The 203440-nt window shown below is 36.0% G+C and overlaps 17 protein-coding genes, 4 long non-coding RNA genes and 2 pseudogenes across 35 annotated transcripts; 11 read left to right on the top strand and 12 right to left on the bottom strand.

Annotated features, from left to right (window-relative positions):
• The first annotated feature begins 26404 nt into the window (after positions 1-26404).
• Positions 26405-30634, top strand: LOC110729088 (E3 ubiquitin-protein ligase At1g12760-like). Its single transcript, XM_021908787.1, has 5 exons — positions 26405-26571; positions 27690-28490; positions 28928-29053; positions 29136-29421; positions 29803-30634. The coding sequence occupies exons 2-5, from the start codon at positions 27820-27822 to the stop codon at positions 29995-29997; spliced, it is 1278 nt and encodes a 425-aa protein (XP_021764479.1). The 5' UTR covers positions 26405-26571; positions 27690-27819; the 3' UTR covers positions 29998-30634.
• Positions 30635-33432: 2798 nt separating this feature from the next.
• Positions 33433-34965, bottom strand: LOC110729086 (fatty alcohol:caffeoyl-CoA acyltransferase-like). The gene has a single exon (XM_021908786.1). The coding sequence runs from the start codon at positions 34954-34956 to the stop codon at positions 33586-33588; it is 1371 nt and encodes a 456-aa protein (XP_021764478.1). The 5' UTR covers positions 34957-34965; the 3' UTR covers positions 33433-33585.
• Positions 34966-35323: 358 nt separating this feature from the next.
• LOC110729084 lies at positions 35324-39940 on the bottom strand. Its single transcript, XM_021908784.1, has 4 exons — positions 37507-39940; positions 36523-36738; positions 36349-36440; positions 35324-36242 (listed from the first exon to the last, which is right to left on the bottom strand). The coding sequence occupies exons 1-4, from the start codon at positions 38581-38583 to the stop codon at positions 35528-35530; spliced, it is 2100 nt and encodes a 699-aa protein (XP_021764476.1). The 5' UTR covers positions 38584-39940; the 3' UTR covers positions 35324-35527.
• Positions 39941-40035: 95 nt separating this feature from the next.
• LOC110729085 (syntaxin-32-like) lies at positions 40036-45698 on the bottom strand. Its single transcript, XM_021908785.1, has 5 exons — positions 45167-45698; positions 42406-42656; positions 42146-42312; positions 41099-41296; positions 40036-40484 (listed from the first exon to the last, which is right to left on the bottom strand). The coding sequence occupies exons 1-5, from the start codon at positions 45405-45407 to the stop codon at positions 40325-40327; spliced, it is 1017 nt and encodes a 338-aa protein (XP_021764477.1). The 5' UTR covers positions 45408-45698; the 3' UTR covers positions 40036-40324.
• Positions 45699-47015: 1317 nt separating this feature from the next.
• Positions 47016-49176, bottom strand: LOC110729082 (glucan endo-1,3-beta-glucosidase 8-like). Its single transcript, XM_021908782.1, has 2 exons — positions 48604-49176; positions 47016-48315 (listed from the first exon to the last, which is right to left on the bottom strand). The coding sequence occupies exons 1-2, from the start codon at positions 48933-48935 to the stop codon at positions 47199-47201; spliced, it is 1449 nt and encodes a 482-aa protein (XP_021764474.1). The 5' UTR covers positions 48936-49176; the 3' UTR covers positions 47016-47198.
• Positions 49177-51264: 2088 nt separating this feature from the next.
• Positions 51265-57734, bottom strand: LOC110729083 (tRNA (guanine(37)-N1)-methyltransferase 2-like). Its single transcript, XM_021908783.1, has 12 exons — positions 57575-57734; positions 57039-57144; positions 56754-56851; positions 55860-55964; positions 54997-55059; positions 53682-53755; positions 52997-53480; positions 52814-52882; positions 52574-52705; positions 51903-52009; positions 51642-51716; positions 51265-51536 (listed from the first exon to the last, which is right to left on the bottom strand). The coding sequence occupies exons 2-12, from the start codon at positions 57131-57133 to the stop codon at positions 51468-51470; spliced, it is 1371 nt and encodes a 456-aa protein (XP_021764475.1). The 5' UTR covers positions 57134-57144; positions 57575-57734; the 3' UTR covers positions 51265-51467.
• A 1355-nt stretch (positions 57735-59089) lies between these two features.
• Positions 59090-71624, bottom strand: LOC110729081. 3 transcript variants are annotated; one of them, XM_021908780.1, is made up of 16 exons: positions 71399-71622; positions 71204-71281; positions 70310-70359; positions 70122-70175; positions 69508-69560; positions 68632-68704; positions 67691-67752; positions 66152-66220; positions 64860-64965; positions 64307-64374; positions 63374-63474; positions 62712-62807; positions 62534-62601; positions 62189-62234; positions 61521-61639; positions 59090-59788 (listed from the first exon to the last, which is right to left on the bottom strand). In XM_021908780.1, the coding sequence occupies exons 1-15, from the start codon at positions 71459-71461 to the stop codon at positions 61559-61561; spliced, it is 1068 nt and encodes a 355-aa protein (XP_021764472.1). In that variant the 5' UTR covers positions 71462-71622; the 3' UTR covers positions 59090-59788; positions 61521-61558. The 3 variants fall into 3 exon arrangements, with proteins under 3 accessions (XP_021764472.1, XP_021764470.1, XP_021764473.1); XM_021908778.1 differs by lacking the exon at positions 59090-59788 and having other exon boundaries at positions 60910-61639; XM_021908781.1 differs by lacking the exons at positions 59090-59788; positions 71204-71281 and having other exon boundaries at positions 60910-61639; positions 71399-71624.
• A 2250-nt stretch (positions 71625-73874) lies between these two features.
• On the top strand, positions 73875-79300 carry LOC110729080 (annotated as a pseudogene).
• A 1353-nt stretch (positions 79301-80653) lies between these two features.
• On the top strand, positions 80654-84313 carry LOC110729079. Its single transcript, XR_002512812.1, has 2 exons — positions 80654-83542; positions 83745-84313. It is a non-coding gene; the product is annotated as an uncharacterized LOC110729079 (long non-coding RNA).
• Positions 84314-85235: 922 nt separating this feature from the next.
• LOC110729078 lies at positions 85236-89189 on the bottom strand. The gene is made up of 3 exons (XM_021908777.1): positions 88849-89189; positions 86024-86445; positions 85236-85873 (listed from the first exon to the last, which is right to left on the bottom strand). The coding sequence occupies exons 2-3, from the start codon at positions 86120-86122 to the stop codon at positions 85274-85276; spliced, it is 699 nt and encodes a 232-aa protein (XP_021764469.1). The 5' UTR covers positions 86123-86445; positions 88849-89189; the 3' UTR covers positions 85236-85273.
• A 385-nt stretch (positions 89190-89574) lies between these two features.
• Positions 89575-97228, top strand: LOC110729077. The gene is made up of 2 exons (XR_002512811.1): positions 89575-94236; positions 94591-97228. It is a non-coding gene; the product is annotated as an uncharacterized LOC110729077 (long non-coding RNA).
• Positions 97229-98321: 1093 nt separating this feature from the next.
• LOC110729076 lies at positions 98322-104101 on the top strand. Of its 3 annotated transcripts, none has more exons than XR_002512810.1 (5): positions 98322-99008; positions 99530-99641; positions 101380-102860; positions 102957-103072; positions 103720-104101. It is a non-coding gene; the product is annotated as an uncharacterized LOC110729076 (long non-coding RNA). The 3 variants fall into 3 exon arrangements; XR_002512809.1 differs by having other exon boundaries at positions 99530-100847; positions 102957-103015; XR_002512808.1 differs by having other exon boundaries at positions 99530-100847.
• A 4269-nt stretch (positions 104102-108370) lies between these two features.
• Positions 108371-116787, top strand: LOC110729075. Of its 6 annotated transcripts, none has more exons than XR_002512803.1 (5): positions 108371-113029; positions 113242-113434; positions 115228-115425; positions 115596-115685; positions 115848-116787. It is a non-coding gene; the product is annotated as an uncharacterized LOC110729075 (long non-coding RNA). The 6 variants fall into 6 exon arrangements; XR_002512807.1 differs by having other exon boundaries at positions 108374-109125; positions 111324-113434; XR_002512805.1 differs by having other exon boundaries at positions 108375-113029; positions 113329-113434.
• A 1801-nt stretch (positions 116788-118588) lies between these two features.
• Positions 118589-124579, bottom strand: LOC110729074 (3-hydroxyisobutyryl-CoA hydrolase-like protein 3, mitochondrial). Of its 3 annotated transcripts, XM_021908775.1 has the most exons (11): positions 124260-124579; positions 121936-122037; positions 121713-121757; positions 121446-121498; positions 120732-120866; positions 120543-120639; positions 120117-120246; positions 119582-119760; positions 119306-119433; positions 119117-119218; positions 118589-118980 (listed from the first exon to the last, which is right to left on the bottom strand). In XM_021908775.1, exons 1-11 carry the CDS (start codon positions 124492-124494, stop codon positions 118879-118881), a joined length of 1308 nt encoding a protein of 435 aa, XP_021764467.1. In that variant the 5' UTR covers positions 124495-124579; the 3' UTR covers positions 118589-118878. The 3 variants fall into 3 exon arrangements, with proteins under 3 accessions (XP_021764467.1, XP_021764466.1, XP_021764465.1); XM_021908774.1 differs by lacking the exon at positions 121713-121757 and having other exon boundaries at positions 124260-124578; XM_021908773.1 differs by lacking the exon at positions 121446-121498 and having other exon boundaries at positions 121693-121757; positions 124260-124577.
• A 5213-nt stretch (positions 124580-129792) lies between these two features.
• LOC110729073 (aldehyde dehydrogenase family 2 member C4-like) lies at positions 129793-135581 on the top strand. Its single transcript, XM_021908772.1, has 9 exons — positions 129793-129990; positions 131916-132058; positions 133325-133708; positions 133844-133933; positions 134022-134195; positions 134295-134432; positions 134548-134685; positions 134798-134859; positions 135011-135581. Exons 1-9 carry the CDS (start codon positions 129885-129887, stop codon positions 135282-135284), a joined length of 1509 nt encoding a protein of 502 aa, XP_021764464.1. The 5' UTR covers positions 129793-129884; the 3' UTR covers positions 135285-135581.
• A 555-nt stretch (positions 135582-136136) lies between these two features.
• LOC110729060 (aldehyde dehydrogenase family 2 member C4-like) lies at positions 136137-139658 on the top strand. Its single transcript, XM_021908757.1, has 9 exons — positions 136137-136409; positions 137099-137241; positions 137330-137713; positions 137983-138072; positions 138166-138339; positions 138429-138566; positions 138684-138821; positions 138998-139059; positions 139152-139658. The coding sequence occupies exons 1-9, from the start codon at positions 136304-136306 to the stop codon at positions 139423-139425; spliced, it is 1509 nt and encodes a 502-aa protein (XP_021764449.1). The 5' UTR covers positions 136137-136303; the 3' UTR covers positions 139426-139658.
• A 4484-nt stretch (positions 139659-144142) lies between these two features.
• Positions 144143-148505, top strand: LOC110729072 (aldehyde dehydrogenase family 2 member C4-like). Its single transcript, XM_021908771.1, has 9 exons — positions 144143-144328; positions 144475-144617; positions 145102-145485; positions 146389-146478; positions 146797-146970; positions 147120-147257; positions 147547-147684; positions 147803-147864; positions 148045-148505. Exons 1-9 carry the CDS (start codon positions 144223-144225, stop codon positions 148316-148318), a joined length of 1509 nt encoding a protein of 502 aa, XP_021764463.1. The 5' UTR covers positions 144143-144222; the 3' UTR covers positions 148319-148505.
• A 5891-nt stretch (positions 148506-154396) lies between these two features.
• LOC110729071 (multiprotein-bridging factor 1c-like) lies at positions 154397-155156 on the bottom strand. Its single transcript, XM_021908770.1, has one exon. It carries the CDS (start codon positions 154948-154950, stop codon positions 154513-154515), a length of 438 nt encoding a protein of 145 aa, XP_021764462.1. The 5' UTR covers positions 154951-155156; the 3' UTR covers positions 154397-154512.
• Positions 155157-156529: 1373 nt separating this feature from the next.
• Positions 156530-158800, bottom strand: LOC110729070 (annotated as a pseudogene).
• An 18198-nt stretch (positions 158801-176998) lies between these two features.
• Positions 176999-179817, top strand: LOC110729069 (protein ROOT PRIMORDIUM DEFECTIVE 1). 2 transcript variants are annotated; one of them, XM_021908767.1, is made up of 3 exons: positions 176999-177487; positions 177925-179335; positions 179509-179817. In XM_021908767.1, exon 2 carries the CDS (start codon positions 177926-177928, stop codon positions 179063-179065), a length of 1140 nt encoding a protein of 379 aa, XP_021764459.1. In that variant the 5' UTR covers positions 176999-177487; position 177925; the 3' UTR covers positions 179066-179335; positions 179509-179817. The 2 variants fall into 2 exon arrangements, with proteins under 2 accessions (XP_021764459.1, XP_021764460.1); XM_021908768.1 differs by having other exon boundaries at positions 177778-179335.
• Positions 179818-179962: 145 nt separating this feature from the next.
• Positions 179963-186244, bottom strand: LOC110729068 (fe-S cluster assembly factor HCF101, chloroplastic-like). 2 transcript variants are annotated; one of them, XM_021908766.1, is made up of 16 exons: positions 186080-186244; positions 185881-185991; positions 183757-183899; positions 183630-183680; positions 183236-183391; positions 182881-183024; positions 182664-182806; positions 182404-182473; positions 182202-182297; positions 181976-182065; positions 181794-181847; positions 181354-181477; positions 181090-181214; positions 180745-180867; positions 180430-180516; positions 179963-180344 (listed from the first exon to the last, which is right to left on the bottom strand). In XM_021908766.1, exons 1-15 carry the CDS (start codon positions 186150-186152, stop codon positions 180448-180450), a joined length of 1572 nt encoding a protein of 523 aa, XP_021764458.1. In that variant the 5' UTR covers positions 186153-186244; the 3' UTR covers positions 179963-180344; positions 180430-180447. The 2 variants fall into 2 exon arrangements, with proteins under 2 accessions (XP_021764458.1, XP_021764457.1); XM_021908765.1 differs by having other exon boundaries at positions 179963-180516.
• A 1299-nt stretch (positions 186245-187543) lies between these two features.
• LOC110729059 (putative EG45-like domain containing protein 1) lies at positions 187544-188555 on the top strand. The gene is made up of 3 exons (XM_021908756.1): positions 187544-187680; positions 187928-188198; positions 188310-188555. Exons 1-3 carry the CDS (start codon positions 187578-187580, stop codon positions 188314-188316), a joined length of 381 nt encoding a protein of 126 aa, XP_021764448.1. The 5' UTR covers positions 187544-187577; the 3' UTR covers positions 188317-188555.
• A 592-nt stretch (positions 188556-189147) lies between these two features.
• Positions 189148-199188, bottom strand: LOC110729067 (VIN3-like protein 1). 2 transcript variants are annotated; one of them, XM_021908764.1, is made up of 6 exons: positions 199017-199188; positions 197564-197709; positions 191494-192122; positions 191020-191330; positions 189714-190908; positions 189148-189604 (listed from the first exon to the last, which is right to left on the bottom strand). In XM_021908764.1, exons 3-5 carry the CDS (start codon positions 191949-191951, stop codon positions 189728-189730), a joined length of 1950 nt encoding a protein of 649 aa, XP_021764456.1. In that variant the 5' UTR covers positions 191952-192122; positions 197564-197709; positions 199017-199188; the 3' UTR covers positions 189148-189604; positions 189714-189727. The 2 variants fall into 2 exon arrangements, with proteins under 2 accessions (XP_021764456.1, XP_021764455.1); XM_021908763.1 differs by having other exon boundaries at positions 189724-190908; positions 199017-199182.
• Between the last annotated feature and the right edge of the window lie 4252 nt (positions 199189-203440).

Below are 203440 nucleotides of genomic sequence, written 5' to 3'. Positions count from 1 at the left end.
ACGGGAATTGTAAACTGAGATGGAGTTAGGAGAAAAAAAAAGTCAAACCTAGTACGATATGGATACAAAGTATAAGCAAATAATATCCTAAATCTGCAAAATGAATCGTTTGTTGACTCTCCGTGTGTGTATGATTATGTTACAATTTATTTTGGAGAGTTGTTTGGTTTAAGGTAAAATAATATTATGAGGAAATATTTTTACCTTCTTTTTTAAAAAATTTGTTTGGTTTGTAAAGGGATCAAAAATAGTCTTCTTAAGATGGAAATGAGAACTTATTAAGATTCCAAAATGTTTTTGTTTTTTAAAGATGGAAATTATTCCTCGGAACACTTTACTTCCTTTTTCAATCCTTGCATGCAATCTTTACTTGGAATTGGTTTGTAATTATGCTTTTTCTTGAAAAATCCCTTTCATTGAACATCTTCAATGCTAAACCTAGTGGAACCTTGGAAGTGTTGTTTTATCAATTTATGTTATTGTGTTATTTGTGTAGCTGAAAATAATTTGTAACGTTTTGAATTCGAGATTATAGAATGGTCCATCAAGCATTATAAAGACTAGTTTAATTTTATTTTATTTTTGACTAAAAAGACTAGTTTAATCTAACTTAACTTATAAAACAGATAGAATTCTACTAATCTAATATTATATAAATAAAGTAGGCATATTTCGAGAGCATTCGGCTCACCACATCAGAAAAGGTATTATTTTGTCCAATGAAAAATTAGATTAATAATTTATTTTAGAATTAAAAAATTTACTCGCCACCTAAGCAAAAGTGACAAATAAGATTTAAGAATTTTGACACATATATAGTTAAAAACAATAAATAGTGAATAATTAAAATTTATATTATTAAAATAAAAAAAAGAAAATGATTATCTTCTTTAAAAAAAAAAAAAAAAAAAAAACTAAGTAATAATTATCTTTTTTTACATATATGGATCCAAATTTTTGATCGCAAATATCTTTAATCCCTCAAATATTATAAAAGTTTGATTTTAATAATGTACTAATCGAGACGAATAAATCTAAATCTATATAATTCCCCATAATTTTAAATAGCTAAAAGATTATAAATTAGACTATCATTTCAAACATAAGGAGTATATTAAAAAAAATCTCATAGGAAAAAGATTTATTTTAATCAATAAAAAATGGAAAATTCCCTGTTTCTCATGGTGAGAAATGAAATTCATTTCTCATGGGGGAATTTTCGGGAATAAATCAACAACTTTTTCATTATTGTGGGCTCCACAGTTGAATAAAATTGAATAGAATTTTTGGTTTATTTACGAAAATGACATTTGTTTCTCACCATGACAAACTGGGTCATCCTCATAAAAAAAACAAGATTTGTCATTTTTTTAATTAAAAATTTAAATTGTCACATAAGCAAAATTAATTAATAAGGTTTAATATTTTAAATTCAAAGCGCCACGTAAAATAAATAAAACAATAACAAATAACTTTAGTGTTAAAATTATAAAATTATCTTATGATATTAGGAATGTTATCCATATATCTAATGAATGATTTTCATAAATATACAAAATTTTAAATTAAATAAAATAATTTACTAGAACCGTGCATTGCAGGGGCTTACATCTAGTTATTAGTAACTTGGATCAAAATAAGAATTTAAGAAACATTAACCTTGACAAACCATATAATGATTCTACTAAATTAGTTTTATAGACATACCCCCTTTATGTCTAATACATTTTTACATTTGCTTTCTATGGTTAAAATTTGTAACTTATTCATTAACATAATTGAAAATAATAATGGTCAAACACAATTATGAAGGTCAAAAGAATTGAAAATTGTTAAAAAAAAAAAAAATATTACTAAAACAAAATTATTAGTACTTCAAAGTTAATGAAAAGATAATATTAATTTATGGTTCAAACAAGAAGGTCCTCTTGTATATAAAATGAACGAGGTTTATGAAGACGTGGAAGTTTCTAATGGAGTGAATAAGCCAAATTTAGTTAAACAAATACTTTTAGGTATGTCCCTGTATTTTTGACCAGTTTTATTTTTATTTGATTTTGACACCTGTTTTTTGATACAAAACCTTCAACGCGTTTTCTATAACTATTTGTTTTGGCATAATATTAAGGGGTCGTTTGGTTGGGGTTAATCATCAAAGAAAATGGGAATCAACTGCCCCCATTCCCCATTCCCTTTGTTGTTGTTTGTTAGCACATTTTTCCCATTCCCTTTACCCCCTTCATTCCCCCAAATCCCTCTAACTTCATTCCCCACCCCCCTAGGTATTTCCATTCCATTTCATTCCGATTCCCTCGTGCGAACCAAACGGACCCTAAACTTAACTGAGCTATTAAGCTCTTTATTTTCCTGGTAAAAGAGTTAGGCTCTGTTTTGGCATAATGTAAAACTGTATAGTATTCGCATTTTTTTGATAGATACTTTATTAATCAATTAGCATTTGTATATTGTCAATTTTTCCTCACTAGCTATTTAAAAAGTAACCTTGACAACTCTAATGACTACATTTACCATTGCTAATTTGCAATTGCAAATAATTAATGTCACAATTTAGAGCATACACAAATGGATAGCTACAACCCTAAAAGACTTGTGTGTCACATTTGATCAAAGTGCGTGTCATATCTAGTCATGTAGGTAAACAAACATTAATGTAGGGATTGCCATAGAGAGCCCTTTTAGTTGTTGGTAATATTAATGAAGGAAAACATATAAGCAAATATTTTTAGGAGTATTAATGTTCACACACTATTCTTAAGAGTAAAAAAAATAAAATAAAATAAAATTATTGACGAGGCCAAATAAGTACTTAAATAAATATTTTCGATATAATTGTATATCATATAAAATGCGATTATATCATGCAAAATGTGATTATATCATTTTAAAAGTGATAACATCTAGAAACTGATTATGTAAATGTATCATTCAAAAGGTGAATTTATCATTAAAAAGGTATCAAACAGTAATTATATTATATCATCCAAAAGATAATTATATCATTTGACTAGTTGTTTAAAATACGACTATATCATTTAATATATGACTCATAATAGATAATTATATCATCTAAAAAATGATTATATTATTCAAAATATGATTATATTATTTAAGAGTGCTAAATATTAAATCTACTACTTATAATAATTTATTGTAGACCACCAAGACTGGGTTTATACAAAATCTGTAGTAGCAATTTAACATGAGCTAGAATAAACTTTAAGTTTTCCTACAAATTATGCACAAAATCATTATCATTACGGCACAAATGTTTAATTTAATGACTACCAAACTCCTCAGATATTCCAACGCAACTATTTTTGTATCCGTACAAAATAAAGCCTCAGGAACACAAGTTTTCACCCGAAAATCCATGATGAAGCTAACTTTTGTAGGCAAAATTAATTGTATTCTATGGTCAAAATGTAATCTGATTTGACATAGGTGCGTAAGAAATAAGAAAAATAGAATAAGTTGAACGAACCAACACAATTATATGATATATAAAATTATAATTTATGTTTGGGTTCAATTTAGTCCAATTGGGCCTAGGCATTAAATGATCCAATTAAAAGCCCAAGGTCAAGGTTCATCTCTCCAATTGTGCTAAAGTCAAAGATCAGTCCTCAAGGCAAGCCAATTGGGCTAAGGCCCAACTTCTCCATATATGCAAAGGTATAAAAGCCATCAATATTACATTTGTACATTCATTCAAGAAAAGCCTCAAGCAATTAATTCTCTTGCATAGTGTTCTCTTTCTACACACTGTACTGACTTTAGCATCGGAGGGGCCTTCCTCGGCAACACCCCCGAGGCTAGTTTACGTGTGTTTACTGTGCAGGAAACCTTCGGCCCAACATCACTTGGACCGAATCCAGTCTTCTCCACTTCATCGGACCTTCGACAAGGTCCCATTTTTTTCACCCGAAACAATTTGGCGCCGTTTGTGGGGAGGAATTTCAAAAATCTTTAAGCCAAATTTCTAACCAAGATCATCTTGCAATTATCTTAGTAGCAATGGCTAAGAACCGCAAGAGCAAAGGCCTCCGTCAAGGAGCAGGCGAAAAGCCTAAAACCCCTACACCATCACCCTCGCCGGACCGGAACTCTCCCAAGGGTGCCAGCTCGGGGGGAGGATCATACAGGGAGGATTCCTTTTCTCCCGTAATTCATAACTCTCATCATAGGCCGAGTCACTCTCGGTCTAGCAGGGGTGAGTCCGATCATAGGACACATTCAGTGCCCCAAAGCCAACCATCGACTGTGCGCTCTCATTCCCATACTTGGCCGAGGACCCCTTTGACGGGGCCCAGCTCGGAGGAGGTGGCAAGAGCGCTGGCAGTGCTCATGGAGGCAATGAGGGCACAAAATATGCCACCACCTCGTGATCGAACTCCTCCGCATACCCGGCATCAACGGAGGAAGCTAGACCATGATGGTGGGAAGCTTCCTTCCTCCCGGGAACTGGAAGAGTGGGAAGAGGATACCTGGAAAACTGAAAAAGAGAGGAAAAAGAACCCTCAATTTTTCAAAGGATCCTCATCCTCCCGACCAGAAACGCATAAGAGCAGCAGCTCAGCTTCTCGGCCAGAATCTACTCACCGAGAACAACCTGAGACTGTTCGCCGAAGCGTCCTCGACCGACTCGGCGGCAAGGAACCGAGCGTGCACTGTCGCCTCTCGTTCCCTGCGGCCGAGGCCCAGACTTCCCAGCCAGGGACGAAAACCACTCCTACCTCTCTAAGAGGGCGGAGCGCGGTCCCTTCGGCCAGGAACAAGGGCAAGGTCGTTATGCTACCCGCCAGTTCGCCATTCGAGCAATGGATACTGGAAGAGCACGTGCCCACGGTTAAAATACCGTCGCACATCACATATGACGGGACCTCGGATCCGAAGGACCACGTGGCCTCGTATGAGACTCATATGCATCTTTGCCCCATATCCGAAGCGACTTGGTGCAAATATTTCCCAACCACTCTCAAGGGGGTCGCGCAAGCGTGGATCTCCAAGGGAGTAAAGTAAGGCTCCATAACAGGGTGGGATGATCTGTCCTCCAAATTTAGGAGCAAGTTTTCCACGGCAAACCGCCGAGAGAAGACTACTGCAGAACTCATGAGTCTGCAACAGGGGGAAACCGAAAGCCTCCGAGACTATCTGACCCGTTTCAGTAACGAGTCATCCAGCGTCTCTCAGCTGGACCAGGGGCTAGCCTTTTTTGCAATGCAGAATTGCCTTCAGCCCGGGAAGTTCCTAGACTTCATGGTCATGCATACCCCGCAGACCTTGGAGGAAGCTCTAAATGCCTCGGATAAGTTCATCCGAGCCGAAGAATGGAACAAAGCGAAAACCCAACCTCAATTCGGGGGAGGGAAACAAAAACAAATACCCTTGTCTGAAGGCCAAGGCCATAAGGCAAAGGGAAAGTCAAAGGCCTCGGAGAAATCTTCGGCCAGCGACCCAAAGAAGGAAAAATCTGCCTCATACATAGGCAGATACGAGTCCTACACTCCGCTCTCTCTTCCACGCGCCAAAATTTACAGCGTGACGAAGGAGGAGCAGAGTTACCGAAAGCCGAGACCACTCCCAGAGTGGTATCAGCGAAAAAATAAAAATCAGTGGTGCGAGTTCCACGAATCTCCGGGACACAACACTGAGGAGTGTATCCAACTGAAGGACCAGATAGAGGACATGGTCCGGAAGGGATACTTGAAAAAATACATCGCGGATCACCGCGAGAAAAAAGAGTCCGAGAAGTCAGCAAAGGACTCTCGGCAAGACCTCGACTTCCCCCGGAAGAACAATAAAAAGCCAGAGGGGAAATTCTCTCCGATCGATGTTATCTCGGGAGGAATATGCTCTCGGAGGGAGCACAAGCGACACCTTAGGGATTTGACTCACCAGGTGAACAACGCTGACATTCAGTCTCCCCAATCGACGGTGCCGAACATGACGTTCACAGCCGCCGACTGCCGGGGGGTAACGTTTCCTCACGAGGATCCGTTGGTGATCATCGCCACGGTGGCCAACCACGACGTCAGTAAGGTCCTTGTTGACGGTGGAAGCGGAACAAACATTCTGTTCCGAAAGGCCTACAATCAAATCAAGCTGAAGCCCAAGCACCTTACGCCGGTACCCTACCCGGTATCCGGGTTCAACGGGGCTTCAACTTATCCAGATGGGAAGGTGACACTTCCTATCACCATCGGCTGCGATGAGGCAGCCAGGAACGTCATGATTGAATTTTTGGTCATTGACGCTCCTTCAGTGTACAACGTGATTTTGGGGAGACCCATAATTCATGAGATCCAAGGGGTCGTCTCAACTTATCATCAGCTGATGATTTACGTCTCAGACGCTGGCTTCCCCGAAAGGATACAGGGCAACCAAAAGGACGCCCGAAGGTGCAACTACCTCAAGCCATCCAGTAGTCGCCCAGATGACGACAAGGATGAGGAGGAGAAAGAAAAAGAAAGAGAGACAAGCACAAAAAAGCCAAAAGGCCTAAGTGCTTCGGCCCAAGGATCTGTACCCAGAGGTAAAGGGCCCGAAAGGGAAAAGGCTAGCTCCTCAGCTGAACAGCAAGACTCAGAGAGCCAGCCGAAGAACAAAAAGACTGGGACACCTGCTGACATAGGCAGCAGGCCAGATTCTGAAGAGTCCAGTCCATCAGCAATGGACATGGACCAACAGACTGAAACAGTTGAGTTGGCCGAAGGAGACGTTGAGAAATGTGTAACAATCGGGATGGACCTTGATCCGAACACCCGTTGTGAACTTATTCAGCTCCTTCGGGACAACAGAGATGTGTTTGCTTTCTCGGCAGCTGATATGCCCGGGATAAGTCCAGACCTCATCTCCCATAAGCTTAATGTTGACCCAACGTGTCGACCAATTAAGCAAAAGAAGCGGAATTACTCCGCTAATAAGAACCGAGACATCGCAGCCGAGGTCAAAAAATTGCTGGAGGCAGGCTTCATCGAGCCTTGCCAATATCCAGAATGGCTGGCAAATGTGGTGATGGTTCAGAAGGCCAATGGTACCTGGAGGATGTGCGTTGACTTCACGGACCTAAATAAGGCTTGTCCGAAGGATTTCTATCCCTTGCCGAGGATCGATCAGCTAGTCGATTCGACAAGTGGCCATGCCTTGCTTAGTTTCATGGACGCATTCTCGGGGTATCATCAGATCTTCATGCACCCCGACGATCGAGCAAAGAAGGCATTCGTCACAAACGTTGGGGTGTACAATTACAAAATGATGCCCTTCGGATTGAAAAATGCGGGGGCAACCTATCAAAGGCTGGTGGATCAAGTTTATGTCGACGATTCGATCGTCAAAAGCAAAAAATCTGAGGACCATGTTAAGGACCTGGCTGAAACTTTCGCCACCTTAAGAAAGCATCAAATGAAGCTGAATCTGAAGAAGTGTGTCTTCGGCGTGAAGTCAGGGAAATTCCTTGGGTTCATAGTCAGCAAGAGGGGGATTGATGCCAATCCCTCCAAAGTGAAAGCAGCGCTCGACCTTCCTGAGCTGAAAACAAAGCGAGATGTTCAGCGGCTCACCGGAAGAATGGCAGCCCTCTCGAGGTTCATTTCCAGAGCTTCGGATAAGGGGTTACCTTTCTTCAAAGCCCTGAAACTCCCGAAAACAAAAGAGCTCGTTTGGGAGGAAGAGCAAAAAGACGCCTTTAAACAGCTTCGGGAGCATCTGGCTCAACTCCCAACGCTGGCTAGCCCAGCAGAAGGAGAAACTTTGTACCTGTATGTGGCCGTTAGCCCAGCCACCATCAGTGCAGTACTGCTGAAGGAAGAAAGCAAAAGTCAGCAACCGATCTACTTTGTCAGTCATACACTGACGGATGCCGAGACTCGCTACCCTCTACTCGAGAAAGTCGTTTTCGCGGTAGTAGTAGCTGCTCGGAAGCTGAGGCCCTATTTTGATTGCCATCAGATAGTGGTCTTAACTGATCAGCCGTTGGAAAAAGTTCTCGACAAGGTTGAAAAATCTGGTAGGCTAGCCAAGTGGGCTTTTGAGCTCACCGAATTCAGCATCAGCTACCGTCCGAGGGCTGCCATTAAGGCTCAAGCTCTAGCGGATTTCTTGGCCGAATGCTCATACCAAGAAGCGCTAGACAATGAAAAGAAAGTCTGGACCGTGTTTACGGATGGATCTTCCATCGAAAACGGTTCGAGGGCAGGAGTAGTGATAACTTCTCCCGAAGGCAAATCCTTCGAGTATGCACTAAAATTTTCTTTTAAGTCCTCGAACAACGAAGCCGAATATGAGGTAGCAATCGCCGGCCTAGAATTGTGCATCTCCCTGGAAGCCGATCATGTCTGCCTGAAAACAGACTCTCAGCTAGTTGCATATCATATTAGCGGCAGCTACGAGGCCAAAGAGCCCTCCATGATAGCTTATCTTGCCAAAACCAAATCAGTCATTGCAAAGCTGAAAACTTTTGAGGTTCAGCTGATCCCGAGGGGTCAGAATACTCAAGCCGATGCACTCTCCAAACTTGCCAGTTCAACTCTTACCGAGCTGAACAGATTTGTATATGTAGAAGTGCGTCAAGAGAGAAGTGTCGACGAAGCACCTGAAGTGTGCTGCGCTGACCCAGAGCCTAGTTGGATGGACCCCATCCTAGCTTTCAAACTTCGGGGAGAAACTCCCGAAGATAAAGCTTTGGCCTCCAAGATGAAGAGAACCAGCTCAAGGTTCATTGTCTTCAGGGGGGAACTTCTGAAAAAGTCCTTCTCAGCCCCATTGCTGAAATGCGTGGGACCAACAGATGCAGATTATATCTTACGGGAGATTCACCTCGGCATCTGTGGGAACCATATTGGGGGAAGGACCTTAGCCCACAAGGCATTGAGGGCTGGATATTACTGGCCCACCATGATCGCAGATGCTAAGGAGCTGGTCCGGAAATGCGAAAAATGTCAAAAATACGCTCCAGTTATCCACCAGCCAGCAAGGGATCTTCAGCCGATCCTTAATCCACTCTCGTTTGCCCAATGGGGACTGGATATACTAGGACCATTTCCAGAGGCTGTGTACCAGAAGAAATGGCTGATAGTTGGTGTTGACTACTTCAGTAAATGGATCGAGGCCGAAGCAGCCTCGAACATTACAGAGCAAACTGTCAGAAAATTTATCTGGCAGAATATCATCACTCGTTTTGGCATCCCGAGAGTATTTGTCTTCGATCATGGGAGGCAATTTGATAACTTACCACTGAAGCGGTATACAGATCAGTTCGGCATCAAACTGGCATATTCAGCGGTATACCACCCGCAAAGTAACGGACAAGCCGAAGCTGCAAATAAACAGATCCTAAATGCCCTCAAAAAGAGGGTGGAAGATCAAAAGTCCAAGTGGCTGGAGGAGCTCCCTGGAACCCTTTGGTCCCTTCGGAAAACTGAAAAAGAGGCAACGGGCTATTCACCTTTTGAACTAGTGTATGGTGCCGAAGTCGTTCTTCCAGTGGAAATTGGCTCTGAGAGCCTACGAGTGCACCACTTCTCGGCTGAGAATAAGCGACTGATGAGGGAATCTCTCGATTTCCTCGACGAAGTAAGAGACTCAGCCCGAGACAGAATGGCTGCTTATAAGCAGAGAATCAGCAAATTTTATAACCGAAGGGTCCATGCAAGACCTCTTAAAATTGGAGACCTTGTCCTTCGAAATGTTGCTGTAGTTCAGAAAGGCCAAATCCATGGGAAACTCTCAGCTGCATGGGAAGGGCCTTATGAAATCTGTGATGAGCTTCAGCCAGGGACATACCGACTTCGGCAGTTGGATGGAACTGAGTTGAAAAATCACTGGAACGCTGGTGTACTGAAAAAATATCATGTGTAAACCCTTCGGGGCAGAACAATTTTTGTAAGTACATTTTGAACTAATGAAAGGCCTTGGAGCCGCCATTTATATAAATATTTGCAACTTTTTATCCTTTTAAAGTTTTCTTGGTTCTATCTACTCTTTAAGGGTTTTTATTCAGCCTCGTCTGAAACCTTCGCCTTCGGGTAACTGGGTTTCAGATTGCTGACAAAACTCGTCTTTTTAAAGAACACTGGTCTTTCAGCTGAAGTCAAACTTTAGTAAGACTTGTTCTCCAAAGACATGAGTCCATGGACCATTCTGGGATATTGCCTTAACTGAGCCTTGTATCCCAGAAAGCCATTATCCGAAACATTGCCTTCAGTTGGCCCTGTGTTTCGGATATCCATTTTTCAATGATAGACAGAAAATCAAGGATAACAGCAACTGTTGGAAATTGTTTATTCAGCCTCGTCTGAAAGCTTCGCCTTCGGGTAACTGGGTTTCAGATTGCTGACAAACTCGTCTTTTTAAAGAACTCTAGTCTTTCAGTTGAATTCAAGCTTCAGTAAGATTTGTTCTCCAAAGGCATGAGTCCATGGACAATTCTGGGATATTGCCTTAACTGAGCCTTGTATCCCAGAAAGCCATTATCCGAAGCATTGCCTTCAGTAGGCCCTGTGTTTCGAATACCCATTTTTAAGAAATAAAGAAATTGTTTATTCCGCTGAAGCCATACTTAAATTTCTGGGGGGGGGGGCAAGAAGCACTACCAGTGCAAGTTTATGTTCAGCTGAAGCCATACTTAAATACGTACAGAAGCAAAAAAATAAACTGTTTTGTACGACAAGGCAAGCTGAAGCAAAAAACAAACAAGGCAAAAATTCAGAAAGCGGCAAGTCTAAAGTTGAGCGCATGATGAACCGCAAGATTCTGAAGACGACTGCCCGAGTTCCTATGCTTCAGCCCGAGGATCAGACTGGTCAGCATTGTTGGGCCCCATGGTGGTCTCAGCCCCGACAGCAGAAGAAGCAGGCTTTGCACTCTGCCGAGCCTCCCTTTCCCTCTGTTCAGCCTCCAACTCCATTCTCTCAGCTTCTTCTTCGGCTTCCTCAGCCTTAAGGATTTCAGCTTCGACTGGAGTTGCATACTTCATATGAGGGTCTTCGGGATCCTGGACCCATTCAGCACATTTGGACCAGTCCAACTTCGGCTCAGCATGAAGGCAGACTCTCCGGCACACTTTGAACCCGTTTCTGAAACCCATTTCATATTCTTCCTGGGTATAGACACGGACTTTGAGTAGAGCCTCAGCATCAGCCAACTTCTTCTTTGTCTCCTCCAAGTCTTCCTTGGATTTCTTCAGCTCATCGGCAAGCTTGGAGGAGGAACCTTTCAGCTCATTCAGCTCCTGCTGAACTTGGGAAGCCTCTGTCTGAGCCTGGGCCACTTCTTCCTTTTTGGCCATCAGCTGATCCTCAGCTTCTTGGAGCTTAGCTCTCTGAGCTTCAGCAGCAGCAGCAGCCTCTGAGAGTTGGACATCCCTGGCTTGGAGCATCTCTTCAGCAGCCATTCTGCTGGCTTCAAGAGCTTCTAGCTGTTGCTGCACTTCAGCTTGTGCAGCAGCTCCTTCCTGGATTCGGCTCTCAATGGTAGCCTTGAATTTGGAGATGTCCACTCCCATGTGCTCTTGGAGGAATTTTTCCTCTTCCATCAGTGGGGGAAAAACTTCCTTCTCCATAGCATCGCAGAAGGTTTTGAGGGCTTCAGCAGCTTTTTTCTCATATTCTTCACCCTTCTGCTGCTTCTCTTCAGCTGCTGCTTGCTTCAGCTTAGCAAGCTTTAACTCCTCTTCAGCTACCTTTTTGTCGTGCTCGGCAACGTCCACCTTATCTTGTAGGGTATCTATCAGCTCTACAGTGAGAGTCTGATTGTGCACGAACTGAAAACAGGAGCACAAGTTAAAATAAAAAATAATAATGATAATTAAAGAGCTGAATTTTAAAGGAGATAAAGGCAAGGAAAATCACCTGCATCATCAGCAGTTGGTTAGACCTGGCTGGGTCAGGAACTGATCTGCTGGATTCGCCCATCCCAGCAGTGGCCTTCAATGACCAGATTCTTGCCCTATCTACTTCGGACATGCCAGCAAAATCGCCGAAGTAGGCTGCAGCACCTTCTCGGTTCTGACCCCATATGAGGTCCCAGATGTGATCTGGGATTGGAATTCGGGGGGCCGAGAAACCCATTTCTCCATATTGCAGAGTCTGGAAGGAAGGAAAGGATGACGATGGAGCTTCTTTAACTTTGGATGGCTCAGCATCCTCCTTCTTCTCAGAAGAATCAATTATTATGACTTCTTCTTCTTCAGGGGTGAGGACGAAGGCCTCAACCTCTCTTGCAATGTCTGCCGTGAAACCCTCAGCACTGGGCATCACGGCATCCTCATTCTTGTGCTCAGCAGCACTCTCTTGAACTTCTTCTTGGACCCCTCCCTTAGGTTCGAGAGTTTTCTGATCCACCTCCATCTCGGGAGGTGGCGGAGGGGTCTTTGGAGGTGATTGAGGTGGTGGTCGGGGAACCCTCGGCGATCCATTGCCTTCCTCGGGTTCCCTTATTTCGATGCCGATGGTCATCGGCCTCCGCTGAAAGTCATGGGGGCCGATGATGGCCATTCTTCGGCGCCTTTTCTGAAGCGGCTGCTCGTCCATGTCTGAGTCTGAGGACTCTTCTTGTATCTGGTCTTCGGGACGAACAGGGGCTTTCCCTTCTCTGTGTCTATTACTCTCTTCAGACTGTAAAAGACAGGGGGGAGGAAGAATGTGAGTAAAAAAAAAACAAAAACAACAAAACAACAAACAGAAACAGACAAAATTAAGTCTGAAAGCTCACCGAGGTCTTCAGCAAAGCCTCGTCTTCTTCAGCTGCCCTAGCTGCAGCTTCTTCTTCAGCAGCTCTGGAGGACCCTTCTCCTCCTTCGCAAGCTTCGAGAACCCGTGCAACCTCTTCGGCTGTACGGGCAGCTTCAGCTTCTTCGTCCAGCAGCTGAAACCAGGGGTCTCTCTTCTTCCACCAAGGCTTTTGCCTCTGATACAGAGCAACAACCTCAATTTGGAAGTGGGAAGAGTCTAGGTGAACTTCTCTATGCCTCGGTTCAGTGATAGAGGGGGCCCGATCAGTTACAACTCGTTCTCGGTTGACGCCAAGACGAGCGTAGTTAATGCCGACGTTGGTCTCGTCCCGCTCTAAAAAAGAAAAGGGGAAAGGTCAGTTAAGTTAGGTTGGCACAACATAAAAAAGCGAAGTGAAAGAGAAGAAAAAGAGATAATTAAAAGGCCTCGGCCCCAGCCGAAGAAGCTTACCATCCTTAAACTTTCGGCTGAGGCCAACACCTGCTAGCATGTTCTCTTGGAAAACATAATGCGTATCGGGGAGCCAAGTCTCCGGGATATGCTGCATTCGGCCGCTGCCCCCCCGGTTCGGCAGCTTGCCGAAGATATTCTGTTGATTAAGGTTCGGATCTGGGCCGTTATATGCGGGGGGACCTAAACTTCCCATGTCGGGATCAGGCTCAGCAAGGTACCGGGGAGCGCTGAAGACGCAAGGGTGGCCCGGGTCCGTGGGTGCCCTAACCCAAATCCATTGACCTCTCCAGTCCTTGTCTGAAGAGTCGTTCGGCCACATGGTTAGGTACTGGGGCCGAGACTCAATCCGGTACCACCCAGAACCATGGCTTCCGTGCCCACTTTGAATATTTGGCACTAGCCGATGAAGCTTTTTGAAGCAGTGCAGGTTCGGCACATACCTGAAGAACTTGCAGACCCATAAGTATGTCATCACCCTTCGGATGCTAATAGGAGTTAGCTGACATAGGGAAATATTGTAATGGATCAGCAAGTCTCGGACGAATACGTCCAAAGGGAACCTCAGCCATACTGAAGTTGTCTTGTGTACACCCCCACATACCCCGGGGGTGGACGATGGATTCTATCGGATGCCACGGGCATTCGGCACCAATACCCATCAGCTTCAAGGATGCCGTAATGCAACTCAATTTGTTCGGAAAACCGATACTGTTCGGCATTCTCCACCCACCATGAGTAGGGGCGGTTCTTTATCATGGCCGAAGCTACTTCGGCATCCTCCCACTCTGAAAACCCAGGAAAGATATCCCAAAGGACAGCGGGAACTTCATCGTCCCGCCCATAAGCGCTCGGCCCCTCCGTTCTCTGAGGAGGAGCCGAGGAAATTGGAGTCGCCCTAATCCCTTCAGCAGGGTCAGACTCTGCTCTTTGTCCATTCCAGGTCCCAATCCTGTTCCTGGGATCGGGAATTGGCCTTGCTCTTCTTGGAGCACGGGCTCTACCCCTAACTCCTCTCGCCATTGATAATTTCGAAGAAAAAAGTCGAAAAAAGGGGAAGGAGTTCAAATTCGAAGAAAAATAAACTAAAATCAAAGGAATTTACCTTAATCTGAAGCGAAAGTTGCCGATTTATGAATTGGTAGTGGCGAGTCTCAGTTTCTAAGCTTAATGCTCGGGGAATTTGCGAAGTTTTGATGCGGATTCTTGGGTTCTCTCGAGAATTCTGGGTTTGTGTTGGTGAATAAGTGAGGATAGATGACGCGCCTCTAATTATATCTCCAGAAATGGGAATACGGGGAGTCCGCGTTTCAATTTCTCTTAAATACCCCACTAAGTAACCGTTAAACACACGACCTTGCGATTAAACTGCCCATTATCCGTCCAACTTCCACAATTATCCGCCTTAACTGTTGTTATCTCATTAATTACGGTTTAAATTCAAATTTTTGGATTAATTAAATCATTCACTTCCCTCCTTTTCTGATTAAATAAACCCGACCCGTCATCCTTCCAAATCGGGTCTGGGGGGCAAGTTGTTTAGGTCCAATTTAGTCCAATTGGGCCTAGGCATTAAATGATCCAATTAAAAGCCCAAGGTCAAGGTTCATCTCTCCAATTGTGCTAAAGTCAAAGATCAGTCCTCAAGGCAAGCCAATTGGGCTAAGGCCCAACTTCTCCATATATGCAAAGGTATAAAAGCCATCAATATTACATTTGTACATTCATTCAAGAAAAGCCTCAAGCAATTAATTCTCTTGCATAGTGTTCTCTTTCTACACACTGTACTGACTTTAGCATCGGAGGGGCCTTCCTCGGCAACACCCCCGAGGCTAGTTTACGTGTGTTTACTGTGCAGGAAACCTTCGGCCCAACATCACTTGGACCGAATCCAAGCTTCTCCACTTCATCGGACCTTCGACAAGGTCCCATTGTTTTCACCCGAAACAAGTTATATATCTTCTACTAATTATAAGTCACCTAACAATGAACTCTACCCCTTGATTTTCGCCCCCACAAATTTAAGTTTGTGTTTAACAAATAAAAATAATTCTAAATGAAGACGCAATACCCTTATAGCTAGCATTGAATTATATACAACTAATATGAGTGTATAGTCAAATGATCAATTAATTATTTAGGATCATTTTGGGATTTATATACATAAACTAAATAACCCCAAAATGTCAACTTAAATTAAAATAAAATTCAAGCCTATAATAAATTAACACATATTTTGGACTTTATATTTAGTTGTTCGCCATGACACGCACGATGCATGCAAAAACTAAATTGATTTACTCGTATATTGTATTTATGTGTTAATCAAAACATAAAGATTTTATATTGTATATATGTATACATATTTTTTTTGATGGTCTGATTAAGGATTATGCTCATACTAAAAGGGGAAAAAATTTAAGGTTATCTATATTATTCGACCTCTAGCCTCATGCTTGGTGGTCGAAGACGGATGATCTACGTACCCTCATATATATTCGTACCTCAACCAAAACATGGCATGAATAAATTTAATATATGGTCACTAAATTTTGTGGCCTTAAATTTGATATTGAGTATGTGGTATATTTAATCTTATCCCGTCTTACTCGTACAGTAGTACGTAGCATCAGGCTTCAATTACATGCAACGTAAGTTGTTGTTAGTGGCATTGTAGATTTGTGTGTGGCCCTAAATTACATTTAAAAATGTTAGTTGTCATTTATAATTTGGACATAATAAAACCTTTTTATTTTTAATTAACACTACTTGTCACTTCACAAATCATAAATCATGAGACTTCTACCATCACAACACTGCATGCATGCTCACACTATGTGTCACTTTAAGATTTTAAAGTCAAACTCTTGTGGTAGTGTAGTTAAAGGCACAATTAATATAACTATAGAACAAAGGATAAGAAAGTGAGGGATAGCGTAGGTGGTTAGATTATATCTCGGTGTCAGATGATCTTGAGATCAATTCTCATCACATTTTCATACAAATTTTTGAAAGTTAATTATACAACAGAATTTATAATTACTACATAATTCGGAGGTTGTTATACACATAATAAATCAATATATGTTTGTTATTACTTCTTAATAAGGCATATGTATTCAAAAATTGAAAAATAATAATATTAAATCAAGACCAATATTTTAAGGCTAATTTTAACAAGTAACCAACAATGTACATTGATGATCAAAGTTATGACAGATAATGAGATATTAGAAGGGCACACAATAACTGATAAACCTTACTTGTTTTATAATATATATATGATCAATGATTTTAGCCTAGGCTAGCTTGCAATGTTTATATCAATGAGTAGTTGCAAAATTTGGACATTAATTGCTAATTATCCTTCAACAAACTTCAGCTTAAAGAGTTAAGGGATGATTGATAGTGATGCTTTGATTTGACTATGGAATTATTGAGAAAATTCATTGATATAGATATAAACACTCATTATTTTATTTCAATGATATTAAGAAAATGCCTAATCAATCGGATAATGTTAATCAATCGGATAGTGTCTCATTCATCACATGGGAAGGTTGAGTGATAATTTATACATATATTATGTATCTACACAAATTAAATAACATATGGAAAATTGTTTTGAAAATTATATATCCGTCATAAATTGTATTTATAAGAGACAAAGACAAGTATAGAGGAGGTTAGTAGGTTACGTTGTTATTCATGCACAAATGGATGAAATAGTATTTTCATGATTACATTAGATCATTGCAATTTGGGTCCATTATTCTTCATAAAAGAGATCAATATTATTGCATATAGATGAACAGAAATAAATTGAGGGAAAAGATGAGTGTCATAAGAAACTTATTTTTATTTTATTTTATTTTAACTAAAACTAAATAAAAATTCCTTAATATTTATGGCATGCATGTACAATAAAATACCTCTCTAAAAAAATTATAAGATTATTTAAACTAATTAATTTCTAATTAAAACATCTAAAAGAATAAACACTGAAATGATAAATATGAATTAATTCTATTAACATGTACTATTGTATGGAGAATGAGCGAATTTTATTGAATTATAACTAAGAACTAAAACAATTGTAGAGAAATGTTATGCAATATTAGTTAGATTGTGGAAAAACATTATTAGTTACTTATGCGCTAAGAAACCCTAGTGACTATAACAATTAACTACCCTCTAGTAAGAAAAAGAAGAACAGCAGTAAGATCAATAATGATTCTTCAAAATTCGCATGTTTATTCATAACCATCCATTATTATATATCTTGACATGGGCCTCAAGTCCTCAACTTAATTAATGTCTTAAGAAATAGTATGTTAATGATATAAAGACATTATTTGATATACATCAGATCATATCATGTATTCGTGTATACATATATGGAGAGAATTTGTTGTTAGTTTTACATTAATTGTAGTGGTTGAATGGTATCAAGTACTACATTTAAAAAAATAATAATAAAAAAAAATTAAAAATAAATTATGATCGTGAAAGCTTCTAAGAAATGCTTCAATTTTTTGCATGATTATTATTAAAAAAGCTGTTATCCAAGCTATCCCGTCATATTTAATGGAAGTTTATAAGCTCCCAAGCTTTGTAATTGATGATATCCGCTCTATGACTGCTCGATTTGGTGGGGTCAATCTGACCAAAAGAGAGAAGTGCACGGGATCAATTGGGATGCTTTGTGTGCCCCTAAGTGCCTTAGAGGGATGGGATTTCGTGACATGGGGGTGTTCAATCTTGCTCTCCTAGGAAAATAAGCTTGACGTCTCTTGAATAATCAAAACTCTCTCTTTGGAGGGTAATAGCCACGAAATACTATTTGAATTCTAAATTTCTGGCTGGACTCCTAAGGGCCTGTTCACATTTACTGAACTGAACTGAACTGAACTGATTGGAGCTGAATTGAACTGAACTGAACTGATTAGAGCTGAATTGAACTGAACTGAAATAAATATTTTATGAGAAAGGGAAATTAAGAGCTGAACTAAACTGAACTGAACTGATTGGAGCTGAACTGAACTGAACTGAAATGAAATTAAGTAAATGTGAACAGGCCCTAACTCAGAAGTCGTTTATTTTAACGATAATAAAATTAATTTATTTAACAATATATAAATGTTACCCTATTGGTGATTATCTTCTTTAAAAATATATATGAGAATTCTGTATATATATACTAGTAGTAGTTTTTTATAAGCTCAAACCTCTAAATTGTATAATTATAATTTGGGTTAAAGGAAAAAAAAGGTTTCAAGCTCACAGGAGAACAATTATGAAATATGGCTTTCATATTCGATATCACACCCATTATGTTGACCTTATTAATATTGTTGTTAGTTTTACATATATATACATTAATTATAATGGTTGAATGTTAAATCAACTTTAGTTTTCGAGAGCAATGTTACATCAAATACCTACGTGAAAGCTTAACTTTTTCCCCCCTCTATAAAGTGTGAAAGCAAAGGCTAACGACTATTTCTAAAGAATATTCATGCAAACCTAACAATGCGATCTTGTCTATTATTATACCTTATGGCTTATACATAAATTCAAGTGTACCTAAATATGTGTGCATTGCTTGGTATTTTCTTAAATATAACTTAATTATTCTATTATACCTAACAATTGCAAGTAGAAATAAATATGATAAAGAATATTTAAAAACACAAAGAGAATAAAAGCTAGAAATTAAAACATTGCATATAGGGTTCATTTACAATCGGTTATATGGTATAATTAACCGCATAAAACACGTTGTATTCTCTTTACATAAATACGAGATAAATATATTTATGTATAAGTTCCCATAATGTTTCCATAAGAGTGATAAGACCATAGAAGAATAATGTAGAGTCGTCAAAGAATAATACTCCTCCATAGTGCGAGGTGTTGTTATTAATTACAGTTCAATCTAGGTCTAAGCCCTATCATATTTACACATTTTTTTTTTTACTTATTTTAAGAACAATAAGTTTAAATAAGTTTTGATATAAGGGTTAAGTTTTACCAAGTTTAATTTTTACAACTAAAATTAGTTTTAATTAAATCTAATAAGTTTTGATAAGTTTATAGGTTTAAATAAATTTATATTAAGTTTTGATAAGTTTAAAATTCAAAAATAAAGATAAGTTTAAATAAATTCCATTATAATAAGTTCGATAAGTTCAACTCATGCACACGTTCACCCCTGATAGTAAGATAAGTTTAAATAAATTCTGTTATGATAAGTTCAACTCATGTACACGTTCACCCCTGATAGTAAGATAAGTTTATATAAATTTTATTATAATAAGTTCTGATAGCTTGATAGGTAGTAAGATAAATTTGAATAAATTCCATTCTTAATTCTTAACTATATAAATAAATAATATGCCTCAAAAATACAAAATTATATACGGAGTATTTCGTATATAGTAGGTTCATTGTTGGGGATGCAAGCTCTTACGTCTTCTTAACGTATTTGACAAAAAAGCAAGCATAATTCATTTAACAAGAGCTTTACTACTTTTTAGGGTCAATAATTTAAAATTTAAAAAGATACGATTAATGGATAATGTTGGTAGGTTAAGGTTTGTTGGCCTACAACCACCAGGTGCTACTTAAGTCTCTACTCGTTTCATACGACATACGAAGAATTATTTTGTATTTTAGTTCATAAAATAAGACCGTTACAAATATATCTTTGCTGAGAAGAAATTTTTTGGTCTATTTAAATAATCTTTGTAATTTATAGTTTTATATGGAGTACTTTGATTTATGTATTAGGTATATATAAATTTACATTATAATAAAAGTACAATAAATAATACTTCGTATCTTTAGCTATGTCACTAGTAATCTAGTATACTTTGTCAGTTTTAAGGTTATAAATAAAGTAGAGAACGAAAAGAAAACCATATTAATTAAATGAACGAGATAATGAGGCAATCTTTGTGGACAAGTCCACAAACAAAACCCATTCTTTGGTGGACGAAATAAAAATACTATTCCGTAATTCTAACCCCACAATATAATCTGAGTATATAGCATATGTGAACGGAGGGAATCTAAATTAAAGAAAACAGTTACTTATCTAACCGAAACTAATCTTAAACAAATTTATTAATAAGTAGGTACCCTATAATCTCGCTTAAGAAATGAGATAGCAAATCGAATTCGCACAAGCTAATCAAATACTACTATACTCTAACCTTAACTATAGGCAACTATGACAGAATTATACAACTCGGATTCTTGCACAAATTTACAAATAGAGGTTGACCAAGAAAACTCCAGGTTTTAGAAACTTCCAATAAACGGCAAAATTGACCAAATTTTTACTAGTATTGATTTTCATAAAACATGGGGCATATTATATAATTATAATATAAGGTGTGACCAATAAAAAGTGTGATGTATTTGCATGTGTAATGTGTATGATTTGGGCCACTGGTAGCTGGCTAGTGCACCTAACAATTAAACATGCATGGGGTAGAACAACTATATAAATTTTAGATAACAAGTAACAAGTAATTAATGGAAGAATATAGCAAAGGTCTAAAAAATGATTGGAACTTTATTTTGGAAGTTTACGTTATGTCTTTCTTGTTTGCTAACTCTCTTTTGCCTTGTTGAAACTTGCATTGAGACTTTGATTTATTTAATTTGATCTCTTAAGACTAGATTTTTTTACGAGATTTTTTATGGTTATGGATGACCTTGTATACGTTAACTTAGTTGATAAAGTCTCTTAAATTTTATACCTTTTAATTACCATATTGTTTGTAGGAGTGTAACTTGAAAGTTTATCAAGGTTTTGTAAATGCCAACTAACTTGGTTGATGTAGTAGTAAGGGATGATACTCGAAATCTTTAATCAAATTAAATTGTGAATATGGATTGTGCATTTTCAAAATTCAAAGTTTTTATCATTAAAAATTGAACTCTATATACATTATAGATAGAAAAATTTATACTTCCAAAGTTTAAGTATATGATTATTGTTATTTCTAATTGGATCCCATATCCTACTCACTTTTTATTCTACGTTTTCACTTTTATTATACTTTCTATTAAAAGTAAATATTGCTATTTACCTGAAACGAAGGAGTGGGACGACTTAATTTAGAGAAGGGAAAATAAAAAACTATGCAATTGGAATGTTGCCATGTCCTCCTTATTACAAATTGATATATTATAACTATAGAATGGTTTTAATTAAATTAAGCTAAACCGAAATAATAATTACAAATAGGAAAAGCTCTAAAAACACCATGGCATTCCTTGCTCATATAGCTTTAGTTGTACCATGATGAATAAAGTAGCAATCTTAATTCGGTGGTTTAATAATTTTAGAAGCATATGGCATGTGATCTTAAAGTTCTCTTATCTACTACTAATACTACTTAGTATAAATAAATAATTATATTATAAAATGATTTGTATGTATGATTAATTAGGTATGCCAAGAACTATGGACAACTTTCCTGTCTCTTCCTTTTATACCATGCCATTCCCATCCTATTCTCTTCTTTGTTTTGGCCCACATTTAATTTTGAGTGTTTAATTGGTTGTAACTTGTAATTATAAAGAATAGTCCATATTCCCCTAGCAAATAAAGTAATAAATAATTCATATTACTAGTAACTAAAAAAATAAAATTTTGTTCTATTTGACTTATTAAATTCAATATTTATACTTTTTTAACTTATAAACTAGTTTTCATTATTGATTGACATAAATTAAGTTACAATGCAAAAATTGTGTTACAGTGTGGTTACCATCGATGAATTGATCGACATGGTTTTTTTAATAATGCTTGATATGAGCTATGTACTCGATATGATTTTATGGAATCACTAATTACATCAGTTTATCTTATTTAAGCAATAGTATTTGTCCGTGCTAATGTGTCGATTATTTCATTTTAAGCAATAGTGATTGTCTGTGCTAATGTACAATATATACAAAGTATGAAATTATAGAAAGTGATTTGTTTTTTTGAAGTAAATTGACTAATGATCAATTTTTTTTTATTTTTTAAATTTTTTTACAAAAGCCCACACTCATAGATTCATACTCCCTTAGCCCACAATGTGTAACAAAGGAATATTTTATATCTTACAAATAATTGTGAGCGAAGGAAGTATATGAATTGATGATTATCTATCTTTTATTTTATTTTCTTGACAGAATCTGATAATTATACCATCTAATAATTCGAAGTTAAATGGCTTAAACCCAATTTTAATAGCCCAACGTTTTTTTTTTAAAGGAAATAATCCCAACGATTAAGCCCACATAAAAAGTGAGTGTTAAAAATAAAATAAAAAAGTGTTTTAGGATAAACATTAAGCCATAACTTGAACTTTTTTTTTTTTTTTTTTTTTGTGTCAAAAAAAGAATGTTCAAGTTATGGCTTAATGTTGGATATCAGGCCCGTCATTAGAAAATTTGAATGGACTATAAAGTCCAATTGCAAGAAATAGTATATTATTATTTTGGAATATACAACAAACCAAATCAATTTTGGATATGAGGCCCATAACAATTTTGATGGACTATGAAATCTAATAACACAAAACAAGCAAATGTTGATGGGCCATGGTATTACCATTAATGGACCTGATTGCACAAAATCTGATACATAATAGATAGAGCTGTCAATTCAGGTAAACGGGTCGGGTTTGGATCGGGTAAGAGTGGGTCGGGTCAACTCGGGTCGGGTCAATTCAGATTAATTTCATAACCTATGCGGGTCAAGTTTGGGTTGGGTCGGGTCATGCTTGAGTTGGGTCACGTCGGGTCATACTTCTAATCAAGTTTGGGTCGGGTTAATAACAGATCGGGTTACATTCAAGTCAGGTGAACAATAGGTCGGGTTTAATTCAGGTTTTTATGGGTTAAAACGAGTTAGGGTAATTCTCAGGTTCGAGTCGGGTTCGGTTCAAGTAAATAATTTGCGGGTGAGAATCAGGTCGGACCATTCTCGGGTTTGAGTCGGGTTCGGTTCAAGTCAATAATTTGCGGATTATAATCAGATCGGGTCATTCTTGAGTTCAATTCGGGTACGGTTCAAGTCAATAATTTGCGGGTTCAAGTCAATAAATTGTTCGTTTAAAGGCAAATTGGATGGTTCCACCCACTCAATTGGACTCCATGAGGGTATTAGGAACCATGGTAAACATTTCGGTAATTTTTATTGTCGGGCGAAAAAAGTCAAAAAATTCCAAAATTGAAGGCTAATATCAACGCTTTTTGAGAAATTTTGGAGGTTTCGAGGCCCGGTGTCGAAAAGCCTTTAGATTATAGGGGACATATCTCGGGGTCATATAATGCATTTTGGAACCAAATATGATCGTTATATGTTGTCATAAATGTTCGTGGTAAGTTTGAGTTAATGAAATTAGTGAAAATTTTAAATCGGTAAATTGACAGTTTAAAGGAAAATTGGATCGTTCCACCCACTCAATTGGACTCCCGGAGGGTATTAGGGACCATGGTAAATATTTCGACAATTTTTATTTACGGGCGAAAAAAATAAAAAAATTTAAAAATAGAAGGCTAATATCCACGATTTTTGAGAAATTTTGGAGGTTTCAGGGTCCTTTAGATATTTTTGGATACATCTCAGGGTCATATAATGCCGTTTGAAACCATATATGATCATTATATGTTGTCATAAATGTTCTTGGTAGGCTTGATTTAATGAAATCGGTGAAAGTTGTAAACCCGGTAAATTGGTCGTTTTAAAGCAAATTGGATAGTTCCACCCACTCAATTGGACTCATGGGGGGTATTAGTGATCGTGGTAAACATTTCGGCAATTATTTTTTCCGGCCGAAAAAAGTCAAAAAATTCCAAAATTGAAATCTACGCTTTTTGAGAAATTTGGGATGTTTCGAGGCCCGGTGTCGAAAAGTTTTGAGCTTTTATGCATGGGATACATCTCGGGGTCATACAATGTCGTTTGGAACATATATGATCATTATATGTTGTCATAAATGTTCATAGTAGGCTTGAGTTAATTAAATCGGTGCAAGTTGTAAACCGATAAATTGGTTGTTTAAAGGCAAATAGAACGGTTCCACCCACCCAATTGGACTCCCGGAGGTTATTAGGGAATATGGTAAACATTTCGACAATTTTTATTTCCGAGCGAAAAAAAGTAAAAAAAATTCCAAAATTGAAGGCTAATATCCACACTTTTTGAGAAATTTTTAAGGTTTCGAGGCCCGATGTCAAAAATGTTTTAGATTATAGGGGATACATCTCGGGATCATATAATGCCGTTTGGAACCATATATGATCGTTATATGTTGTCATAAATGTTTGTGGTAGGCTTGAGTTAATGAAATCGTCGCAAGTTGTAAACCAGTAAATTGGCCGTTTAAAGGCAAATTGGATGGTTCCACCCACCCAATTGGACTCCCGGAGGCTACGTATTAGAGACCATGGTAAATGTTTCGGCAATTTTTATTTTCGGGCGAAAAAAAGTAAAAAAATTCAAAAATTGAACGCTAATATCCACCTTTTTGAGAAATTTTGGAGGTTTCGGGTAGAGCTGTCAATTCGAGTAAATGGGTCGGGTTTGGGTCGGTATTCGGTAAGAGTGAGTCGGGTCAACTCGGGTCGGGTCAATTTGGATTAATTCCATAACCTATGCGGGCCGGGTCATGCTTTAGTCGGGCCACATCGGGTCATACTTCTTCTCGGGTTTGGGTCGGGTTTAGGTCGGGTGAATAACAGGCCGGGTTACATTCGGATCGGGTGAATAATAGGTCGGGTTTAATTCGGGTTAAAACGGGTTAGGGTAATTCTCGGGTTCGGTTCAAGTCAATAATTTGTGGATTATAATCCGGTCGGGTCATTCTTGGGTTTGAGTCGGGTTCGGTTCAAGTCAATAATTTGCGGGTTATAATCAGGTTGCATTGGGTCATTTTCAAGTCGGATCATTATCAGATTCAAGTCGGGTTATGTTTAAATTAATAATTTGCAGGTTACAATCAGGTCAGGTCATTTCCAAGTTCTTAGGAAGATCCCCGTTTACTTTAAAAATTAAATGAACGATGTAGTTAACTTATCGTGAAAAAAAATCAATTGAACCATAATTTGATATAGCTTCAAACTCGTAAAAAGAAATCTCATCACGAGGTTCCATCTTTAATGAAGTGATAATAAGTGAATTAGTGGCTAGAATCACAAACTACAAGTTTGACTGCTCTATAATAGTTTTCAAGAAATAGAATGAAATCATCTCATGCTAAACAACTTTAAAATACGTGCAAAAGTCCATTGTAGAACATAAGGATTCCAATAGGTGAGGGATATAGTGAGAGTGAGAGGGCTTAATCATTTAGTTTTGTAGTATGATTAAAACTTCAACATTGATACTTGCCTAATAAACACAAGTGCAATTTGAAACCAAATATTTCGACCATGACCTTCCCATTAATTTGGACTTGAATTATCCACTTTTAAATGTTTGTGATCAAGGTAAAATAAAAAATAACACAATCTTGACCTGATTATCCTAGAGGTGATAAGTAAAAATGTTTATAGCATATATTTTAATGTTATTTATAAATTATAACTGAAAGTCGTGTATAATCGACACATCTATTACTACTCGTAATTACTAGTTGCTTTCAACAAATCTTATCAAGAACGGGAGAATGACACAAAGTTAATACTCCTAATGAAAGCTACAAGTGATTCATTTGGAATTTAGATAATGGAGGCCACAGACTTGTACAATAATAGTAGGATTATTACAAAGATAACTAAGAGAAACACCCATAATACAATGAAAAGAAAGAGAAAAGATCAATTAATGGAAGTTTAGCCTTCAAGGCAAAGATTTCTCTAACATTACAAAAAGAAAAAAGACTTTTTGTCAATTACCAGTATTATATTTTGAAATATCCGACACACAATATATACTTCGTATTAAATTAACTTTCTTTGAATATATATATGTAAATCAATTTATTAATAGATTAATATAGGGTTACAATTATTGGGCCGACAAAAAGGTGTTATTAAATTATTACAAGTAAAATTTAATATATTCAATAATACAGTAGGATTAGAAAAGAAATAGGATTAATATTTAATTAATCTCTCCCTCAAAAAAATTAAAAAAAGAAAAACAAATAAAGAGTCTTTTAGAGAAATTAAAAAAAAAAACCAAATAAAAATACACTGGTTGATATTTGACGCTTTCTCTCTCCTCCATCTCTCTTTCTCTCTCCTCAAATCTCTCTCTTTCTGTGTCCGAAAGTTGGTGGAAGGAAGAACAGACAAAACGAAGAAATTTTGCGCACCAAACATCCGATTTTTTCAACCAAATTTTTATGAAATAATTGTAAGTTTTTTTCTTATTCAATATATCTAAATTTATGGCAAATTTTTAATCCAATACAATGATATTTTGCATATTTTGTTAATTTTCAGCTGAAATTGGTGTTATTTTAATCAAATATTGTCAATTTCTTGGTTAATTTGATAATGTTGATGCAAATTTGAAGGTATGAGCTGTTTGAGCTCTGTTTTATTGAGATTAATTAGGGTTTTTGGTGTATTGAATGTGAGCTGCGGAAATCTGTTCTAAATTATTTTTGTTGTTATTGAAATTGCTAAATTAGTTTTCTTTGGCTTAGCTATAATATTAAAATTGAGCTGAAAATTTGATTTGAGCTAAAATTTTGAATTGAGCTGGTATTTTATGGATTATTAATTTCCTTTTATATTTGTTAATTATTGTAATTATTGCTTAGTAATTTTGGTTTAGGTTAATTTTGGTTGGAATTTATGGTATATGATTAGTTTTTGTGAAGAAGAAATGTTGGTTGCTTCATCATTCCAATAACATATCACATGAAGTATGGCTTATTCTTTACCTCATTGTGTGGAGGAAGTAACCATTTTTCTTACATTTGGGTGACCTTGTTTTATAGTCATGGATTGAATATGTGCTTTTTGTTGCCCCTTGAAAATGCATGATGAGAATTATGGAGTTAGTTTTCTTGCTCGGGTGGATTCTTGGGTGTTTACTTTCTGTTATACAAGTATATGTTCAAATTTATGTTGAAAATTTTCGGTATAGTTTGCTCTCGTTGTCATCTTTTTCTCCTGGTATAAGCATATAATGATGTATGTCTCGTGCTGAAAATTCAAAATACAAAGTAAAATTTACCCTCTGCCAAGCATTTTGCAAGATTGTGGTGTGTTTACTGTTTAGTGTTGCTTGGTATCTGTTATACTTGATTATTGAATGCCGAATTTTGAACAGATAAATGTGTTAAAATCTGTGGACAGTGGATTGTTTCTGCTTCTCTATATTTTTAATATTTTTTATACTGTAATTTTTTTCTATCTTTATGTGATATGATGTAGTTTTTTCTCCTCTTGATTTCCTTTGTATATCCTCACAATATAAAGGTCTTCAACTGAAAGTTTTATGGCTTGGATGTGGTTTTGCAGCTTCAGATCGAACGACATATTTCTACAGAGTTATACTGAATTTTAGTTGGCAAAATGAGATTTTGAAGTGTTGTTCATTCTGGTGAATCGCTGTTTTATACTTAATATCTTTTAGTTAATATTGAAGACTATGGCTGTATCATCTCAGGAGCCAATGCAAGAGAGTCAGGCTGACCATTTTCCATTGCTTATGGAGGGGCATACAAACCATCGGAATGATGTGCACGTAATTGATATAGAAAGAGGTGGTGAAGCCTCCTCTTTAAATATATCTAATATAGAGTTTTCTCATGCTGGCAATTCTAATAATGTTCATAGGGAAACAAGTGGCATGCAAGCACCTCCATCAACATCACCTCCACCTACTCACACGATTACTAGGAGCTCCTCTTTTGTTAGGAGAAATGAGGGAATTGGCCGGCGGAATTGGAGTCCTTTCAATTCCGGCTTTTGGATATCCACTGAGCTAGTATTCACATTGAGTCAGATTATAGCATCCATGACTGTCTTGTATTTGTCACGACATGAACATCCTCAAGCCCCATTGTTTGCTTGGGTTGTTGGGTACACAGGTGGATGTTTTGCAAGCCTCCCTGTACTCTATTGGCGTTTCCTTCACCGTAACCAGGGGGCTGAACGTGGTGCACTTCAGGCAAGCCAGACATCTCCTCGCACAAACTCGTCATCAGGCCCAAATTCTTATGTAACTATTTCCTTAAGTCAGCCATCAGAACAAGAAGATCATCAGAATGCACCTAGAACTACTTATGAAAGTCAAACAATGGGAATTGCAACTACAAGGTACCAACTTATTCATGAAGAACCTTTTATTTGAAGTTGTTAAATTGCCCATCAAGATGATAGAGCAAGCATTTGCTTGTATCTATTAAGGGCTTATATCAGGAATGTGCAATGTATGAAAGAAATACATGATGTGGAGAGGCTTTCCACATTAATTATTGTATATTCTTACCTGGCCTTTTCATTATGTTCTTGCTCACTTCTCTTTGCACTTTCAAAATATCAGTAAATCTTAGAACTTGTATTTATGGGTAGGCCTCATCATCTAACTGTGACTTGTTGTAGCCTAGTAGTTTTATTATTTTCCTCTGCGTTAGTTCTACCAGAAAAACATCATCTGCGTTTTTTTTCATCATCTGTTCATTTTATTACTTGTATTTATTATGTGGATGTTGAACTGTGCTGAAGTATTTTTGTATCGCTTATTCTTTTTTCAGGATTGGTTTGATAATGGACCACTTCAAAATGGCATTGGATTGCTTCTTTGCTATTTGGTTTGTTGTGGGTAATGTTTGGATATTTGGAGGACATGCATCTGCAGCCGAGGCTCCTAATTTGTATAGGTATGTTCATTGGTCCTTGGCATGAAGTTTCAAGCTCCTTTTTGCTCATACAGCATCTAACCATCTTCTGGGATTCTTTCAGGTTATGCATTGTTTATCTTACATTGAGCTGCATCGGATATGCCATGCCTTTTATTTTGTGTGCAATGATATGCTGCTGCTTACCTTGCATAATATCAGTCCTTGGGATCCGTGAGGATCTAAATCAAGTTCGAGGAGCTAGTGAAGAATGCATAAATGCTTTACCAACCTACAGATTCAAGACAAAGAAAGATGAAGGCGGTACTACAGAGGAAACTGACTATAACGAAGGGGGAATTGTTGCTGTAGGAACAGAGAAGGAGCGCACAATCTCTGGGGAAGATGCGGTAGGTCACAGGACCTTTATCTTTTGATTTATGTTTTGTTCAAGAGCATATGATTTTAATGGAATGCTGAAGTTGATTGCAGCTATATCTTGCCCTGTTGATTGTTCCCCCCCTTCAATTGTCGTTCAGGTTTTTCAATATAGTGCTCTGTAGATTTGCAATTTTGATGCAGAGTTTCCAAAATTAGTTATGCCCATGTTCTCTAATATCTACCTGACCCGAACTTATTGTGGACTGACTGAATTGTATGAAATTAAACTAAGTGTGTGGGGGAGGGGGAATCCCTTTTTGCTCTTTCCCCTTGAATCTACATCCCCCTGTACGTAATGCCCTTCATTGTTCTATAACATAAATCTGATCTTTATGTTTCCATCATCACAGGTATGTTGTATTTGCTTGGCGAGTTATTTGGATAATGATGAGCTGAGGGAGCTACCTTGTACTCATTTTTTCCACGCAGAGTGCGTAGATAAATGGCTAAAAATCACTGCTACGTGTCCACTCTGCAAATATGAGATCGTTGAAAAAGATGAGACACCACCAACACCAACAAACACCGCCTCTCTACAATCATGATACATTCAAAGTCTTATCATCTGTAGATTCCCCAGAATTGGATCAGGTTAGTGAAACCAAAGTTTTTTGTCCTTTGGTTTTAAGTTTCATGGTGGAACTTTGTCAGTAACTCTTCTCTCCTGAAAATACAAGTTAAAGTTGCCTTCCAAACCACCGATCCTCTTGATTTTATTTTCTACCTTTTTTTTCTTTTAAATTGTGCTTTAGATTGCACAGGAATGTACAGTTGTAATCATCCAAGATTCTGTAAGATGCTTGTACAGATGATAAATCATTACCTAAATAGGCCATAAAATTGAAGGTGACGACGATTTGTCGACCGACCGCCATCCTAACCTGTAACCTGTAAGGATGAAAAAAACATTGCTTAATACGAAATATACTATAGTTTCACTACGGAGTATGTTGTAGCAAAGGGCGAAACCAAGTTTTAGTTAGTAGTTACCCAATAGCATTATAGCAACTTCTATTTATTGGACTGGCAATTCTGGTGCCTTTTTTTTTTTCACCGAACTACTGTACTATTTTGTTGTGAAACGAAGTGAGGAGCTTGTAACAAAATTTTGTTTTAGTTCGGTGTTATAGTGTTATTACTGTTTAACCTTTCTTATTTTTGACGGAATGTTAAATATGTCTACTTTTTGCTGTTTAATCTTTCTACTTTAAGCTACGTATATACTATCATTTGTCATTTAATATGCCTCTACAATAGGTGTTGCTAATTTGCCACTAGACCTACCCTATTAACATAAGCGGTATCATTTTGCTAGGGGAGTGAAGAAGCCGTGCAATGATGATAAATAAGGTATAAATGTATAATGATGCAACTAAAATTCAATCTCAATATTAACTCAAAAAATTTAGGAAATAAACTTGTTGAGTTTTGCACAAAAGTTTTATGTTAAATTTCCATAATGCTTGTTTCACCAAATTGTCAAGTTTGAATTTGAAAATCTAAAGACTAAAGCACAATGTATAAAAATGCTTAAAGAAAGCATCAATTCCTCCTCTTTTCCTCAATTATGGGGCGTGGACTAATCACACTAATGGGATTCAACATTTAACACCACAACTACTAAAGTTGGGAGGTGGGACTGCTAATGAATTTCCACTGTATAGTAAAATTTGTAACAATGCTACTGTGTCCTTTTTATTTATTTATTTATTTATATTTTTAAACACACCTGAGAAAAGACAAATTTATTAGCATGACTTTTATTTGAAAATAAAGACTGTATTATCATGGTATTGATTTATATTGTTGGGTCAATTCCATGTATGGTTTAATTGTTGAATAAAAGTGGAACTTGTATGTTTAACTTTAAATTAGATTATATGGAGTAATCTTCTGTTTGGAACTACTTGTCATGTTAAACGTGTAATTTGAACTACAATTCTATAGGTAGTACATCAAACATTTTTGATTTTATAACAGTACCAAGAAATGTGGTTTTCAAGGACTTATTGCACACTTATTCTGTTCCGTGAGATAATCACACTGAAATTCTGAATAATAACAAAGTGCACATTTGCTGCAGTTAAGATTTTGTTTTTTTGGGTTTCTTAGGACCAGAAAATAAGAGAATCTGTGCAGAATAACAATCATCTGTTTCAAATTTTCAATATTTTTCAATTTGGATTAACTGATATAATCCTGTAACAAGTTCAACAGTTGTTTGACACCAAACTACCGCGATTAACTAGAAAGTGTAGGAGTAGCTTATAACTCAAAATTTTGCAGAGAAACTGTTAACTGTGTACTCTGCATAATCTAACATCCTCTAGGAGCCTAAAATAAACAATAAGCCTGAAAAACTATGCAGCTGGTGCGTAATCATATCCATCATCATCGTCATCATCTCCTTCTAATCGTGTTTTTGGAGCATAATATTCACAGCCTTTGGAATGTTCGTCTTCTATACAAGCTTCAAATGCATATATGTTTGCGTTTTTCAAATCAACAATTCTTGAATTGATTGACATTTTAAGTAAAATATGGGAAACAAGGGAGAAAATGTTGGTACTGATGGTAATGGACTTGTTTTGTGTTTAAAACTAGAGTTGGATGTAAGTTGGTGTTTGAGAGGTGACTATATGAGAGATGCTTATATAGATAATGGATTTGTAAAGGGAACAAATGAGAGCATGTTGGGAATAACTATGCAGCATTCATGGAGGATGGACGCGGGCAGGCGCCACACGCCGAATGCCACATGACACAAACATGCATATCATAGTTCCAACTCTAACACACTTAGGGAGATATTCTGGTGAATCAGTACACCATGCCAATAATAGTATTATCCTCTGAAAATCCTTTAGATTTGTGAGGCAACGTTCAATTCACGTGTTTCAAAACAGTGTATTTGTCTAACAAACCAGACGAGAAAGTAAAAAAATGATTAACTTTTCACCTTTTGTTAGTTGCCTAACTGTCATGCAAAGTTAGAATCTTGGAAAAAGGGAAGTATGAAGGGATTTTCTGTTGTTAACTTCAATCCAATTGGCTCTATAAAACATACAAATTTTATTTTCTGCTTACTCTATCTAAATCAATTACTCTACTACATGAGGCTTAATTCTCAATTTTTGTTAAACTCAAGAGTTAAGTCTTAACACACTTGCACTATCAGTTATTCCCTTTACTTTCTATTAGAAAGTTGGAAATCTGAACTGTCTCTATATATGCTGAGGCACAAGACTACATGTGGATATTGCAAGTGATGCTCACTTGGAATGTGCATTTGCCAAATTCTCGGCCTATGTGGAATTGCGCAGTCTAGTCACATAAGTGCTCAGGGGACAGCTCAGCAACACGTCGATTTGGATTCAGGCATGCCATAAGTGACCTTTGGCATGGATCAAAAGTTATTCCTGATGCAACAGAGATAGCATTGGGGCATTATATAGAAAAGTAGAAAAGATAATAAGGAATTATTCCCCTGTGGTGAAGCTGCTTTTGAAGAAGCATCTTGGTCTTAGATTGTTTGGGAAATTGGAGTATTGCCATATCTTTGTTACAATATAATGCTATCTAAAACTTCTGTGATTCATACAATGATGTATTCATATAAACTTGTACATAATATTACCTTATTGCATTATATAGACGAGGATAAATCTAACTTGCACTGCATGAAAAAGGACTAATTCTGAACTACTTATTCTTCTGAAACCATTAAACAGAACATATTTTTACACTAAGTACATGTTCTGTTACAGAACAGAATCTGCATTCCTTCATAAATTCCCAATACTACTCAAAACCGCCTCCTGCAATGGATGGTAATGAAAATCTATTGAAAACACAAATATGAAATTTACTTAATTAAAACCCTGAGTTAGTATTAAGTCTATTTTTTCTCCGAGTATGACAGCTTCCCTAAAAAAAAAAAAAAAAAAAAAACTGAATAAAATGAATTATAGGAAAAACAGTTATACTGAAATAACAACTTTTGCATTTACTTTTTGTAGGAGGGAGCTTATACATTTTCTTAAGACAATGCAAGGTCAAGCAAACAAACTAAGTATTCTCTTTATATGGCTAATACAGTAGAGTTTATATAGTGGTACTTCATCGATCTCAATCTAGGCTTTGTCAATGAGGCAGAAAAGCTCTTCGAACCTCTTACAGGCTGTCTCTGGCAAGCAAAGGCAAACTAGCATGCCATCAGCATTAATCCCACCTTCAGGAAGAAACACACAAACTTGAGGAGTTGGTGTCAAGTCAATAGGTCCAGCATAAGCAGGTCTTCCCCATCCAAAATCAGCTGATTCATAGAGTAGAAACCTTGTCCATTGTGTTATTGTCAACTTGCCCCCAAACTCAAGTGTCTTAGGCCTTCTAACCTCGACATAGTCCACTGTGGACCTTACATAGTCCTCATTAACACTAAGCCTTGCTCTGTTTACCAAATCAGCTGTCCAAGGGAGTGGGTGATCGATAAGCTCTTCAACTTTGCTTGTGGCACAAGCAATGCACACTGCATTTCCATAGAATCCATCCTTCAATGGCGGGTTCTTGAGCATGTGGCGGGTGTTGACTGTGAAAGTGAGGCGTAGCTCATAGTCTAATGGCTTCACATCCAGAGCTTTCACCCAAGACCTCCACACATGAGCAGCCATAGCATCAAATGCAGTGTAATTAGTATCTTTATTGGTTTCTTGGGCCAAAGACTTGACTTGTTCTTGGAATTCTTTGGTGACTTTATAACATTTTTGTACCGGCTTCACTTCCCACAATGACCTTGTCAGGCTTGATTCATCCACAACACTCATGAACTCAATGTGTGGATAGTTTATGAGTGGTGGATCTCGAGGAAGGAAATATTCCCTGTCCCAGCATGGTTTAGGAGAAGCGACTAAAGTTCCTACTCTAGCCGTGGTAGCCCAAGCATTAAAGAATTGCATAGCACCTATGCCATCACAAAGGCAGTGGCACATTCTCAAACCAAGGCTAAAGCCTCCATCGCGAAAATAAGTCACTTGTGCTATTAACAGAGGCATGTCAACAACTTTATATGGCTCCTCATTAGGAAATCTATATATCAATGGTGACCATGAAGGATTTGGGGTTGACAAGTCCCCTAGGTCAGCTAAGGCTATCGACGAGTGAGCTTCAACTATAAGAGAACCTTGATTAGGCCCGAAAAATATCTCTAATTTCCCATTGCTGGTCTCCCTAATCCTCCCTGAGAAGGGATAGTAGGGGACTAAAACAAGAGCCAGAGCATCGCGTAGTTTTTCTACCACATTCTTGCTCATGGATGGAGTCGAGTGGTAAAAATACACAGTAGGGGTAAAAACCCGGCAACCAATTATGTCATCCAAGTTGGAGAGATAGAGAGTGTCTCCATGGTTGACAGGGATTGGGCCTGCAGGAAGCACTGCCTCCTTGTGCTTGACAGTTACAGGGATGGAAAGGTGAGGAAAATGTATATCTTCCATTAAGGAAGCCATGAAAATTCAATGAATTAATAATATTATTATGAGCTTGTTTTTATAGAAATATACAATTGGAAAAATTTCGGTTGTACATGCAAAGCTTCTTAGAGAAATAATCTCTGTTTACAAAGAGCGGCGGGTTGCAGATCACCACCTTGTCATGAGTTAAAATAAAGATGCTGGAAAATGCATGAACAGAAGTGGTTAGACTCTGGAAATAACTATTCCTCATAAAAGTTCTATTTTCTTGAAATATTGCAATAGACTTCGCGCTTAAAATAACAAGATCTTGACTGAATATTTGTTAACTGTATAAATTTTTTGAAAAAAAAAGGCATGCAAATTAAATGTATGAAGCATGGAAATATTATGAAGATTGATCTGAAAAATTGGAGGCAGAAATACCCATTTCTATACGCAAAATATTTGAATAATTTATTTGCAAAGGAAGCAAATTACAGATTAATTGTGAGAACTCTAACAAGCTTAAGACATCAAACAATGACACAAGCATAATAGTTCTACGAAAGACAACGAATTGCTGATAAGAACACCTTGTTATTTAATTGACTAAGGGCTGGACCTTTTAAGATGAAGAAATAGGAGTCGAGTTGTTGTCAAAAGTTGTTCCAACATGCTGAATAACGAAACCATAGATCTTCCTCTTGAGTCGTTCAATCTTGTCAGTTAACACTTCATCCCTTTTCTTGACAACAAGATCTAACCAGTCATTTATCCTCTTCAACTGTGACAAAATTGCAGCAATTGATCCACATTCAACTGGCAGTTTCCGGCCACCACTGTTGCCACACTCGCTGAAAACACGAAATCCAGCATCTAATGATTCTTCCACAAACTTCAAAAACCACATCTCCATCTCAGACTTTAAAGTAATAGCTAGCTCTACTGTGTCTCTTATTCCGAGGCCTCTTGTCCATGTCTTCTTAGGTGATTCTGACACTGTTGAAGAGGTTTTTGAGTGGTTTTTAGTTGTGCTTCCTATAGATTGGCGTTTTGAAGAGCTCTTTGGTAGGGAAGGTGGGGGTACAGACTCAGTGTTTTGGCCAGTGAGAAGGGAAACAACCGCAAGATCAGTGGAGAGAGCAGCTTCAACCCAAGCAGAAGCAGACTTTGATTGCTCAGTAGGAATGACAACATCCTGCGCCTCAGAACTATGACTAAATGAAACTGACTCGACATTGGCAGCTGCTCGTGAGGCATTTTCATACATGGATAAGAATCTGTCTATTGTAGGTAAAGGGTTTCCAGCTTTTGATGAAGAGCAAAGATCTGAAAACATGCTGAAAATACAAAATGAAGAATCATGTCACAATTTATTATTGATACAAGTTCCATCTAAAATGGAAAAAAAAAACGGACACATCAGTGTGTTAAAGATTAACTTACCTCAAACTCCTTACAATAGACTCAGTAGCCAATGCTTCTTGCAAAGCTTCAGCTGCCGCAGTTGCAGCAATAGCCCTCCTTTGGATAGCTTCCTACAATTATTGCAAACATATGCACAAATTGAGAACCTCTGCAGTTCATAAAGAAAAAAAGAGAATTTAAAAAGCTTCCTACCTTCCCAAGCTTTGCAAGGCTGCCTGATACAGCATCTAGTGGCACGCTACCATCAGTCCATTTCTTATCGTGAATGGTGATTCCAGCAGCTAAAGCAAATGGCTTGTCAGGTGTGACAAATTCATCAGGGGTGCTAGATTTGGACTTGCTATCAGAAGTAGCATCATCCTTTGATTCATGACTATGTACATCACTTAAACGGCGAGACAAAGCAGCCTGAAACATTTAGCACCGTCAGGAAAGATTCAGTTCAATTATATAGTATGAGGGTTATGAAGGCATGAACAATAAGCTTGGAAGCAAAAGCATTTAAAATACCATACTGTCAAGTGTCAACAAACAATGAAATGAGATCATGATAAGTATTATTTTAGGATTGAAAGGGATATATCTCAACAAAAGAAACCAAAAACTCAACATCATCTACATGCTTGTGTATCATTGCAAAAAATTCTTACTGATTCCAGTTTAGCGTTGCAAACACTACTTACTGATGCAGTTTATTGAACATATACAGAGAAATAAGTTCATTGCCAAAGTAAATTTACTTCTAGGCTCACACATCATAGAATTACTTATCACACATCAACTTAACTAATACAAGTCAGTACAGAATGAAGACGCAATCATGGCCAAGGCCGATAGCTGTAAGACTCTCCTAATCTTTAGAAGCATTTGCTATTTTTAAAAGAGGGTTGTTTTGAATTCTAGTAGGCCACTATTAATCTACAATTACAAAAAGACACTATTTTATTTTCATTTGCCATCCATTAATATAAACATGAAAGATCATATTCTGAACATTAAAACCCCCAAGAATTACAATTAGCAATAGTCATGAAATAATAAAGCTAATTAGCTACTATATAAACTTAAATTTCGTACAAACTCTTAACAATAAATTAGAAACAATATGATAATTTAAAACAAATCAAAATCAAAGCATAAAGTCATAAACTAAAATTGATCAAATTAAAACAGTACCTGAGTTCGAATAAGAGCTTGCAAATCAGGCTTATTACTCTTCACATTACTACTCTTTTCTTTAACCTCACCTTCATTACCCCAACTCTTCCTTCCTCCACCACTACCACTTTTTCCCAAACTACCCTCAGAAACCTTCAAACTCCCAATTCCACTTATAATCCCACCATTAATACTCTTCTTCCTATTCCCTGAACTTCCTCCACCACCAGACAATCTCCTAGCCGGCGACAACGACATCCTCCTTGAAGCCGGTGATGCGGCCCTTCTCCCTGCTGTTGGTGATGGTTGCCGATACCGAGACGGCACAACGATAGCCGCCTCTCTTCCCGCTTTCCTCCCTTCCTCCGCTGCCTTCGCCTCGGCCAAACTCGGTACCACACATTTTGATGGAACCGGTGATGCTGACCTCTTGACTTTAGTCGTCGCCGGAGAAGGGTCCCTCTCTTTGACTTTCTCTCTCCTCCCCGCCGATACCGACCTCTTCGCCGGCGCCGGAGAAGTGAATCTTTGTGGGGTCACCCCTAAATTCTCCTTGTTACTATTGTTATTATAATCTTCCTTATCCTTCCTCCCCTTCTTCTGAAGAAGCGATAAAATTGGGTCAATTGAGTCATTAGAATCCGAAACAGGCTGAATGACGAAATCCCTCTTCTCCTTGGAAGCCCGAATGGTTAACGGCTCCGGCGACCCAATAAAGGGGTGTCTCCCGGAAACGGGTCGGATTCCGGTAGCAAAAGGAATCGGAGAAGAAGGGTCGAACACGAATCGATCGAGGTAAACGAATTGACCCAATTGAATTCGATTAGAGAGGATGAGATCGGTGTCACGATCAGAGAGGGAAATGTAGGTTGAGTTCTTGGAGTCGGAGAGCTGAAGAAGGAAGCCATGGTTAGGCCAGAGGTCGAGGTTAGAAGTGGGAGTAGTAGTTGCAGTGTTGGATAGAGAATTAGAGGGTAAAGTTGGGAGGATTCCGATGACTTGGAGAAGAGCAGAGCGGTGTTCGCCGGTGGGTTTGGCGTTGGTGTTCATGGATTGAAGGAGTTTAAGGAGGATTCCTGGGGTAAGAGTCGCCATTGATGAAGGTGAAAAGCTCGAGTGAAGAAGAAGAAGAGGAGGTGAAGTTTCAGGGAGAAAAAAAATGGACGTTATATTTGAGATCTGAAGAGGAAGGAGGTAAGTTTTTGAATGTGAGGAGAGAGAGAAAAAACGGGAGTCCCGCTTATTTGAAAGGGGGGTGATTTTGAATTTTGGAAAGTAACGTTCGGGACCGTTACGCTGTTGTTGTGCTCTTCTTGTTTTGGAAGGAGTATTATTACTACCTTGTCCCTAGTTATTGATTTTATCATTTTATGAAGTTCAATTATAAGTATAAACTTTGACCGTATTTTATTACTAATAAGAAGTACGGAGTATAGAAGAACAAATATACGAATAGTTTAGTGTGATGGATCTATTTTGATTTTTTTTTTTTAAAACATTAGTTAATTAGAGATGTAAAGATTTGAAAACTGTAAAAGCCAAATGTTACTGTTAATTTGATACGGAGTGAGTAATTTACTTTTAAGGAAATATGGGTGATTAGGAATCTTAGGTTTATAGGTTTTATATACATATATAAATTATTTCTTTTAAAAAAAAAAAAGTTATATATACAATATAATTGTACTCCGTACAAAGTAGGCAGTTTCCAAACTCTTGATAAACATTTCGGTTTGGGTTTTTTTTTTTTTTTTTTTTTTTTGACACATCGGTTTGAGTTAACTTCGTGACCTATCCATAAGCTACTCCATACATTTCAAACAAATTTTATCATATGGCGAATTTAATTCTTGTGGTGTCTTGATGTGCATTATGTAACATCTGTCACACTCATAGTCTCATACTCTCATACCTCTTGGATCAGTGGCCTAGAGGTCACCTCACATCCTTGAGGTGTGAGGTTCAATTCTCATCAAGCACAGATCCCATCTCCCTATCCTTCTGGGCATTGCCGGATAGACTTCCTATGATAAGAGCCTTTAATTGAGGCCAATTGATCTAACCATGTTAAATTAAAAATACAAATAACATTACCACCTTAACATGACAGGAAATCAATTACCCCAATGACTAGTTATTGGCAATGTTTTAGGCCCCAAACCATATACATTATACAATACAAAATAAATAATCTTATGCTTTTTAATTTGAATTGAACATGCTATTCATATTTGATAAAAGTCATGTTCATTTCAAATAAAGTGCAATTAATATAGGGCACTAAGCGTGGGACTCCCAAAAAAAACCAAATAATGGTTCAACAAACTAAACACCTACAAATATCAGATAAGATTTGTATAATTTACCAGTAAGATTTTTCAAATTTCTGCACAATTTGTCACAGTTATTTCTCGAAACAATTTATGCACAGAATTCACAGTCAAAACACTTTGTTCGAGCATCCACTACTGTATCTGTGGCAGCAAACCAAGACTGCCATGACTAGATGTAATCAGAAACATAATATGAAGATGTCGAAAATTGAAATAGCAGAAACAGTAAGATAAGAGAGCCTTTCATCTAGTAATTAGCAATGTTTACAACATTCGTAGATATTACATATTGTTCTGCCGAAAAATTACCTGTTTCAATATTTCAACTTAGCCACACACTATTCTCTTCCCTCCAAGAAATAGAAAACAAACAAAAAAAAAAGGAAGAAATAAAGCAATCTAAAATAAGGGGCAAGCCCAATCTACAATGACAACTTTCTTTATTGTTCATTTGAAATTTTTTCAACGTATATACTCAGCCAAAAAGGTTCTATGAATGACATTTATGCAACAAAAAATAGGAAAAACATCAGAAATACTATCAATACAAAGAATATCTTGATCATCAGCCATCTGTTTGAGGATATACTGTTATAGTACCTGACCAACTGGTTCTGAGCCCCTTCAACATTTGCAAGAGTATCCTCCATGTTCTCGTCAATCCTGCAATAATGCAGAATCCAGGTCAGATCACAAATTCAGATTTACATTGGAGAAGCATGCCAACTTTCCCAAGAAAATGCATCTTACAGATATAATCATATAAGTATGTAGTAAAGTTGTTTCATATATCAGTAAGATCTTTTTTTGCTCATACAGCAGGCAAATGGTATATCATTATATCAAGTGTGTACTTTTAGGGCTAGGAGACAGTGAAAAAGATTAAATATTTGAAGGGTTTTTCTTTTTCAGAAGTTGGTATAACTATGGCCTTCGCCAACAGATACTGTACCGTGTAAAGGTGAATACTTGTGGTTGATCTTGAACAGAAGAAAAACAAAATAAAAATTTGTTAATCATAGAGAGGAGTCGAGGATCGGCAAATAAAAAGCAAGGTTGTGCTATAACCATATCTCATCAACTTAAAAAGGCAGTCAACTTGACAGTTACAGCATCATTTAATCAAGGTTCAGCAAAAGATCCAATAAATGAATACAAGCAAAAACTAAGTGCTTTAGATATTTAAAATAACTTGAGAGTCAACTACAGAGACAAGCCAATCATTAGCACATATTTGTTTCAGTCAAAACAGAAATCTTAAGCTACAGGATGCAAACCTGATTGCAATCTCTCCTTGCTGTGACACCATTGTTGCCAATTGTGTAAAAATATTACTCAATTCGTGAATTGTAGACTCCACATTTTGAAGTGCTTCAGCTCTGCTCTGCATATAAGTGTCCTGTAATGGAACCATCTGTTGCTGTTGTTGATTCTGTTGTTGCAACAATGGCTGAGAGTCCCCCTCAGCTGACTTTCTGCAAAATAAAGAACAATGAAGTCAGCACCTTAACTAATTAAGTTATACGAATGCTTGAAAGAAACAGAAGTGGGTTACTCATTTCTATTAATTTACATAGAGAAAGAATTTACAAAGATAAGTAAATTATACTTCTGTGTATCACTTGCTCCTGCAGCACATCAACTTGAGTTGAATGATAATCATCAATAAAATTTTCTACTTTTCTTATCTAACAGTAAGAAAAGAGCTAAGTAATAGTAGATCAGAATAGAGCCCTCAGTCTATACTCTTCAGCGCACAGCAGATGCAATCCATTAACAGGATTCATAATATGCACAAAAGGTAAAGCAAAATTCTTTGAAGATGAAAGTCTGATGTCAACTCCTAATTCTTATCCTTGGTTATTCTATAAAGTTGCCAATATGAAAATAGCCTAACATCACGTGAACATATCAAAAGGACAAAAAAGAGAGCCTCAGTACCAATTCAGTTAGACAAAAAGGCTATGCAATTCTAGTTTCTCAGATGCAGTTTACTGCATGAAGGGGAAGTACTCAAGTCCCAATCATTAGCACATTTTGACAACCATATAAATATAAAGTTCTGAAAAACATTTGTTATTCAAGAAAATAATGTTGACCTCTTTGCCTCTTTGGCCCATGCATCTTCTATTATAGCTTTAAAGACTGACTATGATGCTACAAAATATTGAATCAAATAGGCATTAACAAAGAAAGATTCGAGTTTAATGGAAATTCAATGGATAATGTTTGCAAACTACACAGAGAAGAATAGAAACACTGCTATATAATTATGATAGAAAGACACCAGCTTCACATGAGAGCTACAGCTTCAGAATACTTACTTTGGAAACAAAGCGGATGAAGTTGAAGCCGCATTAGCCCATGGAGGAGCAGAGGGTCCATTGGGTGATTTGGCAGCCAATGGCCGCTGACGGACGAAAGGATTTGCAGGCTCTTTTGATGCAGTTGACGAATACAGTTGCCTTCTATTCTCATGAACCTTTAAATTCTGCACATCCCAAAAAAAAGGCGGGGTAAGTTGAAATCATGACATTCATTACATAGAGTAAAGCACCACATAATTCATTGCCAAACACCATACCTCAGTTCGCATGGTAAGAACCTCCTTAAACTCCTTGGTGGCTGTCATAAGACGGTTCTTAAGGTTATCTACCACTGTGGTAGAATGACTAGTGGTGTCACTAGAAATATTTCCACTCTCATTTTGGGTGTTGCACAGAAGCTGCAGATCTACTACAGCTGAATTAAGCGCAGTAATGTCTTGCTTGATAACTGCAGTCAGCTCTTGAATTTCAAGAGTTGGGTCATCAAAGACAGACGTCCTCTTGGCCACTGGGAAACAGATTAATGACTAATGAGCATAAATCAGAGTAAGATAAATAACATACACTTCAAAAAAGCGCCACTCATCACTTTTTACTTTAGTAAGTTCTGCTCAAATTAATGCATAAACAAGTATCCCAGGGATCAACAATATAACAGACACTTTGACAGAAATTGAGACTCTCCAAGACAAGGAACGTCAAAGCCTCTCCAACAGAAATTATTATGACTATCAAAAAACCCATAACAGAACAGCCCAGAAGAAGAACCTCATAGAACATGCTAACATACAAAAGGTAGGAATATAATGTTGAACACTATCTTAACCCTAACAAATTGCAGATCTCCGTCACTGATTAGTTTAGGGTTAATGCAAGGAAATCAATGCTGATTTATATCACATCACTTGGATTATATATTTCCAATAAAAAATTTATAAAGTAGAAAAATAAAAAAATTATAGTTTCAGAACAGGGCTTTGTCATCCTCATTGCTGTATCATTAAAATCACCAGCACAGCTTAATGAAGCACAATCTTAATGCTAAAAGAACACAGGACTGAACTAAAAACGAAAACTTCCCATGAATTCAATCCAAAATCCATCATATCCAGCATCAAAATATTTCTTTATCAAGAGTCAACAAAAAATCACAGAAAAACCACATCAAACTTCCTCCATAGTTCAGTTTTAGGTAAAATTTCAACATCAATTATGATGTTGAAATCACACATTTCCAATCAAGGAATTCAGAGTGCAACTACATACATATCAAATTCAACATTAAGGTCATTAGCCAATCCAAAACTCATCAAAACAAACAACCTCGCTCAGTAAAACATCTTTCCAATATAATGCATCAAGAACACCTACCAAATTCGGCACCTCTATGTCATAAACCCATTTCTCTACCGAACCAATAAATAAACTTAAATAACCCACAAACTTCCTAAGCTCAATTCAAGTGGAATCACAACACAAATCTGATCCCTGACAATAGACGAGCCAGCCAAAACCTCCATAATCTGACTACAAATCGACCAAATCACAACGCCTTGTATATAAATAAATAAATAATTTATACTCAATAGACTCATATACTAACACAACCTAATCATAACCTACTTGGCAAAATCTCAACACCTTGATTAAGAACATCAGAGACTTCAGAGTGTTAGTGTCAAATTTCTCCTCTCATATACTGCGTCTACATACTCCAACACCAACCACTCTTAATCCCATCGTAATAAAACAAAAAAATAATCAAGCTGCATTAACAAATTCTGATCAAAGTTCAAACATCATCAACACCACATCCTATGCTCAGAACCTAATACAGCATTTAAACCACTAAAAGTAGGAATGCTTCACCTAGATGCCCTGAGATGTCTCCTCAATTACTAGAATATAGTGTGTTGAATACATAAGAATTTTAAAAAATTTCATATTTCAAATTGGAACAACAAAGTATTTCAAAAGTACATATTGCTGTCAACACTACCTTAACACACAAATAACATACATATCCCCACCATTGCTTGGTTTAGGTGCCAAATTGGATCACATGACTCAGATTACATATTTCCAATAAAAAAATAAAAAAATAAAAAAAGTCTACAAAAAGAAAAGCAACTAATAATTTCGGAAAAGAGCTCAGTCCCCCTCATTGATGTATCTCTCATTGATGTATCATTTACATCATCAGTGCAGCTTCACGAAGCATGATCTATCAAGCTAACATAATTCAGAACTAAACTAAAAAGTACAACTCCCATGAAGTCAATCCAAAATCCATCATATTCAATACTGCAACATTTCCTCATCAACGATCGACAAAGAATCAGAGAAAAATCCCATCAAACTTCCTCCATAGCTCAGTTTTAGGTGATAGTTCAACACTTCAACATCAATAATGATCAAACACATCAAGGTCATCAAACAGTCCAAAACTCATAAATTCAATCCACTACTATATCATAAACCCATTTCTCTACTGAAATGACATGACAATAAACAAAAATAACCCCTTACACTTCCTTATCCCGGTTCGAGTATAATCACAACACAAATATGATCACTAACATTACACAAGCCAGCTAAAACTTCCACAATGCGACTATCAATCAACTGCATCACACGACCTCATATACACAATAACACTAAATGATCTATACTCAAAAACAGTCTCACAGATTAACCTCAACCTACTCATAATCAACTAGCCACAACTCTTCGCCAACCCTTGATTAAGAAAAATCAGTGTGTTAGTGTCACATTCTCCTCTCAATCTCTCATCTAAAGCATCTACCAAATTCATCATAAGCCACTCTAAATCCCATCAAACAAATACCCAATTCACTCAATAGTACATCATTCCAATCAAAACTAAAACCCAATTGCATCAGCAAAATCTGATCAAAGTCCAATAAACAAAACACCAAATTTGATCAACCACATTATACATTCCCCAATTCCAATCAAAACATGAACAATACCAACTACACTTAGCGAAGAACTTACACTTAGCGAGCTTGGCAAGCTTCTGGGAAGTTTGATGGATACCAAACCCGATCTTGGAAGCCCGTTTATTGAACTCCGATTGAATAACAGCGGATCTAGGCCCATTAACCTGAGAAACACCAACAGAGCTACTGCTACTCGGATTATTCGGCCCATTTGATGGAATCGACTTCTTTAACCTCTCTGCAATGCTCTGAAACTCGTGAGTTCTATCTCGATAAGACGATTGCGCAGACCTCATTTCACAAATTAAATGTTTATAAACCCTAGAATTTTTTCCAGAATTCACCGACAATCATGAAATTGGGAGGAATTTAGATCTAAAATCCCTAATTTCTGAGGTTTTATGTGATCTTTTTGTTCAATTGAATACCCAGATCTCGGGATCTTGAAGATAGAAGAGGAATTTTCTTTGAATTTTGTTGTCCGAAAAAAAATAAAAATAAAGGGAGGGAATTAATTTTTCCTCTCTCTTGAAATTACAGCAAATTTAGAGATTTTTTATTTTATTTTTCTTTCTCTTTCTAAATTCCCAGAAATGTTGTTATGGTGGGGACAAAGAAGAGTGATTAAGGAGGGCTATGATTTGAGATGCCACGCTGGCAGATTTACTTTTAGCCGTCGATTTTTTTTTTTTTTTTTTTTTTGGAGGGGGATGGAAATGCCTTAATGAATGATCATGATCATCTTTTATGTTGTTATTTATCTTCAAGAAAATGAAAAATGAGTATGTACTTAAAAAATTTCTTTGATTGATACACTTGAGAGTGTGAAACATTGTAATTGAAAACTGTTACTAATAAGTACCAAATTTGTATGGCATTCACGTTATTATAGAACATTATTCTCAGTACTCCCAGGTGCATGAAATAATTTACGACTTATTGATAGTGATTTTTTCTAATCTAATTTGTTGTTTTGCACGTAAAACACTGTATTTAGTTGTACTGTGATATTACAAGAATAAAAGAGAGAACGTACCTTAGATAATACACTCCTAATTCTATCTTCTTATTTATGCTTGCTAAATTAACTAGCTTTATATGGTCTAATTCAAAGACAACACTTACACTCCTAATTGTGCATCATACATAAGTGCTCCAATTTACGACTTATTAAGTCAATTTCTATTCAAATTTGTTCATTTGACAAACACTGTATTTACAGAGTGACATTACAAGAAGAAAAGAGAGAAAGCAAAACTGATTATGTAGTAAAACGATTTTCAATTTATTCTTCTTATTCATGCTTATATTGTATAATTCAAAGACAACACCTCCAAAATGTGCATCAAAGGCTTTATGTCTTTATGCCTACACAGCACACACAACCTCCACATCACAGTCCGTCCCCTTGCAAGATTACAAAGGCAGTCATCGCCACAATTTCATATTTTCAACAGTATCTTTGAGTGTAGCACTCTAGCCCCGGGTTCCTTCAAATACTTCATACATGGCAATAAAGACGACTCCAATGAACATTTCTTAGTATGGCTTCATTTAATTCGTATATTATTATTAATGTTAATTTTGGCAAAATGCATAATGATTAACTTTCATTTCTCTTTGTTCCCAAGTCCAATTGGAATTGAAGACTAGGACAATGTGATCAATATATTTCAAGTCGACGAAGGAATAAGGTATATAACAAGCAACCATAGCATTAACAAGCAACCATAGCTGGATCTTCAATTTTTGACACTGCCATAACAAGTAGTCAAGCAATACAATGTCATCTTCACTACACTAGTAAAAATTTACTTCAAGATATGCACATTATCTAAAAGACTTACAGTTCTCAGACAGAATATAAAAATAATTTTTTTTTTTTTTAAAAAAAAAAAAAAAAAACTTATAGAAGCTAGAACAATAGTTTGGCATCAAGCTAAGTATTCAAATATAATGTTCCCATGAAGGGAGAATGTAATTTTTACATACAGTTCACTCAATTTCAATGTCAATATACAAGAGACAACATAATTCCTCTACAATGACTATTGTCCGCGAATCCCTACAAAATTTCTCTAGTACATTCACAGAACAAGCAAAAACACAATACATACACTTATGCTTGTCCATAGAACATCAAAAACTCCCTTGCGCAAAATCCCAGAGGAGCTGTAGTCAATCATGATCGGAAACTGACAGCTTCTGTCTGATGGATCTCGATCAGTGATCATAGCCAGGCCATCAAAATCACAGTCCCAGATATTCTGACCCTTAATCTGATAATACATGTTGAAAGCATAGGAAGCATTCCCTTGGACTGACAGATGGTTGCATGAACATCCATAGCCTAAGGATGTACAGTCTGACAAACTACAAGCATAGTTTATGTTCTCAGGCAAGTCCCCAAAGTTTGTAGCATCAGAGTTCAAAACACACCATCTTTTCTCCATATATACCACTCCTTCCACTGGGATTAGTGTCCTATCTTCTTGCATACCGGCTAAATCGAGTTCATACTTTGGCATTCCATCAAACTCGAAAAGACCCCAATGCCTCTCAAAGTTTCCTGGTGCAATGCTCTTGGCATTCTCATCGATCAAACTGAACAGGTAGACATCGATTTTGCCCTTTCGAAGTGGAGTCCCTTCCCCACACATAATATGTTGAAGAAGGCCTTGATTGAACCTCTTAGCATTCTCAGCATTGGCATGTATATCACCATCAGTTGGCCAACCTACCTCTCCTACTATAACTTCCATATCAGGATACCCAGCTTTGTTCAATGCTGACAATAAAGTATCAAAATTCGCGTCAAACACATTGGTGTATTTCAAACCCTGATCTCTTATAGGCACATTTGACCCTTCAAAGAAAGCATAATCTATAGGAAAGTTCTTGTTTCCATACAGACTAAGAAAAGGGTAAATGTTGACAGTAAAAGGAGCACTGTTTTCATGTAAGAACTGCAGGATTTGAAGGGTAAGGTCTCGAACTTCAGGCCTGAAATCTCCAGCAGAGGGCACAGGATCCGACTCAGGAGAGTAGTATACATCAGCATTGAAAGGAATCGTCGCCTTGATTTGATCACCGTGTCCTGCCCGATTAAGGGCCTCTTGGATGTTCCTGAGTGCTGGTAACATGTACTTCAGGTATGTGCCATTATAGGTCTGTAGTGTTGGCTCATTGCCTACTGCAACATAGCTGAACAACAAAAAGGTTAATCAAAGAACATTGTGAGATCAAAATCAAAGCAATAAAAGTAACTTTCAACACTTTAAATCTTTATCAATTAATCCTTCACAAATATCACAGAACAGTCAACATCATGAGTAAAAAAAACCCATCAAACTCCTAATTCATCAAGAAAAATTCATGAAAATTCCATAATGAAAAAACCCATGAAAAATTCAGTACTTTACAAGATTAAGAACTTAAAAGAAGCAAAATATCAAACAGTTGGTGTGTATTAGAAAAGGTAAGAGACTAAACTTGATATTTACACCACCAGAATAGAAGTAAGAGGTAACATTAGCATCAACCCAAGAAACAGCAGCATCTGGATCACTACTCATCTCCTCCAACATATTATTAGGAATTGCTAACATTACTTCAATTTCAGTACCAATTAAAGCATTCAAAATATTATCATCAGCTTCAAACAACTTCAATCTATCAAACCCATTATTTTTCAGCATCTGAACCACCATATCAGCAGGTAACTGATGAGTTGCCATGGTACCCCAGTTCACCCCAACACTTAAACCCTGAGAAAATACAGCCGCCATTACTAAAAACAGAGTAGAACAGTACAAAAATGCCATTTTTTAGGGTTCTTTCTAAAATTGTGATGAATCTTGAAATGGGTATCTTTGAATTGAATACCCTTTTCAAAGTTGTGAAATGGGTAGGTGAGATTTTGGGAGAAAAGGGATGTTTTTGATGATGGGTATGGTAGAAGAGGAGAGAGAAAGAGAGAGATTCGTTCCTTAGTTCTGTTATTCAGTTACAGGGCCATGCAAATGGAAGTTATAGTGCTGTGATTGCTGTCATTCCCATCTTTATCACATTCTTTTGATTTTGCTGAGGCAATTTGACATTAAATAGTAATAGTATGTACTCTCATTTTAGATGTTTTCATACTATACTATAGTTTTCATATAAGTAGTGATCATTCATTAGAGTCATTACTTTACCAACACTATGAAGTGAAAATGACATCTTAGAGAAATTGGTTTAGAACTAAAAGACTCACTTTCTTTAGTCAAATTGAATGGATAAGCACTACAAAGTAGAGTTAAAGATTTGGGAGATTAAAATTTTGTGTCGTTCATGCACGGTACTTAATGGCAAATTTGAGTATTGACTAATGTAAGAAACTTAGTCGAAAAGTTATTGGTAATTAGAAATTCCCCAATGGTTTAGTAAGTCGAGTTATATGGAGTAGTCATTTTTAATTACCCTAAGGATCATATTGATCAAATCACAACTTTTTTAAAAAAATTAATCAATTTTTTACCCCACTCATTTGAAAAATGACTACCATATTATTTATTTTAATGATATATAATATGATCCGCTCATTTTTTTCACGTCATAAAATGGCCACAATTAGTCTTATAATATCTACAATGTAAATATAAATTTTGGAAATTTTAATCCAACATAAAATAAATATTTTTTGATAAACTATAAAATAAGAATAAAAATTACATAAATGAAACTAAAAATTTAATAAATCAAAAAAATGTTGATAATTATATTTAATACCATTAATAAAATAATATAATTAATTAATTGAAAAAATGTGTCAATTATGAACTATATAATCATTAAAATATTATAGTAGTCATATTTCAAATGACTAATGTAAAATTTTCAAAATATAAAAGAAATTGTCCTATTTTAAAAGATAAACATAAAGCAATGGACATTTCATGAGTGAGTATCATGACTCTACACAAAGTTGTTACATCACTTCACTTTTGATCTCAATCTAAAGCAAATGACATTCATATGTATATACCATGCTTCCTATATTTTATATATTATTCTAAATGGATGAACAATCCAATAATGTGCTAAGGATGCATTAACCTATATGGAAAACCAGGCCATGTTAGAAAAATAATTTCACATGGAATTCTCATTCCATCTATACTTCATATCATATACTACGCATGTTTTTATGATCTTGTTTGATCCATCAAACATACACCAACTTCAAATATTGTAATTAACTCCTCTCTTTCAAGTAGTATAATAAAACTTTAAAGTTTAAAATTCATTATAAGAAGTAACATAACTTCCCTAATAGCAAACTTTTTGGTAAGGTGAGAGTTGGGATAAGATCAAGAACATAACTAACACTAAAAATTATCATGAATAGTGCTTAAGATTTGTTTTTAAAATGAAAGTTTTGAAGCAAATCCTTCAATGGCCCCCAAGAATATAGGGTATATCCAGACAAGATTAGCCACCCTAAAAAGCTCAAGCTCAACATGCATCAGCAAGTAAGCATATTTTTGACTCAACTTTTGCTTAAAAGTTCCACGAAAATATTGTCTGAAATTCCAACTTTCCAGCCTCAGTCTACGTGTTGCTCATGCCCATGCAAAATCCCCTCTCTTTTTTTAAAAAAAATAAATTTTGTTTACATTTTTAGTTAATAAAATTTAAAGAAAATAAACATATACAGTTATTTATGTATGCTTTTTGTTGTAAAAGTTTCACTTTTTTTTTTTTTTCCTTTTTCTTTTTCTTCACCATCTTTTTTATCTTCAGTAAAGAGAAATTGGTATTGGCCCATGGTGCTATTCCAGTTTGGAAGGAAATATTTTAAGAACTTCTTGTCTCCCATTCTACTGCACATGCATTTTTGCAAACAATAACATTATCCTGAAGAAAATATTGCAATTGGCTCTTACTTTAATTTTTAACTCTCAATCTAAAATGATGCAAGTTCAAGATATTATAGCAAAAGAATCATATTACAATTATAATCATATAAAAAAGGTTAATATAATGTTCTAGCATATACAGACTACGATTTACTCCATAGTATTTCTAATACTACATACAGTACATAATAATATTTCATAGTAGTATTGCTAGCTTTCTTTCAATTTTCAATAACTTGTGCGAATATAGTCGTATGATATCGTTAAGCATGACTAAAATTTAACAATAATATTTGCTATCTATGTGTCAAAAACAACTCCTAAATGAGTGTTGGTAAAGATCTTCAAAAGGCAAAAAAACCTGGATTAACCAAGATAAAAACTCTCTTACACCTAATTCTGTTAACACAAAAATTCCAAGGATACATAGATAAATAAGACCATGTTGAACCGAGTTCAGGATACAATAGCTTCTTCATCAAGGCATGCTTCCTCGGGGAGTCTGAAGCTTAAGCAAAACATAGCCTGTAGAAGAAACAAGTCGGAAAATCCATAAATAAAGGGTGCCTGGAAAAGTTGACATATAACAATAGTAAAATGATGGTAAAAGTGTAAAACAAATTATTTCACCTTGTTTGGTGCAACATCTCTAACCCTGTGGAACACAGGATCATGTATCTTAGCATTTAACCTAGACTCAGCCACCTGCAAAGTAATTTAAATGTGCTTAGTTTGTTCATTTACTTATTGATCAACACGAAAAATGTAAAATCTGGAAGCATGACAAAAATGGGCAAGTAAAATGCTGAGAACTACATAAATATAATTTAGGAAAATGATAATAACTTAGATAATTTAAATTACAAGAAGTGTATACAGAGCATGACTTACTGAAATTATAAATTCTTCAGTTTCACTTGACCGGATGAAGCAGTAACAGTGAATCCAAGGTAGAAGTCCCTTCCAATATTTCCGGCATATTAGACCTTTAAACGCGTCTGAAAAGAAAGAGATTGCGTGACGGCAAAATCAACAACTTTTTCTAATTCTTTATTATTGACCAAATTACATGTACTCATAACTCTTTTTTACTTCATTCTTTTGATCTTTTGATGAGGACTAGGGTACGCATACTATCTAATTTTGTGGATTAGATAGCCTTTTTTGGGATTTTTCGCAAAACAGAAGCTCAGTCATTGAGTTCAAAGATAAAAGCACCAAAACAGCAACTAGTAGAAATGCTCTTTTCTTAACATAACATGGTTCTCCACTCAAACATGCAAACTGACAACACAAGAGCATGAATTAAAGCTTGGTTCCAGCAGAAAACTCAATGTATAAGCAAAAGAAATCAAAGGTATAAAAATTAAGAACAGAGGAACTGGCCAATTTCCATTGGATGTTTCCAAAGGCAGTCATCATTTTCCAATGTAATGTCTCATCGGAAGGCAATGGACAAGCATATTGTAACAAGATTCTCCGTAACATAGCAAGAATTTAAATTTGTATCAACTTTGAGAAGTGAGAAATTAATGCATTATTTCAGGTAAGAATAGTATTACCTAGGAACTCCAAAGCAGAAGCGGGTAAATTCATGACCACGTGGTCAACATGCTCCCATGGCTTCACAGAGGGTACAGGACCGCTCATCCTCTTATTAGTACCACGTTTTGTGCTGAGAGAACCAGGAGTTTCTGCAGTTTAACAGGAAGGAAGAAGATCAGCTATACATATTTTCACATAGTATAGTTGAATGTGCGCGGCAATAAGGTCATAATACCATATCATTAAATCTATAATACCTTTTTGACAACATTCTGCAGACCTTTTGGCAGGACTGACTAGTGGATCAATCTTCTCACTACTGCCTCCTGCATAATCCGGAAAAATGTAAATTTTTCTATAACTATTTAGCCTTATGTGCAAGTGGCAGAAGAAAATCTCAGCCGCATTCGTAAAGATGAACAATACTTCTCAAATATTACCCTCTATATTCCTACTTTCTGCTTCACTTTTAGACTCTCTGCTGCAATCATCAGAAGCATTTGGAAGAACAGTCATTAATTGAGACATGAATTTTCTCGCATCCATATAGTATGTGAAGATGCAATCATTGACCTTGTTGATTTCTGCATTTATTTTCAAGAACCGGATACTATCTGGATTTAAATCATTTGCATAAATCAAGCACCCCTTTTGTGCTGCTGGGATAGCAAATGGGCCAATACCGGCAAACATATCACAAATGGTCTCTCCAGCTTGGAACAGAGAGACTAGTCTCATATGTTCATGTTCTAATCTTGAGTTCCAATAGACCAAGCTGTAATCAAGCTTGAATTTCGCCTTATATTGCTTCACCTCTGTAACCATATCATTGTCACCAGCAAGGATTTCAAACTTTGGAACTCGAAACTCATTTGTAATTGTGCCAACTTTATTGACCACAGTTTTGATTCTAGGGTAATTTTTCTGTAGATAACAAAATAATAAAATTGTGTGATGACTGATGAGAAACCAATTGACAGCCTAGCTAGAAATAATAAACCAAAATATTGGAGAAGCTCTGGTTTTTCTTTTCCAGAAAATGATCTCATTAAGAATAGGCAATTACAGCGAGGACACCATAATATGAAAATACCCCAAAAGAATGTCAAGTATAAATACACATACATCATAGATGACCTCTGCGATAACATCCTTGTATGGAAGTAGTTCATCAGTGATATTTAGATGTGCAATATGACCTGCATAATGATAACAAAAAGAATGTCAATGCACAAATCATTAGCTCATGGAAAGAGCCAAGAAGTTTTCAGCAACACTAATTCCAAATGATCCAATACAATCTCATTCAAGAGCTGTTAGTTATTCCCAAAATAATCGTCCTCCAACATTTTTCAATGCTGAATTAGTGATACTTTTCATCAATGCTGAAATGGTGATGCTTTTCATATGAAAACGTTAATGTAAGGTAGTGCCATCAGAAAGCATGTATTTGATGGTCACTTTGTGAGAGTTATTACTTTAGAAATTTAACTTTCAAACACTCCCTCTAATCTGGAATTAATGTTACTTTCAGCGTCACTTTACACTTTTGGCGCTGCAGTTGAATACTATTCCTATTGAACCCTAATGTAAAACCAACACCATCACTAAATACAGGTATTTATCAATGGTATCTGGGTCTAAGAGTTCTTATGCAAAAGAACTAGAATGAAAATGAACCAATTGAGTACATAGCTACAAATAATTGAACATAGCTAGATATACAGGCATTTAATGATGGTATATGGGTGTTAGAGTTCTTATATCTATGCAAAAGACTAACACTATGTTTGGATTAAAGGAAATGGAGAGAAAGGAAGGGAAGAGAAATGGAGGGATGGAGTATTCTTCATTTGGATAACAAATGAGAAATGAAGGGAATTGAAGGGGAGAGAAATGAAAGGATTAATTTGTGAGAAATTGATCTCTCCAACAATGGAGAGATTTGGAAGGAAAACTCATCATTTTCCCCTTCCCTTCTTTTCTCTTCCCTCCCCTTCATCACCCTCCCCTTCTTTTCCCTCCCACTTAGTTATCCAAACAAAGCCTCAAAGTCTAAACTTCATATTTTACCCTATTGTAAACTCAAACATAATCGATTAAAATCATTGCAGGTAGTTAATGTCTTAATGATGATATTTCGGCATCTGGATCAAGTTTTAAAAGTTGTTAATTTGTACTTTTTGAGAAAGAAGACTAAATCGCAATTACATTGGATATGAGGAAGGTGGTCATTTACTCATGACAAGGACAGTTATCGACAATCATAATTATAACTTAAAGCTAAGAACCTGGCATGATGTTTGATGACGGTTGGCATTTGCCTACAAATTCAGTTTTCTTTTACTTTTGATTAAGCACATCAGTAGTAAGATAGTCCAATGAGCCAAAGAAGCAAACGGAATGTCCTAAAGATAACTGGAACAGAATAAATACTTAACTATAGTCTCAAATGATGATGGCACCTCAAGTCCTGCAGGTAGAATCTGCTTCAATATATGATCTGCAAGTGAATAACAGATCAATCAGCAAAGTGATTACTGTAACAATACAAAAGCAAATGCCATCAGCTTGCATCTAACTTTCACAAAAACTAACACAAAAGAAGCATTTAGCTATTTACCATAGCACTGTGCACACTAAAACAATACTTCCACAGCACTGTTGAGTTCTATCCAAGTAAGTCATAATCAGGAGAAAAAAAAAAGGCATGTCAGACTTCTCAATAATTTATAAAGCCGATTCTGAACTTCAGCAAGAGTTTGATCCCATGCATTGCACCAATCACGACTTGTGTTTATAGATTGTATTAAAAATCTAAAGGTTCTGATGCAAGTATAAAGCCAATGGTTAAACAACTCAGATTATAGTCCTTTGTTTCGACTTGACTCTATTCTTTATTGTCACTGGATGACAGCTATTTGACCCTTATGTTTACCAAGTTATTTGACTTGGTTATCCTACAATATCCATTTCGATCAATTTTCTCTCATGTAATAGGTAATTTATAACATTTTCAAGTAAAACCCTTCTATATATCAAATGAGCAATCAGGGAAATTAGGATAGCATATTAAGACAAATCCTACAATCAAGACATACTTCAACTTACTTAAAAAAACTTCTCCTAAGCACAATGAGATTTGCACAAAGCTGCAGCAATATAGAAGGCACAGGAAACAACTATGCACCCAGACAAACTATTGATGCTTGATGAGTATCAAATTCCTCAGTGAAAGAGCAAAATGAAAAGTATTAGATAGAGAACAGTGCTTGTTTCATACTCAGAGAGCATGCAACTTACCTGCACCCCAGTAGGAATAGCCAAGGGTCAATGAATAAGGAACTACTTCTATCTCACAAAGCTTCCGGAGTTCATCAAGTTTCTGCTCGGGGATATCAGACAAATCTGTCCAGCAAACAATATTCATCCATGAGAGCAGTCTATGAAGGCGAAAGGTGCAAATGTCACCAAGTGTACAGAAACATCAAAACAATCACTATGTTAATCTGATTAGGAAGAATGGAGAATAATCCTAAAGATAAGAAAGCATTATCCCAAATCTGCTAATTTTAGCCAAACGATCATTCAACAAAAATCAAAGAAGTCTCTCAAGGACAACAGGAAATGTCTACGGTCATCTGCTTCTAGTTTGTTTGTGAAGTAGGTCAATAATTTGCCTTTCAGACTAATAGTGTTATGAAAAAGCGTTCTCATGAACGAAAATATAAGGCTAAAGGTGCCTCTCCTCAACTCTAACAGGTAAGACTTAGATTTTTTTCATTTAACTATTTCTCCCCACTGGACAGCTTGTAAAAGGCCAAAATAAACTTGAAACCAAGGAAGTATATATGTTCAAGATGGCTTCTTTACTAGATGGAATGAGCATTAGTTTGATTGACTTCAAGGTAAAGCAATACTTATAACTGAAAATAAACACGTCTGGACAAATAAGGAAGTTAAATCATCCCTTTACAACCATCAAACATTAGGCACTGCCAAGTGCTGGAGAAGCAACTTGTAGTTTTGAGAAAGAATAAACATAGTATGAATCAACAAAAATAATAACACAGAATAACTAGAAAACAATTGTGGCTAAATTCTATCTGAAAGCCAGTTATTGACTTCCAAAAATAGGGAAAAATTCGTAGCACTTTGGCTACACAAAAAAATGTACTTGCATTTAAAACACATCACCTTTACTCTGTATTTTCTCGGACAATATCATGTAACGATTTTTTTGGGTTGTTGGATCTTCAGCTACCGGCTTCACACGAGGCCTATCCAGCAAGTATCTACATACATAAAAAACATTCAGCCACAGAAAAAGCGAGCACTGAAATAAAGTACTATGTTAAGCTAAATGAACGGATGCTCTATCTCTTATAAAATATGCAAGACAAAGTACGTAAGAAATAGTTACAGAAGGAAGAATAGACTTCTGATAAATTGACAAAACATAAAAACATCATTGGCACATACCCATCAAGTAGCCGAGTGGCGGTTTTGCAGATTTCACGAGGGACTCTGAGCGCCCAAAGATCAAACTTCACATCAAAACTACTTTTATCCAGCATCTCTACTTTCTCTGCTTCAACCACAAATCCAGCAATAAATTCCACAATTACATCTTTTCAATAAAGCATCAATTTAAAAAGCTTCCAATCAGATTGGATAAACAAATGAATTCCAGAAAACCCATGAATATTCATTCAAAATTTTCCAACCCCATTGAGGACTTTCATCGAACAGTTAGTGTGCATGGAAATATACATACTCATTTGAACAATACGCCCTTAAATCTAGCAATTGAAATACCAACTTGTACATTATAATTAAAAATACAGAGTATAATATACGAAACTGAACCAAATTAGCTCAAAAAAAAATTGGAAAGCATAAATCGGAATAATTGGTACAAAGTTAACATTTTTTTTACCAAAAAAAATATGAAAATCTAAAATTATTCACAACATATGCTATGGAAAAGAGAAGAGAGAGAAAACTTATGCACAAACCCAGAAGTTGCAAGAGTTGAGATGAAGAAAATCTGGAGATTTTGCTGGTTTTCCGATTGAATTTAGGGGTTAACGCATTCGTTTAGTGGCAGTTGGAGCTGCTTTTCTTTCTCAGAAGTTACCCGCTAAAATTCTTGAACATAATTTGCAATTTAACCCCTTATAAAATTAACCGTGTCAATATGTGACGTGTTTCTAAATTAAATAATTTTCGGCAAAATTTTATAGCAATTTTAAAGGTGAGTTTTCTGCAATTTATTTTAAGTATAATGTACATGTGTTAATGAACGGGATATATATTTTTTGCGACGAAAAATAATCTTAAATTTGGAGTTTGGAAAATTGTGTTTAAAAGTTCTCAAATTGTTAAATACTCGTAGATAGCTTCGAACAAAACTAAGTTTTTTTCGGTAAATTAGATGTTAAAAGCATCCATGATGTTAATAAGTCTTTACCTTAGAGGCTTAGATCAATACTGAAAGACTTGTGTGCAAATTTAGTACATAACTTACCGTAACTTCACCTTACACTCGTATAGCTAATTTGTCGAGTGTTAGGTGAAGTTAATCCCGTCAAAATTTGCAGTTTACCCCATTGTCTTAGAATTTAACCATATCATGTGTCCCAATTTAAATAAGTTTCGGTAAAATTATAGGGAGTTTTTTAAGAATGGATTTTTTATAAATTATTTAAATTAGAATGTATATGTGCTAATGTACGGGATATATATCGTCTTTTGCGATGTAAAACATTCTTAGATATTGAGTTTGGAAAATTGTGCTTAAAAATTAACAAAATGACTCATATAGTACAATCAAATTTATTTTTTTTGTTAATTCGCTTATATGGGAGTGTTGAACAAGTGAAGAAAAAAAGTGTGTGTTGATTAAAACACAGTATATTTGTAAAATAATATTTTTCCCAAGTTTAGATTGAAATCGAGCTAGATACTTCTAAAAACTTTGATAATGGCACTTATGTTCACACAGTTTCATTCTACTCATTTTAGATTAATACTCCGTAATGAAATACTTGCGTGCAACATTAGTACGTAGCTACCTATTGAGATAGGAATGAATATTGTGATATGAATAATACTACCTTACAGAAATTTACCGTAACTTCACCTAATACTTTGTGTAACCTATTTGTCGATGTTGTTTCCAAGTCCTATTTGTCGATGTTGATTCCAAGTTTTTGTGGATATGTATAACAAATGGGGATTATGGGAGGAAGAAAAGTTACAAACTTGTAAATGAGGTAGAGAGTTTGCAAGAAGTTAAATGGAAAATTATTGGTCCTAAATTTATAGGACTTAGATTGAAAAAACACACTGTGAGTCTATGAGAAAGATCACTGATGTATATACAAGTAATACAACTGCATTTTACAATCAAGTTTACTCCTGATTTCAAAAGCTTGGCACCAAAATATTACATGATTTGTTTCAAATACAATGTTCGAATTTAATTGACTCAAAAATCAATATACTGGTGTAAAGAGTCTAAAATCGAAGAGTTTAATCATGTAATTTTTTATTGAAGGGTGGTTCAACTGACGAACCCAACATTACCTGTTACTTCGTACTTCTAGTCCAATGTTTCATTTCATGACATTGTGTTCATCAATAAAAAGTGAGTACATCATTCATCATGAAAACTAGTCTAATTCATCTAATTAAATTTCTGCCCTTAAACTTGCATTTACCAACAAGGGCAGCAAGCACTGTAAAATTAAGACACAGTTTATGGCTTATATTTACACCACCACCAACCCGGAGTCTTAATTAATCCCAATGATAGGGTTGGCTACATAAACTAAGATTTCATCGTCGTGGAAAACTAATTTTTCCCATTATGTTGTCTTTCTGATGTGCTGAAGAGTTCTAAATTTCTGAATCATCTGATTAATCTCCAACTTAAAGATAGCCTTGGAAAAGTCTTGTACATCCCTGAACTCCTGAAAAGGTATCATGATCTTCTAATGTAAAACTCTTAATACAAATTTAACAGTCTGAAACTCTGAATCAATAATCTGAAACTCTGTGATCATGCCAACAAAGAAGCATAGTAACACAACGCCGTAAAATATACACCCTTGTCTTCTGCTGCTTGACAATCGATAAACACCGCCTTCTGAAGCTGGTTTTCCGGTGGCGTTGGCCTCGGGATAATGATCTTTGTGTGGGAAGGAGGTAGGAAAATGTCATGGTGACTGCAGAGAAAGAAAGAAAGAACAGAGGAAGGTGTGTTAAAATTTTGGTTGAGAAATAATAATAGAGTTGAATGAATCAAGCATAAAATCAGAATCATATATTTATACAAAATCTTTTGTTGACACTTGACAAGTTGATATTGTGGTCCTTAAATAAATAAATTATTAAATTACAATTACATCAACGTGATATAATGCTTGCTATTGTTACATGAATTACATCAGTTACATTATGTACTAACAAAAGGGTGTGTAAATGAAGAGTCGTGTAAGACAGCAATCATAAAAGTTCTCAACTGATTTTGACACTTTTTTATTAACTGTATGCTCGTATGATCGTATCACACCTCTTTCCACGTCTCATCCACGTAATCCAATTTGTTTTTGAGAGCACTCCATACATGTTTTTATTCGTCTTTTTGGAATAAGTGGTTTGCAAATCATTTTCGAGGTGGATCAAGTGTGATCCTAATCATCTCTCTATCGAGGTTTAAGTTAAATTTACTTTAATTCTACCTCGTTCAGTTCGTGACGGGTTGATGTTTCCTTTTAAAGAAACTCTCAAATACAAGTTTAAACATCTGAGATTTTCTAGTTAATTACATCTCCGTAACTAGTGAGAAAAATTTGCTAACCAACTAAAATCGGAATGTAAAAAGTTGAGTTACACAGGTAAAAGAGTTTTTTTTATATATTTTTTTTTTTTAATTTCCTACCAAACAATTACATACGTATTTTATTTGTATTTTAAAATTAAGGGAATTCTTTTTTTGTATTCTTCCACATCAACCACTCTAGGCATTAATTATGTCGGCTATCTAAAATTTGGCCTCAGTATAAAATATTGGCTCTGTAGAATAATTTATATAAAGGGGTTAAGGGTTATGATAAAATGGTCAAAAAGTAGGCAGAATATATGGAACGAGCCAAAATTGATGATGATTTTAACCCATTAAGCCGCCTGGTGCCTACTAGTCAACTTGAAGAAACTATATTCTAAAAATAAATCCACTGTATTTTTTGTTGGTATAAAGAGCCAGTTATTTGGTCCTACCTTACCTTATCCAACAATATAGCTAGTGCAATGTACATATGCTCAAAATCAAAGTATGTTCCAGGAAGAACACAATAATAGACTATTCACTGGTATATATGGAAGCAAATATCTAGAACATAATAAGAAACAAAGCACATACAGCTTGACTACTATAGTGCAGTAACAACCTAGCTAATGGCCAGCCAATTGTTATGATAGTGATACATTTATACAATTGATGTTCCCAACATCAACGCTGCCAATGGAACGTCTATGTCACACAGTCATTTATAGAGCTGGTCATGGGGCAGGGCGGATCACCTTAGGACCAAAGAGTTGGCACAGGCCCAGGTTGGAACAGGCCAGGCGCGATCAATCTAAGGGGATTATGACTGATTTGATCTTAAAAGGAATGTTTGGACCATAAAAGTGTCAGCCCAAACCCGACTTGAATGAGCCCAAGCTGGACTTGATCAGCAACGCTTTATAGGTAAGTTTATCAGTATCAATACCTAGTTAAGACTTCATATGAATTTGAAACTTTATATTCTCTAGATGATATTATAACAATAATGTCACGTTCAGCAGTTTGACATTTACATTATTAGTTAAACTATACTTGAAGGTTACACTATAAGAGTCATAAATCATGAGACCCTAAAGAGTGGAAGTTGAATAATGCCTAAAAGTATTTACCCCAGTGATCATCTGCTCGGATATGAGTAAGCAACTCATCACGTTTTAAGGTGGTAATACTTGTCCAAAAGCTTCTCCGTATACTCTCCGAATGTGAGGGTACTATTTGAAGGTATCAACTGGCAAAAAAAAAGCAGAGATTAAATTTCAGTTCAGAAATACATAGCATAATTATTACGGAGTACAATACAATGAGCAGAATAATAGTTCCACTTTCATATTGTTTATTACTATGCATAGTATCTGTAACACATAGTAGCATATTGATTGTTACTTTGTCATACTACAGAACCTTGAATTTTCTTTTGTACAATTAATGTAATCCATAATTGAGAGACATAATTTGAGATGGATTTTCGGACAAAGTAGATATGGAAGTAAATGCAATGCTATAGCCATTTACCCCATATATAGAAATACAATATCATTCAGGCATTCCCTCAATATATAACCTAGTACATAGGACCAAAAATCATAAACAAATGGACCCTGATATCCTTTCATGGAATTTTAAGATAAAAAACAGCTTAATGCAAGCACAATATGAAGCAACTCTTCCAATTTTACAAAGTAATGGCCCACAATACCAGAAAGCTAACCACGCTTAACTATACAGACATGACAAACTACCACAACAAAAAGAAGGATAAAACTTGAAAAAAGATTACCTCTTTGTGAATATGCATTTTCTCTGGAAACTTAAGATTTTCGCCCCTACAAAACCGGAATCATTAAACACAGATCAACAATGATTTCATTAATCAACAGGACGGAGCATTTCTTAGCTAATTAATGTCAAGTCTTCATGAAGCAAGCTTTTTCAGGGTCCAGTCAAAAGAAAAAGAACTTGTTTCACAGTTCTTGGCTTTAACGAGCTTGTTTCAAGGTTATTGACATAATAGGCTGTGACTACGAATTTGTTTTCTTCACTGTGACTGTGGGGTATATATTATTGAAGCTTGAACACATACAGATGATATTAACATAATCTCCCACTTAAAAGGATAGCATACCAGTCAGGTTGCATAAATAACGCAAAAGTTGACCGTTCAAGACCAGATACCCCCTTGCCACTTGGTGCCTGAAAATGAAAGTGATTTGCAAAGTTTATATGATCCCGCATAAAACAAAAAATAAATCTAAGCAACATAACAAAAAAGTGATTAGGAAACAAAGAATAGCATCACTTACCCGAACACAATGTGGCGTAGCATGAAGGTAGCCTCCTGATAGAATTTCAGTAGTTTCACCTATCTGATATGCAATTTCATCTTCTCCAAACACAACCTACAAATAGAGTGGTCAATGTCTCAATCTAAAGTAACTCTGACATCATGACACATCACTTAATGGTTCGAGAATCAATCATGACTTACATAGCTCATATCATTAATGCTAAGTGCAACTTTGAGAGACAGATGGTTAAATGTTGCTCATCTCATTACCTTTCTTTATATAAATTAGGTTTACTCTGAAATCTACATTACACTACAGAAAAATTAAACATTTCTCATAGACCTATTCATAACCAACATATTGGTGGTTACTGTTGTCTTTCTTGGTGGAAGTACTCTAAATTGAATCTGCACACAAAGCATCAAAAAAAAACTACAAGACAAATAAAATGACCAATTAAGTATTCTAAAATTTTTTTCATGGTTAATAAAGTGCCCCTTGTTTCATTATTTCAATACTGAAGTTATGTGCAATTGACAGTGACCGCAAAATAAAAATAAATTTATCCAATAAAAATAACAGGTTAGCTATTACAAGAGCATTATTATTATTATTATTTTGGTGAAGTAATGTCTGCATGAAATAGAAAGAGGAGAACCAAGAACAAAAAGGCTAACCTTGACTGTTTCATCATTCCTGGTCTTTACATAAAGACCAGCAGCTCTATCAGGACAAGCTACCTGAACTCCATCTTTCAAAAACATGCCACACGTAAGACCTACAAAATCAAACTTATGCATCTGAAAAAAAGAAATAAATAAGCAGAAATAATGAAAAGAAACAAGAGTCACAGTAGCCAACATTTTACAGGTGGTGCCACTACAATGCAGATAAATATGAGAAAAATTATAGATAACCCAGCAAAGTCAAAACCTATAAATGTCATGCAGTTGAAGGAGCAAGTTCCAAAAGCTTCTAAATGGGTGGATATCCTACATTTCTACAATAGGTAAAGGAGAAACAAAAACATAACCCAGCAGTACCAGCACTTATGTGGGAATTTATCATTTAAGATTTATCAAGTAAAAGTGTCTTGAGCAAATGAACCTCAAATCACCCTATGAGTCTATGACTTCTTATGCTTAGTAAGCCTCCATCACAAGCAATAGAGAAGTTTCAAGCCGCATCTTGATAAACCCTCTTCAAATTTCCACATGTTCACCGCAGTAGAAAAAAAATGTTAAGAAAATGGAGGACAAACCAATGTAATCAACAACAACGCTCATTATCTCAACTAAACAAGTTAAGTCTCTTACAAAAAGCATACTCCCCCATACCTATCTATTTAGATAATATAATGAGCTGGCAGGGCCAAACTTATATAAAAAATCTTAACATCTAAGGATGTAGCAGATAACATGGTATGGCACAAAAAGGAGACGTAAGAGACAGAGAGGTATATAAAGATAAGCCAATCCAGAAACAGTTTTGGGCATTCTAGAGCATAGTGTAAGTGTAAAAGTTCACTTGACAGAAAAAATTAGAAAAATGATCAATGTTTGATAATAGAGGTAATAACAGTCTATCAGATCTGTCAAGGAATTCCTAACCTGTAAGGGAACCATGGTCAGTATGCCATCCACACCAGGAAGACATCGAGTCGTCTTTCAAACGATCACTGTTGGGTGTATGCCCATTAGCAACAAGTAAATGGTCCCAAGATAAATAATCTCAAAACTAAACAAAATACAGAAATACTTCATGAAGAATTGCTACATTACTAATTTTCACATTCCAAAACTTGCCAAAAGACGTGCTAGTTGGTAAATTATCCTCACTTCTACACACACGATTGAAAATGACGGCAAGAGCGCGAGACAAAATGAAGTATGACACAAATACACAATCCAACTCTCTTACAAAATTTTGGAATATAGAAATCTGAGAGACACAGAACAACAAATGCACTCATTTTCTAATTAAAATGTGCCAAATGCTAAATTTGATAACAAGTTCGACTCCTTAGTTTTGAATATTCTAAGCAAACAAGTAGTAAGCACCTAACTCGCGGATAGTTCACATAAACTCTGAAAGCCTACTAATAATAACCGGAAGGCTAATGCAGACAAGGTTTCTCTATATCAGGACATCACGTTAATTCACCTCTCTTGTGTCGGAAAATAATAAAGAAGCCGGCCCTTATGACAGCGTGAACGATGAATTATTTGTTCAAGGCCTTCATCTTTTCCAACTTTCATGCCTTCAGATACTGCAAAATTTGCATAATAAAATGCAAACCATTAATGTCCGTACAACAAAACAAAAGATAATTCACAGATACATGATTTCCTAACACACAAAATCATTTAGCCTAAACTTGGGTTTATATATGAATATCAGACCTAATCTGTGGCTGAATGTAATGCATCAGACTTATGAAAAAGGTACATCAGGAATTGTTATTATATTTCAGTTAGAGGTAGCTTGAACAACAAGAAGAAGAAAACAAGTAACAGGAGGGAATTAGTTGGTCTATACTAGAGAGGATTACAGAGAGAGAGAGAGAAAGCATGGGAAAATATAATGGAGTGTTTCATTTTAATTTAGTTGTAATTGGGAGAGAATCTGATAAGGAAAGCCTCTCAAAAGCTAGAATATCATATACATCGTATTTCTTATTTCATCAATCAGATTCACTCTCTTCTTCCCTCAGTATTCTGTCAACAATTCTAGTTCGGCAGTTTGCAACTTGGTGTCAGAAGCACCGGCTATTCTGGGAAATTCAATTACATGAACAACTAAGTTAATAGCAAACTCCAAGTAGGAAACTGAAAGCCATATAAACTATCAAATAAACAAATACTCTCTTCATGTATTTTTACATGTTTCACTTTGATTTTGTGCAGTATTTATATATTCTACATTTCTACTTTATTTTTATTAATAATCTATTTAAAAAAATAAAAAATAAAAAAACACATGATATTAGATTATTCTCAATGTATATTTTCAATATATCAATTTTTATTAGACTTACAAATTGATTATAATAAAATATTAATTGTCAAAGTTGTGAATTGGCCAATGTGTAAAGTCAACGTAGGGGAAAAAACACTAGGGAGTTCTCAATGAAAAGAAATACTGCAGATGCTTTAAGCTAGATCGATATAACAGGTCAATTCGAGTCAAAGTCATCGAGTTAATGAATTGTACCATCTGAAAGAAACAGCAATATACAAAATAATGAGTAACAAATAGGAAGAAGGCAGAGAGAACAAATTCAACAAAATACGACGCTAGAATTGGAGATATTAAGAGGAGCAATTTAAATCCATACAGCTATGCATCAGAAAAATAGATCTGCAACTCTGCAAGACTAAAACCCATAAGAGATGAAGTATAAAGTAACAGACTCGGAGATTCTATAAGAATCGAAATGTTTATGTAGAATCTACCATATCGATCGCAGTGATATGCCACCATCATGCCAACATCAAGCATTATCCTTCCAATTGCTTTAAACGCTGCACATCATATTACAAGAAAATGAGAAAACCACAGCAATTTACATTCTAATTCAGAATTTTCTACATCTGCAAGATAAGGGAATACTAGAATACCATAATAAGTATTAAGATATAAAATCGACAGAAGTGAAGCTCAGACTTTTAAAATAGATCAAAATTAAAATTAGATGATCAAAGTAAGAGGCAATTAATAAATCATGGTCAACCATAAGATAAAAAATCAGAAGTAATCAATGACTGCAAAATTTAGATAATGATTCGTATGAATCAAAATTTAGAATAACTGAAAATTTTACTGAAACTATCATCTAACATTGGAAAACCAGTGTAGATATACCAAAAACAATACATTCCAACATGTAATCCTTACATAATATAAGCATCTAACAAAGCTTTTATCAAGATCAGCTATGTAAAAGCTTGAAAGCACATACAAAAGATAAGGGGGGAGATACAAATAAGCAGTGCAGCAGATACAGAGTACAAAAAATTGGAGGGAATCAGAGAAGAAAACAAAACGTTGAGGTGGTATCAAAGAAGATAATATTAAGTATAACAATGATCTTAGTGACTTTTGATTGCCTCTATAGAATATAAAGGTATGAACTAAGCCAAATTCGATTACATGTGGAAGAAGAAAGTAGGGAATTTAGAGTACTATAAATGTGTTAGAATCCAACTCCTTTTGATGTATTAGTTTTCCTTTATGTGCTTTCCTAGAGTTTAGTTTATGCTTTCTTAGCTTGAGGTCCCATTATTGTGTTACTGTCATATCAGTGTTCACTAGGGATTCTCCTTGTATGTCATTTAAAGCTCTTTAGAGGGTGAATGATTAATGAAATCTTAAGCCTTCTACCAAGTGTTGCTTTGCTCTTATGCTTGTTTGTTGTTAGACCTTTATAGATATTGTGTCTTACTTGCATAATAGCTCCCCTCCAAACCAACTTGATGCACTAAGAACTCGTGGTTCGGACCCGCTTGTGCCCGCCTTGAATTATCGGCCGTCACAAGCCCCGACCACCCGCACTCCGTCCCCCAAATAGACGTGAGTGCTCTTTGATTTAATTGTCTGCTTGTGTTGCTTTGGGCTCGCAAGCCCCTCTTCCGCTCAAGGCTAGCGTTCTTGCCGCCAAAAGGCTAGAGCGCGCCGCACGTTTCGGGGTCCAAACTCCCGGACCGTGACAAAATGCCACTTCCAGATTGCTGCCATGGTTAATTATCATACTCTAAATGTCGAAAACATGATCATATAGACATTCAATCTGGTAGAAATGGAGGGGGGGGGGGGGACAAAAACATAAACACATTAATAAAAACCTCCTGGTGATGAAGCATATATATATTTCAACTAACATCAACTAAAAATGAAAAACACCATAATGGCATCTAATCAACAGCCACACACTGTATAGATTAGTAGCAAGATATATATGCTTGTATGTATGTGTCTACACTGAACAAACTTACCAACTTCTAGTTCTGGCAAAGCACTTTGGGGCCATATATTCCGCCCACAATATGCTGGGTACCTAAAAGGCAGGGAATGAGCGAAATGTGAGTAGCTGCTTAAGATTGTATCCAAGTATAGGACATCTTAACTATAGAGAATAAGTTATTAAATATAGTATATCCTGATTTAGGTTAAAAACTGAGGAACATCCGGCTTAAAACGAATGAAGCAATAATGCATTAATTCCTTGTCAGATATAAATGTTATTATTGAGGTGATTCTTAATACAAACTGGAAGTAGAAAGTGATTGATCATCCTAGGTTTATTTCCATATTTCACTGATGCTCTACAAAAACCGAAGAATCAAGAGGTCAATACTCTTACACCAACGTGCAATATACAGTCTAAACCTTAACAAATCAACATTTATGACACAATGAGCTGATTCGTCCTAAGACTGTCAGTTCGATATACAAAGCAAAGTGGCCTGTAAAAATGACTGACATAAAAAGCATCGAACCACAATTTCTAGGCCAGACTTCTGACACTCCAGGCAGCAACATAGTGATTGCATAAAGGAGGGGTGACTTTTTGAAGGACCACTCTGGGGTTGTGTGAATTTTTAAAGGGTTTTTGGTGAGTTTACTTTCTTACCTGGATAAACCCATCAAAAAAAAAACCATGTACATAAATAAGCATGTGGCCTTGCAAATTCATCCCTTCAACTACAACCACCGACCATATTGATCCTTCCACAAACAAGGTCTATTGTGGTCCAATTTACTGTCCTTAAGAGTTAAGACCTTAGCCATTTTTTTTGTAATAAGAAGCTTTAGCAGAATGATTCTGGATGATTATATTTACTGAAATATCATAATTATGCCTATATTTCAACAAAGGCAGCAGTTGACATGGGGAAAAAAAACACACAAAAACAATATTTCTGACCTATTTTACCTTTGAATAAGGGCTTGGTCCAGCGTAGGTACATCTAATAAGGGATTTGCATAAAATGATCCTTTCAACATATCTGCAGCATAAAGAAGACAGGCAAAACAATCAGAAGATAACTGAAGAATAGCATGGATAAGAAAACATTTGCAGAATTCAAGAGAGATTCTCCTCGTAATACATATTACATACGCATAAGAAATAATTTGATGTTATTCACAGGCGACATCAAATAAAATTTCATGTAGAGTGACGGGAAGATTTATATATTTACTAGAAAAAAGTTTGATGAACCAACTACAAGTGTGAATCACAGCTTGTCAAAGCGTAACCATGACTACACAAGACAGAGGCTATTGGAGGCCCTGCAGGCTGCAGCACCTGCTAGCAGTGAACAGTCTGCCTTTAAAAACCTGACATAGAGGGCAGCAAAATGGAATAGGGAACACAAAATGATCTAGCTATCCTTTCCCAATAAATAGTTCAGAGACTTCAGACAAGGTGAAAAAAAAAGATGTCCGGCCCTTCCCTGTTGCTAAATTTTGGGTTCAATCCTTCTACTTTCTTATTTCTTTAACTCCTTATGGATCAATTCGGGATTTCAGACCTTCTCTTAAGCCTAAGGGTGAAATTGATGTACTATTAAACAGCTGATATGAAAGCTCAACACATGGGAAAGGGGATTTGGCAATAATGCAGCGTTCCAAAAGGAAGTATACGTTCAACTGCAACCCTCAATTTAGGGAAAGTATCAAGTCTTGGTCCCACAAAACATTTGTGTTTTCATTATTAAGTCTATGAGAAGAACTTCCAAAATCTCTTCCATACAAAGTAGAGAACAGAATCTATAGATATATTTAAATTTGGGATGGAAAAACTTGCCAGGATTCCCAGATTCAAGCTTCTCTTTCCCATGACTCCAACCAAAGTTGTACCTGAATTTTTTAGTTGAAGAGCCATTAAGTTAAAAGACTATAAAGCACATGGAACAATAAGTGCAAGGTTATAGACTTTATAGTGGAATTGCTTATTTGAAAAAAAAAGTCCTCGTGAGATGCCTATGCTAAAGAGCCAATCAAGAGATATGGATTTCAGCTCCAAAAGCTGTTAACTGCAGGTGTGTTAAACATGGGCAGTAATGCAGTATATAGCATATACATCTAGAATCCTTTTTATGATGGTGGCTTTTTGCTTAATATTGCCAGTAAGATTTAATGATCTATAAAAACTAACACCTACACATAATCAATGGCAACACAATACTTAAATTACATTAACAATATCTGAACGCATCTACAGATGCTCTCAAACAAGGAACAATAACGGGGGTTGCCCTCACATAATTATTTCCAGCAGCAAAACAGCATCACGCAGAAAGATAAACTTTGAACACTAAGGACCAATAAATAGAGTAAATTGCCAATAGGATCAGAGTACACAAAAGAAAGGAACATGGCTTAATGAGCAAAAAGCTATATGTCTTGTTAAATGGTTACCTACTATCAGGATCCTCGAGTTTTTCCTTCTCTTCCTCCGGAAGTTTTGCTAGTCTGAAAACAATATACATACGCAAAACATGATTATCCAAATTGTGATGCTACTCTACTCCTAATTTACTTGACAGCTGCCCATACATCATTTGTCCTTTTACAAAAGACATTGAAAAACAATATCGAATTCTTACTTGGGTGATAGACGCAGAAGAGTCTGGCGCAATGAAGAAAAACCTGGAACCTACATAGAGATGTATAATACATGTGAACAAGATCAGTAACTCAATAAGTATGTAGGGCAACTGTGTATTATAAAACCACCAATTAAAACTTTGCAGACAATTACAAATTACAACATTGATTCCGCTATGACAAAACCTAGATAAGGTATGAAACATGACTGAAGCTAGAGCCTTTTATTGACCTAAACTAATTCAATGAACTCCCAGATCTAACCACGAGAAGAGAAAATCGATCTTTATCATTCTCTGAGCATGAAAACATTAAAAAGGTGTTGAACAAGTGTGAGAAACATGGAAATATAGAACATTCGTGTACATGGATCCCCGTCCTTTTCTTCCCAACATCAACAATACTACTACAACCTTTACTCTCCAATTATACACGACAGCCTCACGTGAGTCACGTCCAATGTCAAGCTTTAGGAAGCACTAGTGTCATATGGGAGTGGTGATGTTATAGACATCTACACTATTTGATGCAAGGTCATTAATATAGGAAATGGTAATGCATTGTTATCTTAGGAACACCATAAATCATGATACAAAGTATATCATCCTAAGAAGGTCAACGAAAGTCAACAAGCCTTATAACTTCAAACTTCTTAAGACTCAACTCCATGATTGATTTCGAGTTTTCGACAATTAAATCATAGTCGTATGTATCCTGTATTAATTATTTATACATTTAATTTCCAACTTCATCACCTAAGGTCTTGTAACTTTGTAAGTTTGATCAAACATAGTACTTCGAAATTAAAATGCAAATTGAATAGAGAATCATAAAAATTCAAGCAATTAAATACTAATAATTAAACAAACAAGTGAAATCATGAAAATAATTACGTTGGAAATTGAGATAATCCCGAGTCCATTAGGTCCAAAACCTTTTTCAATCAAAGCAGACAAATCTTCGTTCTTATCCTTCATATTCAATCACAAATAATATTCCAACAAAAAATGAGCAATAATCCAAAAATAATAATAAATATATAATTAAATTATGAGCAGAAAAAAACACAATTGAAGAAGAAACAATACTTGGATGTCGGAGAAGGGAATGGTGACCGGACGAACAGTCGGAGGATGAGAAAGCGACATCATAGAAGCACGAAATCGGAGAGAGAAAACCCTAGAATTTGGGGAAAAAATGCGAATTGTGTTGAATTTTGGCGTGGAAAAATGAAGGTGTATAAATTGCAGAGAGTTTCAAAAACATCGGCAAAGTTTGGCAACTTCGGTTGCTTTTTATAGTAGGCTAGTAGAGTTTGTGTGATAGTTCAAAAATAAGAGGGAAATGAAAATAAATTACGTGGTAAAATAACATTTGGAGTGTTAAGATTCCAAGTAGGTGTAATATTGTAATGTGTATAATTAATTAATTGAGTGTTTTCAAAAAAAAAAAAATTAATTGAGCGGATTTTCTAAGTGGGTGGATCGCATCTATGATCTAAGTTAATGTAAAATTGGATAATTTAAGACTTATATTGTGATTAATAATACCAATTGGGTGTTGGTGTAGTGGTGATTGGAACTACACTTGATAGGGACAACAATTGGGAGGGGATTGGAACCTAACCACTCAAAACTGATCCCCGAATCTGAATTAACCCAAAGGATAAACCGGGTAGAACACCAAAAAAAAAATATAAATAAAAAATAGCTTATAAACTACTACGGAGTATTTGAATAAGAGAATATTCACGCTTCTCTCATCACATGATGTTGTTAGTCATATGAATCCAATGAAAACTAAAAACTATGTAAATGTTCTTTGCAAGGATCGAACACAGCTCAGCAAAAAAGTTCTACACTAATTGAACCCCAAAGAAACCAACTTTGCCAAGTTCTATGCATAAAATTGCTAACTGCAACATTTACTAAAATAGATGATGTGTACCGTTAGTCACGGCGTTAAGTGTCGAATTCAACAACAATGAAAGTCATTTTTCAATATCTAAGTTCTCTGTTACAACGCAGCTGTCTTCACATCAACACCACAAACCTTCCTCGTCGGCGGCATATGCACTCAAACAACACCATGGTCGGGAGCCTAACAATATAATCATGCAATTCTTCTTCTTCCTCCTTTTCTTAATCAAGCTCCATTAATGGAGCTCGAACTTTCATCCTCACCCATCCCCCACCAACACCACCATTTTCGGCGGCGAAGCAGCCGAATTAAACGAAAACCCTAATATAAAGGGGAGAGAAAAAAAGGGCAAGATCAACCCCTAAGGTTAAGGGTGTCATCTTCCTCCATTGAAGTAGCCTTTGAGCTTTTGAAACTCCATTGAAGATGCTCTTCAAATGGGCAGGAGTAAATAAGACTATGGGCAGTTGTAATTCTGTAAAAGAGTGAAGGAAGGTAGCGCGCTTCGTCAATGTGTCATTAACGTCTGTGAAGTTGAAGTTAGACAAATATCTCAAAAAGACGCTTTTGCCCTTAATTTTCTAAGCGAAAGTACAAAATTAACCCCATGAGACTTACTTTGTTTCTCAAGAAGAGAAACTGGAATTACCCCTACTTAACTTCAAGGCTTTAAGTGTATGTGATTCTATGTATGATGCATGCATTGTATCCTACCACACCATAATCTCTTAGTGGCTCAAATTCATAAAATTATACTCTCTTCGTCCCCAAATATAGTTTTATTTGTGAAAAAACACGGTAATTAAGAAAATGGGGGAGGAGGAGGTACAAACAAGTACCTTAAAAGTAGAAAAAAGCCAATGATTTACAAAAGTTAGAGGGAGAAATTGCAAAAAAGTGACGCTTTGTAGTAAGAGTTCTTTGGTGAATCCCACTATTATGTTAGAACTTCTAACTTGAAATATTATAATCAACAAATTAAGCTTTATTGGCATAGTAATGTACTCTTAAAACGACAAATTATTATTAATGGCATAAAATATGATCCACTCAAAACCCTTTCAATATAGAGGAAATAAATTACTCATTCCTTTGACAATTTTAAATTTCAACCTCTCAACTTCATTCTATCAATAAAGTTGATCATGTAGGTGATTTTGTCATGAAAATCATTATTATCCCAAAGGTGATCATTGGCTAGTTTGTTAAAAAAAAAAGTGTCATAATTTGAGTAAAAGTAGCTAAGATGTAAACATTCATCTAAACTTACTAAAATCAAATTAGGAGTTGTTTGACCTAATCTTATGAAATCGTTTCTCAATCTAAGTACTCCCTCCGTTTCATAATGTTAATCCCATATGGAATCAATCACATAAAATAAGAAAATAAATATATTTGGAATCTAACATTAAAGTACAACAGATTTCATAATTAGTTTACCTTATTTAATTATTTTTTTTATTAGGAAAACACAAGTCATAATTGCATAATTTAAGGTAAAAATTTCCTTACTTAGACTAATGTCATCAATCCACAATCAATTAATTAAAAAAAAATCAAGTCATAAATGAAATATATTCAATATGGGTAGAACTTTTTGAAACGCTCAAAATAGTATATGGGACTAACATTATGAAACGGAGGGAGTAATATAAATTGGGCCAAATAAGGAAATTTTAAGAAGTCCAAAATAGATTATAGTGAGGGTAAAATGAAAAACACCAATTTGTTACTTCTTAAGTGTTGTTTTTCGAGGAGCTTTTCCTCCTAATTTTTTTTTTTTTTTTTACAAAAACACTCCTAACATTTTACAATAAGACTTCTGCCTGATGCGAGTCATGCGCCTTAGATTGCTCCTAACGCGAATTTACGCCTAAAAAATTCATCAACTCTAACCATCGGGTCCTAACCGGACCTTTTTCAAGCCAAACCTTGTATTGGGATCAGGTCTACTCAAAGTCTCTAACTATTACTCGATCATAAGTCATACGTAGTCACTCATAAGCTTATTCGAGACAACGCCATACGATTTTTGGGCTTCAATGGCTTGCAAAAACCTCCCACTCACCAACTATCTCACACACTCATTTCCACTCTTCTCAAAATTCCCATCATCTTCTTCAGCAAAACTTAATCAATTTCTGGGTTATTCAACTTCTAACTCCACTGGTTTAAATTCAACCGTTGTATCATCGAACAACTTCACTTGGGATGATGTTATTCAAATTGGTCAGTCCAAACCCGACCCATCTGACCTAACTGGTTTCTCTGATAAAGTTAGCTCTTGTAATCGAAATGTGGTAAGTAATTTTATCTTTTCCTTTTTTTTTGGTGGATGATGAAGATGAACTGACGATTTAGGATTTATTTTGCAGGAAAAATTGTGGGAATTTGTTCCATTTGTTGTTGAAGAGCAAGTTGTTGGTTATGTACATAATGGGTAATCTCTTTATTCTTCCTTTGTGGATGATTGCTATTGTAATTGTAATTAAATTGTTTGAATTTGAAAATTCATGTAAATTTGATTAGATATTGATGAAAATTATGCCTGGAAATTATCAGATGCTAATTGTAAATTTTGCAATTTCTCGTATATCTTAATGACATTTCAGTTGTATAAGATGTACTGATTCTTCTTGAGCTTGAAATTTGACATGAATTTAAAATTTTGATTTAGTTGTTGCATTGGTAGTTTGAATTACACTATTAACGTGACTATTAATTCCGGGTGTGGGGAGGTAGTATTCATTTTATTGCCAAGACAGTTGGGGTTAAGGGGTTTAGCATTAGTTTTTGCATTTCTAGTTTGGATTACACTACTAACGTGACTATTAATTCCGAGTTTGGGGGAGTTGTAGTACTCTTTTTTTTTGCCAAGACTGTTGCATGTTGGGGCTAAGGGATAATTCAGCGACATGAGTTTGGAGCTGTATGTTTTTACATATCTTAGTTTTAGCTCTTTAATTGTTCTAGAACACAAGATCTTAGTTGTGGTTGTACTGCCATCCGGATTAGCATTCTGATGAAATTTGATCATGAAATCACAATGGCAAACTTGGACTGAGATGATAAAAGCTGTTCATTTCAATAAAGGTTGCTGTCAAAATATATTATTTCCATTTTAAGATGTAGAATGGATGCTGAAATGCTGTAAAAATCAATTTGGAAAACTTCAAAGCTGTTTACATCCCCCTGATCCCCTTATCTTGAGAAAATAAACTGTCAACTAAATGCGTACTTTGACAATTCATAGATTTGCTGACCACTTGAGAAGGTTCCAAGATGTGTTCTTGTTCCCACAAGATGTTTTGCACAATGGTCATTTCGACTGGTATATAACACTACATCCAGAACTAAAATCACCTGAAGATAGGACTTCTGCAGTTGCTAATGTAATCAACTGCCTGGGAGAAGAACTGATTCCAGGTATTAGGAATGAGGTATTTCTGATGGCCAAGCATTTTATATTCTATACGATTCAGTATTGCATCTCTCTTTTTCATGGATTTCTAGTGGAATGTTTACTACGTTACTGCCTAACTTGGAGTGATAAATTCAAAGTGCCATCTGCTGATCTGCCCCTTTTAGATGTTCTCGAAGTATTTATCAAGTTACATTTCGGAAACTATTGACGTATGTATGTGTAAATATAAGTTTTATCCTGCAAATTAAAAAGAAAAGTTTATTGAAATTCTCTATTGCAGCTCCAAATCAAGTTTATTTGCATGTCAATCTTTTCTATAATGTTTTTATAAGGGAAACTTTTGGCTCTTTTCTTATGCATAAGTCTTAAACAGCACTTGTTTAGAAGCTTACGGAAATATAATTATACTAATCTGTTGACAGAACAATGAATATTTTCCTAACCATGAATGACTGTGCATGACATTGACTTGAACCAGCTCTTCCCTGTTACATCATGCTTTGGGACACGAGCGTTTTTCTCACTAGAACGTGCTGCAGCTCCTTATTTTGGAATAAAGGTAAAATAATCTCTGCTTTTGATAACCATATTCCTTGTCTATGTCATTTAGTCACTTTGTTGCATCTTTTAAAAAAGGTCCTCAGTGTCATATTACTTGGATAACAGCATTTTTTTTGGCTTGCTGTTCCTAATTATATTTGTCATTGTCCTGCTAGTAACATGTCTACAAGTCAGAATATTATTTCCCAATGTTAAGTCTTTTGTGTAAGTGGGCTTTGATTTCTAGTTTACAGTCATCTAGAGAACTGGAAATGCTGTATGAGGAGCTGAGTGTATGTACATGAAGTTTGTAGATGCTCCAGACTCCTATCTTCTTTGGGTCTCTATATCATGCAGTTATTATCCCCATTCTAGGAGAAACAAGAATCACCAAATTCAATGTGTCACCTGCCCACCTCACTGTTCTGTATCTCTGTGATTCATAAAATTTCAATTGTCTATCTGCATTAGTTGAGTGGAACTAGCATCGTGTGACTAGTCACAAAACTTATTTAAAAGCAAAAGCTTGCTAGGTGATGCTTGTTTTGCTAATTGAATTTGGTTCTAGCATACACAGTGATTCTAGTTGTATAACTGTATTGCTCCAGACAGTAATTATATTTGTTTTGCATAATTGAACTACCATTCCTTAATTCCTCCGAACAGAAGAAGACTAATGTGGTCTTGCATTTTCCTTTTATTATAGGCATATGGAGTTCACATGAATGGCTATGTTGAAAAAGAAGGTCAGAAGTTTCTTTGGCTGGGAAAGAGAAGTCAAGCAAAGTCCACCTTTCCAGGGATGCTTGATCATCTTGTTGCTGGAGGATTGGTTAGTTGCAACTTTCAGCTTGATGTTTTATGGGGCTTAAGAAAAACTTGCAAGGAGTTTAGAATTAGTGAACAATTGTTGACATTCTTTATATAGTAATCGAACTCATATTTGTTATGCTAACATCTCACGTCTGCTCTTTGGGTCCTGGAATATCTTTCAAAAATACATGTTAAAAGACAGAATTAAAAATTACCATCTTATCTCATCTTTAAATTAGTTTTTTTATCGCCTTTTGACATTCTTGAGCCTTTACAAATTTGGAGCTTCCTTCATAGTTAAAGCTTCAGTTAAGTACTTTCATACCTGGCCATAGAATCATAGATACACTGTCTGGTGGATTTCTCTATGTTATCTTTTGCTTGACTATTCTGCGACTTTTTTGTCCTCAAATTTGATCAATCTCTTTGCAATGGTTCTTTTAAGCATTTGTTAATCTAGTTAGTAATACTTGGATTGCGTAAAGCTTTAGTTTCACTGTTACCATTTTACCTCTTGAGCCTATAGCCTGCAATAATCTCTTTTTGTCTTGATAGTGTACATCTTACTATGTTTCTCATGCCATATTATTTTTGTTTAAATCTTTATCTCAAGCATCTTTGAAAATATTGCAGCCTCATGGAATTCCTTGTGGTGAGAATATGATGAAGGAATGTGAGGATTAAGCAGGAATACCCATATCCATCTCCAAGAAGTAACCATCTGTCCAATCCCTCTTTTTGGTCTAGAGTTGATATCATTTTTTTTATTTAAAACACATATTACAATGCTTAACTAAGGAACTGCTACTGCTCAAGTTTTGTAAATTTGTCGTATTCTAGGATTCTTATATCATCTGTGCACCTATGACCCTTTAACATCTATGAGTAATAACTTGCTTATCAATGTATTCATGGCATCATGTTCTGTGTGTACCAGAGTTGAACCAGTTGGGGCTGTCTCTTACTTGGATATCAATGGAGATAGACTTAAGAGAGATGTTCTTTTCTGTTACGATCTCAAGCTTCCTGAAGATTTTGTTCCCGACAACAATGGTAGGCAGGCTAAGCTGTAATGTCATTATACCCCATATTGAAAATGATGGCTTTGCCCTTTTTCATATTTCATTTGTCCTGTCAATTTTTTTTTTTATATATATTTTTTTTTGTAATATGGCAGATGGTGAGGTGGAGAGCTTCAGGTTGATCCCTGTTCCACACGTAGCAAATGTGATTAAGAAAACCCAATTTTTTAAGTCAAATTGTACTCTTGTCATCATTGACTTCCTTTTCCGACATGGGTATGTATTCTATCTATCTATTGTTAGTTTTAGCTTATCATATCGAATTTGAGGTGTTGGAAATGGGATTATATAACCTCTCCAATCTGTTTAATTGGTTGGTTGGTTGTTGATAGCTAATCTTATCACTGAATTCCAATTTTCCCTGTTATGGCGTTTGCAGATATATATGTCCTGAATATGCCGGATACTTGAAGCTCCTTCAGAGTTTAAGGAGTGGAGACTGCTCCTGAATTGGCTTTAGCATGGATTGTTGTTAATGGGGATGTCTTAAAATAATGTGTACAGTTGAACCTTGAATTTTAATTATACATTTATACCTTGTATATGGATGAACATAAATTTCTGCAATAGTTGTCTGTATTTTTTGACAAGGCATAAACTTGTACTCCGTGATTTTGCTGTTGGTTACTCTTAGGGGGCGTTTGGTTCGCAAAGTGGTATAGGTTTGGAATCAGGAATAGGGTTAAGGTGGTATCGGGTTGGAACTTAATACTTAATACCATGTGTTTGGTTTAATTTTGGAATGAAATATCATCTCCTTAATTTCATATATTTGATACCTAAGGGAATGGAATGAGCCAAACCCACCTCCCCCCTGAGGTTTCTAAACCCCATACCTCATGGGTTTGAGGTACTGGTTTAAAAATCATATTTTTGACAACCAAACATATGGTATGGGTTTTGGTCATTCTAAACCCATACATAATACCTATAATCTGCGAACCAAACGCCCCCTTACTATGTAGAATTTAGCTGCACTGAAAAAACTCTTAGAGGGATCGACTGTAGAGGTTAAAATTGTGGCTCTTTTTGCCTCCTTATGAAGGAAGGGGGTGCAATAGATGTATGAGTTGTTAGCAAAATGTTGGAGACTTGGAGGTTTAATAAAGTAGGTTTTCAAGTCTTGTTCTTTTCGTTGCTCTACATGAATAACATGATCATCTTGTATGGATAATTTTATTTTTTATTTTTGAAGAATCAATTTCATAGAGCTTTCACTTGCGTAAAATACGTAGTATCGCTATATCGGAGTAAATACAACCAACATATTGAAAAATCATTATACCTCGCTAATAAAGAGATCAATCGGATTAACAATCACCTAAAAGAAAAGACTACAACACGAACACATAAGTGATTTTTTTTACTATAAGCATAGACTAAAATTGCTCATGAGTTACTCCGTACTACTTTGTACTTCATCCGTCCCTAAATTACAATCCTAGTTTCTATTTTGGATATTCCAAAATTATATTCATCCTTTTCATTTTTAGTAAGCTATTTTTTTCCAAATATTTGAAATCAACTCTCTTTTTCTGTTATATAGTTTATGCTTTCTCACGCTTATTTTCTCTCTCCATTGTTTTTCTGAAGTTTGTACTTCACATTACTAACCTAATGAATATGATTGGTTCTTAATTTTCAATTAGAAGCATGTTATTGGTCTTTTTTTTTTTTGCAAAGGATTGATGTCATGGCATCATTAATCTATTTTTGTTTTACTCAAAGGCATCATTTAATGTTTTGTATTTCTATTTAAATATTTCATTATTGTTATTTGCCTTATTCTTTCCTCTTTAATTCCCGTGTAATTTTACAAACAGGAATGTAATTTAGGGACGAAGGAAGTAGCTTTTTTTTTTTAAAAAAACTTATCACGGTCTATGCTTTAATTTAATACTTCCTCTGTTTACTGTATTTTTAGTTGATACAATTTTTTAGTTGCGTTTTCCTATGCACAAGTTCAACCGTTAATATTTTTAACTACCGAAAAGCAAATATTACGATAAAAAGTTGATATTTTGAAAATATATACTGTAAATCACAAAACACGGTGAAAGGGAAGTGTGTGAATAATGCTAAAGGCCTTGTTTGGCAAATGGCAGTTGGCTGTTGGCTGGTTCACTTGGCTTGTTTGACCAACTGGAATGTTTGGCTGTTTATAATGACTTTTGAAATTGGCTGTGGGCTGTTTATAAAAGTGTTTGGTAAATTAATTGGTGGTTGTTGACTGTTTATTAGATAATTTGTGGGCCAACAAGCCAAAAGCCAACAAAAAAGCTACTCAAAACAACTTTTTTATTTTGGCTTAAAAGCCAACTTTTTCGCTGACTATAAAGGCAATTACCAAACACATTTTTTGGCTGTTTGACCACCTTAGAAAGCCAAAAGCCAAAAGCTAACCAAAAAAACCATTAAAAAACCAATTACCAAACATGGCCAAAGTCAAAGTCAAAGTCAGAACGCGTTACCTACAAATATGGAGGTAGTACAATCTCACCAAACCCGCCCAAAGAAACCGGGTTAAACCCGAAACACTAGGGTTTTGTATATAAAGAAACAAACAAGCACCACACGCTCAACAACGAAGAATGAGGCAGGGAGAGGCCATCGGAGTTTCCGAGGCCGTTTGCCACTCTCCCTTGATAACCCACCACCCTTTACGGCGGTCGGTAATCTTTAGCCGATGATTTCTCCGACCACCATTAAAACGGCCCTCAAAGAAAGATCAGCTGCTTCAATAATGGCACTATCTTACCCCCCTTTCTATCAAACTTGGTCACTAATTGGCCTAATTATTACTACTACTCCGTATTATTTATTTATTTATTTATTTATCATCTTCATTATTATTATTATTATTACTACCTCCGTTTTTTCCGTTGAGGCTATGATGAATTCGATCGTTCAATCTAATCCAAGTTTTTCTGGGTTTTGGTTGTGTTTTTCGAGGTGGGTATTTTTCCATTTGGCTTGGCAGCAACTTGATCGGCATTTTTGGTTGCGACGGTGGTGTTGGTAGTGGTTGTTGTAACTGGAAACTAAGGGCCTGTTCTCATTTACTGACTGAGCTGAACTGAAAACTGAACTATAATTAAGCTGAACTGAATTGGTCCTAAGGCCTTGTTTAGTTCATCTTATATTTGTTAATGTCGATCTTGTTTGGTTGCCGCCATGGTTGATTACCTTCACCTTGATAATGCTCCCCCAAAAAAGCTTTGGTGAAATTCGGATCTGAGCCTCCCCCAAACACTCCTCAAAAAATGGACGAAAAGAAATCAAGTTTTTTGAAATTATGATATGGTTTTTATGTTTTGCATGTGATTTTTTGCATGTTTGTGATTTTGTGAGTGTAATTTGCTGTTTGGGTTGTGATTGTTTCTTGCTTAAGCTTACAATAAATGGTGAAAGTAATGTTTTTTTTAAGTGATTTATTGTTGGGTTGCAGGTTTGGGTGAAGATATTAGGAGGGGCAAAGTTGATGAAGAGGTTAATGGGATTTTGATTGTGTTATTGGATAGTAAGCTTGTGTATTTTAGGCTTGTATATAGTTTTACAATGAGCTTGTTATAGCTGCATAGCCTGCATTTCTGGGTTTATTGTAAGGTTGTTGTCTGCTTTGAAAGTTTTAATGTTGAATGGTTAAATTAATATAATTTTATATGTAGTGCTTATTGATATTATTTTGGAACGCTTGTGAAAAGCTGTCAAATAATGTGTGTTTCAGTAACTTAGAACACATTCCTGTGGATATAGATGATTAGTAGCAGCAGCAGTGTTGGTAGTTAGAGATTGCAATTTTGAACCAATTTCTTCATGCAATTTTGTACCTTGCCTCCCTTGCTTTTTACTGTGGAATTTGGGAGGGGGGGGGGGGGGGGGGAGGTTCTGTTGGTTTTCTGCATTGAGGTGTTTCTTTTCGTTGTTTCCCCTATTCACATTTCTTGCTCTCTCTGTTGGAGATGGATGAAAATCAGTTTAATTGCTATCGACTGTTCATTTTTGCTGGCTACTTGTTAAAAAACTTCATGCTGTGATTAGAAGTTAGAGCTTTGCAATCCAGAGGATGTTAGTAATGCCTCTCTTATTCAATTGTAGCTTTGTCATATGCTATCAACTTTGTGGAGGCTGTCGTCGTTTCTTCCCTTTTTTCAATTGGCATTGTCATGGAAAGATCATGGCTCATTGCTTGGATAGAGAAGAAATAAGCAAACACTTTCCTGGACATCTTTTCTCAAAGGAGATCAGGTTTCTTTGCCCTGTTGAATGATTTCTCCCAAACTCACCCATGGGATATTAGTTCTAATACTCAAGTACAGTTCACGACTACAATAAGTTCAGGGTAGTGAATTTCAGGTGAAAGGGAAAAGTGATTTCATGTGAATGCCGACTACAATGAAGTCTATTGGTGACACATTGTGCACTATTCGCATTCACCACTTTGACCAGCGTTGGTGCTTTATACATTAGATTAAACATAGTCTGTGAGTACTTGTGAGTGCTGGTCAAATTGGGATATGTAAAACAACGGAGTATAAACCTGGCCTTTTGTTGTTTCTGAAATTTTAAGGCTGTGATGATAAAAAAATTCTACTTCAATTAGTAGACTGGCGCTGGAGATACATAATTAGGGTTGTGCCATTGGCTTGGCAGCAGTAAAGCTGATAAGCTCTACTTGATTTGCCGCCATGGTATTGACTACCAGACTTTTGTCTCCTTATGCTTGATCAAAGGCGAATCTGAGCCTTTTTGTTGTGACTGAATTTTAGTGGGAAGATAGTACACCTTTATGTTTTCTCAAACCTTTTAAGTTTTTCACTCACATATTCTCCCTATCCTTTTTATCCCCTTACCACTTGTAAAACTCTCATAAATTTTATTTGTCTTTCTGTTTTTCACTTTATACACTCTATCCAACTTTTATTCAATCGATTATTTTGCTATGCTCTTTTTCCTTTTCGGATGGTTCCTTGTGACGATTCATGTTAGGCTGTTAACCGTACCCAAATCATTTGGGACTAAGACTTTTATGTTGTTGTTGGGAAGATAGCATACCCTAATCTATTAACTTACGCAAGTAAGCCAGTCAACTTGCTTTACAGTTCTCCAGTTCAATTCCATTCAGTTTAGATACATGTTTTCTACTCCAATAAGTAAACTGCTACTGGAGAAATGAATATCAAGGGTTTTGCCATTGGCCTGGCAGCAGTAAGCTGGCGAGCTTTACTTCTTTTGCCGCCATGGTACTTGAGTTCTATCTTTATCATCTTCTAGCTGTTAGTTTTATTATGTGCTGTTAGTACTGTCTGTCATTATCTTGCATCTTTTAGCTGTTAATTTGATTATGTGCTCTTGTTTGGGACTTGGAATGGCTGTGCATCTTGAAAGCCGTTTGCCTCTTCGCTTTGATGATCACTGTGGCTGGCTAGGCTGATCACCATATACAAAAGCCGGTAATTTCTAACCTTTGACTACGGCTTGATAAACAGTATGTCTTTTTTTTCTCTATTATGTTCTGCACCCTTTGTTGCTTGTCTTTCTGTTTAAATGTCATGATAATAGCAATAAGATTTAGTCTTACAACTATGTTCCACTCTAATATCAAAGTTTACACCTCTTCTTAATTTTTTTCTTTTCGTAACTGTTATTTTCCAGGAAATCAAAGTTTCAAAATATTAGAGATGGCTATTTCGTCTTTTTAGACAATCATGAAACATCTGGTCAAGATAGAATCTGTATTACTTCTGTATGTTTTACCTTAATCTCTTGGAGATTTTGGTTGCATTAGTTTCTAGTCAGACTTCGGAGTTCAGAGTAACCAAACCACTGGCCAAGGATGCTTGCAGTTAACCAGCAGCAGCTAATCTGATGATTGTGGTGCTGCTAGTGGTCTTCTTGACGCCTCCCAATCGCTGATGAAGTTCTCCTTCGCGAGCTGAACTCTCACCTATTCACTTGGATGTGCTCCGGGTCTTTGCATGCAAATTAACCTGCACCATTTCTACGTATTTTGAGACGATGACGAAATACACAGGATTACAGGAAGCATGTTGGTTCCTGGAGAATTTTACATTTGGTTTTGGTTTTGGTTTTGGTTCACTGAAACATTGTATATCTGTAAAGTGAGATAAATCAGTAAACTAGTAAAGTATTGATGATTAATTACTTCATTGTACAAGTGCACGTTCAAAATCAATGAGAAATGCCTCCAAAATTTGGAATTGCGGTTTTTGTGAAGTTTATTTGAATTGTAAGTGTTTTGAGTGAGAAAGATATCCATGTAACACGAAAATCACTCTTAGAGTCTGTCTCATTTCTTTGAACAATTAGTTCAAACATTTGGTTGAAAAGTAAAACTACAATGGTACAAGCCATAGTTTGGAAGTAGATTAAACTTCGGTAGTTAAAGTAATGAGCCTCTAATGAAATTGCTTTGTAAACCTTGAATGGCATAATTTTAGGCTTTTTAGCTGCTACATAAAATGCATTTTTGGGAATTCACTATTTATTTTCAGTGTAAATTCATCCCTCAAGTTTTGCAACTAACGTCTCTAGATCACTAAATAAAATGGAAATGAGATACGAAGCAATCTTTAAAAGACTACTCTAAAATTTATGGACGATTTACCAAAATATGGTTAAATTGAAACTTATTTACCATTTTGCGTCGGTACTAAACTTATTTACCAAAATGTTGTCCACGTAGGATCGGGAAACTTTGTTAATTTTTTTAAATATTTTTTCAGCTTAAAACCGCTACTTAAGGTAGCGGTTTTAGTATATAAACCGCTACTTAAAGTAGCGGTTTTTGTACATAAACCGCTACTTGAGGTAGCGGTTTTGGTATATAAACCGCTACTTCAAGTAGCGGTTTTAGTACATAAACCGCTACTTGAGGTAGCGGTTTTAAGCTGAAAATTATAATCGAAAAGTTGATAAACCTGTAGGCATCATCCCCTCATTTGTGCAACCTGTAATAATATCATGTCATGTACATCCACACAACTTATATAATTAACCTATTTAAAACAATTCCAACCAATAACAAATGTCCACAAACAAACCAAAATATTTATAATAACATTGAATTAATTAAAGCAAGTATTACAAATATACCAAAATGAGTTCTGATGAAGCAATAATTTACATCTCCTACTCTAATGGCGTTTTTTACGATGTAATGGTCATGGTGTTTCAAAATTTGACTCATCCACTTCCAAAATGGGTGACGTAGTAAAAGTGGTTCGTCGAGCATAAACTAGTGGTGGAGATACAACTATAGAAGAGGCTACTTGATAAGTAGAAATACCAGAATAATTATGTGGCAACATGGATGTGAACGAGGGTGAACTAGTGGCTGCAAGCAAAGGGGGTCGAGGAGTAAAAGAGGGCAGAGGTGTAGATGTAGTCAAAGTACTAGATGAGAGCATAGGTGTAGTAGTCAAAGCAGGAGAAGAAACTGAAGGTGAAAAACTTGTGCTCAGTTGACAAGAAGGTCCACGTCCTCGACCACGAAGATCCCTTTGTTTTCGTTTGCGGGGTGCTTGAGAGTGCAACACACTTTGCAAGGAGGAGCTAGATGGTGTGGAGGCCGAGGGTGACCGAAGAACTTCACTATCTTGGAGGAGGTGAGGTTGATCGACCCTTGTTAACGTGTCAGCACAATATGCATTTATAGTGCGAAACGATTCTAAAGTCAACGGTAATGCTTTCTCCATAGGCAAATCACCAACAGCCTCAATAATTCGCATGCACCTTTGGGCTATATCACCTAATGCATGTGACTGTAAAAAAGAAAGAAAGAAAAAAAAAAACAGCAACAACAAAAATTAGAAAAGTTTACAACATTTAACATGTTAAAAGAAAAATTAGAAACTTAAAGTTTACAACATTTAACATGCTAAAAGAAAAATTAGAAACTTGGTCAATCTTACCAACACCAACTCAGTCGAGGCAGGTTGGTAATGAGTAGAAGGGCGGATTTGTGTAGGGGGAGTGATGATGGTCCTAGTGATGCGCCGATACCAATTCATGTACTGTAACAATGTGCGACCACTAAATGGATGACCAGAAACTACTCTATCCTCACGCTTCTGCCATTCTTCTATATACTTTTCACAATGTCATAGTTTTTGTTGCGCTTACGTTTATCCACCTTATGCAACTTATCACTTGTGTCAAGAGTTGTAGGGATCGTTTGCTCCAAACCAAACTGTCGCATAACTCGTCCTGGCATATGGTACTCCACAATATCAAAGCAAATCAATGGCGCAAAAGTGCGCATCACATTATGATCGGATCGACATATCTCAGGCAAGGATGCAAGAACCTCCTCGGTATATGGTTGCCATGTCATCTACATTATGATGACTAAGTTATTACCATAAAAAAGAAAAAAAAAACCACATTCACCGCATGCAACAGGAATGCATCCATTAAGTGTTTTCCCACGTTAGATGCAAGATGTCGAATGAAAAACCTATGATGTGCAAAAGGCTCCTCCCATCCACTCCCCTCCTTATTCATTGCATCTAGTATCCCTGCATGTCGATCAGAAATGACACATAAACCTCTTCTTTGAGTGACTGATTGCCTAAGACATGCCATGAACCATGACCAAGTTTCGATAGACTCATTTTCTACAATCGCAAAGGCAAGAGGGAAAAGCTAAAAGTTTGCATCAGTTGCCATTGCTATGAGCAAGGTGCCCTTGTAGCTCCCATATAAGTGAGTCCCATCAATAGTGATTAGAGGTCTACATTGCCGAAATCAATCAATGGATGGCTTAAAAGCCCAAAAAACTCTTTTGAACACATGAATAGACGGATTAGATGTCTCTATTGTGCTCCAATGAACAACAGTTCCCTCATTGGCTTCTTGTAAAGCTTGCATGTACCTAGGCAACTCTTCATACGATTTCTCCCAATCACCAAATATAATGGCAATTGCCTTTTGTTTTGCTAGCCACGCCTTCCTTAAGTTATAGAGAATTCGGTTCGATCCTTAATAACTTGTACAATAACACGTATTTTAAGAGAAGGATCAACTCGTACAGGATCTAAGATGATATTGCACACAAATTCAGAAGTGAGATTTTGATGATCACCGGAGATAATGTCACCTACACAATTATTTGCATGCGGACCATTATACTTCACAACTCGAAAAATAGGTAACATTGGATCCTTAATTGCACGCAGCTTCCAAGGACAATTGTGTGTCTTTTTCCTTTTACACTCCACAACATACTTTGATGGCTCGGACTCAACAACTCGAAATGATTGATTTTTAGTGATGAAGTATGATTTTACTATATCTTTCAGTTGATGTAAGGAGTCAAATTCTGACCAACACTGAATTCACCATTATAAGTGTTGTTTCCTAGCCATGTTATCCATGAGTCACGAAGTGTTTGATCCATTTCTTGTACGACATTAAAAGATTGTGAAGGAGCATTTGTTTTTATGACAATGTCATTTTCCTCACATGCACCTTCTTCATCACCTTCATCACTATCCAAATTATCTACTATGGTTCCAAAGCCATCAACTTGTTCAAGATTAATGTAATCGAGTGCATCTATAGAGGGATTTCTGGAGGACGTTCCTGTGTAGGAGTTGGTGTGGGAGAAGTTAGCTCCGAAATATGTTGTTGAACATAAAGATCATCAGTCAGCAATCTTGTGAAAGAGATGCTACCTCTGAATTTGTTCCAGTCATTTGGAGAGGCATATTAGAATTGGAGCTAGGATATAACCCCAAGCTAGTCTCCATTACTACCTGCTTGACAACTTGGTCAATGTATAACTCCATAGTGGAACCCGACAACTTTGATATACCAACCCACATGGCTCTTAAAGAAATGTCGTCATCAAGGGGAAGAAGTGTATATGAACCAGAAGTAGGATATTTCATCTGCACCTTTAATTCTACATTCTTTGGATCACATTTCACAAGTTCATATAGCTTGTTCAAAAACATTGAGAAATTCATGGAAGATTTGAGAAAAACAAATTTCTTCTCACCACCTTTATACGTGACATTTCCATTACTTTGTGTAACTTCTCCGCCCCAATAACATACAATAGGTTCTTCCATTTCTAAACAAAACCTTACCATTAAAAAAAAATCAAAATAATCACATTCATTTTATTCTACATTACACTATAAATAATTATTTAAGCACAACGTGTCAAGTTTGAACACTATAATAACATCACAATAAAGAGCTCCAAATTGTACTACAATCCCAAGTGAAACCACTATTAAAATAGATTGTCAATTTATAGCACTATTGTAACAAAATGCCAAATTAGAGCACCATGTAATTGATTATATTTTGGAATTAACTTCACAATTTATAAATTGAGTTTGACAACTAAAGCACCATTCATCCAATATACGGTACAATATGGCAATTGTAGTATTTTATATAAATTAGTAAGTACATATCCAACACTTTTAATAATAAGAAAAGGATGCCATGTTGATTAATTATATCTTCCAAGCATGGTAATCTTGCTGAGAATAGCTAAATTGGCATGTAGTTAAAGCAAAATCCAAGAAAAACAAAAGCAACCAAAGCAAAACCTAACAATCAGGAATACGAAATATAGCACCGTATTTCCATACCAAAATGAGTTTATTGTATTGATTTTGACATTAAGTGGTGGTGGCGAAGTGAATTTCAAACCAAACAACAACAAAATTTAATTTAACAACTAATGAATTAATGAGAAAAAAAAAATAGGGCTAAATACCTTATGAATTTGGGGGTAAATATCAGAAAACCAATTTATTCATCAATTGGTGGTGGCGACGTGAATTGGGTCGTCCTCTGGTGTGTAGAAGGATGGAGATGACGACGGCGACGTGATGTGGGTGGTGGTCTCGTGGGGATGGAGAGGTGGTCCAGTGATGATGTCGAGGTGCGTGATGTGGGTAGTGGTCTTCTGTTCTTTTTTTGTTTTAATTTTAATGTAGTTGTGTAAAATATTTAGAAAAGCCGCTACTTTGAATAGCGGTTTTGTTATTAAAACCGCTACTTTGAATAGCGGTGTAGCTATTAAAACCGCTACCTCAAGTAGCGGTTTGTTATTTTTAAAATTAAATAGACCCAAACGTATTCCCAATCCTACGTGGACAACATTTTGGTAAATAAGTTTAGTACCGACGCAAAATGGTAAATAAGTTTCAACTTAACAATATTTTCGTAAATCGTCCAAAATTTATTATATATGAAGTATACACCCGGGTGTATCGTACACCTTGTTGGGTGTACGGTATACCCGGGTGTGTGGGGGTAGTTGAGAAAATAAAAAATTGTAAAAAGCAAAAGTAGTGGAAAAATATGAGGAGATAGAGTATTATATTGGGTCCACTGAGTGTAAGAAATGAATTAAATATTATAAAAGCTATCCATTAAAGGAAATGGAACAAGTATTTAAAAACAGCTGCAAAAAGAAAGTGGAGCAAGTATTTAAAAACGGAGGGAGCAGCATAATGCATATTTTCTTTGATTAACCTCAAAGGTCTATGGTCCTATTCTGGGCTTGACGGTAAAAGTGAGCAACCCATAATTTTTGAGGGCAAAATTGACATTTCCACTTCAAACCAGCACTACTATAAAACCCAAAAAACTAGGGTTTTTACCCAACAAAATCTCATTAGTTTAAGAATGAGGCAGGAAGAGGCAGTGGGAGTTTCCCGAGGACCGTTTTGCCCCTCTTCCTTGATCACCACCGTATACGGCGGTCATCTTTAGCCGGTGATTTCTCCGACCCTCATTAAAACGGCCCTCTGAGAAATCGAAGAGCTTAATTTCCACAATTTCGTTCTCTTTCTCTAACCATTTCTTTTTCTTTTTCTTTTTTTTTGGCTGCTCTGAATCTCTGAACTTGGCTCTGTTTTTCATCATTCACCATATCCAACCCCAACAACAGTACTACGTACATATATATATATATACATACATACATAATCAAATTAATTAATTATTGAGGCAGTGATGAGTCAATTCAAAGTAATCGATTGTTTGGTTTCTGGAATGTTCTTCGATTTGGGATAAATTTTGATCAATTGGCTTGGCAGCAATCGAAATTCTGTTGGTGTTGTTGTTGTTGTTTCTGTTGCTGTTGCTAAAACCCTAATTTTGTTGGGGTCGTTTGGTTTGTGGGATTTGTGGGTTTATTGATTTGATTGAGTTGCCGCCATGGTTGAGATTTTCCCACTTCGAGAATGTGCCGCCAAGCTGTTCGATGAAATGCAGATCTGAGCCTCCTCTTTACCCACCCACCCAAATAAACCCCAGATACAGGGGATTGAGCTACGGTAATAAGTAAGTGTGGTATGATTTTTTCATTTTATTTGGTTTATTATCTGTAATGAGATTGTTGATGTAAATGCATGAAAGTATTGTTTGCATGTAATTCTTTCTTAAATTTAGTTGAAGTATGAATTTTCTCTTTGCTCAGTTATTAAGAAATTTTGTAAGTAATGTTGATGTTTTAAGGTTTTATTTTTAGAAAATTTGTGTGATGTGATGATGTAAATTCATGATTGCATGCAAGTATAAGTGTTTTTTTCTGCATTTGTAGTATTATAATTTATCTACTTGTGCAATTATTCAGCTGCGTAAACAATGTTGATGTTTCAAGTTGTTTTTTTTTTTTTTTTTTTGGTAAAAAAAAAAAAATTGTTGTTTTATTGTGTGTAATAAGATTATTAAGGTAAATGCATGAAAAGTATAGTTTGCATGTGATTTTTTCTGCATATATATTCATGTGTAATCTGTCTTTCGTTCAATTATTGTGAAGTGGGTAAACAAAGTTGATGTTTTTAAGTTGTTGGTTTGTTCTATTGTTGATTTATTATGTGTAGTTAGATAATTGATGAAAATTAATGAAAGTATTGTTTGCATGCAACTTTTTCTATATCTATATCCAAGTTGATTTTTCTTTTTGTTCAATTATTATGATATTTTGTAATCTTAATGTTTTAAGTTGGGCAATTTTAGTGTGAAAAGTTGAGATTCAAGGGTTATATAAACCATAGCCTGCAACGCATTGACAACCAAATTTGATTCAATTATCAAAGTTGAATTCTTTGAGTATTTATGCTCAATAGTTCAATAATCCACCCTGAAAGAACCCTACATTGACTATACTGACAATTAAATTCATGATTAACCTTAGATTGTGAAATTGATATTCCATAATTGAAAAAAAGAATCTTACCTCAGAAGCTGCTTCAATTGAGGATAGAAAGCTCAAAAGCTGCTTCAATGGAGAACTAAGAGTGCGCTTCAATGGATAATTCAGTCCATGATGTTATAAATGTCAGGACAAAACCATGAAAATGGACCTTTTCCTTGGCAGTAATCCCTCCTGCCCTTGTTTCAGGGATAGTCCTGTGGTTTACCTAAAAATGAGGCAGGGAGAGGCTATGGGAGTTTCCAAAGGACTGTTTTGCCCCTCTCCCTAGACGATGACCGTCAATGGAGGTCGTCTTTAGCCAGTGATTTCTCCAACTACCATCAAAACAGTCTTCATATTGTAGGGGTTACTTGGTTAGTGTTAAAGGTGTTACTTTGTTAGTGTTAAAAGGGGTTACTTTGCTCTACAAGTGGCCATAGTTATATGGTGTCACCATCTGCACTCAAAACACTGTTTGATTAATTTGCTGCCATGGCTGTAAGTAGTTTAAGAATGAGGCAGGAAGAGGCATTGGGAGTTTCCTGAGGACCGTTTTGCCACTCTTCCTTGATAACCACCATCTACAGTGGTCATCTTTAGCCGGTGATTTCTCAGACCAATATTAAAACGGCTTTATGAGAAATTGAAGAGCTTAATTTCCACAATTTTGCTCTCTTTCTCTCACCTTTTTTCTTCTTTGGCTGCTTTGGATCTTTAAACTTTGGTTCTATTCTTCGCCGTTTACCATATTAACCCAAAAAAGTATTATGGGCTTGTTTTGATTTTCTGAAAACAAGTGAATTGAATAGAGCTGAAATGAATTGTTTATGAGAGAAGGAAATTGGGAACTGATTTGAATTGATTGGAGCTAAACTGAATTGAACTGAATTGAGCTGAACAGAACTAGGCCTTACGTACATATAAAAATACATAAATAATCGAATTATTAATTATCGAGGCTGTGATGAATCTATCCAAAGTAATTGATTGTTTGGTTTTTGGAATGTTCTTCGATTTGGGGTAAATTTTGATCATTTGGCTTGGCAGCAATCAAAATTGTGTTGTTATTGTTGGAACCCTAATATTGTTGGGGTCGTTTGGTTTGTGGGGTTTGTTGATTTGATTGAGTTGCCGCCATGGTTGAGATTTTCCCACTTCAAGAATGTGCCACCAAGCTGTTCGATGAAATGCAGATCTGAGCCTCCTCTTCACCCACACACCAAACAATCCCCAGATATAGAGGATTGATACTACTGTCATAAGTAAGTATGGTATGATTTTTTTTACAAAAATTTATTTATTTATTATGTGTTATGAATTGCTGATGTAAAAGCATGAAAGTATTGTTTGCATGTAGTTCTTTCTTACATCTATGTTGAAGTATGATTTATTTCTTTGCTCAATAATTATGCAAATGTGTTTGAGTAATGTTGATGTTTCAAGTTGTTTCTTTGTAATTGTATTCGATGAAATAATTAATGTAAATGCATGATTGAATGAAGATTTATTTACTTATTTTGATAGAGATTGCATGAAGGTATTATTTGCATGTAATTTTTACTACACTTTAATTGAAGGAGTATACTTTATCTACTTGTGCAATTATTATGAAATTCTGTAAACAGTGCTGATTTTCAAGTGTTAGGCTATTTTTATATATTTATTTATTGTTTTTTTTAATATTTTTTTTATTGTTGTTTTATTGTATGTATGAGATCATTAAGGTAAATGCTTGAAACGTATAATTTGCATGTGATTTAAGCTGTTGGTTTGTTTCTTTGTTGAATAATTGTTTGTAGTGAGAATGTGAGATAGTTGGTGTAGAACAAGTTGCATGTGATTTGAATGAAGGTATTATTTACATGCAACTTGTTCTACATCTTATTCAACTTAATTTACATTTTTGTTCAATTATTATGAAATTGTGTGATCAATGTTAATAGTTTAAGTTGAGCCATTTTTATTGTGAAAAGTTAACATTCAAGGGTTATATAAACCTAAGTTTGCATCGCATTGGCAACCAAATTGACTCAGTTACCATCAAAGTTAAAATTTTCTAGTATATATGCTGAATAGTTAAATAAACAACCTTGGAAGAACCCTAAATTGACTAATCCTGAAAATTAAATTTACTATCAACCCTAGATTGTGAAATTGATATTTGATTATTTTAAAAAAACCTTACGTTAGAAGCTGCTTCAATGAAGGAGAGAAAGCTAAGAAGCCGCTTCAATGGAGAACTAAGAGTACACTTCAATGGATAATTCAGTCCATGATGTTTTAATTGTCATGACAAAACCATGAAAATGGACCTTTCTCCCTGGGCCCAAGGCAGCGACGCTCATGCCCTTGCTCAGAGATAGTCCTGTGGTTTATCAAAAATGAGGCAGGGAGAGGCCATGGGAGTTTCTCGAGGACCATTTTGCCCTTCTCCCTAGATGACTACCATCATTGGAGGTCATCTTTAGCCAGTGATTTCTCCAACTACCATAAAATGGTCCTCACATCGTAGCTTACTGGACCCTTAACTGTGTGTGTCTCTGTGGGTTGACTTTGTAACTCTCTTATCGGCATGCATCTCTATCTTCTTACCCTAAAAACAATCATCAACCAGTAGAGGCTGTGATGAGAGTAAACGGTATTAAGTAGTCAAATCAAATTTGGGTTTGGAAAAATTTTGAGGGTTTTGGGTGGTTATTCTATTTGGCTTGGCAGAAAAATCAAATGGTGGTAAATGGGTATTATTTTATTTTTATTTTTATTTTTATTTTGTGGGTTTTTGTTCGGTTGGAAATTATTTGAGCCCAATTTGATTAATTTGCTGCCATGGTTGATTTTCCCACCTCTTAATGTTCCACCCAATTTTTTGATGAAATGTGGAACTGAGCCACTTGGAAGAAAAGAAAGAAAGAAAGAAAACAAGATTTGGAACTTGGAAGCTCCATTGTTGGAATGGTATTATTTCTATTTTTAAGTATTTTTGAATATTCGGAGTATATATGTGAAGATTATGTTGATAGAAGGAAATGAGTTATATGTTTGCATTTGATCTTGTAGTCCTAAAATTATTGTTTAGGTCTTGTTTTAGGGTGTGAAAGTTTTTATCTTGTTGAATATTTACTCAATTTTTGGTGGTGGGGTTGTTGGGTATTTCTGCATTGGCTGATTATTTGTGATAAATGTTGGTTTTCTATAATTTTATTTGGCATTCCAATTTTATTTCTAGTTGGTGTAGTTATTGAATTAAGCTGTTTTGATTAGCTGAGTAATAATAATGAATTTTTAATATTTGTTGCTTTTCTATTTCAGGATCTTTGTTCAACAATATCATTAGGTTAAGAGTGAGGCAGGGAGAGGCATTGGGAGTTTTCTGATGACCGTTTTGCCCCTCTTCCATGACAACTTCCCCCTGTGATGTTCATCTTTAGCCGGTGATTTCTCCGACCACTGTGAAAACGATCCTCTGCGAAATTTAAGAGACTAACTTCAAAGTTTTGCTCTCTTTCTCTCTTTTATCTGGCACCTCTGAATCTCTGATCATTTGGCTCTGTTGTTCACCTTATTCACCCCCAACGTACTCCATAGTCCAGACATATATACTTCGTATATCAATATATGTATGTACATGCATAAACAAATAAATAAATAAATAAATAAATGAGGCTGTGATGTGTCCTGAAGTAATCGATTGTTTGGCTTTGGAATGTTTAAGGTGCGGGGTAAGTTTTAACCATTTGGCTTGGCAGCAATTAAATTGCACTGCTGGAACCCTATGGTCCTATTCTTTTGGACTTGTTTTTAGTTCAGATCAGTTGAGAGTGAGCTCAGGTGGTTAGAGCTTTTCTCCCGATTCAAGGGGATCTTTGGACCAATTCTCCATCACCCGCCCTTGTGGCTCTCGAAACAAAGAAAAAAAAAAATACAACTTTCAGTTCAGTTCAGTACAGTACTTCAGTTCAGCTTAAAAGATACAGGGCCTAATTGTTATTGGTGTTTGGTTTCTGTGGAATTGATTGAATTGCCGCCATGGTTGAAAATTTCCCACCTCGAATGTCCTGCCAAATTGTTCGATGAAATTAAGATCTGAGCCTCCAGTTTACCCACTCACCGCCAAAGAAATCCCAAAACCAGAGGATGGATGCTACGGTAACTATAATGGTTTTTTTTGGTTATATGTAATGAGATTATTTAGGTAAATGCATGAAATTATTATTTGCATGCAATTTTTTAACGTTTACATGAGGAATGGTTTTGTATTCTTGAATTTGAGGTTTTTGGGTGTTCTATATGTTCTATATATATATATATATAACTTTTTTTAAGACTGGTTAATGTTTGGTTCATTTGTAACCTTTTATTTTGGTGCTTTTGTTCAACACAACAAATTAACTTTTTAGCTCTATTGAATAGATACAGGGTTCTGTTACATGTAGTTGTTTCACAACGTATACAATGTATTGCAGGGTTATAAGATACCATTATAGTTTATTAGTATTCGTTAATAAGCAAATATAGAGTTTATCAGTATTTTTATTATCCATCAATCTTGCTGAACTGTATGCTCATAAAGGCGGAAACTGGTGTAGGATTTAGAGGAGAAGCAGTGGTATTAATGTTGAAACATTGGTTGAACAAGTGAGGAAGGGATCTAGTGACTAGTGTAATTGAATGCTGAACAAGGTATCTTTCTGCGACGTGTTGGATGAGGGAAAGGGTCTATTGTTATTGATTGCCATTTCAGTTCACTCTGTAGATATTCTTCCTTGATTCCTCATCAGTGTGGATATAGTCAATATCAATGCTTGTTACATAGATGACTATCCAATATGATATGTGCAGTAATTGCTTGCTGAGGTATTTCATTCATTGCTTCAGATTGATATTTGGAAAGGTTTTATAGGGAGGGTTGTCTGCTCACTTGAGAGTCCAGTATTTCATTAATAACACCCCCCCCCCCCAGTCTTGGTTTATTTATTTAATCCAGAGTGTCTAAGTCTAGTTTGTTGTTATTTGAAGGAATTGCTTCGTTTGCTTAAGTTATTGTGATATCTAATGCGGTATTCATTCATTGCTTATGATCGAATTTTGGAAACCTTGTTGGTGTTTTATAGGGAGGGTTGTCTGCTCAGTCTGTCCTTGGTGTATTCATTTAATCCTGAGTGTTTAAAGTCTAGTTGGCTGATATTTGAAGTGATTGCTTCTGTTTGCTTAATCTAATGTGAGATCTCTTGATATTAACATCATGTTTTTGCATATCATTGAATGTTTAATAACTTGCTGTTCTGTATAGTACCTGTTTATGTTTTTCAGGCTATGAACATTAGATTGAGATGAACACTTGAATGGTCCTTGAAGCAAAGGAAGTTGCAATTTGGTTGTTTTGGATAGCTTTAGAAGCTTGATGCTGGTCAAGACATCAAGTGGTCATGAAAGAATTCTGCCATTTCCTGTTATGGTTTTCAACTGGGCGTGGAAACTTCAGACGAGCTCAAGTGAACAATCCCTCAGTTGCATGCTCAGAAAGTTACAGTTGGTTGTTGCACTATCATAACATGAAAGAATCACCTTGCAATGGGAAACTTTCCCGGGGATCACATCGGACTAGAGCGAGGCCTTTCACCAGCCATAGCTTAATTATACCGATATTTGTGGGATAGTCAAATTTACAGAGAGGTGACCTTAAAATAGTTGTCCTTAATTTGTCGTGGCCTCGTGGGCACCCTTGGGCATGACCTCTACTGCCTTAGCAACCTCAGAGTTGTGCAGTACGGAGGGCATTTTTTTTTTTTTTATTGAAATAATGTTCAAGATGGTGATATTATTTATGTTCATTTTTGTACAGCATGAATGGATAACTTTGATCATCAAGGGTATTGTATATTGTTTCATTTTAAATTTGTTATACTACTGTATTACACATTCTTATAATGTAGCTACCGCTTTTTTAGGATTGTTGGTTGATTACAATATTATCATTATACAAAATTCTGCTTAGCTTTAAAAGCCAGGGCAGCTTTGGAGAAGAATGAGAAAATAATTGCTCACAACGAAAGACCTTATAATGGAAATCGAACTTTGCAACCTAGTTATGAGGTCAAAATCTTAGTGTAATTTATACAAGTTGTTACATTATTAGGGGTTGTTTGGTTACAAAAAGAAAATGGGGGAAGTGGAAAATCACGAGAATTTGAAAATACATGAGTTGTTTGGTTGACAATAAAAAGTGTAAATGAGGGAATTGCAAATTCATGGGAATTGTGACTTCCCACAAAAAATGGGAAGTTAATTACCTAACCCTCTAGGTAAATCAAACTTCCCATAATTTGTAACTTCCTTCATGCCAACCAAACAACTTTATACAATTCTCATGATTTTAATGTAGGAATTTAATTTCCATGAAATACAAATTCCTATGGGAAGTAATTTCCCATAGCAACCAAACGACACCTTAGTTTAAATTGCTCACATTGAAGACGAAAAAATGATAAGCCATTTGAGAAGACCAAACAAGGAAATAGACATTAATGCCCTTATCATACTTTTCTCACACAACTAGGGGTGTTCGCGGTGCGGTTTGGATCATAAACCGCACCAAATCGCAAAAGTGCGGTTTGGTGCGGTGCGGTTTGCGGTTTAACCGTATTTTATTAAAATTGCAATTATTCTTTTTAAAACAAAACTTTTATTTTAAATTATAATTATTATTTAAATATTAAAATCTTTTTATTAACCATTAATTAACTAATTATTAGTAAAAAAATTAGCTCATACGAAATATATTTTAGTTCTTTTATATAATTTTAATAAAAATTTTATATAATTTTAATGAAAATATAGTATAAAAATCGCAAACCGCATTGCGGTTTGGTCTCAATAATTTTGGAAACCGTACTAAACCGCAAACCCCGATTTAGTCATTTTTAAAAACCGCACCGCACCAAACCGCAAAATTTTGTGATTTGGTGCAGTCTAAACCGCACTCTGTACAACCCTACACACAACCAAACTCAAGGGACAAAAATGTCCATTTACAACAACTACAGGTTTACAGACACTAATAGAAAGCAGCACAGAGCACAAGCATCATGTTTACCACTTTACCTCTTTCATGTTTACCAACCAAGAATGAGGCAGGGAGAGGCCATGGGAGTTTCCCGAGGACCGTTTTGCCCCTCTCCTTGACGGCGGTCGTCTTTTGCCGGTGATTTCTCCGACCACTTTTAAAACGGTCCTCAAGCCGTCGAATGCGGAAACCCAAACTGTCTTTATCTTTTTCTGTAAGTTGTGACAGTAACTCTGCAGTATGTGCATGCATGTTAATCTTCTCATCTCACCCTTTGCTAATAATCAATCATTAGAGGCTGTGATGAAAGAAAATCGTTCAAAGTAGTCAAATTTAATCTGGGTTTTGAGAATTTTTTTGAGGGTTTTGGCTAATTTTTCCATTTGGCTTGGCAGGGAAAAAAAAAAAAAAAAAAGAAGAAGAAGAAGAGATAATACAAGTTTATCTTCATGATATTGCAGATCAGAATGTTGGTTTTGTTTTGTTTTGTTTTGTTTTTGTTTTGGGTTTTGGTTTGGTTTGGTTTGGTTGGAAATCATTTGGGCGCAATTTGCCGCCATGGTTGATTACCCCACCTCAAAATTCTCGACCTGATTGTTTGATGAAATGTGGATCTGAGCCTCCTTTAAAAAGAGGAAGAATTGGAAGCTGCATTGTTGAAAAGGTACTACTTTACTATTCTGATTTTTTTATTGTTGTTGCTTGAATTTTGGGAATATGATGAGAAGATTATATATGATGAAAAGACATGCAATATTGGTTTGCATGAATGTATGTGATTTTAAAATTTTGATTTGAGAAAGACTTGATTTTGGGTGTGAAAGTTGTACTTTTGTTGCTACATGATATTAGTGTCATTTGCTGTTAGTCCATCTCAACCAAAAGCTTAAGCTAATGGTTGAGGCACAGGAATATGTTTTATACTTTATCATTTGCACAGTTTTAGGAAATAGAATTTTGAAGTAAAGTTTTTGGATTTTGGATTCTTGAATTGGTGAATTTTGGTGGTGAGATGGTAGGGTAATTCTGCAGTGTTGATTTTAGATCGTAAAGGCTGGTACTTTTATATAGATGATATTGGGCATTATATCAGAAGTTATGTTTATGGACTAGGTTAAATTGTACAATGACTAGTTGAGTAATATAATAGCTGCAGTTTTGATATTTGTTGCATTTGTTTTTCAGGATCTTTGTTCAACAATATAATTAGTGTAAGATTGAGGCTGGGAGAGGCCGTGGGAGTTTCTTAAGGACCGTTTGCCACTCTCTCTTGATGACCACCAGTCATCGTTAGCCGGTGATTTCTCTGATCACCCCTAAATGGCCTTATGATGAACATACAAGCCCATGAATATGAATTTCACAATCTAGTGTTAATTTAATTGTCAGTTTAGTCAATTTGGGATTTAGGCTTGATTGATTGATTGATATAATCAATTTGGGGTTCTTCTAAGGTGGATTATTGAACTATTGGTTATTATTACTGAAGTTATGAAAGATTATAATGATCGATTTATTGCAAGAATCTTGCTATGTGCCATTGATGTTGACATAATTAAACAAGAAGAATTTGATGTGATTCTTGGAGCCGTATTTGATAATTGAGTCAAATTTGGTTGCTAATGTGTTGCAAGTTGTTGTTTGTAACCCTTTATTGTAGGATGGAACTATGAAAATGGACCTTTACTTCCCTGCCCAGTGCAGCTGCCCCTCCTGCTTTAGCTCAGGGACGGGCCTGCATTTATCAGTTTTTACGGTTTACCAAGAATGAGGCAGGAGATGCTATGGGAGTTTCCCAAGGGCCGTTTTGCCCCTCTCCTTTGACGACCACCATCAGCGGCGGTCATCTTTTGCCGGTGATTTCTCCAACCACTGTAAAAACGGCTCTTAAACTGTCAAGTGCTAGAAACTTAACTGTAGAGTGCCAGAAACTTAACCGTCTTATCTGTCTGTTTGAGCTGACTGTGGAACTCTGCAGTCTGCACACATCGTTGTCTTTTTACCCTACAAACTTTATCAATCATTAGAGGCTGTGATGAGTAAACCATTCAAAGTAGTCAATCAATTTGGGTTTGGAGAATTTTTTTGAGTTGTTTGGTTAATTTCCCTTTGGCTTGGAAGCAATCAATGATGGGTCTTTTTATTTTTGATGTTTAGAGAGCCACAAGGGCGGGTGATGAGAATCGATCCTAGGATCTCTTAGGAAAGCTCTAACCACTTGTGCTATCCCCTCACTCTCATCAAATGATGGGTCTTTTGTTGTTGCAGTTGTGTCTTTGGGCTCTATTTGTTTCATCTGAAATATTCTGGACCCATCTATTTTTGTTTGCCGCCATGGTTGATTTTTCCACCTCAAAATTCATCACCAAATTGTTTGATGAAATGTGGATCTGAGCCTCCTGAAAAAAAAAAAAAAAAGGAAAAAAAAGAGCTGAAAACACAATAACCTAATCCTGCTCCACATCCAGGGGAGACAAATTTGGAAGCTAGAATTGTTGACAAGGTAATGTACTTTGTATATAATACTCAGTTCTGCATTACTTTTTTGGTCTTGTATTTTGGGAGGATTAGACGTGAAGATTATTGATGCATCCTTAAAAAGGGCCTTGATGAGCCTGCTTTTAAGAAGTGGTTGGATCCCAGGTCTCCTTTCTGCTTGTACTTTGTCTGCATTGTAAAGTTTCATATTGAAGTATCCTTCATTCTTACCTTGTATGATGTACATTTTAGGTCTTTGCCCTCACCAACTGAGCTATATCAGTATTAGTAGTAGGCAGTGCTTAACCGATTATTTGTGGATAAGTTAGTTATTTAGAAGGCAGTGGTTATTCCATTTCTACAATAATATACTCCATCACGTGTTCGATTATGTCATGCTTTTTCTGAAGTCAAAGGTCAAACTTCACAAACTTCGATCATTAATTCCTACCAATATTAGGGGGACCATAATTATATGGTATCTTGTTTGATTAGTTTCATTGTGTATTTGTATTTATCAACTTTACACTACGTAACTAAAGATTTAATTGTCACAGGTGTCTTGTTGACTGTGAAAAAGCAAACAGGAAATCCATCTGAGGGAGCTATGGAGTAGTTGCCTAGTTGGTATTGAAGGGGAGCAAGCATTTGCTATTGGCTTGGCAGTCCAACGCCCACGAGCTTTGCTTGGGTTGGCTTGCCGCCATGGTTAATCAAAGGTGTATGATCTGAGCTTACTAAAAATGTGTTTGTGTATTCATACAATTTTTGAACGATCCATTTATTATAATTAAAAGCTACCCCTTTCCCACTCGTATTTATCAAAGCAAAACTTTGTTACTAAGGGCCTGTTCTGATTTACTGCAAACAATTGAACTGAATAGAGCTGAAATGAATTGTTTATGAGAGAAGGAAATTAGGAATACCAAGAATGAGGCAAGGAGAGGCCATGGGAGTTTCCTGAGGGCCGTTTTGCCCCTCTCTCTAGACGACCACTGTAGGTGGCGGTCATCTTTAGCCGGTGATTTCTCTGACCACAGCAAAAACGGCCCTCAAACTGGCGCACGCCAGAACCTTAACTGCCTTATCTGTCTCTGTGAGATGCGACTCTGTAACTGTTGTCTGCCAGCATCTTTTATCTTCTTACTCCACAATTATCATCAACCTTAAGAGGCTGTGATGAGTGTAAACCGTTCAAAGTAGTCGATCAATTTTGGTTTGGAGAATATTTTGAATTGTTTGGTAAATTTCCATTTGGCTTGGCAGCAATCAAATGATGGGTGTTTTGTATGTTGTGGTTGTTTCTTAGGCTTTGTTTGGTTCATTTGGAATTTTTCTGGACCCAATTTGCTTGATTTGCCGCCATGGTTAATTTACCCACCTTGAAATCCTCAACCAAATTGTGTGATGAAATGTGGTTCTGAGCCTTCTAAAAAAAAACAGCTCTAGATCCAGAGGGGGAAAAATGGAAGCTAGCATTGCTGACAAGGTAATGCATATTACTCAGTTTTGCATTATTTTTGTGGTTTAAGTTTTGGGAGGATTAAATGGGAAAATTATTCATGCATCCATTAAATAGAGCCTTGATGAGGTTGCTTCTGAGCAGAAGTTAAATCCCAGGACTCCTTTATGCTTGTATCTCACCTGCAGTATAAAGTTTCATATTGTATGATGTAAGTTTTAGGCCTTTGCTCTCACCAGTCATTCAGTCAACAACTGAGCTATATCAGTATTAGTATTGAGTATTCGAAGTAATGGATCTACCTTGGGTTCATTTGTGAATGACCGGGTTATTTTAAAAGCTTCAAAGATTCCATTTTTTGTACTTCAATATACTCCCTATTTATGAGCCTCTCAATTATAGGATGTTACTTTATTTAGACTTTGAGTCCCTTCCTGATATCTAATGAAGGTTGAATTTCTCTCTCTGTATTCTTATGTAACAATGTGTGCACGTGTGAATATTGTGATGGATGTTATTGTTCAATTTGCTGATTGCAAAATGAGAGATGTTCAACTCTAGCAGGAAGGTGTTAAGGTAAGAACCAGACGGTACCCTGCTTCAGTTAATTATGTTGTTTTTTGTTGACATTTAGAAACTATAATGATTGAATTGTTATGATTTCTGTAATAGATGAAGAAGTTGATTGGCTTTGGTGTTGTTGCATATCCCAACTAATCGGGTACATTATGGTAGGGAAGTTTGCATTTTGGTGATTCTACAAATGCTTAAGATGCTCATAGTAACTTGTATGTAATTTCTTTAGTAATTCTTGCATTATTATTGTATTAATATAATATTAACATTGTCAAATAAGCATTTTGGAAACCTCCCATGTTCTGCTGTTTGTGTTCTTGCATCCATGGTAGTCTAGGCTTCCCAAATGCTTGATGAACTGATCATTTTGTATGAGAAGGCCTAAGCCTGATAGTGTATTTATGTCATCGTTAATGATTTGGACTTTGATGATTAATAGCTAAATGAGTCTTTCACTTTGACCCCCCCCCCTCTCTCTCTCTCTCTCTCTCTCTCTCTATTTGTATGTGATATTCCCTGTAAATTTTTGCTCATCATGAAAATCCCCCATAAATCTTCCTGTTATCAGTCCAATATCTTTGTACTCCTTAGTGGAGTTTTAAGCCTTGGAATGAACTTGTTATATGTTATGGCTTCGAAAATATGCTTAAATCTGGTCATTGAAGATCATTGAAACCCCTTGTGTTTTTTTTAGCTAATTATGGATTATATAAACTACCGTGTACATAGACAACATACCACCACTCTGGTAGTCTGAAATTCTGCTATGACCTCTTAACTTGTCTTTCAGGGCAGCCACATTTGTGATCAAGTGGTGGCTTTGAGATAAGATGCTGATCATAACTTTGCGTCTTTGCAGGCTCGCATACTATAAGACTTGGCGCAATCAAGTGATAGGCGACATCATCAAATGTTTTGCTTGTTCAAAGGCAAATTTAGATTTGTACTCTTACTGGTATTATTAGTATGTACTATGTAGGCAGTTAAAAGAGGCTCACATTCTGTGAGACTCAGTGCAATCAAGTGACAAGCGACAGCATCAAGTATCTTGCTGGTTCAAAGGCAACTTCAGTTTTTGTACCATTACTGATACAATTATGTAGGCACTGAAAAGTTACAACTCCATAGTGATTATTGAATGTTCTAGCATCATGTACAGACCAAAGCTTTCTTGTATAATGTATGGAGTATGAGATTGAAGAAATTATGCTGATTAATGATAATAAAGATTGATTAAATGTTGTTCAACCTTGTGCTTAATTGATTAAATATTTTCTCCGTTTTTACTAAAATTGCAACTCTTGTGACTCTTTCTTTGTAGCCAATGTAATTGCTAATTGAAGCATATCAAACCTGACACCAAGAAACAATACAATATACGAAGTAAATAAACTTTTTATGCATATTATGTGTGTAACTTGATAAAATGCGGGCGGGTGAAAATATACCACCTCCGTTACATATTATTTGCAACGATTTGACATAAAGTAAAGAGGAAAAATGTCTAATCATTGTAAATAATATGTATCGGAGGTAGTATATGAAACAATAGGTTAAGCTAAAAAAGATTTTTAAACATTTGCATGCTTTTAATTGGATTACACTTTACACCAATCAATCATTATATTTCACAAAACACTAAAAAGAAAAAAAAAACATTATATTTTACAAGGGCTTAATATTTGTACCATTTGTTTTAATTACTTTTGGAAATCTACAAAACTGGTCAAGGAAATTTGAAAGACATTAATGCCCTCATTTTGTTCATGTTCATTGACCCCAAGAATAAGGGCAAAAAGGACAATATACAAAAGGTGAAAGACAATTCCTTGGGTTCTATAAATAAGCAAATTGGGGGAAAATTAGGGTTCATACGATTGAATGAGGCAGGAAGAGGCTTGGGAGTTTCCCGAGGACCGTTTTGCCCCTCTCCCTTGATTACCACCGTATACGGCGGTCATCTTTAGCCGGTGATTTCTCCGACCACCATTATTAAAACGGCCCTCAGAACAATCCAAAAACCCAAAAAGAAAATAAAAATAAAATAAAAATTCAGTAGTAGTACTAGTAGCAGTAATTGTACCAATAATGAGGCTGTGATGATAAATTAATCGTTTAATAGTAATCAATTTTCAGTTTGGTTTTTGTGGGCATTTCTTGTTTTGGGTAATTTGACATTTGGCTTGGCAGCAATTTGATGGGAGTTTTGCATGTTGCTGGGTTGAGATTTTCTCTCTCCTCAATTGCGCATCTTTTCAGGTTTGGTTTGCCGCCATTGTTGATTTTTCCCTTGCTTGATTTGCCACACCAAATTGTTTGTTTGATGCTATGCCGATCTGAGCCTCCTTTTTCAAAATGGTTTCTTTTTTCTTTTATGTTCAGTACTCTGTATTTAGCATGATCAAAAGAATCAAATGATTTGAAGATGTTAAGATGGACAAATTTGAGGTTAAGGTTGTTGGGTATTTTGAATAGTTGAAAGTTAGATGGTAAAGTTTGGTTCTTTATGCTTGAATTTGATGAACAGAACTAGAGTGGACAATTGCAGTGATTAAATGGCAACCTGTAATTGAGATTCTGTAAATCAAATTGTGAAAAATTCGACCGAGATTCATATTATGTGTGCATTTTGTAATTGGTATGCTTGATTAAGCATATCAGTTACAAAATGCTCACATAATTTTGCAGATCATAAGTTGGCATCTACTAAATTGGGCCTAAATTAGCTTTGACAGTGGTTGAACTTGAATAAGTTGCTGCCTTGTAAGTGTTCATATGACAGTCTGAAAGTATATATGCTTATTTATCCTAGATTAAGAGAACTTCAGGCCTTTGTATAACATTGCTGGGATTTTCACTTTGCACAAGTACCTGTCGAACAAATTGCTGGCTTTAGGTAGTTTAGTATTTAGGCTGATTGCTTGATGAAAAATATTCACTTAGTGATTAGAAGTTGAGGTTTGTTGAAGAGGCGGCAACTGCAGCCCTCGTCATTATTTTGCATGTTGATTTTGTCATCAGTGATGATGGAGCTAATGATAATTAATACCCCACATTTGTCTTTTGAGATGATGCTCATTGATTTAGGATTTGTTAGTGATTGCATTAGTATTTGTTGATCAAGAATTGTGTTTGTATGTACAGTATAGTGTCATGTTTTGACAAATTGTTCAAGTTTCAAGGATTTAGGAAGGGTCGGGTTCTTTCAAATTTTCGTTTTTCACACGAATTTCACAATATATACTCCTGAATCTGTGCACAATGATTCTGTTTAGATTGTTGGTCACTCAATTTGGGCCTTGCTCTGATAATGCCATTTAAATTTTTCAACGGTCATCAGGGTCACTGATGTATCAGATTACCTATTCTCTTGTGGGATTTGGTTGCCTTTGTCCATTAAATAATTTCTCCCTTTTTTGTGAGCTCTTGTGAACAACATAGGTAGCAATTTTAATGTGCTGCTTTTTTAACCAGGCGTTAAACAGTTTGTTGCCTCGGTTTAAGAGGTTTCCATTTTCTTGGGACTAGTCTAGGTAACTGGGTCTGGCGATTGCCCATACATTCTCCTCTCTTTGAACTGGCCTTAACTTTACTCAGCCACCACAATCTCTCCCTGTAAATCCACTAACTTGTAGTGGCCTTTGTTGATTTCGTCTGATACAAGAATAATGAAGGTAGGAGAGTTTTCCATTGGATTGGCAGCTGCAAGTAAATGAGGTTTGTTTGCTCAGCCGTGGCACTGACCTTTTGTTCCTTATGTCTATAAAGTGAATCTTCAGGGCGTTTATGTTTTGTAGGATTATATGTATATGCATGCTGCATGCAGTGTATATACATAAAAATCTAAATCTAGATTATGTCTCTGGTAATATTTGGTACAAAGAAAATAAATCTAAGTCACTTATGGAACTATGAAAGTGTAGCATCAACTTCCCATCTTAGCCTTCGTGTGATTAAAAAAAAATTATAATAGTGTGAGGAGATGTTGGGACTTTAATAATCTTAACAGCGTGGAAAAGCCGTGGGAGTGTGGGCTGTTGTGATATGATTGTTGTCCCTTCATCAAGATGATCTTCATTAATTTTGGTCTTTATTTCCTGTTATTTGTCTGACAGTTGAAACTTTTGTGCTCTCATGGAGATTTGTTTGGTTCAGCATGTAGCCGTGTAGGGATAAATCACGAGTCTGTTGATAAACCAGCTATTATGTAGCAGTAGTTGCCCAAGCATAATCCAACACATCGTTGTGCTTGGCTGCTGCTGGCTGTCATCTGTTGATGTTATTTGCCTCTTTGGATTGTTTGTTTTATTTACCTGTTGCTTGTGTTGCTGTAGGTGAAATACTGATCTGAAACGGTAAAAGAAAAGGCTATCTCAGCCTACCTTGGTTTTCTGAGGTTTTGCTGGCAGATCATATCAACCCTTCAATATTGATGGGCGGTGCTTTTATGATCTATTGGGACTCGGGAGCATATAGCTCAAGTACCAGTCAACTAATACCGCGGGAACAGAGTTGGTAATCAACAAGCTTGGATTCAAGAGCTGCAGAGTATTGACATTAGTTTTATTAGTAATGCAAGTCGGGGGTTAGATTGGAGGGTTTTTTGATGTAGTTTGCTGCATTTTGTTCTCTAAGATCCTTGAGAATTTTCCTCAAGGATTATGTTGTATACAATGATGCGGAGTGCAGTACTACATTGATTTTATTCTGATTGCCTTTTGATGTAAGATAACATATCACAGCTTAATATTCTGTCAACCAAAGGTCCAAATTGCTCAATACGAGCTCCTCTAAATATATTCTAGGATGCTTACTGCTTGTGCATTAAAATGTCAATATTTGGATCATGAAATTTGCTAGCTGCTAAGAGGAGTTATTAGTGTAACTTATCGCAAACTACCATGCAGTTGCAAGAAGCCTCAGCTCAGAACTCAGAGCAGCATATACTATAGTAATCTAGTACCTTGTAGCCTAGCAAATTTTATGCACCGTTTTATCCCATCATTAGGACAATTCTTATATGGACATAATTAAATAACATGATTAGCGTAAATTACTACTTGTTGACGTTGCTACTTGCTAGTCTTGGTGTTCATAAGAAGCCTCGGAGTTGTGTTTAGTAGTCTAGTCCTCTAGTATAAGCCCTTGCACAATTTATACACCATTTCACTCAATCAATAGTAGAGTTTAATTCTAAGGACATCATCGAACACCATGATTAGTGTTAATATTACTTCCCAATATTACTAACTTTTGACCCCAGAAAAAGTTTCTACATAATCTTTCCACCTCATTAAAAATGCTAGCAGGGATCACGAAACATTGTACGGAGTATGACATAAGTTGGGATAGCTTGAGCAATAGACTTGATAAGAACTTCCCGACCAACTTGAGAAAGAAAACTACCTTTCCATCCCTTTACCTTTTTCCAAATATTGTCTTGAATAAATTGGAAAACCACATTATTAAGCTTCCTAGGTGAAGTTAAGCTAGTGAAGTAAAATACATTAATGCCCTCATTATACCTTCACTCCAAAGCATAAACCATGAGGGTAAAATTGACAATTACTTCAAATCCTCTCTTTAAAAGAGCAGAAAGGGAGCAAATTTAGGGTTCTAAGACTTCTAACGATTGACTGAGGCAGGAAGAGGCTTGGGAGTTTCCCGAGGACCGTTTTGCCCCTCTTCCTTGATCACCACCGTATACGGCGGTCATCTTTAGCCGATGATTTCTCCGACCACCGTTAAAACGGCCCTCAAAGCGGGAAATATATCTGGTATTTCTTCATTATTACTCCGTTTTTAAATACTACTCCATACTACGTACTACAAGTATATACCTCTTCTTCTTCTTCTTCTTCCCCTTTTCACCCTCAAAAAAAAAAAAAATGAAGGACCCTTTGAGGCAGTGATGAAATTGAGTCGTTTAGAGTAATCAAATTTCAATTTGGGTTTCTGGGTTTTTCTGGGAAATTGATTTTCTTTTCCAATTGGTTTGGCAGCAACTTTAGGGTTTTGTTTGCCGCCATTTGTGTAATTGATTATCTCTTTCTTGAAAATTCTCCCCCAAATTGTTTGATGACATGCAGATCTGAGCCTCCTCCATTGAAGCGGCTTCTGAGCTTTCTCTCCCTCCATTGAAGCAGTTTCTGAGTTAATATTGTATTTGTTATCATCGAATGTCAATTTCCCATTGAAGCGCACTCAACGTTCTCCATTGAATCTACTTCTGATATTTCTATCTTCCATTGAAGCAGCTTCTGAGGTTAAGTTGTTTTCTTTTTGTAATCATCGAATATCAATTTCACAATGTAGTATTTATCGTTGATTTAATACTAAGATTTATGGGAGTTTCCCGAGGACTGTTTTGCCCCTTTCCTTAAACGACCACCGTTAACGGCGGCCGTTTTTTGCCGGTGATTTCTCCGACAACCGTTAAAACTGTCCTCAGCTCTAACCAACTGTCTATCTGTCTGTAAACTGTGACTGTAACTCTGCTGTCTGCATGCAGCTTGATCATATTAACCACCAAAAATTATCAATCTTTAGAGGCTATGATGAGTTTAACTGTTCAAAGTAGTCAAATTTAATCTGGGTTTGGAGAATTTTTTTGAGGTTTTGGGTAAATTTTTCCATTTGGCTTGGCAGAAAGATCAAAGTTAGGGCCCCTTCAAAAAAAAAAAAAAAATCAAAGTTAGGGCCTGTTCTATCCAGCTTAAATTCAGTTCAGTTCAGCTCTAATTCAATCAGTTCAGTTGTTTTCAGTTAATCGGAACAGGCCCTTAGTATTCAACATGATGCTTAGCTTGCATTTTTCTCATTTATTTTATTTTATTTTATTTTGTGGGGTTGGTTCAATTGGAAATGATATGGGTTCGATTTGATTGATTTGCCGCCATGGTTGAATTCCCACCTCGAAATTTTCCACCTGATTGTTTGATGAAATGAGGGTCTGAGCCTCCTTCATTGAAGTGTACTCTGAATTCGCTATTGAAGCCTCTTTTTGAGCTATCTCTCACTCTGTACTTAATTGAGGCGTACTGTGAATTATCTATTGAAATCAGTTGTGAGTCTTGTGACTTTAGGCTGTTCTATTCAGCTTAATATCAGTTCAGTTGTTTTAAGTAAATCGGAATAGACCCTTTGTGAGTTTTCTCTCCTCTATTGAAGGAGCTTAGAGCAAGGGTGATATCAGCAATTTGAATCTTAAGACATATGCTCAAGACTTTTCCCATTTTTCATGAAAAATCTCAAGCAAGTCTCAAGTCTCAAGTTGAGTCTTGAAATTTCAAGACTCAACTTAAGATTTGAGATTGGGACCCACTTCACCCACCTCACTTTTATTTTTATTATCCCTTTTTTTAATTTTATACTTTTCTACTTATAATATGTCAAATATTTAATCTTAGGGCTAAAGTGATAAATTTGTGTAAGTCTTAGTGAGTCTTAATAAGAATTTGACGACATCATTTTCAATGGGGACCACCAAAAATGATGTCACATCCAAGTCTTAAGACTTGGGGCTAAACTTGCTCTTATTAGGTAAGATGTTTTTCTTGATCAGCGAATATCAGTTTCATCATAATCTAGGGTTTATAGTTGATTAATTCCAAGAATGAGGCAGGGAGAGATCATGGGAGTTTCCGAGGACCGTTTTGCCCCTCTCCTTAGAGGACCGTTGCTTACAACGGTTGTCTTTCGCCGGTGATTTATCTGGACACTATTAAAACGGTCCTCAAACCATCGATGCCAGAACCTTAGCTGCTTTTATCTTTCTCTGTGAGCTGGGACTATGTAAGTCTGCTGACTGCATGCTCCTTGATCTTCCAACCTCAAAAGTCACCAACCATTAGAGGCTGTGATGAGTGTAAACCATTCAAAGTAGTCAAAATTTAATTTTGGTTTGGAGGATTTTTGAGGTTTTGGGTAATTTTTTTCATTGGCTTGGCAGAAAGATCAATATTCCGAAGTTGCAAATAATATGATGCGGAGGGTTTGTTTTATGGTTTGGTTTTGTTTGGTTGGAAATTATTTGTCCCAATATGATTGATTTGCCGCCATGGTTGATTTTCCCACCTCAAAATTCCCCACCGGATTGTTTGATGAAATGTGGATCTGAGCCTCTTGTTTGCAAAAAATAAAAAGGAAGCTGCATTGTTGAAATTTGGTAATACTTTTACAATTTTACATTTTTTTTAATTGTTTGTTGTTTTGTGAGTATATGATGTGAAGATTATATTGATAAAAAGACATGAACTGTTTGATGCATGGAATTTTGATTTGAGAAAGTTTTGAAAATAGAAATTGAATCGTAAGTAATCAAATTCAATTTGGGTTTTCTGGGAAATTGATTTTCTTTTCCAATTGGTTTGGCAGCAACTTTAGGGTTTTGTTTGCCACCATTTGTGTAATTGATTTTCTCTTTCTTGAAAATTCTCCCCCAAATTGTTTGATGACATGCAGATCTGAGCCTCCTCCATTGAAGCGGCTTCTGAGCTTTCTCTCACTCCATTGAAGCAGTTTCTGAGGTAGTATTGTTTTTGTTATCATCGAATGTCAATTTCCCATTGAAGCGCACTCAACGTTCTCCATTGAATCTACTTCTGATATTTCTATAATCCATTGAAGCAGCTTCTGAGGTTAAGTTTTCTTTTTGTAATTATCGAATATCAATTTCACAATTTAGGGTTTATTGTTGATTTAATACTAAGATTGAGGCAAGGAGAGGTTATGGGAGTTTCCCGAGGACAGTTTTGCCCCTCTCCTTAAACGGCCACCATTAACGGCGGCCGTTTTTTGCCGGTGATTTCTCCGTTAAAACTGTCCTCAGCTCTAACCAACTGTCTATCTGTCTGTAAACTGTGACTGTAACTCTGCTGTCTGCATGCAGCTTAATCATATTAACCACCAAAAATTATCAATCTTTAGAGGCTATGATGAGTTTAACTGTTCAAAGTAGTCAAATTTAATCTGGGTTTGGAGAATTTTTTTGAGGTTTTGGGTAAATTTTTCCATTTGGCTTGGCAGAAAGATCAAAGTTAGGCCCTGTTCTATTCAAGCTTAATTTCAGTTTAGTTCAGCTCTAATCCAATCAGTTCAGTTGTTTTCAGTCAATTGGAACAGGCCCTTAGTATTCAACATGATGCTTAGCTTGTATTTTTCTCATTTATTTTATTTTATTTTATCTTGTGGGGTTGGTTCAGTTGGAAATGATATGGGTTTGATTTGATTAATTTGCCGCCATGGTTGAATTCCCACCTCGAAATATTCCACCTGATTGTTTGATGAAATGAGGGTCTGAGCCTCCTTCAATTAAGTGTACTCTGAATTCGCTATTGAAGCGTCTTTTTGAGCTATCTCTCACTCTCTTCTTAATTGAGGCGTACTCTGAATTCTTTATTGAAATCAGTTGTGAGTCTTGTGACTTTAGGCTGTTATGTTCAGCTTAATATCAGTTCAGTTCAGTATTTCAGTTCAGTTGTTTTAAGTAAATCGGAATAGACCCTTTGTGAGTTTTCTCTCCTCTATTGAAGGAGCTTATGAGGTAAGATGTTTTTCTTGATCAGCGAATATCAGTTTCATCATAATCTAGGGTTTATCGTTGATTAATTCCAAGAATGAGGCAGGGAGAGGTCATGGGAGTTTCCGAGGACCGTTTTGCCCCTCTCCTTAGAGGACCGTTGCTTACAACGGTTGTCTTTCGCCGGTGATTTATGTGGACACTATTTAAACGGTCCTCAAACCATCGGATGCCTGAACCTTAGCTGCTTTTATCTGTCTCTGTGAGCTGGGACTGTGTAACTCTGCTGACTGCATGCTACTTGATCTTCCAACCTCAAAAATCACCAACCATTAGAGGCTGTGATGAGCGTAAACCATTCAAAGTAGTCAAATTTAATTTGGGTTTGGAGGATTTTTGAGGTTTTGGGTAATTTTTTCCATTGGCTTGGCAGAAAGATCAATATTCCGAAGTTGCAAATAATATGATGCGGAGGGTTTGTTTTATGGTTTGGTTTTGTTTGGTTGGGAATTATTTGTCCCAATATGATTGATTCGCCGCCATGGTTGATTTTCCCACCTCAAAATTCCCCACCGGATTGTTTGATGAAATGTGGATCTGAGCCTCTTGTTTGCGAAAAATAAAATGGAAGCTGCATTGTTGAAAATTGGTAATACTTTTACAATTTTACATTTTTTTTAATTGTTTGTTGTTTTGTGAGTATATGATGTGAAGATTATATTGATAAAAAAATATGAACTGTTTGATGCATGGAATTTTGATTTGAGAAAGTTTTGATAATAGAAATTGAATCGTTTGAAGTAATCAAATTCAATTTGGGTTTTCTGGGAAATTGATTTTCTTTTCCAATTGGTTTGGCAGCAACTTTAGGGTTTTGTTTGCCGCCATTTGTGTAATTGATTTTCTCTTTCTTGAAAATTCTCCTCCAAATTGTTCGATGAAATGCAGATCTCAGCCTCCTCCATTGTAGCTCACTCTGAGTTCTCCATTGAAGCGTGTTCTCCATTGAAGCGGCTTCTGAGCTTTCTCTCATTCCATTGAAGCAGTATTTGAGGTAATAATGTTTTTGTTATCATCGAATGTCAATTTCCCATTGAAGTGCACTCCATTGAATCGACTTCTTATATTTCTATAATCAATTGAAGCAGCTTCTGAGGTTAAGGGCCTATTCTTATACGTTTATTTTCAGCTTAGTTCAGCTACTAATTTCCTTCTCTTATAAAATATTCATTTCAGTTCAGCTCTGTTAAGTTCAGCTGAGTTCAGTCTATGAGAACAGGCCCCAAGTTGTTTTCTTTTTGTAATCATCAAATATCAATTTCACAATCTAGGGTTTATCGTCGATTTAATACTAAGATTAAGGCAGGGAGAGGTTATGGGAGATTCCCGAGGACTGTTTTGCCCCTCTCCTAAAACGATTGCCGTTAATGGTGGCCTTTTTTTTGCCGGTGATTTCTCCGACAACTGTTAAAACTGTCCTCAGCTCTAACCAATTGTCTATCTGTCTGTGAACTGTGACTGTAACTCTGCAGTCTGCATGCAGAATTACAGTCAAATTATCCATCTTTTGAGGCTATGATGAGATTAACTGTTCAAAGTAGTCAAATTTAATCTGGGTTTGGAGAATTTTTTTGAGGTTTTGGGTAAATTTTTCCATTTGGCTTGGCAGAAAGATCAAAGTTAGGGCCTGTTCTATTCATCTTAATTACATTTCAGCTCAGCTTTCTAATCACTTCAATTCTTTTCAGCAAATCGGAACAGGCCCTTAGTCTTCAACATGATGCTTAGCTTATTTGTGGTGTTGGAAATGATTTGGGTCCGATTTGATTGATTTGCCGCCATGGTTGATTTCCCACCTTGAAATTTTCCACCTGAGTGTTTGATGAAATGAGGATATGAGCCTCCTTCATTGTAGTGTACTTTGAATTCTCTATTGAAGCGCCTTTTTGAGCTATCTCTCACTCTCTCCTTCATTGAAGCGTACTCTGGATTCTCCATTGAAATGGGTTGTGACTTTGTGAGTTTTCTCTCCTATTGAAGGAGCTTCTGAGGTAAGATGTTTTTTTCTTAGTTAGTGAAAATCAGCTTCATAATCTAGGGTTTATCGTTAATTAATACCAAGAATGAGGCAGGGAGAGGTCATGGGAGTTTCCCGAGGACCGTTTTGCCCCTCTCCTTAGACGACCATTGTTTTACGATTGTTGTCTTTCGCCGGTGATATATCTGGATACTATTAAAACGGTCCTCATACCATCGGATGCTAGAACCTTAGCTGCTTTATCGGTCTCTGTGAGCTGTGAGCTGTGACTGTGTAACTCTGCTGACTGCATGCTCCTTGATCTTCCAACCCCAAAAATCACCAACCATTAGAGGCTGTGATGAGTGTAAACCATTCAAAGTAGTCAATTTTAATTTGTGTTTGGTGAATTTTTTGAGGTTTTGGGTAATTATTTCCATTGGCTTGGCATAATGATTAAATATTCCAAAGTTGCAAATAATTTGATACGGAGGTAGTATTATTTTTGTTTTGTGGTTTGGTTTGGTTGGAATTTGGAAATTATTTGTCCCAATGATTGATTTGCCGCCATGGTTGATTTTCCCACCTCAAAATTCTCCACCGGATTGTTTGATGAAATGTGGATCTGAGCCTCTTGTTTGATTAAATGAATAAATAAAAAATAGAAGCTGCATTGTTGAATTTTGGTATTACTTTTACAATTTTACATTATGCTTTTAATTGTTTGTTGTTTTGAGTGCATATTATTTGAAGATTATATTGATAAAAAGACGTGAAATGTTTGATGTATGTGATTTTGGAATTTTTAATTGAGTAAGTTTTGAAAATAGAATTGAGTACTATGTGTTGGGAAGGAGAGAATGGTTGATTATTGAAAGGGGAAGCTTCTGCTATTGGCTTGGCTGCACAAAGCCCATCAGCTCTGCTTGGTTTGCTGCCTTTGTATTGAGCTTACACCCAATCAAAGGTGTATCTAAGCCTGTCTATCAAACACGCAACCTTCTGATTTTCACTCCAAAGCTCTACAAGTGAGTTTTTTTTTTTTAACTTTTCATATCCTAACATGTCCTTGGTTTTCATGGCAACATCTTGTAAACAATTATTCTTTTTTAGGGGATATGTTTCCATTTTTTACACCAAGGCTTTGTTTTTGTTAGTTTTGGTGAAGACAATTGATGTAATGCTTCCTGAAATGTAGGTGTGGATTTTATGGGATAAGAGGGCGAAGCTGAGTTTTGTATCAACTGGACTTGAGAGTTTCCAGTTGACAAAGATAGACACGAAGCTTGTGAGTATAGTGTCATTTGAAAAACTAATTGTGATGGCTATTTTTAGACTAAAGGAATGTCTTTTTACCTCTAAAATTTTAATTTGTCTAGTCTTATTTTTCTGAACTGAATTTATCAGAACTTGCACGAGCTTAATTAGATGTGGAACTGATTTTCTTTAGGTGAAAAGAACAAGATTGCGGTAATCAGGATACAAGAAAAGGCCTGGAGGGCTGGAGGGTGTTGCATGTGCTTGGCAGGGCAGCATATGGAAACTCTTAACTTGAGTTTTGCTTGCTTTGCTGCCATTGATTAATTAGTGTCTTTCATTGCCTGATGAAGGGCAAATCTGAGCCTCGTTTCTCCCTTTTTTGAAATAAAAAATAATTGTTTCAGGGGGTGGCAGAGGTAGAGGTATTACCACTAGTTTCCGTGTGACGTAATATTTAAGGCAAAGTGGGGTTGCTATTACTACTGTGCTACGATATCAACTTTACCCTAGAGAGCCTCTCCCCTCATGGCAAGGCAAAGTGGGGGGTAGGAGGTTTTGCAGCTGTGTACTACACCATGATAGCAGAGCGGTATATTTCTATTCACCTTCGATCAAAACTTGGCACCATACTAGTGTTGCATGCTGTATTGATTTGCCAGCAAAATACTGCTACAGTGCTACTATGGAGCTGCCATCATCTTCAAATTGTGGCATGGGGATCAGCCGATCAGGTGAAAATAATGAAGTCTTACTTTCTTCATGATTCAGTTTTATTGGTTCTAATCTTTTGGAGGAAAAAACTTGGAACGTACCCCTCATCTGGATCTCACATTCGGGGCCTTACTGTTTGCAGCTGAAACAAATTGGCATTTTAACTTTAAGCGTTCAAGGGGTGATCAAGACACCAAAAAGAACAACTCCAACACGAACGTAGCTTATAGTGTTAGCACCACCGGCTCGTATCAAAATAATCGACTACTCAAGTGGCAGCAATTTAATTTTTTGTTTATTATACCCTAAGCCTTTTGAAATTGTTTTGTACTCTGTATATAACTATTTCTCTATTATTAAAATTGCTCAACTGTGTAGTAATATTGTTGGTTAATAAGACAATTACTCTTGTTTTGCTATTGTGTTAAGCAAAGTTACTTGATTGTGTCAACTTTAGAGGTAATGAAACCATGCACTAACAAGCACTTTAAGGTATTGACTGTTGAGTGAAGATGAACATTTGTGGAAAAATGCTCGTTAACATTACACATTGACATTATTAAATCGATCCTAGGTAGGTAATTGTGCACTGCTAATATACCTGAGGGTGTTGATTAATCCAAGTTATCACTATCTCAATAAAACTAAGCAAGAAAATAAAAACTTATTGACTTAACCTAACTAGAGATTTGGCCTCATAACTTTATGATCATGAAATCAAACCTCATCTAGGGATCCTCTAATTTTGGATCTTTTTACCTTAATAAATTTGAGCAACAAAACTAGACTAGTGTTAGAAATTCAATAATACATCCAGTCATCCACCATTTTTTTTTTTTTTTTTTTCTTTTACTTTCCCGCTGCCATTCACTTAAGTTATTGATTCCATTTTTAAGAAAAAAAATTAGCTGAGTAGAGTCTCAATTGTACATAACTAATGATATTTTTATTGAAGTTATAAATGGACAAACGCATCTAAAGAAAATGTGTCAACTAATATTATTCAGGGGAAGTATATGTTTGAGTCAAATAGTATTATTATTCGTGTTCATGTTTTTATATAAAATCATACATTAACAAATACACCTAAGGAAATTCCGTTAATAACTAGTATAAAATCGAAGAAAGTATATGTTTGAATCAAGTAAAGTCATTCTCATTGCTTACTTTTAAAAGATCCTAAACAAAGAGGGCAAAAGTGACAATAAACAAACAAATGAAAAAAAAGCAATACATCATCATGAATTGATGAAATGAAACCAAAGCACACTATAAGAAAGAAGAGAAGCCGCAAAAAGTAGGGTTCCTATCATTAGTTTAAGAATGAGGCAGGGAGAGGCCGTGGGAGTTTCCCGAGGACCGTTTGCCACTCTCCCTCGATAACCCACCACCGTTCACGGCGGTCGGTAATCTTAAGCCGCTGATTTCTATAAACCCAATCAAACGGTCCTCAATCATCATCATCATCATCATCATCATCATAATATACATATATATATAGTACTTCGTAATAACAATAATAATACTACCTCCGTTCCTTGAGGCTATGATGCTATCAAATCGCTCAAATTAGTCATTTTCAGTTTGGTTTTTGGAGGTTTTTATCGTCAAGGTTTTGGTGAGGTTCATTTCCATTTGGCTTGGCAGCTACCTGTTATGGGTTTCATTTGCCGCCATGGGAGTTGACCTTTTATCTAACCTTGATGGATTAATTACTTCCACCAGATTGTTTTTGATGAAATGGCAGATCTGAGCCTCCTTCCCCAACAAATTTTTATTGTTTTTTTTTTTTTTTTTTTTTTTTTGGTAATTTTAGTAAAATTCTTTCAATAAAAAACTTTTAGTTTTTTTTTTTTTTATTTTGTTATGAGATTAGGACATGAAAATTTTGGCTTTTCAAATCCCAAAATATGTGCAAGAACACTTTCTTGATTTCTTTTTTCTTTCTCTTTTGTGGAAAAATTAAAACAAAACTGTGTTGAATTTCTTAAATTGGTAAAATAAGATGTAAGATTTTAGGGTTTTGCTGATTTGTTGAGTATGGCATTAAAAAACTAAATGGAAATTGGTAAGAGTAGTGTTTAAGCTTGAATGCAAGCTTAATTAGAGGCGAATTACACTTCTGATGACAAATGACTAAACTACAATTTGAATTCCCTGAATATTGAGAATAGCTTGATTTTTTGTTCAAGGTTTTTCACTCCATCTAATAACTTAATATTGGCAACTACTTAAATGTTACTGTGATAAATCGAAAATAGTGCATACAAAAACTTCATATACTCTCATCGTTCACAACAATGCAAATCCCTGAAAATGATAGTGCAAATTGGACTCAGAATTCATATTACAGAAGGATATATAATTCCTGTTTTTGACAAATGCTGTTCGTTTATTCATTAACCTGGATCGATTATCAGAGTTACAAATGTGCCTCATATGGATTTTAAAAAGATGAGTTATTCTAAATCACACAGCTTAGACACCTAATGACTTAATGGAGCTTCCAATTAGACCTTCAATTCTTCAGCGCTCGGCTCCAATGGCTCAAAAAGGGTCTCCACTTCTTGTGCATTGACTTCCTCAACACTAGGTGGCTTCCACTTTGGATTCTGCAAGTAATAAGTATATCATCTATGTTAGAGACAGAACAATCTATCCTCATTGACTGGTGTCTGGTGGTGCAGCACTTGCAAACTTGCAGATTGTGTAATAAACAACATAATTCGAATGAATAAAAGTACAGACCTGATCCTTGTCAACCAAGACGGCACGGACACCTTCAGCAAAGTCTTCTCTCAGAGAAGATCTAAGAGCAATTCTATACTCCAGTTTCATCACTCCACTCAACTACATATCAAGGAACAAAGGGGAGAGCAAAAATTAGATTTGCACCAAGTATGCATATTAAATTTGAATGAGAAACTTCTTACTCACTTTTGATAAATTAGCATCGTTACTTCTGAGGCCTGATGCAACTTTAGCAAAGTATTTTTGCGTTAAGCTGAGAGAGAATGGAGCTCCTTTGCCAAGCCCTTCCAAGGCCTCCTTGGCCCATCCAGCCACTACTCATCAAAACACAATAATTCAAGAGAGGGAACATTTGACCCAAAAGGATTACAGGAAGGTGAACAAACATATGTACAAGATGAACGTTGACCTCCTCCATTAATCACAAAAGAAAAAATGCTGTAGAAAAAATAAGTAGCTTACCTACGCCATCAGAGCTTTGTTGATGCTTTTTTAATTCTTCAATTATCTCACTGATTGACTTGTTTGCATCAAAGGTAGAAGTAATATGGGGCAAGAGTGCCTTCAGCTGTGGCTCAGACTCTGGCTGGGAGCTGTATTTTGACACTAGTGTCGCTATGTCCTGGTCAGGATCCTCTGAACTGTACAATTTTTTGAGAAAACAAAATACATAAATGAGTTTAAAACATGACTAGCATGTGTACTTCAGAATAACCTTACGTAATTTTCAGATTTAAGCTCAACAATGATGCCAAAAGATATTGAAGGATCAGAAGACACCAGTGAGGACTGAGGAGTTACATAACTAAAAACAGAGGCTTTAACAGATTCAGTTAGTCAAGTGGTCAGAACTCATAATCATGCATGCATAGTACACATGCAGCAACTCATGAAAGTAGATTGTGAGAATAATTCCAACTCTTAAGACTTGCCAGATAAACAAACATATAAAGCTTCAAAAATAAGTGAACAAATTTAAAAGGCAGTCTCTACATACAATGTAGACGCCAACAATGATTCCTTCAAGGAACCAAGGTTTCCTGAAGGCACATAGTGCGTTCCCAGGCCAACATATAAAGCATCAGCTGGATTAGATATTCTTTTACCAGTCATCCCAAGATAAGCACCTGCAGAAATAAATTAAGATTGAAGTCATAAATAAAGCAACAGTGGAATGGATAAGAAGCAGATGTAATAGGAACAGATATAGACATCAGAGAATTTATGTGCTTCTTGATTGAATTAACAGCACTTGTTACATTGGGACTCTAACAAAAGTTGAGAGCCAAAAGCTCAAAAAATGTGCAGAAGTTTCATTGGGCCATTTTAAGAAACACTAGATGCAGCCTTTTCTCATCATTTTCATCATTCTAATTACTTGACCCAAGGTGCTAGTGAAATAATGAGTAGCAAACAAACTTACCAACTGATCCTTCTCCAGGACTTTTTGCAGCTATGTATGAGAACCCCACATCAGGAAACAAACCAATGCCATTTTCTGGCATAGCAAGAAGAGTTTTCTGTAACAGCAGTGCAGAAAAATGTTAAATTTATATAACTGCATTAATTTCAAGAGATTCAGTATTAAAAAGCCAATAAGATATAACAGTACCTCTGTCACAATGCGGTAACGGCCATGTCCAGATAACCCAATACCAAAACCCATAGTTATGCCATCCATTAAACTGATGTAAGGCTTTTTGTACTCAGATATCTTGCATATCAAAGTATACTCTGCAGTGAATATCTGCCAAGACATACAGCAAAATAAGCAAAAGACAGCTAAGCAGCTTACTACAAAAAAAGCACGAGGAAAGCCAGAATCAACAGCATTACAGCGTAGTCTATGTTTGGAATTCAAGTGCATGATGTATATGTCATATATTAGCACACACAGACACTTGAAATATGATAGAACTGGAGATTGGAGGAAATGACATAGCAGGTCAATTTTACGAGAATAATGACATCCCCTCGGAAAAGTAGTACCACCACCAGGTCAATAAGGGAAGTCCAGATAATGTAGCTCCAAACACTGTAATTTCACTTGCAACACATCTGATTACACACACACACACGCACGCACGCACACACAGAGAGAGAAATATATCTAGTGCATGCTGTTCTTAATGTTTATTATTCAATAAATTCATTTACATCAGGATGCTGAATATCTGGCAATTATCTTTGGTTACATTCTTACATACATACAGTGAGAGAGAATCAATTTCAATGTTACTATTTAAAAGTTTTTGGGCCTACTATGTAGCTTCGACAATATCATAGATCATAAAACAAGTTAATACAAATAGGAAACACACAAGACCTCAATCACATCTGCTAATTTGTTTTTTGTAATGATCTGCTTCACATCACCACCTGCAGATTAACTGGTATTTCAGGTTATAAATCCAGAGGAAACATCAGTTTTAATTCAGTATAAGCAATTTCTTAAACATAAAACCAGAGAAAACATATAAGAGTATCGAAACCATCAGCAGCATTTAATCATCATTGTCCCCAAAAGAGGACCCTGATGTTGCAAGAAAATTAATTTCAGAGAAATAAGAAACCTTCTGAACAAGAGGTGTGCTTTTATCCTTCTGAATTTCGGCAACAACACCTTTAATATCCATTCCTGCATTTCGAACGAATAGGTCACCTTATAACCTTACCAATTGCTCTGAAACTTGGGGATGTAACCATAGAGCAACTATCATAGTTAGAAATTGAGCTCATAAAAGCAGATGCTAGACATAAAAGAAAGGGAGGGGGGTGAATAATTGAAGAAGTTGTACTGAGTTCACATCAATTACCAGCACAAAATGCTCGAGGTGCACTACCCTCAATTAGAACACATTTCACTCTTGGATCTTCTTCCCATTGATCAAGGAAGCTTTTGTACTTAATGTCCATATCTGCAGCAAAAGGTATCCTTCATTATAATACAAAGCACATTAATACCATATAAAGCCAATTAAGTACATCTTAAATTCTTAATACTTGTGTAGCTCATAAATTGGCCAATAAAATAATCAAAAATAGATCATTTTGGCAAAAATATTATAGGGCATATATATGTAGCTCAAATAACACTTGAGTAACCAAGGTTATTAGATTTGCACTTATGCTCCTTTTTTTTTACACAATTTCATGAGCATCATGGAATTCAGATTGTGATGAGTAAGGAAACAACAATAATATTCGATTGGCATAAAGAATAGTAATGATTGATTGTAATCTTCAAGTTCAAAGCTCAGGCAAACTATAATAAGGATTCTACTTCAGTGTATTGCAATGTTTTGGCCTTCATTTTGTGCCAAATTCCCAGTTATGTCCAAATGTTGATTGTAACATTATAAAAAAAAAATAAAAAAATACAGCAAGTTAGTTACATAACCCTTAGAAGATCAGAGACTTCCGCAATAAGGACGGTGAACACAATGCCAAAGCTTACAGTTACGAATCCTGATATCATAATAAGTGCATGTCCAAATGGTGATGCTGCTAATGCACACAGGCATGTCCTAGGCAAGGGGCATGAGTACAGGACATGTGCACAAGGACAAGGCATTAAACATCCTATTCTTTATAAAAACACCTATTTTTCGCAATTAAGGTAGCGTCTTGGCTTGCCTTAGCCCAATGCAAGGCCTAGGGAGACAAGAAATCTCAAGGCCAAGCCAAGGATGAAGGATCTCAAGACATCTTAAGGTATGATGACAAGACACCAAGTAGGCATCTCAAGACATCATAAGGCATCTATGAGATAATTCCAGACACCTAGTGCGCCTCTCAGGGCCCTTTGGGAACCCTATGAAGGACCTTGATTCATAGTTTTGTCGGGTCTTAACAATGTTTGGTGAAAGCCTGAAGGCTATAATTCATGAAATCGGGCCAATTTTATAGGTTTTCGGAAGATTTTAGGGGAAGTACCTCGGGATCATATAATGTTGTTTGGACACATATATGACTACTAGTAGGTCATATAGAGTCTTGTGGCCTTGAATTAATGAAGGAAGACGTAGGTTGTAAATGACTAAATTGGCAGTTCAAAGGATAAGTGGATGGTTCATTGGTTCCAAAGTGTTCCACCATTAATGGCCTCCTAGAGTGTCACCCCGACCTATTTTCTTTCCGGGCTTGGAAAATTCGAAAATTATCCAAAACTAAAGGCTATAATTCATGCTTTGGGTCAATTTTAGGAAAAATTTTCAAAGTTGAAATAAATGCATGGGGTGTCTCTCGGAGTCATATAAGTCAGTTTGGAACCATAAGTGGCCTATCAACATCTCTTTAAAGTCCCGAGAATGAGTTTGCTCTATTTTTGGAATTAAATTGCATTAGCAATCAAGAGCTGTAAGAGATCGTTCTTTGTTTGAGTAAACATCTTGGCATTTCAGGGTCCTATTGAGGTGTTCTTGGGCTATAAATTACACCCGAACTCATTACTTATCTAATAATTTTAGGTTAACAAACAAGAGGACCTAGAATAGTAGATAAACGGCATAAACCAGACAATTCACAATATCAACACCGTAAATATTTCACCATCAAGCATGGATTCATTACATTTTCACATCGAAAATTGACGAAATCTTAAGAGTACAGTTTAAAGAAATAATTATCATCCAACAACCGTCCATCCATCAAAATCAAACCAATTCATTTCATTTCAATGCATTCTCACACTTCCATCCTACACTAACAACCATCCCGAAAAATTACCTTAACCTCTCACAATTCAGTCATCATCACTTTAAAATACATCAATTAACATTTCTAACTTAAAATTCAATCTCTCCAGCTCATAAACACCTAAAAATTTAATTCCAGTTCTAAATTAGATAACCAAATAGTAAATTCGAGCAGATTCAATCATTAAACGATAATTAATTCGAATAAATCAAATGTGAATTAATAATTGATTCAATCTTTCCAGATGATATACACTAAAATTTCAATTCCAACTATAATTTAGATAATTAAGATTAAATTCGAGCAAATTCAATTAAAAAAATCAACTGAAAAGCATTAAACTGATAATTGCAATTAATCAGCTACTTAAATTCGAATATAACAAAAGTGAATTACAGAGTAATTATTACAAAATCAAAGAGTTGAAAGGGGGGAAAATGACCTAAATTCATGGCGTTTAGAGCTTTAGGACGATCAAGAGTGATGACGGCGACGCCATTGGGATGAACGTTGCCCTTGACGAATTCATCAGCAGCAGAAGCGGAAGCCATGATCGAGAAGCTTCGAGGAGAGAGAGATGAGTGAAGAGTTGCAAATGGAAGATAATTTGCGGATAAAAGGGAAGAAGAAGGTGATCGATTAAGGAAGAATCGAGAAAGATCTAAAATCTTCAGCATTTGACGAATTTCAATTTGTAATGTAAAACAAAGAAAAAATGAGTGGAGTGAGTGTGGCTTTGTGTGTGGGTGTCGATTGTTTGTGTTTTGTGAGTGTGACTTGATGTCCTAACTCCGATAGCCCGATTTTCACTATTTACAGCAGTGTAAATTTTGTTTTCCCAAGGCAACTGAAAAAATCGAATTCGCCCCAACCTTGAATTCGGATTTTCGAAGGACGCGACCCCTAACCCACGGGTAGGAAAGTTCGAAAAGCTAAGGAAGCAAGGCAAGCATCAGCTTATATCCTAAAAAACTTGGACTCTACTTTTTTGCACACTTAATGTCAATTTACTTTTTCAATATACTTTATTATTCTTATTTGTATTTATTAATTCCCGTGAAAAAATATCCATAAGAAACTATCAATAGGGGAAGGAGAGAGTAAAAATTATAACAAAATTATATTATGAAACTAGACATTATGACGAATCTAATGATATATTATACTACCTCCGATTTTTTTTAGTTGCAACATTTATTTATTTTATAGAGGTAAAAAAAACCAAGTCAACCATGATATGTGAATAGTGCAAAAATCAAAGTAATACATTTATAAAACGGAGGGAGTATTTGTTTAAAATTACCCATAAGTTATGAAACGTTTGGGTAACACTACCCACTAACGTTTTCCATCCTATTAACACCTTTTTTCGCCCGAAAATAAAAATTTCCGAATTTTTTACAATGGTCCTTAATACCCTCCAGTAGTCCAATTGGGTGGGTGAAACCATCCTATTTGCCTTTAAGCGACCAATTAACCGGTTTTCAACTTGCACCGATTTCATCAACTCAAGCCTACCACGACCATTTATGACAACAAATAATGATCATATATGGTTCCGAATGACATTTATATGACCATGAGATGTATTCCCTAGAATCTCAAGACTTTTCGATACTGGGCCCCGAAACCTCCAAATTTTCTCAAAAAGTGTGGATATTAGCCTTTAATTTTGGATTTTTAGACTTTTTTCGCCATGAAATAATAATTGCTGAAATGTTTACCATGGTCTCTAATATCCTTCGGGAGTCCAATTGGGTGGGTGGAACCATCCAATTTGCTATTAAACGGCCTATTTACCGGTTTATAACTTGCAACGATTTCATTAAATTAAGCCTACCACGAACATTTATGACAAAATATAATGGTCATATAAGACTCCAAAAGTCATTATATGACTCCGAGATGTATTCCCTAAAATCTCAGGACTTTTCGACACCGTGCCCGAAACCTCCAAAATTTCTCAAAAAGCGTGAATAATAAGCCTTCAATTTTGGAATTTTTTGACTTTTTTTTCGCCCGGAAATAAAAATGGCTGAAATTTTTACCATGGTCCCTAATAACCTCTGGGAGTCCGATTGGGTGGGTTGAACTATCCAATTTGACTTTAAACGGCCAATTTACCGGTTTACAACTTGCACCGATTTCATTAAATCAAGCTTACCACGAACATTTATGACAACATATAATAATCATAAATGGCTCCAAATGGCATTATATGACCCCGAGTTGTATCCCCTAAAATTTTAAAACTTTTTGACACTGGGTCCCGAATCCTCTAAAATTTCTCAAAAAGCGTGGATATTAGCCTTCAATTTTGTAATTTTTTACTTTTTTTCGTCCGAAAATAAAAATTGCCGAAATGTTTACCATGGTCACTAATAAACTCCGGGAGTCCAACTAGGTTGGTGGAACCATCCAAATTGCCTTTAAACAGCCAATTTATCGGTTTACAACTTGAACGGATTTCATTAAGTCAAGCATAATACGAACATTTATGTCAACATATAATGATCATTTATGGTTTCAAACGCCATTATATGACCCCGAGATGTATCCCATAAAATATCAAGACTTTTCTACATTGGGCCCTGAAACCTCCAAATTTTTTTAAAAAACGTGGATATTAGCCTTTAATTTTGGAATTTTTTGACTTTTTTTCGCCCGAAAATAAAAATTGCCGAAATGTTTACCATGATCCCTAAGACATTTTGGGAGTCCAATTGGGTATGTGGAACCATCCAATTTGTTGTTAAACGACCAATTTACCGATTTACAATTTGCACCGATTTCATTAATTCAGGCCTACCACGAACATTAATGACAACAAATAATGATCATATATGGTTCCAAATAGCATTCTATGATCCCAAGATGTATCCCATAAAATTTCACAACTTTTCGACACCGGGCCCCGAAACCTCCAAAATTACTCAAAAAGCGTGGATATTAGCCTTCAATTTTGGAATTTTTTGACTTTTTTTGCCCGGAAATAAAAATTGTCGAAATGTTTACCATGGTCCTTAATACCCTACTGTGTGGAACCATCCAATTTGATGTTAAACGGCTAATTTACCGGTTTACAACTTGCACCAATTTACCAGTTTACAACGACCAATTTAATTAACTTGCACCGACCCCGACTTAAACTGAAATTGACCCTTACCCGTCAAAACCAAAATTTAACCCAACTTGTTACTAACCTGGCCTGAATTCAGCCCGACCCATTCCTAACCCGACCCAAATTTAACCCAACATGTTACAAACAATACCCGAAATCAACCTGACTTGTTATTGACCTGACCCAAATTCAACCCGACTTGTTATTGACCCGATCCGAATTTTACCAGACCTATTACTTACCCGACCCAAAAATTCAACCCGATTTGTTACTAACCTGACTCAAAATTAACACGACTTGTTATTGACTAAACATAAATTCAACCCAAATTGTTCCTGACCCGATTTCAAATCATCTTAAATGCAATTTAGACCACCTTATTGTTGTTGATCAAAGTATTTTGTCTAAAGTGACCAAGTCGTTCCAGGCCAACAAAAGAAAGGAGCATCACCCTCAAGTTTAAGAGTTAAATATAGTATATATATTTGTTGTGTGGCCAAAGGAGATATTTATCTTCCTAAACTATAGACAATAGCTCCCTAGTATATTGCCATATATATTATAGTCAAATGAAATAATTAGCTTGATAAGAATGATAATTATCTATTTATAGTTCGTTGAACCCGAATATGAACTGATTTGGAATGAAATGACCCGACCTGATTGTAACCTGCAAATTATTGACTTGAACATAACCTGACTTGAATCCGAGAATGATCCGACTTGGAAATGACCCAACCTGATTATAACCCGCAAATTATTTACTTGAACTGAACCCAACTTGAACCCAAGAATGACCCGGCTTGAAAATGATTCGACCCGATTATAATCCGCAAATTATTGACTTGAACCGAACCTGACTCAAACCCGAGAATAACCCGACCTGATTCTACCCCGCAAATTATTGACTTGAACCGAACCCAACTCGAACCCGAGAATTACCTTAACCTTTTTTAATCCGAGAAAACCCGAATTAAACCTGACCTATTTTTCACCCTACCCGAATGTAACCTGACCTAAACCCGATAAGAAGTATGACCCGACGTGACCCGACTAAAGCATGACCCAACCCAAACCCAAACCCCATAGGTTATGGAATTAATCCGAATTGACCCGACCCGAGTTGACCCGACCCACTCTTACCGGACCCAAACCCGACCCGTTCACTCGAATTGACAGCTCTAACTAGGGGTGAGCATGGGACAGGTACACGTACTAACGGTTCGGGTACCCGATAACCAAAATCCCTAAAAGTGATATCCATAACTCGAACCGATAAGTTCGGGTACCCGTATTTTCGGATCGGTTATGTGGTACCCAATAAGATATCCAATAATGATAATAAAACTTCGTTATGTAGTTAATATAATATAATTTACTAGTAATTAACAACAATATCATATGATTTTGACCAAATTATTAATAATATTACTAATAATTGATATTATAAAGTAATTATGATGTAAATTAAGATTTTAGATTTTAAAAAAAATAGATTTAAGTAGGGAAAAATAGCAAAAAAATGTTTATTGAATCGGATCGGGTAACCGTTAATTTTAAAATGATACCCAATAACCATACTCGATAACAAATTATCAGAACGGGAACCCGAACCGTTATGGTTATCGGATCGGATATCCTAATTTTTGAAATGATTTCGGATCAGTTTTTCGGGTGGTTTTGCTCAGCTCTAGATTGGACAAGAGAATAAAAAAAAAGTTTATGAATAGGTTTATTTACTAGTTTTGTGCCCCGTGCGATGCTCGGGTTGTTTTTTAAATTTTGAGATAAATTTTAAATCTACATTCAAATTTCCAAAAATATATCTCTGATACAAAATTACTTAGGAATTGATATACTTTTGTAACGATTTAAACTGTATATATAGTAGGCAATTTAGGGATGTAAGTGACTTTTTTTTTCCATATCTCTCTCGATGATTTTTAAGCCCAAAGCAATAGTTGAAAATGGGCCCACAATTTTTCCAAGTGTAGGCCCGGCCCATGATCAAGTGTAGGATAATCATTTAACCAAATCGAGTTACATGCATTGAAAGTTGTATTAGTATTTTTCCTAAAGAGATGGCTTAAAAATAAACGGTTGCATTATTAAGGCATCACACTTATTCAAACAAGTGTAGCTTCCGTCGAATTTTCTCGCTCACTATATTCATGTTCCCAGTGACATGCCTCATTTTCAGCTCCATCAATGGTCATCACTGCACATTATGGATAATTGCACATTTGCACAAACGTACATTTTACAAGTCCACAATTCCACATTATGGATGAGCTACAAGGACGTTAATAAAGTATATAAATCGATCTTGGACTTCAACTATCATGTTAAGCTTTTGATTTAGTTGATTATTCAACATAACATTAAGAGCCAACGTGACAATCATGTGAAGTAGACAGACTCACAATTTCTACCACAGGCCGCCCAAACCCATCAGTCCAACACTTCATTGGTAGTGTGACATATTTTATAAAAGTGAAACAAATATTAAGACTTTGACAAGTTGTGAGGCAGGTACAATATAAACAAAAAAAAAAAAAAAAATTGTAACAATTGTGAAGTTGTGACTCTTGTGAGGCAGGTCCATCTAAGATCTAACAGACTAACAAATCTTATTAAATGTATTGTTTTGTGTTTGAAAAATAAAGACAAAATGAGTTAAGGAAATCTTGTTTGTTAGTAATCAATTCACTATGATATTGTTTTTAATAATTAAAAAAACATCAATAATATAGCATTTTTATAGTAAAATTAGTAAGCATCAGATACGGTGTACAAAGGGCACACGTATATAATGATGTAACATTATTAACCAAAATCAAAATTAGTGAAGCTTATAAGAGTTCACATTAACTAGTAGTATTCCAAAACAGAGGAAAAAACAGAGTATTTAGAGAGAGAAACAAAAACATAGAGAGAGAAAGAAAGATGAGTACTAAAACTAATGGAAGCTTAAAATCATCCTCCTTTAAAATCCCTGATATTAAGTTTACTAAGCTCTTCATCAATGGAGAATTCATCGACGCCATTTCAGGTTCATCTTTTTACTTAGTTCGTCTCTAGAAGTTCTTTTCCATATCTCATTAAAAAAAACGGAGGAAGTATTATTCGTTGTTAATTTTGTACGGAATATGCATTTTTTTGTATGTTGGAATTTGGTAAACATATATGTCACAACCTCACATCTCCAACTTGTATCAATATTTATTCGAGGAATATTTTTTTCTTTAAATTATAGATGATTAACAATTCGGGGATTAGTTCTTAATCTTATTTAATTTTTGAAAGAATGGTTCTTAATCTCTTTAATTATTCATTGAGATGCCAAATTCGTTTCGCCCTTCAATGAGTTGAGAATTCACACAAATACACAATAATACAAGTTAGATTATATTATTATATCATTGTATAGCCTTGGAATGACCTTTTAATAATTCTACTTTTGTTTACTTTTAGGATTTTTTTTATATTAAATATATCATCTTACTTGAAATCTATTATAAAATATAAATAAATAAAGAAGATTATTCTTTAAGAAGGGTTAATTATTGTGGTAGATGCCGTATGACAATAATAATTTGAAATGTCTTTAGATTTCAAGCTAAATAAATCAATCAATTTCAAAATTATTAGATCTCTATTTTTGGAGAAAAATTTATTGGATCCTTAAATGATACGGAGTAGGAAGAAAATTAAAACCAACCAATTAAAGACGGAGTAAATTCAAAGGTGGACCATTGAGAAAAATGAGCATAATACTTGTCATAGTAGACAAATAGAGTGGACAAATCTAATTTTATTTATTTCCTATAATACGTAAAATATATCATACTTAAGGTTATCTCTTTTTGTATATGGTTTATTAATTATTAAAAAAAATGTAAATAGATGCATGTGGTATTTATAGACCCACACCCACACAATTAACGATGACGTTAAATATAATTAGATTTTAACCTACTACTAAAAATGACATTGATTTTTGCATAAATTAATAGAGTTACCAATTATCGTTAAAACTAGCTAGTAGTAGTAGTAGCTAGAAGTGGTTTAGCTGATCTGCCCCAATTATGAATTTATATTAGGTCTTGAAAGGGAAAGGCTTTGGAGCGTGCAATTATTCCAATTACTAATTAATTTAAGGCGTCCACTTTGTATACAGAGGTTTGAGGTTTTGTTGAGCCCATGAACAACCCACATGTGAACATTATCTTGTCCCACACTAAAACACTAAACACTATAGAGGGAGTGTAGTGGTAATGAAATCCCACATTGAAAGAATTTAAGAGTTACCACCACAATATAAGGCTATGGGGCTACTCCCCTCATTGCCATATGGTTTTGAGGTAGAACCTCCTTGGTCTTGTAAAGTGATGGACTTGCACTCTCCCGTGACGGGTGCGGCCCAGACTCGTATTTAACAGGTTTGAATCTAGATGTTTATCTTCTAAGTCTAAGTGTCTAACTCAACAAACTCGTGAATATTAAACCAAAAAATAATACGAAGTAAGGTTTGGGTCAGGGTCTTTGGTGACTTTTTAGATTAGGTTTCATTAACACAGTTCTGGGCTCTTATTTGATATGGTGTACCGTGCAAGTGATGATAACAAGATTGAATTGATTAAAAATTGACTTGACTTTGGGATAAAAAGCTCCCTTAACACCTTGGTCCCAATGTATATCTCTTCTATTCAACCATCGTTTTCTTCAAATAACAAAGACTTTAGCTTTTATAAAGAATCCAACAAAAATATGGTAAAACCTTGAAGATAAAATTCAAAAGTCAGAATTGTACAATTCAAATCAAGTCTACTATTGCTAGTTGGTAGCATTGACAAATTAAATTTTACCAATGTGATAAGGTGGAAGTGACAATTTGGTTGTTTATTTTAAAATCGCGTTCATGTGACATGTTTGATAAATAATCGAAGATGTATGTACAAATGTGAAAAAATGCAGGAAAAACGTTTGAAACGATAGATCCAAGAAATGGAGAAGTGGTAGCGAAGATAGCCGAAGGAGACAAGGAAGACATAGATTTAGCTGTCAAGGCTGCCCGTGATGCATTCGACCATGGTCCCTGGCCTCGTATGTCTGGTCATGTAAGTCCTACCATACATATATAACACTGATCATATAGTAATAACATCTGATCATATAGTAATAATATACATACAAAAATACTGTCCTCCTAAATTATTTATTTTGTCACACCTCCTAATTTATCATATTCCAATAATTTCTTTTGTCGCACCTCCTAAATTATCATATATACTCCTATAATTGTTAACCTTTCTCCTACAGGATTCTATCTTGGAACTATAGAGTATTTCCTTTGATGAGGTTTTAAAATAACCACGATTTTGGTTTTAGTGACAAGACGTTTGTTAATGTACAACATTTATTGTTAATATTTTTAATTGTTATTACTAACAAAAAAAAAAAGTTAAAATTAGGCCCTATTTGATTCACCTTAATTTTGCTGAATTGAAATTATTTTTACTGAACTGAACTTATTTTTACTGAACTGAACTTATTTTTACTGAACTTAAATTATTTTTACTGAATTGAAATTATTTTTACTGATTTTCTATTATAATTCTTCTTTAAGAAAACTGAATTTTACTGAACTGAACTTATTTTTACTGAACTGAAATTATTTTTACTAAACTGAAAGTAATTTAATGAACTGAACTTATTTTTACTGAACTGAAATTATTTTTACTTAATATTATTTTTTTAAGGTGAAAAGAACAGAGCCTTAGTGTATAAATAATGTAAAATTCAAACTGTTGCGCATATTCCAAAAGATAGTGAGTATAAATGCACGGCTGTAAATTGTAATTGGATACCATAATCTCTCATGCCCCACCGGCCACCCCCTTCCCCCAATAAGTATTTTTACATGGAAATGGCTAAATGATAGTCTAATAATAGGTCCCTAGGGTTCAATTAAGTTAAGTAAGATTTATTTTTTCAACAACTTTCGTCAAATTGACAATAATACAGTATAAGATACGTGACATTGAAGTAAAGGATTAAGCCCCTCATAAAGTAAAGGTTAAAGACATGAAATGTGATTAAAGAAGAGAATAAGACGACCTATTAGGCTTTTTGGCCCCTCAAATCATTAATCATTTAAACTTACTTAATGATGCAACAATTTACATGTCAATACTTTTAGAGCATGTTTGGTATAATTTTTTTTTTTAGACTTTTTATTAGCATGTATGCTCACATAGTCACATAGTCACATATACAACATTACAACGTATCATATATGGACGAAATCCATGTAATAATTAATGTACAATTAATTTCATACTCTGGCTTTAAGACATTCACTAATACTTGGTGCTTAAATGAAGGCAAGGGGAAGATTGATGATAAAATATGCAGAGTTAGTAGAGCAACATGCCGAAGAATTGGCAGCATTGGATGCAATTGATGCAGGGAAGCTATTTGGCATGGGAAAATTGATAGACATCCCTAGTGGTGCAAGTAATCTAAGGTACTATGCAGGAGCAGCCGATAAAATCCATGGTGAGACGTTGAAGATGTCACGCGAGTTGCAGGGGTACACTCTACGCGAGCCTGTAGGAGTTGTAGGCCACATTATACCATGGAATTTTCCTACAAGTATGTATTTCATGAAGGTGGCTCCTTCCTTGGCTGCTGGCTGCACCATGGTGGTCAAACCGGCTGAGCAAACCCCCCTCTCGGCTTTGTTCTATGCTCACCTCTCCAAGTTGGTACGTTTTTATAAGACATATTATGTTGTATTAAGAGATTTTTTATAAGTATGTTTTGCCTTTTGCATATCATCTTTGACATACGTTCTTGTGTGCACTAATAAACTGATTACTTATAAATATTTCTTGAAATAGGCTGGTATTCCTGATGGAGTCATTAATGTGGTCACCGGATTTGGACCGACTGCTGGTGCAGCCATAGCATCCCATATGGACATTGACAAAGTAAGTTAAGTTTTGATGAAGTTACCATTGTCTAAAATCTTATTTCATGGTAAAAAAAAAAATAATGTTATTTTGAATGTTTATACAGGTTAGTTTTACAGGGTCTACTGAAGTGGGAAGACTAGTAATGCAAGCAGCAGCAATGAGCAACTTAAAGCAAGTTTCCCTTGAATTAGGAGGAAAATCCCCTGTTATGATTTTCGATGATGCTGATGTTGATGTTGCTGCTGATCTTGCCCTCCGCGGCATATGCTATAACAAGGTACATGTGTTTTGTACTCGTATCCTTTTTTTGTTCATGATCAACTCTTAGATAACCTATCCTTAACTTGATCCTATTTTTGTTACTCTGATCTTGCAGGGAGAAATTTGTGTAGCTGGCTCTCGAGTTTTCGTTCAAGAAGGGATTCATGATGCAGTAGTCCAGAAATTAGCAGAAAAGACTAAGAATTGGATTGTGGGAGATCCCTTTGATGACAATGTTCATCAAGGACCACAGGTGCAATTTACATAAAATTTTGTTCATATGCATCAGTTCTTTGATCAATTAGTTCAATGTCAAATTTTGTGTTAGTGTACTATTCGTTTGATGCTTATAATGTATCGTCGTATAGGTTGACAAGAAGCAATTTGAGAAAATACTTTCGTACATAGAGCATGGCAAGCGAGAAGGTGCTAACTTGTTATGTGGTGGTAATCGACATGGAGACAAGGGTTACTTCATTCAGCCTACCATATTTACAAATGTTCAGGTAACTTATTAACCTTACTCGAGCTTATTAACCTTATAAACAACTTAATGCATATATTGCTGCCTAAATATAGTTCTACGAACTCTCATAATTTGTGTTTGAATGTCTTTAGGACGATATGGTGATAGCTAAAGAGGAAATATTCGGGCCTGTCATGTCATTGTTGAAATTCAAGTAAGTATTATGTTACTTATTGAAGTCCTTACACAATTAGACCCTTCTTAAGTGTTGATATTAGGCATTTGATAATAATAGCTAAATGAACAAGGTCATAAGCTATCGCGACTGAACATATATCCTTGTGGCCTATACTACCAAACTGCAGGACTATTGAGGAGGCAATAGAGAGAGCAAATAGCACACAATACGGGCTAGCAGCAGGGATAGTGACTAAAAACATCGACATAGCAAATACAGTGTCAAGATCGATCAGAGCCGGAGTAATATGGATCAACTGTTATTTTGCATTTGATCTTGATTGTCCTTATGGTGGGTACAAAATGAGTGGATTTGGCAGAGATTTAGGGATGGAAGCTTTGTACAAGTATACCAATGTCAAGGCTGTTGTAACCCCTCTTTACAACTCTCCTTGGCTATAAATTTATACGACGAAAAATGAACACCTTTTATGTACAACGGGGGGATAAATTCAGGGATTGACTAATAAAACTTTAGCTTCTTTGTAATACTTGGCTTATTAGGGTAAAAAAAAAAGTTATAGGCTTTTTAAAGTTTGTTCTTGAGAGAGTTATGATACACAAATAATGGTGAATTAATTTCTTGTGTAATGCAATATCAACAAGTTTGTGCATTTGTGCTTGTAGTTATATATGTATAATGTATGAATACTACATAATTGATAATTGTATCGTAGTTCATCCATATAAGTTTATGTACTTGTTTCTCTTTCTCCGTAACTAACAAATGTATCGATTATGAATTGAAACCATTTGAAATGACATACTACGGTGGCATGACGCACTTATTATAAGTTGATTTGTCAAACAATACGTGATCTAACCAAGTTTGATTCAAGTCATTAATTGAAGCATAATTCAGGTTGGATTAGATTAATATAAAGATAAACACCCAAAAAATAAAGAAGGTCAAACGTTCATAAACCATCAGTCACCACTCACCACTCAAAGTTTTTCTACAGAGTACTTTCGTTTCTTATTAGTTACAACAAAAGGATAGTAGTATAATAATAAATTCATTTGTTGCAATTTCCGACAGTAACTTCATTTTTGAAAAAGACAACCTCGGAAATCATGTTTGTCTAATTTTGTACTCCGTACAAGAATATGACGACTAGATGTTTATTATGGGTAATGTTATGATATGTACTACAACTACTACCAGCCTTACTTATAAATGGGACAAGGCCTTTAAGCCACTAGTATAATCTATCCTTTAATATGTGTTACGACTTACGGGTAAAAAACAGAAACACACACTTGCATTACATGCAAAAAAGCTTATCTTTTCGCTCTATTTTGTTTCACACTTTCACATACTATGTAATATTTATTTCATTGATCATATTATATGTACAACTAAAAAAAACGGCTAAGATCAAAATATAGTGGTGAAGAATTAGACGTTAGAAAGTGAGAAAATGGAAGATTATGTATCAAATGGAAGCTCAAATTCGTGCGTTAAAATCCCAGAAATTAAGTTTACCAAGCTCTTCATCAATGGAGAATTTGTGGATTCCTTTTCAGGTCAATTAATTCCTAGTTTTCTACATACCATATTTTGGTTTTCAGTTATCTATGATTGATTATCAATCTTTAGTTAGTTTTTCAATCAATGAATTTGTTGAAAATCATATTAGTCTCACTTGTGAATGTCACACATTAGAGAAAGACGAGAGATTAATCCACTTTATATATGATAGAGGAATTACTCCTACTATCGCTAATTGGTTTTGGTATGAATTGAAATCTCCTTGGGCCCTGTTTGTGAATTGTACCTTCCTCCTCTGCATAATATTTTCCGATATCTCATATCTCTAACACATGGTTCATGCATCCTCAAACTTGACTTGTGTAGTGGGCTTACTTTTGAGAGTAACTGGTTTAGTAGGGTCGTTCTTCTTATAGTGACCTGATCTTGGACACAAAAATATGAGGAGCTAATTAATTAGTTGTGAATCAGTAAAAACCAGTAGATAATTATTGAATCTTCAATATCTATAGCACTACTTTATATGAAACGTTGCAAATAATATATTTATATCAAATCGTTGCAAATAATATGAAACGGAGGTAGTAATATTATAACCATTACCTAATGAATTAGAGTCTTGAAAATTATTCTTGATTTTCTTTTTTCAGATAATTATAAACATTAGAATGCAATATATGGCTGTAATCTGTAAGCCTATAACACTGATTAATAAAGTATACAGGAAAAACTTTAGAGACAATTGATCCAAGAAATGGTGAAATGATAGCAAAAGTGGCTGAAGGAGATAAAGAAGATGTTGATTTGGCTGTCAAGGCAGCTCGAAAAGCCTTCGATCACGGGCTTTGGCCTCGTATGTCCGGATATGTTAGTATGCTTACAGAACATACAGTAGTTAATTGCTTCTAATCTTATATATATGTAACAATGTAACATACATGATCATTTGATTTAGGAAAGGGGAAGGGTGATGATGAAATTCGCGGACTTAATCGAGGAGCATGTGGAAGAACTTGCTATATTAGATACAATTGATGCAGGAAAGCTCTTTGGAGCAGGGAAGGCCCAGGACATCCCTGGAGCAGCTCGCTGCCTACGATACTATGCAGGAGCCGCGGATAAAATCCATGGTGAGACATTAAAGATGTCGCGTTCAATGCAGGGCTACACCCTAAGGGAGCCTATAGGTGTTGTTGGCCATATCATTCCATGGAATTTTCCGACTACTATGTTTTTTCTCAAAGTGGCTCCTTCGTTAGCTGCTGGTTGTACTATGGTGGTTAAGCCTTCTGAGAAAACTCCACTTTCCGCTCTTTACTATGCTCATCTTTCGAAGTTGGTAAGCCATGAGCATATACTTCAGTTCGTATTATGTATCATGTATGAGACTACAGACTACTTTTTAATTGGAGTACAAACAGTCACAAATAAAAAGGTAGTAATGTAAACGGAATTTGATTTAGGACATACTGAGGTCTTGAGACATTACCAACTAAGCTCGGTGATGTTTACAAAACGAAACAACTTTAACTGAATTAATACTTGATGATGAGCTAGTATTCTGTTAATTTTCTCTGTTTTGTGTTTATATGGTATGTTGATGAGTAGGCTGGTGTACCGGAGGGAGTGCTAAATGTTGTAAATGGATATGGACATACTGCCGGAGCTGCAATATCATCACATATGGACGTCGATAAAGTATGTAGTATGTACAATTTGATTATTAGATACTTATGATGCATATATGTCAAATTGTGAGAAAATGGCTGATTTTGATTTTACTATGTTCAGTTAAGTTTTACAGGATCTCCAGAAGTAGGGCGCCTTGTAATGCAAGCTGCTGCAACAAGCAACTTAAAACCTGTTACCCTGGAACTTGGAGGGAAATCGCCTCTCATCATTTTCGATGATGCTGATATTGATGCTGCAACTGACCTTGCTCTTCAGGGCTGCCTCTACAATAAGGCATAATATTCTAAGAAATGTTGATTTCTGAAAGTGGTTGTCCTGCTTTTCTTAGCAATGATTTTAAGTATGTTTTCATCTTTGTTTAGGGTGAAATTTGCGTGGCAGGATCCCGTGTTCTTGTTCAAGAGGGAATATATGAGGAAATGAAAAGAAAACTAGCAGAAAAGGCTAAATCTTGGGTTGTTGGTGATCCATTTCACCCTAATGTTCAACAAGGACCTCAGGTGACTTGTTTTGCATCGATCATTGCTACACTATTACTAGCTCCGTGTTGCCATATACTCGATTTCCTATGGAAATTTTGATTACATACCAATAAGGTACTTTATACCACTTTGTAGGTTGACAAGAAGCAATTTGAGAGAGTACTTTCATATATCAAGAGAGGTAAAGAAGAAGGCGCTGATTTATTAGTTGGAGGCGAGCCATGTGGTGAAAAGGGATACTATATTGCCCCAACAATATTCTCAGATGTCAAGGTAACTTTGCTAAGCTAGCTTTGTCGCGAACCAAACATACACGTACACTAAAGTATTACTTATAGGGTCCATTCCAATATGTTGTGATGAGCAAATTTTTGTTGACAAGGCCTTACCTTATTTATTAGTACATAAATTTATGAGTTTAGTCTCTAATTGAATCACAATTTTTGCAGGACGGTATGCAGATAGCAAAGGATGAAATTTTCGGGCCTGTAATGTCTTTGATGAAGTTCAAGTGAGTTTAGTAAATGAATTTCCAAAGGTTTTATACATCTTAATTAAAAAGGTGACACCCAAATATCATTGTTTTCTTGTGAATAATTTCAGGACTGTAGATGATGCAATACAAAGAGCAAATGCTACAAGGTATGGGTTAGCAGCTGGGATCATGACAAAGAATATAGACATTGCTAACACCGTGTCACGGTCCATTCGTGCTGGTACCATTTGGATCAATTGCTTCTTTGGTTTCGATTGTGATGCTCCGACAGGCGGGTATAAAATGAGTGGGTTTGGGAGAGAATCAGGACTCGATGGCTTATGTATGTACACTCAAGTCAAATCGGTTGTCACCCCTCTTCACAACTCCCCTTGGTTATAAAACAACATGAACAATAATTAAGGTTTATGAGTTTATCAATGACAATTGAAGAGCTTGTGTTTTTATTTATTTTTTTTATTGGTTATTTCATCATTGTATACGTTAAAAGATTTGTGAAATATAATCAATGGTGTAACTAGGGGCATGGGTGACACGTGCGTCACCAAAATATAAATTTCCGGTTCAAGTCAATTGCGTGCTTTACTAAATTGTATATTCACATGGAAAAGACTCAAAAGAGTCCTAAATGACAAAAGCGAAGAGATAACTTGGAATTGGGTTTTTTATAAATTGGGCCAGGTTAAACGTCTACATCATCAGATTGAACCCATTTTAATATTATGTACTACCTCCGTCCCCGAAAGAACGACTCATTTAGGTTGATTACGCGGGTATTAAGAAAGTTAAATAAAAAGAAGTAAAAGTATATTGAAAAGATAAATTTACATGGAGTTTCTAAAAAAAATTTAGGTCTAATAAACTCGTACCTATAGACAGGCTAATTAAATTGTCTCATCACTGACCATGGTTGTTGGTCGTTTCGCACATAAAAAATATACTTTGTATATAGTTTTAAGACTTTTTAGCAGGGGCTGCATGGCGTTGAGGAGAATCAAACATTATTATGTATATTTGGATCTACTAGCACAAATTATTACAAGAATATAGTTTGGTAATTTGTCCTTTTCATTCATTAAAATTAGCTACCATCCAGAATGAAGTGCTGGGAATATGTATTGTAGTGATGTTTGTTACACATGGCCTCATAAGTGTATATATCTATCGTCATAACAGTAATCTGTATAATGTATATAAATTGTCACTATATACATTATATGTTACTATAATCATTATATTTTTGTTGTTCGTTGTCACTAGAAAAGATTAATAACTTTTTTACAGAAAACAAGTAATGAATTGAGGGAGAAAATAAGCTTAAATTGAGGTTGTAAATGGCTAACCTATTCTGCTTACTTTAAATATAAGTTTAGCTAAGATAAATTTAGGAAATAGAGATAAATTAAAAAATTGTAAAGATTATTAATCAAATTGAATTTACAATTTGTTTCAAAAAAAAAATTGAATTTACAATTTAAATAATTTCCGATAAGGTCTAATAAATTATGATAATATAAGTTCAAATAACCGTTCAAAAAAAAAATATAAGTTCAAATAAATAGAATTAATAAGGTGAATAAAACACATGATCTATAGTTGATTTTTGGACGTATAAATGTAAAAGTCAACTAATTGACTGTTTGTATCTTAGCTTACACAAATACACAATAAGTAATTATGTAGTACTACCTATTAAATTTATTAATTTGATTATATTCTAATATATATATATGATCATACTGAAAAAAAAAAAAGTTTTTTATTCTCTTCAAGGAGATCATATCATAGGCATCAACTTCATTAATTTTGACTAAGTAACTAATATATCCCTTTCCAATCAAATAAGCCTTATGTATTCATACAATCATACGATTATGTTTTCATATTTCTTAGCATAATGTACCAATATTATAAACATTAAATTTGATAATTTAAAGACAAGATCACACGTTATTTAATTTGTTGTATACAAATCTAATATATATATATAAAGGGGAGTTTTTTCCCGCGTTTGTAGAGAGCCACGTAGGATTTTGTTAATTTAAAAAAATTATAGAGCGCCACATAAATGTGCGATGTAGGGTTGGGATTTAATGTGTGCCACATAGGTTAAAAAAATATTAAAATTATAAAAGTCAAGGTGAAAAATAACAATATATATCATCTATCTTTATGTACTAAAAAAAAAAAAAAAACTTAAAAAATTATGTGCTATACGTTTCACTGGCCCAAGCAATCGATCATATATCTCACCAAGAAAATAAAGAAAGAAATAAAAGTATTGATAATTATCATCTATCTTTATGTACTAAAAAAAAAAAAAAAAAAACTTAAAAAATTAATCCTTTTCACCTACATGCATTATCTTTTAACAAACATTACTGACTTTGTTCCTTTAATTATGATAAGCAAATTTAACGTAAGTTAGTTTGCTCATAGTTGATATATTATTAGTCAATATGTTTCAAATATTATTATTTCTAAGGAAAAAAAAATTAATTAGGAAAAAGATAATAATGATTACAATTTTAATAATGATAAAATTTAAGTTAGGAAAAAGATATGAATTGTTTTAATTAGCTTATGATTTGTTATTAACTTATTATTAAAAATAGGCATTAATTTAATCCACGCGTCACCAAAGAATCACGCAATACTTCATACAAAGCAATTTACGACTTTATATTGTGGTTTAAGAAAATGTACGTCTAATTCCTTAAACTCAAATTTTTTTTATGAATTAACAATGAATATGATGAGGTATTCACAAATAATATTATTTTTAACTACTCCGTATTTTTTTTCATTGCATTGTTTTCTTAGGTCTACTTCGTTGATTCGAGAACTTAATTCTTTCAAAAATGATTGGAAAAATTAAAGTACGCGTATCAAGGCTTTTTGATATATTGAACTTTCGGAAACATAATAGTTTGATTAGTTTGGACATGGTTTTAATTGACGAAGAGGTATGCCTTTTATTTTATTTTTTTTAATAATAATATATAATTCTTTTTTTGAAAATTTATTGTGTAACTTACCATATTATTTTAACTTACAATATTTTTTGCATATGTAGGGTGATTATGTCCATGCTTCAATCAAAGGAAAATTTGTCCAACAATTTCGTTCTAAACTGGATGAAGGCAAAGTTTACACAATTCGATATTTTTCTGTTGTACCCAACAAGAATGAATATTGTGTTGTGAGCGATAACAAGATAATGATACAATTTTTTCAAAATACAACTGTCAAGGGCGTTGCAGATAATAATAAAATTTCGTTGCATAGATTTGATTTTGTTCAATTGCAACATTTAGATAAGTTCCGTAGTAATGCTACACTCCCCGGTAAATATTTTACAGATTTTCTATTTTTATTTTTAAAAAATTTCTATAGTGTTATCTTTTGCTTAACTATTTTTTATAATTATTTTTTTTTGTTTCGTACATCACTTTGTCCTACAAGATGTGGTTGGCATGGTTGTTAACGAAATTGGAGATTCAATTGAAATAGAAGATAAATGGTAATTATTATTTTAATATATTTGTATATATTATTATTATTTTATCAATTACAATTTACTAAGATTTATATTTGATTAAATATTAATCTTATTTTTATTTTTGGAGATGAAGATGGAAAAAAAATTAATCTTATCACCGTCATTGATCGGAGGCACAAAAAATATGTACCAGAATTACAAAGAAACAATATACTCTACACACTACATATTTAGGGCTACAAAAGGGAATAGGATAATCCTGTCACAGGAGACCCAAGATACCTAAATCAAAACTACAAAAAAAGAATAGAGTACTCTATATAGAGGTGTACAAGAGATCATTCTATTTGAACATCACAAATTGTTTTTTTTTTTAAATTTTTTTTTGATAATATAATAATAATAATAATAATAATAATAATAATAATAATTTTTTAATATTGAAATATTTTTATTATTCTTTTTGATTTTTGACATCATTATTATTATATGCTGATAATTTCTGGTAGCTCTGTGGACTATATATTCCTTGTTTTTGGTAATTGGTCATCGGTCCATTAATGAAAGTAATAGAGTTGTGACTTGTGTAGTTGCGTTGGCATGCATGAAACTAATATGTTCCTACGGTTCAAATCAATTGTAACACACATGTAAATTAAAGCATTCTTTTCTCTTAACAAATTACATCTTTTGCAATCCAAATCCAAAATGAACACACACCGAAACACTTACCAACTATCCTAATGTCTTCAAATCCTTTTATTATTATTATTATTATTATTATTATTATTATTATTATTATTATTATTATTATTATTATTATTATTATTAGTATTAGTATTAGTATTAGTATTTAATAAGACACAAATCTTAAATAATTTTAAAAATAAACCCGTGCGTCGCACGGGCTTCACACCTAGTATGTACTGTTTATGAGTTATGAGTATTTTCTAAACGGAATATTATTCTATATTATTTTAACCGATTAGTATATATTATAAATGTATGTTTTACGCTTTGAACTATTTCCCCTTTGCCCAAAAAATATTATGATACAAAAAATAATTTATTAATTTTTAAGAATTGCGGAGTATAATCTAATAATTTTTTTATTAAAATTATAATTGAATTTGTACATTTGAAATTTTGGTATTTTATTGAAAATAAAACTAATTTTATTCTAAAATTTTATCCAAATAGAATTCTAAATTAACTATTTTTATCTTATGAGGTCTATTTAAATCTATTCAACGTGGCGCGACACTTGTACCCTGGCTAAAAGTTTAGGTTTAAATATTAGTTACTAGTATATGATATGATATGATTGCTTAAATTTAGTCATGGGTCCCCCTAACTTTCTAGGGACTAGGACGCTCAACAAATCCTAATTAATAATAATATAATTTCGTAACAGAAGCCGAAGCATTGCAACCAAAATATCGAAATTAGGAATAATTTGTGGTGACCTTATCATGCAAATTGTGACATTATTTTTTATGATAGTTTTTAAATTTAAGGAAGGGCGGTGTTGACTGATTTTACGCCAGCTTAGCTTCCTGCTTGAATTATTAGTAGTTTGGATATATACATTATATAAATAAACTAAAGTGGTAGAATTAATAGATCATAAACAAGCAAAGTTATTAGCCTGCACGTAAAAACACAAAGAAATAATTATGGGTGATATATCAAAAGAAAGTTCCAATTCATGCTACTTCAAAATTCCAGAGATCAAATTTACAAAACTTTTCATTAATGGAGAATTTATCGATGCAATTTCTGGTTAGTATGTCTATAATTTTTCTGTTCAATTCGATTTGTTATTTACCTTTTACGACTCTCTGTAGTTTGTACACCTAAAATAAAAAAGGGTATAGGTCGGTCCAAGAATGTTAGTCATGGACTAATAATTAAATGATGTTATGTAGGAAAAAGTTTCGAGACGATTGATCCGAGGAATGGTGAAGTGATAGCGAGTGTTGCAGAGGGAGATAAGGAAGATATTGATTTGGCTGTTAAGGTTGCTCGTGAAGCCTTCGACCATGGACCATGGCCTCGTATGTCTGGATATGTAAGTGCTAAAATTTATGATTGACTTTTGATAATACAACATAATAAAGTGCTTGTTTAAATAGGTTGACTTTTAAGTTATAACCTTTATACTCTGCTTATTTAATTTTGTACCTCATAGTTTTAATTACGGTGGCCTAAATTATTATTCAAAAGTTAGACCTATAGGCTATAGCACTACGAAATTATGTTATGTGGTTTGATTTTGTCATGACATATTTCCCGGAGTATATAAACGTGTCTTGTTATGTCATGTTCGTGTTTACTCTAGAGTTTCATGTTCATCAAATTATTTAAAGATTTAGCATAATATGATGATTTGAATTGAACAATACTCGTGTTTAGGTTTTTGTTTCATGTCTTGTCACGCCAATTAAAAAATAATCTTTCGATAACTTTGTGTTCATATTATGTTGATTTTAATTGTATTATCATGTCATGTTAGCTAGAGACTATCAGCTCGATCTAAGTTTTAATCTTTTCAGGAAAGGGGAAGGGTGATGATGAAATTTGCGGACCTAATCGAGGAACACGTGGAAGAACTAGCAGCGTTGGATTCAATAGATGCAGGGAAACTCTTTACAATGGGGAAGGTATTGGACATCCCAGGTGCATCTCACTGCCTACGGTACTACGCAGGAGCAGCAGATAAAATCCATGGAGAGACGTTGAAATTGGCACGTGCAATGCAGGGGTACACCCTAAGAGAGCCAATTGGGGTGGTGGGCCACATCATACCATGGAATTACCCAACCACTATGTTTTTCTTAAAGGTGGCTCCAGCCTTAGCGGCCGGGTGCACCATGGTGGTTAAGCCGGCGGAGCAAACCCCACTTTCGGCTCTTTATTATGCTCATCTTTCCAAGTTGGTAAGCCAATCCCATATAACACTACGTTCTAGTTTGATTATTATTGCTACTACTTTGTTCGCCTTTAGAGATCTGTGTTGTGGTATGGTTAAACCGTTTATACTATATCTCCTAGTTATAGGACTCTATATATTAAGACCGTATGTAGAAATAGTACTTTAACTTATAAAAAAACGATCGTTTAAGGAATTCAAGGTATTTCTAGTTTTAATAATTTTGCTTAATTTGTAAAAGTGGTTTTGACGCGGAAAAAGTAGGAAATGTGGAGGTTTATTTGTGCAAACTGAAAATAAAATATGGTGGTTGAATTGTTTTTAGCAAATTTCTAATAAGTTGTAAGTTGATCACATGAATAATGAATACATTTCAACTAATTTTTGTTTTTTTTTTTGACAAGATTCAACTAAAATTAAATTAAAAGAATATGCTTCAAATAAAAAATGCTACTAGGCTAATAGTATGGTAAACAATTTGTTGTCGTAGTCGTATACTTGTAGGATTGTAGGAGTAAGGTAGGGAATTTTATAAGGAAGTTCCTATTTTATTGTTGACTAAAGTTTCTATCTTACACGTAAGAATCTAAAACAATATGATCAAATTAATAACTTTAAATAATAGCAATTCCAAATTAAAATATCCTAAAGTTACACCATTGTTACGTAATGTTGTTTACTTAAACATATTGTATTCTCGGATATTGACACAATGTAATTTGTTATTCATAATTTGTACAAAATATTCTGCCCTTTAGAATTTTTATTTTAAATGTTAAAATTTGTCTCTATCAGTTAGATTTATAACAGGATATATAATTTTTTTTTTTTTTTTTTTTTTTTTTTTTTTTTTTTTTTTTTTGTATTGGTCCTTTTTAATGGGTGGTAATTATAAATGGTAATTAAACAGGCTGGTGTTCCTGATGGAGTGCTAAATGTTGTGAATGGCTATGGAGAAACTGCTGGTGCTGCGGTTGCCTCTCATATGGACATTGACAAAGTATGTAAATATTTCTTTTTCGTACTCTTTACTCATTCATGTACTAATAATTCCTTAGGTAATGTTCGAGTTTTTAATTAATTCTACCTTTTTTTGATGATTAATAACTTTAAATGTCACACAATATAATTTTATTGATAAAATGGTCTAAATGGATAAAAATGTGTTGTATTTCCACACAGTAATGATTTGTGATTGGTTTTATTGTTTTAATATTACGTTCCATGAGCAATATATGTACGTGGTATTGAATTGTAACTAGTCGTATAATGTTTGAAACGATTGATACAAAGTGTAAATATTTTCGTAATAATGCAGATAAGCTTCACAGGATCAGCAGAGGTAGGACGCCTTATAATGCAAGCAGCCGCGACAAGCAATTTAAAACCAGTCTCGTTAGAACTCGGAGGAAAATCCCCTCTAATCATTTTTGATGATGCTGATGTTGATGTTGCAGCTGCGCTTGCTCTTCAAGGCTGCATGTTTAATAAGGTACCACATTCACCTAATTAATTTAAATAAACATTGTAATTAATTAATCGATGAACAACTTATCGTCTCAAATAAGTAGGAGTTACAAAAATGTTACATTGTTGTTAGTTATTAAAAGTCCTAATTGTAAATTGTAATAATTATTTCAGGGAGAAATTTGTGTGGCTAGTACTCGAATTCTTGTACAAGAAGGAATTTACGACGAGGTTGCAAAGAAATTAACAGAAAAGGCTAAATCTTGGGTTGTTGGTGATCCCTTTGATCCTAAAGTCCAACAAGGACCTCAGGTAATTTTAGTACTATATATTGCATTGCTTTGTAATTTGTATTATTGTACTATAATATGATCTTTGAACAAATTATGAACTTTTGAACTAGTGAAACAACTAATTCATTGCGATAATAGAGAAAATCGAGTAACATATCATATTGTGATTTGTGAGTGATTAGTTGCATGATCAAACATTTTCTTGTTTCATTTGTAGTTTTGATGATTATGTTCAAGAAATCATAATTTATTGTATTCATTAATAAATTAATGTTATTATAGTGATTAAGATTTTTTTTATGATGTAGGTTGATAAGAAGCAATTTGAGAGAGTACTTTCTTACATTAAAAAAGGCAAAGAAGAAGGAGCTGAGTTACTAGTTGGTGGTGATCGTCATGGTGAAAAGGGGTATTATATTTGCCCAACCATATTCTCTGATGTCAAGGTAACATTTTGAGGTTTTTGCATTCTTAATTAATTTAGTAATAATTATTAAATTAATAGAATAATTTAGCATAATTATATTAGAGTTTAGTTTCTAATTCTACCTTCAATTTCTTCAGGATGATATGCAAATAGCAAAGGATGAAATTTTTGGCCCTGTCATGTCTTTGATGAAGTTCAAGTAAGTTTTATCTATCCCCGTTTAGACACATAATATATTTAAATTGTAGGTGTTCATTTAAAAATACGTGTAACGTGTATATTTGATTGGCTTTTTAAAAAAATAAAATACGAGTAATATTAAATTTGGAACGACTATTAATTCATCTAATTTTTACGTCTTCTTTGTGGCCAATGGCAGAACCGTAGAAGAGGGGATACAAAGAGCAAATGCAACAAGGTATGGATTAGCAGCTGGAATAGTAACCAAGAACATAGACATTGCTAACACAGTCTCAAGGTCGATTCGGGCCGGAACCATTTGGATCAATTGCTACTTTGGTTTTGATTATGATGCACCTTTTGGTGGGTACAAAATGAGTGGGTTTGGGAGGGAACATGGACTTGATGGCCTCTATATGTACACCCAAGTTAAGTCTGTTGTCACTCCTATTTACAACTCCCCTTGGCTCTAAGCCTCTAAATTATCAATGTGAACCAATTTCGAACTCGAAGAAGTTACATGTTTTATTTTGTTTATTTGCATAAATATATTTTTGTTTAACGTTATTGAGTGTTATGTAATTTAGTAATTTGTGGAAATTATGTTCTGTAATTTTTTTTAACTCTTTTTTTTAATGATAATTTTTAATTAGGTGTTTATTCTTTGCTAAATATGACAATTTTTACCCATTTGTTTTAGTAACTGTTTGGGTCCAATTATACCAATTGGGCCTAGCCATTAAATGATTCCATATGCCAAGGTCAAGGCTCAAGCCTCCATTTAGCCAAGTCAATATAAAGTCAGCGGCCCAAATAGTCATGGTCAGCCCATGATGATGTCCGGCCCGCCTCCTCTCTTTGCACCATTTATCATTCATTCACATAAAAGCCTCAATCATTAATTCTATTGCATAGCTTTCTCTCTCTAAACACTGTTTGACTTCGGCATTGGAGGGGTCTTCCTCGAATCCACCCCGGGGCCAGTTTTACGTGTGTTTGCTGTGCAGGAAATCTTCGGCCCAACATCATTTGGACCGGACCAGTTTTCATCCACTTCATTGGATCTTCGACGAGATCCCATTTTTTTCACCCGAAACAATTTGGCGCCGTCTGTGGGGAAGACTTTCAAAAAATCTTTAAGCCAATCAAAATCATCTTGCAAAAATCTTAGTAACAATGGCTAAGAATCGCAAGAAAAAGCGAGTAAGTCAAGGAGCAGGCGAAAGGCCTAAGACTCCTACACCATCGCCTTCTCCGGACCGGAACTCCTCTAAGGGTGCCAGTTCAGGAGAAGCATACCGGGAGAACTCTCTTTCTCCCATAATTCACCAATCTCATCATAGACCGAGTCTTCCTCGTTCTAACAAAAGTCAGTCCGATCGTAGGACTCAATCAGTGCCTCAAAGCAGACCTTTGAGTATCCACTCTCACTCTCACACTCAGCCGAGGACCCCTTTAACGGGGCCTAGCTCGGAAGAGGTGGCGAGAGCGCTGGCGGTGCTCATGGAGGCAATGAAGGCTCAGAATATGCCTCCTCTTCGTGACCGAACTCCTCCGCATACCTGACATCAGTGGAGGAAGCTCGACCAGGATTGGGAGAAACCTCCCTCCTTCATGGAGCTGGAAGAGTGGGAAGAGGACACTTGGAGAACTGAAAAAGAGAGGAAAAAGAACCCCCACTTTTTCAAAGGATCCTCTACCTCTCGGCTAGAAACTCACAAAAGCAGCAGCTCTGCCTCTCGGCTAGAGACTGTTCGCCGAAGCGCCCTCGACCTGCTCGGCGGCAGGGAGCCGAGTGTGCATAGCCGCCTCTCATTCCCTGTAGCCGAGGCCCGAACTTCCCAGCTAGGGACGAAACCAATCTTACCTCTCTAAGAGGGCAGAGCGCGGTCCCTTCGGCTAGGAACAAGGGCAAGGTCGTGATGCTTCCTACCAGTTCTCCATTTGAGCAATGGATTCTGGAAGAGCATGTGCCGACGGTTAAAATCCCGTCGCACATTACATACGATGGAACTTCGGATCCGAAGGACCATATTGCCTCTTACGACCTGGTGCAAATATTTTCCCACTACTCTCAAGGGGGTCGCGCAAGCGTGGATCTCCAAGGGAGTGAAGGAAGGCTCTATAACGGGGTGGGACGACCTGTCTACCAAGTTCAAGAGCAAATTCTCCACGGCAAACCGCCGAGAGAAAACCACTGCAGAGCTCATGGGCCTGCAGCAAGGGGAGACCGAGAGTCTCCGGGACTACCTGACTCGTTTCCCAACTGGACCAAGGGCTGGCCGTCTTTGCAATGCAGAACGGCCTTCAGCCAGAAAAGTTCATTGACTCCATGGTAATGCATCCTCCGCAGACCCTGGAGGAGGCTCTGAACGCTTTGGATAAATTTATCCGAGCCGAAGAATGGAACAAAACAAAATCCCAACCCCAGTCTGGGGGTGGGAAGCAAAAACAATCGTCCGAAGGCCAAGGCCAGAAGGCGAAGGGTAAGGCAAAAGCCTCCGAACAATCTTCGGCTAACGAGCCGAAGAAGGAAAAGTCTGCTCCCTTCACGGGGAGATACGAATCCTATACTCCGTTGGCCCTCCCGCGCGCTAAAATTTACAGCGTGACGAAGGAAGAGCAGAGCTACAAGAAGCCGAGACCGCTCCCAGAGTGGTATCAGCGCAAAAATAAAAAATCAGTGGTGTGAGTTCCACGAATCACCGGGACACAACACTGAAGAATGTATCCAGCTGAAGGACCAAATCGAGGATATGGTCCGGAAGGGATACTTGAAAAAATACATCGCGGATCACCGCGAGAAAAAAAGAGGCCGAGAAGTCTGAGAGGGACTCTCGGCAAGAGCTTTATTTCCCCCGAAAGAACAGCAAAAATGCGGAGGGAAAATTTCCTCCAATCAACGTTATCTCGGGAGGAATATGTTCTCGGAGGGAGCACAAGCGTCACCTTAGGGATCTGACCCACCAGGTGAATAATGCTAGTATTCAGCCGCCCCAATCACCGGTGCCGAACATGACGTTCACATCCGCCGACTGTCGGGGGGTGACGTACCCTCATGAGGATCCGTTGGTGATTATCGCCACGGTGGCCAACCACGACGTCAGCAAGGTTCTTGTTGATGGTGGCAGCGGAGCAAACATTTTGTTCCGAAAGGTCTAAAACCAAATCAAGCTGAAGCCCAAGCACCTCACGCCGGTACCCTACCCGGTATCCGGATTTAATGGGGCTTCAACTTATCCAGACGGGAAGGTAACACTTCCTGTCACCATCGGCTGTGATAAGGCAGCCAGGAACGTCATGACCGAATTCTTGGTCATCGACGCTTCTTCTGTGTACAACGTGATCATGGGGAGACCCATCATTCACGAGATCCAAGGGGTAGTCTCGACATACCACCAGCTGATGATCTATGTCTCGGATGCTGGCTACCCCGAAAGGATCGAGGGCAGCCAAAAGGAGGCCCGAAGGTGCAACTACCTCAAGCCATCCACCAGTCGTACAAAAGATGACAACGAGGATGAGGAGGAGAAAGATAGGCAGCCGAGCGCAAAGAAGCCGAAGGGCCTAAGTGCTTCGACTCAAGGAGACCTGGCCAAAGAAAAAGGGCTAGGAAAAGAAAAGGCTAGCTCATCATCTGAGCCGAAAGACTCAGAGAGCCAGCCGAAAAAGAAAAAATCTAGAACTCCTGCTGACATAGACAGCAGGACAGAAAGCGAAGAGTCCAGCTGCACAATAATGGAGCTGGACCAGCAGACCAAAACAGTCGAGTTAACCGAAGGAGACACCAAAAAATGCGTTACAATCGGGCTGGATCTTGATCCGAAAGTCCGCGTTGAGCTCATCCAAATACTTTGGGACAACCGAGATGTGTTTGCTTTCTCGGCAACTGACATGCTCGGGATAAGTCCAGACCTCATCTCTCATAAGCTTAACGTCGACCCAACATGTCGGCCAGTTAAGCAAAACAAGCGGAATTACTCTGCAAATAAGAACCGAGACATCGCAGCCGAGGTCAAAAAGTTGCTGGATGCAGGCTTCATCGAACCATGTCAGTATCCGAAATGGCTGGCTAATGTGGTGATGGTTCAGAAGGCGAATGACACCTGGAGAATGTGCGTTGACTTCACGGACCTAAATAAGGCATGTCCGAAGGATTTCTATCCCTTGTCGAGGATCGATCAGCTAGTCGATTCAACAAGTGGCCATGCTTTGCTTAGTTTCATGGACGCATTTTCTGGGTATCATCAGATCTTCATGCACCCCGACGACCGAGAAAAGACGGCATTCCTCACGAACGCCGGGGTGTACAATTACAAAATGATGCCCTTCGGATTGAAAAATGCGGGGGCAACTAACATATCAAAGGCTGGTGGACCAAGTTTTTGCCGATCAAAAAGGCCGAAACATGGAAGTCTATGTCGACGATTCCATCGTCAAAAGCAAAAAAGATGAAGACCATGTTAAGGACCTGGCGGAAACTTTCGCCACTCTAAGAAAGCACCAGATGAAGCTGAATCCGAAGAAGTGTGTCTTCGGAGTGATATTCCTTGGGTTCATGGTCAGCAAAAGAGGGATTGATGCCAATCCCGCTAAGGTGCGGGCAGCGCTCGATCTTCTCGAGCCGAAAACAAAGAGGGGTGTTCAGCGGCTCACCGGAAGAATGGCAGCCCTCTCGAGGTTCATCTCCAGGGCCTCGGACAAGGGGTTACCTTTCTTCAAAGCCCTGAAACTCCCGAAAACAAAAGAGCTCGTTTGGGAGGACGAGCAAAGGGAAGCCTTTAAGCAGCTTCGGGAGCATTTACTCAACTTCTGACACTGGCTAGCCCAGTAGAGGGAGAGTCCTTGTACTTATACGTGGCTGTCAGCCCAGCCACCATCAGTGCAGTGCTGCTGAGGGAAGAAAACAAAGTTCAGCAGCCGATCTACTTCGTCAGCCACACTCTGACGGATGTAGAGACCTGCTACCCCTTACTCGAAAAAGTTACTTATGCAGTGGTGGTAGTTGCTCGGAAGTTAAGACCCTATTTCGATTGCCATCAGATAGTGGTCTTAACTGATCAGCCGCTGGAAAAAGTTCTCGGCAATGTTGAAAAATCTGGTAGGCTGGCCAAATGGGCTTTTGAGCTCACGGAATTCAGCATCAGCTACCAGCCGAGGGCGGCCATAAAGGCTCAAGCTCTAGCGGACTTCCTGGCCGAATGCTCATACCAGGAGACGCTAGACGATGAAAAGAAAACCTGGACCGTTTTCACGGATGGATCCTCCACCGTAAATGGTTCAGGGGCAGGGGTGGTCATAACCTCTCCTGAAGGCAAGTCCTTCGAGTATGCACTAAAATTTTCATTCAAAGCTTCGAACAACGAAGCCGAATATGAGGCGGCAATTGCTGGCCAAGAATTGTGCATCTCGCTGGAAGCCGAACATGTTTGTCTGAAGACAGACTCTCAGCTAGTTGCATATCAGATTGGTGGCCTAGTCATTAAATGATTCAATATGCCAAGGTCAAGGCCCAAGCCTCCATTTAGCCAAGTCAATATAAATTCAGCGGCCCAAATAGTCATGGTCAGCCCATGATGATGTCCGACCCGCCTCCTCTCTTTGCCAAGCTAAGGTATAAAAGCCTTCAATTGCACCATTTATCATTCATTCACATAAAAGCCTCAAGCATTAATTCTCTTGCATAACTTTCTCTAAACACTGTTTGACTTCGGCATCAGATGGGTCTTCCTCAAATCCACCCCCGGGGCCAGTTTTACGTGTGTTTGCTGTGCAGGAAACCTTCGGCCCAGCATCATTTGGACCGGACTAGTCTTCATCCACTTCATTGGACCTTCGACGAGGTCCCATTGTTTTCACCCGAAACAGTAACTAAAAGCTAAACGCGAGTAATAGACCACATTGGTCATGGGTCATTCCACTAGTCTTACTTCTTTATCATTTTAAGTTCGAATTGCAATAATAAGCATTTTTAATACAATACCATTATAGATATTCATAATTAAGCGAACAAACTATAAACATTTTTATTTGTTTAAGTTCATATTTTTACCCAACTCAATTTAGAAGCAATAAGCCCAAAATTAGACTACGAGGACATTAATAAACATAATCAAATTAGTAATCTAAACTCTAAATGTCCTATTGTTTTGTTCAAATCGAGTTAAATCAGGTCATTATCGATTTAAAAATAAGTCAACCCCAAATTGTTCACATATATAGATGAGTCGAACTGTCTTAGGGTGATTTGGTTACCTATACAATTGGGTCGTGTTATGGTTACTTAAATGATCAAATCAAATTCAGATTTGATCATTTATTTTCATTTGTTCTAATTTGGTCCATTTTCAAGTCATAATCCATGTTTAATACCCCATATTAAATTCGATTTGATCGGATTTCATCATCTATTTTCAGTTGTTCTAATTTGGTCATTTTTCACGTCATAAATCATAATCTATGTTTTAACTCCCCAAATTATTACGTCAATTCAAATCGGATAAGAAAATAAAATGAATTAATCAATTCAAAATTATAACAGAAACAACAAATTACGAAATTATTTACTTTTCATTGATCAAAGATTACACCATACACAAACCCTAAACTCTTTTAATCACATAAACCACAAATCATCATCACCTAAAAAACACCAACAACAATCACATCATTTCCCAGATTTTCCCCTAAGTTTAACACCAAGAACTCTCTCCATTTTCGCAAGAACCATATGATTAGGAACAGCTTTACCATTCTCATACTCCTGAACAACCTGAGGTCTTTCATTGATCTGCTTCGCTAACTCAGCTTGACTCATCTTCTTCTCAATCCTCGCCTTCTGAATCGCCAATCTCACCTCTGTCCCCACCTTAGCAAGCGCAGCTGGTTCGGTCTCCTCGTCGAGCTTCCGCGCATTGACAGCCGTTGCAGTGGCCTTCTTGTTAGTTCCTGCGACGGCTTTCTTGACGGTTTCGACGGGTTTACCGGAGCGTAGAGCTTGGTTGACTGCCTTCGGGTCGCGAAGGTCTTGGGTTTTGGGTCGGGTTTTGTGGATGACGACGGGTTCCCAGTCTTGAGAGATCGGGCCGGATGATCGGGTTGGCATTGTTGTGGAGGATTCTAGAGAGGAGAGAGAATTTGATTTTGAGTATTATTTTTTTGATGATATTTTTGAAATGATTTTGAAGGTGGTAAGAGAAAAAGATGATGGGTACTTATAAAGAGAAGGGTGTCTGGAATGTTCTTGGAGAAATGGGGGGAGATTTTTTCATGGATATAGAGGATGGTAGAAGGTTCTAGGTAGTGGAAAGTCTAGAAGGTGGGATTTTTGTGGGCTGGGTTTTTACTATTTTGGGGAGGTCTCTTGGGGATCAAGCAAAAGGGTAGATGGTAGAATGGAATTTTGGAGGTCAATAAGTTTTCAACGGTTTTTTTTTTTTAAAAAAATAATAAATTATTTTCTCAATAGTTATACTGAACTGATTAAAGATAAACTGAAATTAAGCTGAAGAGAACAACCTTCAAGTTGAAGATATTTATGTTTTAAAATGTTAGTAATTATGAAAATGCAAATACGGCAAACAAATATGGACGGAGGTGGTATATGAGTCATCCTAAAACTCAATGCAATCTTTGATGCTTGATTTTTTTCCCCTATATATTTAATGATTAACTTGTATCTTATGTATGTAGTAATTATTCTACTTTTAAAGAAAGAAGGCAGTGTGAGGTTCTTATTTCTTATAGGTGTGGGTACGTTGCAATGTACAGACATTTTGCGGAAAGAACATACTATTAAAATGTAATGAGCATTTACCTAGAGTGAAAAGAACATACTATTACAATATAATGAACATATACCTAGAGTGAAAAGAATTACTATTAAAATGTAACAAACATATACCCAAATTGAAAATAGCATATTATTTGCACTAAGAAAGAGTGAAAAGAACATGTGTCCATGTTATTTGAATATAGTGTAATGTACTTTTATTTGTGATATAATGTCCATTGCTTATTGTGAAATATTCTTTGAATTTTGTCTTAAATTATGGTAGATATATACATATAATTTTCATTAAAATTCGATGTTTTTCATTAATATTAAAGATGTTCTTTAGATAAAAAAAAATTAAAAATAAAATAAAATTGGATGCTCATTACAAAACAACGGTATGTTCTTTACAAAATACTCCGTAGTTACATATTTTTCCGCGTTTTTTGTTTGTACCAAACGAGGTATAGGCTGTTGTAATTTTCAGAAAGATGGGTGTTTTGCTTTTTTAAAGCTGACATTATCATCTCACCCTTTTGCTATAAAGAAAATTTATATGCTTAAGCTGAGCCCATTGGGCCACATACAAATGCATATAGCTGGGCCTATCGGGCGATATATAATAGAAACTTTGGGTTTTGATATCCTCAATAGGCTAAACTAATAAGAAAATACAAAAACCAACCATAGCCATAGGCTAACATTTCAAATACTATAATATAGGCTTACATAGTTACATTTACATTTAATATAGGCTAAAATAATGTTATACTATAATGTTTCTCAAAAAAAAAAAAAATGTTGTACTCTATACTATAAAAGTTAGAACCTATAAATCTGCTAAAAAAAAAAAAGAAGCTATAACCTATAAAGGTTGTCCATGTATGTGTTTTTGTTAGCTTTCATGGGATAAGTATCCAAAGAGAATAAATTCATTTCAAATAGTCCATAGGCTTACATTTAATATACACAACATACTTATAAAATAACCTTACATATCCAACCAAAACCAATTTCATCCTCTTAAAGACTTGAACATAGGAAAAAATTTAGGAATGTAATTAATATTCCAACCAAATCTCGCAAACCCAAACCTAGCTAGCTAGCACTAATCCTAATTTGGCTTAATAATTTGCTTGATTATAGCAAATAAAAATACACTTAACTACTTAAGTACTTATATATTTCACAAACCCTTTTTTCCCACTAACCTAACCAAGGGGCAGGAAAATATGCATGCATGCATATACTAGACATATATAATTTAATTAATTAATTTTGGTACATATATATAGAAGTCCTTAATTACTATTAAGAATCCAGCACCTTAGTAATGACATTAAGGACCTCATCATGAGCAGTCAAGTGTGGGAAATGACCATCAACATCGATGATTTCGACCCTCGATTTAGCATTGATCATCTTCTTCTGCATATAGTAAGGCACGGATGAGGGGACTACAAGGTCATTGGTGGTGCTAATGATGGTGCAAGGTGTGTCAACTTTCTCAAGAACATGGCGGTAGTCGCCGAGGAAGATGATCTTAGCAACAGCTAGGGCAACTTCTGGCTTCATTTTCTTTAAACTCTTCTCAAATTTCTCACTTAGTTGAGGCTCTTTTCCTCCTACGGCTAAAGGAGCAAATGCTGCGGCCCAAGGTTGGAAATTTGATTCTATTGTTGAGATGAGTTGCTCAATTTGTGTTGCCTCAAATCCTCCTTCATAATCTTCTGAATTTATGTACCTATTTTTATTAATTTAGCATGCGTTAGATCGTATTGACGATTTTATGAATTGAATTAGACGACTTGATAACTTTTACGTAGTGCATAAATAAGATGGTATGGATTATTATAACATATTATTCGTAGACAATGATGACATCAGCGGTTGTTATGTTAGTATAGATGTATAGATTGAAGACTTGAAGTCTGAACAAACTCTTGGGCTTAAATGGGCCAAAAGCTCACATCAGACTATCAGAGTATGAATACTCAATAGCTGTCATTTAACATTAACCAAACAACTCCTCCGTCTAATAAAGACAAAGCTCCACATGAATAAGAAGTCTAGGAATTTTTTATTATTTTTTTAATAGTATACATAATCTAGACATGTCAAACTCAAGCATATGAGTGTCATATAGGATTTTATTATTAAGATTAAATATTGATTTTTTTGTACACACCACAACAATTATGTGAAAGCTAAGGTTGATATTTATAGCTTAGTATGATTATCTATAAATATTGTCCATATCCAAATAAACAAAAAAAAATGTATACTTCCAAATACTCTATTTAGCATGAAAACTGAATCATAATGGAAAGAAATCAGATTTATTTTACAGAAAAATAGAAATAAATTATAATGAATATGTACTAAATTAGCAAATATGGATAGCTAATTATAGCTTTTCTAAAATAAATATATGAATGAGAGGTTTTCATTTTATTATATTTAGCCTAAAACCAAGCAAGCTTAGCCAACTCACAAAGAAATCAAAACATAATACTCCAATAATTAGGCATTAAATTCAGGTAGAAAATTAAATATGTGTAATCCACCCATGCATGAAATTAATCCACATTAAACCAAATAAAACACACTAATTATTAATTAAACATCAAATTAAAATTTCTTAAATAAGTATATATGTAGAATAAATTAATTAAATTACCTGGGAGATGCTCCAATGAGTATAAGCTTGGTAAAAAGATGAGGCCTCTTGATGGAAGCAATACAACCAATCATACCAGACATTGAATGACCAACAAAAACACATGATTTAATGTTCATTTCATCCAATAAATTCACCAAATCATCAGCAAAACATCAAGAGAATTATACTGTAAAGGATCAAAACCATGACTATTATTCTCATGATTATTAAAAGCACCAGAAAAGTTCCAATCAAAAAGAACAACTTGGTGCTTTTCCTGTAAGCCAGGAACAATCTTTTCCCATATAGATTGTTCTCCACCATATCCATGTCCTAGAACAATCACCTCGTCTTCGCCCCCGGTACCGAGGATTTTTGCATTCATGGATGTTGATAAACCCTTTAACATCACCATTATATTGTTGAAACTAAGAAAAAATATTTTTTAGAATTTTTTTTTTTTTTTTTTTATAAAATAAAATTTTGGGGGGGGGGGGGGGGGGGCTGAAGTAGAGAAGTTGTATGTGTAGGGCAATGAGTTGAGGATGGGAGAAAGGGGTTTGGGTTGTCTTTATATAGGAAAGGTGATTGAAGTCATTCATTAAATTAAGGGGCCGTTTGGTTGACAGAAGGGAATCGGAATGGAATGAACAAAGGGAATGAAATGGAATGGAATGGCAAAGTGGAAAATTTGGAAGGTTGTTTGTTACAAAAACCAGGGAATCATTCCCTCCACCACAGCACCACCACCACAGCGCAGCCCCGACCGCCGCCGAACCCTCACAGACCTCCGCCGACCGTCGCCGACCCATCCCCGAGCATCGCCGACCATCCAGCCCCCATCGCCGACCGTCAAACTCCCTCCCCGATGCTCCAGCCCCCTCCCCGATGCTCGAACTCCCTCGCCGACAGTCGCGCCCCCCTCACCGACGGTCGCTGACCCCTCGCCGACCCTCCAGTCCCCCTCGCCGACGGTCGCTGACCACCACCGACCACAGCACCACCTCGAATTCCCTCCCCGATGCTCCAGCCCCGCTCCCCGACGCTCGATCTCCCTCCTCCACCACAACACCACATCGCCGACCACTCCCCGGTGCTCGCCGAGCCTCCCCGACCACTCCCCGGTGCTCGCCGACAGTCGCCATCCGACCACCACCGGCGTATATGGGTGTTAGTGTTAGGGTTAGGGTTAGGGTTAGGGTGGGTGGGGAATGGAATGGGAAAGGGGGGGGGGTGGGGAATGGGGAAGAGGGGTTTTGGGGTATTTTGAAAAATGAAATGGGGGAATGATTGAGGGAAAAAGTGGCAAACAAACATGTTAAAAGGGAATGATTCCCATTCCCTTTCCTAAAACCAGCGAACCAAACGGCCCCTAAATGGAACACTTGGGTTATATAGGCCACTTAAAGCTACCATTTTTTTTATATAATATTATTATTTTATGAATAAATATATCATGTAATAGATTGATATTTTTCATGATAAAATAAAATGTGTCGTTTATTGGATAATTGTGATAGAATGCTGAGTAGTTTATTATTTTGTATAATATATGAAGTATAATACATACAACTTTAACTAAAGACATGCATTTTAATTTACAAGCTACAAAGATATATGCATACACCAACAAAATGTCCAGTTCAACTAATCATGCAGTAGATTTAATAAAATGAAAAAAAAAAAAAAAAAAACTTATTTTTTAATCAATATATACACAATACTACATAGACTTCATTAGTTTAAAACTTTAAAAGCTAGTGTATGTTCGATATTATGAATTTTCTGATTTGAAATTTGATATAATACTGTATGAATAATTTATCTAAAAGTTACTCTGTAAACTTTACTTTTTGGGTTTCAAAATCTTGATTTAATTATATGAAATAGCAATTGAAAGTCAAATAATATCAAACAAAATGAAGTAAAAGGTGTTATATATAAGTTATGAAGAAAATTAAAGGCTTTTACATGGACTAAAACAAATTTCTCATTAGTATAATATAATATGGAGCATATATATGTAGTGGCGGATCCACGTTGGGTTCAAGTGGGTTCATTGAACCTACTGGATCCGCCCCAAAAATCTGGTAGTTTAAAAGAAAAAATAAAACTATGTTATAAATAAAGCACATGCAACATATTACTCTTAAATTGAACTTGCCTGGTGGTCACCGTGTTAAACCTAACTCCTTCAATCCCTTGAGGTCAGCAGTTCGACTCTTGCTAGTGCCTTTTTTTTTAATTTTAAAAAAAAGTTAATCTTTTTAGATTTATTATTATTCTTTACTATTACATCCTCTTTTTTTTTTCTTTTTTTTTTTTTTTTTTTTTTGAGGGATTACTATTCCATCCTTTTTCAAAGCTAATATTAAGAGGTTCATTCACATATGGTAAAAATGAATTTATTTTTTCTAGAAATATCATTGGAATTACTAAAGTTATTTTCTTAAATGTATTTACACCTTCAAGATTAAAGTTGTAACACATGACCAAACTGAAGCTCCCCGAACCTAGCTAGCTAGCTATTGTACATACATCGCACGTGTTAGTTACTCTAGTTTTAAAAAAAAAAAATCCGAACCGACTAACTTAGAATCCTGGATACGCCACTGATATATGTTTCTTTATAATCTAGAATGAAGTCATGGTCAGTAGTAGCATATTGTCAAAGGTTGCTTGCATTCACCTTTTGGCATGTATCATGCCTAAAAAAGTACAGAATAAATATACCTAAAATGGAAACACTGTCACAAATATTGGGGTAATATTGATGTTGTCTCGTGTTCATACTATTATTATTGTTCATTTGATTTCACCACTTCAAAATAAAAGAGCAATTGTAATTAATAAAATTAAAATAGTTACTTAAACATACACACACAATACATCACTTAATATAAAGCGGTGAGGAAATACTTATTTAGACCTAGCTAGCTAATTAAGATACACTCGACTATATAGTATGCATACTATCCCTCCATCAAATCAGTCCATCACTTTTCGAGCAATCTTCTTCCTATTTAAAATTTTTTTAAGGTACAACTTAATCCTACGTAAAAAGAACATAAAATGACGAAAATTGTATGAAATTAGGACTTTTTATAAGAGTTGACATAGGATAAAGTTTTTATTTGTTGAATGCTATAGGATATTAGAGATGGAAGGAGCCAATCTCGGCACAAACTAAAACAAGAGAGAGAAAAAGAGTAGCAAAGTTAGATATTATAGATGATCATGAAAATTGAAAGGTCATAATAATCTCAAAAACCGTTGGAAGTCATAAATCATCCCTTTTTATTTTAGACTTTTTAGATTTAATAGTATTTGTTTCAGAAGGCCCACTGTAGCTAGCTCACTTACACACACACACAAAATGTGTATGTAGTACAAACTTTATTTCTATCTTCTTTCTTTATTTTACACCAATCTGATCCGCTGGTTTTCTGATGAATATTATGAACATCCGAAATAAGGGATTCAAGTCATCTTCACCAACTAACGCTATTTAATGACCGATTTTGCCTTTATGCTCTTCAAAGCTACCACCTCTTTTACCTCTTAGGCTCTTAGCTTAGCTTGCTTCAAGTACAATTGTATACTCCCTTCGATTTCAAATTATTTTTTTAAAGATAAACTACGAGAAGGGGCCCCACTTTATCATAGGAATGAGGGCTATGAGGAATCGAACCCCAATCACTTGAGAGAGATGAAGGGACTAATTGGTTTCGAAATAATGGTCGTACGTATATATTGCCTTCTGATAGCGTATAAAACATATTCCTAGGCCTCAACCATCAGCTTAAGCTTTTGGTTGAGTTGGTCCTCTAGCACCTTCTTTTATATGAATGTAATTTAGGGACGGAGGGAGTATTAACCTTTGTATGGAGAATAGTAGACAAGTAATAAACAAAATACAATTGATTTAACATCCATATATAGTCAAAGTTGTATGTTGTAACAGTCAAGCGGATTAGTTAACATGATGCATTTGCCATTGTAAAGCAAAGGATGTAGAACAAATTAGTTAAATCACATATTATCAATTAGGTTTATGATGAAAACTAGCAAGTATGCTTGACTAGTACATAGTTGTGTTTTTCAATGATGAAAAATTCAAATCATTACTATGTATTACCCCCAGTTTTCCGAGTTCTATCCATTTACTATTCACAAGGTCAAAGTTTAATGTTATCGTGTCTAATTGTATACTAATAAGAAAAAAATTTATCAAGTTGATTGGATCTTATTGATCGCGTAAAATACAAGTGAGTACGAGTAACACTTAGCAAAACAGAGGGAGTAGTACACTAATATGTATGTAAGAGTAGTTATTTTATAATCTATTCTAATTATGCGTGCTAAACCGATTGCTTTCCACGACAATTAATTACCTCGTATTATTTTATAGAGAAAAACCATAAAAATAAGAGTTGCCCTTGGAGTAAGGCAACCAAAATAATCAACTCATTTTGGAGAGCTAGCTAGAGAAATCTAAGTTCAACACAAGTTGGATCACAAATACACAAAATCACATAAATGTGGTTTATAAGAAGGTAAAGTGACGTTTGGCAGACATAAGAGTTTAATGACATAAAGAGCCTTTTTGTCCTATTAATATTGGCCTTTTCTACGAAATACAGTTTTTTTTTTTTCAAAAATTGAGATGCTTCCAAGGTCCACCTTTTTCTCCATTTAAAGTGATGGGAGCCACCACGTTCAACATTGTAGCGCAACTTCACTCTATGATATGACGGACTAAATTGATTGATAATTTCCCTTCAATTACTTGATTAATTAATTAATTACCACAATTTAATTATTGACAACTGAGTACAATCCCTCTTGTTGTGGTTACACTTTGACCTCTACATTTTTCAATATAATAAGTTTAGTAAAAATAATTTAAGTTCACTAAAAATAGGTTCAGTTTAGTAATATTAATTTTAGTTCAATAAAAATAAGAAATTTTAATAAAGAAATATAAAAGAGAATCGATAAAATTAATTTCAGTTCAGTTAAAATAATTTCAGTTTAGTAAATATAATTTAAGTTCGACAAAATTAATTTCAGTTCAGTATAAATAATTTCAGTTTAGCTAAAATAAGGTGAAGTGAACGGGACCTTATTCGACAAAGCTTATACTTCCATTTGTAAATGGGAGTATGTACACCAATAAATAATCCACCCTAACGCCAATTACGGAGTACCCTCTATCTTCAACAAAACATTGCATTCAAGAATCATATATAATCCTTATGTTTCGATCGTCCTCGTGCCCAAGAAGGATGGACGTGTTCGCGTATGCATCGATTTTAAAAATATCAAAAAAGCATGTTCCCAAAGAGGATTTTCCGCTATCGCACATTGATTTGCTCGTGGACAAGACTGTTCGAAGAAAGTTAAAGAACCTTAAACGGAAGTATGGGAGAAGCTAGTTTTGAATAACAAATCCCATTACTTACAACTTTTACGAGAAGCAAGTGAATGGGGCCAGTGCGTGGCGAACGGAACGCTTCATCAAGTCATTTCTCGCCTCACCGCCCTATAAATAATAGGAAGAAGGGTACTTTTTAGGGGTAATTGCTGTTCAATTAAAGAATGAAATTTAAGGCATGATGGTGCAATTTGCTAGTCATCATCATCAATCTGTTAGTTGGTCGCACACATTAATAGCTACTCTATACAACTTAATCTAAAAATGATGGTTAGTAAATTAAATCTCATATTAAAAGCAAAGAAAAACTTTCTTAAATTTTGTAATATATCCTTAGCCCTAACCCTAGTTTACTCTCTTGTATATATTGATCTTTAATCCATGAGAAAAGCATGACATATTGAGATGAACATCAGCGCACTGCGCACTAAACATTTTGAGTTGGACATTTACCTTGTCCGTGAATAAGTTCAACGGGGTGAAGTTTGTATATTACATGTGCCTTTCTGATACCAGATTGCAGACATCTTCACCAAAGGTCTACCTAAGGTTTATTTGATGATTTTCGCGACGGTCTCAGCCCTCGCAATCCTCTCGTTTTGACTGCGGGGTGTGTTAGATTATGTAAATAATCTAGTGTATATTATTAGTTTAGTTTGTAATTTATTAATGTATCCTTAACCCTAACCCTACCTAGTATGCTCTCTTGTATATATTGATGTTTAATCAATGAGAAAGGTACAACAAATATTCTCTCACTTAGAATTTTTTGTGAGATATTCTTTCAAAACAAATAAAATAAAAAAATTATGAGATATAAAATGGAAAAAAAAAAAATTAAGGCACAAACAACAAAAAGAAATAAAATACAATATATAGAAAGTCTTCGTACAAAAAAATTAAAAAAGTTGGATGTGTGGCTACTTGTTACTTAAATTATACGTACTAATGACAAAAGATGATTGAAGCTTCACCGTATGAAACTAATTTATTTAATTTTAATTTTACAGTATTATTTTAGACATTTTTCTTCACCTTTTAATCCTACTATGAATGTGTCCGAAACTCTTCTCTTTTTATTAGAGGACCACACAAGTCAATATTCTTCGACCATTTCTAATAAATTAGAATTTGATTTTGGAAATCATATCGAGTACTACGAATATAATTATTCATTTGGTAAGTAAAACGGACCACTAGTAATGCTTTATAGTCGAAACCGTTAGATTATTGTTGTAGTCTTAGATATTTTTGACCAACTATATTTGGCCATGTATTAAGCCTATATTTAATGATGGTTATGGATTTGATGTTGTAAAAGATAAGGATAGAATTGAAGCCCTCTAATGTACAATTGTATAGTCGTCCTTCCGATCCATATTTGTTAGCTCTCCATACTCATCAAGCTAAAACTGTACAACCCTATCGAAGGATGTACAAATAGAGATAGAAAGAGTATGTAGTACAAAGTATATTTGAACGTGAATACATATTTTATGTCCTTATGTATCGATTAGCCGCGTTTGCCCTTTCTTGGAGGGAAAAGCCTCAAAAGGGCATGGCTAAAAGTCTAAACCATGTGTGGTGCCAATGAACGTGTGATGTAAGCTTTTTTGTAAAATTTGCACAAACCAAACATGTAATATAATTTAGCAAAATTTATTTGTTCTTTTAGGTAGGTAAGAAACAGACATAACAAGACACATAACTTTATATTGCTAGGACATTTCAACGACCAAATCAGTGAATCACTAAGACAAGAAAACATTGTCTATACCAAGTTATACTTGTTCACCATGAGATCCTCCAAATTATTGAAGAATATATATGGAGACAATAAATTGATCGAGAGAGACAATTTTTATCCATAACAAAATTAAGAGGGAGCAAGTTGCTCTATATTTTATTTTTATTACTCCGTAGTTAATTAAGGAAGGATGCAAAAGTTGGTATTCTATTACCTTAGCTTGCCAATAAATTAAGGGAGAAGGCAACCTCGGCCCCAAATAATTTTTTATTCCTAGATTCGCCTCTGATTGGACTTGCTGTGAAAAATTGCATGTGAATGAAGTGTTTTTCCCACACATGAGTTGTGCATGCATGAGCATGTGGATTGGAGCAATAAGAAAACAAAATCATCCTTTTCCATATTTGTACTTGTAAAAAAGGAATATTCTTATTCAATAGTCATTGTATCTAAACAACTAAACAAAACATCCTTAAACGAAAAGATAAAACGGTGCTTGAATAGATAATTAATTAATTATATATCAATCGGACCGAATTTGTTAAAAGACAGAAATTAGTTGGAGCAGGAACATACATAGGTACATACAATTAAGAAATTTTAAGATAATGCATTATAAAATGAAATTAAAGAGATTTTGTTATCTGCTCATAATAACTAATTTGAATAATGATTTATAATAGTAAGCATGTCACATCCTCTTTAATTAATAAAAATATATCACATATATATGTGGTAATTAAATCTAATGCAAGCTATTCGAAAAAAAAAAAAAAACTAGCTAGGATGATGTGAATATGTGATGACCAACGATGGTTAAAAGAAATGTAATTTATAATAATAGTAGTAGTTAGTAGCCAAATACACTTGGAAATAAACAATCAACTTTCTTTGAGATAGTGACTAAAAGATTGATATTTAAAAATCAGACCATGAAAGTGATGCCGTAAAATAACATGATATAAAATACCACTAAGTTTATTTAAAAGTCAAATGATGCATGAACCTAGCTAAGCTACATGCTTAGAATTGAAGTACGATTGCATCTACTAACTGATAAATCTATTTAACAATATATATATATATATATATATATATATATATATATATATATATATATATATATATATATATATATATATATATATATATATATCTTCACTTCTCACTAGACCTACACACCGTACGACTCCAACTAAGCTTATAAAAGCCTAACTTGTATAAAAATCAACTAAACTCGATTCGAACGATTCAAATTGACTCGACGAAGTAACCTCTTAATTTAAATAGACAACTAATTATAATGTTTTCTCTTATTAAAATTTAACACTGTATATCTACCATATTTTGACCTAACTATATAATACAGTGTAATTTATATATGTGGAAAATAAAGACCTCAATTGAAACCTTTGACGTGAGATTAGGAAAAACTTTTTTCTTAATATTTTTTTTTTAATTTATCTAATTCCATAACACTTGTAAAATAAGAGCACGTACGTACACGTGTAATACTACCATATGCTAAGATTCTATAAAAAAAACTTTAGATAATCAATATGGACTACTTGAACCCTCATGATTAAAAATCCACCTCCACCACTAATTACATTAAAGATAATTCTGATATTCATGAAAATGAAAAGGTCCAAAAAGGTGGTTCGAAGAAAATTAAATACTTGGGATAGAAGAAAGCATGTAAAATAAATTGATAGCCAAAAAAAAAGAAGGCAAAAATACACACGGCAAAATAGTGGAAGAAAGCAATACCCTTTTGATGGAGCTTGAATTTATGTGTACAGTTTGTTAGGTGTGTTCATTTAAAGGTCGGTTTCTACTTTCTAAACTCAAAATCTCAGTAAATGTTTGATGTGCCCTTTTAACTAAGTAGATGTACAAGTTATTAATTAGCTAAGGTTTTTAATGACTTATCCAACTTTGTCTCCCTCTTTGATTATATTTCAGACAACTTTCATCTTTCCAACTTTAATGCATATCATAAGATGCATGCATGGTGACATTTTCAGGTGTCATGTTACTCATGTATGTTCATACATCTCTGCAAAATACGGGTTTAGGCCACACCCGTAAACTAAGAGTGAGAGTTCACTTCACAAGACCAAATGAGCGAGGTTTCATCCTAAAATTATATGGCAATAGGAGGAGTAACCCCTAAGCCTTATAAAGTGATTAATTAACTCTCTTCTTCAACCAATGTGATGGGACACTTACATAGTTACATGTAGTAATACTTTGGCCAGGAGATCTATTTTCAACAATCTCAAATATATATGTACAGTCAATTATTTAATACTCTCTCCGTCTCTTAATGTTTGTTTCCAATCTGTTTAGAATATTACACTTACAGATAAATGAGTGAATATTCTATGTACAATTAGCTATATATGAGGAAAATCAAACATAGTAATATATTAATGGTTGAAGATGTGTATTGAATGTTGATGACAAACATGCTCATTCAGACATTAGAAATTTTATAAACAAAGAGAGCACACCTAATTTTAAAATTTTGGCTTCACCCTTAATCATTAAAATACGTAAACCAGATTGATATAATGTTCATCGTAAAGGTCATGGCTCAAAGCAATAAACCTTTTTCTGGCAATTGTAGGAGTATATAATCAAAATAATTTTCTAAAGTCTAGCAATTGTAGGAGTATATTGGAATTTCATGTCAAGTGCAAAAATTGATGATATAAAAAACTTAATTCATTAATTTGAAACATCTCATTCAAAAGTCAGTAAAAAATCTTATAGCTACTTCAAAAAAAATTGTAGGGGCTCTTCCTAGCTTTAAAACAATTCTCTAGGGATTCTTGGAGTCCAAATAGTGTATGCGTACCAATGTACCATGATATATATCGAATCAAATAGTGTATGACTGTATGTGTACTTTGTTTAACACTCCACAAAACACACACATGTATTGCCAGAAATATTCCCTCCTTGTCATGATAGCTATGAGTAGAGCTGTCAAAAGTTGACCCGATCAGAAATACCGACTCAAACCCGATTATTAACCAAATCATTTGAACTCGAAAAAATGGTGACCTGACCCGACCTGAAACCAACCCTAGACCCGAGTTGACCTGAACCCGAACATGAGCTGACCTGGAGATGACCCGACCCGAATGTAACCCGTAAATTATTGACCTGAACCGAACCCGACTTGAACCGAAATTGACCCAAACCCGTTTTAACTTGTCAAAACCTGAATTTAACCCAATTTGTTACTAACCTGACCTAAATTCAACCCGACCCGTACCTAACCCGACCCGAATTTAACCCAACCTGTTACAAACGCGACCGAAATCAACCTGACTTGTTATTAACCTGACCCAAATTCAACACGACTTGTTATTGACCCGACCCGAATTTTACGAGACCTATTACTAACCTGACCAAAAAATTCAATCTGATCTGTTACTAACCCGACTCGAAATCAACACGACTTGTTATTGACCCGACCTAAATTCAACCCAAATTGTTCCTGACCCGATTTCAAATCACCTTAAATGCAATTTATACCACCTTATTATTGTTTATCAAAGCATTTTGTCTAGGGAGACCAAGTCGGTCCAGGCCAGCAAAAGAAAGGAGCATCATCCTCAAATTTAAGAGTTAAATATGGTATATATTTGTTGTATGGTGAAAGGAGATAATTATCTTTATACCACCTTATTATTGTTTATCAAAGCATTTTGTCTAGGGAGACCAAGTCGGTCCAGGCCAGCAAAAGAAAGGAGCATCATCCTCAAATTTAAGAGTAAAATATGGTATATATTTGTTGTATGGTGAAAGGAGATAATTATCTTTCTAAATTATAGACTATAGTTCCCTAATATATTGCCATATATATTATAGTCAAAGGACATAATTAGCTTGATAAAAATGATAATCATCTAGTTATAGTTAGTTTCCTAAATATGACCTGACTTGAAAATGACCCGACCTGATTGTAACCTACAAATTATTAACTTTAACATAATCCGACTTGAATCCGAGAATGACCCGACTTGGAAATGACCCAACCTGATTATAACTCGCAAATTATTGACTTGAACCGAACTCGACTTGAACCTGAGAATGACCCGACTTGAAAATGACCGACCTGATTATAACCAGCAAATTATTGACTTGACTTGAACCGAACCCAACTCAAACCCGAGAATGACTCGACCTGATTCTAACCCGCAAATTATTGTCTTGAACCGAAACCGACTTAAACCCGAGAATTACCCTAACCCGTTTTAACCCAAATTAAACCTGGCCTATTATTCAACCGACACGAATATAACACGACCTAAACCCGATAAGAAATATGACCCGACGTAACCCGACTCAAGCATGACCCAAAAAAAACCCGACCGCATAGGTTATGGAGTTAATCCGAATTGACCCAACCCGAGTTGACCCGACTCACTCTTATTGACCCAAACCCAACCCGTTAAACCGAATTGACGGCTCTACCAGAAACCTCCAAAATTTCTCAAAAAGTGTGGTTATTAGCCTTCAATTTTGGAATTTTTTTGACTTTTTTTTCACCCGAAAATAAAAATTGCCGAAATGTTTACCATGGTTCCTAATACCCTCCGGGAGTCCAATTGGCTGGTGGAACCATCCAATTTGCATTTAAATGGCCAATTTACCAGTTTACAACTTGCACCGACTTCATTAACTCAAGTCTACCACGAACATTAATGACAACATATAATGATCATATATGGTTCTAAACTGCATTATATGACCCTGAGATTTATTCCCTAGAATTTCAAGACTTTTCGACACCGAGTCCTGACACTTTCAAAATTTCGCAAAATGTGTGGGATTAGTCTTCAATTTTGGAAATTTTTGACTTTTTTTTCACCTGAAAATAAAAATTACTGAAATGTTTACCATGGTCCCTAATACCTTTCAGGATTCCAATTGGGTGGGGGGAACCATCAGATCCCAACTTGCCTTCTAACGGCCAATTTACCGATTTACTACTTACACTGATTTCATTAACTCAAGTCTACCACAAACATTTATGACAACATATAATAATCATATATGGTTCCAAATGGCTTTATATGACCCCGAGATGTATCCCCGAAAATATCAAGGCTTTTCGACACTCGGCCCCGAAATCTCCAAATTTTCTCAAAAATGCATGGATATTAGCCTTCAATTTTGGAATTTTTTGACTTGTTTTTGCCCTTAAATAAAAATTGTCAAAATGTTTACCATGGTCTCTAATAGCCTTCGGGAGTCCAATTGGGTGGGTGGAATCATCCAATTTGCCTTTGAACAGCCAATTTACTGGTTTACATCTTGTACCGATTTTATTAACTCAAGCTTACCACGAACATTTAGGACAACATATAATGATCATATATGGTTCCACACGGCATTTTATGACCCCGAGATTTATCCCCTAAAATCTCAAATATTTTCGACACCGGGCCTCGAAAACTCTAAAATTTCTCAACAAGTGTGGATATTAGCCTTCAATTTAGGAATTTTTTGACATTTTTTTGCCCGTAAATAAAAATTGCCGAAATTTTTACTATGGTCCCTAATACTCTCCGGGAGTCCAATTGGGTGGGTGTAACCATCCAATTTGCCTTTAAACAGCCAATTTACCGGTTTAATACTTGCACCGATTTCATTAAATCAAGCCTGCCACAAACATTTATGACAACATATATTGATCATATATGGTTCCAAACGGAATTATATAACCTTGAGATGTATCCCCTAAAATCTCAAGTCTTTTCGACACTGGGCCCTGAGACTTACAAAATTTCTCACAAAGCATGGATATTAGCAATCAATTTTGGAATTTTTAACTTTTTTTCGCCCGTAAAAAAAATTGTTGAAATGTTTACCATGTTCCCTAATACTCTCCGCCTCTCCGGGAATCCAATTGGCTAGTGGAACCATCCAATTGGCCTTTAAACGACCAATTTAACAGTTTACAACTTGCACCGATTTCATTAACTCAAGTCTACCACGGACATTTATGACAACATATAATGATCATATATGGTTCCAAACGGCATAATATGACCCCGAAATGTATTCCCTAAAATTTCCAGGCTTTTTGACACCGTGTCCTGAAACCTCCAAAATTTCTCAAACAGCGTGGATATAAGCCTTCAATTTTGGAATTTTTTGAATTTTTTTCGCCCGTATATAAAAATTGCCGAAATTTTTACCATGTTCCCTAATACTCTCCGCCTCTCCGGGAGTACAATTGGCTAGTGGAACCATCCAAATGGCCTTTAAACGACCAATTTAACAGTTTACAACTTGCACCGATTTCATTAATTCAAGCCTACCACGGACATTTATGACAACATATAATGATCATATATGGTTCCAAACGGCATAATATGACCCCGAGATGTATTCCCTAAAATCTCCAGGCTTTTTGACACCGTGTCCTGAAACCCCCAAAATTTCTCAAACAGCGTGGATATAAGCCTTCAATTTTGGAATTTTTTGAATTTTTTTTCGCCCGTATATAAAAATTGCCGAAATTTTTACCATGGTCCCTAATATCCTCCAGGAGTCCAATCGGGTGGGTGTATCCATCCAATTTGACTTTATACGGCCAAATTACCGGTTTACAACTTGCACCGATTCCATTAAATCAAATCTACGACTAACATTTATGACAACATATAATGATCATAAATGGTTCTAAATGGAATTATTTGACCCCGAGATGTATCCCTAAAATTTCAAGGCTTTTCGACACCGGGCCACGAAACGTCTAAAATTTCTCAAAAAGCGTGGATCTTAGCCTTTAATTTTGGAATTTTTTGACTTTTTATCGCCTGAAAATAAAAATTGCCGAAATATTTACCATGGTCCCTAATTCCCTCCGGGAGTCCAATTAAGTGGGTGGAACCATCCAATTTTCCTTTAAACGACCAATTTAACAGTTTACAACTTGCACTGATTTCATTAACTCAAGCCTACCACGGACATTTATGACAACATATAATGATCATATATGGTTCCAAACGGTATAATATGACCCCGAGATGTATTTTCTAAAATCTCAAGGCTTTTTGACACCGTGTACTGAAACCTCCAAAATTTCTCAAAAAGCGTGGATATAAGTCTTCAATTTTGGAAATTTTTGAATTTTTTTCGCCCGTAAATAAAAATTGCCGAAATTTTTACCATGGTCCCTAAGTCCAATCGAGTGGGTGTATCCATCCAATTTGACTTTAAACGGCCAATTTACCGGTTTACAACTTGCACCGATTCCATTAAATCAAGACTACCACGAACATTTATGACAACATATAATGATCATAAATGGTTCCAAACGGCATTATTTGACCCCGAGATGTATCTCCTAAAATTTCAAGGCTTTTCGACACCGGGTCATGAAACGTCCAAAATTTCTCAAAAAGTTTGGATCTGAGCCTTTAATTTTGGAATTTTTTTTAACTTTTTATCGCTCGAAAATAAAAATTGCTAAAATGTTTACCATGGTCCCTAATTCCCTCTGGGAGTCCAATTAAGTGGTTGGAACCATCCAATTTGCCTTTAAACGACCAATTTACCGGTTTTACAACTTGCACTGATTTCATTAACTTAAGCCTATCACGAACATCTATGACAAAATATAATGATCATATATAATTCCAAACAAAATTATATGATACCCAGATGTATTCCCTAAAATCTCAAGACTTTGTGACACCGGGCCTTGAAACCTCCAAAATTTCTCAAAAATCGTGGACATTAGCCTTTAATTTTGGAAATTTTTAACTTTTTTCGCCCTGAATAAAAATTGCCGAAATTTTAATCATGCTCCCTAATATCATCCGGGAGTCCAATTGGGTGGGTGGGACCATCCAATTTCCCTTCAAACGACCAATTTACCGGTTTACAACGGCCAATTTAATTAACTTGTACCGAACCCGACTTGAACCGAAATTGACCCAAACTCGTTATAACCCGTCAAAACCCGAATTTAACCCGACTTGAACCGAAATTGACCCAAACTCCTTTTAACCCGTCAAAACCCGAATTTAACCCGACTTGTTAGTTGTTATTAACCTGACCTGAATTCAACCTGACCCATTCCTAACCTGAGCCAAATTTACCCCAACCTATTACAAACCCGACCCGAAATCAACCCTACTTGTTATTGACCCGACCCAAATTAAACACGACTTGTAATTGACCCGACCCGAATTTTACCTGACCTATTACTTACCCGGCCCAAAATTTCAACCCGATCTGTTGCTATCTTGACTCGAAATCAACAAGACTTGTTATTGACCTAACCTAAATTCAACCCAAATTGTTCCCGAGCCGATTTCAAATCACCTTGAATGCAATTTAGACCACATTATTATTGTTGATCAAAGCATTTTGTCTAAAGAGACCAAGTCGGTCCAGGCCAGCAAAAAAAAAGGAGCATCATATATCCTTAAATTTAAGAGTTAAATATAGTATATATTTGTTGTATGGTCAAAGGAGATAATTATCTTCCTAATTTATAGACTATAGTTCCCTAGTATATTTCCATATATATTATAGTCAAAGAAAATAATTAGCTTGATAAAAATGACAATTATCTATTTATAGTTAGTTGAACCAGAATATGACCTGAGTTGGAAAATGACCCAACCTGATTGTAACCTGCAAATAATTGACTTGAACATAACCCGACTTGAATCCGAAAATGACCCGACTTGGAAATGACCCAACCTGATTATAACCCGCAAATTATTGACTTGTACTGAACCCGACTTGAACCCGAGAATGACCCGACTTGAAAATAACCCGACCTGATTATAACCTGCAAATTATTGACTTAAAACGAACCCGACTCAAACCCGAGAATGACCCGACCTGATTCTAACCCCCAAATTATTGACTTGAACCGAACTTGACTCGAACCCGAGAATTACTCAAACCCGTTTTAACCCGAATTAAACCTGACTTATTGTTCAATCGACCCGAATGTAACCCGACCTGTTATTAACCCGACCCAAACCCGATAGTATGACCCGACTCAAGCATGACCCAACCTAAACCCGACCTGCATAGGTTATGGAATTAATTCGAATTAACCCGACCCGACTTAACTGACCCACTCTTACCAGACCCAAACCCGACCTGAGTTGACTGACCCAGTCTTACCCGACCCGTTTACCCGAATTGACAACTCTAGCTATGAGTAGTTTGCCTAACACACCCAAGAATGTAAATGTAAGACAATAATTATGTGCAAATGTAATGGTAAGAATTAGATCAGATCACACTCACATACATTGGTGGATCTTGATAACTATCTACAATTTTACACTATTCATGTATTACCATGACGTATTGGATTTACTAATATATAAATGTTATCATAACATGTTGGATAAGTGTTATAAAGCAACCTGTCAACCAACCCAAAAAAAAAAAAACATATTCTGTTTTGAGTGTTTTTGTCCCTCGGGAGAGTTACAACACGAAGACTGATCCGGAGTGAGCTGTACCTGCAAAACAAACGGAGACACCAGTTGGGTGGTGCTCCGCCTCCGACGCACAAGTTAGAAACTTGAAGGGAGAAAAAAGGTGCGGAAATTTAAGTGGGGATCCGCTCGGATTCCAAGTTCAGAATGTCTCTATCAAAGAGTGAAATGTGTAATAAATGGTAAAAACGTGTCCTCAAAATGAGGGACATCTCCCTATTTATAGGGTCTTTGGGAATTGTGCCCCTGATTAGGTCACTGAACCCTAATCATTGGTGGGCTGCGCCGCTTTGTGGCTTTCTCGGGATTTGGGCCTGAAGGCCGCCTTTTTCCCTTATTTTCTGGAGTGACATGTGTCAAGCAGGGATTGGTCCACTTTTGGGCCATCCTGAGGCTGACACGTGTCATCCTCTGATTGGACCACGTGGCGGGGTAAAATTACCCTAAACATTTGCCCCTCACAGATGTGACGTGGCACGCCATGTGGCATCTGTGACATGTGTCAAGCTCCGATTGGCGGTAATTTTACCATTAAAGAGTAACCGTTCATCTTCCGGGTAAATTACGGAAATGCCCCCAAATTTACCCTCTATATATAGCCGTTTTACCCTCATAATTTTGCACGTTTACAAAAATTTTCTAGAGAGAAACTTCGAGAGAGCAGAAGACATCCGTTTTAGTCAGGCGCGAGCAAGAAACTTTGTTCTTCCGCAACCCAGCCGGACCCGCCTTCCTTCAGATATCAAATCCAAATGTACCGTCTCTGTCTCTCTCAGCTCTTTTCTTTTTTCACCGTTTGTACATATTTCTTGCAATAAATGGATGCATCACCAACACACACGGCACAACCTAGGTTAGAGTCCAGCCGGTCACCAGGGACGGCTGAGTCTAGGACTGGGAGTGCCGGCTCGGGGTGTTGGGACCACCCTTTGCCATGGATTCCGACCAGTTATGTGTCTGTGCAGGACACCATGGCTCGGACAATGCAGACGGCCACTGATCCGAATTATAGAAGCGAAGGCTCAGGCGGCCAAACGCCTGAGGGAGAATCGTCTGGTCAGGGAGACCAGACGGCTCTGGAGAGATCCCCTCCGCGCGCCCCTTCAACCCTTGCTGACTCTTTCTTGGAAAAGTGTGACCAAGGCGGCGACGAGGCCGACTCTTCCCCCATGGACCAAAGCGAGGGGGAGACGGAGAGCGACAGCTCCGCCTCTACCCCGAGAGCAGCGATGACTTGCCCCATCTTCTGGAGAGCGAGGAGGAAGAAAGGAAAAAGTGGAATGAGAAGGACGATCCCTTCAGCATCCACGTCTCCTCTAAGGATCGAATCCAGATGGGGGAGAACTTAGAGAACTTTTAGAAAATGCACCCGCTTGGAGACGGGTATAAGATCCGGGTGCCGTCTGAGCTGGGCACCATCGCTTGGGGGGATGATCAAGAGAACACCAACATCTATTTTTCCCTTATTTTCTGGAGTGACACGTGTCAAGCAGGGATTGGTTCACTTTTGGGCCATCCTGAGGCTGACACGTGTCATCCTCTGATTGGACCACGTGGCGGGGTAAAATTACCCTAAACATATTCAGATTTTGACTTGTATGAAAACAATTTAATTTAGCATGACTTAGGGCCTGTTCTCATAGACTGAACTCAGCTAAATTGAACTGAACTGAAATGAATATTTTATAAGAGAAGGAAATTATGAAACGAATATTTTATAAGAGATGGAAATTAGGAGCTGAACTGAACTGAGCTGAACTGAAATGAACGTATGAGAACAGGCCCTTAGATACGGTGTATATGATAAACTATAACTAAAAAAATTAACAATATAAAAGTTACATTAGCAAGTATGAAATCTCTAATTGCAAGTAAGTAAAGTAAGAAGAAAATGCCATTAACCATTTAGATATGCAAGTATTTTTATTTGCTTGTGATGTAATTGTCCGACAAGTTTACATTGAAGACACTAAATCACTAATTATAAGTAAAGTAGTCAAAATAGATAATAAATTTTGGATCAAAATCTAAGGGGGGCCAAGCCCAACCTTGCCCCTTAGAAGATCCGCCATTGCTCATACTATGTGTTCTATTTCGTTTGCAAAATCAAACCATGTTTTTTTTGCCAAAATTCTACTCCATGATCACCTTTATATTTCTTTCAATTTTACAATAAAATCATAGGTACTCTATTCATTCCATCAAATCAGGTTTATTTTACATATAAATAATACTTCGCATATAATTATTTAATCGTTGCAAATAATATGAAACGGGTGTAGTAATTACAAGTTAATAACGCTTGCGAGACTCTTTAGGATTTTAGATTACCAAAGAGGCCAATGTAACCAAAAACCATATGAACTAGGTTAAAATAGCATGTATTGAGCCCTTATCAATTAGTCAATTGTCATAGCCCAAATTCATCCCAAAAGTACCAGAACTAGACACAGCAGTATAGGCTTGCGTTCTTCGTCTAAGGCTTGATTTCGAATTTCGTTTGCATCACACACTTCCAACAGGTTGGTTTCTGTTTCTTCCTCTTACTCCCTTTCCTGTGGATTACTTTGATTTTTTCTGAATTTCCACAATTCTGTCAAGATTTTATCATTGTTTAGATAATTACTTCATTTTATCAAAGTGGGTTGCTTGCATTTTGTTAAAAATTGATGCTTTCAATTGTAATAATTTGTGGGATTTTATTTGGGTTGATGTAATTGTTGATTGATGTTGTTGGGTTGTTGTTCTTTGATTGAAATATTATTGGGGTTAGTTTAAGCTGAATGAATTTGTTTATGAATGTGCACACCAGGTGTTTGATGTATTGCCTCTTTGAGAATTCAATGTTGCAACTTTAATTCACAAAACTGTCTCATAAACCTTGTACACAACATAATATGTTTCTTGTAAAGAAATTTGGACAATGAGTAATATATCCTTTTCATTGTCATCTATGAAGGATGGTTTGGTGGCTGGTTAGAGGTTTTGGGCAATCCTGCAGGAGTCAGAAGGGGTATGATTACTTGCAGAAACTTACTCTTGTAAACATTAAGCTGAAATGGGTTAAAGATAGGACCCTTGATGAAGCCGTGGCGGGTCAGAGGGACCTCAAGGCGGCTTGCACCCTTGTGTCCATCATCTTCTCTGATTCCGAGGACTGTGTTCCAATATACCGTCTTAGGCGCCAGCGTAGACAGCTTGGGATTCCTGATGAACTTAAGCTATCTAGCTTTGTAAGGAGATACCCAAGTATCTTTCATGAGTCTTCTTTTCTCGATAGTGGGGGCACGCCTGTCCCCTTATTTAGCTTGACCCCTGAAGCATTTAGTTTGCATCAGGAAGAACTTAGAATACTTCAGCAGAATCAGATGGATACAGTGATTCGGCTACAAAAGCTGTTGATGCTTGTTAAGGATATTACTCTTCCTTTACAGACAATTAACCAGTTAAAATGGGATCTTGGTTTGCCACATGATTACCATCAGTCATTGATTCCCTGCTTTCCTGAACTTTTCTCTTTCGTCAACCTTAAAGATGATCGTGTTGGATTGAAGCTGTTGTCATGGGATAGTCACCTCGCAGTTTCTCATTTGCAGAAAAACAATGAGGGTGCATCTGGTGATTGTCTAGCCTTTCCTATTGGATTCCCTCGAGGTTATGGATTGAAAAGGAAGTGTATGGAATGGTTAGAAGAGTGGCAGGGACTTCCTTATACTTCGCCTTACTGTGATCCTTCTCACTTGGATCCCCGTACAGATATATCCGAGAAACGGATAGTTGGGGTGTTTCATGAGCTTCTACACCTCACAATCCTTAAACAAACTGAACGTAAAAATGTGAGCAACCTTCGAAGTCCATTGCGCTTGCCTCAAAAATTTACTAAGGTGTTTGAACGCCATCCTAGCATCTTTTATATTTCAAAGAAAATTGATACACAAACAGTTGTCCTTAGGGAGGCCTACTGTGGATCTGAGCTCCTTGAGAAGCATCCACTAGTAGAGATTAGGAGACGGTATGCTGAAATGATGAAACAAGGATTCTTGGATAGGAGTCGGGGTTTGTATCGGGAAGCTAGGGACATAGAGCAAGAGTTTGAATGAAGTTAGGTAGTTGCAGTCATTTAGGAAACCCAGTTGGAAACTATCCAATGCCGATGTTCATTCTGGGAAATTGATGGCAGTATGTTAAGTATTTATAGCTGCTAAGCATAGCCCTGTAGCAGATATGCTGCTATGCCTCAATGAGAATACCATTTGTGGTTTTTTTGAAGATACTCAGCTATGTGTATGCCATTTGTGGTGTCAGCTTCAACTTATGCATTCCGTTCAAAGCTTGGAGGAATCTTCTTTGCAGCTTGTTCCATTATGGAGGTAAATTCTCCGACTTACTTTACTTTGATGTTCTGGTTTGAGCTGTTAAAATTAAGTTAATCCAAACTTGGATGGATGCGTAATCCTAATATCTTGCAAATTGTTGAGTTGGCAGTTCCAGAACTGTTCCTTCTAAATTCACTCATTTTTTATTTTTTATTTTAAATACGCAGGCTGTCTTTGTATAATCAGCTGGAATCGGAGCATAATTTGAAGTGATTTAGTGAGCACAAAAGCATGGTGGCACAAAGTTGCATGGAAAGCTTCTAGAATCAGAGACAGAATAATAAGAGATGCAACTATGCAAGCTGGTGTAAGAGGTTTGCTTGAAGTTAACATCCTTGCATGTGTATACTGGAATAAGGGCTTGAAGAATAGGTTGGTTGCATGAAGAGGATGCTGTAGAAACACAAATAGGGCATCAATGAATTTCTGAAATCAAGATTTGTACATTACAATAGTATATAATTCATCAGATCCAACAGATAGCTTTTGTTTATCTAAGATTAATAGATTATTTTTTGTTGGGATAAATCCATCTTGTATCACTGTCCCAAAACCATCTTTGATCTGCATTTTTTCTGCATTACAATTGTCAGGGCTTGGTGTACTTCGCGGAGAAAGAATGAACCAAAGGTGACTGTTGCGACTTGAATACTCAATAATATACAAAATAATTTTTGAATACTCATATCTACATTAAAATTCTAGTTATTACAAGACTATCTCATGTTGTTAATCTTAACTTCATTAAGAAAACTCAATCACTATTCTGTGAAAAATCTCCAACTATAGCCCCTCTGGGATATAATATATATTTCTATCAAAGAGATCCTGAACACCCCCTGCAGTGTTCCGTATTGTTGCACAATATTAGAGTCTCCCAGGAATTTGGTCTTCAAATGGTTGTAGAATTAGGTACTGCACATAATTCTTTTCTCAAATATAATCATGCTCTCATATACTTGTGCTGGAATATGCCTGATTCATTTGTACATCTCCTACTAGTCTGCCAGTAAGCAGAAAGGAAAAGAATTTTAAGCAAATCCGTTCAAAGTGTTGTTTTCGATAGGGTGACTATATAATACTTCAACCTTGTGTGACGTGTGTCCTTAGGCGGGTGTTGGCTGAGGAACATCAACTAATCGCTCCATGGTCTGAAGTTGATCATATGGTGCAATCTGTACCATGAGAGAAACAGTCAATTAAAAGAATATAGCTAATGTTCAATGTTGAAAAAATCATTGAACTAATTATTTCCAAAGTTAAGAACAAATAAAGGCCAAATGAACTGAGCTTTAGACAAGCTTCAACGCTGAGAGTTGTCAGTCTGTCAGACGAGTAACTTTGTGGGATGTAAGCTCAGTTACAGTAACAAATTTAAATGTTAAAGGATGAAGCAAAATTACCTGGTTAAACCCATCTGGCCATGTTATTTGCACAGCATAATTACCCATTGGTCGGATTTCTTCTGGCTCAATATCTTCTGAAATATCAGAATACTGCAACATTTGCTCCCCAGTCCATTCATCCTGTTAAAGGAAACACAACCATTTTATCAAATTATACTTGATCAAAAGACTGAGAATTTCTTTTGTTATAAGAACTTTCATTAAAATGGCTCGCACAACAAGATACACAACTTCATCATATCACCCTTCAGTAGTTCAGTTAGATGCAGAATTCTTTGAACCATGGGTGAATGATGTCACTCAGTTGTTCAAAACGGTAGGACATGGTTTATTTTGGCTTACCACACTCTGCGCAGACCGATCATTCCGCCTCACAGTTGCAGGATGTAAAAGAAACTCTTCAGATGAATCAGGTACCTTCACCCTTATTGCTTTCATTGATTTGTCATAGCTGACAGCAGTTGACACTAGCAATATACAAAAAAATTTGAAGTAGCTTAATTATAAATCCATTGAGATTAATTTACAAAACCAAGGCTTCTATTGATTCAATAACTACAAGGATCTTTTATACTCCGTAATGCTGTAAACCAATGATGTACAAACCTTGTTGGCGAATCTTGGCACATTGCTGTACAACACAAACTCCAAGGTCTTGAAATGTCTTTGCAACCTCTCCCAAAGGATCAGCTACAACTTCTGGTTGTCCACTATCTCCAGAAGCAGACAACTGCATATGTAATTAGGAATTTAGGATAATGTTTATACCAAGAAATACTGACTGTAACTGACTTAAACTGGGCCTGTACATGAATATATTTGACCTGAACAAATATCAACTCGACTTAAGAAAAATAACATAACTAATATTGACTAATTTTCACAAGAAGCTTATTTAACATAGACCCGAAATGTGATCCAAGTCCCTATAATATCCATGGCAGTAATTGATCTAGAAAGCAGATATCAGGATTTTCTGGTTCATAAATGAATATCCATGGCATTTTTATGATAAAAAATGTTATTATCAAACTCAGAGCACATACAGCTGGCTTGATTGGAAGTTCGAATAGATGCGGGATTCCAAACTGCTGAACGACCTGAAAGGACAATAGCCACAATGATTGTGTTAGCTCCTCCCCAGACATGCTGAAGGATCGAGGCAGCATATAAGGAAGCTCAATGATCAACCATTGAAATCAATAAAGTCTGGAAATCAGCTGCATGCCTGAGAGCCTGAACCTCTGCCGAAAGGATAGAAGCGCTTTCCATCAGCATCAAAGTGACACATATTTTCCACAACAGCAACGCATGGTACCTGGACATTCATGCAATGAGTCACTAAATACTAAAGTTATTTGCAAGAAGTTCTAAAAAATTTCCTATCACAGGTTGTAACTGAAAAGCAGAAGGTAAATAATTGTACAATAGGTTTCTGCTCTGAAGAAACAAACCTTGAGCTTTGAGAACATGCGAACTCCTTTAGCGACATCAATAAATGCCAGCTTTTGAGGAGTTGTAACGATAACTGCTGCTGTTAATGGAACAACCTGACATAGATATTCTACAAAATTCAGCAAATGATAGGGAAAAGAACTATAGTTCCATTTTTTTTTTCCACTTTTAAAACCTAAAATAAGCACAGGCAATAATAACCTGACACAAAGTTAGCTGAATGTCACCAGTCCCCGGTGGCATGTCAATCACAAGGTAGTCGAGTTCCCCCCTGCAAGACATGAAACTTGTCATATACTTAATTTTTACAACTAGCTAGAGTAAAGAGTCATCGTCTTAAAATTAGTTCAGCAAAATAGTTAGATACTTATGGGAAGACCGGAAGACTATACGATTCAGTTGTTGCAAACAGCTGGTTAATATTTAGCAAAATAGTTAGATACTTTAGGAGAAAACTATACCATTCAGTTGTTGTAAGCAGCTGATTAATAACACCAGAGACCATTGGGCCCCGCATAATTGCACGACCTTGCCCAGCAAATCCAAATGATACCAGTTTGACACCCAAGTATTCAGTTGGGATGATGCTTTTCGTCTCTGCAATCTGGACAATCAAATAACATAAACAAGCATTTCAAAAAGCACAGCTAAAAATGAGTTTAAAGGCATTTCTATCACCATTTCTAGTAGCCTGCTCTCTGGTGAAACCATTGTTGGCAAACTGGGACCATAGACATCAGCATCGAAAATACCAACTCTAGCTCCCATCCCAGCAAGAGTATAAGCAAGATTAACAGCAACAGTTGATTTTCCTACACCTCCCTGTATATTGCAAGAAAAGAGAAATATGTTGAATAAATTGAATCCCAGGAGATACAACAAATTTTGATATAATAGCGGCCATCATAATTTGTTGAACAAAATGAATTTTACAGCAACCCAAAATGATAGCCAAAATATCTGTCAAACAATTTTATAACTTGATCCAACTTCCCATGAAACAGCATCTTCTAGTCTAAAACAAGGCTCTTACTTTACAGCTAGAAACAGCCACAATGTTTGAAATTGTCTGCAAGCCCTTTGGAAGATCTGCCCCAAAAATTGGTTTAGCAGGTTGAGCAGACATCGTGACATTCACTTTTCTAACCCAAGGAAGTGCTGCCACCACCTCATTTGCTTTCTGCTCAAACTGCAAAAAACACGACAATTATATACCCCATATTAATGCATTATGATTGTAGCCCAGATACACATTGCAAAGGAATAGGCGGTATAGAGTCAGTCAGAGGTCAGTGTATGGAATTAAGGAAATAAATTATGATAGTTCTACATGACATATCAAACATTTAACACAATGCTCCAAGGGAAAATATGACACCAGAACATACATTAGCAACAATCAAATTTGTAACTTAGAACTAATTTACCATGTCCTTGACTGGACAGGCAGGGGTTGTAAGCTCCAAGCGAAATGACACCTGAAATTAGAGGTTCAGAGCTCAGGGAGTAATGATAAATTACAAAGATACAAGAGCACAATATTATTTAAATGACCTCTCCTGAAGCTTCATCAATTTGTAGATCCTTCACGAAGCCACAAGAAACAATGTCGGTTCCAAAGTCTGGATCAATGATTTGAGACAACGCTTTGAGGACATCACTCTCAGCTTCTTTAATTGAAGATGTTGAAGCGCCCACTGAGTGTCAAAAAATAAAGACATGTTGACAAACATGACTACATGAGTGACGAGACAGAGAGGTAATGCTTACTTACAAAAATCGACTATTATTAGGCACAAGTTTATGATCTCGACAATTACAGAAAGTTCTATTAATTCTGATTTGAAAATGGGAATTGAAATTATCTTGCAGGTTAGCTCAAGCTCGGCTGTTCACTAACAGGACACCTTTGTCTTATAAATAATTGATATCTATTTCATCATATACTGAACCAGAGATCAAAGCTCTAATACCAGGTAGCAAGAAAAATAGAGTAAAAATCCTAAAACACCCAAACCAGCCAGTGTTTAAACTTCAAAGACACCATGAGGACAACAAGCCTCGTACATCCATAGGAGACAAAATCACAAAACTCAAAGACACATGTACGACAACCTGCAGTCAATACAACCTTAGAAATTGATGCTGAAAAATGCCACAACACCTAGAAGCCAAGACTCAAGATACCTAAATATGTTACTCGGACTCTTTGTTTTACCTCAAGTACCCATGTCAGACCCTCGACACTCGGACATGGGTATGACACTCGAACACTTCATTTTAGTTCAAAATCATAGATTTTTTTCACAAAATAGCCGAGTCGGACACTTGGACACATACCCGTGTCGGACATGGGTACCCGAGTCCGAGTAACATAGTACCTAATAACCCAAAAGAAACTATCAATTCACTGAAAAGTATGCAGGGCAAATCCAAGAACATGGCAAATTGTGGAAAAAGCCTTCAATCCCCATAATAGCCATAATATATAGTCAAACCAAGAACCACATATTACACCTACAACCTGAAAGAAATAGCCAATACACAAGGGAGAAATAAAATTTCTACAAACACTAGATCTAACCCATGTCATTACCATGCCAAAGCTTCCTCCAAATGTCAGAGGTTGCTGTCCCAGGCACCTCAATCTCTAAACACCAACAACATTTTGATAACCCGTTCCCTTCGCCAATACCTTTTTAAATTATTTGAACTACACAATCCATCTGCTGCACATACTACGACAACTACAAAAAAATAACTATCTAAAATACCAATAAAATTTTCTGTCAACATATATCATCAAGGTACAAGCACTGCTTCCAAAATCATTTATCCCTACACAAATTTTCGAAGCAGCATACTAGGAATGAGAAATTAATTATTCACCCATTGCTTTTCCACAGGACCTGCTCCCTAATAATTATACTATTAAGTTTTAAATTTTGGAGCAACCTCTAGGTTAATAGACCATATCAATGTCGTGTAGTCCCATAGAACAAGTATTACTCGAACATAAGCTCTTGGAGCTTGGTGTTATCCCTTTGATAGTGTAGGAATTGAACTCATATATCTTCAAATTGTGAGCTGAAATCAAGGCCTCTATGCCAACCTCAACAAGGATTGTCCATCTACATTCAATACACATTCTATCCATGATGCTTGCACTAGGACAAGATCGCCAATCTCGGATTTAGATCCAAAAATCTAACAAAAAAAATTCTTAACTTAAAGTGAAAATTCCGTTATGAACGCCATTGCCATTGTCAGGACTCATGGACAATGATGGATTCCTTTGTTGTACATGTACATGTATTTTAAATAGTAATAAATTTTCTTTTCCTATTTCAATTTTCAAGTGTAATACAGATGAAGTATCCAAACATCATATCATACTATCAAGTATCAACAAGGTTTCACCCAACAAAAACCATCATCCATAGTTGATAGTTCCATACTTAACACTACTCAAATAAAAGGTTAGTTGTATCTTCTTATGTATTATTCCCTCTATAGTCTATTCCACATTATTTGACCACTTAACTAATGCTTTTCATTTTTCCACACCATCCATCACCAATAATATTAATGCATTATTTCTATTACTTGTCAACTCAAAATTGCAATGCCAATTTCAAGAAATTAATCAAATACTAAACATAATAGAATCATATATACCTTCAACAGAAGAAGCTTTAGCTGTAATAGAGCTAAAATTAACTTGATTATGCAAAACCCATGTAGATTTTATCTGCCTTTGCTGATGAATTAAACCATTAAATACTAATCCTGCAAAAAAAATCATCAAAAAGTTTGCAACTTTATTTAGCAGAAATAAAATTAAGACTGAAAATTGAAGTGGGATTTAAATAATTACCATTTTTGTGCTGAAGATTTTTGGAGGGTTGAAAGGAAAGATTAGGAGGAATGGGTGCATGAAGTAAATGCATTTTTTATTTTCCAGGAAAAAAATAATGCAGAATAAAGAGGAAAGAGAAAGTATGAAGTTTAAAGCTTAAAAATGTCAGAAAATCATCATCTGAAAATCTAATCTTTGTTCCAAATAAAACGACGTCGTTGGGTTTGGCTTGTTTTTGTTTTGTATTATCGGCCGTTAATATTGTTGGCCCCACGGCGCCTTTTTCTTGTGGCTAACATATTTAGGTTTTGGCCTTCGGGGATAGAATTGTGGCTAACATTTCTTGCATCTTCTAATCAAAGAACGGATCCCCTTTTTAATTTCGTTTAAGATAACGGGCTCATCTTGTTTATAGAGTTAATCATGAGTCGGGTTGAAAAGGCTCGGCATGTTCATAACTTAAGATATACTTATTCGGGTTTTTTATAACGATATTGTATAAGAGGTATTTTCTTTACGTAAGAAAACAAGTACGAAAAAATAAACATGTTAGGTGAAAAATTATGCAATGCAAGCAAAACGACCAACTTATTAGCTAATAATTCATATAATCAAAGAAATGTACTATCGGTTAAGCCATTTCTCTTAATCTTTCTCCTTTTTTTTTTTAAATTAAAGCAATGGACACATGTGAAGTCCATATGAATTTTTGGGTGACACATCACTCGCTCTTAGTAGAGAAGTCATCTCTTATTTTAGAAGTCACTCCCATTTGCAAACTTCAAATTAGGCACTTTCATTTCTTACATAAGATAATAAGTGTTACTCCCTCTATCCCTATTTGTTTGCTCCATAGACAAAATATGTTTTATTAAGGATTGAAATAAAACATTGCAAGTGAATGATGATGTATTTATCTTTTTCACTTTGATAAGTGTATGCAAGTGAGTTTAGTGGTGAGGGCATGTTACTATATTAGAAAAAGACACAATATTTAAGGACATTCCAAATAAAAATATGGAGCAAACAAATAGGGATAGAGAGAGTATCTTTTAAAATTTCTCTCTTGAAACCCTCCAGAATCCCCCATTATTAATGATCACCGTATAAATTTTCGCTTTTCTGAGAAAAATGAAAACTTCTCAAAAGTCAAAATTACTATTTATGTGACAAAGTTAAATGTGTTTACTATTCACATAGTAGAAATATTGAAATGCTTTTGGTGACTCTAGTGCTTCTTATTCCACAACACAGTTACAATAAGGAAGGTCAATGGAAATTAAGAACCCAAAAGACCGACAATTTCATTTATGCAATAGATGTTTGGCAAAATGGCATAACTATTTTCCAATGACTATTAATTTGTGAGAAAATTGTGTCCAATTTATTGAGGGTCGTAATATAGTGCGCATTGACTTGCTAAAGAAACAAACTTTGCTATATGCCTATAAATAGAGGATGAACCATTGACAAATTGCAAAGCATTAGAATTAAGTGAACAAACACAACAAAGAAAATGAGTATGAGGGCAGTTTTATTCGTGAGCTTTGTGATTAGCCTTATCTTCTATGTCGCGAATGCTGATACCGGGTTTGCTGTTTATCATAATCACCGTACTCGTAAGTATTTTACACTATTCACATACGTGCGTAGTCTAATTTGAATGTTAGACTATCCTTAGTAATTTATACAAAAAAAACGTAGCCTTGTGAGTTAGACTCATCTCAAACTCTAAATATATATTTATCAATAAGTAATACGAATTAGTTCACAATTACAAGACTGACTGAAAAATATTAATAGTTAAAGTTATGCAAGCGTGAAACTTAAACATATTTTTATAATGTTCGAAATGTGTACAAACAGCCTCGGCATGTTACGGAAGCCAGGACAATGGACCATGGATAACAGGAGTAAGTAATGGTCATTGGAAAAATAGAGGAGCATGTGGAAGGTATTTCAAGGTTACTTGCATAGGAGGAGCAAATCTAGCTCCTCACCCTTGCAAACGAGGCAGTGTTACTGTAAAAGTTACTGACTTGTGCTCTAGTTGTGCTGGTGATCTTAATCTTTCTCAAGAGGCTTTCATTGCAATTGCTGATCTTAGAGCTGGCAAAGTTCGTGTTCGATACGACCCGTAAGCATACACATACACAATCAGCTTAACCAATTTATATATGTATTGAATTTTGGGAATATACATAGTTATTATCTTGTGATTAATTCTGTTTTGTCTAACTATTTGCAGACTATGATTAGAAGTTTATATTGCTTATCAAAGGCGGAAGGCTATACCGAGATTATCATACAAATATATCATATGCAAAAATTATGATGGTTAAAAATAATGTAATGCAGAAGCTTAATATAAAGAGCATGCTATATTGATAATGATTGAAGTGTGTTAATGTCAATCAAATTATAAACCGTTTTTACACTTCAAATTCGTATATTATGTATGATGACAAATTTATAAAAAGAAAAATGTTTGTAATTTCTTATGTTAAAACATGAAGCATCAATCACCAAAGATACCAAAGAAGCTTTAACTTATTCTACTAGTCATCTAAGTTATATTGGCTATCCCAAATAATGTCACACTAATTGTTTGATCGCGCACAAAGCATGATGCTTCCAACATAGGCGCGTAGACTAAATAGATAACACTCTCCTTTAGAAATTTATGAACAACATCAACAATTCGCAAGCTATGAGAACCAGCTTAACGAACAATGGATGACTGGGATGAATACCAAAACTCAATACAGGAGCATGTGGGAAAGCATGAACAGAATCAGAGAAATTTAGCTCCTGGCCCAAGCAAAGGAGGCAAGTGTTATTGCCAAAGATACTGCTCACTGAGCTAGGTGACTGGTGGCCTTCACCTTTTTCCGAGCAGATGGTCAGATGTACCCCACACGGTACACCCACACGAGCTTTGATCATTTGGATCTCTTCCAAATGAGCTAAAAAATTGTATAGGGCATACTCTAAATAGGAATTGCTCCTTGGCTGCCACACATTCTTGCTGCTTTTAGTTCTATTTACATGTCTACCATCTAAATAAAACTAATGACCAAAATATGTGAGCTGAAAAGACCGATTATTCTACGTTGCAAGCAATATTTGTCAACAATTTTTAATATCAAAGAGCAGAAAGAAAGATTATGGGTTTTGGTACAATCTAAAACTGAAACTCACAAAACCCAGCAAATGAAAAAAAAAAAAAAAATATCCTCTGATACTTGTGAAAACAGACTAATTAATTAGTAAATTGAACAAGAATTAACGCATCCATTAAACCATCCTTCCTTCAATGAGAGAAGGCAACAATAATTGTCTCAATGTGAATTTTTCTACAAATGAGGTCAAGGAGAATCTAACAAATAACTCCTAAAAATATGCAATTATCGATTATCCACTGAAATGGAATCCGCTTCTGGAGGAAAATCAGAAACTGCTTCCTAAGAACTGTATCCTAAACATCTGAAATGTATCCAAGATATTCTCCGGTCCATAAAATTAAGATTTAAGGAGGAATGCCTGCAAAGAGCGAGAAAAAATCAGTCAGAAGTCCAAATGAAGGCAAGGGTAACGAGAATTTAAAAGAATAAAAACAGCTTCAAACATCTTAAGTTGAATAACGACGCACATAAACTTACTAGTTTAACTATTCCTGGGCTTCTTGCTAAATATGACATCTCCAAAGCTGTCAAACAGCTGCCCCGCTAAGCTCTTTGGATCATCTACTATGGTTTGAATATAGGTGTGAACAACCCGACGGTCTTGTTCGGTAGATCTTAAGCTAAACCAAGTCAATAATTTCAATCTATGTTCCGGTTTTATGTAACCATGGCACTCCAAAAACCGCATCGTCTTTATGCAAAACTCAAAATTACCATCCAGGGGACCGGGCCCTCCGGAGGCCCGAAATGGCGACCCATTTATCAGAGTGCTGTCACAATCATGGATCTCTTCATTTGAACTTGAGGCCCTCTTCCGGTGATTGTCTGTCAAGGAATCAACAGCACACACATCTCCGTTTCGAATGGTAGCCCAAGCCTGAGAATCATCACTTGGCCCACTACCATTTGACCTAGCCAGCCCAAGCCCATTCTTTTCAACATCATGAGAAGCAGCATCATCGTCAGGCCCAGTACCACGCTCCAGTGTACACCCATTATCTTCATCCCTTGAAGACTCAAGAGGTGGGGTAAGGTCTTCATTTAAATCAGGAACTGAAACAACATTTAGGTCAAGCTCACGAGAGACGGGTGCAGGTGACTGGTGATCTTTAGGAGATTCACAACTTGTCACTTGACAGCATTGTTCTACATCAGCACTGCAGAAGCCTTCAAGATAGCCCTGTTCTTGAGCCCAAGCTAGTTGCAAGACTTTCCCAAGGTCCCGCACCTTAAATCCAGAAGATGACCGAGCCAAATTTTGGTTGGAATGCTCCTTTGCAGTTGAGGAGCTCCCCTCAACAGTGGGGTTTTCCTTCTTACAGCCTCCTGTGGTGGGATTCTTATTGTTATTAAGTATCTCTACACTCTTGGTAAAACACTTAGCCTCAGAGTGACCTAGATCGCCAGCTTCCGTGTAGGAAATTATTCTGAAGGTGTACTCAGTGCAAGGCTCGAGATGTGTTACAGAAATCCTTCTTTTCTCCCTTGTAAAGATGGATTGAGGCTCCTTCGAAAATGTCCCCTGCCTGCTTTTGCAGTACCATAGCTTGTAGCCTTTGATGGACTCAGTTATTGGTGTGGGGATATCAATCAAAACTATTACAAGTGAAGAAGAAGCAACTTCTTCAAAAAGGAACCTGCATGCAGCTGGAAGTGAATCCACTGCCAAGTTTATGTCCCAAAAAAAACAAAAGTTAATAATTCATTATGATAGACCTTGGACATTCCTCGGCCAAGGAATTGGAAAACAATGAAGGTTTTATGGGTTCTGACCTTCGTAATTTGGACTCATATTGGAAACATTCGAAAGGCGTTCATTAGCCTTATCGATTGCATGTGAACAGAGCTTTTGTACATCCACAGCAACAGCAAGCCTGCTAACTATGCCTCTAGCCATTTTGACGGAGTCTCCATTCATGGGACCCACTTCTGCCTCCAACTTTGACTTAGCTTCTGCAACAATATCATGGAGGTCCTTAAACTTAGCTGTGCCATTAAGGAGCCTGTAGCTCAAAAATATTCTATAACAAAGCACATCGACACGTCGAGCATCCTTTGCTATAGCCAATTGCTTTTTCCAACATCTGCCAACAGTAAAATTCAAGCATATCAATTGAGCTGAGCCCAGCAAACAATAATTAATTTATCTCAAGGTACTCTTAGCTGCCGTTTAATAATTACAAATATATAAAGAATATAAAGTATAATCTGAGGCTAAAAGTTCACTTAATGAAGCAAAGTACCTACCCAAGTACCCCAGAGACTTTGCCGCAAGAAGCACAGCAGTAACTCCCATCCAAATGCATGTATTGCCCAAGATTCACAACTCCCAGTTTTTCTTGTTGAAATGCACACTCAATGTGGCATGATAATCCACAAGAATCACCCTGCCCAGACTCAGTTTCGCAAACCAACCAAAGGCTAGGATCTTTATTATCATCAAATTGGTGACAAATGCAACAAGAGCACCTCCGACAGAACGCATCATCTATGGACAAAATAGCTCTACACGCAGAATTTTTACATATCCAAGTACTAGAACACCCAAATTCAAAAGATTGCTCTGTTTTCGGCATGAATCGAGTAGGATTTTCTCCCTTCCTACTTTGCTTCCTAGAAGCAGAGTTATAGGAAGAGGAAGCAGTCTTCCTGCTCTCTGGATTTTTCACATTTTTTGTGCATGCTTTCAGCTGCTGCTCAATCATACTTCTTTTCAAAGAGGATCTTAGCTTCTATTCTTTGCCAAAGAAGGTCTTCAATAGCTCTCTTTAAACCAGGTTTCAAATATTCTTTTCGAAGTTCTAGGCCTCTAGAAGCATAACATGTAATTCCCTTCTTCACCGGAGTGTTTTGCACACTAGAGGAATGACTAATACCTAAAAGCAAAAAAGGAAAATGAAGCCTTGAACTTAAACAATAGCAACAGGAACAAATGAAAATTCAATATGCATAAATCCTCCCATAAACAGAAAGATATGCAGATGTGGCATCCTCATTCCTATGTGACTTGTACTATTTATCAGGGCAAGCCATTCCTGAGTAAGCGAGGAGACAATTTATATATCAACCCACCCAGCCCAAGGCACTTTATAATTAGTAAGGCACTGCACTGTGCAAGTACTACGTACTTAAGTAATCATGCAAAATATGAAGTAAATAGGGAAGGTTTTGTACTGGAGAGGATGATGCAAAGAGAGAAGTATAAACAGGGAAGGTTTTGTAAATAAATAAAATTGTATTGGGCAAAGACTAACATAGTCTTTTCTTCTGTATCGTAACCAGCCACTCTGAGGTCTAGGCTTGCAATGCTAAGTTAATTTCAAAGCATCGGTATTAAAATAAAATATATAAGGCACCCTGAAATTTTTTTTTCCTCCCATTTTTACCTCCCCTCTTAATCTTCATATAATATATTTCAGATGACCATCACAGAAAGACAAGTAGCGAAAAGACATGAAGCACAACCAAGAAAATTTTCCAGCAAACTCAATTAGCAGATAAACAAATGATCATCATGCATCGGGAACTTAAAGAATTTAGGATCCAACTGATGAATCCATCTCTCTGCTAATATACAGGCGTAACAGTTCATCCTATTAGAAACATTTGGTCAAAACACAAATAAGAAGCATAGGAGTCGCTAGGGGTGTCCAATATTCGGATAGAAACCAAAATCCAATCCAATCTAAACAAAATTACTAATTTGGATCGGATCCGAACTTAATCGGATCAGACTGAATTTTTTTTTTTTTTTTTGAAAATTCGGATCGGGTCAAATTGACCAAGTTTGGATCCAAAAAACCAAATATGAAACACTGATTTTAAAACAAAGAATGTTTATAATAATCTAAAACTATGTTTTCAATACTTGTATTAATTATGTACAACTATGTTTTCAAAACTTGAATTTTTATAATCGCATTAGGCTCTAAAAATTTACAACGTATTTTAATTTGGATCTTTGGATCGGATCCAAATAACCAAAATTTTAATTCCGATTGGATCGGATTGGACTTGAAAATCAAAAACCGAATGCACACCCCTAAAAATCACAAAGAAAAGGGAACCCTTGCATAATTTTGATAAACAAAGAGTAATAAACTCAAGTGGTACCCACAAAGTTCCAAGCCAAAAGACCAATGAACCATTAAAACCAAGCCAACATGCTCCTGCAAATCTCAGTCATTGGTTCAGAATATATAAAAATTAAAAATATATATATGAAAATTCAAGAACAATAGCACACCTTTTTGGTACACAAACAGATCCAATTCTTCTCAAGAAAAAGAGATTTTCCGATTAATGTAATTTGACGTTTTTAAATCTGTTAACGGTGTATTTATGCTCAAACCAAAAGCAGAGAGGGGGTGTGGGGGTAGCAACAAGTATGAAAAAACAAACAGATTACACAGGATGGAAGGACAAGAAGAATTTTACATATGCATATCTAGCAAAAGTGAAAGGAAACCAAAAAAACAGAGATTACATATGCATATTCAGCGAGGCAGGAATAAAAAGCAAAGGGGGGGGGGGGGGAAGGTGAAAAAATAATCAAAACAAGCAAAGTGTACCTGAAACTCTAAAAGAGATCCACTGCCAATTTAGAAAAATTACAGTAACCAAACAACCCCAGAGAAGGCACTAAAAAATGGAAGTTCTTGACAGGGTAGCAATAGCGGAGGAAACGAGGCTCTTATAGACACTCCAAAGAAGCTGAAGCGTCGCGATTATTATGATTAGCTAATATCTTTTTTTAAAAAAGCAAGAAATATGCTCCTATGTTTTGCAGGATATGTACAATGTACCTTACAGCAATCAAAATTGTAAATCACGAAATTTGCAAGAAAAATAATGTTTCTATGCGACAAATGATGAAAAAGAGAGTTTTTTTTTTTTAAAGGAAAGAGAGAGAGAGAAATCATGTAAAAATTGAAACTATCAAATTAAGAGGCAACATTACTCAAAATGGACGATTTGGTAATATCGGTATAGCATAAATGGCTGGACAAGTTAGGATATATACACTGAAACATCTTAAAGATAATCAATTGACAGCTCATTGTAAACCTCTTGTAACCTCCAATGAATCCAAACACGAGAATTGGGCAAAAGAGCGAGGGAATGGTAGAAGGCGTGACCACAATAACAGTTGCGGAAAGGTAGAAGCAACATGTCATCAATGTTACATCACATGATTCACACTTATATAAAATCATAAGTTCCAAAAAAAAAAAAAAAAAAAAAAAAAAAAAAAAAAAAAAAAAAACAATTTAAATAAATTTTTTTAAAAAAATGATAATTTCGTGCAACTTGTATGTTTGTGCACCATGTTAGGGTAAAAGAATAAAGTGACAAATTTATACTTCGTATTTTGGTAGACAACCAACAATAAAGTGATCCAAATTTAAAAGAATAAAAGCGGTTTTAAGACATTTGACTTTTTGACAACAAAATTGGTGACTGGCTTATGCAAAAGTGACTCTAGTGCACAAAATTAAAAATATACTCCCTCGTCCCATTATTTCGTGTCTGTATTCCTTTTTGGTTGTCCCAAAATGTTGAGACTGTTTCTAAAGTTAGCACATAATTATTACTTACTGTACTTATTATCTTTCCCATACAAGACACACATTTACCTAAAAAGTCATTACTTATTATTTTTTTTCATACAATATTCTTTACTTTTTATTATTCCCATACAATATTCTCTATTTTTTATCTTTTCAATAGAATATTTCCCTACTTCCAACATTTTCCTTAATTACCGTGTTTTTTTAAAAAGTAGGCACGAAATTATAGAATGGAGGGAGTATAATTTTTTAATAAAACTGCCTTGCTATCACAAGACTAGTTTGTGGAAGGGTGGAAAGAGAAATCGATATGGGTCACACGCTTACCATGACTCTTAAAAGTGATCTTAGAATTACGAAATATTTTCTCCATTTCATAATATTAGCAACCGACTGACTTACGTGTCAATGCACAACCTTAACTACATATTAATGAGTAATTTAAGGTTGATACAACTAAAATATATATATTGAATAATAAAAAATATATATAATACATAATAACATACGTATTTATAAATTGGTAAAAAAAAATATATAGTCAAAGTACGTGTAAGGATAGTGCAATGTTTTTAGCACTCCTTCATTTATTTAAGTGTTAGAGTTTCACCGACACGAAACTTAAGACTTTAAGTTGAATTTATAAAAACATTAAGTACTTGTATATAAGTGGGGTAATTGGGAAATTAAAAACTATAGAATAATGAAAGTGAGTGAATAGTTTATCCAAAAGTAAAGGGATGAGATGTAGGAAAAAAAAAACCGTAAGAGTGAGGACAAGTGAGTGGAGAGATATAATTAAAATTTTTGTGGAATATATTTTTTCTAAGTGATGTACTTACAAAAAATAGTCCAACTTAAGGAAACATCGCACTTAAAAATAATCAGTGGGAGTATAAGCTAAAAATTTTGGATAATAATAACTAGGCAAAAGTTGGTCGAAACCAAAACGTCCTCAAACATTCAAGTTCTCACCGCAAACACGAAACCAATAGAAATCTAGTGCGAGATTGACCCGGATCAAAGACTTGTCGAATAATGCAGTTTGAAGGATGGCTGGTTCATTTGGAACACGCTAAAGTATTAGTAAAGTGCTCCCCGTACCATTTGAATTATTTTTTTTCAAGAAATTAGAATCTAAAATTCTCATAAGTTTGAACAATGTTACTTAATTTAAATAGGTTTGAAGGTTACACATAGTAGTGGTCGCAAAGTCGAGGTTCATAAGCAAATTATTTTTCCCGTGAATTAAGTCAAATGGTGTGAACCTTGTTCAACTGTGTGTATGAACCTTCGAACCTATTTCAATTTAAAAACATTATTCCAACTTATGAGAAATTTAGTCTAAAGTTTACAAGCAAAATTTGCCGAAAGAAAAAATTCAAATAGCGTATGAAGCACTTTACTAAATCTTCTAAACCTTGTCCCAAATGAACCAGCTAGCCTAAATTACATTATTCAACAAGTTTTTAACGCATTTTATTCGGGTCAATCCCATTTCTATTGTTTTCGTGTTTGCAAGTAGAAAATGAATTATAGCCCAAAAATCTTCAATTATTTTGTATTTTTCAATTATTTTCGATTATATATAAATAAATATTTGAAAAATAAGGTCAAAATAATTCATTGACATGGGTAGGGATGTCAATGGGGCGGGGCGGGTGTTAGCCTTCCCATCCCCACCAAAAATTTTCATCCTCATCCCTGCGGCGGGTTCAAAATTCATCCCCATCACCACCTCGTAGGATACAATTCCAAAACCATCCAATATAATGGATATAGATTACTTAAAAAAAAATGTTAATACTCCGTATTACACACTTTTTTAGTTAAAAGATTAGTGTATTACAAATTATTATATTTACTATTTTATTTTACATTTTTTTAAAAAATTCAAAAAAAAAATAGTATAAAAATATATAATTTTGCATTTAAAAATATATAGACGTGGGGATGAGGCGGATATAAAGTGGGGCAAGTGGAGCGAGATGGGGATGGGGCGGGTTCAATGTAAAATCCACCCCCGACCAGCACCCATGGAGGGTATGATTTTTATCCCCATCCCCACCCTACCACCCACCAAACCAAGACCCATCCCGGGTCTCCTACTTGACCCGCCCTACTGACATTCCTAGACATGGGTGCAAAATTTGAATGTGTTAATTATTGTGGGATAGAGGGAGTACTATTTTGTAAACATAAGTTTTTTATTCTTATCTTTTCTAACAAAGTCTAAAATAAATACTATGTAATAAGGTGACTAAACAAGGCCTAAGAATTCATTTTATAAAATGAAACTCCTTACCTTAACATTTCTACGCTGAACTTATTTACCCTTGTCAAGACTTGCTTATCTTACCTATGAATTAAAAAGTTGAAACCCTAATCCGAGCACACAAACATAGAAGGATTTTTTTTTTTTTTTAAATGTTAGAAGAACAAGGCCGATACAGGCATGCCTACTGAATTCCAATCATAAGTGGCAACATCTCCTTTCCCTCGGTGACCAACTACCTCCCCCACCCCCCCTTCTGCTCTTCTCCAAACAACCCTATCAGAACAAGATATTTGAGAAACAAGAGTATCGTCTTATCATTTTATTGTTCCTGTTGGTGCTTTCAAATCTCTTGAGTCTAGACTATAGATACCAAAACAAACTAAAAATTACTTTATGGCTTCATCCTATCAAATCAATCATAAATTCATAATTCATATATCATATGAAGCAAAACTATGAGGCATTGTACCTAGAGTAGGGAATTGATCTTCCAATCTCATGCTCTAGACTTCAAGTTCTCAACTCCAACTAATACCCATCCATTGAATAATGGATCTGTTTGATATCCTTCAATAGTCATTCCTTCTTTCTTTTTCCTTTCCTTCCTCCTCTTTACTACAAGAATGGAAAACTGTGTTAAGGCGATACCACACAAGAACTAAACCTAAATCCAAGAATTTAAATCAGGAGAGATTCTAATTAGAAAGAAAGAACTATGATAAAACAGCCTGCATATTGATCCAGCAAGTAGCAAAGACAAACATAGGGAGCAAAGAACACGAATTTATTATATTTCCCAATTAAAATATTCATAAACATGCATTAGCTACAATGGGTTAAGCATTTCCCTAAAAATTAGACAAGTAAAGAGCAAACTCTGTAAATATTGAAGTCCAACATATTAATCAGACACTCCCAAAACACACCAATTCAGATTCGAGAGAAAAGACATTGAATACATGTTTCTGGTTCTCAAAATAGAAGTGTGAAATGGAAAAAATCACTTAAAGAATAAAATAGTTAAAGGAAACATTTCATTAAATTCCCATGTCCCTTGAATTTCAATCTCGGAGAAGGAGAAATAACTAACCCCCTACCTTCCTTTCTCTAGAATTATCTACAGTCAAAAGCAGGATCAATAAATATCTAATAAAAATGTACAGATCCTTTTAAATTACTGGACCTAACCCTTCAATTCAAGACATCACATGATCATGCTATTAATCCAAAGACTAATTTAGAAACAAATCAAGCTGAACCAGAGTTCGCAAGCAAAAGCAGTCTCTTGGAAACATTTATTGCAATAATTGAAACAAAATAAGCTTCGTCCCAATGCACCTCCATAAGTAATAAACATACATGCTAACAATATAATTTCATGCTACAAAATAAACATAAGGCTATAAATTCAAGCTTTTCCTTGCCACTAACACAGGTCAAATATGGAAACACAGGACTCCTGAAATCAAGACACAACCAAACAATGCACAACCCCAATTCAATTTGGACACAATCTCACACAGTAACCTTAATTCTTAAACTCTTAAGACCCATACCCGGAGCCGGGCAGCCGCACTGGGTCCGGGAAAAAAAGGTCCATTATCATACTTCCATCATATAATACAGGGTTATAAAAAACACCCTTTAACACATTAGCAATCAAATTTGACTGAATTGCCAAATTAGGCTCCATGAATAACATTAATTCCATCTCGCTTCACATTATTAACGTAAATTGCACATAACAAGACTCTAGCAACAAACCGAATCGTAAAATCTTTCATAAATTGAGTAATTACAACCAAAATTTCAATATTCCAGCATAAAAGATCCCTAAATTGACTATACTAGCAATTAAATCAACGATAAACCCTAGATTGTGAAATTGATATTCGATAAATTAAAATTGATAAATAAGTTACCTCAGAAGCTGCTTCAATGGAGGAGAGGAAGCTCCGAAGCTGCTTCAATGGAGCATTAAGAGTTCGCGCTTCAATGGAGGAGAGAGAAAGGGAGAGAAAGGGTTCAGCGTAAAAGTGAAAAGCTCTAAAAGGAAATTAAATAAATACGTACGAGAAAATTAATGACACGCTTAAATTTATAATTTATGTCAACCGTCGGATCTATATAAGCAGTAGTATCAACGGTCATATATTTTCAGTTAAGTTTTGTACTTCCTCGTTTTACGCATTAAAAATATACCTAAATGGAAAAATTACTCCGTAAATTTTAATACACATTTTTTTTTGAGAAATTCTCATTAATACACTTCAGGTTTTGACTTTTCCCAGCGGTGCCACATTTTTTTTTTTTGACTTCCTAATGATACACCCAAGTTTATGACTTACTAACTCACGTGATTAAGTCTGTTAATCAGACGTTAATAAGTTAGTAAATTTAGGTTAAAATATAATTTTGTAAAAAAACAAAAGAAAAAGACTAATTTACCCCCTTTTAAACCCTTCCCTCCAACGATCAAAACCCTTTCCCCTTCCATTTATGTCGATTTGACATAAACCAAACTCACTTTCAAATTTCATCTCTTTCTCCTCTGCTCTCTGTTGAATTCACGAAGGGTTTGCAAGGGAAAATTTGCTAATTTTGTTGGTCTACAAAGCCATTAGAGGGAAATCTTGCATAATTCAGGTACTTTAGCACTACTACTGTTCATTTATCCATGATTTGGTGCACTTGTTTGATGTTCTGTTTTTATATGCGATTTTAGGTTTAATTCATGATTTTAATGATGTATATTTGTGCGATTTTAGGATTCTTTCATGTATATTAGGTGGGGGCTTATGTTTGTTCAATTATTGGTTTAGAATATGGAATTAAATTGAATGAAATGCCATGATCATGTTTGATTGATTGTTGGATAATTGAATTGGAATTAATTTGCATGTTGTAAGTGTGTGCATTATTTACCTTATTTTGCAGAATGGGTGATGTTGTGATAAGGTTTCATTACTGGGATAAACATGTTGATATTGATGTTGACTTAGATAGATGTAATTTGATGGACTTGAATATGGATTTTAAGGACACTGCTGCATTAGACACTGAGTGATTAGGGGATTTTTATCCACCAATCACCGTTAGACAAGTGGACCAACCAGGTTCCGCCACGTGTCCTTCACGAAGGCCAACGGGAGCCTGCCACGTGTCAGTCACAGATACGTCCTCTACGGACCAATTAAGACACGCCACGTGTCCACCCATGCCAAATGGGAAAACCGGCCATCAAGGCCCAATCCAGTTTAGAGGCCCGATCAGCCCTAGGTTTACTTTAAACCTAGAGAGTTGCACGCTTCTCAAGGCTATAAATACTTAATTAATCCTCATTAGTTAGGTAATTGAACAAATCAAAAGAACTCAAGCAGAGAAGAACAGAGTTATTACGGAACATCGACAACCGGCTAATCTCGCTAACGACGCAGATTACCAACACTAAGCACTCTCACCTAGAGAGATCTTATTACTTTAATTTCCGTATTAATTACTCCTTAATCAGGTACTAACTTGACCGTTGGAGGCGGAGCTCTCAGGAGTCTCCGTTATTTTGCAGGTACAGGCGTCCGGTTCCAGTCTCGGAATTGTAACTCTCCCGCAGGACATCAGAAAACCCCGAAACATTTGGCGCCGTCTGTGGGGAGAGTACTTCAGAGATGGCATCCAAGTCTGTACCGACTCCAGAAGAGAGGCGTCCCCTAGACGACCCTCAAGTTCAGTCGGACCATGATACCGAAAGTGAATTTGAAGTTGAAACTCATACAGCTCCAGACGGGACCCTAAGGGCCCGACGTACCCGTCATACCGAAATGAGGGAACGGGAGCATCTTCAAACAGGAAGCGAGCCAGCAGGCGCACCGCTTGCTCGGCAACAGCCGACTGATGGGTCTGCTCCCATCACAAGGAACGAACTCATGACCTTCATGAGGGACTTCAAGGGAGAGATTCAAGAGTTGATCAACAAAAAACCGCCTGCTTCAGTCAAAGAGCAGTCGGCCAAGAAACATTCCACTTCACTGAAGAGGAAGCCAGTTCAAGGGCGAGAGGCGACTCCCCATCCTAAATCCAAGAAGCGGGAGCCACCTGCTCTTGATTTCACAAAACTCCGTTATCCTACGGGAAATAGGAAGCCGGTTCGTCATATTCAGGCGGACGGGTCTAAACAAACGTTCACAGATGCTCGGCACCTGCTAGAGCAGAAGAAGAGTGACCGATTATCAGAGTCGGCTTCTACTTCAAATTTTCAGGACAGTTTGCGAAATGCCTCGATGAGGCATACTCAGTCGTACCATGAGAGTCAGTCAGGCGGCACCTCCCGTCAGTCCGGCTTTCATAGTGCCCAGGCGGTACCAAACTTACCATTTGTGCCGCAACAACAGTATTTTATGCAGCCACCCCCATTTGGTGGACCTGCAGCAAAAAACGTCCAACCTATGGACTGGCAGCTACGGTTGCTTAGACTTGGTGAACAGCCGTCGGCCTTCTCCAAGGAAATTACTGAAGCCGCTCAGCCGGCCAAAGTGAAAAATGTACTAGTAGGCGCCTATGACGGCACTACTAACCCAGAAGACCATCTGATGGCATTCACCAACCTGATGTACCTTCAAGGGTTGGATGATCCCACTTGGTGCAAGTGTTTCCCAGCGACTCTCAAGGGAATTGCACAGCAATGGTTCGGCAACCTGCCGACTGGTTGTGTAAACAGCTTCAGGACGCTTGCTTACTTATTTGCCTCCAACTTCGCTATGAACATCCCTGCGAAGAAAACGACCCTTGATTTGGGAACAATTCAGCAGGGCGAGAAGGAGGGGCTTCGTTCTTACATCAGGCGGTTCAACCTGATGAGAATACAGATTCAAGGGTTACCGGATGAGGTAGCTTATACTGACTTTTTTAGAGGTCTCAAAGATGGGTCTACCTTCAAATTTGATTTAGTTCGAAAAAGGGTGGCGACTCTTCAAGAGGCCTTGATTGAAGCAGAAGCCTATATACAGGCGACTGATCTGTGTACGATAAAACAGTCGGACGGGAAGAGGTTCGACAAAAGAGAGGGCCGACAGAAACAGTCGTCCAACAAAGATGAGAAAAGAAAAGAGGTATGGGCGGCTGACTCCTCTAAACAGCCGGCCCAGAAAAAGAAAAAAGCATTCAAACCATACTCCCCAAAGTATGTGTTTAACAAGGATAACCAGTTTATCCTAAAAGAAATAAAGGGACGGTTCTCAATTGAGAAGCCGCTCCCCATGAAGGGTTCTGCGAGCAACCGGAACCAAGACAAAATCTGTGCTTATCATGATGACGTTGGTCATCACACCAATGACTGCATCAGTCTCATGCGGTACCTAGACCGCTTGGCTGATCAAGGTGATCTTGACACTTATATCAAGAAATCTACGGGGAACACTTCCTCAAAAAAGCAGTCGGCCAAAAAGAATCAACAGGCCGACAGTTCCGATACAGATGATGCAGTCGTCTACACCATTGCAGGCGGCTTCTCAGGAGGCGGCCCCACTATTAGGGGCAACAAAGATAATATAAGGCGGTTAGATGTAAACTCCGTTCACCAAGAACGGCCGTCCAAATATACATTTCCTGAGATTGTCATCACTGAGGAGGATCTAGGAGGAATAAGGGGGCCGCATGACGACCCTCTCGTTATTGAATGTAAAGTGGCCAACCAGAGAGTTGGCCGAATCCTCATAGATACCGGGAGCTCCTCAGATCTCATCAGCAGCAAATGTCTGTCAAAACTGAAATATCAGACGGACTGCATACATCCGGCCTCCCACCCTTTAATAGGGTTTGGGGGAGGAGTCGTCCATCCACTGGGACGAGTAGATCTACCCATTCGCCTGGGCGAAAAAGGGGAAGGACGACACATGGTAGTCCGGTTCCTAGTAGTAGAGGAACTCTCGGCCTACAACATGATTCTGGGTCGACCAACCCTGAATAATTCCAAGGCTGTTATAATCCCGTCACTTATGCTGCTTAAGTTTGAAAGGGATAATGGAACAGTCGGCTCCCTGAGGGGAGATCAGAGGATGGCCCGAGAGTGCTATCTCTCGGATGTCAAGCCCACTGTTATGGCCACTGGGTCAAGTGGAGAAAAAACAGGCCTTGACAATGTCAAGGAGAGTACGCCTGTTCAAGAAACAGGCGACAAAAAGAGAAAGGCGTCCCAGACAGAGTCCGCAAGAAAAGCAAGAAAATAGCAATCATTGGCAGAGGAGCGGCCGGATGAGTTCCGCCCTCAGCCGGCTGGGGAGCATGCGGACCTGATCTTAGACGACTCACGTCCTGACCGAACAGTCAAAGTTGGGACGACTGCTCTGAGAAA

The sequence above is a fragment of the Chenopodium quinoa genome, unplaced genomic scaffold, assembly GCF_001683475.1.
Source record: "Chenopodium quinoa cultivar QQ74 unplaced genomic scaffold, ASM168347v1, whole genome shotgun sequence".
NCBI lineage: Eukaryota > Viridiplantae > Streptophyta > Magnoliopsida > Caryophyllales > Amaranthaceae > Chenopodium > Chenopodium quinoa.
This window is presented reverse-complemented; position numbering and strand designations above follow the sequence as displayed.

Bases quoted from the DNA above. Each gene is read 5' to 3' on its own strand.
- LOC110729078 (XM_021908777.1), bottom strand. From the start codon at position 86,122: ATGAATTGGTATCGGCGCATCACTAGGACCATCATCACTCCCCCTACA. The intron at 85,874-86,023 runs GTAAGATTGACC...TCTTTTTTACAG, and splicing joins CCTCGACTGAGTTGGTGTTG to TCACATGCATTAGGTGATAT.
- LOC110729067 (XM_021908764.1), bottom strand. From the start codon at position 191,951: ATGATTGAGCAGCAGCTGAAAGCATGCACAAAAAATGTGAAAAATCCA. The intron at 191,331-191,493 runs GTAGGTACTTTG...TACTGTTGGCAG, and splicing joins AAAGTCTCTGGGGTACTTGG to ATGTTGGAAAAAGCAATTGG. The intron at 190,909-191,019 runs GTCAGAACCCAT...TAAACTTGGCAG, and splicing joins TATGAGTCCAAATTACGAAG to TGGATTCACTTCCAGCTGCA.
- LOC110729082 (XM_021908782.1), bottom strand. From the start codon at position 48,935: ATGGCATTTTTGTACTGTTCTACTCTGTTTTTAGTAATGGCGGCTGTA. The intron at 48,316-48,603 runs GTTTAGTCTCTT...TTTGTTGTTCAG, and splicing joins TCTGGTGGTGTAAATATCAA to CTATGTTGCAGTAGGCAATG.
- LOC110729072 (XM_021908771.1), top strand. From the start codon at position 144,223: ATGGGTGATATATCAAAAGAAAGTTCCAATTCATGCTACTTCAAAATT. The intron at 144,329-144,474 runs GTTAGTATGTCT...GATGTTATGTAG, and splicing joins ATTTATCGATGCAATTTCTG to GAAAAAGTTTCGAGACGATT. The intron at 147,865-148,044 runs GTAAGTTTTATC...GGCCAATGGCAG, and splicing joins ATGTCTTTGATGAAGTTCAA to AACCGTAGAAGAGGGGATAC.
- LOC110729085 (XM_021908785.1), bottom strand. From the start codon at position 45,407: ATGAGGTCTGCGCAATCGTCTTATCGAGATAGAACTCACGAGTTTCAG. The intron at 42,313-42,405 runs GTATGGTGTTTG...TGGGATGTGCAG, and splicing joins TTCTTACCATGCGAACTGAG to AATTTAAAGGTTCATGAGAA. The intron at 41,297-42,145 runs GTAAGTATTCTG...TTTATTTTGCAG, and splicing joins TCATCCGCTTTGTTTCCAAA to AAAGTCAGCTGAGGGGGACT.
- LOC110729084 (XM_021908784.1), bottom strand. From the start codon at position 38,583: ATGGCGACTCTTACCCCAGGAATCCTCCTTAAACTCCTTCAATCCATG. The intron at 36,739-37,506 runs GTACTGTTTTAA...TAAATGTTTCAG, and splicing joins AAGCTCTTATTCGAACTCAG to GCTGCTTTGTCTCGCCGTTT. The intron at 36,441-36,522 runs GTAGGAAGCTTT...CAATAATTGTAG, and splicing joins GCCTTGCAAAGCTTGGGAAG to GAAGCTATCCAAAGGAGGGC.
- LOC110729081 (XM_021908780.1), bottom strand. From the start codon at position 71,461: ATGATGTCGCTTTCTCATCCTCCGACTGTTCGTCCGGTCACCATTCCC. The intron at 70,360-71,203 runs GTAATTATTTTC...ATCTCTATGTAG, and splicing joins GGATTATCTCAATTTCCAAC to GTTCCAGGTTTTTCTTCATT. The intron at 66,221-67,690 runs GTAAGTTTGTTC...TATGATGTGCAG, and splicing joins TTTGCCAGAACTAGAAGTTG to CGTTTAAAGCAATTGGAAGG.
- LOC110729068 (XM_021908765.1), bottom strand. From the start codon at position 186,152: ATGCATTTACTTCATGCACCCATTCCTCCTAATCTTTCCTTTCAACCC. The intron at 182,807-182,880 runs GTGATAGAAATG...TTGATTGTCCAG, and splicing joins AGAGCAGGCTACTAGAAATG to ATTGCAGAGACGAAAAGCAT. The intron at 182,474-182,663 runs GTATAGTTTTCT...CATGTCTTGCAG, and splicing joins CTGCTTACAACAACTGAATG to GGGGGAACTCGACTACCTTG.
- LOC110729088 (XM_021908787.1), top strand. From the start codon at position 27,820: ATGGCTGTATCATCTCAGGAGCCAATGCAAGAGAGTCAGGCTGACCAT. The intron at 28,491-28,927 runs GTACCAACTTAT...TTCTTTTTTCAG, and splicing joins ATGGGAATTGCAACTACAAG to GATTGGTTTGATAATGGACC. The intron at 29,422-29,802 runs GTAGGTCACAGG...CCATCATCACAG, and splicing joins CAATCTCTGGGGAAGATGCG to GTATGTTGTATTTGCTTGGC.
- LOC110729086 (XM_021908786.1), bottom strand. From the start codon at position 34,956: ATGGCTTCCTTAATGGAAGATATACATTTTCCTCACCTTTCCATCCCT.
- LOC110729059 (XM_021908756.1), top strand. From the start codon at position 187,578: ATGAGTATGAGGGCAGTTTTATTCGTGAGCTTTGTGATTAGCCTTATC. The intron at 187,681-187,927 runs GTAAGTATTTTA...GTGTACAAACAG, and splicing joins TTATCATAATCACCGTACTC to CCTCGGCATGTTACGGAAGC.
- LOC110729083 (XM_021908783.1), bottom strand. From the start codon at position 57,133: ATGCTGGATAAAAGTAGTTTTGATGTGAAGTTTGATCTTTGGGCGCTC. The intron at 55,965-56,753 runs GTGATGTGTTTT...TTTGCTGGACAG, and splicing joins CGAGAAAATACAGAGTAAAG to ATTTGTCTGATATCCCCGAG. The intron at 52,010-52,573 runs GTAATACTATTC...CTTTCTTTTCAG, and splicing joins TTCTGCTTTGGAGTTCCTAG to ACGCGTTTAAAGGTCTAATA.
- LOC110729069 (XM_021908767.1), top strand. From the start codon at position 177,926: ATGGTTTGGTGGCTGGTTAGAGGTTTTGGGCAATCCTGCAGGAGTCAG.
- LOC110729074 (XM_021908775.1), bottom strand. From the start codon at position 124,494: ATGCTGAAGATTTTAGATCTTTCTCGATTCTTCCTTAATCGATCACCT. The intron at 122,038-124,259 runs GTCATTTTCCCC...CTTTTGCTGCAG, and splicing joins TCTAAACGCCATGAATTTAG to ATATGGACATTAAGTACAAA. The intron at 120,247-120,542 runs GTAAGTTTGTTT...TTATTTCTGCAG, and splicing joins TCCTGGAGAAGGATCAGTTG to GTGCTTATCTTGGGATGACT.
- LOC110729073 (XM_021908772.1), top strand. From the start codon at position 129,885: ATGAGTACTAAAACTAATGGAAGCTTAAAATCATCCTCCTTTAAAATC. The intron at 133,934-134,021 runs GTAAGTTAAGTT...ATGTTTATACAG, and splicing joins CCCATATGGACATTGACAAA to GTTAGTTTTACAGGGTCTAC. The intron at 134,433-134,547 runs GTGCAATTTACA...ATCGTCGTATAG, and splicing joins ATGTTCATCAAGGACCACAG to GTTGACAAGAAGCAATTTGA.
- LOC110729060 (XM_021908757.1), top strand. From the start codon at position 136,304: ATGGAAGATTATGTATCAAATGGAAGCTCAAATTCGTGCGTTAAAATC. The intron at 138,340-138,428 runs GCATAATATTCT...ATCTTTGTTTAG, and splicing joins AGGGCTGCCTCTACAATAAG to GGTGAAATTTGCGTGGCAGG. The intron at 138,822-138,997 runs GTAACTTTGCTA...CAATTTTTGCAG, and splicing joins CAATATTCTCAGATGTCAAG to GACGGTATGCAGATAGCAAA.
- LOC110729071 (XM_021908770.1), bottom strand. From the start codon at position 154,950: ATGCCAACCCGATCATCCGGCCCGATCTCTCAAGACTGGGAACCCGTC.